The following is a 260,333-nucleotide window of genomic DNA, read 5'->3' as shown; positions in this document are numbered from 1 at the left end:
GTTACGTAAATTAATTCGTAAGTTACGTATATTTTTTGCCAATGAAAACGTTTGTAAAAAATTAAAAGTTGTAGTTGCTTTTTTAGTAATCAAAGTTTTGAAGTAATCAAAAAATTGGAGGGCAACTAGGCCTCCTCCCTCGCTCCTTTTTTCTCAAAATCTTCCGTTTAATGGTAATTAATTAATGAGCAAATTTCTTTTCAATTATTTATGTGCGGAGAGCCAAGCTCAAAACATGCATTAATTCAAAAACGTCCAGAAATTAAATAAAAGAAAAACAAGTTTTTTTAAATGAAAGTAAGGAGCAACATTAAAACTTAAAACGAACAGAAATTACTCCGTATATGAAAGGGGCTTTTCCTCCTCAACGCCCCGCTCTTTACGCTAAAGTTTCTTACTGTTTTAAAAACAGAGTTAAGAGAAAGAGTCAAACTTTAGCGTAAAGAGCGAGGCGTTGAGGAGGAAAAGCCCCTTTCATATACGGAGTAATTTCTGTTCGTTTTAACTTTTAATGTTGCTCCTTACTTTCGTTTAAAAAAACTTGTTTTTTTTTATTTAATAGAAGTCAAAAAGCGAATTTGAAAAGTGAGCCTCTCATCAATATCTACAATTAACAAAAATAATGTTCTCATTCAATACTATTCGAGTCACCTATCTAGTATTCCAGTTACTCAACGTCGACACTAATCAGAATGAGTCCCTTCTTCTCTGAAAAACTTATGGCTCTAATAAAAATAAATTATGTCAAAAAAGATATACCGACGGTGCCGATTGGGAGGGGTCATTTTCAGGACCCAAGAAAACAGAATTTGGTAAAAAAAAAAAGAAATGAAAATTTATTATCAAAGACTAAGATAACTTTATTAGGATTAAAACTGTAAACTAAGAACTGATTTATGATACAAATAAAAAACTTACAAGATAAAGTATTTAACCTATTAATTAGAAGATTTCAATCAAACATGCACACAAATAAAAAATAAAACCTGATAAAACTGAATCTGGGCATAAATTCTTACTTAGTATACAGGACAAGGCCGTATCCATGGATATAAGGGGTTTGAAACCCCTTCCTCCCCCTCTAAAGTATTTTCCAACTCGTAAAAATGTTATTAAAATAAAGATAAACAGAACTATTCGTGTTTTCAAACTTTTTTGTAAACCCAATTTTAAAAAACGATTTTTTGATAAAATCTTTTGTAACCCCACCCCCTTCAAAGAAATCCTGGATACGACCCTGATAAGGGGTAAATGACTTTATTTAGTATTTTTATTTTGTTCATGATACTAGAAGTATTGAGAAGAGACGTTTTAAATGAATGTCAAATATGGAGAAGATCAAATAAACAATCATGAGTGGTCCACGTTGGGATTAGTACTGGGAATAGAAATTAATTTGGGATTATTATTAATATTGATAAGATAAAATATATTAAAAACTATTAAAGTTTTAATATTAATAAAACATAACATTGATATTGCAGTAATAATATATAATATAATGAAACTTTTATATAATTAGTAGTTATAAATATGGATATTGAACAAGATTTGAGCCAAAGTGGCACATTAATATATTCTATAGGATTTCTACTCAATATAAAAAATTATGAGTTTGATGACGAGAAAAAAAAGCAAATTCCAGATACCCTTAGTCAGATACCCATACCATGAGATCAACTCAAACACCTTGGGTGTGAGTCGGGTCAGTATGAAAGAGTCAGGCACTTAGGATTAAAACTATGAAGAAGGGAGATCTTCGAGGCCCCCTAAATCTTAAGATTTTTCATATTTTTCCCATTTTTCTCTTCATTTTTCTTATATTTTGACTGTGTTGATTTTGTTTGATTGGTTGACCCGAACCTCTCTCTGAATTAAGCACCTGTACACACATCTGACTTCAGCACTTTGAATCTACATTGGTTACCTATCATATTTATTCAGTTTAAGATGGCTTACCAATTATCTTTTATAAATTATATCGAACAAAATGAACTGCAAAATTATAATTTACAATAATTTGCAAATCTCCTATTTGAACTTACCTTTTCGTTCGTGGAAAACATAAGCACTTTGTCCAATTATTGAAGCTAATCCATCCTTGGGGCTCCCCCATCCCCTGTGTGTTCCGCCATCTTTCACCTCTGATCAGAATAATCATAATCTTCGCAATACCAAAAATCATATTCAAGTTCCTTTTACTCCTTGTGTAAGGTTAGATTCTAATCCTTTAATTACGAGTCATATTGTATGGAATAAGTTGCCTGAATCTAACAGTTCGTGGTAACGAACTGTAGTAAGGAGCGACCCGGTTCAATAGTAACCAAAACTCTAAAAAATGGAGTTTTGATACCAATAGCTACATCAAAAGAATCGCATTTTAATGCTGATTTTAAATATATAAGTTTTATCAAGTTTAGTATTACCCATCAAAAGTTACGAGCCTGAGAATATTTGCCTTATTTTAGAAAATAGGGGGGAACACCCCCTAAAAGTCATACGATCTTAACGAAAATCACACCATCAGATTCAGTGTATCAGAGAACCCTCTTGTTGAAGTTTCAAGCTCCTATCTACGAAAATGTGGAATTTTGTATTTTTTGCCAGAAGGCAGATCACGGATGCGTGTTTATTTGTTTGTTTGTTTTTTTGTTTGTTTTTTTTTGTTTTTTTTTTCCCAGGGGTGATCGTATCGACCCAGTGGTCCTAGAATCTTGCGAGAGGGCTCATTCTAACGGAAATGAAAAGTTCTAGTGCCTTTTTTAGGTTACTAAAAAAATTGGAGGGCACCTAGGCCCCCTCCCACGCTAATTATTTTCCCAAAGTCAACGGATAAAAATTCTGAGATATCCATTTTATTCAGTGTAGTAGGAAAACCTTATAACTATGTCTTTTTGGACGACTTACTCCCCCACAGTCCCCGTGGGAGGGGCTACAAGTTACAAACTTTGACCAGTGCTTGCATATAGTAATGGTTTTTGGGAAGTGTACAGACGTTTTCAGGGGGATTTTTTGGGTGGGGGAGGGGTTGAAAAGAGAGGGATATGTTGGGGGAAATTTCCATCGAGGAAATTGTCATGGGGGAATAAAATTTCCATGAAGGGAGCGCAGGATTTTCTAGCATTATTTAAAAGAAAAAGAAAAAAAAAATATGAAAAGTTTTTCAGCTGGAAGTAAGGAGCAGCATTAAAGCTTAAAACGAACAGAAATTATTACGCATATGAGGGGCTCACCTCCTCCTAATACCCCACTCTTTACGCTAAATTATTTTTAGTGATTTCAACTATTTATTCTACGGCTTTTGTGATTCAGGGGTCATTCTTAATGAATTGGGACAAAGTTTAATCTTTAATATAAAGAGCGAGGTTCTGACGAGGGGGTGAACCCCTCATATATGTAATAAAAACATGATATTACAAAAGTACGTTACGTAAGCTAATTTATAAGTTACGTTTATCTTTTACTAATAAAAACGTTCGTTAAAAATTAAAAATTCTAGTTGCCTTTTTAAGTAGCCAAAAAATCCCAGGGCAACAATGCTTCCTCCATCGTTCCCTTTTTTCTCAAAATCATTCGATCAAAACTATGAGAAAGCCATTTAGCCAAAAAAAAAACTTGCAAATTTCGTGCTAATTATTCCTCTGCGGAGAGCCAAAATCAAAACATGCATTGATTCAAAAACGTTCAGAAATTAAATGAAAAAAACAAGTTTTTTTTAGCTGAAAGTAAGGAGCGACATTAAAACTTAAAACAAACAGAAATTACTTCGTATATGAAAGGGGCTGCTTCCTCATCAACGCCCCGCTCTTTACGCTATAGTTTTTTACTGTTTTAAAAAGCAGAGTTGAGAGAAAGAGTCAAACTTTAGCGTAAAGAGCGGCGCGTTGATGAGGAAGCAGCCCCTTTCATATACGAAGTAATTTCTATTCGTTTTAAGTTTTAATGTCGCTCCTTACTTTCAGCTAAAAAAAACTTGTTTTTTTTTAATTAATCAGCACTAAGGTGCCACTGCTTTGCTTTGTTCAAAAAAAAAAAAAACTATTGAAAATTCTTTGGCTTCTTGGAAGTTATTTTATCTATTTTTATATGTGTATATGTGCCTTTATATATATGAATATGTGTGTATATATATGTATATATGTTTATAATTATTTCATTGGAGCCTATTTTATCTACCGATCTACTTAATTAATTTAGTCTATTCAATCTATTAGTTTATTTATTTTTGTTTTCTATAGTTTTATTTTATTTACATTTTCTTTTCTTCTCCTTTTTGCTCTTCTCTCTGTGAGTAAGTGATTATTTAATTTTTTTTTTCTTATCTGAGTAAGTGATTCGTTTATTTTTCCCCTTCTTTACAGGCCAAAGAGCCTTTGGGGGAATAGTAAAATGTAATATTGTATGCGTGTTTCATGATGAATAAATCTTATCTTATCTTCTTATTTATTTCACCTTCTTCCTTTGAGGTGATTGTTTTATCTTCAATAATGTTTTTGTTTTTATTAGTGGTCATTATTCAGAGTTGTGGGAATTTTTTTTGTTCTTTTTCTATTCCTTTTTTTTCGTTTTCAACAAAATATTAATAATAATAATAATTCCTCGATAAATTCATAATGATAATAATAATTCCTCGATAAGTTCATAATGATAATAATAATTCCTCGATAAATTCATTTTTTTTTTTCATTAAAAAAACATGTGCAAGAGGTGGAGGGCTTAGGTAATAGGGCTTCCTGAAATCACACATTTCTATAATTTCAGGGTTCTTCTTATTCAAACTATCATATACAATTTGTTTCATTATCATCCCCCCCTTGAAGAAAAATTCTTGCGTAAGCACGTCGTTTTTGCACCTATTAATTTCTACAGATGACAAAAAAATTCGTTTCCAATTAAATCCGTTCATTTTCTTTCGAAGACTTTTGGCAAAAAGGGAAATGTACTATTGATAGGGGTCTATCATCTTTATATTTCTTCCACGAACCGTATTCTATGAAGAAAAATAAGTAGAAAATCAATATCCAAGTATGAATAGGCAGGCTGAATGATGTTGTCTCGAAAAGGAGTTTCCCCCTTTCATTTCTAGTAGTAATTTCTGAGTCCCGAAATGTTTTCTAGAGATCCTTTCTACAAAACTGCATTTTAGTGGAAGATATAAGGCTAGAAATGGTAGAGTCAGGAACGAGGGAAATTATTTTTTGAAGTGGTACTTGTGGTTAGTTTTTTGGAAAGAGTAGGGGTGGTGAGTAGGGATTAGAAATTTAACAAAAACTAAGCCTGGAATAAAAGATATTAATTTGAAAAATATCCATTCATGCAGAATGCTATTAATGAGATTTTTTTATTTAGTTTTTCAGTAGATGATAACTTCTTTTGCCATGTATAAAAAGGGAACCGTAGTCTGGAATCTATACCGAGTTATTATTGTTGCGTATGCATCACTGGTAAAATGAAAAATGTACAACTAATTATGTCTTAAAAATAAAAAGTAAAAATCATGAATTCAGTTTTCAATGAAAAAGACCACCAAATGGAGTTAAGCAGTTTTCAGTGGTAGATGGCACGAAATTTTAAAAAAGGAAATAGGGCTGAAAAATTGTCAAAAATCAAGTCAAAAAATATTCCATCGGACAACATAAGAAGGTAGGCTATAAACTTTCCTCTGAAGGCGGTAGTTGTCTTTTGGATAAAAGATTGCTTACGTTTGAATATTTATGGACGAAAAGTTTGCTAACTTTAACTAATTAATTTGCATATTTATTTTGACTGTTCAACGTGGCAACACTGGGAGAATGTGGTAGTATTAATACTACTGTTATTAACAACTCTCTGCTGCACCAAACCACCTGAGGCTAACACAGCTGCGCATGCTCCTTCTCTAATTCAATCTATTCAAAGCTTCTCTTTTTACAACTTTCCAAGAAGTTCCAATTTTCTTTAAGTCTTTCTTACGCCTTTTCCCCCCTTATTTTGGGACAACCTGCTTTTATTTGGGCCGAAAATGGATGACTGATTGCCATGAATGTGATGCTGTCCTAAAAACTCAGTAATTTTGAAACAGCCAAAAATAAGACCTTAGAAAATCTTGGTTTTCAGCTATTTACAGCATAAAGATATTTTTTAGGTATTAAGATTTTAAAGGGGTAAAGAATGCTCTTGTTTTGGTATCCTTTGTAGTTTAAATAAAGGTTGTAGGTTGAAAATTACCAATTTCGGGAACGCTTATTCTTCCAAAACACGTAGTTGCTTGTTCGGTTTATATATTTGAATAAATAAATAAACTAAGTTTTTCTAACTAAAAGTAAGGAGTGACAATAAAACTTAAAACGAACAGAAATTAATCTGTATATGAAAGGGGCCAATCCCTCCTCAACGCCCCCCTCTTTACGCAAAGGTTTGACTCTTTCTCTCCATCTTACTTTATAAAACGGTAAACAACTTACTACCTTCGTTACCAAACAGTTCGTTACCACGAACTGTTTGATGATCACTATTTTATACTATTTGGCCATTTAACATAGTCTTAATTTACATCATGCAATTTCATTTGTATTCTTAATTTTTTTTTATTTACGCTCCAAGATTTGATAACTTAAATGTCATTTATTTTAAATAATTTTGTACAATACTGGCACTTATTTCACACCTATCCTGCTTCGCTTATTCGGTGGATGTCATTTCTCCTTGACGTTTTTTCTCCTTGACGTTTTCCTTGACTAGTTTTTTCTCCTTGACGTTTTCCAAATACCAAAGATTTATATAAAGATAAGATTATGCTTATTATTATTAACATTGTTTATTTTTATTGTCAGTTTTTAGCCTCGGATCACGGTAATCACTTTCTAGGATGGTTGTGAGAGGCCGAGATCAACGAATAAAATATGACAAACTACTGACTTATTGACTCTTTCAAACAGTTTGTACGAACTGACGAACTGTAAGTAACGACCGACAAGGCTCAATAGTAACCGAAAACAGAAACTTTGACATCTATAAATATATCGAACGAATCGGCATATTATGCTCATTGTTAGCTTTGTGTTTAAAACAGTTCGAGGTAACAAACTGTAATAAGGAGCTACCCGGCGCGATAACCAAACTCTAAAAAACGGAATTTTGATACCAATATGTACATCAACCGAATCTAATTTTTATGCTTATTTTAAATATATAGCTTCATCAAGTTTAGTTTTATCCATCAAAAATTACGAGCCTGAGAAAATTTGCCTTATTTTCGAAACAAGCATTAAACACCTCCTAAAAGTCATAGAATCTTAATAATGAGCAAAAAGAATTGGAGGGCATCTAGGCCCCCTCCCACGAAAAATTTTCCCCCAAAGTCACCGGATCAAAATTTTTAAATAGCCATTCTGTTCAGCTTAGTCGAAAACCTAATAACTATGTCTTTGGGGACAACTTAGTCCCCCACAGCCCCGGGGTAAAAGCTGCAAGTTGCGGACTTTGCCCATTGTTTACATATTGTATTGGCTATTGGGAAGTATACTGACGTTTTCAGGGGGATTTTTTCTGGTAGTAGGGGGTCGGGGGAGGGTGTTACGTGAGAGGATCTTTCCATGGAGGAATTTATAATAGGAGAAGAAAATTCCCATGAAGGGAGCGATGGATTATCCAGCGTTATTTAAAAAACAATAAGAAAATAAATAACAATTAAGAAATTAACAATAAGAAATTTAAAAAAAACAAGTTTTTTTTTATTGAAAATAAGGAGCGACATTCAAATTTAATACGAACAGAAATTATTACGTATATGAAGGGGTTTTTCCCCTCCGCAATACCTCTCTCTTTACGCTAAAGTATTTTTAGTAGTTTAAAAAGAGCTATTTATTTTAATTAAATGGCCTTTGTGTTTCAGGGGCTGTTCTAAAAAAATTAGAACGAAATTCAAACTTCGGTGTAAGGAGCGAGGTATTGACGAGAGGACGAAACTCCTCATATACGTAATAAAAATATGCGAATATAGAAGTTCTTTAAGTAAGTTAATTTGTAAGTTACGCATATTTATTACTAATAAAAACGTTCGTAAATAAAATTAAAAGTTCTTGTGTCCTTTTAAGTAACAAACAAAATTGGAGAACAGCTAAGCCCCCTCCCCCGCCCCTTTTTTCTCAAAATAGTCCCATCAAAACTTTGAGAAAGCCATTTAGCCAAAAAAAAAGTAATATTAATCTGCACGTGTCGTTTTAATTATTCATGTACGATAAGCCAAAATCAAAGCCTGCTTGAATTCACAAACATTCAGAAACTAAATATACAAAAAAGTTTTTTTTTCAACTGAAAGTAAGAAGCAACATTCAAACTTAAAGCGAACAGAAATTATTACGTATATGAGGGGGTTCGTTCCCTCCTCAATACCTCGCTCTTTACGCTAAAGTATTCTTAGTAATTTCAAAACATCTATTTATTCTAATTTAACGGCCTTTGTGATTCAGGGATCATTCTTAAAGAATCGGAACAAAATTGAACTTAAGTGTAAACAGCAAGGTATTAGCGAGGGGGCAAACCCCCTCATATACGTAATAAAAATATACGAATATAGAAGCTCGTTACGTAAGTTAATTTGTAAGTTATGAATATTTATTGCTATTAAAAACGTTCGTAAATAAAATTAAAAGCTCTAGTAGTAGTAGTAGTAGTAGTAGTAGTAGTAGTAGTAGTAGTAGTAGTAGTAGTAGTAGTAGTAGTAGTAGTAGTAGTAGTAGTAGTAGTAGTAGTAGTAGTAGAAGTAGTTTTAGTAGTAGTAGTAGTAGTAGTTAGTAGTAGTAGTAGTAGTAGTAGTAGTAGTAGTAGTAGTAGTAGTAGTAGTAGTAGTAGTAGTAGTAGTAGTAGTAGTAGTAGTAGTAGTAGTAGTAGTAGTAATAGTATTAATTTATTAACCAAAGGAAATAACACAGACAAAATCAATCGGTAGCACACAAAAAGCGTTGCTTGCGAGGGTTTGTTACTAACAAAAAGAACAAAAAATAGAAGAGAAAAAAACAGAAAAAAAAACAAAAAACAATGAGTTAATCTAAAATGAACAGAAAGGTGAAACCGTGTACCGAGAAAAAAACTTACATAAATAATTCATACAAAATCAAACAACATAATATCATGATCCCGAAGCAAAAAAAGAAAACAACAAAAAAACAACAAAAAACAATAAACAATTATTTCCAATATTAAATCAATCAATCTCAATCTACTTCAAAGGTATATCTGCCAAGCAACCCCACACGCAGCGCGGTTTTAAATTGATTAATGGGCAATTCTTTGGTACTTGGAACAAGCTTATTCCACAGCTTAGCCCCTCTATAAATAACTGAAAAAGCAGTCCTACTTGAAACTAGTGACCTTTTTAAGTAACAAAAAAACTGGAGGGCAACTAGGCCCCCTTCCCTCCCTTTTTTTTCAAAACCATCCGATCAAAACTTTCGAGAATGCCATTTAGCCAAAAAAAAGTAAAATGAATATGTAAATTTGGTTTTAATTATTTATGTACGGTGAGCCAAAATAAAACCTGCATTAATGCAAAAATGTTCAGAAATTAAATAAAAAACAAGTTTTTGTGACTGAAATGAAGAATAGTACATAAAATTAAAATAGCATGACGTAGTTAATCGGTATGTTGCCGAATAGCGAGACATCTAGAAGTTACTTTTATTAAAGTAAATGTAGTAATTTGTGGCTATGACCGTTTGTCTGGCTTTAAAATACACTTTTTCCAATCTTATACGAGCCATGTAATAAATTTTATATTTTTACACATATAGCCAGAGCCAGCACTCATCAAGGGCCAATCTTTTAAAGGGGGATCAATAATTGAAAATATACTCATTTATATGACCCTTATATAAAATAACCTGACAACTAATATAATATTGGTCGCTTCCATAATTTTGTCACTGAAGAATTCTTGTCTATTTTTTAATTAAGCTACAATTAAGTCAAACCAAACTGTCAGAATAAGTGAGATTTTGCCACTCCTCTCAAATTCTCAAAAGGTTGGGGGGCGAACTAAATTTACTAGAAACAAAATGGTTTTTCTTCTTTTCCCCTTTTTGCTATAAAAATTAAAATAATAAAACCTAGATTCAGCGAAAACTGGTAGAGAAGCAGTTTTGTGTGTATGTGCAGCAATCTATTTGGTTTCACTAGTCTAACATGTAAAATCAATTGACTGAAAAAATTCTTTTAAATTAAGCAATATATTTAGTTTTCAGGAAAGCATAAATGATATTCTGGTCTTTGGGGAGAGGGACGTTTAAAGGAATATAACACCGTGTTTATTTGTGGTAATTCCTGCCTTTTTAAGGTATAATTTATTGTTCACTATTAGTCATGATGGAATAATTTTATTCATATTAATTTTTCTTCCGGGTCCGAGGCTATGTTGACACTTTTCTTAGCACTTAATTTTCGGGTGAAGGGTCGCTAGCTCAACCGACCCTAGGCGAAGCTAGGTTAAACCTACGTACTGAGATTCCTGGGGTAGACTGAACCCATCATATGAGGTTACGGCCGCCCTGATCGGAGTGTTTACTTAGGGGAGAGACCCTATATCCAGAGGCATGTGGTCAGCAGACAGAGTCCCCCCCATTCTGGACGAACTCCATTCACCTCCTTTTTTTCTTTTTCCTTTTTTTTCCCTTTTTTTCCTTACAGAGATGATTCCCGAGTATTGGTGGAAGTGTGTCATCATCTCATTATGGAAGAGGAAAGACTCAAGTAGCGACTGCTCCAACTACCGGGGAATAACCCTACCTTAACGTCCTTGGACAACTATTTTCATTGGTCCTGCTGGATCGATCTCGGAATATCATTGGAAAAATCCGGCGACCGGAGCAAGATGGTTTTATGTCGGACCGTTCAACCATCGAGCAGATTTTCACGATTCGACAAACAGTAGAGAAGATCAGAGAGTTTCGACAGAAAGCATTTTTTGCCTTCGTCGACTTCCGTGCTGCATTTAACTCAGTTGATCAAGAAGCTCTTTGGCGGATTCTAGAGTTGACTGACCTACCCGTGAAATATTGCAGACTTCTCAAGGCGTTGCACCCAGGGACAGACATCTCTGTACAAGTAAACGGTCGGCGCAGCCCGTTCTTGCAAACCGCAACAGGGGTGTGCCAAGGAAGTGCAACGGCCCCAGAGCCCTTCAATGTCATTGTAGATTACATTATGACAAAAACCACTTTACGTCTCAGCTTTGGGCTGAAATTCAGAGATCGTACCATCACAGATGTTAATTTTGCCGATGACTTGGCCATTCTGGTGGACTCTATGGAGCAGCAGCAGGAAGCGCTCCAAATTCTACGAGAAGAGGTTGCCAAAGTAGGACTGCATATAAACTGGGACAAAACTAAAATTATGGCCATAGACCCGTCTTCTCCTACTGTTAACTTTCCAGTTAGCCTGGACAGTACCATTGGCATCGAAGTTGTTCAAAAGTTCACCTACCTGGGCTCCATAATTTTTTCAGATGGCTCGCTTCTCCCCGAGCTGCAAGCAAAATTATCCAAAGTGTCTTCTGCTATGGGCAGACTGAACCGTCACCTCTGGTAAAAACCGAGAATCAGTCGTATAACGAAACTGAGGATCTTCAACGTCCTAGTCGGTTCTGTGGTGCTTTACGGAGCTCAGACATGGCAAGCATTAGCTGTAACCCCCAAGGAAATCGACGTGTTTCAGTCGAAGAGCCTGAGGAGGATCGGGGGCCTACGATGGTCCAAATTTGTCAGCAATGAGAAACTTCTGCAGCTCACAAAGCAGTCACGGTTTTCGACTCAAGCAGCCGAGTGAACCTTAAGATGGTTTGGGCACCTTCTTCTAATGCCACCACATCTACCCGCAAAGACGATCTACGACTTCGACCCAAACTGTCGAGTCTCCACTACAAATTGTCGAGACTGGTTCCGCTAAATATTATGTTTCCACACTCCCTATTAATAAGTTTAACTCAGTAAAGTTAGTGTTTTAAGCGTGTCTCAATTATCTTTAATCGTATTAGTACACTCAAAGAGAAGTTGAAATCCTCTATATTCTGAATTTATGCTATCCTTGTAGAGCTAAGCTATTTGAAGTGAAGCTTTAAGATGAATTAAATGATATGCATATTCTAAGACAAACAATTGCCCCAGACAAACTAATATCTGTTTTAGTTTGGAGATTAGATATGTCCTTTACTGATTATGGAATTAGTTTCTCTAGTTAACTGTCCAGTTAGGGTTAAAGTAAAACTGGGTAGGTAGCCTAATTGGTGAAACATCCGTGTAATAGCATGATAGCATTGAAATAGTTCAAGTGTTGCAAGATTAAGATATTTTCCGCTAATTGTACCAGAAAGGATTGTATTTAGCTTGAATTTAGGATTGTATTTAGCTTGAATTTAGGATTGAATTTAAAATAAGTCTTCCCAAATTGGTAAAAAAAAAAGTATAAATCTTTTAAGTTTTGACAAATTGTCAAAATTAGCTGAAATCAAGCACACCAATTAGGAGGACGGAGATGTGACGCTTATCTCCCCCCATGCTTATGAAAAATACCTTTTTTGGATGTTCGTAAAAAAAAGTTGAAACGCAAAAAAATTCCCTCGACCCAAAAAATTTTGAAAAATACCTGTTTCGGGTGTTTTCATAAAAAAAAACCTTGATGCTCCCCCTCCCCTATATTTTTAGGAATACTCTTTGTTTAAAACTCACGCAACCAGTCTAGATCGTCCTAATCTGGCTAATATGAATGTCTGACGCAGTCATATGCCCAAGCCCATAGTGTGCTGTGAGTCAGGAAAGTTTACGGTCAAATATATTCCCTTGTGTCATCTGAATAAAGTTATGAAAGATCTCAATAGTTTATAATCTGGTACGCCGTCCCAGGCCTTAAGCAACACGCCCTGGCCCTCTTACCAGAAATGAATCTAGATAACTTCGAAGACCACACTGCCTTTCCATGACGAAAGTATAACAGTTCAAAATGGGATGAAACCTTTTAATCGACAGTGAACAGATATAACAATTTTAACTGGATATTTCAAACGCATATACAGTGTTCGTCATCAGCAGTAAAACTAAAAGACATAAATAAAAACAAACAAAATTTATACCCATTAAACTAATTACATATAGTTTACTGCTCTTATTTTTTTTCAATGCAAGAGCGGAAGCAAATCTCCTTGACCTTTTGGGTTGCGGTTCATTAGGTTTGTCTGACATATCAGGTAGACAGAGGTCATAGCTCTTAGGTGAAGTGATATTTACTTTATTTGACCTAAGTAAATGATCATAAATTGAATGTAATCCAAATTCAACATAAAACAGAAAAGAAAACAGAAAGGAATTTTTGTTCTTTACCATATGTTCTAGGGCTGAGCGAAAAACTTAAAAAAAAACTTTACAAAATAATGGTTGAAAGGTAGCTTTAAGAGGTAGTAACACTTTGGCTAGTTTTTTTAAATTCTGGAAAGGATTGAGCTTCCGTAGAGCAACAAAGTGGGGTTTATAAAATCCCATGCACTTGTGGAAGCTCTTATGTGGGACGTGCTAACCAGAATTTAAACATGAGTTACTACGACATCGTAATTCTTTTTCATCGTCCTTAAGGCAAAGTTCCAAACCTAAAGATTTCACGTCAGCTCTATTGGAACATATTTTTAATTATCCAAATCATTTTATTTTGTTGAAAATGTTTCTTTGATTTCTAGGGACCAAGGCTTAAAACAAATTTTCAGGGAAACAATCGATCAGGTAAATCTAATGAACCGCAACCGAAAAGGTCAAGGAGATTTGCTTCCGCTGTTGCATTGACAAAAAATAAGAGCAATAAACTATATGTAATTAATTTATTGGGTATAAATTTTGTTTCTTTTTATTGATGTCTTTTAGTTTTATTGCTGATGATGAACACTGTACATGTGTTCGAAATTTCCATTTAAAAATTTTATATCTGTTCACTGTCAATTAAAAGGTTTCATCCAGATTTTGAACTGTTGTACTTTAGAAATGAATTTCCAACATCCTTAGGATTTACTGAAGGGATGTGTGATTCAGACCACCTTGGCAATCGGTCGAGAGCTGAGCTGGAAAAGTACAGCAAACAAAGTGTGAGAAAAGATTGCACCTGTCATGGGACAGAAGCAGCTCATAAACAAGAAAACGCCGCGCAATACCCGCTTCTAGACGCACATATCAAATGCTTAAAAAAACTAGTGGAAGGAAGTTTTTTTTTTGCCTGACAGTATCAAAGATAAACAAGGCAATACCACAGTGGATTGTGACCAAAAACTTGAGCCATGGAAAGCGAACTTTAGCGCACCTCTAAACTCCAAATGCAAAATCTGCAGAACCGGTAAACACGCCACCCCTCGGCCTCGAAGGACTCATACGATGTCTCTACTAGACCTTGACGAAACCATCCATGCCACCCGAAATCTGGGACGTCATAAGTCTCCTGTTGAGGACAGTATTCCGCCAAGATTTACAAGGAATCCTCCAACTCACTTGCAAACCAGCTACTGCCGTTATTTACAAAAATACAAAAAGCCGAAAATTCCATAGAAGACTCAAAAATTTCAGTTATCCTTCTCGTTGACAGATAATGCGAAAAAAGAGTGTATTAACTGTAGAGGGATGTCTCTCAGTGACATCGTACCCTAAAGATTTGCCGCCGTTCTATTACATAGGTTCCAAACAGCAAGATCTAGACGACCACTGAAAAACCTGTCCTGATTCTGGTCTGGCATGGAGTGCGTTGATCAGATTTTTGTCCTTCGCTTGATCATGCAACAATGCGAAAGGTGCGATACCCCCCTTTTCAGTATATTCATAGACTATGTTGCTGCCTTTGATTCAGTTGAACGACAAAACATATGGAGAAATCTTTGTGAAGATGGCATCCCAAAAGATTTAGTCAAAATCTTGGAAGCCCATTACGAGGGATGTGTTTCTTGAGTCAGAGTCTATGAGGAAAAGTCGTCATTGTTCCATGTGGAGTGTGTTGCGAAAAAAGGTTGTATACTCTCACTGATCCTCTTAAATTTCTGTATGATTGGATCTTTGGCCACATCCTACAGAGGTTTGAAGGAATAGTGGTTGGTGGAAAGGTCAACTTGACGGACGTTGATTATACAGACAACGCAATAATTCTCGCGCCGGACCCAGACTCAGCCCAGCAAAGGCTTGACAAAGTGGCACATTTCTCAGCCTACGATAAATACGAAGAAAACAGATGTTCTTGGTTTAAACATCACAGCAGGGCTGATAATTGTTATTATCAGATAACCCTTATTGGTCTCCTATTTGAAAAGATTAAAACTTTCGTTTATCTGGTATCCGGGGTAGACTTGAAGAGAGGATTCGATCAAGATGTCAACAGAAGAATATCTAGAGCTTAACCAGTTCTCCTCAGCTCCACAAACATCTCTGGTTCCATCAAAAGATTAGCTTTTGGTGAAGATAAGCATATACAAGTTAACATTGTGGGCAACCCTACTTTACGGTGTCGAATGGTGACCCATCAAAGAAGTTCTAGGACTTACTCTAGAGTCTTTTGAACGTCTTTGCCTATGATAAATTTAACGCTTTTGAATATCAGATAAAACTTAGAACGACGATATCCGTCGACGTTGTCACAACATCAACAAAATCTCAAGCGTCATCAAGCTCTACCGGATCCGCTGGCTTGAACACGCTTTGCGTTGCCCCAACGAACGTTAGAAGAAACGAAGGACAATTAAAAAATTGGTTGTCGCTAGTTACCTTCTAGAGGTTACTACATACTCGGAAACAAAGGGGACAAGTGATAACTAAAGTTTGCCGAAGAATTGGCACAAGACTGGCCCTCATGGACCGGGGCCTTAATTTGGGAACATAATTTTTCCTATTTGTGCTATAATAGCCCAAGACATCCTCTCAGTTACACATAAATAGTGTTATATGTTTACAATAGTATGTCATTAGTTAGCCAAATTCGCATATAAAAATAAGGGTAACAACACCTAGCCGAAAAGATAATTTTTTTATACAAACTTCAAACTTATGGCTTATAGTCTGGGAAAACTTGCTGTAAATTTATTTGAAATATTACCAAGCTGTATTCCAGTCAAAAAATCATAATGTTAGAGTTTTTCACAAGTAATACTTTTTAAGTACACACTTCGAATAGGAAATGGCAATCTCCAAATGTTATCTCCATCTTGTCAAATTTATGTTCACGTAGAATTGCATATCTGTCATGTTTCCCCCATTTTGAGGTAACCTAGAAAAGAACAAACCCTAGCCCATAATAAAAGAAATTTAAAGTTTTTTTTTTTAAAGAAATTTTTTAGTTTTTTTTTTTTAGTTGGCAGATGTCGCTATAAGGAGAGACTGCAAAGACACAAAACAAGACTTAGGTATTGTTTGCCTCTGTTGTTTTTTTTTTTATAGTAATAGGAGTTAGGTGAAACCAGCTATGATTGTGATAAAGAATTTTTCAACACCTTCCTCTCAGCGACTACCACCCATAATGTCGCTGTCACCTAAATGTTGTATCTGTCATTTTCAAACTTATGTAATAATTACAAGAAGCAGTGCAATATAGATCAGGAGGATTGAATATACATTTAATTCCCCTCTGAGAAGAGCTTAGTAAACGGTTTTAGTTATCATCAGAAATGTGAGATGCGAATGTTTGGCATTTTCAGGCTATTTTTATGCACTATTTACTGGCTCGAGTGATGCCAGATTATTCAGCCGTGTACTGTAGTATTGAATTTTTTTACTTTAAAGAAAAAACTCTTCTTGCAGAAAGTTTTAAAGCGTAATTTCAAATCTTGTGAAATTATGAAAATATAATAAACATCATTATAGCTAACGGTTTATTCATCATGCTTTTCTTTTCACCTCGAGCATCGCCATATCATCATCAGTGCCCTATTGAATGTTGACGATAGAGCTTTTTGTTACTTTCATAATATACTTTTCATGTAGCTGGACACGGGTCCAATATAAAGGAGATGGATAAAAAACTCTCTTATGGGGAAAATGTTTCCCTGTTGACGCAACCCTGCTGGTCTGGTATATAAGATTTTTATTCTAAGAAGACAAATTCAAGCTTTCCATGAGAAACTCTCAACAACTAGGCTATAGCCTACTTCGGAAGAACAATTTTTATTCGGGGGTTAATTCTTAAGATAAAGAACGTTTTTTGCTGAACTTTAAAAAAAGATTAATTCTACTCTCATATGAAAATTGAAAAATTTCCCAACGCTTTGATACCCAGTGCTGTGGTACTAATTGGTGGTATTTTAGAAAGTCCTAGATGCTTCCTTTTCAATCTAATGGTTCCAATTCAGTTCGAACAATTTGACCCATTACCTTTTATTAGGACTGTTAAATCATATCCAGTTGTTCTTACAAAGGCCGTTGTTCAACAGGCGATTTAACAGCATCATTTATTGTCATAAATGAATTACCACCCTATAATTACTCCCTTTACCGTTAAAGAGTAAATTAAGCATATCCCTTAGAAGAGATGTCGGTTCCACACTATTTGTTCTGGTCCACTCTATTATCTCAACAGATTGTTCCAGAAATTCGGATTTACAGCAGAAATAGAATACGCTCTTAAAAATGAATTAGAGGGTGCTACTAAATCTAGGGTGAAGACAGAAGAAAAAAATAAATGAATTTCTTACCGAAGTATTGGAGCGTGCCACGGACATAAGACCTGTGGGTATGGGTAATGACATTTTGGAGAAAGCTTACAGCCAAAACTATGTGAAGGAACGTGCTTTTGAGCTCAACAGGATTCTGATATTCAAAATACGCCAAACACTAGATGCCGTTGATGCTTTTTCCTTATTTTACACCTAAACCAGCTTTGCTCATATCTGTTTCACCTCTTTTTGGGTCTGTCTCTGTGGCAGTTGACTGAATATAAGATGTGAAACTTCTGACGTTCGAAAACCAATTGATATAAATCCTATTTCTAATAATTTCTACTAAATTTTTTGGATTTAATAAACGATTTATATACGTTGGAAATTCGCTTTTTCGCTTCTTACTACAGATTTCAGTGCTTCAACATGCACAATTCTTGACTATTCCCCGACACCTGCAACAGGCGAAAAAGTCCTTCTACATTACTGATCTTTAGCTTGTAAAAAACTTTTTTTCAATTTTGGCTCCAAACCCTATTTTAGCTTTCGATAATGTTTTCCAAAAACAAAAATGAAACACAGAAAAGTTTTTACTCTTAATCCCCGTAGCTAAAGTAATGGCTATGCCCGTGTATAAAGTTTATACGTCAAACTCTCGTTTATATCTCAAATATTTTTGTGATTATCTACGAAATCTTTACTTTTTTCTCATAGTTCAACTGGCTCTTGCTTTTCAATCACCCCTCCCACTGAAAACACGTGCCCCTTCCCAGATATATACTTTACTAGTAAACAAACAAATAAATGGATTTATGCCATACCTATCTTAAATGTCATGATCAAACAGCTCTTGGTAACGAACTGTAGTAAGGAGTGACCCGGCTCAATAGTAACCGAAACTCTAAAGAAACGGAATTTTGATACCAATAGTTACATGAAAAGAATGTATTTTAATGTTAATTTTAAATATATAAGCGTCATCAAGTTTAGTCTTACCCGTGAAAAGTTCCAAACCTGAGAAAATTTGCCTTATTTAAAAAATAGGGGGAAAGCCCCTTATAAGTCATAGAGTCTTAAAGAAAATCACACCATCAGATTCAGATTATCAGAGAACCCTGATGTGACGTTTCAAGCTCCTATCTACAAAAATGTGGAATGTTTTATTTTTTGCCAGAAAACAGATCACGGATACGAGTTTATTTGTTTTTTGTTTTTTTTTTTCGTTTTTTTTTCAGGGGTGATCGTATCAACCCATTGGACCTATAATGTTTCGAGAGAGCTCATTCTAACGGAAATGAAGAGTTTCAGTGCCCTTTTTAAGTGACCAAAAAAAATTGGAGGGCACCTAGGCTACCCTACCGCGCTAATTTTTTCCCAAAATTACCAGATCAAAATTCTGAGATAGCCATTTCATATAACACAGTCAAAAAACCTTATAGCTATGTGTTTGGGGACGATTTACTCCCCCACATTCCCCGTGGGAGGGGCAACAAGTTACAAACGTTGACCAGTTCTTACGTATAGTAATGGTTATTGGGAAGTGTACAGACGTTTTTAGGGAGATTTTTTGTTGGTGGGCGGGGGGGAGAGGATTGAGGGCAGGGGGTTATTCGCGGGAGAAATTTACATGGAGGAAGAAAATTTCTATTAAGGGGGCACAGAATTTTCTAGCATTATTGGAAAAAAAAACAATGATAAAATAAATATAATGAGTTTTTTTAAACTGAAGTGAGAAGCAGAATTATACCTTAAAATGACGAGAAATTATTACGCATATGAGGGGTTCACCTCCTCCTAATTCCTCGCTCTTTACGCTCAAATATTTATAGTAATTTCAACTATTTATTCTACGGCCTTTGTGATTCAAGGGTCATTCTTAAAGAACTGCGACAAAATTTTTGAGCTTTAGTGTGAAGAGTGAGGTACTGACGAAAAACATACGAATATAGAAGTTTGTTACGGAAGCTAATTCGTAAGTTACATATATCTTTTACTATTAAAAACATTCGTAAGAAATTAAAAGTTCTAGTTGCCTTTATAAGTAACCAAAATAATTAATCCGTATATGAAATGGGTTGTCCCCTCCGCAATCCCTCGCTCTTTACGCTACAGTTTTTAATTGTTTTAAAAAGTAGAATTGTGGCAAAGAGTCAAACTTTAGCGTAAAGAGCGAGGGATTGCGGAGGGGACAACCCATTTCATATACGGAGTAATTTCTGTTCGTTTTAATTTTTAATGTCGCTCTTTACTTTCATTTAAAAAAACTAGTTTTTTTATTTAATTTCTGAACGTTTTTTAATTAATGCATGTTTGATTTGGGCTCTCCGTAAGTAAGTTATTAAAATGAAATTTGCATATTAATTCATTTTTTGGCTAAATGGCTTTCTCTTAGTTTTGATCAGACGATTTTGAGAAGTAAAGGGTGGGGAAGGAGGCCTAGTTGCCCTCCAATTTTCAGTTACTTAAAAAGGCAATTAGACCTTTTAATTTTTAACGAACGTTTTTATTAGTAAAAAATATACGTAACTTAAGAATTAACTTACGTAACAAACTTTTATATTCTTATATTTTTAATTATATATATGAGGTGGTTTGTCCCCTCGTTAATACCTCGCTCTTCACATTAAATCTTAAGTTTTGTCCCAATTCTTTAAGAATGACCCCTGAATCAGAAAGGCCGTAGAAAAAATAGTTGAAATTACCAAAAATACTTTAGCATAAAGAACGAAGTATTTATCTCCTCCTGAATGCCTCGCTCTTTACGCTTAAGTATTTTTAGAACCCTTCATATGCGTAATAATCTCTGTTTGTTTTAAATTTTAATGCTACTCCTTACTTTCAATTGAAAAAACTTTTTCATGTTTATATTTTCATTGTTTTTTTTTTAATAGTAATGCTAGAAAATCCTGCGCCCTTTTCATTGAATTTATCTTCCCCCATTAAATATTCCTCCAAGGAAAGATCCTCCCACATAGCCCCCTCCCCTCAGCCTCACACCCAAACCAAAAAATCCCCCTGAAAACTTCTGCACACTTCCCAATAACCATTACTGTATGTAAACATTGGTAAAAGTTTGTAACTTGCAACCCCTCCCCCAGGGACCTGGGGGAGTAAGTCATCCCCAAAGACATATTTATTGTGGTTTTCGACTATGCGGAACAAAATGGCTATCTCAAAATTTTGATTCGTTGACTTTGGGAAAAAATGAGCGTGGGAGGGGGCCTAGGTGCCCTCCAATTTTTTTGGTCACTTAAAAAGGGCACTAGAACTTTTCATTTCAGTTATAATTAGCCCTCTTGTAACACTCTAGGACCATTTGGTCAGTACGATGACCCCTGGGGAAAAACACAAACAAACAAATAAACACGCACCCGTGATCTGTCTTCTGACAAAAAATACGAAATTCCACATTTTTGTAGATTGGACCTTGAAATTTTTTCTATCTCTGATACGCTGAATGCGATGGTGTGATTTTCGTTAAGATCCTATGACTTCTAGGGGGTGTTTCCCCCTATTTTCCAAAATAAGGCAAATTTTCTCAGGCTCGTAACTTTTGATGATAAATACTAAATTTGATGAAACTTATATATTTAAAATCAGCATAAAAATCCGATTCTTTTGATGTATCTTTTAGCATCGAAATTCCGTTTTTTATAGTTTCGTTTACTATTGAGCCGGGTCACTCCTTACTACAGTTCGTTACCACGAACCGTTTGACTATTGGTATCAAAATTTCGTTTTTTAACAGTTTCGTTTACTATTGAGCCGGGTCACTCCTTAGTACAGTTCGTCATCACGAACTGTTTGACAAAAATATCATGCAATGTGAAATACACGCCCACACTTTCATTCTAGTCTCATTCTAGGCGATTTAATTATGTGTTTTCACACATATGGAAGGGGGGTCCTCTACTACCCCACCAATGGGTAAAACTATTGTTATGATTTTGCTATTGCGCGGGTCGAGTCCATAATTTAGTCAGCTTAGTTCGCAATTCTTGGAGGAGAGGGGGGGGGGTTAACAATAGAAAACTTCTACTTATAATCGAAAAACATTCAAAAATATCTAGCATTAACGAAATGGCGAAGGTAGTTTTTTTTCATTTTTTTTTCTCAATAGCTTCACAGAAGATTGAAGATACGTCTTTTAAGGTTTTTACTCGAAAAATCTTTGGTAAAGATTTAAATTTGAAAAAATGTATTAAATTTATTATAAATGTTAATAGGTAGTATTCGAGCTTGAGGTGCTGAAACATCTTGTTCCAGAGCATTGCCGACCTTTCTTAGTTCATAGTGATTCAGGCCAGTGTGAATGCAATCAGTGGGTAAAAATCAGAGGATGAGTTAAATGTCAATGGAAAAAATCTTCTTAATTTTCAAATTTATTTCACAATAATTTTTAGAATGCACACACAAAATAAACAAACTAGAATGTCTTAGAAAATTTCATATTCTTTGAACATGTCTTTTTTTTAAGTTTTGGCTACTATTGGCAAGAGTTACTCATTACTTAACGTTCTTTACAATAAACAGTTTAACTGTTTCAATGAAGCAAAGTAACAAGCAATTTCCCCGCAAAAGTAATTGGGAGGGTTTGGGCCTACACATGCACACATGGTCCAAATTATATTATTAGTGCTTACATCATTTAATAAAATTCTGAAGTTTTACCTTTGCAACTCGCAGCTTAGATAAAGAGAAACGCAAATACAACCGTAATAATTTTTCGAACAATTGTAGGGATAATTTCTAACCTTGTCCCTTCACCTGCGTTTGCAGCTGTTTGTTAAGTCAAGGGGCTACGCGCTAACTATGTTCGTATACATATGGGATACGAATGTAGAAAATTAATGGAACTCGGTTCCATCATTTTTTACCGCCAAAAGATTTTAGTGATCGGTTAAAATCTAGTTTTAGAACTACTAATTATTTCAATAGCCAAAAAAATTTAGTACTTATGTATTATACCGACTACACTATGTTTTCGATTTGCCTAAAACCGGTTTTCTGTAACCGGATTCTTAAGACCTGATGATTTAATATTAAATCATGGGAAGTCAGTGAATTGACCTGTCCCTGGAAATAAAGGGTCCGAGGTCCTTTGACTTTGACTTTATTGAAAATAAACACACAAATAAAAAACAACTTGGAGGACTGATCAATGATCCCTAGGGCCTAAATGTAGCCCCTGAAGAATATCGAGGATTCATATCAATATATCGCGGATATATATCAATATATCACGGATATATATATCAATATATCACGGATATATATGAATATATCACGGATATATATCAATATATCACGAATTATTGACAGAACAGAGTGTTGAACTTTGAAACAGAAAGAATTGTGGAAAAAAGCTCCATACTGAAAAAAGGCACCACGGAAAAAAAATTAAATAATAATAAAAGAGAATTCTCTGTCTGCACCCAGATATAATCAGCTTAGTCTGAGTGAGATAAACTACTGTGCAGGTATATTTTAATTAAATATTTAACATATAGAGTTGGTTAGGTATTTAATATATTGCATTCTGGGTGGCATGCTTTCCATAATTTTCTGTTGTAGTTTCCATAATTTTCTTACTAAACTACTATATTTTCATCATGTTTTGGTACATTTCATAATGATTAACATAGCTTCACTTCTTGAGAGTGGTCACCGTGATACGCAAGTACCAAAACTCTAATGTCAATAAAGATGAAAGCCCGCTCATCAGAAAAAAAAATTTTGCAATAAACTCTCGATTATCTGCAAAAATAGGTCGTGTGGCAACGGCGAACAAGTGGATTACATGAATGATCTGAAATAGGATGAAAGAACCAGAAATCCACACGTTTTATAGACGTTAGAATTTTAGATTACCATTATAGTTATTACTCCAAGAGTATTTACTTTTTTGCAAATATTGTTAGTGAGTTATCGTACCCCGGTTACGCCACAATAGTCCACAATAGGGTTATCAGAAAGTGTGTATTTTTTATTCCTTCAAATAATTTGGTTTCTTAGAGAGGCGTTGATGACCTGCGAAGTGGATAATCCAGCTACGTAGACAAGGCAGGTTTTTTTTTTTTTGGGGGGGGGGGGTAAAAAAATTATTTGGTAGTTTTAATACGAAATGCCCATCAATTTTGAGGAATTAAGGATTCTAGGTCCCTCCCGTCTATGTACACCCCTGGGACAATTCGCCTGTAGATTATTGCTATTTTGCCATTTATATTTACCATCTCTATGAATGACATATATGCAGACCCATAGCGTGGATGTAAAATAAGGTAAAGGGGTTGGAAGCAAGAAGGGAGCTATGATTTCAAAAACAACGTCACATATACCTATTTCAAACAGTAAATAGCTCCTTGAAACCGTTTCTCAAGAGGCTCGAAACCTTACCCTGCATTTTTAAGCGTAAAAAGGGGTGGCCATTTTCATTCTGAACACAGATTGCAGATAGGATTGCCAGTGATTTATGACTATTTCTAACAATTTTTGATTGCCTAGGGACTTTTTTCAGCTGTTGATTTTTTTTTCCCAAAACAATCTCATTTTCCTAAATCTTGTGACTTTTATTACATAGTACATAAACTCAAGAGAATAAATCATCCAGGAGGCTAATTATTGTGAGTAAGAGGAAAAGTCTAGTGAAAACTTTACTGAAAATGATTTTGTTCAAAAATCTAGTGATTTTTTTTTACTAATTTAGAGATTTTTCTCAAGAATCTAGTAAATTTTTTACCTGTTGATAACATTAATTACAAAGTATTTGGTTAGGTTAGCAATCACTCTCCAGGAAAACCTCAGTTAATGCTTTAAACTTAAGTTGTTGAACTAGCTGAATGACACTTTCTAAAATTTGATAATTGAAGTCATTCTCTTCAGTTTCACTCACCTGGCTCTACTGATTTCTTTAAAATATCAAAGAAAATTTACTTTGGATGCTAGTTTTTACCTCTTAATGGGCTCTTTCTATTATATTTAAAATAGCTCATAGAAAAAAAAAATCTAGTCAAGATAGGGGTAATGTGAATTTTTGGTTAATTGGTATTTTAATAATGATGGGCCAAATCCCACTACTTCCTAGTCCTCGCGCTTGCTTTTATGTTAATTACAGTTATTATACGGCCAAGTTTGTTTAGCTTTACTCTCTTTTAAGCCTTTCTTTTAGTGCTTTATATTATATACGTGTGATTGTTCAGAAAAAAAATATTTGTAAATTAATTATAAAAATAATTATATATATGCTGTTTTTGTTATATTTATGAAAAGTAAGAAAAAATATTTAGTCGACATAGGGTTAACATATGTTTATCAACTTCTGGCTATTTTTACATTGATGGTTAGACCCTACTACTCCCTAGTCGTCACACTTACTTTTATGTTAATTACAGTTATTATACGGCCAAATTTGTTTAGATTTACTCTCTTTTAGGCATTTTTTTTTTAAAGTGGTTTATGTAATTTAAAAAAAAAATATTTAATAATTATAATATATATATATATATATATATATATATATATATATATATATATATATATATATATATATATATACCACTTTAAAAAAAAAATATTTAATAATATATATATATATATATATATATATATATATATATATATATATATATATATATATATATATATATATATATATATATATATATATATATATATATATATGAATGTATTTAATACCCATCAATAGAAAAACAGATGGAGCACAAAAGAGAGAAAAAAAAGAGTACAAGACACTAATTCATCCAACACAAACAAAACAGATACCGACTACTGCTGTAAAACATTGGCCCGTGGGTGGGTCTTGACTGATGAATTATTTCGGTCAATTTGTGACAGAATTACTTCTTCAGGGTTAGTAACACCGTACTGCCGTGTAACATACCTATTGTTTGTCCACGGTGGTAAACGCAGTAAAAAAAACTTCGCATACTTGTAGTACGTTGAGCGTAATTTCAGCTTATTTGTAGCTGTAAAAATGTGTCAAAATGGGCTAAGGTACATATAATCAGGTAAAATCATAGCATTGCACACCTGGTCCAACGACCAACGATCAAACTTTGGTTTATTGGTTTATTTGTCTATTTTTGGTTTATATTGGTTTATTTTTGGTTTTATTGTCACTATACAGCTATACGTAAAAGAAGACCGCTTCTGAAAATTAGAGAGCAGTAACCACAGTATCTCTAGTATTAACCGTCCAATAGGGAGGCCCAGATACACATCATCATCCAAAAGCTCAACAATAGAGTCACCAAGTGTGACGCTCCAACCAGCATCTGCTTTCGAGTTAAAAAACAGCACTTTAGACTTTTCAGCAATAAACTGGAGTCCAATATGGGCATACTCTTGTTGCAACTTAATAAAATTAGCTTCTATTCCATGCAGAGACCGGCTCAGGTTGAGCACATCATAAGCATAACAAATCAAAGACAAATCTATACCACACAGAATATAAGTCATAAGTGACTTTGATTGTGGCCTTACAAGACTGAAACTAAATACTGTTGGTGACGAAATAGCACCTTGTCTTACCCCTTTTTTTACTGGGAGAAGGGGATTTCCACGCAGAGAAACAGCATAATCATATGAGAGACTAGTACACTCTTTAGCTAGTAGAGGGAGTCTAAGTTCTACTTTCAGATTTTCATACATGTCAGCCAGCGGAGCTAGGATGAAAGGATCAACACCAGCCAAACCCAAGCCAAATATAATCTCCTCGTGGAGATTCGAATCAAACGTGAGTCTTACATCATGAGCAGCTAAAGCAATACTTCACCGTGTTTTTCTACATCAACTAAAGCAAATACTAAAGCAGAAAGTTCATGACCACACCCAGGGCGAGACTGAAAACCGAACTGGTGGACCTGAACTATACATTTAGTTGTCAATTCATCAATTATCAATTTCTGACGAATTTTACAAGTAATTTTACATATAGCAAAATTTTACCAATTTAGTAAAACTATGTTGCAACTGTTATTGGGCGAAAAGATCAAATATCCAATTATAAATGAATCAGGGACAAATCCTAGAATAAATATCTTTGGTAAAGGAGTACTAAGTATTCCATAAACAGTTCACTACACAACGGCGAATGCCGTGCAGATATCCCATCAAATCCTTTATACTTTTTTTCTTCTGTTTACCAATTGCAGAAATAATCATGCTCTTTAAAATAATCCACGGACTAGAAGCATGCTCAAAAAATCTCGGAGTTTCACTTAGTAACTATTTTGCAGACGTGGATCTGGAGCAGAAAATTCTTTTTTATAATGCTCAACCCCTGAGGAAAGTAATAAACGAGACAGTGTTTGACTTGGTATATCTTTTACAAGACTGGACCACAACTTAATTGGCCAAGACCAAACTTTCTCCGAACAAGCCGAAGTAATTGAACTCTGATGCAGAAAAAGCTGCTTTGCAAACTGGCGTTTAGTATAAATATAGTTTTCGCAGCCACCCATCGCGTGGTTTATCCGCTTTAATCCAAACTGAAAGCCAAAACTTAGCAGAAAAGCAAGCATTTGGCAAATTATAATTAGTTGAGCAGCCGGGCTCTTCAGTTCCAACTTTTACTCCCCTATTATTGGTAGTGTCAATTTTTCTGCAAGAGCAAATTGACTACAATAAATGTTCAGCCTAACTCGAGAGTCAGATACATATTCTTTCTTGAACTCTGCATCAACGAATCAAACGGTATGCAAATTTTCGCGGGGATATCATTGCACGCATTTTGGAAAATATCTAGAGACGCCCTATCCGAATCATTATCATAAAATACAGATTGATTTTTCGGAAGCCGGTTAGAAGAAGGGCCACAATCACCGATCAGAGCACTAAAAGACAAAGCAAAGAGATATGACGCGAAACTGGAATCACAAACAACTTCCGCGATAGCTACGGATGACGTATGACAAACATGGTCGACAGTTAGATGTATGACAAACAAGTTTTATGTACTACCCGAATCATGGACGTAAGGAAAACTCTCATTTTTCGGTGCAACTATATAATCATCATTCAACAGGCCCAAAATAATACTTGGGCGATCATAATCCCCAAAAGAAATAAGTGGATGAGTTAGATCACAATTGAAGTCACCAGTCGCGATATAGCATAAACCGTGCTCTTTTACTTTTCGCAAGCATTTAGATAAACGAGCAAAACTAATGGCTTAAGTCTAAACTTAAAGCTTAAGTCTAAATGGCTTAACTAAATGGCTTAAAGTCTATTCAGATCAGTCGTCATGGCAGTTCGTGGGCAGATAAATGTTTAGCACAACAAAATTCTGGATTCTGATTGCCAAAAAGTTACTTGCTGAATCAAAAATGGACGACGGACAACATGACTTCACAAAGGTTGCTAGACCGCCACAAGGCCGGCCGCAAGACTGAAAGCGGCGTGCAGTGACCGAGAACACTTTATGATTGGTTAATAGTTCCAAAAGGCTCAGGCTCAAAGTAGTTGCAAAGTGCTCCTGGATACCCATTATGTCACACTTAGATAAAAAATCCTTTAAAACCACAGACCGATTTAGCAAATTTACGTTTAAATTCCATGAGACAATCGCATAAGAAACGGAGGATCCTTGGTTTATTTCTTTATTGCACCTTGAGTGGGTGGGCTTTAGACTCATTTTGATAGGGGTTTAGCACTGTTTATCGCCTTATTCGCCACACACCCAAACTGTAGCATGTATGGCCTTTCTTTTTCCACAAAATGCAGAGTATACCTTTCATGCACCTATCATCCTTCGTGGAGGTGTGGTTAGAAGCACCACAACGACCACAAATAGGCGTTGACACACAGTCGGCCGCTATATGACTAATTCCATGATAGGAAAAACACCTTTTTGGGAGAAATTTGAACTTCCGCTGGCAGCTTCTCATAGCCAACCCGAACTGATACCGCAAAAAAACTTTAAGATCCTTCCTGGTCCAAAAATACAGCTTAAACACTTTGGATTGCTCAAAGTTACCGATTTTTATTGTCCTTGATGCACTTGGAACAAAGGATTCTGTATCAGTATGAGTCATGTTAGGTGGAACCTGCTTCAGGACGGCAACAAACAGTTTCTCTTTGACCATAGCAGCAACCTCAGGCTTACTAGCTTTCACTTTCTCAACAATTTTCTCAGCAGATGATTTAGATTTCACCTACAATTTCCAGACCCGTTTCAACTTTCTTAGGTCACTTATTTCCAATGAGTCAGGACAGACGCTGTCCAAAAATTTTTACGAGCATCGGGGTTACCAAGAGATTTTTGCATTTTGAAAACAACAGCATAAGATGGCCGAGGTTTGACAGCTACTGGATTAGCAAGGGCTGGAGCTCTACTCGTCAAGGGACAGCATAGGCCTCACGGTTTAGCTGTAGACACAAAATTCTTGAACTCTAGGCATAAATCATTTACCTTTCGGGTTAGCGTAGCGCTTGCCTCATCAACAATTGTAGGGATTTCATCTGGTTCATATATAACAAACTTTGGTGGGGTCACTGAATTTTTATCACAATAGTCAAGAACTTTCAAAATGTCCACAATAGTGTCAGCAACTTTCTACCTCTCATTTTGCCCATATATATATATATATATATATATATATATATATATATATATATATATATATATTATTTATATATATATATATATTATTTATATATATATATATATATATTATTTATTTCATATCTATAAAATTTTACCTCTTCAAGGGCTCTGTTCATTATATTTAGAAAAAGCAGAAAAAAATATTTAGTAAACATAGGGTTAACATATATTTATCGGCTTGTGGGTATTCTTTTACTGATGGTTAGACTCAACTACTCCCCAGTCCTCACACTTGTCTTTATGTTAATTTCAGTTATTATAAGGCCAAATTGTTTAGCTTAACTGTTTTTTAAGCATTTTTAGTACCTTATATTATAAATATGTGATTGTTTCGAACATATATCCATTGATTCATACCCTATGTCCTATTTGACTTAAAACAAGTCAGTCTAAGATAGATCGGACTGAAACTATCCCTCGGGCATCTATGTTGCTTGCTTTATTAAGGTAATCCCTTCCAATAATGAGTAAATGATCAGGAAAGTCTTAGACTTTAGATGGCAAAGTAATAAGAGTCTTACCGGGTGATACGGTATGTTGCAAAATCTCATATTTAAAGGAAAGTGGAAAAGCTTTCCTTTTAGCTCCCTCCTCCTCTACAATTTGGACAGAATAGTCGACAATCTCTCAATGTAGCTGAATTTCCGGTTCTTCTTAAAGTAAGTTTGGTCAGTGTAGTTCTACTTTTCTTTATATTTTCATTTCTAAGAGAAAAAAAAAATCATGCCTTCATTCTTGCAATGTCAGAATTAATGCCACTGGCACACTTTTGAAAAAAAATGGAAAAGTTTTAGTTTTCTTAAGCGACAAATAAGACTTAAGAATGTGGATAAAATCAATCGATTAAGCGGATTTTGGGTGATCTACAGATCAACGTCGATCATCGTTGATCAACAGATCAATAGATCATCGTTGATCTACAGATCAACAGATCATCGTTGATCAACAGATCAATAGATCATCGTTGATCTACAGATCAACAGATCATCGTTGATCAACAGATCAACAGATCATCGTTGATCTACAGATCAACAGACCATCGTTGATCAACAGATCAACAGATCATCGTTGATCAACAGATCAACAGATCATCGTTGATCTACAGATCAACAGATCATCGTTGATCAACAGATCAACAGATCATCGTTGATCTACAGATCAACAGATCATCGTTGATCAACAGATCAACAGATCATCGTTGATCTACAGATCAACAGATCATCGTTGATCAACAGATCAACAGATCATCGCTGATCTACAGACCAACAGATCATCGTTGATCAACAGATCAACAGATCATTGTTGATCAACAGATCAACAGATCATCGTTGATCTACAGATCAACAGATCATTGTTGGTCAACAGATCAACAGATCATCGTTGATCTACAGATGGTAGCATGGTAGATGGTAGCTACCGATGGTAGCACCCTTAGCAACTATCTCTTTAAAACTTTTGTTAAAAGTCAGCCTTACTTTGAAGTTGCTGTAGTCAAGAGTCTCGAAGTTGGCTTGCCTAACCTTAGCTCTGGCAGTCGTTACAATTAGACAGATAATTTTTCCTCGATTGTGAGGCAAAACACTGATTGGAGTCTTTCTTTATTGGCGAGCATGTTGCTGACCCGCTATCCATTTTCTGCTTCTTTCTAGGTCTATATTTATAATAAGGGAATTCTTACACATGGAGGAGTCGAATTCTTTCTGCTTCATCAATAAATGGTTTCCTTTGCTCCTCAGAAAGAAGTTTCCATCGTCTTCGAAGAGTTTTGGATATCTCTGCATTATGCATATCAGGGTGGATTGCAACTGTTTTTCGACAGCAGGGCGTTTCTTTGTCTAAAAATAACAAAGATAAGATTAGAAATCTATTTGAAAAAAGTAGCAACAGAAATGTCCCATATTCGAAACTGCAATAACCACTTTTAACGTACTTTTTTTTCTAAATTTTACTTCTTTGGAAAATAAGGCAGCGTCATTCAGCCAAGGGGGGGAGAGCATTCCTGCCCCCCTCCCTTATGGGCACCCACGGGACCAATCAATGATGAAAACGTCTTCAATGAGGGTGGGAAGGAGTTATAAGAAAAAATGCTAATCTCTAAAATGGAAATAGTCTACTTATGTCTCCTCGCTGGAGAATCCCAAAGCTTAAAGGTGAGTATACCCTTATATCAACGAGATATTACTTAACATCACCTATTGCTCAAGTGTTTCGTGGAATACATATATATATATATATATATATATATATATATATATATATATATATATATATATATATATATATATATATAAATATATATATATATATATATATATATATATATATATATAACGAAAAAAGAAATCACCAATGCAACAGCACAAACACACACATAAAAAAAAGAACACAGAAGGAGAAAAGGAAGACTGTTTTCTAACATTAATAATTAATAGGGATCAGTACTTGAATAAGGCCTTAACCCTACTCATCCATTCAATTACATAGGTCAAACAGTATAGCCATACACAATCAACCTTAAAGAATAATCCATGGACAGATATATATATATATATATATATATATATATATATATATATATATATATATATATATATATATATATATATATATATATATATATATATATATATATATATATATATATGTATATATATATATATATATATATTAGAAATCACCAATGCAACAGCACAAACCCACACATAAAAAAAAGAACACAGAAGGAGAAAAGGAAGACTGTTTTCCTACATTAATAATTAATAGGGATCAGTACTTGAATAAGGCCTTAACCCTACTCATCCATTCAATTACATAGGTCAAACAGTATAGCCATACACAATCAACCATAAAGAATAATCCATGGACAGATATATATATATATATATATATATATATATATATATATATATATATATATATATATATATATATATATATATATATTGAAAAAAAAATGAAATCACAAGTGCAACAACACAAACACAGAAACAAATCCACACCATGAAAAAAAAGAAAAGAAATACATAAGGAGAAAGGAAGACTATTTTTCTACTTTAGTAATTTAAATAGATAAGTACTTGAACGAGGCCTTAAGTTTACTCACGACTGTATTCAATAGCCACTTACACAGAATCGAACATAAATTCACCGGAAAAAGGGGAAAAGCCACCACGCGCTGTTAGAGGAGCATAGTGTGTCTAGCAGGGTTGTCAATCCTTCATAAGCTAGCCAACTTAATTTATGACTACAGCTGAAGCAATCACATCAATTAATTATATAGGTATCCCTTAGAAGGTTGACAGTTTGACTCAAAACCCCCCAAAAGGAACACGCTCAAAAAATAAACCCTTGCTTCCTTGGACAGGTTTGATACCAACTAAAATGCCAGTCTTCTATAATTAAAACCGCGAGAAACAGAAAAATTGCTTATGAATCAAAAATATTGTGACTCAAAAACCTTTTGTTATTTTGGTTGGCTTAAAATTTTACTCAGTCGAATCAATCAGCTAGAAATTATTTTTTGTTCCTTTACTAGCTTAAAATTTCATGCAGGAGAACAAATCAGGAACGAATTAATTCTCATTATTTTTGCAGGCTTAAAATTTCACACAGAAGAACCCACCAGGAACAATGTAACTCTCCGTTTCTTTTCCTAGGTTAAAGTTTCACAGAATGGAACCAGTCAGGTTTTTAAAAAGGTGAGCATACATGGCTTTCCTGTCTGAGATGCAGTTAAAGAAAAATTCTACTTGCTTTTGAAAATAGGTCACAGAAGTAAGCCAGAAAGCACGCTTTTCACCACAATATTATACAAATGTTATCTTCTTTTCGTTTCGCTTAAAATAATGAAAAACAAAACAGTAAACGTATTTTAAACTTTATTATATACTTCAGAATGAACAATCTTTTAAAACGGGACAAACTCAAGAAAAAATTTCATAGTCACTAAAAAATAAATACACTTTATTATAATACGATAACCTCGAAATATACCTCTACGCTAACAGCGCTAAAAAAAAACATAATTCACAAGTTAGCTGTTAAAACTACTGCCTCGCTGGTGGTTAAAACCACCGCTACGCATCACTCCGATTTATTCTAGAGGCAGTACTCGCTTTAAAAACATGAATTAACAGATACACAAATTAAAAAAAAAAAACAAACTTTAAACGCGTTGACACTATAATATATGAAATATTACAATTTTATTATCATTTTTGTGAGCCCAAGTAAAAGTTAAAAAACATCTCTAGTAAGTAGAAGCTGAAAAGTTTTAATCAACCCTTGTTCACATCAGCACCGCCACTATATTAAATCCCTCCCATTTCCTCACAGTCATCAACAATCAAAAGAGTGCGTTCCCACAGGCAACAATCATTAAGGATAATTAATACTATTTACGTTCCAAAACACCAGAAGATAACGAAATTACGTGAATTCTTTGTGTTATAAGAGCCGAGATATTTGAAATATTAGCCTCTTTTGTTTATTATGGACATATTAGGGGTTCATATGTATAATTAGTTTTAAGCCATTTTGGGATAGATTTAATAATAAATGATTATTTAATTAAAGATAATTGGTTCCTTGGACGCGCCCACATTTTTCAGAATTAAATTTTACTCTTTAATGGTAAAAAAGAAGAAAAATCGTTTTTCTTTTTAGACATAAATTTCCACAGTTTTATACATATGATTTGGTTACATAATATACTAGTGAGTTACATGAAAGGTGATGATTCTAAGGAAAAGGGAGGCTAATTGACAGGGTGGTGCTGAGGTGACATACTATTAACAATTTTTCTATGATGCTGGCAAAGTAGAAAAACTTTGGGAAAGAACTAGTTAAGTAAAGCATCTAACACTAATGATTGTCAATTTCACATGGGATTTGAAATATTCTTTTAAAAAGAAAAAAATTGAGGAATTCGCTTTAAAGACTTCTAGAGAGTCGGGTCAAGAGATTGCAAGCCTTATTTTCTACAGTAGGCACTAACAAACCCCATAGGGTCGTTTGGAACTCTTACAAGGGCCAATTTAAGTCTCACTAAGCATTAAGTGATCTTATAAAGTTCGAGAAATTTTTTAAAGATTTCTTAAATAATCAGACATGTTTGAATGTTCCATATGTAACATTTCTTATACAGCGCTGGTATTATACAACTTTTAGTAGTTACACTCTATAGCTTATAATCAAATTAATCTGTAATAAAATAAATTATGATTACAACTTGCAACATGCATTATTGATAGCAGCGCTAATAGCACTCTGAATCTATTTTCTATTGGTGAAAAATCTAACAATGATTAAGACTAAATTGGAGGTTAACAACTTTATCGCCTTTATCTTTTAATTTCTAGACTCGACACTACGAGTGCTGTAACTAATAATGCGCAACCCTCCTTGGAGAAAATACAAAAAAGAAAGAAAGAAATATCTCTTTAAAGCATACTCTGCAACTGTTAAACTGTTGGCCGGAAAGCCATTCCAAATCGAACCAAAGCAACATGTGGTCGTTCCAATCGAAAATAATAAACAATATAACGCACGATATGTGTGGTTCGATCCCACTTTCTATAACTTTAATCAGAGAAAGGATCAGATACATAATCAAGGTCGTATCCAGGATTTGCAAGGCTGTATCCAGGACTTTTGTTCAAGGGGGAGGGGGGGGGGGTTTACAAAAACAACTTTAAAAACACATCCGAACTTAGTTTTTATGTATTTTTGCTACGTTCTTACGAGTTGGAAAACAATTTCAGGGGGGGGTCAACCTTCCCTCCCACTTGAATACGGCCTTGTACATTTTTTTTGAAAATTGGTTTTTATGCTGAACATAAAATTGATTTTATGAATGGAAACTAGATAAGACATTTTTAAATTTCGGGCAGTTTTAATTTTTGTTTTGGTGAAAAAAGAAAGAAAAAACTTTGTTATCATAAATTGATTTTGGAAGTAATGAAAGCTGCACATTTCTATTTTTGGTTTTACTAATTTTTTTCCTTTTTTTTAGAGAAAACTTATGGCCACAATTTAAATTGTCTAAGAAGGGGGCAATCCTAGTTTCAACAGACACAATTTACATATAAACAGTGAAACAATATTTACACAATCAACTTTGTTATTCAGCTTTTGCTAAGCTAAACTGCCAAAACGAAGCATAAACATTCAAAAGAATTCAGAATTAAAATTAAATAGGCACTTACAACTTCGGGGCGGATTTTCAATTTTCTTTTGAGCAAAAAAAGAAATATAATATAGATCAACTTTATAATAGTTGGAAAAAACTAAAGTTAAATCTGTAATTTACTAAGCATACAGCCAAAAAATAAATGGCAATACTGAAGTTTTATTTTCTTTTTTTTTATGTGACTTAATCTTTTTTTTTTTTTATGTGATAAACAAAACCCATCTTCAGGTATATTGTCAACCCTATTTCCACTTTCAAAGCAATATTCTTTTTTATATAGTAATTCAACGCCTTACAATAAGTTACAAAAAGAAAACGAATTTGAAATGCTGCTTGAAAAATAATAAAATTTCTCCAAAACTTCTACAACAGTCTCCTGAAAACCAGGGACATCAGTTTACTTCCTGATTCGGATCCAGGAGCAGTCTATACTTAAATTACGATTTGGGGGGGGGGAATATTAAATGCAAACCTAAATTCTCAAGATTTTGTTTTAAAAAAGGCTACTTTAAATTTTAATGTCCTAAAAATCCGTACGAAAACTAATATTCCTAATAGTAGTTAGTGTCATTTACTTAGCGAGAGTTCAAAGTAGGCTTGGGCTACGTTCCAAAGAAAAACGATCGTTAACTATAAATCCTCCCATTACATAGGACTCAGACCTATTTACTATTTAAGTTAAATTTTCCTGGAAGAGAAAATATGAGTAGAAACCTGGCGAGAATTATGTTTTTTTCTGATTGACCATGTTCTAGTTTAGCATAGCTATGTGTAACAGGAATAAAATGTCCTATTATCTCAATTTGAAACCATAATAATCTACGATTAAGGATCACAATTAATAATTAGTTAATATTATTAGTTAATTAGTAATCTGCAACTAATAGTTGATAATTTACAACAAAATGGTGATAATTAATTTCAATCTACTTTAGGAACGTGAAATAATTGTATTTTCCGGTATTACTGAAACAGTGCATACAGCCAAATTAGTGACAACTCCAAAGTTGCACATCATCAACTATTGCTAATCAAAGAAGAAACACAATTCAAGCTATACTCATTGGTAATTGGAAGGCTGGGAAACTGAAATCCCTGAATCAGGCGCTTAGAATTAACGCAATTAAAGTAGAAAGAGCTTAAATTTTCAGCCATTAGTAATCAATGAAGACCAATTATACCCACTGACTGAACAGAAAATTTGGAAAGTAAAATCCCTAAATTTGGATAGCTAAATTCTATAAAACCGAATTGCTAAGAAGACATAACTTGCTTACAGTTGAGTCAGATCAGAAATAGACAATGTACAAACACAGAGCCATCTATGCTCTTTGATTTATTACGTATTAAGTAGAATAGAATCAAATTTACAAAATAGCATGTAATGGCAGTAATTTAATAACGGAAGTAATCTAAAAATGGGTGACACAAATAAAATAGAAGAAAAATATCTAAGAGATCTAAAATATAAAATAAATAAAATTTGGATTCAAAAAAGAGTTGCTAAATAATTTTTATCTACGTTTCAGAGACAAAATATAAATAAAAGTCTACCCAAAGGTAAATAGTAGATTTCACTTGCCTAATACAACTAGTTGCTACCAACAGAGGAAATACCATCAAACCGCTCAATTGACAGCTCAGGTTAACCATAAAATAAACAACAGAAGAAAGTTTCACAGACAATACATAGCTGGTTTTTATCCGACTGTACCCATAACCAGATTATAACCATCTAGACCCATGGTGTATTGCTATGTCGGGGCTCCTTAGTCATAGCACAAGCGTTAGGATTACTGACTGGGGGAGAGGATGGATAACTCCCCTCCTAGATTTTGAAAGTACTTATTTTGGCATGTTTATTCAAAAGCACCTTCTTTGATATTTTTATTCGAAAAAAATTGAGGAAAAAAAATTCCCCCTCCCTAGATTTCGAAAAATACATTCTCCCTTTCCTTCATTTTCGTAAATTGTCACCCCTGACATATTCCCGACAGACATCTATAATATAAAATGTAGGAATAATGGTTACAAAATGAGGAGCAATAATTGTAGCCAGTTTCTTTTGTTGTTACATTTTCAGATTTGTTTGTAACTTTACCTAAATGCATTATTCGCTAAAGGAAAATTAAAACTATTTTATATATCTCTCATTTTTATTTTCTGAATTCATAAAAACTTGAATCTCAAAATAACTGGTCAAGGCACCTTTTTCTCTTTAATATTTCAACACGTTCTTTTTTCTGGAACAAACATATATATCCCCCTATATCTTTATATAAGCTAGTAACGTCAAGTAGCAAATATACATTTAAACCTAGGACAGTAAGTTCAACAATTTTCCATATGAAAATACAACTCCTCAACTGAACAGATAAAGCACAGAAGCAAATACATACTTAGATATTGAAAGACCCTAACAAGATTCACACTTATCTTTTATTATTAAATTTTTTTCAGAAAAACGAAATAGCACCCCCTCCCAGAAATGTATCCAGCCCCTTACCAATAAAAGTGGATAAAATTAACAAAACACGTTTTATTATATTATCTCAGGGCAAGTTCCAGAAGTATATTATCAATATTAATAATAAATAATTATCGGCTATTATTTTTTAGTTCCCTTATTTTTCCTTATAAATGAAAATAGGACTAAACCGCAAGCCCTTTCTCCTTATTTCTAGCCCCAAGCGCACAAAAGGCTGATTATAATGTTATCAGCTATTACAAATTGATCACTAATGATAATTGTCTTGTGCAACACACCCTGAATGTCTCAGGAGCCTGGAAAGAATTGCACTTCCATTAGTCATCAATATTTCAACACCAATCGGCCATGTAATTAAAGTCTTTAAATTGATTTTGTTCTAGTTCACTGAGAGGGCGCTGATCCTTGGGCGGAGTCAAAATTGGACGCTCAGAGGTGAATTCTTCATCAAAATTACTTACATCTTCCATAGTTCGCTACAATAAAAAAATACTGTTAGTTACAAATAAGTTGGAGAATAGCTTCAAAACATACTTATTCGGGCACAAACGCAATAAGTGGAGGAGGGAGTGGGGGATAGAAATATAAGCCCATATCCACAACCAAAATCGTGAGTCCATACATGCCCCAGTATCTCCATAATGTCTTCGAGTTTCTCTGAATTTCACAAAAAAAAAAAAAATAAATAAAATCATTTCTCAAAAACCTCCGTAAAAACGACGTTCGTAAACACATGATTATTAACACGAAATAAAGCTGGTAGATTACTACAAATAATTTAATAAATTGATTCAAAACATAAACTTAGTGAGACACAAACGCAGTGAGAGGAGGAGTTAGGCGGAGAGGACATTCCAGTCCATGCCCCCTCCTCGAAATCTAAAAGAAAATCTTTCAATATTCCCTATAATTCATTTTTCTAAAGTCGTACTGTCTTTTTCCAAAAGAGATTGAGATACCTACACCATTAGGTAGAGAAAGACCTACACCAGCGCTTCTACTATCCTGGATGTTTCAAGAGTTTCCCCGAATTAGGCCGAAAGAAATTTTTACTCAAAAATAGGATTCTCTGATATCTTCTAAAATATTAAGGTTATATACATATAGCGGTGGCTTAGTTTCCGCAATAGCTTTTTTTGGGAGGGGGATTAATTTTTCCTTCGTTCAGAATTAGCCAAATTCATGTTTTTTGTTAAAGTAACGTCAATTATAAAGTTAAGATAATTAAGTTGGAGGTGCCAAAAATTGTTTTTCCAATCGAGGTTGGTCTGTCTCACCCCCCCCCCTCCCCCTATGAGCTACCAATTCTTCAATACCTCGCTTTTTACGGTAAAGTTCGACTTATTTAATTAGAATCAAAGGCTTATGTATAGTACTAAAAACTTAGCACGAAGAGCAGGGAGGGGCAGCCCCTCGTACATGAAATAATTTCTGTTCGTTTTAAGTTTTAATTTTGCTCCTTACTTTCAGTTGAAAAAAGATTTTTTTTTAAATTTTATATTAGCTCGGACGGATGTTCCATTTTAAAACAATATAATTTTTTTCTATTTATAAGATTCTCTTCCTTTCCATGTCGTTTCTCTTTCTAAGCATTAGAAAGGGACAACGCACTGCAATCCCCCCTCTCCCTTATATAAGATACAACAACAATAAACCTACAGTCTGAAAAGTTAGGTTAATGTACGCAATTGCATTAGCGCGTAATCAAGTATTTTACCATGATATATAAGAGCTTGGATGTAGCCGAGACCTTACCTGGAAGGAAAGAAAGGGGATAGAACTCTCTATGATATTATTCAGAACCATGGACCCAACTTTGAAGAAAGAATTTTTCAAAATGTGAGCGGCTAGTAATAGTGTAAGTTACAAAACAGAATATAAGATTTATAGTAACCAGTTACATACACTATTTCGTAAAGCCAAAGCTGATTACTATCGTAATAAATTTAAATCCGGTTTAGGTAACCCTAGAAAAACATGGCAAATTATAAAAGTCCGTCGTAAGTCCTAATTATGATGGTATATTTCCGGACAGCATAAATAATGATAATACAATTGCTGATAGAATGTGCCGTCATTTCGCTAATGTGGGGGAGGATTTGGTACAAAGTATAGTTATTTCTGAGCATGAAGGTAGTTTTAAAAAGTATTTATTGAATGCAAGTGATGTTTCAGCATATTTGAAGCTAATCAATGCTTCTGAGCTTTCTAAAACTATTGGAACTCCAAACTATTGGAATAAAAATTGGAGCTTCAGGCTCTGATTTTGTAACAGTTAAAATTTTAAAGTATATTTATCGTGTTATTTCCGCTCATTTAGTGTATTTATTTAATGTATGTTTTAGGACTGGAGTGTTTCTAAGTTGTTTTAAAATTGCAAAAGTTGTTCCTGTTTATAAAAGTGGGGATAAAAATGTACTAGGAAATTATAGGCCCATTTCTTTATTACCAGTAATATCCAGATTGTTTGAGAAATTAATAGTTAAAAGAATGGTTGAATTTTTAGAGAGTAAGTCATTTTTTATTCAAATCAATTTGGTTTTCGGAGGGGTTTATCTACTGAGCATGCTGTTTTATTTTTGACAACTTTTGTGAATGATGCGTTGGATAATGGTATGAAAATCGCTTCTGTTTTTCTTGATATTGTAAAAGCTAGTGACTGTACTGACCATTTTATACTCATTGCCAAATTAGAAAATTGCGGTTTTAGAGGACCATTTCTTGAATTATTGTCCTCGTTTTTAAAAGAAAGAACTCAATATGTAAAACTAGGGGATAATGTTTCTTCAGTCAGTTACGTTAAATTTGGAGTACCTTGGTCCCCTGTTATTTCTAATTTTTATAAATGATTTATGTAGAGCTTTTAATATGATTTCGTTTTTAAAAGAAAGAACTCAATATGTACAACTAGGAGATAATGTTTCTTCAGTAAGTAGTGTTAAATTTGGAGTACCTCAAGGATCTGTTCTTGGTCCCCTGTTATTTCTAATTTTTATAAATGATTTATGTAGAGCTTTTAATATGATTTCGTATGATCTTGACATTGCATGTGACGGGGAAAAAGTAATTGTCCCCAGCTTTGCGTATGACACTCATATGTGGCTGCACAGACAGGAATTCAGTTGTTGAGTCGTATTAGTTTTTGTCTAGAGTTTTGTACAAAAGTGAATGAACCTTAGTAAGTTAAATTCGAATTACAGTAAATCTTTCTTTTATTGTATGGTAGGAGCTCAAATTATTACCTTTGGATGGATAGACTTAATTGTGCTGATATTAGTATTTTAAGAATAAATTGTACAAAATAACAAGGAGCTTTTATTGATAAATGAATTAGTTTGAGAGAACATATAGATTATATTAGTATTAAGTTGTTGGGTCATTTTCTTCAACCTGTGAGTGTGTCACGTACTCGTTATGAGCTTGGTTTTGTGCACTCGTTTGTTGAGTTGTTTAATGCCGGGTCGACTTTTTAATCCGGATTATTGTTGTTAATTGTATATATTATAATTTTGTGTATGTTAATTTTGACTTGTCGGCTGATTCTCGTGTGTATTTAATAACAAACACTAATAATCGGCTCTGTCCGCCGCATGTTTTTTGAATGGAGTGAATTGAATTGTCTTAAAACTCGCTAGGAATGTTGGCATTTTAAGAAAGTTGAGGTACATGTTCCCAAGGGATATTTCAACAACACTGTATTATTCCTTAATACAAGGGATATTCCCAAGGGATATTTCAATTCCCAAGGGATATTTCAACAACACTGTATTATTCCTTAATTCATCCTTATCTGCTATATTGTTGTACTGTTTGGGGTAGAACATTTCCTTCTCATCTCCACCATATTCGAGTTTTGCAGAATAAGCGCTTCGAATGTTATGTGGTGATGGTTTTAAAGACCCCGTACAAAATAGGTATATGGATTACAAAATCTTGCCTTTAGCAGGACTTATTATTTTTTATTGAAGCATGTTTATATATAAATATTTTCTAAACTGTTTACCAATATGTTGTAAAAGTATGTTTGAATTAGGAAGTGATATTCATACACATTTAACAAGACAATCCAATATAATTCGTCGTCCGCTTGCTATTAACCGTAGATCTCAATTTTCTATTCGGCATCTAGGACCCTATGCATGGAATTGTTTACCTACGACTCTAAGAAACATGGATAATTTTGCCTTAATATTTATGGTTTTGATAGTTGAGTGCACCTTAAGTGGAACCAAGATTTTGGTTTTGTTTTAGGCGATACTGGTCAAGTGGTTTTAGTTGTTTTTTTTTTTTTTTGTCTTTTTTGAAGTGTAATCTCGTATCGATCAAAATTGCAGGGTCATTGATTTTTTTTTTCTTTTCTTTTTTTAAATTTCCTCTCCTTTTTCGTATTGTTTTTATTTGTATGTGTACTGGGGTTGTGAGCCCAAACAAGCTTTGCTTCGGACCGTTTGCTTGTTTTGTTTATTTATATAAATAAACCCATCTTTCTCTCTCTCAACTCAAAAAAACAAAGAACATTTTTATTAGACATGCCTTAAAAATCTTGCAAGTATACACACAGTATATCAAAAGCTATGCAACGCGGAAAAGGTAACTATTTGGTGGTAAATCAGCTTTTGATCATGGTCGTTCATTATACCCATGTGTCATTAGAATATTATGAGCTGTTCTGGGTTTCGCAATTAAACAAAGCGGAGAAGGTAGAGAATTCCCAATAGACCCTTTACCGTAACTCCTTGGCGTTATTAGTTCTTATTTGCTTATTAAAGTAGCGCCACCTGGTATATCTTGCAAACAGGACCATGTCAGCGAAGGGGGGGACTAAGGATTTTTGCCTACATTTTTAGGACCAAATTCAGTTGGAGAATCTTTATTTGTTCTTTAGAAGAAAAAGCCTTGCTACATGTGCGTTCCATTTCTTTGCACCAAGACCAGGTCTCTCTGATTGAATGGTCCATATTCGAATCATAAATATATATTTCCTAATGCCTAAAGAAAATTTAACTTTTTTTTTCATTTGACTGAAGCAACCCAGATTACCAAGAACAAAGATTCAAACAAGCTGAAGAATGTTTTTTTTTCTGCTAGTAGTGATAACTGAGCGAAACAAAGCAGGAAAAATATAGCAGATAAAATATAATAAAATAATAGCAGAATAATAATAAATAGATAATAAATAATAATAAGAAAATAATAGAATAAAATATAGCAGACAAACTGAGTTAAAATTCTAATGACTAATTCTCATTAGTTGTTTACTCACTAACATCATCATTGAAGGACCTTAGTGTGATTTTTTCCTTTTTTAAAGAAAATTTTTCGTTTTGTAAATTTTCCTATTCAAATTGTTAGTAGTTGGTAGAGCATGTTGTTGGTAGAGCAGGTTTATTTGTTATGTAGTTTGCGCATAGAATAATTGGTTTTTGTCTTTGTTTTCTCTTGTGCCCCACCGACGTTTTCACCTCTACGTTTTTAATGACGTTTCGAAAAACTCAACACTTTTCCAGCACACTCATTCATTCACTTATCACAAAAATCAATTATCATTCGGATTTTTTTCGTTGATTTTTCATCTAAAACCCTATTTAGAAACATAGGAAAATACGACGGTAAGCGGTTACAGCAGTACACCCTGTTTCTCATTGGTTGAGTACACTTTGGCAAAGCTGTGAAAACAATTATCCTAAACATCATAAGAAGGATATAGGTTATGCCAACCAAAACATAGACAGATGTGTAACAGAAATATCTATGACGTGGGGTAGGGGTTTGCATAAAACAGTATTTTCTGGCCCAAATACAAGGGTTTTTTTTCGATCTAAGATATTTCACAGAATGTTACGCCAAAGATATGTAGCAAGTTTACTTTTTCTAATGCGGTTTTTCACGCTGATTACGAATCTGAAACTATTTTACTCTATGCCGTCAAATCAAAATTCCAAAATTAGTGATCAAAACATATATTTTAAATCCCCTTTCGTAGGAATTCTTTTCCGTCTATTTAGCGCAACGCACAATTTTCCCGTTGGTTGTCAGTACAGTTCAGTACCCCCCCCCACGAAATTTTAATATTCAAATGAAAATATATAAGTCAAAATGCTATTTAAAATGTTCAGTTAAATTTCTTTTTAAAACGTTTTCCCCTCCCCGATGTTAAGTTTCCCTTCACATTCCATTGCTTCCTATCAAGAATATTTGTCACGAGAAAACTGCTTTACGGTTGCAATAGCTCAGAGATTCTCTGGAGCAGTTCCCAAAATCTTATGAACATTCCCCTCCCATACCCTCGCTTGTAGAAACTTTAATTAAAAATAAAATGTCAATTGGAGGGTCATGGTGTTGAAGGGTCATCTGACTATCATTGGTTCTCCTATTGGCTATTGTTAATACTTACCACACATGGAACGAAAGGCGGCTTAATTCTCCTAGAAAGTAAATCCTCCCATGAAATGCCTTTGAAGAATGGTTGGCGTCGGACGTCTTCCGCGTCTCTTTCAGAAGCTCCCAAACGTCTTTCTGGATTCTTTTTTAGAAGCTAAAATAGACAGCATAGCTTTCGTCATTCAATAACAATTGACGATAAGATGAAAAAAAGGCATACAGAAATAATGAAACAAACGTTTCGAGCATTATACTTACCGAACATAAATGTAATAAAAGCATTGTAGTACATAGATTGATGTTGCATTTACATAAATACACACATAAATGCATAAATTAACATAATGTACATACACAAATACTTATTACATTTACACTGCAGTATGTACATTTATGTACTACATACATAAATAGTACATATATATATATATATATATATATATATATATATATATATATATATATATATATATATATATATATATATAATTAGTGGATCTTCTGGGCATTGTACTAATTTTTTCACGTTTCCTACTCAATCTCTACTTCCCCAAGGCTCCTGATAACCCTGATTTGAATTACTCAATAACGAGAAATACAGTTGAATTACTCAATAACGAGAAATAACGAGAAATACAGGCGTCTTATTTCAATGTCTGAAAAAACCGTTCAAACTAAATCATTTTCACAAGACATTACAATGATTAGATATATAGATAAGATAATTGAAAACTTAATAGCATTTAATACTGACAAAATTATTATTTTTTTAAAAATAAATACCCGTTCTAAATACCTTGCTACTTCACATGTGAACAATGATGAATCTTGAAGATTCATCACTATTCATTTAAAGATTCATTTAAGGTCTCCCCCACTGGTCTTCAGATCAATGTTAGTAAGACAAATGTGACGTCTAATTCAGTGGTTAATAACTTGGCAACAGGCCTTCATGTTGGGGATTTTGAAATAAAACAAGTAAATAATTTTCGGTATCTGTGCGGTGTTAAAATACAAGATGACAATTTTGAAAGGGAAAAAAAGCACACTTAGGATTGCTAATGCAGGGGCAGCGTTTCCACACCCAAATAATGTGTAGTGGTGTCCAAGAGCTCCCAAGAGGTCAAGCCACGATTGCTGAATAGTAGTATTTTATCAGTACTCCTATATGGTATATAGGAGTATTGGAGCATGGAGCATGCCAAAAACTGTCAAAAAAAGGCTGATTGGATTTGGAAAAAAATATTACCTCAGAAATATACTTGCAGTACATTGGACTGAAATAATACCGAATATGCAGATTAGAGCCAAGACTAAGCAGCCTCTAACCACTAGTGGAATTCCTAAGAAACGATGGAGGCACTTGGCATATATGACAAGAGTGAAAGGGGGCAGACTCTTATAAGACGCGTGGTGCCAAAAACCGCCTGGTCTGCGCAGAAACGCTAGGCAGCCTATAAACATTTTTCAGTGACTGGAAAAAGAGGCAGCACAGTCGAGTAGGTCAATGGAGGCAGTCTGGCCCATGACCCAGGACCGGGTGACCTGGAGGTTATTAATTTCTGCCTTATGCGCCTCAAGGCGTGGGATGACCAAGTCTCAGTTTTAAAATATACCGAAGCAGAGACGGAATAACAACAGAAAACAAAAAAAAGGTCTATTAATAAGTTCAAGTATAGTTTGGTACAGTTTGACTATTTCTGGACCCTAGATGGATTCCCAAGTATGAATTCGATTGAAATTAGTTTGAATTCGTATGAAATTAGTGTGAATTTGTATGAAGGTTCGATGAAGTACATATGTTGGAAGCTCTTTCGGCCAATTAGCGTAAAGGGGTTCCAAAAGGGGAAAAAGCGAGGACATGGGGAAGAGCTAATTTTAGAATTGGCCTGCAGTGGAAACTGACCTCCTTTCGTGATGCAGAGCCTTCGAAAAGAATGGCTTGGGGCGTGAATCTGGGTTTTTCTCATTGAAACCACCGTGATTTCAATGAGAATGGAAAGCTTGAGTCGTTAGAGGATCGGGACGATTGTGAACAGGATTGTGAACTTGATTCTTTGATAAAATAATAACGATAGTAAAAAAAACCTATAAGTTAACCTATAAGAAAATTAAATGACCTTGTAAAAAAAAAAAAAAAAAAAAAAAAACACACTCTGACACGACACTAAAAATGGGATCATATAAAAAACGGCAAAAATGTAAAAATGAGGCAAGGGCTTCGTTCGAAACCCCAAGTTTAATCATCTGGGACAGTTACTGGTTATCGATCTTTAAAGGAAAAGAAGGAGTATTATAAGCGTGTTTGCAATAGTTCACCCACACACATTACTGAAAACAGATTGTAACAAAATGTTTTCATCAAGACCACTAAAACATCTAAGGCCACAGCTGCTTAGAAACATTCTGGTATTACATTTATAAAAAATAATCAATATACATTTCAAAATACGACAAAATATAATACTATGTAGTCAAGACATAATTATGTATGTTATCTATAAAAAAAAATAATGGTATAAATTACAAAAGAAGTATCTTTAGCACTGGTTCTCAAACAGGATAATCTGACATATTCCTGCATTTGAACATAAACCATAAACAGACACCAGGAAATGACACTCCTGACGATAAAATATAATCCAAAGAGTATGGATAACTTATAAGAGTGGAAACTGGCACTAGGGACTTATCAACACCATCTAACGATTGGTGACACTTGGCATTTTTTTTCTAGCTTCGCAGTCGTTTTGATCAGGAACTGAGATCAAACACTCATTACTACCCTATTTTTACCAACTGCATCAATAAATTGATTTTTCTTATTATTACACTGGAAAAAATGAGTGTCGCGAACGCTAGGTGGCGTTTATAGTTGTTTTTTTTGTCTATACTGGCACCAGTTCCCATTCTTAAAAGTTACCTATACTCTCAGATTTAATCCTTAAAATGCGACGAAACCACTAGCATAAAAGAGCAAAAATACCCTTTCACTGCTCACTACTACAATTGACAACGTACTACAGCATCAAACCACCTGAGACCAGCACAACTGTGCACGCCCCTCTTCCACCCCCATTCTATTTGGAACTCCACCTTTCATTCCCTCCCATGATACCTCCTACTTCCTTTAAGTCATTCTTAAGATCCCTGCCCACCCGACACAATTAGATCGAAATTTTCTCTTTTTGGAATGGCAGAGAAAGGGGACGGGGGTTAAAGATTGGATTAATTTTATAGAAACAGAATAGAACCAAAATTACATTAATTTGGCTCATATTAAGAAAAAAATAGGTATGCATTATATTAAAATTATGAGTTTTAATTTCATATTGGTTTTTTTAGATTAGGTTCCCGTTTGGACATCAGTAGAGATAGCTCCTCTTTTTTTCTTTTTTAACTTGCACTAATTAGGTGTTGCCCCCCCCCCCATGGACAAGCTTTTTAAGTGGATCATTTTTTAGATTATTTAATTTAAATACAGCACTTGACAACAGCTAAGTCGAGGACATCCAGCTTTTTGTTTGGCGATCCACAGCTGGATGTTTTTTTTTTTTTTTTTTGTTTTTTTTTTTTTTTATACAGAATCCTTCATCCTTAAAACGTGACTATCTTAAAATATTTTTTTTACAGGGGCTATAGCCCTAGTCAAGTCAAAATTACCATTTTTAAACATTCAGATTTATTGTCATTCAAACGTGCATTTAGACTATTCTTAGGCAATTTAGAATCGATTGAAAACTTCGGTCCTTTGGTAATAATGACAAATAGAAAAACACACCTTTCTCATAATGGCAATGGATTCCACACTCAAGAACTTTGGATACCTAACTTCATCGTTGACAATACTTTCGAAGACTTCTTCTTCGTCATCACCCGGGAACGGAGACTGGAATTAAAGAAAACCTTTTTTTAGACTTCATAAGAAAGAACAACACTGGAGCTCCACATCTGCTATGTTGCAAAATAACAACCTAAAAGTACTAACTATTTTCCAAGAATTCATAGAGTACTTTTTTTTTGCAAATCGGTCTAATCGGGTCATCTGGTATCTTTTTTAACGCGCAATAAGCAATCAGCGACAGATTGACTTGAGCATAAATAAGGATGTACATAGTTTGAACCCTTAGATAAGAGGAGTCAAAAAGATGAAAAAAGATATCTTAAGGTCATATTTTTTCAATGGATCCTCTGGACCGATCTTGGGGAGGTGAAGGCTTGTATGTAGACACGAGTAGAAACTAAAAGCAGGGAAAAACGCAACGGATATTCTTTAGAACAGTCTTCAGGTTTAAACAGGACAGGATAGAATTTTTCTGTTAAAGATGACCTTTCCACGAGCTTGTGCAGCACCGTACGGTCTTACATACCAAATACAACAAAACACTTTGCGGGGTCATCTGTTGTCATTTTCAAAGAACATTGAGTGAAAACCCGAAGAGTAAAATTTAGAAGAAATAAAGTTTGGACCCTAAGATAAGAGGAATCGAAAACCTCTAAAAGAATTAATTTTTTTAGGCCAGTTTTTTCGATGAATCCTTCTGACACATCCCGAGAAAAGGGGGGTTGGCTTCTATTTAGAATGAGTAGAAACTAAAATTGCAAAAAAAAAAAAAAAAAAAAAAAAAAAAAAAAAAAAAAAAAAAAAAAAAAAAAACGCAGCAGATCTCTATGGAATATAGGTTTAAACATGGCAGAATAGAATTTCCATTTTCTCATCAGTCTTCTTTTTCTGTTCAGAATTGTTGCTCTTAGATTTCCAGTCCTTTTCCTGTTCAGAAGGGAAATTACAATATTTATTACAATATTTCTTCACGAACATCCCTTCAAACATCACTTACATCTATATTCCCTTTCTACAGCCTTTCTGTTCCCTGCAAAATTATCTTTCAACTTCCCCTGCAACATGTCTCCGCAAATTCTTTCGTATCCTACAAAAGTTCCTTAAAATATATCTTACCTCTCCGTCCCCTAAAACATTCCCTTCAAATGCCATTTGCATCGCTCTACACTCTCTACGTCCTTTGCGTTCCCAAAAACATCCCCTTCGAACGCAACCTATTAGGAATGTCCGGCACCTCTCTACAGCCCTCACGTTTCCTACAAGATTCTCATCAAATTCAAGATTCACTTACACCTCCCCATTCCTTTCCTGACTCCCTTCAGATGCCGCTTTCCTCTCTGTCACTTGTCTACAATATCTCCCATCAACTAGACAATTTCCTTCAAACATTCTCTACAAGGTGTCTCCACAAACTCTCTGCACCTCTCCATCCTTAAGCGTCCCCTGCACCATTACCTTCAAATAACCCATACAAAAATCTCCCTTCCGTCTCTATAGCTTTCCATCCGCTCGAAGATTCACTTCCAATGTCCCTTGTCCGTTCCCAGCAACACCCTCTTCAAAAGTCACTGGTCGCTTACATCTCCAAGCGACCCATCCGTTCTTAACCAGATTCCCTTCAAACGGCCCCAGCAGCATCTCTAGTCTATTTCTACATCCCCTTTCTATAGCATCTCTGTCTCTTACAACATTCTATTTAACCCCCACCCCCCCTACAGGATGTCTCCACCCTTTCTCAGTAATTTTTATCGTCTGTTACAGCCTTTCCTTAAAATACTTCCTACATTTTTTCTCCGCACCCTTCAACATTCTTTTCAAACGTCACTTACCTCTCCAACGAGCATCTCAAATATGAGCACACCCAATCCCCACCAATCAACGGCTCTTGTATAAGTAGGCTCCGTCAAAACCTCAGGGGCAAGAAACTCCGGAGTGCCACAGAAAGTACTAGTTCTATCGCCAAAACCCATTCCTTCTTTGCACAGACCAAAATCAGCTATTTTGACATAACCTTCAGTGTCCAGTAAAAGATTATCAAGTTTCAGGTCTCTATAAAATAAATCAGGTCTCGTATCATTTTTGGACAGCAAAAAAATAACACAAAAATCAAAACATACAAGACCCTCTTATATCCGAATGTACTAACAAGTAAAAAAAAAGTTGTTATTATTTGAAGTAAACCCAGGGAAATTCAAATTCTTAACACTAAAAGTGAAAGCATGTAAAGGTAATGATACAGAAAACTATGTCAAAACATTCCATTTTTTCTGATAGCAGGAACAAGTTTTTTTTCACCTTTAACTACATATTTAGGTAAAAACTTTTTTTTTAATTCTATCTTTTTTTTTAAGCTTGGGTGCATCCTTTGGGACACAAAAATAAATATTTTCATATCTTATCATATCGATATACTACCGACCACGCCCATTTCTAGTTTAAAACAAGGAATACTGAGAGTCTTACTCATAATTATAAACACTATAAATGAATATAGGATTTGTAAAGATTTGACCTACGATTTTCTAAATAGAATTATATAATAGTGTTAGAGCATTTCAGCAAAAATCTACAATGTTAAGAGGAATGAGGATATACTGCTCTTCTTAATAAACACGTTTTTACCATAATACTGTGAAAAGGTCTTCTTAATAATGTTCAAAGAAGAATTTAAAGAATTACTTCCAGTGGAAGACTGTTCTACTTGGCTATTGGTCGCTTTTTGATAAAACTGGGGATTAAGTTAGGGGAAACCAGCTCATCTTCGTCACGGTCCAGGTTCGTCGTTTCAAAATTACACGAGCACAGAGCGCTCAAGACCCATGAAACATGAGAACTTCTTGATAACTAATTCGTGTATATACCCTTTCAATAAATATATTTGCCCACAAATTTATAACGAAGGCATCTATAGCAATATGTGACGATATGGCATCCTTCAAGACAGTGAGTTGCCATGAGTCAATTTTAATTTGATTTCTACTTAGTAAACTGATCTATTCAAGTGATCAGTAACCTTTTTAGTTCAAAAAGCCAACTAATCCTTTTACGTCTGGAAAAATTAAATGAAAAGCTTCATTTAGGGTGTAAACTAATATCAGCCAAAACGTACTTATTGTTCATTTTTTAACAATCACTTTCAGTTAAAGATATCTACCCAAAATTAGATATCAAATAAAATATTAAACCGAGAATTTATCAAAAGCTTACTTTTTCCAGTCGGATCGAGATCTACAACTAGTACTAACAACTCACTGCAGAACCAAGCCGTCCGAGGCCAACACAGATACGCACGTTCCTCCTCCTTCCCAATCTATTTAAAGCCTCCCACTTTACACCCTCCCAGGAAGTTCCCATTTCCCTTAAATCTTTCCTTACGGCATCTTCTCACCCAATTCAAGAACGACCTGCTTTTTGTTTCACCCAAGACGATTGGTCGACAAGTACAATTTTTGGCAATCTGTCATCCTCCATCCACAGAACGTGCCCTAGCCAGTATCAACCTTTCTCTCATTGTAGTCATAAAAAGAGGAATTAAACCACACTTTTTAAACAACCTACTGTTTGAGATACGGTTACTATGTCGGATACCCAAAACGAGGTATTATCGGGTACCACGAGACCAGGTGAGAAATATTTATCGAGATCATTTACATCTGCGTTCAGCCACTCATAAAAGTTTGTAAAACAATTCCATGAAGCTTCAACTTAAAACCAAATCGTTATCAATCCACAATGCTTGAGTAATGACAAATACAGTGTCATGATAGTTCACGCTCAATAGTTCAAATCAATTTTTTCTCACTTCGTCCTCGAACTAATTTCGCCAATTTTCTGTCCTGCAAACTACAAGCACAATCACTCTTATAAGCAGTTTACAGCGAAATGAGGTATGACGAATGGGAAAACACACATACAGCACTCAGACCGTACACAACTTTTTTTTGGAAACAAACCGAGGAAAATCTGCCTCTTTTGGCATGTTTCTGACGTATTTCCAGCAATATTTGTATATACAAAAAAAAAGAAGAAGAAAAAGAAGATAACCTGAAAAATCTGTGCTATCGAATAATAGCAAAATTTTAGTTTTAAACTGAGTCTTTACAATCACAAGACCACAGAGAAACAAAATACTAAAAACTTGCAAAGGATATATGAGCCTTTTTTTTGGTCTAAAGCATATTTACGTAGAAAATTGTGAGGTAACTGAAATAATTTTTAACCTATATTCCTCGAAGAGGGAATGGACTGCAGAACTAAATATACTAAGAAGAAACATTTTATACCGTACAAACTGTTTCCTAGTATTTTCATTATTGCAACCCCCCCCCCATTCAAAAAAAAGGTCAACACTAATTTGAATTTCTCATGATCAGGGCTGTAGAGTTGGTTAAAAGCTACAACCGACTCCAACTTCAATTCTGGCTTCAGATATTTTCATTATGCGGACCCCAGCCCCAACTTCACTCAGCAAAAATTTACTAAAACTCCGACTCATGACTCTGACTCCACAGCCCTGTTTTAAAGATTCAGTTAACTAAATTTTATAAGTTAAAACTGACTTCGACTTCAATCCTGACTCCAGATATTTTCAGTATACTGTCTCTACCCCCAACACTATTTAGAAAAAAATTCACTAAAACTCCGACTCACGACTCTGGCTCCACAGCCCTGTTTTAAAGGTTTACTTAACTAGATTTTATAAGTTATAACCAACTCTGACTCCCGACCTACCGACTCCAACTCTGACTCCATCCAGCAAAATTAAATAAGCGTAATAGAAATTATTATTTTTCGTATTCTTCATTCTCCAGCTGATAGGATTTATTCTTTATGCTTTCAATGAAGAAAATCTAGATATACAAAGTAAGTGCAAAGAAACCAAAGGAGAGAAGAATAAACAAAACCATATCAGTGTTAATTTATTTTCTCAATTGAAAATGCAGGATGGCAACGAATTTCAACCTTTTCTACGCTTTGATCGCTTTTTCATCGGTTTATAACACTGAAAAATACGGCAAACACGCGCCTAGAGGGGAGTCCAGGGCCCAGGCCTCAAACAACGTACTATTTTTTCTAATTCTTTAGACATTGTTATTCAAATTATTACTATAAGGCTGACTATACAAAAAGTCAGAAATTGATTTTAATTTTAAAAAATTAAGACGCCAAATGCAAATTGCGTGGTAAAAAAAACCTTTGCTGAGACACCGAGTTTTGAAATAAACTCTCTACGGAGAGCTTTACGAGATGTGGGGTTGAGATACAGCATTTTGAAATACCAGCTTTCTTGATAGAATACCGGAAGTGCGGCCGGGGCATCAGGTATATATACCCAACTTTAAAATAAGCAGTATTTTTGAGCCTTAAACTTTTTAATGATAACCAGAAAATGGAAAAACCAGATCGGTTTGGTATAATAAGTGTTATATGTTTTGTTTGATTATTAACTTATTACTAATTACTTGGTGAAGCTTTTGCCCGTAACTTTTGAATAGTCCTATAACTGTTTGTATGCTTAGATCCAATAAATATAATCAATAACTAGCCTACTTCTTCCTCTACAAGACTCCACAGGTTATGAAGCCTCTAATTTAGTCAGCCTTACTAGCTATCGAGGTAGGACTCTCAAGCCAAGTTTAGGACTAAGAAACCAATTTTGAAAGGATAGTGCACGGAACCCATTAATATAATTGACCCAATAATAAATTAAGTTTACGACATCTAGAAATTAATAAAAATCACTTTATACCATTATCATATAATTGTTTTTTTTTATCGTTGGCCCTCCTGATACGCCCGTGTCTGTCATAAGTGCTAATCTCGCAACATAGGGCAGAGATCCACTTTTGTACATTATATGGTTATGGTGATTAATAGTGTTTCTACGAATTGTTTTTGGTAAATTAACATACTTACAGGCATATGTCCAATGAGTTCCAATCTTCGACGGGTGGGGGGGGGCTTCTGTGTTTAGGTATGATCAAAATTTATAAAAACACCCACCAGGGTGATTACAGCACATTTGGGTCTTATATGACTCATGGTGAGTTCCTAACACAGTCTTCTACGATGCATATCAAATCACAGAATGTAAAAGACAGGAGGAATAAGTTAGACAAAGGCCCAAGCAGAAAACGTCGTTGCGGCATTGGAGAGGGGGGGGACAGCAAAAATACACTAAACGAAAGAGGATTAAGGTTCGGAAGAAGGGCTTTTTACAAGACAATTACGGTAATGTATAAAATGCTACAAAACTTTAGATAGTCCAGAACGTCACTATTTATTAATATTCACATACATTTTTCGGTCGATCAACATAACTACAAGAGCAAGTCGAAACAAATACGACCTTTGAAGGAGGCAGGTCATAATTTCACAACCAGGGATCTCCCCATCCCTTGTGCGTAAGTATGAAAAAAATAATACATAAATTTAATTCCAGAACAGCATTAGAAAAAAGTTCAGAAAATGGCAAAGAAAGATTAGAAACATTAGGGCGAAAGCCTTTGTTTTCCAAGCAAGCAAGAAGAGCGGATATAACAACTATTCGAAAAACAACACCCCTGATAAGGATCTTGGCAAATGGGTGACTCAAACGACCCGGGATACTCACTATAGATCAATAGAAAGGGGGGAAGGGAAGTTTAGGAAATTCCGCAGGAACCTTTAAACTTTCATGGATTCAAAACTAAACACTAATTTAAGAGCAAAAAAGTGAAGATTTAAGCATTACCGAAAATAAAGATAGAAGAACTAGATAAACTAGGAATAGTGAAAACATTACAAACAGACGCATTATAGACACAAAAACGTAATGAATGTGAAACAAAAATAATAAATAAACAACCATAAAATGTACCTGTAAATAATTTTGTTTTCGTGGAGATACTGAAGTCCAAGAACAACACAGGCAGCATAGAAAACGGCACGTAATTCACTGAAAACATCTGCATGAATATGCATCATCAAATCCCCACCCGCAGCATATTCCATAACAAAACAAACGTGAGCCTAAATAGTACAAAAAAAGTTAAATACCAAATCTCCAGCCGCACCATACTTCATAAAAGAACAGACGTGAGCCTAAATAGATCAAACAAAGTAAAAAAAAAAAAAAAAAAAATCACAAAATCCCCGCCCAAAGCATATATAAAACAAACGTGAACCCAACAAGAACAAGAAAGTAAAAAAAAACAAAAACAAAAACATAAACACCAAATCTCCACCCACAGCATACTCCATAAAAAACAAGCGTGAGCCTAAATAGAACAATAAATGTTAAAAAAAAACTTCAAATTTCCAACCGCAGCAGACTCCATGGCAGAATAAACGTGACCCTACACGAAAAAAAAGACAAAGAAAAAAAATCATACCAAAAAAATAACATCACTGTAAAATTTGGATTCCAGAAAAACCAACCGACAAGAGGCGGCAGAATATTGGGAATATTTTATCAATGTAGACTTATATATTACAGGGGTCTAGGCATTTCATGGGGCCGATACTAAACACAAACTTAAGAAAGAAAAAAGTAAAGATTTAAATATTACCGACATGAAGAAAAATGAAAAAGACTGATTGGAGACCAACCAGCATCTTGTCTTAAAACTATTTTTGATATCTCGTCCTTTTCTTACCCCTTAAGACATCTAAATAACATTTTGAGGCACCTATTTTGTACTTTCTCTTTGGCTGCTCAATTTTACGTGTGGGGGAATTTTTTTAGGGGGGGGTCTGAAGGGATAAACACCGGCATATCGTACCCAACCGTATGATCGTCAAATGCTGTGAATGTGACGCTAAAGCAAATAAAGACTATTTCAAAGATCATATTCCTCATCTTAATAACGATATGGAAGAAGCATTAAAATATATCGATATTGTATATCGATATATATATATATATATATATATATATATATATATATATATATATATATATATATATATATATATATATATATATATATATATATATAAATATATATCGATATTGTATAATCGATTGTATATCCGAAATATATCAATATATCGAAATATATAGAAGCATCGATAGTGCCGTTGTTTAGATCCGTTCACAGCGCTAAAGAAGCAAAAGTAAGATGATAACATTTCAGTCGCTACAGCTTTTGCCAGTGAAAGTATTCTTAAGGCGAAAACTGCCTCACCAATTCCCAAGGCCGTGCTACTAGGCTACTTGATGACACCATAGAGAATGGAAATACGAGCCTACGATCAATATTTTCAGGCACGAAACCTCTATTTATTACAATATGCGTTGACCCAAATTGTGTTATATATGTCTTTAAAGGGTTGAACAAGCCATTTCCTTGATGGGGCATGGGACAGAGGGACTACCTCTTAATATTTAGAAAGAATATTTAGCAAGTTCAAGTTGCTGAAAACTGTTCTTCGGTGAACGATGACATATTACTGATTATAAAGTAAGACTGCTTTTAAAGTGTATATAATGTGTCATGTTTCAACAGAGGACAAGGAGAGGCTTAAGCGCTACGAATCCTTCCTCAAATTAAATAAAAAAAACGAGTTTTTTTACTGAAAGTAAGGAGCGACATTAAAACTTAAAACGAACAGAAATTACTTTGTATATGAAAGGGGCTGCTTCCTCATCAACGCCCCACTCTTTACGTTAAAGTATGACTCTTTCTCTCAGCTCTTCTTTTTAAGACAGTAAAAAAAAACTTTAGCGTAAAGAGCGGGTCGTTGATGAGGAGGCAGCCCCTTTCATATACGAAGTAATTTCTGTTCGTTTTAAGTTTTAATGTCGCTCCTTACTTTCAGTTAAAAAAAACTTGGTTTTTTTTTATTTAATTTCTGAACGTTTTTGGATCAATGCATGTTTCGATTTTGGCTCTCCACAGAGTAATAATTAAAACGAAATTTGCATATTTATTTTTTTTGGCTAAATGGATTTCTCGTAGTTTTGATCGAATGATTTGGAGAAAAAAGGAGCGGGGGAGGAAGCCTAATTGCCCTCCGATTTTGTGGTTCCTTAAAAAGGCAACTAGAACTTTTAATTTTTTACGAATGTTTTTATTAGTAAAAGATATACATAACTTATAAATTAGCTTACGTAACAAACTTTTGTATTCTCATGTTTTTATTACATATATGAGGGGGTTCACCCCCTTGTCAGTACCTCGCTATTTACACTAAAGCTTAAATATTGTCCCAATTCATTAACAATAACCCCTGAATCACAAAAGCCATAGAATAAATAGTTGAAATTGCTAAAAATACTTTAGCGTAAAGAGCGAGGTATTAGGATGAGTTGAGCCCCTCATATGCGTAATAATTTTCTGTTCGTTTTAAGTTTAGTGCTGCTCCTTAGTTCCAGTTGAGAAAACTTTTTCGTATTTATTTTTTCATTTTTTTTTTAATAATGCTAGAAAATCCTGGGCTCCCTTCATGGAAATTTTCTTCCCCCATGAAATATTCCTCGATGGAAAGCTCCCCCAACATATCCCCCTCTTCTCAGCCCCTCTCTCCAACCAAAAAATCCCCCTGAAAACGTCTGTATACTTCCCAGTAACCATTACTATATGTAAGCACTGGTCAAAGTTGTTAACTTGTAGCCCCTCCCATGGGGACTGTGGGGGAGTAAATCGTCCTCAAAGATATAGTTATAAGGTTTTTCGACTACGCTGAATAAAATGGCTATCTCAGAGTTTTGATCCATTGACCTTGCAAAAATAATTAGCGTGGGAGGGGGCCAAGGAGCCCTCCAATTTTTTGGTCACTTAAAAAGGGCACTAGAACTTTTCATTTCCGTTAGAATGAGCCCTTTTGCAACATTCTAGGACCACTTGGTCGATACGACTACCCCTGGGAAAAAAAAATAAACAAACAAACAAACAATTAAACACGCATCCGTGATCTGCCTTCTGGCAAAACAAACAAAATTCCACATTTTTGTAGATAGGAGCTTGAAATCCCTACAATAGGGTTCTCTGATACACTGAATCTGATGGTGTGATTTTCGTTAAGATTCTATGACTTTAAGGGGGTGTTTCCCCCTATTTTCTAAAATAAGGCAAATTTTCTCAGGCTCGTAACTTTTGATGGTAAAGACTAAACTTGATGAAACTTATATATCTAACATCAGCGTTAAAATGCGATTTTTTTTATGTAGCTATTGGTATCAAAATTCCATTTTTTTGAGTTTTGCTCACTATTGAGCCGGGTCGCTCCTTGCCCGGACGAAGTCTTCACAATAAAAAAACGTACAGTAATATTCGGCATTAACGTTTTAGAGAAGAAAAAAGAAGTGAAGAAAATTTAGAACGGTGTTCAGAATGCAGGCACGCGTAGGATTTCTTATGACAGGTAGGAAGAATGGGTCGTTTATTTCACCATACAAAAACGGCAAGATTACATGTAAAACTTAGAAATTGTTTGGAAAAAAAAACAGTGAATCCTAAAATCTCGAGAAAAAAAGGCGTAGGTGTGTACAATGTCTGTCTGCGTAGGTGTATGCCCTAGGGTGTGATATTTAAGAAGCAAATTATTTTTGCCAGTAAACAATTTCTTTTTCTCTAATGCGTTTGAATTAAAATGGAATAGTTGTGGGCATCAAGTCATGGCTAATTGAAAAAGCCAAAACACATAGTCCAATCGAGTGAGAAGCTAACTTGGCATTAATCCCCCCCCCCTTGCTAGGATTGTATGAAAATTATGTTAGTTCATTTGTTAATAGAATATGTCTATCTATTATCCGTCCATGTGTCATTGCTAGGGCAGTAGAACCAAGGTAGATAGTCATAGAGCTAAGATAGTGATAGAGCCTATAGTTTGCCAAGTGTCTGGTTAATTTGGCACGGGTTAACGGCGGGAGTAAGTGTGCCTGTCTCATTGGATCAATACTTTTTTGTTATCTTTTAGCATGTCAAGCCTGACTAGAGTCTCTGGCAGGTTGGACAAGAATTTAAAATTGAGAAAAAAGGACTAAAGATTTCTAAATGCTTATACCATTGTTTGTCGTTCTAACATCCTACAGATTGCACTATACATTACATTGTTTTATACTGATTTCTAATCTTATACTGTTTTAACTGAAATTATGAATAAATATAACCTAAAAATCAACAGTGCTTTACAAAAATTTATCCAAAACAAATTATATGCATACCTCTGTCTGGAAGCAAGCAAAAAGGTTGACTAAGAAGGGATGTCGTGTAGAATTGGCTACTTCGAATATTCGTTTTTCGGCAAGAAGGGATTCCACTTCGTCTCGAGCTATTATATCACCTTTCTTTAATGCTTTAATGGCGAAATATTCCCGCGTATTTAAATACTGAGCTAATATAACCTAAAAAATAATAATAATAAATTCCAGGTTTATACCAAGATAAAAACCAGTGTTACCAGCATGCCGTATTTTAATGGCAAAGAAAGGTTGACCGAGAATCGACGCACTGTAGAATTGACTACTTAAATTATTCGTTTTTTAATGTCCTTATAGGATCAAGTTTTAGTCCTCGAGCCATTATCGTGTATATCGAGCTATAGTATTAATGTAATAATCGAATCTCGAGCATGCCGTATTTTAATGGCAAAACAAGGTTGACTAAGAATGGATGTCATGCAGAATTTGCTACTTCAAATGTTCCTTTTTCAACGCCGTTATACCAAGAACAAACCAGGGTTGATAGCATGCCGTTTCATTAATGTTATACTGATAGGTTGTTTCTTCGATTTTTACACTTTTGGGCAAAATACAGAATTTCTTGGAATAAATGTCACCTTTCGGTCGTTTTCCCTTCAGAAATTAAGTAAAGTGTTAATTTAGAGAAATTAACATAGGTTTCAAAGTAAAAAAAAAACGTATCATTTTTTTTGCCTCTCTCACATTGCTAAATATGAACAATATTAAACACTTTTTGCTCTAGTGAAACTTGGAGAACGACTTTCTTTATAAGAATTACGACTTCATTACCAAATCAAAAACCTTAAATCTTTTATCTATGTAGTCTTAACAAAATAGTTTAGTTCTTTAAGAGCTTTAATTTTAAGAACATATTTTTTCGTATCATATCTTTTTAATTTATTGAACCAAACACAGAACAACTTATATCAAGGTCAATAGAGGGCTGGAGCTCGATGGGTCTTTTTATCACAAGAAAGAAACCAACAACAACAAAAACACACATTTATCGAAAAGCGAAAAAAAAGGAAAGGAAAGTATAAAAAAGGAAAAAAAGTAACTGGAGAAATAAGTAACAGGAGATAGAAATGATAATCACCAAACAAATGTACAAAATCCTATAATAGCCCAGTATAGCGGATCCGGCAGTGTACCCGGTATAGGGCAAAATCATGTTACACCAAAGCCAGGGATTGCTGAACCCTCTTTACTAGGTTGCAGCTTTCGGTATTAATTAATTTTAATTTTTGATATTTTTTTATAATTATATAAAATGTAAAAGAAAACAATCATTATCATAATTATGATAATCTAATCATATTAATATATTAACTATAAAAAAAATAGTTAAAATATTAAAAAATATTAATTAATATTAAATACTTTATATTAAAAATTTATTATTTTATTATTTATTATTTTAAAATATTTATTATTTTAAAATATTTATTATTTTATTAATTAATATTAAATATTAACTATAAAAAAAAGTTTAATATTAAAAAGACATCAGTGACAACACCCGAAAATAGGCTGTTTATCAGTGTGGTCGAGCATCATACTTTAGTTGACTATTGTTGAACTAAAGTCAACTTCAAGCGTCTGATCCTCCTTAGTCACAGCTGCTCTGGGTATTCTACCCTCGAACTTCAGTTGACTTTTATGTAATTTATGTCACTGAGTAGAGTCAGTGCGTAGTCACTTAAAGAAATTGGTAATTTCAGTTAGAGATTTTTTATTTTTCTTGACTAAGGTTGTCTTAGGGTATTTGAAAAGGACTTTATTCAAGTTCTTCTGACGATTTTTGGAATGAGTTTAAAATTAGTAAATATTTTTAAATATTTTACCATACTGACAAAGAAATAAACTTTCGACGTTCGTACCATATCAGAGCTGCGGTTGACTTGACTGTAGTCAACTGCTTTAGTCTGAGTCCAAACGTACTCTATGACTCCTCGCAAGGAACTTTTACTGGTTGACTTAAGTTGCTAGAACTTTTGCAACTTCTTCACTTAAGCTACTAGATTTTTACAAGACTATAATTACTTTATTTTATATCTTAATTATGCTTGAACAATCCTACGATCTCTTGGTATTTCTTCAATCGGGGTCGCCTATATGGCATAATGGTAACCAAGGCTTGACAGAATAAATCTTTTTCAAATATTAGCTTTTAATACGTAAAACCAAATTTCCGTAACCATAAGGAAGACTTACTCAGATACAAGTTTTTACTTATTTTTTTTTTCGCATATTAGAACATTATCACATACTAGGAACTATGTTATCTAGATCAGGAATAACAGATAAAAGGATTGCCGCATCGTTTATCAGTACTTTTAATTATTCTTTTCTTCTCTAGCAACATTTTTCTGTTATGATTTCTAGTCATCATTCTTTTTTCTACAATTTGTATTTTCACTATCTAGTTACACTTTTCATCAAATTTCCGTTACCAAAAGCTATACTTACTCAGATTTCACTTTTTTTGCTTGTTTGAGCATTATCACATTCTAGGAACTATATAATCTAGATCAGGCATAATAGATAAAAGGGTTGCCACATCATTTGTCAGTACTTTCAGCTATTCTTTTCTTTTCTAGTAACATATTTCTATAATGATATCTAGTTATTAATGATTTGTCTTTACAATTTTTTTTTCGCTATCTAGTTATACTTTTCTTCATGCTTACACATGATTTCACCCTTTCTTTTTAAAATAATTCTTTCTTTTACACATGATTTTACACTTTCTTCTTAAAGTGATTATTTCTTTTACACGTAACTTTACTCTTTCGTTTTAAAGTGATTCTTTCTTTTACAGATGATTTTACCCTTTCTTTTAAAAGTGAATCTTTCTTTTACACGTGATTTTGCACTTTCTTTTGAAATTGATTCTTTCTTTTACACGTGATTTTATCCTTCTTTTTAACGCATTTCTTTCTTTTATACGTGATTTTACCCTTTCTTTTTAAAGGGATTCTTTCCTTTACACGTGGTTTCACCCTTTCCTTTCAAAATATTCTTTCTTTTACATGTGATTTTACCCTTTTTTTAAAGTAATTTTTTCTTTTACACGCGATTTTACCATCTCTTTATAAAATTATTCTTTCTTTTACACCTGATTTTATCCTTTCTTTTGAAAATGATTTTTCTTTTATACCTGATTTTACCCTTTCTTTTTGAATGATCCTTTTACATGTTATTTTACCCTTTCTTCAGAAAGTATTAAAAGAAAAAGAACAAAAATGGCAAATCAACAGCGAAAATCATCAGACAGAGGATAAGAAAAAGAACAAAAATGGCAATTCAACAGCGAAAATCATCAGACAGAGGATAAGAAAAAGATAAAATGAAATGGTAAGTATTGAAGACATAGCATTTTTTTTCAACCCTGGTCAAAAGAAGCTTCAAGTTCCAATATGCAGATTATTTTTTCAATTTAAGACGAGAATTTAGTCAAAACTACCCCTGAAATGCAAAGAGTCCAAAAATAGTTGAATAATTTTAAGGTCTCACAAGGTCATCCTGGTAATGACCTAAGAGATCAGGTAAGATCAGAAAATTATAAATTGCTTTCACATGACAAAATACCCTAGAACTTCAAAGGAAGAAAATGAAATCCATGTGCTGCAGGGGATGAAGAAACCCAGGGAATAATCTAAAAATACTTCTTCTAGAAATGGACAAGGCAATCATAGTTTGTAGTTCAGCTCAATGAGAGTTTTATATGGTATCCGTAATTACCCTCAAACTAAAAAGATATAATGAAAGAAAGACAAAAATAAATATGTCATCAGCAGTAAAGCTAAGAGAAAAAAAAAAGTAAAATAGGACAAAATTTTATTAATTACTAAGAGTTGCAGCAAACATTTGCTGCAACTCCTTCTCACCGTGGCATGGTTTATCTGCCAGAAATTTTGTTTAGTTTTCTTCAAACCCTGACAAAAACCCAACAAAAATGAATATGTCCTACCATTATTTTCACAATGGTTTCTGTAAAAGAGTGATATCTATTCTGAACATTAAAAGTTTAGTGGTTCTTGGTCTGCCATAAGAGGGGAAAAGGGACTCAAAATGTTGTATTTGACTCTACAACCCTGCTGATTTTACTCCAAAATACAGCGTTATTTTTTTCAATTTTGCACTATTTTAGAAGTTGTTTACCCTAAACTTTTGTTTTATAATTATAATATTATTAATTGATATTATATATTAATAGATATAATTATAATATTGATAATTGATAATTTTGTTTGATAATTACAATCATAAGGGAAGACAGCAAAGAAATTCACGTTTTCCTTTTTAAGAAAGAAGAAAAGATGTGAATATATTGGGGGGGGGGGGGCAATTGCGGTTTTGATGTGTATCATTGTTGTCTATAAAAATTGTCTATCTCTGCACAAACTTGACTGACTGAATCAGAAAAACTTTAACAAGGACAAACTATGCTTCCATCAGCAAGGTGCCACTAGAATACTACCTTCTACCAATGTCAAATCATATAATTTTTACCATCTACCGTAATTATAACCAAATAGTAGCCTAGGTTTTAACCAATATTTTTACACTTTTTTATAGCCAGGAATAAGAGAAAAAGGCCGCATGTTTAAGGGCAAATAAAGGGTTTCAAATTAAATTCTTGGGTAAAACAATTATAATATCTGGAAATAGCATAAAAAGGCATTATGTTCTTTTGATAGAGCATACCATCTTTTGATAGTAAATGGTCATCCATCGGTTCCATAACCCAAGCCTTTAGCCTTTAGGAGGAGACTGGATTTAGGGATTTTCAGTAAGGATGCAAGTCTCATCCATTACAAAAAAAGCCCAAATTTTTTCTAGATGTTTTTCTTACCATTTCCCGAGAGGAGAAGGTCTTCAGATACTCGTTAACATAATATATAAGTTCACTGTTGAAGCTAGTTAGAAGAGCAGTTTTAAAGTCTTCCACATTTTTGGGCATGTCATAAAAGGATTTCGTCAAGGTAGTGGTAATATTTTGCGCAAAATAAAAGTGACTTTAGCAGGGGAAACTAAAGACCCCTGACTAGGTCTACGCAATTTTTAGATCACTCTCTTACATGTAGAACGCACATCTTTCTTCAGTAAACAGGGATTAAACTTACTTTGCCGAAATGACCCCGACCAAGGACACTAATGAACCTAAACTGATCTAAAGCCATCCCTGCAAATTCTGGTTTCGGCGGACGCTGCAATCTCACATCGCTCACAAAACTGGACCGCATATCATGGCCAGATACATGGTGCCCTCTTGGGGGTGCAAGAGGGTGTCGAGTGTGCTCAGGCAAGTATACCTGAAAGTGACAATAGGCTAAACTTAAAAAGAGAAATAATTCTTGAAATTTACTCATAAAACAATTATAAGAGATCCCATTTGACGGAACAGACTCAAACTAGTAACAATGGCAGGCCGACAGAAGTCAAGAATTAATGTCACCGTTATTGTCACTACATAAATGCCTTAAATGCCACAAAAATCATAATGTCATTGTCACTGCCACCTAGCTCAAATATTATTTACTGCAAAATGCCTTCTTATGGAGGAATGTCACATTCTTGCATAGAACATTTGAAGTAGCCAAACCTGACAGTGACAGACAGTGGTTGCACATTACGACATAAATAGACGACAGATAATTGGCTATGGAATTCCACAGGCGTTATGTAACATTTCTTGTCCATAATTACAGTTACAGAGTCTAAAATTAGTTTCCAAGCTGACCTCTCAAACTAAGCAAGCTCATTGATTGGAGTTTTTTTTTAAGTTTTATTTTTTCTCACTCCAAGAATTAGTTGGGAATTTTTTGGGAAATTCTGTTTCCCAAAAATTTCTGTTGGGAAGCTTTTGATAAAACTGTTTTTGATAATTTCTGGAATGTCACTCTTGTAAAACCAACCAATTTACTACAAAAACTTATCGCTGAGAAAAAGAACAACAAAAAAACATTATTTTCAGTTTTTCTCTCTTCTGCAAAACCACAGCCAAAACATTCATCAATTTTTTTTATACTAGAAATTTTACTCCTAGCCATGCTACCGCTTGTTTAGCCCAAAAAGCTTGCCTTGTTAGGGGCCTAACAATAAAACGATAATATACCAGAGACATATTAAGCAATATCCTAAATTACAGAATACAGAAAAAAACAAAAAGAAGGGAAAAACAGAGAATACATAATATGTACTCTAAAGAGAGTAAATTAAAAAAAAATCAAATAAGAATAGGGTAAAAAGGCAGTGGAAAAAGAGAAGGCAGAGTAAAGATAGATGGCTTGCTCGTTATTAGATTCTGAAAAAAAAAATACGAGGGCGACTACGAGGATTTTGATGAAATTAGGTGGTATGCCGTAAAGATTAAATTAATTAATTGGATTCGGATTATATTAATTAGATTCACTGCTAGTTCAATAAATATGACAACTTTAGAATTATTCAGACAGCATTTTAAAATCATATTTATTGATTATCGAATCGGTCAGTTCGTTGATATGTTGCCTATCATGAACATCACAAGTTCGTTATAATTCTTTTGTACTCGTGTCACTTGATCTACAAAATATATATATATATATATATATATATATATATATATATATATATATATATATATATATATATATATATATATATATATATATATATATTTACATAGATCAAACTCAAAAAGAGAACCACCAACCATGTCAGGTATTGACACGCCTCATGACTTTTCGTAACCATAGTTAAGATTTGACTGGAACCAAATTTCACAGGCGTTAGTAAGAAAAACGTTCTTTTAGGTTAAGGTGGTTGTATCTAAACGCATTTCTAAGCCAAGCTCGAAAGCGTATTCATTTTTAGCCATACAAATTTTACAGTATATTTAAGACTACTTTAATGAATATGCTGACAAAATTTTTATAGCCTAGAACGCCATAGACAAATTTTAGTTTTGAACTACGGCTATAAGCTGTAAATCATAAGCACAAGGCTTTAAATACATTCATTTTGAGCCAGGCAAATTTTAGCAAGGTTAAGACAAACTTTAGCAGCCTTATTTAAGCAGCCATGTGAAAGATTCGTGAAATAATGTATACATAAGCTTCAAGAATTTTTATGATCTTCAGGGCAGTTTACCACATATTAGTGAAGACATTGCTACCATTTACTATTTAATTCCTCCAAGCAATTTCTAGGAATATTTCCTAGGAATCGGCTAAACTACGTCAAAAAGGGTTACCAACTTTTTGGTATATGCATGTCCAATGAGTATATTTAAAAATGTGTCCTTTTTAGCTAAAATGTGCCCATCTTGAAATTTCAAGAACTAAAGCTTTTTCGTTTTTTTTTTTTACCAGTTGTATTATTGACCAAGAGACCCGTTGTAAATCTCTTTCAAAGCAGCCAGTAGAAATCAAATATAGCGAGAACAAAAAAAAAGGAATAAAGAACATTCATATAAAATGACTTAGTGTGAAATCACGAAAATTACGTAAACATATAAATTTCTGACTTTGGAGAGAATCATTTATTACGAAAGCTCTGGAAAACCTGGATGCTCAAAAAAAGTGATAGCTGACTTTTTTTTCTACCAAAATATATATCCAGTTGGGAGATGTTTCATTAAATTTACTAAAATGTCACCTCTATGTTTCTCTTTTAAAATGAACCACGCTTTTTATGTAATTTTGTCCTGGAACATGGGAAAGCACACTTTTGCCATACAATGTGTCCAGTTGGCAACCCTGGCCTCAAGGATAGTACTTTTACAAAGTATGTCAGCCTCAAGTCATTGTCGTGAGAAAGAGGATTCAGAGTTGTCATCATCATCATCAACAGTATCTTTTTTCGACTAATTCAACAATAAGACTAACTCGGGATAGGTTCCAATTCTAGCAGTTACAATTTCTTTTAGCCCTGACTACAGGCAAGGCCCTGTCTTCATTGCGGTCTTTTTTTTTAAGGGAAAGACATTCGACTGAGAACAGCTTATAATTCACCGGGTTTGACTTTTCATGAAAAAATATCTTCAAATGTGCATGATTTGCTTATTGAGCTTTGAAAGCATCAATGGAGACTGGAGCTACCAGAAGAAGGTCAAAAAGCACAGGCGACTTTACCTAATAAAGCCTTAATTTGATTCACACACCCCCTCCCAAAAAGACCCCTAAATTCCATATTTTTAGTTTTCATTATTAACTCAAAAAAGGAGAAAAAATCGCAACTTCCCAAGAGGTAAACACAATCCTCTCAGTGCAAAGCCGTGCCAGTCTCTCAGATATTTTCAACAAAAGAATTAACACCCCCTGAGTGCCTTGCGACAGTCCTTAGTACCTAGAGTTCTGAGGTGTGGCTTTATCCTCTATGCTGTTAAAATTACTTATTGCATAGCAATGCACTATTCCGAACATCATTTTCCCATCAATTGACACGCCACAACCTTCAACCTTGCTAGTTTTGTTTCACAACCTAAATGGATGACTCAATTAAGGACAGTGATCCTAACTTTTAAATTTTCTCCTCAGATGTAGCATGACGTACGTCATCAAAACTGCACTCTGTGCTGATCTTTCAAGATGGTAGTGAAGCAAAAGTGTGTATAAACTGAATCTAAGTGGGCATGAAGAAATATTTTACTAACCAATACAATTGCAAAAATTTATATGTTATTTTATGATTTATCACTAACAGACGAAAAATAACTTTATTTTATTCTTCACGTATTTTTATGATTTATATTTTTACAGCCGGACGAGGTTGTTACTCACTTTAAGGACCAAAACAAATGAAAAGTGAAACGATAATTCATAACGTCTTTGAATGACTCTTTATTCAACATCATAACAAATTTAAAAAAATTTACAAGGTTTGGAGGTAAAAACCGTTTGTATGAAGTCAAGTGACGTGGCTTAATTATACAGCTCATGTCGACAATGTCCTTAAGTCCTACAAAAGATGGTTAAAAGGGGTAAAAATAAGTAAGATATGCACCGCTCATTTATATGAGCAACTAGTCCGCACCAACGATACCTTGAAAACAACATACTGGAATGAACAATAATACTACTGGGTATAAAAAAAAATCTTACTGAAGGTGTTTGTGCAATATCTGGTGGTGGAGGCAACTGAGACTGAGAAGGTCTTGGGTTAAAATTTGGAGGTACTACAGGTGGAAGTACTCTAATTCCACCAACAACAGGTCCAGACGGCCTATCCTGAAGGGGTTGATGATAGCTTCGTGGAGCTGGCTGAGGTTGAGGTCTTGGAGCAATTGGCTGAAAAGAAAGAAAACGTACAATACTTCTCATTTTAAGATATATGAAGGGTTTATTCCACCCGTTAGACAATGTGGAGATGACCTGACAGTTGAAAGAGTTAACAAAAGAGTTCTTGTGGTGAGGACACCCCGCAGGAAATCTACTGCTCCCTCGGTTTTATAACCGCTCATTTGTGTCCAAGAACTTTTTTTCCTCTTTACTACACCGATATTATTGGGCTTTCTCTTGTTTGTTGTCACACTATTCATGGTTTATATGAACTTGAAATGACGTACATTGGTATTATTCATTTCCTGTATAAACAGCCCCGTTCTGTTAGTATAATTGAATTATGTGCTGATTTTCGTTTGCTACTGTCTAACCAGCAAAACGTATCAGCTCGCTTCTCCTAGCGTTGGTGTCTATTCGCATGAGAAAAGCAGCATGAACCTCATGATTCCAGCTCGACTATTTTTCCTGCATTTTGCTTGTTTATAAAACAGACAAGAAATAGAATTATAAAAGAAAATAGGTTGCTAGTTTTGACTTAACCATGGGTTGGCTAACACCACATATAGAGTGGGGTAAAGAAGAAGTTTGCACAAAGGTCCTGAGATGGTTTGGTGCTACAATAATGTTAGTAGTTTAAGTAAAGCACAATATTGTCTTAGTCCAATTTGCTAAGGCACAATATGGTCTTAGTTCAATTGGCTAGAGCAAAATAGTGTCTAAATCCAATTGGCTAAAGCGCAACATTTTCTTACTTCAGCACAAGTTTGTCTTAGTTTAACTGGCTAAAGCCCAACATTATCTTAGTCCAATTGGCTGAGGCACAATATTGTCTAAGTCCAATTGGCTAAAGCACAATATCGCATTAGTTCAATTGGCTCAATCACAATATTGTTGCAGTCCAAATGGCTTAAGCACAATGTTGTCTAACTCAGTACAATATTGTCTTAGTTTAATTGACGAAGCACAATATTATCTTAGTCCCAATAGCTAAAGCGCAACATTGTCTTACTTCAGCCCAATATTATCTTAATTCGACTAGTTAAAGCCCAATATTATCTTAGTCCAATTGGCTAAGTCCAATTGGCTAAAGCACAATATCGTATTAGCTCAATTGGCTCAATCACAATATTGTTGCAGTCCAAATGGCTAAAGCACAATATTGTCTTACTCAGTACAATATTGGCTTAGTTTAATTGGCTGAAGCTCAATATTATCTTAGTCCAATTGGTTAAAGCACAACTTTGCTTTAGTTCAATTGGCTAGTAAAACAACGATTTAGTAATCACACGTCAAAATATGCCCTTTTGTTTTTAATCTTTGATATTAATCCTTACTTTAAGGGAACACAATAGCTATATATAGCAGTTACAAGACAAACAATTTTCTGAAAGAGTGAGAGAGAAAGAGAAAGAAAGAGAAAGAAAGAAAGAGAGAGAGAGAGAGAGAGAAAAAAAACAATGCAGAGTTTCTTTGGAGCCTAAATTTAGTTATTTAAACTTACTTCAGGGATTCCATATGTTGATCCTGGCATCGACAGAGCCTGAATTCGTTGTTCCAATACTTCCATTCCTCTAGCTAATTGAGCAGCAGGGTAAGTATTAGGGTAAGGAGTTGTGGCTTCTACTCCTAAAGGACGCGAGACAGATAGTCCTGGATCCATTGCCTCCTTTCTTTCTCCGGGTACCTCGGATATTTCTTCATCTGAAGTTGCACTTGACAACTCGATACTTGTCCGACTTGATATTGGCCGAGAAGGGGGAACATCTTAAAAAGGGGAGTCAATGTATTTCTTAAGAGTACGAGTCGCTCCGACCTCATTTAAAAAATAATACTTCGTAAGGACATAAAAGGGTTAAGGGACATGGACGAGAAATTTTAAGAAAAATAAATCTATTCTTTCGATTTGTTCAATAGCTCAATTTTTGACGTAAATGTCGGTATTGACTACAAGAGAGAGGGCAAGCGTTACATATTAAATATCCATACTAATGTTCAATCCACCATTCTTTTAAATCAGATCATACACGACAAACATAGAAAAAATGCATTTCTGAACAAGGCTTCCACTACAAATTAGAGACACAAGAGCTAAGAGCTCATATGGCTTTTGTGACGAGGTCGGAAGAGCCAAGAGCCAAGAGCTCATATGGTATGAGCTCTAGAAAAATTCTAAGAATCAATAAATTGCTTTAAAAGGAAAATCAGAGGCTTAATGCCGGTCGGGATTTCAAATAAGAGCTCTGAGTCACGAGGTCCTTCTAAACATCAAAATTCATTAAGATCCGATCACCCACTCGTAAGTTAAAAATACCTCAATTATTCTAATTTTTCCTCTCCCTTCTGCCCCCCCCCCCGATGGTCGAATCGGGGAAAACGACTTTATCAAGTCAATTTGTACAGCTCCCTGACACGCCTACCAATTTTCATCGTCGTAGCACGTCCAGAAGCACCAAAATCGCCAAAGCACTGACAATCACCACCTAACTCCCACAAAAAGAGCGGATCCAGTACGGTTACGTCAATCACGTATCTATGAGATTTATAAGCGTTTTTCAAAATTTCCGGTTTTCCCCTTCAACTCTCCCCAATCTCAACAGATCTGGTCGGGATTTTCAATAAGAGCTCTGAGACATGAGTTCCTTCTAAATATCAAATTTCATTAAAATCCGGTCACCCGTTCTTAAGTTAAAAATACCTCAATTTTTCTAATTTTCCAAATTAACAACCCCCAGCTCCCCCAAAGAGAACGGATCCGTACCAATTATGTCAATCTCTTATCTAAACATTGTGCTTATTCTTCCCATCAAGTTTCATCCCGATCTCTCCACTCTAAGCATTTTCCAAGATTTCTGGTTTCCAAGATTTCTGTTTCCCTCCTCCAGCCCTCTATGTCCCCGGATCCGATTTGAATTGGAAATGGAGCATCTGAGACATAAGATTCTTCTATATATCAAGTTTCATTAAGATCCGATCACCCATACGTAAGATACCTCGATTTTCACGTTTTCCAAGAATTCCCGTTTCCCCCTCCAGCTTCCTTGAATGTCACCGGATCTGTTCGTGATTTAAAATGAGTTCTAAAGCACAAGATCCTTCTAGATATCAAATTTCATTAAGATTTGATCACCCGTTCGTAAGCTACAAATACCTCATTTTTTTAATTTTTCCAAATTACTCCCCCCCCCAGCTCCAAAAAAAGAGCGGATCTGGTCCGGTTATGTCATTCACCTATCTTGGACTTGTGCTTAGTCTTTCCACCAAGTTTCATCCTGATCTCTCCGCTTTAAGCGTTTTCCAAGATTTCCGGTCCCCCCCCCCCTCATGATCCTGGATTAGGTAGGGATTTAAAATAAGAGATCTGAGTTTCGAGGTCCTTCTAAATATGAAATTTTATTAAGATACGATCACTCTTTCGTAAGTTAAAAATACCTCATTTTTTCTAATTTTTTAGAATTAACCCCCCAGCCCCCCCCCCAACTCCCACAAAGAGAGCAGATCAGTTTCGGTTATGTCAATCCCGTATCTAGGACTTGTGCTTATTTTTCCCACCAAGTTTCATCCTGATCCCTCCACTCTAAGCATTTCCCAAGATTTCAGGTTCCACCCCCCCCACTTCCCCTTCACCAGATCCTGTTAGGATTTAAAATAAGAGCTCTGAAACATGATATCCTTCCAAACATCAAATTTCATTAAGATTCAGTCACTCCTTCGTAAGTTAAAATAGCCCATTTTTCTGATTTTTCAGAATTAACCCTCTCCCCTACTCCCCCAAACAGAGCAGATCCATTCCAGTTACGTCAGTAACGTATCTAGGACTCCTGCTTATTTTTTCAATCAAGTTTCATCCCAATCCCTCACTCCAAAGCGTTTTCCAAGATTTTAGGTCCCCCCCCAACTCCACCCCAATGTCACCGGATCTGGTCAGGATTTAAAATAAGAGCTCTGAGACACGAGATCCTTCAAAACATCAAATTTCATTAAGATCCCATCAACCGTTCGTTAAAAATACTTAATTTTTCCCGAACTAACCGGCCACCACTACCCCCCCCCCCCACCCAGATGGTCAAATCGGGAAAACTATTTCTAATTTAATCTTGTCCAGTCCCTGATACACCTGCCAAATTTCATCGTCCTAGCTTACCTGGAAGTGCCTAAAGTAGCAAAACCGGGACAGACCGACAGACCGACAGACAGACCGATAGAAGTTGTGATCGCTATATGTCACTTGGTTAATACCAAGTGCCATAAAAACAATATATGAGGGGGGATTTCGGCCCCATACCCCACTTCACTCCTCCAAAACTTCAGTGTTTTTTTAAGATGTTCCAGATAATGGTATATATTCCTGTTTAATTTGCCTTTTTTTAAATGTGCTCACTCCTCCCAAAAAACCTTCTAGATTTTGGCTGCGGAAATACGAAGGGCGTTAAGTGACATTTTGCAAATGTTCAGGAGAAGCAAAAAACTGTTTTGGAAAATATGCCTTCATATCTCTTTCGAGCACAAATCGTGCCTTTCTGGTCATCTCATGGTGAGTCTATGTGACAATCTTCGTCGCTGTGGAAGAGTCATGCCCTTAACGCTTTTTCGTCTGAAAAACTGGTCGAAATTTGGTTATAGTGTGTTTTGAGTGGATTATAAAACTGAGAATATCTCGGGAACTAAAGAGGATATGTTAATTCTGAATAAATCATTCGATCGGGCGTGTTTGTTAAGGAGGTTTCCTAAAACTCATCATTTTGCATTTCCGGAAGAAGAGTTTTTAAGTATCTTGTTTTGCCTTAAAATGTTTTCGAAACTGGTTTACCTAGGGGACAACGGTTATTTCTAAGATTTCAAAATGCGTCAAATATTTTACAGACAACAGAACAATGAAGAAGCTTAAAACTTCATCAGCACACTGGATTAAAGAGGGAGGTAGCTTCAGTTGTTGGCATTACAAACAATATTAAACAATTTGAATAAATTATGTTAAACTGTAAAAAAATCTTATCATATTTTGTTTTAATCTATGCAGAACATTATATCATGCATTAGTCAAAAAGGAAAATCTAAGTACCATAACACTGCCAGTAGTGCGGAACTTATTCCTTTGTTTTCGCCAGCCTATCATTCTAGGGCTGGGAAATCAATACCATTGACCATTTTTGAAGTGACTTTCCATTTCATTTTCTATTAATCTAATCACTTTCTATTCATTATTCTTTGTTGAAGCTGCCCAGTCATGTTGCGTTTTTAAAAGAAACAAAAATTCCTATGAATAGTAAGATTCCTTAATGAAATAGTATGAATATTTAAATTCCTAAATACGGGTTATTATATTACTACAAGTCATTAGCAAATACAAAACCGTTTATGTCCTTCAAAGGGTTTTAGGTTCAAATTAAAAGAGCCGAATGAGTACAGTGGATTGTGAGCAGAATCGATCTTACTTTATTACAAGAAAGTACAAAAAAATAACAATTCTTTAGATTTGATTCTCCTTAGCCGACGGTATTCGCACTCGTGGCACTGGCGGTGGAGCACGTAATTGTAAAATCCCGTTCAAAATTTGATTAGACTAAAAGATTAAAGGACAGAGGGGTTTTTCACTTAGGTGCAATGGCTAACTATGTCACTTTGTCGCAATCTCTCATTGGTCACATTGATTAACAATGTTATCGCCTGAAAGATTCATCCCGTAACTTTATAACAAAAATCGTTTTGTCACAGAGTTAGAAAGTAATGTGACATAGATAAACAAATTAAATACAAACAAACAAACTTGGAACAAAACCCAATAATTGGCAAAATATTGAATATAATAACATAAATAAAAAACGATTATATTTATAGGCAATTTTAGTGTACTCTACACAATATTCCTCACAGAGGATATGAGAGAGATATGAGTGCGGGGGTTAGGAGCCCCCCCCCCCCAAAAAAAAAAATAATCGCGCAGGGAGGATCATCATTTCTCCCAGATTTAATATTTTTCTTTGTCTGAAGATCTTGAACCTTCCTTTATGTAGTAAGTTGCTACACCGAACTCAACTCTCCGTATACAAAGATAGGGATTTTGTTGTGATTGTGTAATGTTAGTAAAATTTTCATGTTCATGTTAAATAGGCCAAAAATACATTCATGGCTGATAAGAAAGGAATGAACAAGATATTCAGAGCAATTCAGGATCAACTAGTCACGTATCTTGGCTATTTTAATCCTTTCTCACTGTCCTTATAACTCTAAACATATCACCTACAAGTGTAGGTCTATACACATAGAAGCTACTTCAGATATAATACTATCATGGACACTGGCAGTCCAAATCTTTAATTGAGGATTAGAGAGACCTTTTAAAATGGAAAAGACGGAGGGGGATGAATTGACAGACGGAACCAACTGGATTTTCATACAATTGGTCCGAAATGTGATCTTTTGGAAAATGTTAGTTAGGAGCCCAATCTCCCTTTTTTGTCACCTTAAGCTAATCAAATATGCACTTACTAACGACTCTTGAATCATCACCACTTTTAAGTCGCTTATGCCATTTGTCTGGCTTTTCATTTTTACGACCTTTGAACACCTTATTTCCACGTCGAATATTTGGTATACGCGAGATCATCGGATTTAGGAACTTAATCTAAAACGAAGAAGGATATTAATTCAGACTAAAGCACTTAGGGCGTTCGACAAACCTAATAATACACACACACATATATATATATATATATATATATATATATATATATATATATATATATATATATATATATATATATATATATATATATATATATATATAGCACATTACATATATAACATAAAATATAAATTTGAAAGGGTGTGAAACAGAATTAATTAGATGAAATTCAAATTTAACCCAAAAATTACTCTTGGAAATTCAAAAAGCCCAAGACTAACTGGGTAGTTTAAGAGTAACAAACTCTTAGAAACGAGTAAAAAACAAACAACTCTTGATAAGTGTGTTCGATGCAGTTAAGTCTGATGGAGGCAAAATAAACTAGAAAAATCAGGAAAGTTTAAATTAAGAAAAAAAAGGAAAAGTGAAATCATAATAATAAGCGTGTGAAGGCTGAAAGGCGGCAAGTGAAGGGGGCAGAAGAAGCCGAGGTCAGGCCATATTTGCGAGGACTACCGGTCGGAACAAATGGAGAAATCCAACTAAAAGTCTGCGTAATGGATATTCTAGCCAAGAGGCTTTTTGGCTAGCACTAGATCGTTCAAAAGAAAATTGATTATGCTATTATAACAATGTTATATTCGGGCAAAATGTTATAACATTGTTGCAGTTATGCATACAAAAATTTTTATGTTTCTTGGCAAAAAAAAGAACCTAAAGACGGATATTTTTTACGAATGTTCACTACACTTAGAGGGGGGGGGAGAAGTTAACGACATAAAATCTGGGGCACAACGATACCGGCTTCGTAGGGACGTGGATGTAACTTCAGAATTTAAAATGTTAACACTTAACTATTTTGCACAATTTAATGACTACTACTACGACTAACAACTCACTACAGCACCAAGCCACCTGAGGTCAACACAGCTACGCACGCTCCTCCTCCATCCCAATCTATTCAAGTCCTCCTCTTTACACACTCCCAGGAAATTCCCATTTCCTTTAAATCGTTTGACATCCTCCCATCTCAGACGAGGATGAACTGCTTTTCGTTTAGCCCTAGACGGTTGGCCGAAAAGGACAAGCTTCGGCAATCTGTCATCCTTCATCCAAAGAACGTGCCCTAGCTATCTCAACCTTTCTTTCATTATAGCCCTAGACAGCCGGATTGAACTACACATTTTGTACAGCCTACTTTCCAATTTCTATGGAAAACATCCGGCAAATCCTCATCCACTTTTCGGAGCACCCATGCTTCAGAGCCATGTTTGACGCCTGTCATCACTGTAGATTCCAATATTCTAGTCTTAGTTTTGAGCCTTAGCTATTCTGAACAAGAGCAGATAAATAAGCTTCTAGCATTTACGAGTCATATATTGCGCAACATATTTTCAAATACTGAACTCATAAGCGAAAGATCGCTGGCTCGAGGATTGGTGATGCCTATTGCTTGGTTTCGGGCGAAGGTAAGAGGCGCTTCCCTGAAAGGTAGTCCCAAAGTCTATCCAGCTTCTAGTTAGTACCTGAGGGAATCTAGCGAAAAAAAACGAAGAAACTAGAATGATTTGCCCCCAGCCATGCATAGCACTTCTGGCCGAGTTCAGAGCATTAGGAGATCGACACGTGCACTACACAGATCACCTGGTCTGCATGGGACAGTTTTCAAAAATCTTTTCTTTCTTTATGGAACGAAAAAAAGCCAGTTCAGGACTAGATCAATTTTAACATTTTACTAAAATTGCCTTTCAAAACTAATGCCATGAGAACTCCCTTTAACAGGTTGGATCTCTAGAAAGCGTCTAAAAAATCTTATCAAACAGTTCGTGGTAACAAACTGTAAGTAAGGAGCGGTACTGCTCATTAGTAACCTAAACTCTGAAAAACAGAATTTTGGTAGCAATAGATACATCAACAGAATGAGCTTATTATGCTGATTACAAACATATAAGTTTCATGAAATTTAGTTCTAGTTATTAAAAGTCATTAGCTTGATATAATTTGACTGATTTTCGAAAAAGGGGGAAAATGTCCCCAATCACATCATCAGATTCACCGTATCAGAGAACCGTACTGTAGAGGTTTCAAGCTTCTATTTACAAAATATGGAATTTGTATTTTTTCCAGAACAAAGATCACGGATGCGTGCGTATTTGTTTGTTTCCCAAGTGTTAATTGCTTCGACCCAGTTTTACTAGAATATCCAGAGAGAGCTCATTCTAACGGAAATTGAAAGTTCTGATACCCTTTTAAGTGACCAAAAGTTTGGAGGACAACTAGGCTCCCTCCCACGGTAATTTTTTCTTCAAAATAATTCGATCAATGTGCTTTGAACGGTTTCCCCTGAAAACACTCTCTCTCTGGTTTCGTTTTGTTGATGATGTTCTTGCTATTTGGGAACATGGTCAGGACTCTCGAAAAGATTTTTTGGCACACTTGAATTCTTTTGATTCAAATCTTCAATTTACAATAGAACCGGAAGATTCAGGAAAGCTCCCTTTCTTGTATGTTTTAATTATAAAAAATACTCCTAGCCTTGAATTTTCTATATATAGAAAGCCGACCCGTAATAATCGGTATCTACATTTCTCGTCAAATCCCCCTCCTTCTGTGAAAAGAGGGGTAGTAATTTCTTCCGTCGACAGGGTTCTAAAAATATGTTCACGTAATCATGTAAAATTTGAGTTAGATTACGTTAAAGATATTCTATTCTGCAATGGCTGAACCAATCAACCAATCAACCTCATTGAAAACATAATAGATAGACGATTAAAAAAGGTAATACAGGAAAACAGGGAACACGCCCCCCTTGATTCAGTTACACTGGCAATTGAGAACAAAACATTCACAACATTACCATACGTCTCAAAACTCAGCGACAAACATGGAAAAATTTAAAAAAAAAACATAATCTCTCTGTTTCTTTCAAAACTGAACAAAAATTTGAACATTTTTTCAACTCGGGAGAGGATAAAACTGACCCTGTGCTACGTAGCAGTGTCTACAGAGTCCCATGTTCATGTGGAAATTTTTACATCGGTAGGCAACAACTAGGAGAATGATTGCATGAACACCAAATTTCAATAAATAAGTCTCTGAGATTTGAAAATAAAAATGACTACTTGGATTCAGCTCTGGTCCAGCATTTAATATCTACCGTAGATGGCCTACCGCAATCTTTCAAAGAGGCAATTGAGAAAAAAATATATAAACAGAAATTTGGCTATAAATAGAGGTACGGGAGGTATTTTCTTAAGCCCAATTTGTTACAAATTAATACTAAAAGACTCTATCACTATTTGCGCCAAATCTAATTTAAGACAGCTTGTCCGCATATCTCATGAAAACCGAAATTGTGGACAGGCAAAACTTCTCTTTCATTGATCTAAGGTTGGTTTTGTTTTTGATTCAGTGTCTTTTCTCCTTTTGCATAGTTCACTTCAGAAGGTTAGATTTTGTTGTTGTTGTTTTTTTCCTTTTTCTGTTTTTCTTTTTTGAGCACTGAGGACGACTTGGCAGAGGTCCTTGTCGAAATATCTGCTCGATTTTCATCTTTCATATTTTGCTACTGGCTGACAAAATACTCGTTTTTCACCTATTTAATTTTTTCATTTATTATTTCCTTTCTTGATTTCGTGCATCAAAATTTTCAGTTAGCCATTTTGTTCAGTATAGTTAAAAGGCCCATAAAATATGTCTTTGTAGATAACATGTCCCCTTTGTCCCAACCCTTTAAGAACGACTCCTGAAACACAAGGGTAATTAGAACAATTAGAAGCGTTTTAAAACACTTTGGCGTGAAGAGCGAGGTGTTGAGGAGGGGACAAGACATCTCATATACATAATAATTTCTGTTCGTTTTACGGTTTAATGCTGCTCCTTACTTTCAGTTGATTTACTTAATTTTTTATTAAAATTACAATAAACATCCAATAACGTTGAAAAATATTAACACTAGATACTTCTCTCTTTTCTATGTAACTTGATAAAGAATTTAGACCAAGCGTATTTGTTATCTGATTTTTAACCTTATCATAAAAAAAATCGATCGTTTTTTTTGTTTTTGTTTTTTTTCTTTCGTCTGCTACTCGTGAACGTTACTGCTGGCGGACTCAAAAACACAAAACACAGTAAAATCTGCCAACAATCCCAAATCATCTGTATGTGCGTGAAGAGACAGTTATGCAAATCCAGGTTAATAAAAAAAGTTTCTGTTTGAATCCACTAAGCAACACAACATAACGTGTAGCACTTTTGATTGTCGATTAAACATTACCGGTTTTGGACAGTTGAATTATTATTTATGACTGGAATGACAGATATAGAATGGCAGACTTTTTTGTGGGATCCTTCAAAAAATATTTCTGTGACCAATTACAAAAATATTTTCATATTTTCCAAACTAACTGCCATACTAATTCTGTGGTTGGTGAGGGGGAAGAATAAAAGAAGATATTTTTGGATAGGATGTACAGATAAATTCTCCTGTTTGAATAAATTAAGAATAACGGTATTTGGACCCACCCCCTCTGAAATACACAGAAAACATCTAAAAACTATCTTTCTTACAAAAAATTGTCGCTCTTACATTTATGCAGGTTTCCTTAAGAATTTACCTCAGCAAATAATAATCCTTTAGGCTCCAATAACAGCGGCCTGCCCTGGCATATATTATCAACAAAGTCTTCCAGTCGTAAAAAGGTCACTCCACACAATCCCCTCCAGTCTTTCCAAAAGATATCAACAACTAATTCACGTGATTTTTCAAGATCTATTGAGAACCTTTGATCCCATGCTTGCTGAGAGCAAGGCTTCCAAGCTGTCTGGCCCACAACTTGGTTGTCTAATCGCAAGATGGCCATAATGTCGTCTAAAAAAAAAACAATAATGATATAAGCAAACTAAAATTAATTTTTAAGGATAATGGTAACTTAAGACACTCTATTAAAACGGTAATTGATATAAAGTACCCTTTTGGACACGAATTTTTCCAAGAGAGGGGGTGGGGGATCGCTGGATCAAACTTAGAGGAATGTTCATGTTCGAAAGGATCAAACCATCGCAAAATGGCAATTATATTTACAAAATTAGGAAAAATTACATTTAAGCTGAACATTTTCCCATTTTTGATTATTTTTGAACATTTTTTGATGATATTCTGAACATTTTTGATGAGAAAAAACTCATCAAAAGTAGTTGAAAATGAAGCTACTATCATAAACGTCTTCTTAAACACCAAATAGACCGTAGAGAAATGACGAATAGCAATAAACTACACAAAGAGCAAGGTATTAACACGAATGGCGAAAAACTAGCCAAATACAACAAACCAAAAATAAAGCTCATTGAAAGTAATCAAAAAGAAATCACTGTTAAATTACTTTGTTAATGTATTAGTTATTTTTAATTTACTACTTGTTTTATCGCTTGTTTCCACAAGAATTTAAGATTTACTTGAAATTTGAAAACAGACTCACTTGATATTTCATCTTTGACATTGTAAGATTTTGACTTGCTAAAAAATGACTTTAAATCACCACTGGGACTGTTCGTCAGCACAGGTTTTCTACTTCTTCCAGGAATGTCTTCCATTAAATCTTGACAGCCCATAAGCCTGTAAATACAAGATCTCAGTTGATTACAAAACGATAAGAGGGACACAAGAGTCGAAATGTTTAATAGCTTCAGAAATGACACGATAAAAAGTAACTAACTAAGAAAAGACAATTAAAATGCATACATGCAAACATTAGAGAAGCCAAGCCACAGATTATTTTCCGAAATAAAAAGAAGTTTGGGAGAATTTGAAAATAGGTCATAAACATAAGATTGGAGAACTAGAAGCCACTGTAGTAGCACAAGCTATGCATGGTTCTGAAATATGAGTGCTTCAAAGAATTGAGAAGGATAAGCTACACATTTTTAAGTGATTGTCAGTTTAAAAAACTTGTTCTTGTTACAGCATGTAAAACAATAAACTGGACAACAATGCAATGGGGGCTGGGGGACAGCCATCCTGTGCTTTTGCAAACCCTTCCCCAAATTTCTCCAGGTACCCATTTAGAGCTGGGTCGACTCTGACTGACCTTTACAGAGTAGCGCCACTGACCCCCATTTCAAGCAAAATAACCAGCGACACAAGGAATCGAACCCGTATCCTCAATGACAAAGGATTTAAAGCCAAAGGATTTTGGATGAAAGAAAAGTTGAGATTGTTAGGACAATTTGAGCAGAAAAAGGATGATCGGCTGCAAAAACTGCAACTTTTGTAATCAGGCTTCGAATAAAGGAAGAACAGGAGCTTCCTGGATGGGGTAGGAAAATGTAACAAGGAAAGATTCAAAAGAATTCAGGACTCCGTGTAATGGAGAAAAACGTGATGCTCTCAATAGAGCAGGGAGGAGGAGGAACATGTTGTAATGACTACAGGTGACTTCGTGTTACGATGATTTCAACAGTCATAGAAGTAGTAATATAAACATAAAATGAATAAAATATATGGCAGTACACATTTTGAGCAAGTCTATCGCAACGTACGAAGTGTAATAGCCACAATAGACATACACCAGACAAATCTCAAAATATTAGTAATCTGAAACAGCACCTGAGACACTCACGGCATCTTCGGAGTAATTTCACTTATAACATGTCATTTAAGACAATACAAAAATGGGTACGAACTTCTCACAGGGAAAAAATAATGATGTTATGTTTATTAATTTTCATCCTAGCCTACTCGTGGGCATCCAGTTTTTATTGTTTTTTTCTCTTAAAACTTAGAATTTAACCAGATTTGTAAGGACAATTAACTAGACTTTTGACAAATTATACTGAATAAGATACAATTTCCGTCTACTTGGAGGTCGTCCTGATGATAACACAATTGCAAAATTATAGTTACAAAAATTTGCACTTAGAGTGTATTCATAAAGAGATTTGGCCAATCTCAAGTGCTGTGTCTATTGTCCGTCTCTGGTACACATATGTTTCCTTTTTGAGGAAATGCCAAAAGAACTATATGTGCCAAAAATTGGAATCTCGAATTCGACGCCTATTCAGACACAAATGAGGGTGAAGAACTGACATTGGGTAACAGGAAAACTGATAAAGTGGGACGCTCCACTTACCTGGGTAGTACCATAGACAGCAATATAGCGCTGCCTAAATTGGGAGCGATATGGCTTCAGTGCATAATTTCTTCCCTCCCCTCAAACCCTAAAGACATCTAATCAAAACTTTGAGATTTTCATTTTGTTCAAAATAGTCGAAAATTGGTGTGGTTGCCCATAGTTCGTTCAAAATAAATCATTGTCAACTATTAAACTATTTAGCCTTCTAATTGGGGCCAAACGAAAAGAAAAGCATCTCTGATCGAAGCTAGATAAGATGGTAAGAAAGAATTTAAAGAAAATTAGAACTTCATGAGAGAGAGTAAAGAGTGAAGCTTTGGCAAACTTGAGGAGGAGTGTGCACAGCTGTGTTGGCCTCACATAGTTTGGTGCTACAATGGTTAGTTAGTAGTGGTAGTAAAAGTATATTGAGGACAAGCTAATGTCAAGACTTAGGTAATGTTGAACTAGGCTATGAATGATCTGATTGGTTAATTTTGACTGCTTCAGATAGGAAATATCCTTGCGGCAGTCCAGATGGGACCACAACTACTTTGGTTAGGATACACGGTTTCACCCACGATATTATAAAAAAGTACGAAAAAGAAAAATCCAGGCTTTTTCTTCTATACAACTAAGGATTGGCTAAACTGGGTGACCTTGGCTAAATTTCAAAATGTTCAAATACAAATAAAATTAAAATTTGGCCGGATCCACCAATGACTAAAATTTAGCAAAATCTTATTATGAAAGAGTCTACAACTATCAGATTCCTTATTATAATAGCTAGCATTTCTCATTTTAAGTTGGTCTTTTATCCTGAATGGTTGAGGTGAATAGATACAAAATTTAAGGACGGAGGAATATTTTTTTCAGAGAAGGGATCATTAATAAGAATAGGGATAAAGAAAATGCTTAAGAAAAGATAAAAGGAAGGGATCATAAAGAAAATTCCCGCATAAAATATGTGTGGTTATTGAAAAACAAATAAACGAACACATATATTAACAAAAAAGGAAAAATCACCCTCCAAACTTGCTAGTGATTGCCACCGGTAAAAATGACAAAACATAAAGTTAAAAAATGAATAAACAAAGAAAAAAAAATGGGAAATCAGAATCCATGCTTGCCAGTGATTAATCCAAGTTACCAAAATCAAATAAATAAAACATAAAGGGTTTATAAATAAAAGATAAGTCAACAAAAACGGAACAAACCGGACTTCAAGCTTGCCAGTAATTGCTGCTGGTTTTGTATATGGCAGTCCGCGAAGATTATTTGTCGAATTTCTTCCATGAGAGTTGACGTAGCTAATCGAGCCTGGACTCGAAGTGATGGAATAAACACTTTCTAACTCCCGTTTCAGCTCCATGGCTAAAGGTGATTGGGGTGATATTTCTTTTAAACGAAGCTCCAAGGAGTGACGTATTAAATCAAGCCTCTGAAGGGATTCATTTAGACTAGTTTGTGCCTGAAAAGGATAAAGGGAACATTAGAACCAACGCACCAGGACTCGCACAAGTGATTGAATAAACACTTTACAATAAATGTGTTGATAGAGAAGTTGAGAAAGTCCTATGAACGTTTCTCTAGAGTTAAAGGTCAATTTGACAAACAAACGCTTGGTTGGCTTTATAACTCGCTTTTTGCTCCCCATGTATTTTTTCTGGTGCGATTATGGAAGTGTTTTACCTCGTCAGAACGTCAATAAATTCGGTCTGTCTTTTTCAAATTTTTAAAGTATTTTTTTCGTGTTCCTCTTTGGTTCCGTAACAGTCATATATCTCCAAACGCTATGGAGTTTTTGAGATATGTGATAAGATGGACGTTTTAGAAGGCAGATTCAGACAGCGATCTGAGTCAGTCGTAGATTTTCCGCTGGGGCGTATTGATCGTCTGTGAGTTAGTGTATGTATGTGTGTATTTTTACTGTTAGTTTGTTGTTTGTGTTAGTGAGTGTATTTTTAGTGTTTATAATGATAGGTGTTTTTATTACGAATATTACTTTTCCATACTCCTCTAAGTGCATTTTTGTATGTATAGAGGGTTCAAATAAATTATTATTTACGATTCTCGTTTCAGCTCCTAAGATAAAGGTAATTGGGGTGATATTTCTTTTATAAACAAAGTTCTAAAGAACAATATATTAAATCAAGTCTCTGAATGGATTAGTTTAGAGTAGTTCGTGCCTGAAAACGATGAACAAAAATTAGGCCTATTTTGACAACACAGTCAGGGTAGCAACGCTGGTGCCAACGCACTTTCTAATTTCCGTTTTAACTCAGTTTCTGTTTTAAAAGGAATTGTGTGATTTTTATTTGAAAAGTTATTTGTGTACTTCTACTGCAATCTTCCTCAAGAATTTAAATGTGAAATTATAATATTTCTATCACCGAAATACGAAAATGTATTTTTTTTTTTAACCCATAGTTTCTTGCACAATGATTATTGAAGTTCTTTGATGGAATTTTGACACCTAAGACAAAAAAAAACGAAAAAAAAAGGAAATCCATTTGCAAAAATCTCGTTACGGTTTTCGAGTTTTCCCTGTAAAATTGTACTTGAAAACGTTTCTTAATGATAAAAAACTTTGCAGCTTAGACTTGTTTTCAAAAGTTTTATTTGAATCATATATCTTAGCTACAGATCCAAAAATCAGTACAATTTCAATCACTCTGTGCAGAGTTAAAAATGAAGTTACCAATCACTTGATATGGAGTATGGAGTTATCAGTATATGGAGTTACAAGTATCCCTTTATATGGAGCTATCAATCATTTTGATTGATTAAACTCCTTAGATTACAATTACCAGACTTCTTAGACCACAGTTTTTAGAACAAGGCAGGTAAGCAATAATATGTTGTGGCAGGGGGGGGGAGTTAACTTTGAAAAAGAGCAAACAACCGGTAAATTATATGAAAATTATAAGAATATAAATAAGTATGAGAATAATAAAGGGGATATTAGGATTCTTTTTAAAGTAAAACGTAGAAGCAGCAGCACTGGCCATCAAAACCTATATTTGGTTCCAGCCTCATAACTGGTACAGGATGGGTTGATACCCTGACAGGATTTGAATTAAAAACTAAAAAGAGGGAAAATCCTTCTTGGGACAAGAATTCATAGGACAATAGGGAAGAAGTAAGTAATTAACGGCTTTTTAGTGGTAAAAAAAACAGCAAAGATGAAATACTAGAAATGGTTTGAGGAAAAAGAGGGGAAATTATATACGAAACTATAGAAATCATATATGGGAAAAACCATCAACCAAGCCGAGGTCTAATCCTTGGTGGAGAGGGCATATTCTTTTTTGGAGGGCTGGAGGTCAACACAACAAAAAGGCAGTTCTAATCCTCTTTCTAGAACTTTTGGACCCCTTCCTCCTCCGTAATAACTTTAAATCCGATCAAATTTCCATAGATAGAGAAAGAGAAGCAAAGAGAGAGAGAGAGAGAGAGAGAGAGAGAGAGAGAGAGAGAGAGAGAGAGAGAGAGAGAGAGAGAGAGAGAAAGAGAGATGGACAATAATTCGGCAAACGTAGCCTACCTCCCTCCACCTCAAGAAAATGAGTTCCAAGATGATCCTGAACATTAAAACAAATCATAGACACAAGAAACCCTCAAGCCTATCCTCTCCCTTATACCTGTCAATATTGTCCTCCCTAATACCTGTCAATATTGTTACAATCGTTTTATTATTTTATTATGATTTACTATGATAATCATGGCTTTATGATTTTTATTAGTTTCGTATATTCGTAATATAATTTTCGTATTTAGGTCTATTTTCTTTGCAAAGGCAAGACCCCCCCCCCCCCCAAAAAAAAAAAAAATATATATATATACATGAAAAGTTGGACTTGGTTGAAACTCTCATTCTGTATTTCGATAAATCAAACAGTTCGTGGTAACGAACTGTAGTAAGGAGCGACCCGGCTCAATAGTAAACGAAACTCTAAAAAACGGAATTTTGATGCTAAAATATACATCAAAAGAATCAGATTTTCATGCTGATTTTAAATATATAAGTTTCATCAAATTTAGTCTTTGCCATCAAAAGTTACGAGCCTGAAAAAATTTGCCTTATTTTAGAAAATAGGGGGAAACATTCCTTAAAAGTCACGGAATCTTAACGAAAATCACACCATCGCATTCGGCGTATCAGAGAACCCTAAAGCAAAATTTCCAAGCTCCTATCTACAAAAATGTGGAATTTCGTATTTTTTGCCAGAAGACAAATCACGGGTGCGTGTTTATTTGTTTGTTTTTTTTTCCAGGGGTCATCGTATCGACCAAGTGGTCCTAGAATGTCGTAAAAGGGCTCATTCTAACGGAAATGAAAAGTTCTAGTGCCCTTTTTAAGTGACCAAAAAAATTGGAGGGCACCTAGGCCCCCTCCCACGCTCATTTTTCTCCAAAGTCAACAGATCAAAATTTTGAGATAGCCATTTTGTTCCGCATAGGCAAAAACCACAATAACTATGTCTTACTCCCCCACAGTCCTTGGGGGAGGGGCTGCAAGTTACAAACTTCGACCAGTGTTTACATATAATAATGGTTATTGGGAAGTGTACAGTCGTTTTCAGGGGATTTTTTTTTTGGTTTTGGGGGTGCATTGAGGGGAGGGGGCTACGTTGGAGGATCTTTCCTTGGAAAAATATGTCATGGGGGAACATAAATTCAATGAAAAGGGCGCAGGATTTTCGAAAATTACTATAAAAAAAAACAATGAAAAAATAAACATGGAAAAGTTTTTTTCAATTGAAAGTAAAGAGTAGCATTAAAACTTAAAACGAACAGAGATTATTACGCATATGAGGGGTTCTAAATATACTTTAGCATAAAGAACGAGGTATTTAGGAGGAGATAAATAACTCGCTCTTTATGCTATAGTATTTTTAGTAATTTCAACTATTTATTCTACGGCCTTTCTGATTCAGGGGCCATTCTTAAAGAATTGGGACAAAACTTACGATTTAGTGTAAAGAACGAGGTATTAACGAGGGTACAAACCCCCTCATAGACATAATAAAGATTAAAGAATATAAAAGTTTGTTAAGTAAGTTAATCCTTAAGTTACGTATATTTTTTACTAATAAAAAAATTCGTTAAAAATTAAAATCTATAGTTGCCTTTTTATGTAACCGAAAAATTGCATGGCAACTAGGCCTCCTTCCCCATCCCTTATTTCTCAAAATCGTCTGATCAAAACTAAGAGAAAGCCATTTAGCCAAAAAAGGAAATAATATACAAATTTCATTTTAATAATTTATGCGTGGAGAGCCAAAATCAAACATGCATTAATTCAAAAACGTTCAGAAATTACATAAAAAAAAAACTAGTTTTTTTTAACTGAAAGTAAGGAGCGACATTAAAACTTAAAACGAACAGAAATTACTCCGTATATAAAATGGGTTGTTCCCTCCGCAATCCCTCGCTCTTTACGCTAAAGTTTGACTCTTTGCCACAATTCTGCTTTTTAAAACAATTAAAAGCTTTAGAGTAAAGAGCGAGGGATTGCGGAGGGAACAACCCATTTCATATACGGAGTAATTTCTGTTCGTTTTAAGTTTTAATGTCGCTCCTTACTTTCAGTTAAAAAAAACTAGTTTTTTTTTTATGTTTTATCACAAAGTTCACCAGATTTAGATGGTTTTGATGAATTTCAGAGCATTAGAATGCAATCTACTTTATTTTACAAATTCGCCCCTCCCCTTTCCATCTCCCCCAGAAAAGATTCCTGTTTATATGGCAGGACCCACCGGGGAGGATAGACAAATATATCAACCCCCCCTCCCAAAGTAAAGAACAAAACGTCCTCATATCCAGAAAAAATTAACAGTTTTTAGACAAAAAAAAAAATCACAAACATTTAATGATTCCCGCGGGCAAACTTCCGCAAGAATGACCTCCTACTGTTTTTTCGGCACCCTTGGCCTGGATGTACCACAAGCTCCCACCCCAATTTACACATTCCAGTTTAAAGGATGCTTATCGTGTAGAGGAGCAGGGGGCATTTTCTTCAAATGCTTACCCCTTCCCCAGCCTACATTTTGAAAAATACTTTTATGGGATATTTTCATTGAAAAGTGCCTTGTTAACATTTCATTGAAAAAAAATAAGAACCCCCCCCCCTTCCAATACATTCTGGAAAAAAAACTTTTTGCTTATCCACATTTTCGTGAGTTGGGTCCACTGCCCAGTTTTATGAATTGCAGCTAACAGCCCAGGTTAGAAGAGTGGCTTTTGAATTCAAAAGAAAATGTCAGTGCATAATATGTCATGAATCGTGGGAACCCCTTTTTCTTTTAAAATTGGATAAATAACAGGGAAATATATAAAACCACAAGGTAATCCGCCTCAAGCATATACCATACATTAAGTTGAAATAATCAATGTTACTTGAGTCCAGACTTTATTGAAAACCACATAATCATCAAATTTAAGACATTTTCCCATATAAAGAGATTTATAACTGAGCAATCAACCACTTAAATTCATTCAAGAGAATGACAGACGTCAATTCAATTAAAATTTGGCAAAAGTAAAACTTGTTGCGGCAACAATAAAACGTAATTGCAGTTTTTTTTTTTCCACAAATCATTGACTAACAAAAAAAATTGAATTCATATTTATACATTTAGCAAACAAACATCAATATGATTAAATAAATATTTGATTAAATAAATTAATATATATATATATATATATATATATATATATATATATATATATATATATATATATATATATATCTATATATATAAAAATAAGTTGTCTGTGTGTGGATCTGTGGATCAGGTGACGTCATGTTTCGGCTGACGTCATGAAATTAGTTGCCATCATTTTTGTTATGACGATGCTTAGTATATTGTAAAACACATTAATTTGGTTAATAATATACCATTTAAAACACCAAAATGAACATGCTGGAGTAGTCACTCGGTGAGAGAGGGTGTCAGAACGGAGAATGAAGGTCCCAGGTTCAAATCCTGGTTAGGCTAAAAAAGGTAAAAAACTAAAAACTAAACAAAAAACTGAAAAAACTAAAAACTAATAAAAAAAATAAAAAAGCTAAAAAACTAAAAAAAACTAAAAAAAGGTAAAAAAATAAAAAAAAATAAAAACTAAAAAAAAAAAATAAAAACTAAAAAAAAAAACTAAAAAAAAGGAAAAAACTGAAAAATAGAAGAGAAAAAGAAAACTAATAAAATTAAGAATAAAAATAAAAAAAAATAAAAAAGATAAAAACTAAAAAAAAAAGTAAAAAGAAAAAACGAAAAAAAAACTAAAAAAGCTAAAAAAAAAGGTAAAAACCAATAAAAAACTAAAAAGAAAAAAAAGAAAAAAACTAAAAAAAAATTTCATCTAAAAAACTAAAAAAAACTAAAAAAAGGTAAGAACTAAAAAAGAAAAAAATAAATGACGACACTCAAAGAGAAAGCGACCGGGACAAAAGGAATGTTCGATTAGCAATCAACAAAGCACCGGGACACAGGGAGTATAAATGACGACCAGGACATAAGTAAAAAAAAAAAAACTAAAAAAACTAAAAAGAAGGTAAAAACTACGAAAAAACTAAAAAGAAAAAAAAACAAAAACTAATAAAAAAAACTAAAAATCTAAAAATCTAAATAAACTAAAAAAGAAAAAAAAGAAAAAAGGAAAAAAATAAAGGAGAAAAACAAAACTAAAAAACGAATGTATATACAGACCGGGATACAAATGACGACCGGGACACAGGGAATATAAATGACCATACATAAGCCATAATGACCAGGACATAAGTAAAAAATATAAATGACGACCGGGACACAGGGACACAACTACAACGGGGACGCCGGGGGGCACAGGGGGATATAAATGACGATCAGGACACCGGGACAGGGAATGGTCGATTAGCAATCACCATCAACAAAGCTCAAGGGCAATCATTAGAATCATGAGGTATAGATCTGAATACGGATTGTTTTCCCATGGACCATTATATGTTGCATGTTCAAGAGTCGGTAAACCTGACAATCTATTTATATGCACAGACAATGGGACAGCAAAGAATGTTGTATATTCGCAAGTTTTACGTAGTTAAAAACATATATATAATATATCTATCTATATTCACAGGTGGGACATAGGGACACAACTACAATGGCGCGTAACTAATATGGCGCGTAACGACTTACACGCGCGGGGGGGCTTGGGGGGGCGCGAAGCGCCCCCACCAACTAGGTGTTGGGGTGGCGCGAAGCGCCACCCCAACAGCTAGTATATATATATATATATATATATATATATATATATATATATATATATATATATATATATATATATATATATATATATATATATATATATATATATATATATATATATATATAAATCTTCCAAAAACGGAAGATTTCTTCCATTATCATCTGCAGTCCTGGCACCTACACCAAAGAAAATTACTGAATATTTGGTTACGACACCCCCCCCCCACAAATTAGTTGCTACATTATTACATCTGAGTATCACTGGTGTAACTAGGCAACGGCTATGAGAGATAGGGGGGGGGGGCTTCAAAGAGATTAACATTTTCCTTAGAACGTCAGAAAAATAATACAAAAAATGTCAACAAAAATACAATGTCAAACAAAAAGATATTAAACCAGTAGGCCTACTTAAGAGATAGGCTACATGTATCTTAGTTTCAAAGTTCCATCAAAATAAATTAAGATACAAAGTTCCTTACTTGGTGAAGGTGGAAAATTTTTTTCATGTAACGAGGCTTTGTCGAATATGGCCCTACCATATCTATATATAAAATGTGTTGCGGGGAATCCCCTTATCATATATTTCTGAGTAGGAGCCTCGTTGGCAGCAGGTTAAAGCACCATCGTTGCGGCTTTTTTTCTTTTTTTCTTTCTTTTTTCTTTTTTTTTAATTTTAAATGCCTAGAAAAACAAGAAGAATGTTTGTCAGGTTCCTAAACTTTCTTCTTCCTCAACTTTACGTATAAATATATTAAATTTACAAAGAACTCAGGACTGTATCCTTGAAGCCATCCATTAATGGATACAGGTAACATTACATATAGAGCGAAGCGTATTAGTCCATGAGCCCCGCGGGTAGCGGGGCTAAGTCTGTATTCTATATTTATTTAACAAACCTCGTTTGATTTTTTTTTATCACTCTTTGTTGAATAAATATAGAATACAGACCTTGCCCTGCTGCCTGCAAGGCTCATGGACTAATACGCTTCGCTCTATAGGTAATGTTACCTGTATGCAAGCCCACTTTGCACATTTTTATTATCGCTGTAGGGGGATTTTAGAAAGCTAAAAAATGGATGCGCTTCTCTAATAATGGCAAAGAAACAATAAGCAATCATCAGAATCTTGCTATATGCAGTAATACGCAATTTAGAGCACTTGGAACGAAACTAAGCATTTACCTTATAAAATGTTGCATATACTTTGGAAAAAATCAAAGGAGTCCCTGATGCCCCCCCCCCCCTCTCCACAGGTAAGGCATTGAATTCTTAATTTTAAAAAATGGGCAGTCACAATTTAAAGTTAAGCAAATGATTAGAAAAGAATTTAAGGTAATCGAAACTCATACGCCACCTAGAAAAATCCTGATACCCCCCCCCCAAAAAAAAAAATTGAATGGAAGTGTCCTTAAGGCCCTCATTACGGGTTACTGTAAAATAATAAATAAATCAAATGTGTTTAGAATGTCCAATAAAAAAAAATGTACATAATGAATGTAAATATTTCCTCTGAGAGGGTCTACCTCTGACACCAGCCCTCCTCTCCCTCCCAGTCATAGCTATGTCATGGAATAATAACGAGAAAATAATAGCCTCGTTTCAAATTTAATCAAATGACTAATGAAACAATTAAAATAAATGGGTTCACTGATTCTATCAATTCTTTTAATACACATACAGTTAATAGTTCAAATAAGCATATTAATAGCTGTGAAAATTATTATATACTTGTCCAAATTAAATGAGCAACAATAAGAACAGATGGTATCAAAAACCACAACCCGACAGCCAAAGGGTCGGTTATATCTATCAATAACAAGGTAAGTGATATACTCATTCAATTATTTTTCTAAAAAAAAATAATAATAATTATAAATAAAAATTAAAATCACACCCTGTAGACGATATAAGTTTTTATGAAATTATAAAATTTTATTTTTTAAATTTTATAATAGTTTGAAAATTTTAAATTATTAAGATTATAAAACTTTAAATGGTATTAAGCTACAAAAAATAAAAATAATAAAAATTCATTTATTTTTCAAGTCTGACAACTGACGTTGTTAGTAGAAAGAAAGGGTTCAAGCCGGCGGTAGTAATCCAAAAGGCATTAAGTTACAAAATAAAGTTACTGCTTAGATAAAAAACTCCCCTTTTAAGCCTGAATGTTGATGTTATCGATAGAAAGAGCGTGATTCAGAATCGACGGTAATAATTCAGAAGACGTTAAGGGGATTTGATGCCTAAAAATCATTTTGCGAGCTTCAGCATTGGCTGACCACCTCAAATTCATAGAGATCATTTGCGAGTTATCCCTGGGGATTAGCCACCATCGAGAACTATTGAGAAAATATTTTTTTAAAAAGCGGGCAACCACATAGGGAACTCTCAAAGCCACCCAATGGATCAAATGATTTTCTTTTTAGCTTATTTTTACCATTTTCTTAGGAGGCACGTTAAAAAAATTTTAAGTAATTACCTTCCTGACTTAGTGTTGGGCGATACTAGATCGATAACAATTTATAGGACCAAATATCGATAAAAAAAAAACCTGAATATCGATATCGAATTCGATAATATTTCAGCTTTTTCTGATATCTACCGCTGAAGACCCAGCAGAAAAGATCCAACATAGAAAATTGTTTCGAAAATGGCCGAGAAAAAAAAACAATGTATTCAATTCACTAACTCATTTGTGCTGATTCACAGCATGTACAGCCGTATTCATAAGGCGGCATAGCCTGTTCTCAAACTACGTTTAGTGAGGGGTCACATAGCTGAATATGCTTTTCTAGAAATTGTATATTACTCCTGACAATCATCTCGAAGTTGAGAGTAAAATAACAAGAGAAATGGATAGGGTGTCACTAGAATCTGCATCAACAGACGCAGGTGCCGTCTAAGTCCCTGTGATTCAACCACTACAAAATCAAGCCATTTTGTGGGGATGATGGAGTTTAAGCAGTCAGTGCAAGGCGTACTTTTTCAGCAGATGCATTAGCCACGGCTTTCAAGATTTCAAGTAGGGAGTCTTTAGTTCCAAGAACAATGGATCCACTTAAGTCGTGGAGTCTTATAATATGGGAAGTCTTTTTATTTTATTCAAAATTTGAGGGAAAAGATACAAAATACTCTTTAATTGAAAATTTTGTTACTGAATTTTACCAAACCCTAAAGTTAATCTGAGCAAAAAACTTATCAGAAATATCGAAATTGATATATCGATTATCGAAAGTGAAAATATCGTTTAGTCAAAATATCGCCCCATACTGTCCTAAACGTCAATAAGAAAATACTACTTGTATATATTGTTTAATAACAATACATATATTATACATTGTTTAATAACAATAAAAAAGATGATTTAAGTTTCATAAAAACTAAATACCTATGTCTTTGGCACAAAACAAGATAAACTAAATAGTTTTTTCTGAGATTTCCGAGAAAGTAGGTTTCGTCTTTTATTTTTCTGCCATTTATTCGAATCTCTTGTCCAAACTCTATAAGTTATAACAACGCCATCAAATCAATTCTAAATCGTATGGCCACAAAAACTAAAATTATAATGGACGAAGTAGTGTGACCATTTAAGGTATGGAATCTACTACTACTACTACTACTACTAGCAAGTCACTACAGCACCAAGTCACCTGATGCCAACACAGCTAAGCGCGCTTCTCTTCCATCCCAATGTATTCAAACCCACTCACTCTTTAAATCCTTCCTGGAAGTTCCAAGTTTCCTTAAATCTTTCCTCACAACCTCCTCTCACCCCAATCGGTGACAACCTGCTTTTTGTTTGGCCCTAGGTTGTTGGCTGACAAGGACGATATTTGGCAATCGGTTATCTTTCATTCTTAGAACGTGCCCTAGCCACCTCAACCTATATCTCATTATAGCCCAAGAAAGTAGGTATCGAATCCCTTAGATAAAAAAATAAATCACTATATTTTTTTTTACCAAGCCTTAAAACTAACGTTGTCATTAGAAAAAGGTTGTTAAAAGTCCTCAGTAATATCCAAAAGCGGATAAAATCATATTGAAAAAAAATTTAACAAGTTGTTTTTTAAGCCTGACCACTGTTAGTCGAAATAAGTGAGATTTAGATTAAAGGCGTAATTGAAAAGGCGCTAAATAAAAATTTACTTTTTTTGTCAAGCCTGAAAATCGACGTTGTTAGCAGTGGCGTCAATTCGGGGGATTGGGCATCTACACCCCCCCCCAATTTTTTCTATCCCCTCCCTCAATGCTGAAAAATGCTTTTTATTAAAAAATAAATTTTTACCCCCAACCCTCCCACGTAAAAAAAATGCATCCCCTTCCCCCGATTTTGAAAAATATATTTTGCATTCCCCCTATTTTTCATGAACTGATGTCACTGGTTGTTGGGAGAAAAAGAAGGATATAAACGAGGGATTGTAATTGAAATGGTATTCACGGGCATCAAAAAAAAAAAAGAAAAAAAAGCCTGAAAACTGACCTTATTAGCAAAGAGAGATAAATTCAAAAAAAAAATGAGTGTAGAAAAAAGAAAATATCCTTTTTAAGCCTGAAAAATGACCTTTATTAGTAAAGAGAGATGAATTCAAGCCTTGAACAGTAATTGAAAACATGTTATATTGAAAAAAAAAATATAACAATTTTTTTTTAATTTAAGCCAGAACGGCTGTAAATTAATAGGCATTAAATTATAATAGAATTTTATTTCCAAGAAAGTTCTTTTTAAGCTGAACTGAACTGACACTGTTCCCAGAAAGAGGGAATGCAAATCTTTCAAAAGTTATTTGAGTTTAGAACAAATTATGCAAGAAAGCGAAATAAAACTTAATCTAATTGCTCATTTGAAATCAAAAATTTTCATTTTTCCACAGGGCTGGCTTATTTTAGATGACCTTCAAGAAATGGTAAATAATTTCTTAGATAACATTGTATTTTCGGTTTAAAATTAGGAAGAAATTAAAAATTGAAAAATACTTGTTTTTTTATTAAAAGAGTGAAAAAAGTAGAACTTATTTTTACCAACAATAAAAAAAAAGTCTGAATATTTAGTTTTTACATTCAGAAGTCCTTATCAACGAGAAAAAATATAGGTGACAAACTGAAAACTTAGCTTAAACAAACACGTAAAAGGACTAAAATGAAAATGAAAAAAAAAACTATAAACGGCATACAAAAACAAAATGAAAAACTCACATATGAAAAAGTCCAAATTGGTATTTCAATTAATGCATCACAAAACACAAGGCACGGGAACTATTTTCTTAAATCAAACAGTTCGTAGTAATGAACTGTAAGTAGGGAGGGACTCTGCACAATAGTAACCGAAACTTCAAATAAAGGAATTTTCATAACAATTAAAAAATCAAGCGAATTGAATTTTTATGTCGCTTCTAAATATAACAAAAATTCATTACATTTAATGTTATCCATCAAAAGCTACGAGCCTGAGAAAATTTGCCTTGTTTTCAAAAAAGTGGGAAGCACCCACAAATTTTCAAGTGATTTTAAAGAAAATCATACCATCAGATTTAACATATCAGAGAACCCTAACTTAGATATTTTAAGTTAACATCTATACAAATGCGGAATTTTGCATTTTTTTGCCAGAAGAAAGATTACTGATATGTGCTTTTTTTCCAGGGGTGATCGTATTAAGCCAATGGTCCTGGGAGAACGAGAGAGGGCTAATTCGAACTAAAATTGAAAGTTCTAGTGCCATTTTTAAGTGACTAAAAAGATAGGAGTGTCGCTAGCCACCCTTTCATGCTCATCCAATGAAAATTTGGAAATAAGAACTTGGTCCAGTATACTTGAAAAATCCAACAACTATGTTTCTGGGGATGATGTGACCCCCAACCAAAGTCTCTTGGGTAAGGGCTGTAAGTTACGCAATTTGCCATTTGTCTACATATAGTATTTATTACTGAAAAACATACGAAATTTTTCATGAAGCAATTTTCTCTGGGGGAGGGGGTAGGGGAATTAAATCTCCAGAGGGATTTTCCAGGGGAAATTTTAAGGGGGGATTCTTGGCATGATTTGAAAAACGAAATCAAATAAGAAAAATTTTTTTTACTGAAAATTAAAAAACTAATAGTGAACTACTAGAAACGATGAATGAGGATACTTTAAACGAATTTCAATTCCAAAATGTGATCCCTTTGATCTTATGCTTCAAATTCGTCAATAGCTTTCTCCAGCAACGGCCTTTTGTTTTAAAAAACCTAACAACAACTGTTAGCATCCAGGTGTAGGTGTTGACTGATATTGGTTTGTAGATAGGAATTGCTATAACATACCTACTAATAATACCACACATATTTTGCAAAAACACACCTACTATCCTAGAGTACCAGGAGTTACACACTGGTTAACACAAATGTACACTATTCTATTTGTGAACTTTAATATCGTGATTCTAGTCACGGTCCTTCATAAATCTTGTTGACACAAAATGAGTCTGCGAGTAACATTATGGCAAAGAATAAAACACGAAAGATAAACAAGAAGTAAAGCAATAAGAGCCTATGTCAGATAAAAATATAACAGTTCAAAATAGGGATGAAACATTTCAATTGACGGTGAAACAAATATAAAAATTTTTAACTGGATATTTCGATGAATAACACTCTAAATGTGTATTGACACTGTATATGTGTTCGAAATATCCAGTTAAAAAATTTATATTTGTTTCACTGTCAATTAAAAGGTTTCATCCCTATTTTGAACTGTTATATTTTCGTCATGGAAAGGCAGTGTGGTCTTCGAAGTCATCTATGTCACATAGAGTTTTCTTGGTTTTTTCACTCGTTGTAAGAGTGTTGTGGCGTTTTTGGCTCCTTTAATAAACTGGCATGAAATACAACACAAAAGATAACGAAATTTAAAGCAACAAGAGCCTACCTCCTATAAAGCTTTCTTATCTGTTTTCACTCCTTGTAAGAGTGTTGTGGCGTTTTTGGCTCCTTTAATAAACTGGCATGAAATACAACACAAAAGATAACGAAATTTAAAGCAACAAGAGCCTACCTCCGATAAAGCTTTCTTATCTGTTTTCACTCCTTGTAAGAGTGTTATGGCGTTTTTGGCTCCTTTAACAACAGCTGCTTCAATTCGTAGATGCCTTCTTAATTCTTCTATTCGTTCATCTAAACTGGACATGATCCCATAATCATTGGATTCTAAACATTTAAATTAATAGATTAACACATGCTAAATATATACACAAACGCATTCAGGTCCAAGACCGTGAGAGGCTATCAGAGTAATTCTCTTGTCCAAGGAGGGAGAGGGGAGGAATAAGATAGAAAAAAAATCTTTCCAACAATCTTAATTTCCTGGTAGAAGTCGCTTAAACCAATCTTAAAAGGAGAAAATTTTCTTTCCATCTTTACTAACTAATGGGGTGACATGATATTTTATTTGAGTACGGCATCAATACAGATTTCGCATTTTTCCAAAGCCCAATAATTTCTTGAAATAAAAAAGAATGCATTTTTAAATATATACTCCCTCTCATTCATTTTAACCAAGCTTTTGTACAGAATAGAGTTAAATTTTTATGCTGGGCAGAATAGAGTTAAACAGAGTAAAGTCGGGTAGTATAACGCATTTTATTCGTTTTGTTTTTATTTTTTTCAAATGTTTGTGTGTTGCCGGAGTTTTGATGGAATGTAGGATCTTTCTGATCTTCTTTTTAAGAATTTTGTGTTGACTATTTATAGAGCTGTCCTAGCCGCGTGGTTAGCACACTAGACTTGGAATCTTTGTTCGTTAGAAAAGGGGTGCGAGTCCTGGTGTCGCTAGTTATTTGGTTTGGAACGCGGGTCAGTGACATGACTCTGTAAGCTTAGCCAGAATCGAACCAGCTCGAAGGACCATGAAACGAAGATCAGGTCCACCTGTAATGACTCTTAAAGCATACTGACTCTTAAAGCACAATACCTTATTCTTTACCCTTATTTTTACTGGTTTTTTAGTAGTAGGCTTAATTCTAGACACAGTCGGTGTGTCATACTACCCCCCTCCAATGTAGGATCGTAAGGCATATACTAATTTTAGTCTGAAATATCTATATTTGCGTTCCATTTAAAACATTAAATTAAACAGGAGTAAAAAACTTAAGACTATCCTAAGTTGTAAGTGCTCAGATCAACAGGAAATATAATCTGATCTGCTAGACGGCTGGTTCCAACACTTATAGTTGGGTCAAGAAAAACTAGCTCAAAATCTTTTCTTTACGCGAATGATGCAGGCACAAAGCTTGGACGTTTACATGCAATTTACAAGCTTGGCGGAATTGTTCTTAAAAAACTCAATTTCTAGATCTTCTTCTTCAGCACTGACATCATTTTCACATTGACTTTGCTAGAGTTGGTGGAATACACTGGCATTAGCACCAGTTGAGCGCAAGTCTTATTGGCAAAGCTGCTCATATAAACGATGTTTAAACATATTTATTGATTCCTGGAAAGTTTTCAAGATAATCCTTAGTTGTGCTACTATCCCCTGGATCTGGATTTAGGTTATCGGTAATATAATATATCCAAAATATATGATCAGGTATTGCATTTCTATTGAGCAGTAATATGCTTTTGCAGCAAAACCCCTCACAATATTACTCATGGTAAGAGCTCTTTGACCTGCTGGAACAAGAAGTCCTACAATATAATATATTTTCATGGGTTACCCAGGATGATTCATCATCCATGAACTCATAGCATCATTGTAACAGCCCTGCAATGGACAGAAACATCCAGTGGTCTAAGTTAATGGCTGCAATGCAGTAGAAAAGTCAGAGATCCTTGATCTCTAATCACTGTCAGGTTGAGAATCTCAAGGGAAATGTGAATCTCATGATAGTCTAACATCAACATACACTTGCTCTCCTTGATACATTTAGAATAGGGTGCTTTTAAAATTCGGCACGAAACTAGAACTTCCGGTGGCCATCCAGTCATTAGGGTTGGTAGCTGAAGCAGACGATGGAGGTGCATTTACCATCACTATTCGTTTTAGGTTTTCATATTGTTCCTTACTTTTAGTTGAAAAAAAACTATATTTATTTAATTTCTGACAGTTTGGACTTTAATCATACGACTCTAGACAATCAAATACATAGAGTAATACAAATTAATTTACACACAGATGCACTGGAGTCCAAACCTATACTAGGTAGGGGTTGAATTAAACATATTAGTTTAGTTCTAATGCTGAGTAAACTTAAATATAGCATAAAAAAGGAATAAAAACTGTACTCAGCGTTCAATCTTTCCTGTAGCTAAGTAATCAACTATTTTCTAAAAGTTCAAATGATTTTAATGGAGATTCTAAACGAATATCCAGTATGAGCTTCACTTTCATCTCCAAAATTAACAATCTTCACTTTATTGTTCAAACTTTTTTTTTGGTTTACTTCAATTATTATAAGCATAACAATTTCTAGAAAAAACTAAATCAACAGAAAACATTTCGAACATTATGTGAAGGCTTACAGACGAATTCCTGCAGATCGGAAAAAATCGACCACTCTTAAAAGACAAGTAACGCCAAGGCAATACAAGATTGATTTTCCCGCCTTTTAGCACTAAATCAGAAAACAATCTATGTTGAAAAAGGTAGCTGGGGTCTAGACTTCTACAAACAATTATCAAAAGTGGGGTTCAAGTTCTTTTTACGATTTAAGCGGGGAGGGATTTAAGATGGACGGAGACACTCTGTACGTGCCTCATCTGAAAAACAATACATCCGATGGTCAAGCAGCACTATGCAACACAAAGTTCTGAGCGGGTATATAGAGGCTGAGCAATAACCAGGAGGGGGTTTCCAGTTTTTCAAGTGTTAGGAGCATTGATAAAGCAAAACCCTGTGTAAATAAATACTCTGGCAAACGACCAAATGATACTACGCAGAACAGTTTCGCACATGCTCGATTAATTTCAGTAGTAACACCTTGGACATGCCTTTCTTTCAGCAGGTCTTTCTTTCAGAACGTACCTTGTAAATCTAAGGGTAAAATGGTGATGCAGTACTTAATTAGGATTGATAATATTAAAATCACCTGTTATTTCCGCGACAGTATACCTCACCTTTTTTGGATTTCAAAGTTCCATTCGTTTCTTCTTCAAGGAGCTTGGCGATAGTCATCTTTAGGAAGTCTACTTTGGCCTTTGAGTCGCTATACATTTTTTTGGCCTGTTCTAAAGACTCCTTATCCTTAGTATGTTGAAACTGCTGAACCATATTTTCTGCTCCTTGTTTCATCTGCAACATAAATATGCACTTTATAAGTACCAAGGCTGCAGTGGAGTCAGAAGCAGTAAAACCTTACACTATTTCAGTGACGCCCTTTTTTTCAAAAAAGAGAAGAAGTTACAACTGCTAGTAACTGCAACAGTGTCCAAAAGCAACAGCTATCAGTTTTTGAAAAATATTTGAAAATTGAAAATAATTTCTTAAACCACATTGGCCTGCCATAACATAAAGAAAGAAAACGATTAAAAGTAGGGTTTTTAAAAGCCAAATGAAAATAGCCTACTGAAGGAAACACAGAAAGCGAATATTTCGAGACAACAGCCGTCTCTTTTCTTCAGTGCGAACAAAATAATATGATCAAGAAAAAAAAACAAGCGCAGAAAGCACAGCAAAACTAATGAGAAAAATAAATAAAATTCAATAAAAGACCAAAAATTAAAAGAATCAAATTCAAATGCCTAACAAACATTAAAGTGAGTTATTCGCCAATGTCCACGATTTGTACAAAATCCAAACAAATATGAACTACCATCAACGGATACTAACGAACAGCTGAGAAATAAAATAAAAAATTGATTCACTCAAACAAACGAAGCAGCAATTGAATAAATTAGAGAACTAGGTCACCTAATTTCTGATTTTAACCATTGTATTTCTTGTGGATACCATTTGAGACCTATGGGGTTGATGATGTATTTGATTATGTGATTGGGGAAGTGGTTCAAAGTTTATTTCAGGGATTAATAAAGTATCAGCTTCTCTTTTGAGGAAACCGAATTACCTGAATCTCTGTTCAAAGCTAGACTTAAATGTTGGTATTTATAAATTTCAACAGCTTCTCCGTAGTGCTGGATAATACTTTTGTCATGCGAAATTAGGCTAGCTTAGTTAAATAGAACAGTATGGTCTGGATTATTAAATATGTGTTCTGAGAGGGCAGAGTCAAAATTTTGTTACTTTTTTTTCAAAAGACTGCATGTACCTGGTGAATATGGTGCTTTAACTCCTATTGTTAAGATTGGATATTTTTCAGAGAATCATCCATGAGTGACTTTTGGGATTAGTCTGAGCAAATTTACATCAGATATGAAACTACATAAATATAAGGTTTGATAGTGGGGTAAAGTCACCGATGATTCGACAATCCAATTTTGGAACCACCGTCCAAATTTTCCTTCAAAATACCATAAATCTGCTTAGTCGTGACTTGGAACACCATCTCTTGATGCCTTTGCTATATTTTGACAACGCGAAAGTGGAAACTATATCCGATACACCCAGATAAGACTAGAATAGTCAATTCAATCAGTTTCCCGTTTTCAACGCAAAATGAGCTCATGACAATTTTTCAGGTATCTATTGTTCAAGCTGTCATTACTTGGTTGTTTTGTTGTTTTTTTTTTTCGACAAAAAAAAATATGTGATCAGCACTAATGCATCAAGATACATCTGATCTTGTCTGAAATATAGCCATATTGGCTTTTTCTTGATAGAATTAAGTTAAAATGGCAGCTAATATTATATTGACGAAACTATGTTCAAAGTGTCGAAAACCTTTGTCTGATGTAGTGGGATACCGGGCCGACTAAACATGTTCCTTCAGCTGAATTCAAATGTAGATATTGGCTTCTGTTATGAGGTTCATTTCTTTTGAGAATATCTTGTAGTAACCTTGTCAAAATTTTCGACAGACAGCAACTTCACTGAACATGTTAAACAGATGAGAACCAATTGATGTCGAAATTCAAGGGTCCTCAGACGAAAACATAGTTGTCGAATTTACGGACACTTTTTCAACAAAGAGAACATGATTATTATTTGTATTAATATTCCACACGAAAAAAACATTAATTTTTTTTAAATCGTAGTTTTACTGATTTGATGCCAGATTTTTCCATCATCTGAGAAACTGCCACTTGGCCTCATTCTATGTTCAGATTTTTAAGCATTTGACTTGGTTGATTTATCACTAATTATGATTATTGATTTACTATTTATCACTATTATAATTATATATTTTATAATATGATTATATTATATTTATATAATATAATCATATAATTAGTCAATTCAATTATGATTATATGATTAATATATTAATATTATGATTATATATATGATTATGATTATATTATTATAATTATGATTATATGAATTATTGATTTATCACTAAATAAATTTGAAGTTCATCTTCTCTTAGTAAATTTTATACATGTTTTCTTTCAATTAGATCCCAAGCCGTTAAATACAAAATATTTTCTCTGAACCCCTTCCTAATTAGCGTGGACTTTCTATCCCACCCAATCCCAAAATGCTAATGAAGCATGTTAAATTCTTCTGTGAAACAAACTTCTTATAATCTTAAGTAGGATATGCATATTTCAAGAATTCTGGACTTCCCAGACAAAGGATAGTCAAAACTAAAAAAAAAAATTAAAGTGGATTAAAATGGTAGATTAACTTTGAAATGGCCGAATGTTGACACCACTTTAACTGTGAACAACAAAGAAATGTTCGCTGGACCATTCCAGCTGAAAGAAAGTAGACCATTCCAAATAGCGTTTATAAAAAGACCTATACCCCACTATTATGTCACACATTATATTATCAAACAGTTCGTGGTAACGAACTGTAGTAAGGAGCGACCCGGCTCAATAGTAACCAAAACTCTAAAAAATGGAATTTTGATATCAATAGCTACATCAAAAGAATCGCATTTTAATGCTGATTTTAAATATATAAGTTTCATCAAGTTTAGTCTTACGCATCAAAAGTTACGAGCCTGAGAAAATTTACATTATTTAAGAAAATAGGGAGAAACACCCCTAAAAGTCGTAGAATCTTAACGAAAATGACACCATAGATTCAGCGTATCAGAGAACCCTGCTCCTATCTACAAAAATGTGGAATTTTGTATTTTTTGCCAGATGAAAAAACATGGGTGCGTGTTTTTTTTTTCAGGGGTCATCGTATCGACCAAGTGGTCCTAGAATGTCGCAAGAGGGCTCATTCTAACGGTAATGAAAAGTTCTAGTGCCCTTTTTAAGTGACCAAAAAATTGGAGGGCATCTAGGCCCCCTCCCACGCTCTTTTTTTCCCAAAGTCGACGGATCAAAATTTTGAGATAGCCATTTTATTCAGCATAGTCGAAAACCATAATAACTATGTCTTTGGGGATGACTTACTCCCCAACAATCCCTGGGGGAGGGGCTGCAAGTTACAAACTTTGACCAGTTTTTACATATAGTAATGGTTATTGGGAAGTGTACAGACGTTTTCAGGGGGATTTTATTTTGTTTGGGGGTGGGGCTGAGGGGAGGGGGCTATGTTGGATGATCTTTCCTTGGAGGAATCTGTCATGGGGGAAAAAAATTCAATGAAAAGGGCGCAGGATTTTCTAGCATTACTATAAGAAAACAGTGAAAAATAAACATGAAAACGTTTTTTTCAAATGAAAGGAAGGAGTAGCATTGAAACTTAAAACGAACAGAGATTATTACGCATATGAGGGGTTCTAAAAATACTTTAGCATAAAGAGCGAGGTATTTAGGAGGAGATAAATACCTCGCTCTTTATGCTAAAGTATTTTTAGTAATTTCAACTATTTATTCTACGGCCTTTCTGATTCAGGGGTCATTCTTAAAGAATTGGGACTAAACTTACGATTTAGTGTAAAGAGCGAGGTATTAACGAGGGTACAAACCCCCTCGTATACATAATAAAAATATAAGATTATGAAAGTTTGTTACGTAAGTTAATTCTTAAGTTACGTATATTTTTTACTAATAAAAACGTTCGTTAGAAATTAAAAGTTCTAGTTGCCTTTTTAAATGACAATCAGAGGAACAATGGTAGTCGGATTTCACGAGATCCTCTGAGTCACGATGTCCTTCTAAATATCAAAATTCATTAAGATCCAATCACCCACTTGTAAGTTAAAAATACCTCAATTTTTCTAATTTTTCCTCTTCCTTCAGCCCCTCAGATGGTCGAATCGGGGAAAACGACTTTATCAAGTCAAGTTGTGCGGTCCCTGACACGCCTACCAATTTTCATCGTTCCAGCACGTCCAGAAGCACCTAACTCGCCAAAGCACTGAACCCCACCACCTAACTCCACCAAAGAGAGCGGATCCAGTCCGGTTACGTCAATCACGTATCTACGACTTTTATGAGCGTTTTCCAAGATTTCCGGTTTCCCCCTCTAACTCCCCCCAACATCAAAAGATCTGGTCGAGATTTGAAATAAGAGCTCTGAGACATGAGTTCCTTCTAAATATCAAATTTCATCAAGATCCGGTCACCCGTTCTTAAGTTAAAAATACCTCAATTTTTCAGATTTTTTCCAAATTAACAACCCCCAGCTCCCTCAAAGAGAACGGATCCATATCAACCATGTCAATCTCGTATCTATAGCTTGTGCTTATTCTTCCCATCAAGTTTCATCCCGATCTCTCCACTCTAAGGGTTTTCCAAGATTTCCGGTTTCAAGATTTCTGTTTCCCCCCTCCAACCCTATGTTCCCGTTTCCAGTTCGAATTAAAAATGGAGCATCTGAGACAGAAGATTCTTCTATATATCAAGTTTCATTAAGATCCGATCACTCATTCGTAAGATACCTCGAATTTCCACGTTTTCCAAGAATTTCGGTTTCCCCCCTCCAACTCCCTTCAATGTGACTGGATCTGGTCGATATTTAAAATGAGAGTTCTAAAGCACAAGATCCTTCTAGATATCAAATTTCATTAAGATCTGATCACCCTTTCGTGAGTTACAAATACCTCATTTGCTCTAATTTTTCGAATTATTCCCCCCCCCCCGACCCCGCCAAAGAGATCGGATCCAGCCCGGTTATGTCAGTCACATATCTTGGACTTGTGATTATTCTTTCCTCCAATTTCATCCTTATCTCTCCGCTTTAAGCGTTTTCCAAGATTTCCGCCTCCTCCCCCTAATGACACTGGATCCGGTCGGATTTAAATAAGAGATCTGAGTTTCGAGGTCCTTGTAAATATGAAATTTCGTTAAGATATGATCACTCTTTCGTAAGTCAAAAATACCTCATTTTCTCTAATTTTTAGAATAAACCCTCCCCCCCCCAACTCCCCCAAAGAGAGCAGATCCGTTCCGAAATGTCAATCCCGTATCTAGGTCAATCCCGTATCTAGGACTTGTGCTTATTTTCCCCACCAAGTTTCATCCCGATCCCTCCATTCTAAGCGTTTTCAAAGATTTTAGGCCCCCCCCAACTTCCCTTCATTGGATCCGGTTGGGATTTAAAATAAGAGCTCTGAGACACGATATCCTTCTAAACATCAATTTCATTAAGATCCGATCAGTCCTTCGTAAGTTAAAAATACCTCTTTTTTTCAGAATTAACCCTCCTTCCTCAACTTCCCCAAATAGAGCGGTTCTGTTCCGGTTATTCCAATCACGTATCTAGGACTTATGATTATTTTTACCACTAAGTTTCATCCCGATCCCTCCACTCTAAGCATTTTCCGAGATTTTAGGTCCCCCCAACTCCCCCCAATGTCACCGGATCCGGTCGGGATTTAAAAGAAGAGCTCTGAGACACGATATTCTTCCAAAAATCAAATTTCATTAAGATCCGATCACTCCTTGGTAAGTTAAAAATACCTCATTTTTTAATTTTTCAGAATTAAAAATCACTCCCTCCCCCCCCCCCCAGCTCCTTCAAAGAGAACGGATCCGCTCCGGTTATGTCAATCATGTATCTAAGGCTTGTGCTTATTTTTCCCACCAAGTTTCATCCCGATCCCTAAACTCTAAGCGTTTTCCGAGATTTTAGGCTCCCCCCTCAATTCCCCCCAATGTCACCGGATCCAGTCACGATTTAAAATAAGAGCTCCGAGACACGATATTCTTCCAAATATAAAATTTCATTAAGATTTCATCGCCCGTTCGTAAGTTAAAAATAATTCCTTTTTTCTATTTTTTCCGATTTAACTGACCCCCACTCCCCCCCCCAAGATGGTCAAATCACAAAAACGACTATTTCAAATTTAATTTGGTCCGGTCCCTGATATGCCTGCCAAATTTCATCGTCCTAGTTGACCTGTAAGTGCCTAAAGTAGCAAAACAGGGACAGACACACAGACAGACCGACAGAATTTGATTGCTATATGTCCCTTGGTTAATACCAAGTGCTATAATAAACAACATAGGTGGGTCATACGTTATGGACGAAAGGATGAAATATTTCGAAAAATTGTGATTTTTCGGCAGCCCGTTCGGGGCCAAGCAAAACAGGACGCTATTGAATCGATGCTACAAGAAATCACATAAAACAAGCGCAACCTTCATGGGAGGAGGCAGAGTGTAGCTCTTAATAGAGAGGTTTGGGAGAGGTTACACGCAACTGCGTTATTCTCAGGCAAAATGATTATGCAATGAGTAGAAAGTGATAGCCTTTAGCGGTATTTAGAGGAATTACTTTATACCTCAGCATTCGCAAGATGGCACATGGAAAATCACGTTTTTAAGTATTTTCAAGGTAACCACAACCACACACGGGAAATAGAAACAGGGCTCCCTCCCAAAGATCGTCTGCCAGGATCACCTGGTACTAAAAACTGTAAACTGTAAATAATTCTTTGGATGACATTCTTTCGATTTATAAATAAATTTAAAATACAAAAATAAATAAGTAATGGTTGAAACTTTGAATCAGGTAAGGTAATAAAATAAACTAAAATAAAAAGCTTTTCTGCTTATATGATTCACCGTCAAGAATATTGATTTGCCCCTTACCTATATATTTCTATATTTTCAAAATATTTATAATTGGAAATTACAGCCGAAATTGCACTCTTAACTGCATCTTCGAACCCCCTACCCTCCTAGTGAGGACGGAGATTCGAGTCCTGGTTTTTGCCAGTTATTTGGTTTGGAACGGGGGTCAGTGGCGTAACTCTACAAGCTCAGCCAGAGTCAACCCACCTCTAAATGAATACCTGGAGAAATCTGGAAAGATAAACAGGAAGGGTGTACAAAAGCACAGAATGGCTGACCCCCAGCCCCATATTGCACTTCCTGGTTAAAGGGTATGAAACGGAGATCAGCAACACTGGTAGGGACTGTGAAGTCCAGTGCCGTATTCTTTAGTTTTCCCTACCCTCCTGGGAAGAGTCCTTTGATTATGGCCAAGTTCAAATGGCAGATCTGCGTGCAAGTATAAAATACCAATCGTAAAATATCAAGAATATCGGTTGGATAAATTATAACCTTTAATATAACCTGTAGCTTAATAGATAGAACCATGTTCAAATACTTCCATTCTAAAATTGGTTCAAATTGCGTTTTCTATTTGTCATCTTGGGAGATAAAAAATATTTCATGTTCCAGTCTCTCAGGGTCTACCTAGGTTCATTCAAAGATTTTAAATCAACGAAAACAGCAAATTCTCAACGTTATAAACAAAACTAGTAGCAAACAATATATTAATTTTTATAGAAAATATCTGCTTTGTATTCATGAAAACAAAACAACACTTGATAACAACGCTTTCCGACTGAGAAAATAGGCTATATACGGTATAGTTTGGATGCAAGTAAGTTTAAATTTACACTAAAACAAGGCATACATTGTCTCACATTACACAAAAAATAGTAGTAAATGGTAATTAATTTTATCATATATGATGGTCCATATGAAATCAATATTTTTTATAATCCTTATATTATAATCCAATTAGCCAATAATACAGGGACGCATAACTGGAAATGAAATCAATATATAATATTTATACACAAAAATAAGGGAGGAAGGAGAGAAGAAGAACAAAAGAAGTAAAAGCAGATAATATCTGATATGGTAATGTATAGTAAAATAATATATCCTAAAGCAGACCCATTGACCCAGATGACATTACTGCTACTACTGCTAAATAGGAGCCACAATCGTGGGAGAACATCCTAAATAATTTTCTTGTCAAAATTATAGTTTTTAAATTCACGAAAACTGAAGTTTAATATCAACTATTTTTTTAGAGGTCTTTTTCCGGAAAGGGGGTTTTTTCCTTACTTGGAGGCAAAAACATAGCCAAAACAGGGAATTTGGATTGGGAGTGGGCTGGATCTCCTGAACCGACGTTCGAGAAATAAGTCTGTAAATATGTTGTTGTTTTTTTTTTTTGTTTTTTTTTTACAAAATTTTCAGATACCATACTTTTCATCATATTCCCCCATCTTTCAGGATTGGGTACCCTGAAATAAGTTATTTGGACTTCTCCCAAAATTTATTTACATTCGAAGCCACGTTTAATCAATTTAAATAAAAGGGAAAGAAATCTAGCTTGTTACCGTAATTTTTTCGACGTTTTATTTCTAGTATCGTCTTATCTTTACCTTTTTTAATTAAAAAGAAACATTACTATTAACTGATATTTACAAAAAAAAACATGTGGGCAGTTTCAGTCTAATCTGTTGATAAACTTTTATATCAAAGAAAATTCTTTGTTATTTTTAGATAAGGCCAATTGGTCACACATGAAAACCTGAGTCGTTCAGAGCACAAATCAGTCAACAAACTTTTATCAATGTTAGCCAAGAAGCTCTTTATTGTCATTTGAGGTTATGTTTATAAGAACATTCCTTTAAAGAAGGATTGTTTAGCCCAAAATGGTTAGAAAGACTTTTTAAGTCTTTCTTAAAGTCTAAGTCTCTTTAAGTCTAAAGTCTTTTGCAGATATGAGTTAAAACTTCTACTATACCTGAATTTTTCAAAGTTTCCCCAATTTCTTCGAAGCAAAATTGGGTTCTCCGATATCCCCTTAAGAACTAAATATACAGAAACTAACCATTTCCGTTCTGTGCCCGTTATTTCTCGTGAAAATTCTTGAAAACACAAATTTACTATAGGAGAAAGTCAGGGAAATCCAAAAAAAAAAATGAACAAAGAAGAAGCAATGGCACAGATATAACAGCATTGTTGCCAACAACTGCCTAGTAAGCTTAAATATAATAACAAAAAAAATGCGCTGTTTTAAACAATATTGTCAACCCCAAAGTCAAAAGATCGAATCTAACATTTTTTTTTTGAACGTGGGACCTTTAGCAACGCTCCTCTTGTGAATTTTCACCCACTGTTAACATTTGCAGAACTGCGAGACTAAACATGATCAGATAGCTAATATGAGTGTATGCTTTATTTTCCCAATTGAACAAGAGCTAAGAGCTCATATGGCATTTGTGACGAGAGATCGGATCCGGTCCGGTTATGTCAATCATGCATCTAGAACCTGTGCTTATTCTCGAACTCACCAAAGCACTAAAAAATCCTCGAACTCCCTCAAAAAGATCAGATCTGGTCCTGTTATGTCAATCACGTATCTAGAACTTGTGCTTATTCAACCCATCAAGTTTCGTCCCGTTCTCTCCACTCTAAGCGTTATTCAAGATTTCCGGTTCCTCTCTCCACCCCTCCCCCCAATGTCCCCGGATCCGATCCAAATTAAAAATAGAGCATTTGAGACATGATATCTTTCTATACATCAAGTTTCATTAAGATACGATCACCCATTAGTGAGATAAACATTCCTCAATTTTCACGATTTCCCCTCCCTACAGCCCCCTACCCAGATGGTCGAATCGGGGATACGACTGTTATCAAGTGAATTTATGCAGGTCCCTAACACCCTTACCAATTTCAATCGTCCTAGAACGTCCAGAAGAACTGAACTCGCCAAAGCCCTATAACCTTCCCCCCCCCCCTCAAAGAGAGCGGACCTGCTCCAGTTATGTCAATCACATATCTAGAACTTGTGCTTATTCTTCCCACTAAGTTTCATCCCGATGTCTCCACTCTAAGCGTTTTTCAAGATTTCCCGTTTCCCCTCCAACTCCCCAATGTCGCCGGATCCGGTCGAGATTTAAAATAAGAGCTCTGAGACACGAGGTCCTTCTAAATATCAAATTTTTCTAATTACTCTTTTTTACTCATTTTTCCGAATTAACCGTCCAAAGCACTGGAAATCCAAAAAAAATGAAGATAGAGGAAGCAATGATACAGATATAACAGCATTGTTACCAACAACTCCCAGTAATCTTAGATATAATAGCAAAAAAATGCGCTGTTTTAAACAATATTGTCAACCCCAAAGTCAAAAGAACGGATCTAACTTTTTGTTTTAGAACGTGGGACCTTTAGCAACGTTCCTCATGTGAATCTTCATCCACTGTTAACATTTGCAGAACTGCGAGACTAACATGATCAGATAGCTAATATGAGTGTATGCTTTATTTTCAAAATCGGGCAAGAGCTAAGAGCTCATATGGTACCTGGCTGAGTGGTTGGCACGCTGGTGTGGGAATTCCTTGTCCAAGGGGCACGGGTTCAATCCCAGTTGTGACCAGTTATTTAGTTTGGGACGGGGGTCAGTGGCGTGACTCTGTAAGCTCAGCCAGAGTCGACCCAGCTCTAAATGGGTACCTAGAGAAATCTTGGGAAGGTAAGCAGGAAGGGTGTATGAAAGCACAGGATGGTTGGCCCCCAGCCCCCCATTGCACTTCCTGGCTGAAGGGCCATGAAACGGAGATCAGCACCGCCGTTTTGGACCTTAAGGGTTTAGTGCCGTCTTACTACTTCTTACTATATGACACTTGTAACGAGAGATCAGATCCGGCCTGGTTATGTCAATCACGCATCTAGAACTTGTGCTTATTATTGAGCTCACCAAAGCACTAAAAATCCCTTGAACTCCCTCAAAAAGATCATGTCTGGTCCTGTTATGTCAATCACGTATCTAGAAATTGTGCTTATTCTTCCAATCAAGTTTCATCCCGATTTCTCTACTCTAAGTGTCATTCAAGACTTACTGTTCCTCCCTCCACCCCCTAATGTCCACGGATCCGATCCAAATTAAGAATAGAGCATCTGAGACATGCTATCTTTCTATATACCAAGTTTCATTAAGATCCGATCACCATTTGTAGGATAAACATACCTCAATTTTCACAATTTCCCCTCCCTACAGCCCCCTACCCAGATGGTCGAGTCGGGGAAACGACTGTTATCAAGTGAATTTGTGCAGGTCCCTGACAGGCCTACCAATTTTCATCGTCCTAGAACGTCCAGAAGAACAGAACTCACCAAAGCACTGGGACACTTCCCCACCCCCCAGCCCCAAAGAGAGCGGATCTACTCCAGTTATGTCAATCACATATCTAGGATTTGTGCTTATTCTTCCAACTAAGTTTCATCCAGATTTCTTCACTCTAAGCGTTTTCCAAGATTTCCTGTTTCCCCCTCCCACTTCCCAATGTCCCCGGATCCGGTCGGGATTTAAAATAAGAGCTCTGAGACACGAGTCCTTCTAAACATAAAATTTCCTTAAGATCCGATCACCCGTTCGTAAGTTAAAATACTCACTTTTTCTAATTTTTCGAATTAACCGTCCTTCCACTCCCCCCCCCCCAGATGGTCGAATAGGGGTAGAGATTATTTCTAATTTAACTATTTGTTGATTAAATTAGAAGAACAATCATTTATTTTATCGGCAAATAAAGTTCTTCTCCACTATTTTGTTCACTCAATCCCTCCCCCCAGATGTTTGAATCGGGGAAGCGACTATTTCTAATTTAATTTGGTCTGGTCCCTGATACGCCTGTCAACTTTCATCGTCCTAGCTTATCTGGAAATGCTTGAACTAGCAAAACCGGGACAGACAGACAGACCAACGGACAGGAATTGCGATCGCTATATGTCACTTGGTAAATACCAAGTGCCATAAAAGCCACCATTTCTCTACAAATATCGATTTTTACAAAGTTTGTAAAGTTTAAACCCGCAAAGACAAAACTGTTTTCTCAAAAAGCTTATGAGGCTTTTTCTCGCTCTTCTGCTATTTCTGAAAAATTTGAACAAGGAAATTTCACTTTGGGCCATAAATTAGTGCTTATTTTGCATAGCTAAGACTATCAATCTTTTTACCTTCATTTCTCGTTCTAGTTGTTTTTCCAACGTGCTTAACGAGCTAATATCTTGCATAGATTGAGGTCCAGGAAAGCTTGCGAAATCTGAAAAAAAAGTAAAACTCTTAAAGAGGTAGAATTTCAATTTGCTGCTAATGGTATTACCAGCTTCGATTTCAATCACTTGAATTACATTTGAATTTTAATAGGGCAGAAGAAACTATGGGTGGCTTTTTATTATAGAGTTTTCGTAATCTATATAAGGAGCTAGATTTCTAAGATCACAGGTGAAATTAAAATGATTAAGTCATATTCTACCAATGAAGGATAATTTATTGCCAAAAATTGTTCTTTATGGCATACCAGCTAGGGATAAATGGAGAGCAGGATTAATTTGAATAAGGTGGGAAGAGGTTATACAAAAACAAGAGCTAAGAGCTCATATGGCACTTGTGACGAGGTCGGAAGAGCCAAGAGCTCATATTTTATGAGCTCTGGCAAAATTCTAAGAATCAATAGATTGCTTTAAAAGGAAAATCAGGGGCTTAATGCCGGTCGGGATTCAAAATAAGAGCTCTGAGTCACGAGGTCCTTCTAAATATCAAAATTCCTTAAGATCCGATCACCCGCTCGTAAGCAAAAATACCTCAATTTTTCTAATTTTTCCTCTCCCCCCAGATGGTAGAATCGGGGAAAACGACTTTATCAAGTCAATTTGTGCAGCTCCCTGACACGCCTACCAATTTTCATCATCCTAGCACGTCCAGAAGCACCGAACTCGCCAAAGCACTGAACCCCACCACCTAACTCCACCAAAGAGAGCGGATCCAGTCCGGTTACGTCAATCACGTATCTACGACATTTATGAGCGTTTTCCAAGATTTCTGGTTTCCCCCTCTAACTCCCCCCCCCCAATATCAAAAGATCTGGTCGGGATTTCAAATAAGAGCTCTGAGACATGAGTTCCTTCTAAATATCAAATTTCATCAAGATCCGGTCACCCGTTCTTAAGTTAAAAATACCTCAATTTTTCTGATTTTTTCCAAATTAACAACCCCAGCTCTGTCAAAGAGAACGGATCCGTACCAATTATGTTAATCTCGTATCTATAACTTCTGTTTATTCTTCCTATCAAGTTTCATCCCGATCTCTCCACTCTAAGGTTTTTCCAAGATTTCCGGTTTCCAAGATTTTTGTTTTCCCCCTCCAGCCCTCTATGTCCCCAATTCGAACTGAAAATAGAGCATCTGAGACATAAGATTCTTCTATATATCAAGTTTCATTAAGATCCATTCGTAACTCCGGTTTCCCCCTCCAACTCCCTTCAATGTTACCGGGTCTGGTCGACATTTAAAATGAGAGTTCTAAAGCACAAGACACTTCTAGATATCAAATTTCATTAAGATCTGATCACTCGTTCGTAAGTTACAAACATCTCTTTTTCTAATTTTTCCGAATTACACCCCCCCCCCCAACTCCACCAAAGAGAGCAGATCCGGTCCGGTTATGTCAGTCACCTATCTTGGACTTGTGCTAATTCTTTCCACCAAGTTTCATCCTGATCTCTCCGCTTTAAGCGTTTTCCAAGATTTCCGACCCCCCCCCTTTAGTGACACTGGATCCGGTCGGGATTTAAAATAAGAGACCTGAGTTTCGAGGTCCTTCTAAATATGAAATTTCATTAAGATACGATCACTCTTTCGTAAGTCACAAATACCTCATTTTTTTTCTATTTTTTTAGAATTAGCCCTCCCCCCTCCCAACTCCCCAAAAGAGAGCAGATCCGTTCCGGTTACCTTAATTCCGTATCTAGGACGTATGCTTATTTTTCTCATCAAATTTCATCCCGATCCCTCCACTTATCGTTTTCCAAGATTTTAGGTTCCGCCCCCCAACTTCTCCTTCACCGGATCCGGTTGGAATTTAAAATAAGAGCTCTGAGACACGATATCCTTCTAAACATCAAATTTCACTAAGATCCGATCACTCCTTCGTAAGTTAAAAATACCTATTTTTTTTATTTTTCAGAATTAACCCTCCTCCCCCAACTCCCCAAAAGAGAGCGGATCCGTTCCAGTTATTTCAATCACGTATCTAAGACTTCTGCTTATTTTCCCCACCAAGTTTCATTCCGATTCCTCTATTCTAAGCGTTTACCAGGATTTTAGGTTCCCCCCCTAACTCCCTTCAATGTCACCGGATCTGGTCGGGATTTAAAATAAGAGCTCTGAGACACGATATCCTTCCAAATATCAAATTTCATTAAGATCCCATCACCCGTTCGTAAGTTAAAAATACTTCATTTTTACTATTTTTCCGAGTTAACCAGCCCCCAACCCCCCCCCCCCAGATGGTCAAATCGGGAAAACGACTATTTCTAATTTAATCTCGTCCGGTCCCTGATACGCCTCCCAAATTTCATCGTCCTAGCTTACCTGGAAGTGCCTAAAGTAGCAAAACCGGGACCGACAGACAGACAGACCGACAGAATTTGCGATCGCTATATGTCACTTAATACCAAGTTAATACCAAGTGCCATAAAAAAACAATAGAAGTGGGAGCTTAATGGAAGGGACCGAAAAGGTACAAAAAAATGGAGAAGCACAAAGACAAACAAAACGAACGAAAACAAAGACAAAAACAAAAACAAAGCAGATATTTGACAAAGACTTTCGCTAAGCAGGGTCTCAGCTTCACTTTTTTCCTTTTTTGTTGCTGTCATTTATAACAGTGTAATTCTAGTCTATGTAATTTTGTGTCTGTTAAGGGGTATATAAGTGTCAAGCATAAAGGAAGAGTGTGCATAGTTGTATTTATTACATACAGCTAAATACTATAATAGCTTCTTAGTAATAACGAATTGACATAGGTCAGTCCTTCGGTGGGGGGGGGGGGATAAGAAGAAAGTTCCTAAGTGGATAAGTGGTGATTGCAGGCCCTATTTTTTGAACTTTCAGGGAGAGAGGTCTTTTGGAACGATTTTGGGACATAATTTATCCTATTCCTTTCTCCCCCTTAATGTGCAAGGATGCCCTAAAAGATTGTACATTTTTAATGATTGCACTTTTTTAAATTTGCATCTGAATTCAGCTTATTTTTAGGTTTTATTATTAAAAGAATAAGGATTCTCATCAACGAACCAATATACTTAAAGGCGCGAGCTTTACAGACACATTTCCAAAATACTTAGCAGACTCATCAAGAGAATCATGTTTGAGGGGATAGCTTGTTATGGTTCTTATGATTGGTGTTTGCTGATTAATATGTTAAACCTTTGCGTGTTTTTTTTTTTTTTTTAATTTGTATTTGGTTCCTGTATTTTGTTTCTAGACTGTATTCTGTGTTGCTACGGCCCACAGGCTTTTGCAACAAATCTTATCTTATTCTTATCTTATCCCATGCTTGCTTAGTAAAAATCGGCGCTGTTTGTCTTTTGATTTAAAAAAAAAAGAACAAGTACTAGAATAGTTAATTAGACTTAGGTCACTGCCTTTATTCTTTTAATTGGTTAAAGGAAAAACAAGATTTTTCAACTGAAATTCAGGAGCAGCATTAAAACTAAAAACGAGCAGAAAAAATCCGTATATGAAGGTAATCCCCCCCCCCACTCAATACCTTGCTCTTCACGCTAAAACTCTGAAAAATTGTCCTTAGCATACATCTATTTCAAAAAAGATTTTAGGCTTTAATCATTTATCCAGAAATCTCCTCATCCATGATACTTTTTCCCAGAAATCAGAACACGCTGAAAAATGGGGGAATATCCCCAAATACAAAATAGAGTTGGCAATGGAAATTAAGACATATAGAAAGAATTATCCCTTCTTCAATAATCTCCTGCTAAAATTCTGCTAAAAAAATCGGCAATAATCTTCCCTGTGACCCCTTGATCACCCCACCCAGATTTTTAGCAGAAAGGCTGTGCCTTGTTTCAAGCAGAATATCGCAAGAATTTTTAATCTGAATTACTCAAGGGACAACGCGACCATGTGGCTCCCTCCCCCCTCCGTCCGACAACTGACTTTCCAACAGAAAAACAACATTTTCTGGAAAATTGCTGCACAGAGATGAGAAGAGGAGTCCCTTTAGATTCGTCCAGCACACCTCTTTCCCCTAAAAAGCTTGGCACAAAAACATCATATTCATATTTAAATCATTCTCCCCTTCCCCACAGACTCCCCTTCCCCTTCCCCACATCTTCTAACCTCTCCTCTAAAGTTTGAACCCAATTGCATTTACTCCAAGGACAAGGCAGCCTGAAACACCAGCAAATTATTTTCTGCTGTGTTTTTTAATTTATCCTTGAGGGTGCTGTGAACCAGTATTAAGGAGGAATACCCTTACCCGCATCTCCTTTTTGTAGGCATACAGTAGACCAATTTTTTGTTATGCTGCCTGAACATACCTGCATTCAGGGGAAGTGGATAGGAGGGCTTCCTGTACACCTATTAGCGCAAACAGATTGCATTAGGAGACTTTAGATTCGAGACTAATGGCTCGAGTCTCAAAATGATGGTGATTCCCATATTAGGCTACAACAATCCCATATATACTACAGCTTGGCCAATTTCAGCTTTTTCCAAACTTTTTTATTCCATAATATTTCCCTTGCTCTGAGCTACAGCCCCGGCTGGACTGGATATACCTAAGACTCATTTGACTATTATTCCCTTTTATTAATCTGTTTTTTTTTTTACTTGAGAATCCACTATTAGGGGAAACATGTGACAAAATAAATATTCCAGATGTTATGCAAACTAAAAGAAAGAAATGCACCAAAACACTATAAAACTGACTTTAAAACATATTTTGCATAAAAAAGAGAAATTCTTCCATAAAAAATAAATAAGTAAAAAATGCTACTACCTCTCTCAGTGCCAGAATTGGGTCTGCTTCTTTCATGTTCTGGCATTGTAATATAGGTCTGATTAGCAAAGTACATTCCATCATTTTGCACAGCTGACTGGGTTTGAATCATTATTAATTCTGATTCAATATGAGAGAGTTCATTTGCTAATTCCACAAGCTTCGTATTAGATTCCTTCACAGCCAAGTTCACATCTGAGGTTTTCTTACCCCCATGAGCTCTTTTCATACGCTCAGCACCTTCTTTCAGCCTTAATTCTTTGTTATATTCATCCTTCAACACTTTTCGTAATTTTTCCAATCTCTGAACCACAGACATATTCCGAAAGTCATCACGAATGGAAAATCTTTCACACACATCATGGACAATGTCATTGACATATTCTTCCTAAAAAAAATGTCTATGTTAATCTATAACCAATATGTTTATCATAGTAACTATATGAGCACATATAGTTACTATGAGGGGTATTACTATGGTGGGGGGGGGGGGTATCCCAACATCTTCCAGATAGGACAAGGGGGCAGCAGCTTTAGCATTTTACAATGACTTTTCAAGGTTTTCCTGTAAGTTCTTCAGTAGATTATCTGATCTAAATCCTGGCAGATTTCCTGAGCAAAATGCTGGTAGATTCCCTGATCAATAATCCAGTCATCCCCTAAAAATCGTCCAGTTGAGATGCGTTTAACAAATTTTGACTGACTCGGCTTCCTTACATCATTCATATTGTAATGCTATTGTAATATAATTGTTTCAGTGGCAATTTTAGGCCCCGGCAGGAGGGGGGCCAGCTACTCCCTCCCAGTTTTTCTGACATTAAATTCGTTTTATTTTATATTTTTACACTCCTGTGGTATACCTCATCCCCCCAGATTGTGAGGCCTACAGCCGCTACTGGATTAATATTTGATTATTTATGACCATTCCCTGATTAGTGATTATACGTTCCTGATTCCTCAGGAACTTACAAGCCACAAAGGGTATACAAAATCTGTGTGAGCTATTTTAGAGGTAACGAAGGGCATTAGCGGAAAGGAATAATGTGCAAACAGATGCTACTTTGATCTCCCCAACCATATGGATAGAAATTATTTGCATGACTTTGGCTTTGTACTCTGAGAGGGTTGAGACTTTTTGTGGTGGATAATATTTTTGAATATGTAAAAAAGTACCCCATCGCATGAGAAATTTAAACAAACCCAAAATAAAGTTAGGCAACTCACGAGAAAACTTACCACAGAATATTAAGAGGAATTGGCATTTGATTCATTGTGGAATTTCTACAGAAAGTATACAACATGCCTGCTACTATCACTAGTGTAAGGCGGCTGAACAAGCAAAATTCTGCAGCGTCCACTCAAGATCCGTCCAAAACCACCGTGCCAATTGTCTTCACATTTACCGACCCTTCGTTCCCAGAAAAATCGTGAATACGTCATACAAAAGAAGAAACAACGACAATGCTGCACAGTTCCGCCACAACATGGTTAAAGCTGACAGGGAAAGCGGAAAACTACTACTGGCAGAACTACGGGATCGTGTATCTAATGGCAAACTAGATCTGGTCATTTGAGGTAACCAAATCGTTCAAAAAAAAAACCGGGGAATGGTGGTGTGATTCCAATTGTCACCCCACCATCAGTGAATAGTGTAAATAGTTCTGCTCTTTTTGGTAAAAATAAAAATGATGAAGTAACCCTTAGTGACATTATTAGTGATAAATCATCAGGCTTGTTGGTAACTGCAGATGATTCCCAGGAAGAAGAAGAAGAAGAAACGAGCTATGTTTCTATTGATAATAGCAAAAGTGACTCAAAAGCAGATAGCAAAGAAGAAGTGCAGATATCCACTGATCTCAGCATAGCCATCACGAATATAGACCAGCTAACAAACAAAATCAATGAACTCAGGTTGGCAATTTATAACAAAGATTATGATTTGATCCTCCTTACCAAAATATGTCCGAACAATAGCCTAAACCAACTAGCTGACCAATATTTTAAAATCCTGGGATACCAGATAATATTCAATTTTTCAAGCCCTGATTGCCATCAAGGTATTATAGCCCTTGTCAAAGCTTCGTATGTCATCAAACCTATGCAATTATTACTTCAGCTAAAAAACCTCAGAACAGTAAGGTTTGACCTTTGTGAAGCTGAGAACTCGCACAATGTTGCATCTACAGAAGCCCTCATCACCATCCATGTTAGAATCTGAGCAGGCACTTGCCTGTGTCTTTGAAAAAGCAACCGCCAACTTCAAAGGAAACCTACTCATTGCTGGAGACTTTAACTTCCCTGATATAGCCTGGAAAAATGGATTCCCCTATAACGTTTCGCCTCCGTCTTTACATCTGAACCAGATGGCCAACTACCATCAGCGCCTCAATCCAACAACACCAGTCAAATGACTGAATTAATTGTAGACAAAGCCACCATACTAAAGCGAATTTCTAACCTCAATGCCAATAAAGCTGCTGGACCAGACAACACCCATCCGAGTCTACTGAAAGAAGTTGCAAGCATCATTGCTGCACCCCTTACAAACATCTCCCAGTCTTTCCTTGACTCTGGCACTATTCCATCTGATTGGAAAGAGGCACATATGGCTACCATTTTTAAGGAAGGGGACAAATCCAGAGCACAGAACTACAGACTAATCAGCTTAACGTCTGCTGTTGCCAAGCTACTTGAGAAAATCGTGAATGATGCAATTCACAACCATCTAACAACCCACATGACACTTTCTAATAGCCAACATGGATTCCGTCACAACAAGTTGGTGGAAAACCAATCTAATTGCAACCTATAACATCATCATCAAGCTCGTCGACGCTGGTATACCTGTTGACTTGATTCTCCTTGATCTAGCCAAAGCGTTTGAAATGGTTCCCCACAGAAGGCTCCACATCAAGCTCCTCACTGGAGGCCTGACCTAGATGACAGTCAATTGGCTGATGTGTTTTCTCACAAAACACACACAAAGGGTCAGACTGTCTGGATCAGGTTTTCAGAAGATATACTCCAAACCTTGCAATGTCATCAGTGATATCCCACAAGGTACAGTTCTTGGCCCAGCCCTCTTCTTGATTTAAATCAACGACTAAGTCACCAGGGTCAGCAACATTATCACACTTTTTGCCAGTGATTCCAAGCTCTTTGGTCTGGCAGACAGCACAAGCCTCCAAGCTGATCTCAACCATATCCAAGAGTGGGCTGAAGAATGGCTACTTTCAATCAACGTCAGCAAATGCTGCGTCTTGCACTTTGGACCAAAGAATGAAAATACAGTGTACTCAATCTGGGATACTGACAAGCCAACACATATCGATCTTCAAACCCACAACAAAGAGAGGGACTTGGGTATACTCGTTGATAATCAGCTCAAGTTTCACTCCAACACAAGGAATGTGGCTTTCAAATCTAACGCAGGACTTGGCCCACTCAAGAGGTCTATTACGAGCAGATCCCCCAAAGTGTTTTCGGAATTTATAAAGCCATCATAAGACCCAATCTTGAATTTGGAAACTGCATAGCTGCTCCCCAATACAAAGGCGACATGAGACTTCTTGGGGACATGCAGAGATGCGCCACCAAGGTTATAAATGGGCTGAAAGACCTCCCCTACAATGAAAGACTAAAAAAGTCAAGCTACCTACACTGGTATACTGCCACAGACAAGGTGAGATGCTGCTTACCCATAAACTTCTCCAACAACACATCTAGTCTCCTCGACCTGAACAAGTCCCACCAATCCCATACAAGAGGTCATTCAAAGAAACTTTCTAAATCCCACGTGAACACAAGAATGCATCAATACTTCTACTCCAAAAGAGTTGTCAACATCTGGAATTCCCTCTCTGAGTCTACAGTGTCAGCAACTTCACCTGTAACTTTCAAGAAGTCACTGGATAACGAGTGGTCATGCTGGAACTGGAAAAACTGCTGGCATGATTCGGGTACCAGTCATCATTATTCACAGAGCAAAACAGATCCATTGGACCTTATCAGTCCGAGGTGAGAATTAAGGTAATTAAGGTAATTGGATTTTTCAAAAGCCTTTGACAAAGTAGGTCACCATTGACTAAGGACCAAGTTATTTGCAATTGGAATACATAATGAAATTGTAGAATGGGTGCTTCAGTGTATTTCCGGGAGGATACAAAGGATAAAAATGCTTCAAAAAATGGACAGGTATTCTTTCCAGAAGACATGGAAGTATTAAGTGGAGTGCCCCAGGGAACCATCTTAGAACCAAAAATTTATATTAATGATGCACCAACCACAGTCAAAAATAAAATAAGTCCTGATAAGAGAGCCTCTATCCACAATAACCTACAGATGCTTTCCCAATGGGCAACTTTGTGGAGGCTTAAATTCAATGTAATAAATGTTGAACAATCCACTTTGTGAAGAAAAATGAGAAATGCCTTTACCATATGTTAGGGATGGACGGAACAAGACAGACTATCATCTTGTCTGAAGCAGAGAGACTTGGTGGTCATAGTTGATAAAGAATTGTGATTCACTATGCACACACAGACAGCTGTAGCCAAAGCACTCAAAACCCTTGGCATTATAAAGAGAACAATCACTTGTAGGTCACCAATTCTGATGAATAAATTATATAAAGCATTGGTTAGGCCCAATTTGAAGTTTGGCATGTGTGTTACAACTTGCAAGCCCCCTCAACAAAGGTGATCAGCAGAATTTAAAACCAGTTCAGAGATAGGCTCCAAAAGCAATTGATGGATGCAAATATTTAAACTACTCATCCCATCTGAAGAAACTGAAACTCCTCGCTCTTGTCTACAGACATAAAAGGGGTGATCTTATTATGACGCATAAGCTCCTGAATTCTTACTCTCCATTAAATAAGCAATTTCAACTTGAACAGTCTGCAGAACTAGGGGGCATAGTCAGAAACCATATCAGAAAAGAGCTCCTAGTAGACTATGCAATAACTTCTTCACTAACCGAATAGTGAGTTTATAGAATTTGCTCAGCAAAGAAGCAGTTACTACCCCAAGTACTGCCGCCTTTAAAAGAGCCATTGGTGGAGAATCGTCATTGAAGCCATGGCAAACTGACTGGGATGCCATTGTGATGTCCAACCACTGTCATCACTAACCAGCAACTCTACAGATTTAATCCTTATTTCACTGGACAGTGTGATATAAGGTAAATTCCTGGTAATTTGTAACAGAAACAGCGTTGCCAACAACTGGAACTTGACAGGGATTGAAAATAACAAAGCATGGTATATTTTTCTTCTCTTTGGAGGCTGATACAAGGAGCTTGCACATGTCAATAATAATTTTGTCATCTTTGACATGACTGACGACTTGGCCTTGCATATTAAGTTCAGAATAGCGAAATTTCTTTGCTGATAAGATTCCATTATGCACAAAGCAACTCACAGCCAAGGTCACCTTAAATTACCTTAAATCACATTTACTGGCAATATGTACAAATCCAGTGTATTCCAGTTAGTGAAGATGGGGCTGCAGGATATCAGTTGCGTCCCATTGAGTGAGCCATGGTTTTGTTGCCCAGTCCTTGTTGAGATTTGATTTGAAGCTATTAATTGCTATAGATCCCATTACTGTTTCACTTAGGCTGTACCACAGACTTATGATGTGATTGTAGAAGAAATGTGTTTCTTCATTTGTTTTGGCATGCTTGCAGAACAGCTTTGCTGAATGACCTCTGGTACTTGACAATTGGACAGACTCAAATATATCTTTGTCATTAGACTGGAGCAACTTATACAGATCATTATCATATCCCCTCTGCATTGACAGTATGTCAGAGTTGGCAGCTTCAGGGTCAGCAGTCAACATCTATACTTTTTATCCTTGGAATCCTTTATTCATTTAGTTGCCTGTCTCTGGACAGATTTGAAAGCCATCTGGTCTGTTTTATTAATTTATCTGCTATTTCAAAATAGAAAGCTTTACCACCCTCCCAAAACTCAGACCCACTGCTTTCTTTTCTTCAACGACATAATGCAGTCCCCCAAACCCTTTTCAATTGCTTTAATTTCAACTGAAGCGTCTGATGATAGACTTTATCAAAGGCTTTAGCAAAGTCTAACAAAACCATATCAGCTGGGACTTTGGTCAAGCAGTTCAGTTATATAATTGTATAAGTCAATCAGATATGTTTCAGCTGATCTACCTGGTTGGAATCCATGCTGGTGTTTTGATAGATGGTTATTTGTGGCCAAATGTTGACAATTTGTGAAGTTGCTGATGGTGTCCTAGGGAAGAGTGCTAAGACAGCAACTAGGAATATTAGTGAAAAAGCTTTAGGTTTAATAGAGAGTAGAAGGGGTTTGTATAAGAATTATCTGAGCGATAGGTCGTATGAAAACAAAAGGAATGTAAAGAAAGTGGAGAAAGCATTAAAATATGAACTAAGGAGATGTGAAATGGAGGCGATGGATAAAATTGCTGAGGATCTGGAAGATGCGGCTAGACGGCATAATAGTAAAATATTATACTGGCATGTTAATAAATTGAAAGGGAGTAGCCGATCCTGACTAGTCCCAGTTAAAGATAGAAATGGGGTCACAATTAGTGATAAGGAAAAAGTTAAAGAAAGATGGGTGGAACATTTTGAGAATGTGCTAAACCGAGATACAGTTGCAGGAAAAGATATAGATGAAAATGAAAAAGTTTGTGATACCTTGGATGTGAAGGAAGATTTGTTTAGTGAGGAAGAATTAGCGACAGTACTAGAAGGATTAAAAAATAATAAGGCCCCAGGTGCTGATAGTATGATTAATGAGTTCCTTAAATATGGTGGCTCTGAGGTTAGGAATAAGCTACTGAAGATTATGAACATGATTTTTGAAAAAGGGGAAGTACCCAATGATTTTAGGAAAACCTTAATTAAACCACTGTATAAGAAAGGTGACAAGAGTGAATGTCGGAATTATCGAGGCATTAGTCTGGTCTCTGTAGGTAGCAAATTACTGAGTAATATGATACTTTTTAGACTGAGACATGCTGTAGACAAAGTTTTAAGGGAAGAACAATGCGGTTTTAGAAAAGGTAGAGGATGTGTCGACCATGTTTTCACTCTTAGGTTAATAATTGAGAAGTCCCTTCGTTGTCAAACACCTTTGGTCCTTAGTTTTATCGATTATGAGCAAGCTTTCGATTCTGTTGATAGAACAGCGTTAACAAAGGTCTTATCGTTATATGGTATACCAGAAAAATACATTAAAGTGATTTGCGCTATGTACGAGAATAATACTGCTGCGGTTAAGGTAGGAAATGAGGTTAGCAACTGGTTTTGTATTAAATCAGGAGTTAAGCAGGGTTGTGTTCTATCCCCCTTTATATGGATCATTTTGATGGACTTCGTCTTAAGGAGCACAGGAAAGGCAATTGGAGACCATGGAATCAAATGGGGAGGAAGAACGCTCCTGGACTTAGATTATGCTGATGATTTAAGCATATTAGATGAAAGTGTGAGCAAAATGAATGAATTTTTAGAGGTTTTACGAGTTCAGGGTGCTAAAATAGGCTTGAAAATTAATGTTAAGAAGACTAAGTCACTAAGGTTAGGAATAAGTGAAGATGAGCAGGTGACCTTAGGTAACGAAAAGATTGATCAGGTTGGGAGCTTCATTTACCTTGGTAGTATTATTAGTAAAGATGGTGGGAGCAGTGAAGATGTTAAAAGTAGAATAGCTAAAGCTCAGGGTGTTTTTTCACAGTTAAAAAAAGTTTGGAAGAATAGAAAGATAAGCCTACAAACCAAGATTAGAATATTGGAAGCTACAGTGATGACAGTGGTCAAATATGGCTCTGAAGCATGGACACTCCGAAAAGCAGATGAAAATTTACTAGATGTTTTCCAGAGAAATTGCCTACGCATTGTTCTGGGTACCCGGCTGACTGACCGTATTTCAAACAGTAGGTTGTACGAAAAGTGTGGTTCAATCCCGCTTTCTGGGGCTATAATGAAAGAAAGGTTGAGATGGCTAGGCCACGTTCTACGGATGAAGGATGACAGATTACCGAAGATTGTCCTTTTTGGCCAACCGTCTGGGGCTACACGGAAAGCAGGTCGTCCTTGTCTGGGTTGGGAGGATGTCATAAATAAGGATTTAAAGGAAATGGGAACTTCCTGGGAGGGTGTAAAGAGGGAGGCTTTAAATAGATTAGGTTGGAGGAGGAGCGTGCGTAGCTGTGTTGGCCTCAGGCGGCTTGGTGCTGCAGTGAGTTATTAGTAGTAGTAGTAGTAGTAGTAAATGTTGAGAATAGCTGCATTTACAATGCCTTCAAGGATTTCCCCAATAGCAGAGGTAATACTGATAGGCCAACAATTGGTAGCTTTGGTCCTGTCACCTCCTTTATGCATTGGTGAAATATGGGCTACTTTCCAGTTCAATGGTATAACTTTGGTGTCAACAGACTTTTGGAAGAGTCTTGAGCAGGTGTGCAAGAACTTCCAAAGCTGCCAGTGGCAGAATTTCCAAAGTTACCAACACATTAGCGGCAAAACTTATGTTTTGACAGCCGTGCTTCATCAAAAAAGTATTCTTATATGTAAAATTGGCAGAACAGTAACAAATGTAACTTAGTATAGCCTGCAGTTAGAAATATCAATAGTTTTCTGAGTCACAATTAATAATGCAATCTAATTCAATGGCAAATTATTCATTAGCAATAAATACCATACTCCATAATTTTGTATGTACCATTTTGTCAAAAGTAATGTAACATATTTACTCTGATGCTACTAGTGGAGAATAGTATTCAAAGTCTGAAGTATACTGTATATAGCTTACTGCTGTTACTTTATGGATGGAGTTGTAAACTCCAATGCTATTAGTATTATAAAAACAATACATACCGAACTACATGATTGATACCCATTGATCACTATACTACAACTATAAAAAGCACCATTTGATTTTCTGGGAGGACAATATTGATTGGCAGCCTGGCAGTCACATGTATAATGAAGTTGTGCTATCAGTTTTACCCTAATAATCTTCCATGTTCCAGCTTCCCCACTACCTGCTTTAACTGTATGTACACCTTGATAACTAACAGCCCTTTTAAAATTTGTTCAACTGATGAATAAACAGTTTTTTGAGAATTTGGCTATTTGTGCAAGATTGAGATAAATATTCACTTTCTGTTGAAGAGAAGTGGAGTAAGTGAAAACTTCTCCACAAGGACAAAGGATAACAATGACTTAGTGGATTTTAAAATAGCAACATTGAAACTCAATAAGCTTTTAGTTTGAATAAGTTTTAAAAAGTAGCAGCATGAGAAGAGAAGTATACATCTTGTGAGAAGTGATATTTCAGGAGAGATACATAACCTGGTAGAAAAAGAATATCAAAAACAAAAAGAGCTCTTTTTTGTTTTGTAGTTGCTCTTATTTAGAGTTTTAGTTCCTGTTTGGCCAAGTTACTTAAAGTTCATTACCACAAAGAAGTTGTGTGCATATTAGAATTTGTGGAGGTAGGCCTGTGCATTTAAAAAAAAATCAATACCCCAACTTGAGCAGAATGTGTGTTCGGTAATATTTCATTCACTTACTTAACAACTGTCCTAGACTGTAAAAAGATGCTAAACTAGAGTTGAACCACTCAATCAAGCACGGACACCCTCCAAAATATTCCAGGAGGGAGGGCACCAGAGTTCCAGTGATGAGAGGAGAAGGAGGAGAATACATTTGAAGGTAAAGGGTTATATGCAAAATAAAATTCTTAAGGAAAAAAGAAAAGCACTTAAGTTTTATATGCAAATCTGGGGTAGGGGAGAGTTGGGCATGTTGGCCAGTGGGGCAGGTTGAACACTTGGGCATTGGTCTGCCATCTGATTCCAAAAAATTATGGAACTGTTACTGAATATGAGAAATTGCATCATAAACATGCCATGAAAAAATGGCGGCTACAGCTTCTTTATGAAAAAAATGGCCAACATATTTTGATTTTTTGGTAAGTTTTTGGGAAAAATTTAGGTTGATGTATTGTCATTGAGAGAAAATGAGAAGAGTAATTACAGCCAAAATTTCATGATAGGAAAGCCCACAAATTGGCTCCATTTTAAGCTTAGGTCTGAGTTTATAACTTTAGTAGTTTTTGAAGTAGCCATGTTTTGTTTAGCTTTCTGCTCTGGGGCAGGTAGGTCATTTTGAAGATGTACTTTCCAACCTGCCCCACAGGGTGAAAGACATGTTATTTATATTTTCTTTCGAGTTTACTTCATTTTTTGTATTAATTTGTCATTTTTGTAGGTGAGACTAAACAGAAACGAGGACCTACAACAGAAAAACAAAAAAAACATTCCTCCTAAGGTTATGAGACAAAGTGTCCAAAAAAATAATGGAAGGAGGAAAGTTTACTACCATAGCATGGAAGATGCTTATCCCCTGATCAACTCTTAAGCACTACACTCAGAAGTTCTCAGAAGAAGGTAGAACAAGTGCAAATGATGTTAGTGAAGTACCACTAGAGAAATTTATCCTATGGTATACAATACACAACATTTTTACAGCTGAAGAGGAGAAAAACCTTAAAAATTATCTTATTAGAGCATTCCAATTGCATCATGGACTTTCAACAAAGGAGGTCAGAACATTGGCATTTGATTTTGCTAAGAAACTGGGTAAGGATATTAATGATTGGGAAGAAGCAAAAGCAGCTGGTAAGGACTGGCTCTTGGCCTTCTTATTCTGCAACCCAAGACTTTCTCTCCAGAAGCAACTAGTATTGCAAGAGCTACTGCGTTTAACAGACCTGTAGTCAATGCTCTTTTTGATACATACAAATCACTGCTGGGCAAATATAGTTTTTCTGCTTGTGATGTACTGAATTTAGATGAAACTGGCCTTACTGCTGTTCAAAATCCAAGAAAAGTAGTGGCTGAGAAAGGAAAGAAGCAAGTTGGAAAAATTACTTCAGGAGAAAGAGGGGTGCTAGTCACAATGTGCACAGCTGTGTCTGCTCAAGGAATTGTCATCCAACTATTCATGATTTTTCCAAGGGTAAAGTTTCTTCCTCAAATGATGAGGGGATCTCTGCCTGAGAGTGTGGGCGTTGCTCATCCCTTGGGATGGATGACTGGAGAGAAATTTGTGGTTTTTCTTGAACATTTCATCCACAACAGCAAGCCTAGCATTGAAAGACCAGCACTTCTTCTAATGGACAATCACATTAGCCATGTTATCATTGAGTTGCTTGAACTGATGAAGAAGTCCCATATCATACCATTAACCTTCCCACCACACACAAGCCATAAACTGCAGCTTCTAGATTGTAGTTGTTACAGCCCATTCAAAGCATACTATAATGCTGCCTGCAACACATGCATGACAAAGAATCTAGGAAAATCCATTTCTATTTATGACATAGCAGAATCAGTCGGAACTGCCTTTCCTCATGCACTGACTCTAACAAATACCACACCTGGATTCAGGGGCACCAGAATTTGGCCCTGTGATCAACATGTGTTCTAGGATGACGAATTCCTAGCCACAGTGGTTTCCAACAGACCTGATCCATCCAGTATTCCAAAACAAACAGAATCAGACACGTTTCCTGCAGAAGATACTGGAATTCAATCACATTCAGAACCAAGCTCAAGTGGTTTTCATGACCTTGGGGCATCAGCATCTACTGCACTTAGCCCAGGAGTAGTAAGGTATCACCCAAAAGCACTGCAAAGAAAAGTAATACAATGAAGCGGAAGAAGGGGAAGTCTCAGGTTCTTACTGACACACCAGTTAAAAATGCTTTAATCAAAGAACTGTCAGCTAAGAAGAAACGCAAAGATGGAAAGCCAGTCTTAACTGAGAAAAAAAAGCCAGTAAATCCAGCAAGAACACCACAAAGGAAATGCTGCATAGGGCACTTTTTGTTGAAGCAGAGAATCCCAGCTCTGATAGTAAAAATGATGGTCTTTGATGATGATTCCAACCTTGACATTGATATAAATGACTGTACAGCTGATAAAGATGAAACCAGTGTTGGTGACTTTATTCTTGTGGAGTTTTTAGGCAAAAGAGTGAAAAAGTACTTTGCTGGGGAAGTCAAGGAAGACACCAGTGAAGGATATGTTGTCACCTTCCCTTGTAGGAAATTCCCCTCATGGGAATTCGTTTTTCTGGAAGCAGTTGATGAGTCACTAGTTTCCAAACGTGACATTGTTATGAAGCTTCCAGTTCCCAGGATCTCTGGGGGGACTGAACATGCCGCAAAAGCACTAGTCTTTGATATAAGTTTGAGCAAATATTTGGTTGAAACAATGTCAAAACATGAGTTAAATTTTGAATCTGAAGTAAAAAAAATTGGAACAATAATAGTACTGCAACTGTACCTGGTGTAAGAAGTAAAATAGATATTGCTAACAGTGTGACCAAGCTGCTCCATGTGCATGACCAACCTACCCCACCCATGGGGCACATTGGTCACATCTGACCTCATCTGTTAAAAATGTTGCAGAAGATAAAATAATGGTAAATAAAATCTAAAAAAATCGTGGACGTTGAACAATGAATGCTCCATCTTTTGCCATCAGAATCATTTTTCTAGCTCAAAAACTTTGGCCACACAGTCTGCCAAAGCAAAAAAGTGACCATCCTGCCCCCCTCTCCCCTACATACTTGCACATTAGGTGGGAGGGGGATCTAAACTAACCTAACCCACACCCCACAGCCTAATGTGCAAATATAAAGCCCATTTTTTTTTTATTCTTGTGTATTCTGTCACCCACCGCTTGTTTTCCATTAAGGTGAAGCCAATTGTTTCTTAGTACAGACAAACCAAACCAGTTTGTTCTCAAGTTTTACATAGCATAAACTTGAGTGTTATGCCAAAACCTAGAGTGAAAGAAAATATGACTCAAACTAAATTCTAAGACAATAAGAGAAAAAGGTATTGTCTTAAAGAGTCCATTTAATTTCTGAGTAAAACAACAGTTTTATTTTGAAAGAGCAGAAAAAAGTCTTGAGTGGTATGATCATCAAATCTTTAGCTCAATAATGAAAATATCTCCAAATTTATCATAAAATCCCCTCCCCCTTTCTGCATAAGTACCATGCTTTCCTTTTTTCATTTTAGAATAATTTTTCAATTTAAATCTCTTATATTTTCAGACATTCGGAAATTAAATGGAATATAAAAAGAAAACAAAATTTAAACTCACATTCCAGCTGTCTAAAAAAAAACTCTGCATCAATGCTCAAAATTACACTGAATGTAAATGTCTTCAAGTGAAATGCCTTACCACAAGTTACAAGAGGATCTTTGATGAAATGGTATAGTCTTATAAACATTATGCTTGTACTAGCATAGGAAGAGAAGTCAGTGATTCAATTATTTTTGTCTGGTTTTTTAAGTGTAGTAAATAATTGAGACAAAAACTTCGAAAAGTAGCAAAAAAAATATGTCAAGTTAAGTGAAAGTTACTAGGGTTGGATTGTCACTAGTGATAAATCAATAGTTGTGGCAACCTTGAACAAAAGGGTATATTTGGGGAACCAACTTCTTTTTTTTGAGAAGACAGATTTTTTGGGAAATCCCCAAAAATTTGGAAATAGTGAAAGCACTGGTATTTTCAGACAAGATCTGCCAACGAATTTTACTAGGTCATGAAAATTGCCAAGTAATATTGCTGCTATGGTACCCCACTTTTTGCACCATGGAGCAAAACATGTGTTTTGACAGCTTCTCCTTGAGCAGAGATTATTTTATATGTAAAAATCATATTTTCAGACAAAATCTGCCAACAAACTTGAAAACTGCCAAGTAGCATTGCTACTTTGATACCCTACTTTTTGCAATGGTGGGCTTTGAGAGTGGCAGTCCTAATAAGGCGTGAGCTTCCTTTAAGAGTTGTGGATGAATGCCATCTGGCCCAACAGACTTATTTGGATGAAGCTTTTTAAGCCAAGATTCAAGCTCAGCCTTATCCACCATTATTGAAAACACTTGAGTGTTAATAATGTAGTGTGGTAGAGTTGGGAGGGCGGCAGTATCTACAGGTGTGAAAACTGATGTAAACTGGTGGTTGAAGGCATCAGCAATTTTTTAAGGGTGATTTGCCTGGATTCCATTACAAATCAGCTCAGTAGCTATGTGCCTATCAGGCTTATGTACAGAGGTGTATTTCTGGAACTTCTTGGGCTTGGTTTTTGAGGTGGCCACTATGGTCTCCATATAATTCTCAATTTTCTGAACAGTTACAATACATTCTATTTAAACACCCTCTGATAGCAATTATGCAAGAAAATTCGTTACCATATTTATTTATTTATTCATTCAATAGCTTGTAAGCATAACATGAAAACAAAAATAAAAAAAAATAAAAAAAATGACAACTGCTGGAATATTTAACAAAAATCAATGGTAGACTTATACATCATGGTAAAAAGAAGTGTTTACTAACTCAGTCTTAAAACTAGGAACAGTACAAGCAGTTACAAAACTATCTGGTAATGAATTCCAAATTTTTATTGATCTATTTACAAAAGACATCTCACCTATGTTGGATTTTGGTGCAGGGGAGGGCAAAATTTTGATGCATTTTGTCTGGTTGATGTATAATGGCTTCTTTGAAAGAAATTTTCTGAATTCAAATTTACAATGCCATTTACAATACTGTAGGCAGTAAGAAGATCAGAGCACTTCTGGCAGTCAGTTCGGGAATTAGCTTTGTAGCAGATTTTTGTGCTGACTTAACTTTCTTCTTATCATCTTTATTTATAGGGTAACATACTGGAGAACAATATTCAAGGATACTGCACACCTTTGAATTGTATAGTTTAAAAAAATCGCATTAAACTTCAAAAATACTCTTTTAATTCTAGACAATGAAAGCTATGCTCTACCCAAGACAATCCTTGTATGCTCATCAAACTTTAATAATGGATCAAATACAATGCCAAGATTGTGGATAGTCCTCACCTCTGGCACCTTAGTACTTCCAATCAAATAGTGAGGATGCAAATTTTCAACCAACTTTCTACAGAGATAGTGCACAACAGCAAACTTTGAAGTGTTTAAAACCATATAGTTTATCCTGCACCATTTACTTAAACTTTCTATATTCTTCTGGAGTAGCTTTTCATCTTGTACTTAGCCAACTTTCCTATACAACTTCATATCATCAAAAATTTTCAGCAAAATCACATAAGCAAAAACTTTAACTGTAGAATTTCTTATAAATGACAGTAGATCATTTATATACTGGGAGAACAAAACTGGGCCTAAGCAACTACCCTGTAGAACTCTGCTACTGACTAACATTCTTGAGGAGTTTGCCTAACTAAACCAACAGCTTGAATTCTACCAATCATGAAACTCTCAAACCACCTATACTCACTGGATTTTGGAGTTTCTGAAGCAGCTTAGAGTGGCATTTTTTTTTTTTGAAGGCCTTAGAAAAATCAAAATATATGCAATCAAATTGGTCACCTTCATCAGCAAACTGCTGGAAGTCTTTTATGACCCCCAAAATTTGCATACTAGATGAATGCTTCTGCCTGTATACATGTTGAGCCTCTGACATAGCCTATTTTCTTCAAAGTGCAACCATATTTGATTAACCAAATTTTTTCCATTATTCTGCAAAATATTGAGGTAATAGAAATTGGCCTATAATTTAGAAAAGAATCACATCTACCAGACTTGTACAGTGGCTTCACAAGAGCTTCTTTCTGTCTACTTGGAAGAGATCCAGCCAAAAACAACTGAAGGAACAGTGTGATAAGCAGCTCACATATAACAGATGCCAAATTTTTTAACATAATATTTGTAATACCATCAATATCCAGGCTTTTACCTGCATCTAACATTCTCAGCACTTTCAGAACCTTGGAAATAGAAAATAAATAGTCATCAGATACTCCATTCTGACTACTTAAATCATTCCCAATACTAGATCCCAACTCATTTTTTGTCAAACACTCTGTACCAGAAACTTCAGAACTACTGCTAAAAAAACACTCTTGGCTTTACATATGTTCTTTTCTATAAGAATGGTACCTTCCCTAAAAACATTGGATAATAGTTACTTATCTCCTGAAAAACAACCAACATAACCCCAAAATGCTTTCAGATTTTTTTCAGAATTCCTAATCAAAATTGACTCAAGCTCCCACCTATTTTCATGCAACAGTTTGGTTGCATGATTTCTAGCTTTTTATAAGTTTCTATATTCACATCAGTCCTATCAGTAATGAAACCCTTCCAAGCTGTATTTTTTCCTCTAGGATAAAATATATAAAAATATATATTTTTAAAATAAAAAATAATATATAATTATGAAAAATATATAAAATAATTTTTTGCTCATGTTTTTTTCAGTAATTAAGCATAGTCCAAGAATCATGGCAGTTCAAAATAGAAAAATACATTGAAAAATTTGTATATGCTTCTGCTATTTATTTCCTGCAGTTTAAAGAAGACACAACTCTTGGCAGGTACAACAACAATAGCTATAGAAACCTCCCCTTTTCTGCTTGCTTATTAGTAAAGTTGGCAAAAATAAATACTCAGTCAATAAAAATCAGTAATTATTGTCATAGGATTATCACTCACTTATTGAAATACTGGGCAATGATTTTATTTAGGTTAGGAACTAAAATCCTTTGCCAAATATTGCAAAATCTAACTATCATTATAGGGATTAAAATTCACTGAAAAAGCTTGCTGGTTTGATAATTAATAGTAACCAATACAGAACAGGTTCTTTAACCTTGAACTCTGAATGAATATTCACTGGATTCATTCCTAAATGTTTTGTTCACCATACTCAATAAGCTTATTTCCCAACATAGCAAGAAGCACCTAAACTCAAATTTTAGCCTATGGTAAGACAACCAGTACATGGACACTTCAATCACTCTGCCTATTCTGGGACAGAATCTTTGGTTGGATTGCAACATGTCCAATGCTGTGACAAAAGACAACAGGTCTTTTGGAAGCAACCCAGAAAAATGTATAGATTGGGTGTCCAAGATTAAAGTATATTGTCCCAGTATTGGACATCTTGTAATCCAATCAAAGATTCTGTCCCAGATTAGGCAGAGTGATCAAAGTGACCCAGTACTAGTTGTCTTACCCTATATTTTTAAATTAAACCAATGGAAAAGAGCTTAAAAACCCAGAATTAGGGTAGGCTAAATAGTTTTTCTTTGTCAAAATACAAATAGGCTAGGTAATATGACTGTGAAGCATGTATTTTCCTAAGCCATGTGAAAAAGAAAAGGCTTCATACAGTAACTTGGCACAAAGCTATCTTGTCAGGATGTACTTTTGGCCTTGATGTCATTCTTAAAGTTTCACTGATGTAACACAACTACTTCCCAAGATAGCAAGCAGCCCCTGCACTAGAATTCTATCAAAAATACAATTCCTATTACTTCAGTAAAATTTTCAGCCATACCAAAGGTTTGTTTCCAAACTTTGAAAAATATTCACAGACTTTAAAATCAGTATTCTATTGAGTAATGGCATGACAGTTAAAACACTTTTCCCTACAATACATTTGAGTAGAAGATCTAGGCTATTCAGCAAGGTTTTAAGTCAATAACATAAATTAAAAACAGTAATTGTCCTTTAGGATTGAGAGGAGCAGAGTTCAGGCACTCCAAATACCTTTCAGGAGGATCATTGAGGCTGTGGATCCACTCCTCAGTTTTATTTGGTTTAACCAACTACCTTTCAAGATGGCAAAAAATATCCTGAACTAGAAATTTTGCTTTAGAATTCAGCAAGGCCTTAAAAAAATTACAGATTTCTGAAATTGTTTATGGAAACTTGTCCAAATTACAATTGTTAGGCCTACATATTGACATGCAGTTTCAGTCAAAGAAAAAAATAACAAACTCCAATTACCATTTTCATTTTGAAGAAAGGTGATGGAGCTGAGATTTCACAAATATTCGCTAGGGCTTAATCCATGATAATATACGACACTTTAACATTTTTAACTGGATAAAACACTAGGCTATCGTTTGTTTTGCTTTTTTTAAGCCTTTCTTCCTTCAAACTTTCTTTAGGTAGCGTTTTCACAAGTAACCAAATCCATGCAAAAATATGTGCATCGACTCCCATTTGAGAAAAAATGGGACTTTCAACTAAATTGAGAAGTCATTGGTGTTTGGACGACAATGGCGTTCAGAAGCTTTCTAACTTAAATGGCTCTAGGCTAATAACTTTCATATAAACAACACAAAACAAAACCGTTTTAGTGTTACATTACGCTGAGTGTTGAGTGTCTGAGGCGTAGCAAGGCCAAAATTAACTGTGGGTTCAGTTCTAGCATATTTGATTTGTAGCGGAATAGATCGCAATCAAGGAGCTTGTGCTAGAAAATTGTGCTGAAAGAACTTTAAAATCTATTGGTACTATTCCTTACAAAAGCAAATATACCCTTCAAACCTCAAAAGAGTTGTTTTAGTAAAAATGACTCAATCGTTTTTTTTACTGAAGCAATAATTATAAAGTTTAAGATTAAAACTTGTCCATCTGTCCGAGGAAGAGTTTCAGCTTGAATCCAGGACACCGTCCAGCGTCTGAACAGATCCATTGTCGCGAAATATCCTCAATTAACAGAAAATGGCATCTCAATAATATTACTGATTTTGATTTCCATAGAAACGCTGGGTGGCAGAAATATTTTTTTAAACTAATTTACCTTTCAACCAAAAATTATTAGAGGGTAAGTCTGACACATTACATTTGGCAAAACATTTTATGGATTTTTTCACTTTTTTCGGCTAGTGCTATTTTTTGAAAATCTTTTTGAAGGTTGTTTCTTGAGATCGAGAGGTTTAAAAAACCTTTGATTTCTTTATCATTATTATAAGTAACCTTGGAGGTATTTCAAGCTGAAAATCGCTACAAAAGATTAAAGTGTAAAGGACATATAAGTAGTAGCATTTATCTAGATTGTCTCAAATCTACAAGTTTCTTAAAACACTTTCACCTTTTTGTTAGTGTTAAAACGTTGGAGCGCAGATACAAAAAAAAACGAAACAAAAAGAAATAGCTAGTTAGCTAAGCATAGAAACGCTCTCGTTCGGAAAACCTTAAACGTGAATAATCTATTGATTCCTAAAATCATCTGAAACTCCAAACAAAAACTGTATCCTCCTGTTGTCAGATGCAATATGTTTCAGTTAATTGTTTGTTGAATTTTGACTGAGTTCTTTTTTCTATTTGTAAGAAGCTGCCACAGAAACTCCAAAACTATTTATAATTAAATATTGAATTTAAGATTTTTATTAATTTCCAAGGTACTTACAATAGTGTAATGCAGTAAAAAAAAAAAAAAAAATCTATTTTGAATTGAATATTATTATTTCGCATAAAATTGGAAAAAAAACACTATCGTAATCAAAATTACAGACTGCGGAATATTGTTCTGCAATTTCAAATTGCGTTGCTTAGACCAGACAAATCAAATATGATTTTATCTTTTAGAGTGCAAATTAGTGTAATAAATCCTACAGTTTAGATTAAATTTAATTTCTACTATATGGAATAGGGGAGATACAATGAAGAAATGTATTATTTAAATAAATCAACCCACAATACGCAATAATTCTGCTTGTTAGAATATTTTTAATTTGGCTTTTTATTAGCGACTTTCATTATGCCAATGGTGTCCAGTCAAATAGTCATTGCGACAAAATTTGAAATAACAACACAAGCCTTGACTTTCGAAATTTGTCAAGATGGAAAACTTCATTCCGCCTGAGGATATAAAGGTCTGTTTTGATCGAATTTATGCTCTTTAGTTGCTCTCAATTAATATACTAGAGATAGTAATTTTCATAATGCACTTATTAGTACACATTTTTTTCTTCCACACCATTGCCATAATGTGCAAACCACTGAGTAGGCCTACTAAAAACATGTTTTTGAATTTAAATGACATTTAAAAAAAATTCTATATAAGCTTTTTTTTGTTATATTTGAAATGGCCTAGGAAAATGAAGATTTCAGGGATGGTTACATGGACCAAAGTACGTCATTGGAATATTTTGAAGTAGCCTACCTACCTCCACTCCTTCCCTCTCTAGAGGATACTGACCTTTGATGACATTTTAGAAATAAATTATTGATTTGATATAAGCCTAGGACTCTAGCTGTACATAAGGAAACATTACCAGTAATCAATTCTTGCTTATAATATGCAGAATAATCTAAGTTGACACTTTTGCAGGGGTAGAAAATTTATCTTCACTTCTTTCACTGTTTTACAATTCAAATTTTTGGTAAAATTCTAGTTAATTGACTTCTTGCTATCTCAGAAAGGGTTTAGGTTAAGAAAATGAAACTTCCAGGGATGTGTCTACAGGCTAAAGTATGTCCCAAGAAGGTATTTTAAAGTACCAACCTCCACTGCTTCTCCCTCTAAAGGGCCCTGAAATTTGCCTACATGACAGGTCTATACCTATTGAAATTTTGACAAAACAACATTTTACCTAAATTTTCAGTTACTAGTTGCCTTTTCTCTGCCTTTAGCTCTGAAAATGCAGTTCCTGTTATTTGAGTAGAATTTTGAGTCATATCAATGTTTTTTTTTCAAAATTTAGGAAATTTATTTGCATATCTTTAAAACCTTATAAAATGGGATTGAGCAAAGTTATGAAGCTGAAAACAATTTTGTTGTACTTCAATTAAGCAGAAGATCTATTTTGTAAGGTTTCACTTTTATAACACACATATTTTTAAAGGTCATCAAAGTTCAGGGCCCTCTAGAGGGAGAAGGAGTGGAGGTTGGTACTTCAAAATACCTTCCTGGGACATACTTTAGCCTGTAGACCCATCCCTGAAAATTTCAATTTCCTAACCTAAACCCTTTCCAAGATAGCAAGAAGTCAATTAACTTGAATTTTACCATTTTTTTAAATAAACATGGATTTGACTGTATTTTTCCACTTTCAAATGCTTGCATATCTTATTAAACACCATTGGTACCACCTTATTATTTTTCTTGCAAACATATCATTAGACAAATAGTGATAAATTAGGTCAGGTGATATTCTACTTTAGCTACTTTTGGCTATCTTAGAAAGGGGTTATGTTAAGAAAATGAAACTTTCAGTAATAAATCCAGGGTCAAAAACACAGGAAAGTAATACCAAGCTAACTGGCCTAAAAAGCTATTTAAATCTTGACTAAACAATATTTTATGTTAATTTTCAGTTATCAATTTCTTTTTCCTGGTTTTAGTTTTGAAAATGCCACACCTATTATTTGACTATAATTTTGAGCCAATTCAATGGTTTTCTTTCCAAAATTTAGAAAATGTATTTGTGGATTTTTAAAACCTTATAAATTGGGATGGAGCAAAGCTGTGAAGTCAAAAACAGTTTTGTTGTACTTTTTTTAAGCAGAAGGTCTATTTTGCAAGGTTTCTTTTTTTATAAAGGTAATCAAAGGTCAGGGCCCCCTAGAGGGGGAAAGAGTAGAGTTTTTTACTTCAAAATAGCTTGCCAGGACATACTTTAGTCTATAGACCCATCCCTAAAACTTTCATTTTCATAATCTAATCCATTTCCAAGATAGCCAAAAGTAGCTAAAATAGAATTTTACCTTCAGTTGAGTTTGGTTAGGTTAGATGGCATCTAAGCATTTGCTTATAAATGCTTTTGAAGACTTAGAGAATTGACACAGATATTTAAAAATGTGATTGAAAATTGTGATAGAAAGAAATTCAAGGAAAGAAGTGAAAATGAAGGTTTTCTTCCTACAAAATGTGTTGCTTCAAATGTGTAGATTATTCTGCATATTAAAAAGTAGGAATTGTTCTTAACATGTTTCCTTTTTTATGGTTAAGATACTAAGGTTATACCATTGTTTTTATTACTAAAATGTGTTAACTATAATTATTCTTTATATCATGAAGTAAAAATTTCCTTCTCAATGTGTTTCCTTCTCTGTTGGGCTTAATCTAGGCTTATACCAAATTTGATAATGTAGGCTACAACTTTCTAATTTGAAATGTCATCTGATAATTTTTAATCTTCCCAATGTGCATGTTGCTGGTACCTAGGATCCTAGATGCCAGAAACTTCTTTTTTCTGTTTTTTAAAAAATGCTGTTCAAATCTGAAGTTAAGGGCTTTGCTTAATCTAAAATTAGGCTCACCATAAACTTGGCCTTATTTGCACTTTGAAAAGTAGGCAAACAAAGATGAGATTATACAAGTTACTGGTGAGATAATTCATCATGGTAGATAATGCCTGGTAAACAGTAATCTGGTTAGCCAAGGGTCTATTAGGCCTACTGTATTATATATATTCTTATGAGAATTTGGTAGGTCTACTTCAAAGCCCAAAAGAAGAAGAAAAAGCCTTATACAAAAAATCTGTAATGATAATTGACTTAGTGGCCAACAGTATGGCTAGGTTTATTGTTTACTGTTGTTTTCCTTTTCTATTCTTTGAATTTTGTCTTTTTGTTTTGATTTATAGACTTTCATCTGTTTTCTATTCTTTTGCATTGAAGTCTTGGCTAAAATATTCAATTTTTTCTTTTTTTTGAGCCTAATGGCTAAGAACCATCTTGTTTCTGGTTAATATTTTCATTTTCATATAATTTACCTTGGGTGAAGTTAAATAGATTACATCACTTGGTGCCTTTTCTGCTCTTTCCAAATTCAATAGTTGCTTTTGAGGGAAATTATATTTTTAGCCTTAAAATGTTATTAAATAAAAAAAAACAAGTTTTTTTTAACTGGAAGTAAGGAGCGACATTAAAACTTAAAACGCACAGAAATTACTTCGTATATGAAAGAGGCTGCTACCTCATCAACGCCCCGTTCTTTACGCTAAAGTTTGACTCTTTTTCTCAATTCTTTTTTTTAAAACACTAAAAAATTTTAGCGTAAAGAGCGGGGCATTGATGAGGTAGCAGCCTCTTTCATATACGAAGTAATTTCTGTGCGTTTTAAGTTTTAATGTCGCTCCTTACTTCCAGTTAAAAAAAACTTGTTTTTTTTTATTTAATTTCTGAACGTTTTTGAATCAATGCATGTTTTGATTTTGGCTCTCCACAGAGGAATAATCAAAACGAAATTTGCATATTTTTTTTTTTTTGCTAAATAGCTTTCTCGTTATTTTGATCAAATGATTTTGAGAAAAAAAGAGCAGGGGACGAAGCCTATTTGCCCTCCGATTTTTTGGTTAATTAAAAAAGCAACTAGAACTTTTAATTTTTTACAAATATTTTTATTGGTAAAAGATTTACATAACTTATAAATTAGCTTACGTAAAGAACTTTTGTATTCTCATGTTTTTATTACATATATGAGGGGATTCGCCCCATCGTCAGTACCTCGCTCTTTACACTAAAGCTTAAATTTTATCCCAATTCATTAAGAATGACCCCTGAATCACAAAAGCCGTAGAATAAATAGTTGAAATTACTAGAAATACTTTAGCGTAAAGAGCAAGGTATTAGAAGGAGGTGAGCCCCTCATATGGGTAATAATTTCTGTTTGTTTTAAGTTTTATTGCTGTTCCTTACTTCCAGCTGAAAAAGCTTTTTCACATTTATTTTTTAATTGTTTTTTTTAAATAATGATAGTAAATCCTGCTCTCCCTTCATGGAAATTTTCTTCTCCCATGACAAATTCTTGATGGAAAGTTCCCCCAGCATATCCCTCTCTTCTCAACTCCTCCACCCAACCAAAAAAATCCTCCTGAAAACGCCTGTATACTTCCCAATAACCATTACTATATGTAAGCACAGGTCTAAGTTTGTAACTTGTTACCCCTCCCACAGGGACTGTGGGGGAGTAATTCGTCCCCAAAGACATAGTTATAAGGTTTTTCGACTACACTGAATAAAATGGCTATCTCAGAATTTTGATCCGTTGACTTCAGGAAAATAATTAGTGCAGGAGGGGGCCTAGGTGCCCTCCAATTTTTTTGGTCACTTAAAAAGGGCACTAGAACTTTTCATTTCCGTTAGAATGAGCCCTCTTGCAACACTCTAGGACAACTGGGTCGATACGATCACCCCTGGGAAAAAAAACAAAACAAAAAAACAAATGAACACGCATCCATGATCTACCTTGTGGCAAAAAATTCAAAATTCCACATTTTTGTAGATAGGAGCTCGAAACTTCTACAGTAGGGTTCTCTGATACGCTGAATCTGATGGTGTGATTTTCGTTAAGATTCCATGACTTTTAGGGGGTGTTTCCCCCTATTTTCTAAAATTACACAAATTTTCTCTGGCTCGTAACTTTTGATGGGTAAGACTAAACTTGATAAAACTTGTATATTTGAAACCAGCATTAAAATGCGATTCTTTTGATGTAGCTATTGGTATCAAAATTCCATTTTTTAGAGTTTTGGTTACTATTGAGCTGGGTCGCTCCTTACTACAGTTTGTTACCACGAACTGTTTGATTTTAAAAACAAATTTGCAGGATTTGATTTAACAGAGCCATAATCTCCTCAAAAATGATGTAATATTTTGATGCAACATCATTTCTGAGGGGATTTAGGCTCTGTTTAGAAATTTCTGCAAATTTGTTTGTGAAGCAACATTTTGCTATTAAGACTAATGAAAATAATAATTACTATACTGCTCCTGAACTAGCAACAAATATCAATCATTTCTCACTGGACAGTTTTCTTAGAAACATCTTTCTAAACCTTTGGCTACTATCAGCTGTTTTGAGCCCCTTTTAGGTTTCAAAATAAAATTTCTTACTAGAAGCCATTAGCCCCATTAAATTTGGAAAGATCATAAAAAATCACTCAAGTGATGTATTAGTGATCATAATTTATTTTAAACCCATTATAAACAACAAGGCAAAAGTGGAGTAATGGATTACATTAATAAAGAGACAAAAAAAACTTAGCTAGAACAAAAAATGAGATAAGACCATGAATTTGCTGAAACTTCAAGATAGCAGATTTTGACAACTCTTCATGTAACAGAGCCAGTTTTGCTGTTATATCTGGAGCATTAAAATTCTGCACAATTTTTCTTTTATTATGCCATGGTGGCAAATAAAGTAAAAATATCAAAGACCAAAAATAGGCTGAGCAGTGAGCTTAGAAATCTTTTTTGAAAAAAATTGAAACAAACCAGATAAAGATATGATGAAGTGGTCACAGTAGGTCATGTAGAGTTTCACGTGTGCTTTATGGTTATATCTACTCCTGTTAGCATTTATTTTTGAATACCCAATCTTGAGCTTAGACTTAGCACCAGAAACTACATGAAAACGAAACAACCTTAAATTACTTGTAATCAAGGTTCCTAGTCATTTAATAAATTCAAAAAAAGGGAAAGGAAAATTTTGACAACTTAGCGTTTATCTAGAAGAAGCATTAACACTAAAAGCAAGGAAACTATGACCAATTAAAAGAATGTCATCCACATAAGCAATGTGTTACATATTAGAATTCTCCAGTATTCAGAAGATTATTCAATAAGTTAGAAACACACAGTTTAAAAATAAAGGGGGATAAATCCATATCAAAAACTAGTTTCCGTGCTTTACGTCTGCGCTCTTAGTATCAAAATTCCGTTTTTTAGAGTTTCATTTACTATTGAGCCAGGTGGCTCCCTACTACAGTTTGTAACCACAAACTGCTTGATTGGAAAATTTAAATAAAGACCATCACTGGTTTAAATGGAGAAATGAATTTTTAGACCAATTCTTTAATAGATAAGTAAATGAAAAGTTGTAACATTTGAAACCAGAGAAAAAAGAGCTTGAGGGTGCACAACAGAGTCAAAGGCGTTGGCAAATCAACAGCATGTATATACAGGCCATCACCTTATTTTGAAGCTTGGGCTAGAAGAGAAGAAAGAACCTTATGTGTATGCTGATAACCAAAACCTGTCTGAAACCCAAACTGGTTTGTCCTAAACTTAACATTAGAATTTACAAAAAGGAAGAAAAAGATATTGAAACACTTTGTTCAGGTTACAAGAAACAGTTATAGGGTAACAATCCAAAAAAAAGTCATTTGTTTTTTACCCCAGGGGTGATTGTATCAAACCAGTGGCCCTGGAATGACGTGAGAAGGCTCATTTGAATGGAAGTTAAAAAATTCCACTTCCCTTTTTATGTGACAAAAATATAACAGTTAAAAATAGGGGTGAAACCTTTTAATTGACAGTGAAACAAATAAAAAATTTTTTAACTGGATATTTTGAACACATATACAATGTCCATCATCAGCAATAAAACTAAAAGACATTAATAAAAATAAACAAAATTTATACCTAATAAACTAATTACATATAGTTTATTGCTCTTATTTTTTTCAATGCAACAGCATAATCAAATCTCCTTGACCTTTTTGTTTCTGGTTCATCTGGTTCAAATCCAGACTGGAATTTAAAATAGTTTGGATTTTAAAATTTACAGAAAACCTACTAACAATAATAGATTTTTGTTGTTCTTCTCTGGTCACACTCACCAAGTAAAAATTGGTTTAATCATATCCTTAACTGACCATATTTTTAGAATTTGCTCTCCAAAATTCATTGAGGAGGAATTATTGTTGTTCAAAGATATTTTAATAAGTAACCATTACCCAGGTTGGCTAATTGACGAGAATTTTTCCAAAAAAAGAAACAAATTTCTAGAATTTTCTAACTATCCTGGAAGTAACTGAAAAGAAAGATTTTTTTTATTCTTTACCATATGTTCCAGGGCTGAGTTAAAAACTTTAAAGAATTTTACAAATAATGGTTCAAAGGTAGCTTTAAGAGGAAGTAATACTTTGGCTAGTTTTTTTATATTATGGAAAGGATTGAACTTCTGTAGAGCAACAAAGTGGGGTTGATAAAATCCCATGTACTTTTGGAAGCTCTTATTTGGGACATACTAACCAGAATTTAAAAATGAGATTATTGCTACATCATAATCCTATTTCATTGTCCTTAAAGCAAAATTCCAAACCTGAAGATTTCATGTTGGCTTTATCAGTACATATTTATAATTATTCACATTCTTTTTATTTTGTTTGAAAATGTTTCTTTGATTTCATGGGACCAAGGTTTAAAGCAAATTTTCAGGGAATCATTCAAAATTAAAAAAAAATTCTATTCAAGAATAATTCCATAAACAGAGATATAGGTGAATTTGGATTGAATTCAATTCATGATAATTTACTGAGGTCTCACCTAAGAGCTTTGACCTCTGTCCACCTGATATGTCAGATGAATCTAATGAACAACAACCAAAAAGTCAAGGAGACTTGCTTATGCTGTTGCGTTAAAAAAAAATAAGAGCAATATAGTATTTGTAATTAGTGCATTGGGTATAAATTTATACCCAATACGCTCTTTTAGAGTTGTTTATCAATACAATTCTTTTAGTTTTACTACTGACAATGGACACTGTATATGTGTTCAAAATACCCAGTTAAAAAAATTCTATATTTGTTTCACTGCCAATTAAAAGGTTTCATCCCTAGGCTCTCCACAGAGGAATAATTAAAACAAAATTTGTATATTTATTTATTTTTTTTTTGGCTAAATGGCTTTCTCATAATTTTGATCGAATGATTTTGAGAAAAAAGAGTGGGGGAGGAAGCCTAGTTGCCCTCCGATTTTCGGTTAATTAAAAAGGCAACTAGAACTTTTAATTTTTTACGAATCTTTTTATAAGTAAAAGATATACGTAACTTATAAATTAGCTTACGTAAAGAACTTTTGTATTCTTATGTTTTTATTACATATATGAGGGGGTTCGCCCCCTCGTCAGTACCTCGCTCTTTACACTAAAGCTTAAATTTTGTCCCAATTCATTAAGAATGACCCCTGAATCACAAAAGCCGCAGAATAAATAGTTGAAATTACTAAAAATACTTTAGCGTAAAGAGCGAGGTATTAGGAGGAGGTGAGCCCCTCATATGGGTAATAATATTTGTTTGTTTTAAGTTTTAATGCTGCTGCTTACTTTCAGGTGAAAAAAAACTTTTTCATTGTTTTTTTTAAGTAATGCTAGTAAATCCTGCGCTCCCTTTATGGAAATTTTCTTCCCCCATGACAAATTCCTCGATGAAAAGTTCCCCCAGTATATCCCCCTCTTCTCAACCCCTGTCTCTAATAAAAAAATCCTCCTGAAAACGCCTGTACACTTCCCAATAACCATTACTATATGTAAGCACTGGTCAAAGTTTTGAACTTGTAACCCCTCCCACGGGGACTGTGGGGGAGTAAGTCGTCCCCAAAGACATAATTATGAGGTTTTTCGACTACGCTGTATAAAATGGTTATCTCAGAATTTTGATCCGTTGACTTTGGGAAAATAATTAGCGTTGGAGGGGGCCTAGGTGCCCTCCAATTTTTTGGTCACTTAAAAAGGGCACTAGAACTTTTCATTTCCGTTAGAATGAGCCCTCTTGCAACATTCTAGGACAACTGTGTCGATACGATGACCCCTGGGAAAAAAACAAAAAACATACAAACAAATAAACACGCATCTGTGATCTTCCTTCTGGCAAAAAATATAAAATTCCACATTTTTGTAGATAGGAGCTTGAAACTTTTACAGTAGGGTTCTCTGATACGTTGAATCTGATGGTGTGATTTTCGTTAATATTCTGTGACTTTTAGGGGGTGTTTCCCCCAATTTTCTAAAATAACGCAAATTTTCTCAGGCTCGTAACTTTTGATGGGTACGACTAAACTTGATGAAACTTATATATTTAAAATCAGCATTAAAATGCGATTCTTTTGATGTAGCTATTGGTACCAAAATTCCATTTTTTAGGTTACTATTGGTTACTATTGAACCAGGTTGCTCCTTACTACAGTTCGTTACCTCGAACTGTTTGATATAGTATTGGTTATTGATAAGTATACATACAGTTTCAGGGGAGATGTTTTTCTGCGGGGGTTTGGGGGAGGGGTCCGGTTAGAGGATCTTTCCATGGAAGAAGGGACTTTTCCATGAAGCATTATTTCCCAGCATATTCCCAGCATTATTTAAAAACAATCAGAAATTAAATAAAAAGAACAAGTTTCTTCAACTGAAAGTAAGGAACAACATCAAAACTTAGAACAAATAGAATTTATTCCATACTAGCTGTTGGGGTGGCGCTTCGCGCCACCCCAACACGTAGTTGGTGGGGGCGCTTCGCGCCCCCCCCAAGCCCCCTCGCGCGCGTAAGTCGTTACGCGCCATTGTAGTTGTGTCCCTGTGTCCCACCTGTGAATATAGATAGATGTGTTCCCGTCGTCATTTATATACCCCCTTGTGCCCCCTGGCGTCCCCGCTGTAGTTGTATATTCCCTGTGTCTCGGTCGTCATTTGTGTCCTGGTGTCCCGGTCTGTAGTGTCATCTTATAATGACGTCATTTACAAAACCTTGTATACTTATAATGACGTCATATGCAAACCCACAAACAAACAAACATGCCTACAAACAACTTATTTTTATATATATATAGATATTGTTTCTTTTTTAGTTTTTCTTTTTTTAGTTTTGCAGCTTTTTTTATTTTTTTTAGCTTTTTTTTCTTTTCAGTTTTTTACCTTTTTTTTATTTTTTTGCTCTTTTTTAAAGTTTTTTTTTTTTAGGTTTTTTCTTTTTTTTAGCTTTTTTCGCGCCATATTAGTTACGCACCATTGCAGTTGTGACCCTGTGTCCCACTTGTGAATATAGATAGATATATATATATTTTTTTAACTACGTAAAACTTGCGAATATACAGCATTCTTTGCTGTTCCATTGTCTGTCCATATAAATAAATTGTCAGGTTTACCAACTCTTGAACATGCAACATAATAATTGCCCATGGGATAACGATCCGTATTCAGACCTATACTGAATTTTTCTAACGATTGCCCTTGAGCTTTGTTGATGGTGATGGCTAATCGAACATTCCCTGTGTCCCGGTTGTCATTTATATATCCCCCCTGTGCCCCCCGGCGTCCCCGTTGTAGTTGTGTCCCTGTGTCCTGGTCGTTATTTGTGTCCCGGTGTCCCAGTCTGTAATTTCTCTTTGAGTGTCCCGTTCGTCATTTATATTCCCTGTTTCCCGGTCGTCCTTTGTGTCCCGGTGTCCCGGTCTGTAATTTCGTCAGTCGACAAACATGACGTCGGTCGACAAACAACTTCATGACGGAATAATGCTCAATCCTCATAATGACGTCAGTCGACAAACATAACATCAGTCGACACACAAACATGACGTCAGTCAACAGACATACAACTTATTTTTATATATATAGATATAGATATAGTTTCTTTTTTAGTTTTAATTTTTTTAGTTTTGCAGCTTTTATAGTTTTTTTAGCTTTTTTTTCTTTTTAGTTTTTTACCTTTTTATGGCACTTGGTATTAACCAAGTGACATATAGCAATAGCAATTTCTGTCGTTCAATATTTATTCTAACATTGACAGTTGGAAAAATCTTCACGTACCAAGCATGCTAAAGCTCAACAATTTATAATAAACCTCAAAATTTTAAGTATCTTTTTAAGGTTTTCGAATTACTTTAATCTATTGTCAAAATATTTTGAAATATTTATGCAATTCCCAGTTTTTACATTTTTAATTTCAGTTTTCTTTTTCTTCCTTATTTTTCAGATGTAAATACATATCGCTGAACCTTTGTTTTTTTAACTAAAATCTGGTAGGCATGATAACCTTATCCAAGTCAAAATCCCAAACCCAATCATCATTGCTATCATTTTCAGTTTTGATACGTTTTGACTCTCGCTGTCCAGGTTGATCTTCATCTAATTGCGCGGTTTTGCGTTCTTTAGCCGCAAGCCTTTTGGCATTAGCTCTTTGAGCAGCTTCCTCGGCTGTTTCTTCTGTTGTAGGATTTGGTAACATTCTATCTTTTTCAATGTTTTTCAATTTGTCAGTGTTCATTCTAACATTGACTGTTAGAAAAAATTTTACGTGCCAAGCATGCTAACACTCAACAATTTATAATAAACCTCAAAATTATAAATATTTGTTAAAAGGTTTTCGAATTACTTTAATCTATTGTCAAAATATATAGAAATATTTATGCAATTCCCAGTTTCTATATTTTTAGTTTCAGTTTGCTTTTCAGTTTAGTTTCATTTTTATATATAGATAAGATATAATCTGGCGTAACGGACAGACAACTTATTTATATATATATAGATATGAGAGGGGTTGCCCCCTTGTCAATACCTTGCTCTTTATGCTAAAGTTTTTTTTAGCAATTTCAAAAGAGCTATTTATTCTAACTAAACGACCTTTGTGATTCAGTATAATTCTTCAAGAATAGGAACAAAATTTGAACTTTAGCGTAAAGAGTGAGGTATTGACGAGGGGGCAAAACCCCTCATGTATGTAATAATTTCTGTCATTTTAAGTTTTAAGTTACTCCTTACTTTCAGTTGGAAAAATTTGTTTTTTTATTTAGTTTAAAATTGTCAGAGCAGAAGTATTTATAGTAGCAGCCCATGAAGTTTCAAATTAACATGTGGCTGGTTATGCTAACCAAGTGTAAATAAACTTAATTTAAAAGTAATAAACTTAATTTAACCCAACTTATTCACCTATGCTTCCATCTATAGCTAAAGCGAAATAGATGGTAACAGTTAGATTGTAATTCACACTTTTGTGTCTCTGGCTTTGGAAAATCCAAGGGGCACTGAATGTTGATGTGATGATGACATAATCTCGCATTTTTTGTTTTGTTTCCAAGGGAAATTTATAGTATGACAATAACAGGTTTTGAAGGTCAACAACATGTGGTTTGATAGATCTTACAATTCACATGCTTCAGCATTGAAAATAAGTTTAGCGTGAACATTAAGTTTTTTTCACCTGTGTTTTTTTTTCAATAATGTTTAGTGTGATTGAGTCAGAATATATCAGATTGAAATATTCCTCGTGTGGTGTCGTTTTTAAATTTACCTAAAGTGGCCTTCAATCAGTACCTTAATGGCTTGAAATCAAATGATATACTTTTGAACTAAAGCCTCTAGCTCTTATTAATTAGCAATCCTTTCAGAAATTTGAGAAACAGTACTTTGAAGAATTGAAAGATGGAAAAGTAACAGCTGCATCCAAATTCAACTTTGCCTTCTGTCTAGTCAAGAGTCGTTACGCTGAAGATATAAAGAATGGTATCAAATTTCTAGAAGAACTTATTATCAAAGGTGACGAAGAAGCGAGAAGGGATTATATATTCTATCTAGCTTATGGTCATTTTAAGTTGAAGGTATAACTTTTGTTTGTACTTAATTTTTATAGTTGATTTTCTAATATTATTTGTGTTGCCCAATCTGTTCAAAATTCTGTACGCTTATGTCGAAAGTAAAACAGTTCAAAATAGGGATGATACCTTTTTATTGAGAGTGAATAGATATAAAAATTTTTAACTGGATATTTCGAACACATATACAGTGTTCATCATTAGCAGTTTTACTGCTCTTTTTCTCTATTTTAGAGAAAAAAGCAGTAATCATCAGCAGTAATTTTATATCTATTCACTGTCAATAAAAAGGTATCATCCCTATTTTGAACTGTTTTACTTTCGTCATGGAAAGGCAGTGTGGTCTTCGAAGATATCTACACTTATGTGCAGATAATTCTGCACAGAACAAAATTGAGTCTCAAGCCAGGTTGATTAATGTAACTTTTTTATAATTTTGATTTTCTTTTTAGCCAATAAAAACCTGTGACTGACTCTTAGTGGCTGGACAGTATTTTTTTTTGCCAGAATCTGCTGTATTATTAGGCTAGCGTTCTGTAAATTACAGATTTTATTCATAAACTATAATACAATTAAAACTTGTATTAATTAATAGCCTATAAATTAAGCTATCATTTTAGGCTTGCGTTCAATTTGTATTTTATATATTTTTTTTAAATTAATAAAAATACATTTTTTTTTATTATTAAAGATCATTTTGATTATTTTTATTTCACACTAATCAAACTTTGAGAGTTTGAAGAAAGATAATTTGAGAGTGAAATTACTTTACGGGGTTGTATGGTAAAAAGTGTTTTAAATCTGTTTTGGATTTCTCAGTGGTTGAAGCCAGTAAAAAAAAATTAGTGCTGGATTTGTGGAAATATTTTAGCTCAGCCAATTCTGTAATATCCGTATTCTAAGCAAAGATCTCTTGTGGGAGGCGTTTCCTCCTACATACGTTACTTAGTTTTATTAGATTTATTTGAAAAATTTCGTTACGGTGTGTGGGGGCTTAGGCTGTTGACTGTAACTGTACAAATCTGACTGGGTCAATGCAGGTAAAAGTGAAGGAAATCTAACAATAACCTTATCTGTAACTTTGATCTTAATGCTCTAATCATCTTGTGGGAAAAGTGGTTGCATGTTCAGAATTCAATTGTCAGTAACCCTAATGATCAGGAAAACATTATTGTTTTCCTCTCAAGACAACAGATTGCAAAAGGTGTAAAAAAATTTATATGCCTTTAAGTGTAGAACTGCCTTGTATGTTACCCTATTTTATGTATTGCAAGCATTTTATGAGCTGAATGTGTTGTTATCTGACCTTTAGGTGACATTAAGGATAATAATAGTTCATTAGTGTGGGAGAATTGCAACCTCTATCATATGATTAATGATAAGTGAGTTTTGGAACACATCCAACATTAACCTTAGTTCTGGTCTGCTTATGTTGTTGAGGATAAAGAACGGTCCTGAACTTCTAGTTCTAGTAATTCTATAGTTGAAAATAATTAAAAGGATTCGTATTGAAAAAAGACCCAAAATACTTTGACTATGAATATTGGCAATTTTTTTAGAAGCTAATTTTGCCAGGTGTATATAAAAATGTACTTAAGCCAAGTGTATTATCCATACCCAAACGCATTAGCAAATACATCCTAGTGTACCCTTATTGAAAGATTGACGCATTAAATAAAATCCAGTTTTTTTTTAATTTTCCATGGTTGTATGAACTTGGTTGATTAAACCTCTGACCAGGCAAGTTATCTCAGTTTATATTTAGTTTTGGCCCCAATCATCCAGCAGACAATTTTTCAGAGAATAATTAAATTAATTTCCCACTCTCATGGTTTACATGTCCATCAAATTCCTCACAGCTCTAAAGATTTATAACTTATTATTTTAACTAAATTATTATGATTTTATCAACTAAATTCTTCCAAAAACGCAATTATGATTATTTCCTTTTTAATTCCTTTTTATTAATTCCTTTTTAATTCCAAGTTTATTAATTCCTTTTTTCCTTGACAGTAGTGCTTCGGAGGATTCAATACCTACGAGGATCATCCTATCTCGTCTATTATAAACCCTTTTAGTTTTTGTAGCCATACAACTTATATATATATATATATATATATATATATATATATATATATATATATATATATATATATATATATATATATATATATATATATATATATATATATATATATATATATATATATATATATATATATATATATATATATATGTATAAAAAAGACATTGCAATATGAAAAATTTTAATATAGCAGATCGTGTGATGGTATGAAACTGTGAAATAATTTTACAAACTCAGCATAATATTCAAAGGATAATTACTTTTAACTTGGACTGCTGTCTTTAGTACTGCCACCAAACTTTTTTCAGTAAACTATGGACCTTTTTTTTCCAACGGCAAGCACTGTTCCTGTAAACGGATATATATATATATATATATATATATATATATATATATATATATATATATATATATATATATATATATATATATATATATATATATATATATATATATATATATATATATATATATATATATATATATATAAAGACATAAAAAAAGAATAAAAACAAGGTCGTGTGGATTTGGTCCACTGTGGATACAAAAGGAAAGATTATTTCGATTTGCCCTACCACTGGCATCTCGATCGGTGCATAAATTAGCAATAAGGTCATGAAGGAAACGGATGTATTTTGGAAAAACCGAATGTCTCGAGAAATAAATTCAAGACTGAAAAATAGCTCGAACCGATCGAGCCATTGGCTCGATTTGATCGATCTGTCCTTAAAAAGAATTAATAACAGTGCTAATTAGGTGGACTATTGGAAAACTGGACTATTGGTGAACTCTTTGAAAGCGCTAAAGGCCAACTCGCAATACGATTAACTAATAACGAGATTTGGTTTGCGCTAACTTGAGCCAATCAAAATTTGGCAGCCAATCAGGAAATTGTGTGAAAAGTCCATCTTCTTGTGAATGGGCCTATAACACCATTTGGTCACTTTTATAATTACTGACTTCAGCACCTTAAAAGCAATAAGGTGAATTGATCGTATTGTAGTGAAAGTCGAAATGCGAATTAATTGCTATTAGCTCCCCCCCCCCCCTATATGGAAGTTTTTTATTTTGACAGAATTCATCACCATTCTGCTCAAATCGTTATTGAATTGGGTAATATTTTACAATAGAAAAGGGCACGGAATTGTGATTTCAAGACTTAATTGGAAGTCTGGCACCAAAGTTGCTCATTTAAATTGATACAAAAATCAAGTTTGAATAGTACCAAAATATGGATTCTTCTTAATTACAAAAATGAGAGTAGTTGTTTTTAATTTTTTGTCTAAAAGCCTCCTACAGAGTATTGGGAATTTCAAAAAAGGAAAGAAGAATTTAGCTAATAAAATAATTTCCTTTTTTTTTAAGTCCAGGAAAGGCTAGTTCCTACAACTTTTCTGGCATAATCTCTAGGAAACCGATAACAACCAGTTTAGTAAAGGCTAGTTCCTACAACTTTTCTGGCATAATCTCTAGGAAACCGATAACAACCAGTTTAGTAAAGGCTATTCCTACAACTTTTCTGGCATAAACTCTAGGAAACCGATAACAAACAATCCAGTAAAGGCTAGTTCCTAAAACTTTTCTGGTATAATTTTTAGGATACCGATAACAACCAATCAAGTACAGGCTAGTTCCTAACACTTTTTTGGCATAATCTCTAGGAAACTGGTGCTGCCAACCTTGATTGAAACCTTGCCGGTACAGGGACGTAAAATTCCATTGCCTTTTCAATCAAATATGACAATTAAGCCACAGATTCTCAATAGCTCTTGATGATGGCTAGTCTCCTTGTAGAATTTGCTAATAGGTCCTTTGTCTTTTATGAGAGCAACGATTTTTCACCATTTGCTTGGTAAAGTAAAGAGCCCGTTTCGAGAGGGGATTACAGGGGGGCAATTTCTTCCGTTGTAAACAAAACTTTTAAGTTTCGTTTAAAAACTTAAAAACAAGAACCCCCTGATTCTTGTCTTTTCATAAGGAACGGTTTCGATGCTCTTATTTTTTGTTGTGTATCAGTAGACCATTACAGTGTCTTGTTAAGTAATGTTTTGTTAATTTAGTGTTTTGTTAATTAGTGTTTTGTTAATTAGTGTTTTGTTTTGTTAATTTAGTGTTTTAGTGTTTTGTTAATTAACCAATTGATTGAACAGTATTCGCTTAATTATTAATTAATATGTGCTTTATTTTTACATACAAGACAGTTTTACTTGTGTTAAAGTACCAAGGACAGTGAAAAATAGATATGCAACACCTATTTTCTTTAAGAAATGATTTTGTTGTTTTAACGTGTTGCGTTTACCAACAAAATAAAGACGCGAAGAGATTACTAGCTCACAGAAAGAAATACATATAATAACAAATATGATAATAATAATAAATAAAATGTGAAAAATACTAAAAATATGTAATACACAAACAAAATATAAGTATAACAAACATTTAAACAAATATATAATAAATTCAAATAACGGTCCAAATAATAACGAATAAAAGACAATAAACAGATACAGAAGAACTTAGATAACTTTGAAACCTGGAACTTTCTTTAAGTAGAGGGAAAATCAGAGCACGATATTTTGCATGTCTCTTTTGTATTTTGTTTATCAACTATAATATTCAGATAAGGATAAAAGGATAAAGATCCTCCAGAGCCATTGCTGGCGCATAGGGCCCCAGCAATTCAGATAAAACAAGTAGAAATGTAAAAGAGCATATAGTAATCAATAAATCTTGTAAGGAATAATAATAAGTTTTGTAATTTTTTCTCAGTTTATTACTACTGTAACGAATGAATGGTATTCAATGTTTCCTCTGAAGGGTACCAAGTACCAATAGAGCTCAGAACTATAGAAAACATATTTTATGAAGCAGAAGTTTTGAAGTTTGACCCATGCGTGTATGTTGAAATGGTCCTTAAATCTGTCCCCTCCTGAAGTCTGCAGATTTTAACTAAATGTCCTTCAATTTTATATTTGTTCTGTGTAATTTGCCTTATTGAATTTGTGCTAGAAACGAAATTAGTGATAATAACTAACTGATAATGAAATTTAGAATTAAATTTAGTTAATGTATCAACAATGTTATTGATAATAGTTTTTTTCCATTTAGGATTACCCTAAAGCCTTAGAATACACTGAAACTCTATTAGCAATGGAGCCAAACAATCGACAAGCTATGGATATGAAGACAAACATTAAAAAGAAAATGGAAATAGGTAAGCCGGAGTATTCAGTATGGAAATAGCATATTAAAAACTTTATAAAAAATTTGAGGCTTCAGAGCCTTTGATTAAATTTAACTGTTGGGCCTCTGGTTCAATTATTTATCCGATAAATGTCCCTTTGTTGTTTTGTATGTCTCTCTAAGTAAATTCAAATCTTTTCCCCTTTTCCCACGAGAATCTTTTCATGTCTTGAATGAATAGGTCAACTAATAAAGATAGACAGAAAAAAGGTATCTGGACGGTGACTCATCCGCTACCCCGACACCCAGTAAGGTAGGATTGCCTGATATTCCTTCAGTTTGTTAACGACTCATTGATTATCATGAACTGTGCAGTTATGACCTTGGTCAGACTGTAAAAGGGACACGTCCGCTTAGAAGCCACAGTTTTTGTTTGTGCCCTGTTCTTAGTTAGGTCGTTTTTGTACGTTCAAGTTACTAGTCAGTTTCTTACAGTGTACTGCCTATATTTGTCTCCTAGCCTAGATTTTGGAAGGTTAGATGCGATTTTTGTTTTAGGAAAATTCGTCTTCTATTTTGTTGAGGGGTATTCCCGAGGTTTTTGAGTATAGATACAAGATACCCTTTCTGTTGTTCCTGCGGGATAAGCCTCCCATAGCCTAGTATCGAGCATGGCGGCCTGACGTGGCGGTTAAGTAACAGCGTAAAAGGGATATTCCAAACAAAACGTTTCTTCTTCTTCTCTGGGATGGTTTTCTGTAGGTTATAAGGGGATAACCATGTAAGTCGTAATTGGTATTGGCTATTTCTCTATTGGAGTGGAGTGTAAGACTCAGAATTACTGTGGTCCCCTGTTTTGCACCCTAAATTAACCTTAAATTGATTAAATTTAATTAGAATCTACTTTAACCTTACATTCTATTTGCTTAAGCTTAACCTTGAACTGTTGCAAGTACCATTCTGGGAAACAAGAAATAATGCCAATCAATGAGACAAAATTTTTTCTGTTATTCTGACTAAATTATTTTCAGGAGCCAATTCCAATTCCTTGATTCTTTAAGACACTAGATAAAACAAACTTTGCCCATTCACATAAGCAATCAATAAGAAGTTCAGGAAATTCTTTTCAATAAATTACTGGTGTGTTAATCAAACCGAGCAATGATTTTATTTTGAATTTTTTCCATTTTAAGGATGTTTTTCGATTGGCTTCTGAAAGGCTCAATTGTCAAACCTAAAACATTTTCACTGGGGACTTATAGTACAATTGAATATGGTATAATATTTATTTTGTCGATATGGTAAATTAGGTCTCAGAATGGATGATCTTTTCTAATCAAGGGGATTTCGTTGGTGGCTTAATGAGTGATCTAAAATGCGGCCTGGTTACATAATTGATGTTAGCTGTTCTGTTGGTCTTAGGGACATTATCAGAATTGCCTTTGAATGGTTTATTGGGTGTCTAATTTTAGAATTTTGATTCGTATTGAACCTTGTTTGAATCTGGATTTCAGTCAAATTTATGAATTACACAGAATATTACTGCGAGGCTAGCGAATTTCTACTGGATTTCAATGAAATTTTACGATAAAATATATGATTGCTCATAAAACTCAAAGTTAGGTCCAAATATAAATAGGAGGAAAAGAGGAAAATACAGATTTAATAAACAAAAGCAGGACGAAACGATAATTTAATTTTCATCTAACAAACCACAGAACCAAAGGATATTAAGAGGAAAAATGTATAGTCTATTAGGTATTATTTAAATTTTCCATTAGGGTTCATAAAGCTATTAGAGTATTTGCTCATGCATTAAGTGAAATTTCAACCAGAGAAATAACAAATGAATGGATAATTAAATTCTAAGATAAAAAAAATAATTAGAATGTATAGTAGAATCAAATTTAAAGCAACAAAAATTGCCGCAAATAAGTTTTGGGTTTTCATCCCCTCTCCCCTCAAACCCCCCAAAAAGCTAGATTGTTATTTCTACAGTACTGACAGCAATAGACAATTTAATCTCCATTTCGTGTTATAACATTAAAACAAAATCAAAGAACTAATCAAGTCTCTAGGAAAGAGACACGTAAAACAAATACTTTTGTAACGGTCAGTTTGGTTTTCAGTCTCGATTTAAGTATTGTGTTCCCAAAATATATTACCCTGTGTAGCAAATTAGATTGATAGTTCTAGGCGTTTACCCCTCCCCTTAAAATAACCCCCCGGAAAATACCATCCCCAGGGAAAATACCCCCCCCCCCCTCGGAGAAAATCTCCCTGAAAAATACCCCCCCCTCGCAGAAAATAGGGTTTTCCAATTTGAGAATTTTATTTAAGTTGTATTTTTTATTATTGTGGAGAATGGTAAGGAAAGGGAAAAAGAAGTATTTACACATCTCAAGTATCTTAGAAATTTAGAAAAAAAACCCGCATATTTATTGAAAACACTTCCATGTGAACTTTTGCAATTTTTGGCAGTAGTGGGCGCTAAATTAGAATAAAAGTTGTCCTTGGGAACCAACACATTATTATTGTTTAAGTTTTTACGGACGAAAGCGTTGTTAAATTCTACGAGTTAGTTTTTCTTATCTTCCAAATGTATAACTACCACAAATCACCATTAGTAAATAAATGAAACACAAAACGAACAGAAATTACAATACATATTGTAGTAAAACTCAAAACGAGCAAAAATTAAAAGATGTAGGGCTGACAACCCCCGTGTCTTCTCAAAAGCATAACACAATTTGCACTGTAGTAAAAAAAAAACAAAAAAAAACCGTGGATTGTGTGTATTATATACATACTCTGATATTTATTCCTTAAAGTCTTATCACTGCTCTGTTTATTAAAGTAAAAAAAAATGAAATCATTTAAAATGTATTTAGTTTTCAGTAAACAGCAAATTATTTTCTGGTCTCGAGAAGGCGCGGGGGATGTCAGCCCTACTCTTGATAATTTTTGCTCTTTTTGAGTTTGACTTGGTTATTTATTGGGTATTTATTGTAATTTCTGTTTGTCTTGTGTTTAACTTATTTATTGATGGTGATTTGCGGTTGTTTGAAGCGTGGAAAATTATTTGAATTTATTTTTGCTCATTTTCGGGTTAATTGAACTATACTGTTCTTTGACAAATTTGTTTTATGGAGAAAGTTCTTTAATTTAATTTCTGTTCGTTTTTTATTGACATAGTCTTTTTCTTGGAACAAAATATTTAACATATTTTTTTTTCTATTAAACTCCATTATTTCTATTTTTCTATATACTCCGCAGGGATGGGGGGTGCTGGTCACCTAGATTGAAATCATGCTTGGCAATAGGGGACCCAGGGATCGACTACCGGCCACAAAGTATCACAAAGGCACTTGTTGTATAATGTGGTACTACTGCAAGGCACAATTCCCGCTACTTGTCTTTTTAGGAAAGTCCCAGCAACTGAAACGTCGATTTTACGCCGTGTGCGCCAGCAATCTGGAAAATCTTTATCCTTAATCCTTCTAGAATGTGGCAAAATCTTTTCAAATAACCACAGTTAATCTGAGTTAGAACTAATCAACTTTACAAATGAATAAAACGACGAGGTTTTTGCTAGAATCTAGATGTCTCTAGTTTCTAGAAACTTTCTTGTTTCTAGAAACAAAGAGAAAAAGTGCGTCTCCGATTCAGAAATTGGCTATATGCAAATTTTTATGTAACCATAATTTTATATAATAAAAAATTACTAATGTAGGCTAACAGTCTTCCTTTTCTCCTTCTGTCTTTTTTTTTTATGTGTTCGTGCTGTTGTATTGGTGATTTCTTTTTTCATTATATTCACAGTTCAAAAAATGAACTCCAATTTTACACTTTTTTAGACACACGCATGTGGTTATGTTAGTTTCCACTTGAATAGGCCTAACACTTAAATTTTGTTTCCACAGTACCTAGAATTGAAGGCATTTTTGAATAATTCTTCTATGTTGGTTTAAGGTTTTTTCCTGTTCTATTCTTGTTTTGTTGTGGCGGTACTGTGTTTTGTGGCGGTACAAAATATTTGTTTTCGATTTCTCTGCTATACCAGAAAAAAGATATATATATATATATATATATATATATATATATATATATATATATATATATATATATATATATATATATATATATATATATATATATATATATATATATATATTACATTTTATTTAAGACTCTTTTTAATCAATGTGTCCTTTAATAAATGTCTCTTTTTTTACTACTTTGCACCTACTTTTACGACTCTTTTCATTAAAAAAATTACATTTTATTTACGACTCTTTTTAATAAATTTGTCCTTTAATAAATGTCTCTTTTTTTACTACTTTACACCTACTTTTACGAATCTTTTCATTAAAAAAATTACATTTTATTTACGACTCTTTTTAATAAATTTGTCCTTTAATAAATGTATCTCTTTTTTTACTACTTTGCACCTACTTTTACGATTCTTTTCATTAAAAAAATTACATTTTATTTACGACTCTTTTTAATAAATTTGTCCTTTAATAAATGTATCTCTTCTTTTACTACTTTGCACATACTTTTACGATTCTTTTCAATAAAAAATTACATTTAATTTACGACTCTTTTTAATAAATTTGTCCTTTAATAAATGTATCTTTTTTTACTACTTTGCACCTACTTTTACGACTCTTTTCATTAAAAAAATTACATTTTATTTACGACTCTTTTTAATAAATTTGTCCTTTAATAAATATCTCTTTTTTTACTACTTTGCACCTACTTTTACGACTCTTTTCATTAAAAAAATTACATTTTATTTAAGACTCTTTTTAATAAATGTGTCCTTTAATAAATGTATCTCTTCTTTTACTACTTTGCACCTACTTTTACGACTCTTTTCATTAAAAAAATTACATTTTATTTACGACTCTTTTTAATAAATTTGTCCTTTAATAAATGTATCTCTTCTTTTACTACTTTGCACATACTTTTACGATTCTTTTCAATAAAAAATTACATTTAATTTACGACTCTTTTTAATAAATTTGTCCTTTAATAAATGTATCTTTTTTTACTACTTTGCACCTACTTTTACGACTCTTTTCATTAAAAAAATTACATTTTATTTACGACTCTTTTTAATAAATTTGTCCTTTAATAAATGTATCTCTTTTTTTACTACTTTGCACCTACTTTTACGATTCTTTTCATTAAAAAAATTACATTTTATTTACTACTCTTTTCATTAAAAAAATTACATTTTATTTACGACTCTTTTTAATAAATTTGTCCTTTAATAAATGTATTTCTTTTTTTACTACTTTGCACCTACTTTTACGATTCTTTTCATTAAAAAAATTACATTTTATTTACGACTCTTTTTAATAAATTTGTCCTTTAATAAATGTATCTCTTCTTTTACTACTTTGCACCTACTTTTACGACTCTTTTCATTAAAAAAATTACATTTTATTTAAGATTCTTTTTAATCAATGTGTCCTTTAATAAATGTCTCTTTTTTTACTACTTTGCACCTACTTTTACGATTCTTTTCAATAAAAAATTACATTTAATTTACGACTCTTTTTAATAAATTTGTCCTTTAATAAATGTATCTTTTTTTACTACTTTGCACCTACTTTTACGACTCTTTTCATTAAAAAAATTACATTTTATTTACGACTCTTTTTAATAAATTTGTCCTTTAATAAATGTCTCTTTTTTTACTACTTTGCACCTACTTTTACGACTCTTTTCATTAAAAAAATTACATTTTATTTAAGACTCTTTTTAATAAATGTGTCCTTTAATAAATGTATCTCTTCTTTTACTACTTTGCACCTACTTTTACGACTCTTTTCATTAAAAAAATTACATTTTATTTAAGACTCTTTTTAATCAATGTGTCCTTTAATAAATGTCTCTTTTTTTTACTACTTTGCACCTACTTTTACGACTCTTTTCATTAAAAAAATTACATTTTATTTACGACTCTTTTTAATAAATGTGTCCTTTAATAAATGTGTCTCTTTTTTTACTACTTTGCTCCTACTTTTACGACTCTTTTCATTAAAAAAATTACATTTTATTTAAGACTCTTTTTAATCAATGTGTCCTTTAATAAATGTCTCTTTTTTTACTACTTTGCACCTACTTTTACGACTCTTTTCATTAAAAAATTTACATTTTATTTACGACTCTTTTTAATAAATTTGTCCTTTAATAAATGTATCTCTTTTTTTACTACTTTGCACCTACTTTTACGATTCTTTTCATTAAAAAAATTACATTTTATTTACGACTCTTTTTAATAAATTTGTCCTTTAATAAATGTATCTCTTCTTTTACTACTTTGCACATACTTTTACGATTCTTTTCAATAAAAAATTACATTTAATTTACGACTCTTTTTAATAAATTTGTCCTTTAATAAATGTATCTTTTTTTACTACTTTGCACCTACTTTTACGACTCTTTTCATTAAAAAAATTACATTTTATTTACGACTCTTTTTAATAAATTTGTCCTTTAATAAATGTCTCTTTTTTTACTACTTTGCACCTACTTTTACGACTCTTTTCATTAAAAAAATTACATTTTATTTAAGACTTTTTAATAAATGTGTCCTTTAATAAATGTATCTCTTCTTTTACTACTTTGCACCTACTTTTACGACTCTTTTCGTTAAAAAAATTACATTTTATTTAAGAGTCTTTTTAATCAATGTGTCCTTTAATAAATGTCTCTTTTTTTACTACTTTGCACCTACTTTTACGACTCTTTTCATTAAAAAAATTACATTTTATTTACGACTCTTTTTAATAAATTTGTCCTTTAATAAATGTATCTCTTTTTTTACTACTTTGCACCTACTTTTACGATTCTTTTCATTAAAAAAATTACATTTTATTTACGACTCTTTTTAATAAATTTGTCCTTTAATAAATGTATCTCTTCTTTTACTACTTTGCACATACTTTTACGATTCTTTTCAATAAAAAATTACATTTAATTTACGACTCTTTTTAATAAATTTGTCCTTTAATAAATGTATCTTTTTTTACTACTTTGCACCTACTTTTACGACTCTTTTCATTAAAAAAATTACATTTTATTTACGACTCTTTTTAATAAATTTGTCCTTTAATAAATGTCTCTTTTTTTACTACTTTGCACCTACTTTTACGACTCTTTTCATTAAAAAAATTACATTTTATTTAAGACTCTTTTTAATAAATGTGTCCTTTAATAAATGTATCTCTTCTTTTACTACTTTGCACCTACTTTTACGACTCTTTTCATTAAAAAAATTACATTTTATTTAAGACTCTTTTTAATCAATGTGTCCTTTAATAAATGTCTCTTTTTTTACTACTTTGCACCTACTTTTACGACTCTTTTCATCAAAAAAATTACATTTTATTTACGACTCTTTTTAATAAATTTGTCCTTTAATAAATGTATCTCTTTTTTTACTACTTTGCACCTACTTTTACGATTCTTTTCATTAAAAAAATTACATTTTATTTACGACTCTTTTTAATAAATTTGTCCTTTAATAAATGTATCTCTTCTTTTACTACTTTGCACATACTTTTACGATTCTTTTCAATAAAAAATTACATTTAATTTACGACTCTTTTTAATAAATTTGTCCTTTAATAAATGTATCTTTTTTTACTACTTTGCACCTACTTTTACGACTCTTTTCATTAAAAAAATTACATTTTATTTACGACTCTTTTTAATAAATTTGTCCTTTAATAAATGTCTCTTTTTTTACTACTTTGCACCTACTTTTACGACTCTTTTCATTAAAAAAATTACATTTTATTTAAGACTCTTTTTAATAAATGTGTCCTTTAATAAATGTATCTCTTCTTTTACTACTTTGCACCTACTTTTACGACTCTTTTCATTAAAAAAATTACATTTTATTTAAGACTCTTTTTAATCAATGTGTCCTTTAATAAATGTCTCTTTTTTTACTACTTTGCACCTACTTTTACGACTCTTTTCATTAAAAAAATTACATTTTATTTACGACTCTTTTTAATAAATTTGTCCTTTAATAAATGTATCTCTTTTTTTACTACTTTGCACCTACTTTTACGATTCTTTTCATTAAAAAAATTACATTTTATTTACGACTCTTTTTAATAAATTTGTCCTTTAATAAATGTATCTCTTCTTTTACTACTTTGCACATACTTTTACGATTCTTTTCAATAAAAAATTACATTTAATTTACGACTCTTTTTAATAAATTTGTCCTTTAATAAATGTATCTTTTTTTACTACTTTGCACCTACTTTTACGACTCTTTTCATTAAAAAAATTACATTTTATTTACGACTCTTTTTAATAAATTTGTCCTTTAATAAATGTCTCTTTTTTTACTACTTTGCACCTACTTTTACGACTCTTTTCATTAAAAAAATTACATTTTATTTAAGACTCTTTTTAATAAATGTGTCCTTTAATAAATGTATCTCTTCTTTTACTACTTTGCACCTACTTTTACGACTCTTTTCATTAAAAAAATTACATTTTATTTAAGACTCTTTTTAATCAATGTGTCCTTTAATAAATGTCTCTTTTTTTACTACTTTGCACCTACTTTTACGACTCTTTTCATTAAAAAAATTACATTTTATTTACGACTCTTTTTAATAAATTTGTCCTTTAATAAATGTATCTCTTCTTTTACTACTTTGCACCTACTTTTACGATTCTTTTCATTAAAAAATTACATTTTATTTACGACTCTTTTTAATAAATTTGTCCTTTAATAAATGTATCTCTTTTTTACTACTTTGCACATACTTTTACGATTCTTTTCATTAAAAAAATTACATTTTATTTACGACTCTTTTTAATAAATTTGTCCTTTAATAAATGTATCTTTTTTTACTACTTTGCACCTACTTTTACGACTCTTTTCATTAAAAAAATTACATTTTATTTACGACTCTTTTTAATAAATTTGTCCTTTAATAAATGTCTCTTTTTTTACTACTTTGCACCTACTTTTACGACTCTTTTCATTAAAAAAATTACATTTTATTTAGACTCTTTTTAATAAATGTGTCCTTTAATAAATGTCTCTTTTTTACTACTTTGCACCTACTTTTACGACTCTTTTCATTAAAAAAATTACATTTTATTTAAGACTCTTTTTAATAAATGTGTCCTTTAATAAATGTCTCTTTTTTTTACTACTTTGCACCTACTTTTACGACTCTTTTCATTAAAAAAATTACATTTTATTTACGACTCTTTTTAATAAATGTGTCCTTTAATAAATGTCTCTTTTTTTACTACTTTGCACCTACTTTTACGACTCTTTTCATTAAAAAAATTACATTTTATTTACGACTCTTTTTAATAAATTTGTCCTTTAATAAATGTATCTCTTCTTTTACTACTTTGCACCTACTTTTACGACTCTTTTCATTAAAAAAATTACATTTTATTTACGACTCTTTTTAATAAATTTGTCCTTTAATAAATGTATCTCTTTTTTTACTACTTTGCACCTACTTTTACGATTCTTTTCATTAAAAAAATTACATTTTATTTACGACTCTTTTTAATAAATTTGTCCTTTAATAAATGTATCTCTTTTTTTACTACTTTGCACCTACTTTTACGACTCTTTTCATTAAAAAAATTACATTTTATTTACGACTCTTTTTAATAAATTTGTCCTTTAATAAATGTCTCTTTTTTTACTACTTTGCACCTACTTTTACGATTCTTTTCATTAAAAAAATTACATTTTATTTACGACTCTTTTTAATAAATTTGTCCTTTAATAAATGTATCTCTTCTTTTACTACTTTGCACCTACTTTTACGACTCTTTTCATTAAAAAAATTACATTTTATTTACGACTCTTTTTAATAAATTTGTCCTTTAATAAATGTCTCTTTTTTTACTACTTTGCACCTACTTTTACGACTCTTTTCATTAAAAAAATTACATTTTATTTACGACTCTTTTTAATAAATTTGTCCTTTAATAAATGTATCTCTTTTTTTACTACTTTGCACCTACTTTTACGATTCTTTTCATTAAAAAAATTACATTTTATTTACGACTCTTTTTAATAAATTTGTCCTTTAATAAATGTATCTCTTCTTTTACTACTTTGCACATACTTTTACGATTCTTTTCAATAAAAAATTACATTTAATTTACGACTCTTTTTAATAAATTTGTCCTTTAATAAATGTATCTTTTTTTACTACTTTGCACCTACTTTTACGACTCTTTTCATTAAAAAAATTACATTTTATTTACGACTCTTTTTAATAAATTTGTCCTTTAATAAATGTCTCTTTTTTTACTACTTTGCACCTACTTTTACGACTCTTTTCATTAAAAAAATTACATTTTATTTAAGACTCTTTTTAATAAATGTGTCCTTTAATAAATGTATCTCTTCTTTTACTACTTTGCACCTACTTTTACGACTCTTTTCATTAAAAAAATTACATTTTATTTAAGACTCTTTTTAATCAATGTGTCCTTTAATAAATGTCTCTTTTTTTACTACTTTGCACCTACTTTTACGACTCTTTTCATTAAAAAAATTACATTTTATTTACGACTCTTTTTAATAAATTTGTCCTTTAATAAATGTATCTCTTCTTTTACTACTTTGCACCTACTTTTACGACTCTTTTCATTAAAAAATTACATTTTATTTACGACTCTTTTTAATAAATTTGTCCTTTAATAAATGTATCTCTTTTTTACTACTTTGCACTACTTTTACGATTCTTTTCATTAAAAAAATTACATTTTATTTACGACTCTTTTTAATAAATTTGTCCTTTAATAAATGTATCTCTTTTTTACTACTTTGCACCTACTTTTACGACTCTTTTCATTAAAAAAATTACATTTTATTTACGACTCTTTTTAATAAATTTGTCCTTTAATAAATGTATCTTTTTTTACTACTTTGCACCTACTTTTACGACTCTTTTCATTAAAAAAATTACATTTTATTTACGACTCTTTTTAATAAATTTGTCCTTTAATAAATGTCTCTTTTTTTACTACTTTGCACCTACTTTTACGACTCTTTTCATTAAAAAAATTACATTTTATTTACGACTCTTTTTAATAAATGTTTCCTTTAATAAATGTATCTCTTTTTTTACTACTTTGCACCTACTTTTACGACTCTTTTCATTAAAAAAATTACATTTTATTTACGACTCTTTTTAATAAATGTTTCCTTTAATAAATGTCTCTTTTTTTACTACTTTGCACCTACTTTTACGACTCTTTTCATTAAAAAAATTACATTTTATTTACGACTCTTTTTAATAAATTTGTCCTTTAATAAATGTATCTCTTCTTTTACTACTTTGCACCTACTTTTACGACTCTTTTCATTAAAAAAATTACATTTTATTTACGACTCTTTTTAATAAATTTGTCCTTTAATAAATGTCTCTTCTTTTACTACTTTGCACCTACTTTTACGAATCTTTTCATTAAAAAAATTACATTTTATTTACGACTCTTTTTAATAAATGTTTCCTTTAATAAATGTATCTCTTTTTTTACTACTTTGCACCTACTTTTACGACTCTTTTCATTAAAAAAATTACATTTTATTTACGACTCTTTTTAATAAATTTGTCCTTTAATAAATGTCTCTTTTTTTACTACTTTGCACCTACTTTTACGATTCTTTTCATTAAAAAAATTACATTTTATTTACGACTCTTTTTAATAAATTTGTCCTTTAATAAATGTATCTCTTCTTTTACTACTTTGCACCTACTTTTACGACTCTTTTCATTAAAAAAATTACATTTTATTTAAGACTCTTTTTAATAAATGTGTCCTTTAATAAATGTCTCTTTTTTTACTACTTTGCACCTACTTTTACGACTCTTTTCATTAAAAAAATTACATTTTATTTACGACTCTTTTTAATAAATGTGTCCTTTAATAAATGTGTCTCTTTTTTTACTACTTTGCTCATACTTTTACGACTCTTTTCATTAAAAAAATTACATTTTATTTACGACTCTTTTTAATAAATTTGTCCTTTAATAAATGTATCTCTTTTTTTACTACTTTGCACCTACTTTTACGATTCTTTTCATTAAAAAAATTACATTTTATTTACGACTCTTTTTAATAAATTTGTCCTTTAATAAATGTATCTCTTCTTTTACTACTTTGCACATACTTTTACGATTCTTTTCAATAAAAAATTACATTTAATTTACGACTCTTTTTAATAAATTTGTCCTTTAATAAATGTATCTTTTTTTACTACTTTGCACCTACTTTTACGACTCTTTTCATTAAAAAAATTACATTTTATTTACGACTCTTTTTAATAAATTTGTCCTTTAATAAATGTCTCTTTTTTTACTACTTTGCACCTACTTTTACGACTCTTTTCATTAAAAAAATTACATTTTATTTAAGACTCTTTTTAATAAATGTGTCCTTTAATAAATGTATCTCTTCTTTTACTACTTTGCACCTACTTTTACGACTCTTTTCATTAAAAAAATTACATTTTATTTAAGACTCTTTTTAATCAATGTGTCCTTTAATAAATGTCTCTTTTTTTACTACTTTGCACCTACTTTTACGACTCTTTTCATTAAAAAAATTACATTTTATTTACGACTCTTTTTAATAAATTTGTCCTTTAATAAATGTATCTCTTTTTTTACTACTTTGCACCTACTTTTACGATTCTTTTCATTAAAAAAATTACATTTTATTTACGACTCTTTTTAATAAATTTGTCCTTTAATAAATGTATCTCTTCTTTTACTACTTTGCACATACTTTTACGATTCTTTTCAATAAAAAATTACATTTAATTTACGACTCTTTTTAATAAATTTGTCCTTTAATAAATGTATCTTTTTTTACTACTTTGCACCTACTTTTACGACTCTTTTCATTAAAAAAATTACATTTTATTTACGACTCTTTTTAATAAATTTGTCCTTTAATAAATGTCTCTTTTTTTACTACTTTGCACCTACTTTTACGACTCTTTTCATTAAAAAAATTACATTTTATTTAAGACTCTTTTTAATAAATGTGTCCTTTAATAAATGTATCTCTTCTTTTACTACTTTGCACCTACTTTTACGACTCTTTTCGTTAAAAAAATTACATTTTATTTAAGACTCTTTTTAATCAACGTGTCCTTTAATAAATGTCTCTTTTTTACTACTTTGCACCTACTTTTACGACTCTTTTCATTAAAAAAATTACATTTTATTTACGACTCTTTTTAATAAATTTGTCCTTTAATAAATGTATCTCTTTTTTACTACTTTGCACCTACTTTTACGACTCTTTTCATTAAAAAAATTACATTTTATTTACGACTCTTTTTAATAAATTTGTCCTTTAATAAATGTATCTCTTTTTTACTACTTTGCACTACTTTTACGATTCTTTTCATTAAAAAAATTACATTTTATTTATGACTCTTTTTAATAAATTTGTCCTTTAATAAATGTATCTCTTCTTTTACTACTTTGCACCTACTTTTACGATTCTTTTCAATAAAAAATTACATTTTATTTACGACTCTTTTTAATAAATTTGTCCTTTAATAAATGTGTCTTTTTTTACTACTTTGCACCTACTTTTACGACTCTTTTCATTAAAAAAATTACATTTTATTTAAGACTCTTTTTAATAAATTTGTCCTTTAATAAATGTCTCTTTTTTTACTACTTTGCACCTACTTTTACCACTCTTTTCATTAAAAAAATTACATTTTATTTACGACTCTTTTTAATAAATGTTTCCTTTAATAAATGTATCTCTTCTTTTACTACTTTGCACCTACTTTTACGACTCTTTTCATTAAAAAAATTACATTTTATTTACGACTCTTTTTAATAAATGTTTCCTTTAATAAATGTCTCTTTTTTTACTACTTTGCACCTACTTTTACGACTCTTTTCATTAAAAAAATTACATTTTATTTACGACTCTTTTTAATAAATTTGTCCTTTAATAAATGTATCTCTTTTTTTACTACTTTGCACCTACTTTTACGACTCTTTTCATTAAAAAAATTACATTTTATTTACGACTCTTTTTAATAAATTTGTCCTTTAATAAATGTCTCTTTTTTTACTACTTTGCACCTACTTTTACGATTCTTTTCATTAAAAAAATTACATTTTATTTACGACTCTTTTTAATAAATTTGTCCTTTAATAAATGTATCTCTTCTTTTACTACTTTGCACCTACTTTTACGACTCTTTTCATTAAAAAAATTACATTTTATTTACGACTCTTTTTAATAAATTTGTCCTTTAATAAATGTCTCTTTTTTTACTACTTTGCACCTACTTTTACGACTCTTTTCATTAAAAAAATTACATTTTATTTACGACTCTTTTTAATAAATTTGTCCTTTAATAAATGTATCTCTTTTTTTACTACTTTGCACCTACTTTTACGATTCTTTTCATTAAAAAAATTACATTTTATTTACGACTCTTTTTAATAAATGTTTCCTTTAATAAATGTATCTCTTCTTTTACTACTTTGCACCTACTTTTACGATTCTTTTCATTAAAAAAATTACATTTTATTTACGACTCTTTTTAATAAATTTGTCCTTTAATAAATGTCTCTTTTTTACTACTTTGCACCTACTTTTACGACTCTTTTCATTAAAAAAATTACATTTTATTTAAGACTCTTTTTAATAAATGTGTCCTTTAATAAATGTCTCTTTTTTTACTACTTTGCACCTACTTTTACGACTCTTTTCATTAAAAAAATTACATTTTATTTACGACTCTTTTTAATAAATTTGTCCTTTAATAAATGTCTCTTTTTTACTACTTTGCACCTACTTTTACGACTCTTTTCATTAAAAAAATTACATTTTATTTACGACTCTTTTTAATAAATTTGTCCTTTAATAAATGTATCTCTTCTTTTACTACTTTGCACCTACTTTTACGACTCTTTTCATTAAAAAAATTACATTTTATTTACGACTCTTTTTAATAAATTTGTCCTTTAATAAATGTCTCTTTTTTTACTACTTTGCACCTACTTTTACGACTCTTTTCATTAAAAAAATTACATTTTATTTACGACTCTTTTTAATAAATTTGTCCTTTAATAAAGTATCTCTTTTTTACTACTTTGCACCTACTTTTACGACTCTTTTCATTAAAAAAATTACATTTTATTTAAGACTCTTTTTAATAAATGTGTCCTTTAATAAATGTATCTCTTTTTTTACTACTTTGCACCTACTTTTACGATTCTTTTCAATAAAAAATTACATTTTATATACGACTCTTTAATAAATGTGTCCTTTAATAAATGTCTCTTTTTTTACTACTTTGCACCTACTTTTACGACTCTTTTCATTAAAAAAATTACATTTTATTTACGACTCTTTTTAATAAATTTGTCCTTTATTAATGTATCTCTTCTTTTACTACTTTTTAATAAATTTGTCCTTTAATAAATGTATCTTTTTTTACTACTTTGCACCTACTTTTACGACTCTTTTCATTAAAAAAATTACATTTTATTTACGACTCTTTTTAATAAATTTGTCCTTTAATAAATGTCTCTTTTTTTACTACTTTGCACCTACTTTTACGACTCTTTTCATTAAAAAAATTACATTTTATTTACGACTCTTTTTAATAAATTTGTCCTTTAATAAATGTATCTCTTCTTTTACTACTTTGCACCTACTTTTACGACTCTTTTCATTAAAAAAATTACATTTTATTTAAGACTCTTTTTAATAAATGTGTCCTTTAATAAATGTCTCTTTTTTACTACTTTGCACCTACTTTTACGACTCTTTTCATTAAAAAAATTACATTTTATTTAAGACTCTTTTTAATCAATGTGTCCTTTAATAAATGTCTCTTTTTTTACTACTTTGCACCTACTTTTACGACTCTTTTCATTAAAAAAATTACATTTTATTTACGACTCTTTTTAATAAATTTGTCCTTTAATAAATGTATCTCTTTTTTTACTACTTTGCACCTACTTTTACGATTCTTTTCATTAAAAAAATTACATTTTATTTACGACTCTTTTTAATAAATTTGTCCTTTAATAAATGTATCTCTTTTTTTACTACTTTGCACCTACTTTTACGATTCTTTTCATTAAAAAAATTACATTTTATTTACGACTCTTTTTAATAAATTTGTCTTTAATAAATGTATCTCTTCTTTTACTACTTTGCACATACTTTTACGATTCTTTTCAATAAAAAATTACATTTAATTTACGACTCTTTTTAATAAATTTGTCCTTTAATAAATGTATCTTTTTTTACTACTTTGCACCTACTTTTACGACTCTTTTCATTAAAAAAATTACATTTTATTTACGACTCTTTTTAATAAATTTGTCCTTTAATAAATGTCTCTTTTTTTACTACTTTGCACCTACTTTTACGACTCTTTTCATTAAAAAAATTACATTTTATTTAAGACTCTTTTTAATAAATGTGTCCTTTAATAAATGTATCTCTTCTTTTACTACTTTGCACCTACTTTTACGACTCTTTTCATTAAAAAAATTACATTTTATTTAAGACTCTTTTTAATCAATGTGTCCTTTAATAAATGTCTCTTTTTTTACTACTTTGCACCTACTTTTACGACTCTTTTCATTAAAAAAATTACATTTTATTTAACGACTCTTTTTAATAAATTTGTCCTTTAATAAATGTATCTCTTTTTTTACTACTTTGCACCTACTTTTACGACTCTTTTCATTAAAAAAATTACATTTTATTTACGACTCTTTTTAATAAATTTGTCCTTTAATAAATGTATCTCTTTTTTACTACTTTGCACTACTTTTACGATTCTTTTCAATAAAAAATTACATTTAATTTACGACTCTTTTTAATAAATTTGTCCTTTAATAAATGTATCTTTTTTTACTACTTTGCACCTACTTTTACGACTCTTTTCATTAAAAAAATTACATTTTATTTACGACTCTTTTTAATAAATTTGTCCTTTAATAAATGTCTCTTTTTTTACTACTTTGCACCTACTTTTACGACTCTTTTCATTAAAAAAATTACATTTTATTTAAGACTCTTTTTAATAAATGTGTCCTTTAATAAATGTATCTCTTCTTTTACTACTTTGCACCTACTTTTACGACTCTTTTCATTAAAAAAATTACATTTAATTTACGACTCTTTTTAATCAATGTGTCCTTTAATAAATGTATCTTTTTTTACTACTTTGCACCTACTTTTACGACTCTTTTCATTAAAAAAATTACATTTTATTTACGACTCTTTTTAATAAATTTGTCCTTTAATAAATGTCTCTTTTTTTACTACTTTGCACCTACTTTTACGACTCTTTTCATTAAAAAAATTACATTTTATTTAGACTCTTTTTAATAAATTTGTCCTTTAATAAATGTATCTCTTTTTTACTACTTTGCACCTACTTTTACGACTCTTTTCATTAAAAAAATTACATTTTATTTAAGACTCTTTTTAATAAATGTTTCCTTTAATAAATGTATCTCTTTTTTTACTACTTTGCACCTACTTTTACGACTCTTTTCATTAAAAAAATTACATTTTATTTACGACTCTTTTTAATAAATGTTTCCTTTAATAAATGTATCTCTTTTTTTACTACTTTGCACCTACTTTTACGATTCTTTTCATTAAAAAAATTACATTTTATTTACGACTCTTTTTAATAAATTTGTCCTTTAATAAATGTATCTCTTTTTTTACTACTTTGCACCTACTTTTACGATTCTTTTCATTAAAAAAATTACATTTTATTTACGACTCTTTTTAATAAATTTGTCCTTTAATAAATGTATCTTTTTTTACTACTTTGCACCTACTTTTACGACTCTTTTCATTAAAAAAATTACATTTTATTTACGACTCTTTTTAATAAATTTGTCCTTTAATAAATGTCGTTTTTTTTACTACTTTGCACCTACTTTTACGACTCTTTTCATTAAAAAAATTACATTTTATTTAAGACTCTTTTTAATAAATGTGTCCTTTAATAAATGTATCTCTTTTTTACTACTTTGCACCTACTTTTACGACTCTTTTCATTAAAAAAATTACATTTTATTTAAGACTCTTTTTAATAAATGTGTCCTTTAATAAATGTATCTCTTTTTTACTACTTTGCACCTACTTTTACGACTCTTTTCATTAAAAAAATTACATTTTATTTACGACTCTTTTTAATAAATTTGTCCTTTAATAAATGTGTCTCTTTTTTTACTACTTTGCACCTACTTTTACGACTCTTTTCATTAAAAAAATTACATTTTATTTACGACTCTTTTTAATAAATTTGTCCTTTAATAAATGTATCTCTTTTTTTACTACTTTGCACCTACTTTTACGACTCTTTTCATTAAAAAAATTACATTTTATTTACGACTCTTTTTAATAAATTTGTCCTTTAATAAATGTGTCTCTTTTTTTACTACTTTGCACCTACTTTTACGACTCTTTTCATTAAAAAAATTACATTTTATTTACGACTCTTTTTAATAAATTTGTCCTTTAATAAATGTCTCTTTTTTTACTACTTTGCACCTACTTTTACGATTCTTTTCATTAAAAAAATTACATTTTATTTACGACTCTTTTTAATAAATTTGTCCTTTAATAAATGTATCTCTTCTTTTACTACTTTGCACCTACTTTTACGACTCTTTTCATTAAAAAAATTACATTTTATTTACGACTCTTTTTAATAAATTTGTCCTTTAATAAATGTCTCTTTTTTTACTACTTTGCACCTACTTTTACGACTCTTTTCATTAAAAAAATTACATTTTATTTACGACTCTTTTTAATAAATTTTTCCTTTAATAAATGTATCTCTTTTTTTACTACTTTGCACCTACTTTTACGATTCTTTTCATTAAAAAAATTACATTTTATTTACGACTCTTTTTAATAAATTTGTCCTTTAATAAATGTATCTCTTCTTTTACTACTTTGCACATACTTTTACGATTCTTTTCAATAAAAAATTACATTTAATTTACGACTCTTTTTAATAAATTTGTTCTTTAATAAATGTATATTTTTTTACTACTTTGCACCTACTTTTACGACTCTTTTCATTAAAAAAATTACATTTTATTTACGACTCTTTTTAATAAATTTGTCCTTTAATAAATGTCTCTTTTTTTACTACTTTGCACCTACTTTTACGACTCTTTTCATTAAAAAAATTACATTTTATTTAAGACTCTTTTTAATAAATGTGTCCTTTAATAAATGTATCTCTTCTTTTACTACTTTGCACCTACTTTTACGACTCTTTTCATTAAAAAAATTACATTTTATTTAAGACTCTTTTTAATCAATGTGTCCTTTAATAAATGTCTCTTTTTTTACTACTTTGCACCTACTTTTCCGACTCTTTTCATTAAAAAAATTACATTTTATTTACGAATTTTTAATAAATTTGTCCTTTAATAAATGTATCTCTTCTTTTACTACTTTGCACCTACTTTTACGACTCTTTTCATTAAAAAAATTACATTTTATTTACGACTCTTTTTAATAAATTTGTCCTTTAATAAATGTATCTCTTCTTTTACTACTTTGCACCTACTTTTACGACTCTTTTCATTAAAAAAATTACATTTTATTTACGACTCTTTTTAATAAATTTGTCCTTTAATAAATGTCTCTTTTTTTACTACTTTGCACCTACTTTTATGACTCTTTTCATTAAAAAAATTACATTTTATTTAAGACTCTTTTTAATAAATGTGTCCTTTAATAAATGTATCTCTTCTTTTACTACTTTGCACCTACTTTTACGATTCTTTTCAATAAAAAATTACATTTTATATACGACTCTTTAATAAATGTGTCCTTTAATAAATGTCTCTTTTTTTACTACTTTGCACCTACTTTTACGATTCTTTTCAATAAAAAATTACATTTTATATACGACTCTTTAATAAATGTGTCCTTTAATAAATGTCTCTTTTTTTACTACTTTGCACCTACTTTTACGACTCTTTTCATTAAAAAAACTACATTTTATTTACGACTCTTTTTAATAAATTTGTCCTTTATTAATGTATCTCTTCTTTTACTACTTTTTAATAAATTTGTCCTTTAATAAATGTATCTTTTTTTACTACTTTGCATCTACTTTTACGACTCTTTTCATTAAAAAAATTACATTTTATTTACGACTCTTTTTAATAAATTTGTCCTTTAATAAATGTCTCTTTTTTTACTACTTTGCACCTACTTTTACGACTCTTTTCATTAAAAAAATTACATTTTATTTAAGACTCTTTTTAATAAATGTGTCCTTTAATAAATGTATCTCTTCTTTTACTACTTTGCACCTACTTTTACGACTCTTTTCGTTAAAAAAATTACATTTTATTTAAGACTCTTTTTAATCAATGTGTCCTTTAATAAATGTCTCTTTTTTTACTACTTTGCACCTACTTTTACGACTCTTTTCATTAAAAAAATTACATTTTATTTACGACTCTTTTTAATAAATTTGTCCTTTAATAAATGTATCTCTTTTTTTACTACTTTGCACCTACTTTTACGATTCTTTTCATTAAAAAAATTACATTTTATTTACGACTCTTTTTAATAAATTTGTCCTTTAATAAATGTATCTCTTCTTTTACTACTTTGCACATACTTTTACGATTCTTTTCAATAAAAAATTACATTTAATTTACGACTCTTTTTAATAAATTTGTCCTTTAATAAATGTATCTTTTTTTACTACTTTGCACCTACTTTTACGACTCTTTTCATTAAAAAAATTACATTTTATTTAAGACTCTTTTTAATAAATGTGTCCTTTAATAAATGTATCTCTTCTTTTACTACTTTGCACCTACTTTTACGACTCTTTTCATTAAAAAAATTACATTTTATTTAAGACTCTTTTTAATCAATGTGTCCTTTAATAAATGTCTCTTTTTTTACTACTTTGCACCTACTTTTACGACTCTTTTCATTAAAAAAATTACATTTTATTTACGACTCTTTTTAATAAATTTGTCCTTTAATAAATGTATCTCTTTTTTTACTACTTTGCACCTACTTTTACGATTCTTTTCATTAAAAAAATTACATTTTATTTAAGACTCTTTTTAATCAATGTGTCCTTTAATAAATGTATCTTTTTTACTACTTTGCACCTACTTTTACGACTCTTTTCATTAAAAAAATTACATTTTATTTACGACTCTTTTTAATAAATTTGTCCTTTAATAAATGTCTCTTTTTTTACTACTTTGCACCTTCTTTTACGACTCTTTTCATTAAAAAAATTACATTTTATTTAAGACTCTTTTTAATAAATGTGTCCTTTAATAAATGTATCTCTTCTTTTACTACTTTGCACCTACTTTTACGACTCTTTTCGTTAAAAAAATTACATTTTATTTAAGACTCTTTTTAATCAATGTGTCCTTTAATAAATGTCTCTTTTTTTACTACTTTGCACCTACTTTTACGACTCTTTTCATTAAAAAAATTACATTTTATTTACGACTCTTTTTAATAAATTTGTCCTTTAATAAATGTATCTCTTTTTTTACTACTTTGCACCTACTTTTACGATTCTTTTCATTAAAAAAATTACATTTTATTTACGACTCTTTTTAATAAATTTGTCCTTTAATAAATGTATCTCTTCTTTTACTACTTTGCACATACTTTTACGATTCTTTTCAATAAAAAATTACATTTAATTTACGACTCTTTTTAATAAATTTGTCCTTTAATAAATGTATCTTTTTTTACTACTTTGCACCTACTTTTACGACTCTTTTCATTAAAAAAATTACATTTTATTTACGACTCTTTTTAATAAATTTGTCCTTTAATAAATGTCTCTTTTTTTACTACTTTGCACCTACTTTTACGACTCTTTTCATTAAAAAAATTACATTTTATTTAAGACTCTTTTTAATAAATGTGTCCTTTAATAAATGTATCTCTTCTTTTACTACTTTGCACCTACTTTTACGACTCTTTTCATTAAAAAAATTACATTTTATTTAAGACTCTTTTTAATCAATGTGTCCTTTAATAAATGTGTCTCTTTTTTTACTACTTTGCACCTACTTTTACGATTCTTTTCATTAAAAAAATTACATTTTATTTACGACTCTTTTTAATAAATTTGTCCTTTAATAAATGTATCTCTTTTTTTACTACTTTGCACCTACTTTTACGATTCTTTTCATTAAAAAAATTACATTTTATTTACGACTCTTTTTAATAAATTTGTCCTTTAATAAATGTATCTCTTCTTTTACTACTTTGCACATACTTTTACGATTCTTTTCAATAAAAAATTACATTTAATTTACGACTCTTTTTAATAAATTTGTCCTTTAATAAATGTATCTTTTTTTACTACTTTGCACCTACTTTTACGACTCTTTTCATTAAAAAAATTACATTTTATTTACGACTCTTTTTAATAAATTTGTCCTTTAATAAATGTCTCTTTTTTTACTACTTTGCACCTACTTTTACGACTCTTTTCATTAAAAAAATTACATTTTATTTAAGACTCTTTTTAATAAATGTGTCCTTTAATAAATGTATCTCTTCTTTTACTACTTTGCACCTACTTTTACGACTCTTTTCATTAAAAAAATTACATTTTATTTAAGACTCTTTTTAATCAATGTGTCCTTTAATAAATGTCTCTTTTTTTACTACTTTGCACCTACTTTTACGACTCTTTTCATTAAAAAAATTACATTTTATTTACGACTCTTTTTAATAAATTTGTCCTTTAATAAATGTATCTCTTTTTTTACTACTTTGCACCTACTTTTACGATTCTTTTCATTAAAAAAATTACATTTTATTTACGACTCTTTTTAATAAATTTGTCCTTTAATAAATGTCTCTTTTTTTACTACTTTGCACCTACTTTTACGACTCTTTTCATTAAAAAAATTACATTTTATTTAAGACTCTTTTTAATAAATGTGTCCTTTAATAAATGTATCTCTTCTTTTACTACTTTGCACATACTTTAATAAATCCTTTAATAAATGTATCTCTTCTTTTACTACTTTGCACATACTTTTACGATTCTTTTCAATAAAAAATTACTTTTAATTTACGACACTTTTTAATAAATTTGTCCTTTAATAAATGTATCTTTTTTTACTACTTTGCACCTACTTTTACGACTCTTTTCATTAAAAAAATTACATTTTATTTACGACTCTTTTTAATAAATTTGTCCTTTAATAAATGTCTCTTTTTTTACTACTTTGCACCTACTTTTACGACTCTTTTCATTAAAAAAATTACATTTTATTTAAGACTCTTTTTAATAAATTTGTCCTTTAATAAATGTCTCTTTTTTTACTACTTTGCACCTACTTTTACGACTCTTTTCATTAAAAAAATTACATTTTATTTAAGACTCTTTTTAATCAATGTGTCCTTTAATAAATGTCTCTTTTTTTTACTACTTTGCACCTACTTTTACGACTCTTTTCATTAAAAAAATTACATTTTATTTACGACTCTTTTTAATAAATGTGTCCTTTAATAAATGTGTCTCTTTTTTTACTACTTTGCTCCTACTTTTACGACTCTTTTCATTAAAAAAATTACATTTTATTTACGACTCTTTTTAATAAATTTGTCCTTTAATAAATGTATCTCTTTTTTTACTACTTTGTACCTACTTTTACGATTCTTTTCATTAAAAAAATTACATTTTATTTACGACTCTTTTTAATAAATTTGTCCTTTAATAAATGTATCTCTTCTTTTACTACTTTGCACATACTTTTACGATTCTTTTCAATAAAAAATTACATTTAATTTACGACTCTTTTTAATAAATTTGTCCTTTAATAAATGTATCTCTTTTTTTACTACTTTGCACCTACTTTTACGATTCTTTTCATTAAAAAAATTACATTTTATTTACGACTCTTTTTAATAAATTTGTCCTTTAATAAATGTCTCTTTTTTTACTACTTTGCACCTACTTTTACGACTCTTTTCATTAAAAAAATTACATTTTATTTAAGACTCTTTTTAATAAATGTGTCCTTTAATAAATGTATCTCTTCTTTTACTACTTTGCACCTACTTTTACGACTCTTTTCATTAAAAAAATTACATTTTATTTACGACTCTTTTTAATAAATTTGTCCTTTAATAAATGTCTCTTTTTTTACTACTTTGCACCTACTTTTACGACTCTTTTCATTAAAAAAATTACATTTTATTTAAGACTCTTTTTAATAAATGTGTCCTTTAATAAATGTATCTCTTCTTTTACTACTTTGCACCTACTTTTACGACTCTTTTCATTAAAAAAATTACATTTTATTTAAGACTCTTTTTAATCAATGTGTCCTTTAATAAATGTGTCTCTTTTTTTACTACTTTGCACCTACTTTTACGATTCTTTTCATTAAAAAAATTACATTTTATTTACGACTCTTTTTAATAAATTTGTCCTTTAATAAATGTATCTCTTTTTTTACTACTTTGCACCTACTTTTACGATTCTTTTCATTAAAAAAATTACATTTTATTTACGACTCTTTTTAATAAATTTGTCCTTTAATAAATGTATCTCTTCTTTTACTACTTTGCACATACTTTTACGATTCTTTTCAATAAAAAATTACATTTAATTTACGACTCTTTTTAATAAATTTGTCCTTTAATAAATGTATCTTTTTTTACTACTTTGCACCTACTTTTACGACTCTTTTCATTAAAAAAATTACATTTTATTTACGACTCTTTTTAATAAATTTGTCCTTTAATAAATGTCTCTTTTTTTACTACTTTGCACCTACTTTTACGACTCTTTTCATTAAAAAAATTACATTTTATTTAAGACTCTTTTTAATAAATGTGTCCTTTAATAAATGTATCTCTTCTTTTACTACTTTGCACCTACTTTTACGACTCTTTTCATTAAAAAAATTACATTTTATTTAAGACTCTTTTTAATCAATGTGTCCTTTAATAAATGTCTCTTTTTTTACTACTTTGCACCTACTTTTACGACTCTTTTCATTAAAAAAATTACATTTTATTTACGACTCTTTTTAATAAATTTGTCCTTTAATAAATGTATCTCTTTTTTTACTACTTTGCACCTACTTTTACGATTCTTTTCATTAAAAAAATTACATTTTATTTACGACTCTTTTTAATAAATTTGTCCTTTAATAAATGTCTCTTTTTTTACTACTTTGCACCTACTTTTACGACTCTTTTCATTAAAAAAATTACATTTTATTTAAGACTCTTTTTAATAAATGTGTCCTTTAATAAATGTATCTCTTCTTTTACTACTTTGCACATACTTTAATAAATCCTTTAATAAATGTATCTCTTCTTTTACTACTTTGCACATACTTTTACGATTCTTTTCAATAAAAAATTACATTTAATTTACGACACTTTTTAATAAATTTGTCCTTTAATAAATGTATCTTTTTTTACTACTTTGCACCTACTTTTACGACTCTTTTCATTAAAAAAATTACATTTTATTTACGACTCTTTTTAATAAATTTGTCCTTTAATAAATGTCTCTTTTTTTACTACTTTGCACCTACTTTTACGACTCTTTTCATTAAAAAAATTACATTTTATTTAAGACTCTTTTTAATAAATGTGTCCTTTAATAAATGTATCTCTTCTTTTACTACTTTGCACCTACTTTTACGACTCTTTTCATTAAAAAAATTACATTTTATTTAAGACTCTTTTTAATCAATGTGTCCTTTAATAAATGTCTCTTTTTTTTACTACTTTGCACCTACTTTTACGACTCTTTTCATTAAAAAAATTACATTTTATTTACGACTCTTTTTAATAAATGTGTCCTTTAATAAATGTGTCTCTTTTTTTACTACTTTGCTCCTACTTTTACGACTCTTTTCATTAAAAAAATTACATTTTATTTACGACTCTTTTTAATAAATTTGTCCTTTAATAAATGTATCTCTTTTTTTACTACTTTGCACCTACTTTTACGATTCTTTTCATTAAAAAAATTACATTTTATTTACGACTCTTTTTAATAAATTTGTCCTTTAATAAATGTATCTCTTCTTTTACTACTTTGCACATACTTTTACGATTCTTTTCAATAAAAAATTACATTTAATTTACGACTCTTTTTAATAAATTTGTCCTTTAATAAATGTATCTTTTTTTACTACTTTGCACCTACTTTTACGACTCTTTTCATTAAAAAAATTACATTTTATTTACGACTCTTTTTAATAAATTTGTCCTTTAATAAATGTCTCTTTTTTTACTACTTTGCACCTACTTTTACGACTCTTTTATTAAAAAAATTACATTTTATTTAAGACTCTTTTTAATAAATGTGTCCTTTAATAAATGTATCTCTTCTTTTACTACTTTGCACCTACTTTTACGACTCTTTTCATTAAAAAAATTACATTTTATTTAAGACTCTTTTTAATCAATGTGTCCTTTAATAAATGTCTCTTTTTTTACTACTTTGCACCTACTTTTACGACTCTTTTCATTAAAAAAATTACATTTTATTTACGACTCTTTTTAATAAATTTGTCCTTTAATAAATGTATCTCTTTTTTTACTACTTTGCACCTACTTTTACGATTCTTTTCATTAAAAAAATTACATTTTATTTACGACTCTTTTTAATAAATTTGTCCTTTAATAAATGTATCTCTTCTTTTACTACTTTGCACATACTTTTACGATTCTTTTCAATAAAAAATTACATTTAATTTACGACTCTTTTTAATAAATTTGTCCTTTAATAAATGTATCTTTTTTTACTACTTTGCACCTACTTTTACGACTCTTTTCATTAAAAAAATTACATTTTATTTACGACTCTTTTTAATAAATTTGTCCTTCAATAAATGTCTCTTTTTTTACTACTTTGCACCTACTTTTACGACTCTTTTCATTAAAAAAATTACATTTTATTTAAGACTCTTTTTAATAAATGTGTCCTTTAATAAATGTATCTCTTCTTTTACTACTTTGCACCTACTTTTACGACTCTTTTCGTTAAAAAAATTACATTTTATTTAAGACTCTTTTTAATCAATGTGTCCTTTAATAAATGTCTCTTTTTTTACTACTTTGCACCTACTTTTACAACTCTTTTCATTAAAAAAATTACATTTTATTTACGACGCTTTTTAATAAATTTGTCCTTTAATAAATGTATCTCTTTTTTTACTACTTCTTTTTAATAAATTTGTCCTTTAATAAATGTATCTCTTTTTTTACTACTTTGCACCTACTTTTACGATTCTTTTCATTAAAAAAATTACATTTTATTTACGACTCTTTTTAATAAATTTGTCCTTTAATAAATGTATCTCTTCTTTTACTACTTTGCACATACTTTTACGATTCTTTTCAATAAAAAATTACATTTAATTTACGACTCTTTTTAATAAATTTGTCCTTTAATAAATGTATCTTTTTTTACTACTTTGCACCTACTTTTACGACTCTTTTCATTAAAAAAATTACATTTTATTTACGACTCTTTTTAATAAATTTGTCCTTTAATAAATGTCTCTTTTTTTACTACTTTGCACCTACTTTTACGACTCTTTTCATTAAAAAAATTACATTTTATTTAAGACTCTTTTTAATAAATGTGTCCTTTAATAAATGTATCTCTTCTTTTACTACTTTGCACCTACTTTTACGACTCTTTTCATTAAAAAAATTACATTTTATTTAAGACTCTTTTTAATCAATGTGTCCTTTAATAAATGTCTCTTTTTTTACTACTTTGCACCTACTTTTACGACTCTTTTCATTAAAAAAATTACATTTTATTTACGACTCTTTTTAATAAATTTGTCCTTGAATAAATGTATCTCTTTTTTTACTACTTTGCACCTACTTTTACGATTCTTTTCATTAAAAAAATTACATTTTATTTACGACTCTTTTTAATAAATTTGTCCTTTAATAAATGTCTCTTTTTTTACTACTTTGCACCTACTTTTACGACTCTTTTCATTAAAAAAATTACATTTTATTTAAGACTCTTTTTAATAAATGTGTCCTTTAATAAATGTATCTCTTCTTTTACTACTTTGCACATACTTTAATAAATCCTTTAATAAATGTATCTCTTCTTTTACTACTTTGCACATACTTTTACGATTCTTTTCAATAAAAAATTACATTTAATTTACGACACTTTTTAATAAATTTGTCCTTTAATAAATGTATCTTTTTTTACTACTTTGCACCTACTTTTACGACTCTTTTCATTAAAAAAATTACATTTTATTTACGACTCTTTTTAATAAATTTGTCCTTTAATAAATGTCTCTTTTTTTACTACTTTGCACCTACTTTTACGACTCTTTTCATTAAAAAAATTACATTTTATTTAAGACTCTTTTTAATAAATGTGTCCTTTAATAAATGTATCTCTTCTTTTACTACTTTGCACCTACTTTTACGACTCTTTTCATTAAAAAAATTACATTTTATTTAAGACTCTTTTTAATCAATGTGTCCTTTAATAAATGTCTCTTTTTTTTACTACTTTGCACCTACTTTTACGACTCTTTTCATTAAAAAAATTACATTTTATTTACGACTCTTTTTAATAAATGTGTCCTTTAATAAATGTGTCTCTTTTTTTACTACTTTGCTCCTACTTTTACGACTCTTTTCATTAAAAAAATTACATTTTATTTACGACTCTTTTTAATAAATTTGTCCTTTAATAAATGTATCTCTTTTTTTACTACTTTGCACCTACTTTTACGATTCTTTTCATTAAAAAAATTACATTTTATTTACGACTCTTTTTAATAAATTTGTCCTTTAATAAATGTATCTTCTTTTACTACTTTGCACATACTTTTACGATTCTTTTCAATAAAAAATTACATTTAATTTACGACTCTTTTTAATAAATTTGTCCTTTAATAAATGTATCTTTTTTTACTACTTTGCACCTACTTTTACGACTCTTTTCATTAAAAAAATTACATTTTATTTACGACTCTTTTTAATAAATTTGTCCTTTAATAAATGTCTCTTTTTTTACTACTTTGCACCTACTTTTACGACTCTTTTATTAAAAAAATTACATTTTATTTAAGACTCTTTTTAATAAATGTGTCCTTTAATAAATGTATCTCTTCTTTTACTACTTTGCACCTACTTTTACGACTCTTTTCATTAAAAAAATTACATTTTATTTAAGACTCTTTTTAATCAATGTGTCCTTTAATAAATGTCTCTTTTTTTACTACTTTGCACCTACTTTTACGACTCTTTTCATTAAAAAAATTACATTTTATTTACGACTCTTTTTAATAAATTTGTCCTTTAATAAATGTATCTCTTTTTTTACTACTTTGCACCTACTTTTACGATTCTTTTCATTAAAAAAATTACATTTTATTTACGACTCTTTTTAATAAATTTGTCCTTTAATAAATGTATCTCTTCTTTTACTACTTTGCACATACTTTTACGATTCTTTTCAATAAAAAATTACATTTTATTTACGACTCTTTTTAATAAATTTGTCCTTTAATAAATGTATCTTTTTTTACTACTTTGCACCTACTTTTACGACTCTTTTCATTAAAAAAATTACATTTTATTTACGACTCTTTTTAATAAATTTGTCCTTTAATAAATGTCTCTTTTTTTACTACTTTGCACCTACTTTTACGACTCTTTTCATTAAAAAAATTACATTTTATTTACGACTCTTTTTAATAAATTTGTCCTTTAATAAATGTATCTCTTTTTTTACTACTTTGCACCTACTTTTACGACTCTTTTCATTAAAAAAATTACATTTTATTTAAGACTCTTTTTAATAAATGTTTCCTTTAATAAATGTATCTCTTTTTTTACTACTTTGCACCTACTTTTACGACTCTTTTCATTAAAAAAATTACATTTTATTTACGACGCTTTTTAATATTGTCCTTTAATAAATGTCTCTTTTTTTACTACTCTTTTTAATAAATTTGTCTTTAATAAATGTATCTCTTTTTTACTACTTTGCACCTACTTTTACGATTCTTTTCATTAAAAAATTACATTTTATTTACGACTCTTTTTAATAAATTTGTCCTTTAATAAATGTATCTCTTTTTTACTACTTTGCACCTACTTTTACGATTCTTTTCATTAAAAAAATTACATTTTATTTACGACTCTTTTTAATAAATTTGTCCTTTAATAAATGTATCTTTTTTTACTACTTTGCACCTACTTTTACGACTCTTTTCATTAAAAAAATTACATTTTATTTACGACTCTTTTTAATAAATTTGTCCTTTAATAAATGTCTCTTTTTTTACTACTTTGCACCTACTTTTACGACTCTTTTCATTAAAAAAATTACATTTTATTTAAGACTCTTTTTAATAAATGTGTCCTTTAATAAATGTCTCTTTTTTTACTACTTTGCACCTACTTTTACGACTCTTTTCATTAAAAAAATTACATTTTATTTAAGACTCTTTTTAATAAATGTGTCCTTTAATAAATGTCTCTTTTTTTACTACTTTGCACCTACTTTTACGACTCTTTTCATTAAAAAAATTACATTTTATTTACGACTCTTTTTAATAAATTTGTCCTTTAATAAATGTATCTCTTTTTTTACTACTTTGCACCTACTTTTACGATTCTTTTCATTAAAAAAATTACATTTTATTTACGACTCTTTTTAATAAATTTGTCCTTTAATAAATGTATCTCTTTTTTTACTACTTTGCACCTACTTTTACGATTCTTTTCATTAAAAAAATTACATTTTATTTACGACTCTTTTTAATAAATTTGTCCTTTAATAAATGTATCTCTTCTTTTACTACTTTGCACATACTTTTACGATTCTTTTCAATAAAAAATTACATTTAATTTACGACTCTTTTTAATAAATTTGTCCTTTAATAAATGTATCTTTTTTTACTACTTTGCACCTACTTTTACGACTCTTTTCATTAAAAAAATTACATTTTATTTACGACTCTTTTTAATAAATTTGTCCTTTAATAAATGTCTCTTTTTTTACTACTTTGCACCTACTTTTACGACTCTTTTCATTAAAAAAATTACATTTTATTTACGACTCTTTTTAATAAATGTTTCCTTTAATAAATGTATCTCTTTTTTTACTACTTTGCACCTACTTTTACGACTCTTTTCATTAAAAAAATTACATTTTATTTACGACTCTTTTTAATAAATGTTTCCTTTAATAAATGTATCTCTTCTTTTACTACTTTGCACCTACTTTTACGACTCTTTTCATTAAAAAAATTACATTTTATTTACGACTCTTTTTAATAAATGTTTCCTTTAATAAATGTATCTCTTCTTTTACTACTTTGCACCTACTTTTACGACTCTTTTCATTAAAAAAATTACATTTTATTTACGACTCTTTTTAATAAATTTGTCCTTTAATAAATGTCTCTTTTTTTACTACTTTGCACCTACTTTTACGATTCTTTTCATTAAAAAAATTACATTTTATTTACGACTCTTTTTAATAAATTTGTCCTTTAATAAATGTATCTCTTCTTTTACTACTTTGCACCTACTTTTACGACTCTTTTCATTAAAAAAATTACATTTTATTATACGACTCTTTTTAATAAATGTGTCCTTTAATAAATGTATCTCTTTTTTACTACTTTGCACTACTTTTACGATTCTTTTCAATAAAAAATTACATTTTTTACGACTCTTTTCATTAAAAAAATTACATTTTATTTACGACTCTTTTTAATAAATTTGTCCTTTAATAAATGTCTCTTTTTTTACTACTTTGCACCTACTTTTACGACTCTTTTCATTAAAAAAATTACATTTTATTTAAGACTCTTTTTAATAAATGTGTCCTTTAATAAATGTATCTCTTCTTTTACTACTTTGCACCTACTTTTACGACTCTTTTCATTAAAAAAATTACATTTTATTTAAGACTCTTTTTAATAAATGTGTCCTTTAATAAATGTGTCTCTTTTTTTACTACTTTGCACCTACTTTTACGATTCTTTTCATTAAAAAAATTACATTTTATTTACGACTCTTTTTAATAAATGTTTCCTTTAATAAATGTATCTCTTTTTTTACTACTTTGCACCTACTTTTACGATTCTTTTCATTAAAAAAATTACATTTTATTTACGACTCTTTTTAATAAATTTGTCCTTTAATAAATGTATCTCTTTTTTACTACTTTGCACCTACTTTTACGATTCTTTTCATTAAAAAAATTACATTTTATTTACGACTCTTTTTAATAAATTTGTCCTTTAATAAATGTATCTTTTTTTACTACTTTGCACCTACTTTTACGACTCTTTTCATTAAAAAAATTACATTTTATTTACGACTCTTTTTAATAAATTTGTCCTTTAATAAATGTCTCTTTTTTTACTACTTTGCACCTACTTTTACGACTCTTTTCATTAAAAAAATTACATTTTATTTAAGACTCTTTTTAATAAATGTGTCCTTTAATAAATGTATCTCTTCTTTTACTACTTTGCACCTACTTTTACGACTCTTTTCATTAAAAAAATTACATTTTATTTAAGACTCTTTTTAATCAATGTGTCCTTTAATAAATGTCTCTTTTTTTACTACTTTGCACCTACTTTTACGACTCTTTTCATTAAAAAAATTACATTTTATTTACGACTCTTTTTAATAAATTTGTCCTTTAATAAATGTATCTCTTTTTTTACTACTTTGCACCTACTTTTACGATTCTTTTCATTTAAAAAATTACATTTTATTTACGACTCTTTTTAATAAATTTGTCCTTTAATAAATGTCTCTTTTTTTACTACTTTGCACCTACTTTTACGACTCTTTTCATTAAAAAAATTACATTTTATTTAAGACTCTTTTTAATAAATGTGTCCTTTAATAAATGTATCTCTTCTTTTACTACTTTGCACATACTTTAATAAATCCTTTAATAAATGTATCTCTTCTTTTACTACTTTGCACATACTTTTACGATTCTTTTCAATAAAAAATTACATTTAATTTACGACACTTTTTAATAAATTTGTCCTTTAATAAATGTATCTTTTTTTACTACTTTGCACCTACTTTTACGACTCTTTTCATTAAAAAAATTACATTTTATTTACGACTCTTTTTAATAAATTTGTCCTTTAATAAATGTCTCTTTTTTTACTACTTTGCACCTACTTTTACGACTCTTTTCATTAAAAAAATTACATTTTATTTAAGACTCTTTTTAATAAATGTGTCCTTTAATAAATGTATCTCTTCTTTTACTACTTTGCACCTACTTTTACGACTCTTTTCATTAAAAAAATTACATTTTATTTAAGACTCTTTTTAATCAATGTGTCCTTTAATAAATGTCTCTTTTTTTTACTACTTTGCACCTACTTTTACGACTCTTTTCATTAAAAAAATTACATTTTATTTACGACTCTTTTTAATAAATGTGTCCTTTAATAAATGTGTCTCTTTTTTTACTACTTTGCTCCTACTTTTACGACTCTTTTCATTAAAAAAATTACATTTTATTTACGACTCTTTTTAATAAATTTGTCCTTTAATAAATGTATCTCTTTTTTTACTACTTTGCACCTAATTTTACGATTCTTTTCAATAAAAAATTACATTTAATTTACGACTCTTTTTAATAAATTTGTCCTTTAATAAATGTATCTTTTTTTACTACTTTGCACCTACTTTTACGACTCTTTTCATTAAAAAAATTACATTTTATTTACGACTCTTTTTAATAAATTTGTCCTTCAATAAATGTCTCTTTTTTTACTACTTTGCACCTACTTTTACGACTCTTTTCATTAAAAAAATTACATTTTATTTAAGACTCTTTTTAATAAATGTGTCCTTTAATAAATGTATCTCTTCTTTTACTACTTTGCACCTACTTTTACGACTCTTTTCGTTAAAAAAATTACATTTTATTTAAGACTCTTTTTAATCAATGTGTCCTTTAATAAATGTCTCTTTTTTTACTACTTTGCACCTACTTTTACAACTCTTTTCATTAAAAAAATTACATTTTATTTACGACGCTTTTTAATAAATTTGTCCTTTAATAAATGTATCTCTTTTTTTACTACTTCTTTTTAATAAATTTGTCCTTTAATAAATGTATCTCTTTTTTTACTACTTTGCACCTACTTTTACGATTCTTTTCATTAAAAAAATTACATTTTATTTACGACTCTTTTTAATAAATTTGTCCTTTAATAAATGTATCTCTTCTTTTACTACTTTGCACATACTTTTACGATTCTTTTCAATAAAAAATTACATTTAATTTACGACTCTTTTTAATAAATTTGTCCTTTAATAAATGTATCTTTTTTTACTACTTTGCACCTACTTTTACGACTCTTTTCATTAAAAAAATTACATTTTATTTACGACTCTTTTTAATAAATTTGTCCTTTAATAAATGTCTCTTTTTTTACTACTTTGCACCTACTTTTACGACTCTTTTCATTAAAAAAATTACATTTTATTTAAGACTCTTTTTAATAAATGTGTCCTTTAATAAATGTATCTCTTCTTTTACTACTTTGCACCTACTTTTACGACTCTTTTCATTAAAAAAATTACATTTTATTTAAGACTCTTTTTAATCAATGTGTCCTTTAATAAATGTCTCTTTTTTTACTACTTTGCACCTACTTTTACGACTCTTTTCATTAAAAAAATTACATTTTATTTACGACTCTTTTTAATAAATTTGTCCTTGAATAAATGTATCTCTTTTTTTACTACTTTGCACCTACTTTTACGATTCTTTTCATTAAAAAAATTACATTTTATTTACGACTCTTTTTAATAAATTTGTCCTTTAATAAATGTATCTCTTCTTTTACTACTTTGCACATACTTTTACGATTCTTTTCAATAAAAAATTACATTTAATTTACGACTCTTTTTAATAAATTTGTCCTTTAATAAATGTATATTTTTTTACTACTTTGCACCTACTTTTACGACTCTTTTCATTAAAAAATTACATTTTATTTACGACTCTTTTTAATAAATTTGTCCTTTAATAAATGTCTCTTTTTTTACTACTTTGCACGTACTTTTACGACTCTTTTCATTAAAAAAATTACATTTTATTTAAGACTCTTTTTAATAAATGTGTCCTTTAATAAATGTATCTCTTCTTTTACTACTTTGCACCTACTTTTACGACTCTTTTCATTAAAAAAATTACATTTTATTTAAGACTCTTTTTAATCAATGTGTCCTTTAATAAATGTCTCTTTTTTTACTACTTTGCACCTACTTTTACGACTCTTTTCATTAAAAAATTACATTTTATTTACGACTCTTTTTAATAAATTTGTCCTTTAATAAATGTATCTCTTCTTTTACTACTTTGCACCTACTTTTACGACTCTTTTCATTAAAAAAATTACATTTTATTTACGACTCTTTTTAATAAATTTGTCCTTTAATAAATGTATCTCTTCTTTTACTACTTTGCACCTACTTTTACGACTCTTTTCATTAAAAAAATTACATTTTATTTACGACTCTTTTTAATAAATTTGTCCTTTAATAAATGTCTCTTTTTTTACTACTTTGCACCTACTTTTACGACTCTTTTCATTAAAAAAATTACATTTTATTTAAGACTCTTTTTAATAAATGTGTCCTTTAATAAATGTATCTCTTCTTTTACTACTTTGCACCTACTTTTACGATTCTTTTCAATAAAAAATTACATTTTATATACGACTCTTTAATAAATGTGTCCTTTAATAAATGTCTCTTTTTTTACTACTTTGCACATACTTTTACGATTCTTTTCAATAAAAAATTACATTTAATTTACGACTCTTTTTAATAAATTTGTCCTTTAATAAATGTATCTCTTCTTTTACTACTTTGCACCTACTTTTACGACTCTTTTCATTAAAAAAATTACATTTTATTTAAGACTCTTTTTAATCAATGTGTCCTTTAATAAATGTCTCTTTTTTTACTACTTTGCACCTACTTTTCCGACTCTTTTCATTAAAAAAATTACATTTTATTTACGACTCTTTTTAATAAATTTGTCCTTTAATAAATGTATCTCTTCTTTTACTTCTTTGCACCTACTTTTACGACTCTTTTCATTAAAAAAATTACATTTTATTTACGACTCTTTTTAATAAATTTGTCCTTTAATAAATGTATCTCTTCTTTTACTACTTTGCACCTACTTTTACGACTCTTTTCATTAAAAAAATTACATTTTATTTACGACTCTTTTTAATAAATTTGTCCTTTAATAAATGTCTCTTTTTTTACTACTTTGCACCTACTTTTATGACTCTTTTCATTAAAAAAATTACATTTTATTTACGACTCTTTTTAATAAATGTGTCCTTTAATAAATGTATCTCTTCTTTTACTACTTTGCACCTACTTTTACGATTCTTTTCAATAAAAAATTACATTTTATATACGACTCTTTAATAAATGTGTCCTTTAATAAATGTCTCTTTTTTTACTACTTTGCACCTACTTTTACGATTCTTTTCAATAAAAAATTACATTTTATATACGACTCTTTAATAAATGTGTCCTTTAATAAATGTCTCTTTTTTTACTACTTTGCACCTACTTTTACGATTCTTTTCAATAAAAAATTACATTTTATATACGACTCTTTAATAAATGTGTCCTTTAATAAATGTCTCTTTTTTTACTACTTTGCACCTACTTTTACGACTCTTTTCATTAAAAAAATTACATTTTATTTAAGACTCTTTTTAATAAATGTGTCCTTTAATAAATGTATCTCTTCTTTTACTACTTTGCACCTACTTTTACGACTCTTTTCGTTAAAAAAATTACATTTTATTTAAGACTCTTTTTAATCAATGTGTCCTTTAATAAATGTCTCTTTTTTTACTACTTTGCACCTACTTTTACGACTCTTTTCATTAAAAAAATTACATTTTATTTACGACTCTTTTTAATAAATTTGTCCTTTAATAAATGTATCTCTTTTTTTACTACTTTGCACCTACTTTTACGATTCTTTTCATTAAAAAAATTACATTTTATTTACGACTCTTTTTAATAAATTTGTCCTTTAATAAATGTATCTCTTCTTTTACTACTTTGCACATACTTTTACGATTCTTTTCAATAAAAAATTACATTTAATTTACGACTCTTTTTAATAAATTTGTCCTTTAATAAATGTATCTTTTTTTACTACTTTGCACCTACTTTTACGACTCTTTTCATTAAAAAAATTACATTTTATTTAAGACTCTTTTTAATAAATGTGTCCTTTAATAAATGTATCTCTTCTTTTACTACTTTGCACCTACTTTTACGACTCTTTTCATTAAAAAAATTACATTTTATTTAAGACTCTTTTTAATCAATGTGTCCTTTAATAAATGTCTCTTTTTTTACTACTTTGCACCTACTTTTACGACTCTTTTCATTAAAAAAATTACATTTTATTTACGACTCTTTTTAATAAATTTGTCCTTTAATAAATGTATCTCTTTTTTTACTACTTTGCACCTACTTTTACGATTCTTTTCATTAAAAAAATTACATTTTATTTAAGACTCTTTTTAATCAATGTGTCCTTTAATAAATGTATCTTTTTTTACTACTTTGCACCTACTTTTACGACTCTTTTCATTAAAAAAATTACATTTTATTTACGACTCTTTTTAATAAATTTGTCCTTTAATAAATGTCTCTTTTTTTACTACTTTGCACCTACTTTTACGACTCTTTTCATTAAAAAAATTACATTTTATTTAAGACTCTTTTTAATAAATGTGTCCTTTAATAAATGTATCTCTTCTTTTACTACTTTGCACCTACTTTTACGACTCTTTTCGTTAAAAAAATTACATTTTATTTAAGACTCTTTTTAATAAATGTGTCCTTTAATAAATGTCTCTTTTTTTACTACTTTGCACCTACTTTTACGACTCTTTTCATTAAAAAAATTACATTTTATTTACGACTCTTTTTAATAAATTTGTCCTTTAATAAATGTATCTCTTTTTTTACTACTTTGCACCTACTTTTACGACTCTTTTCATTAAAAAAATTACATTTTATTTAACGACTCTTTTTAATAAATGTGTCCTTTAATAAATGTATCTCTTCTTTTACTACTTTGCACCTACTTTTACGACTCTTTTCATTAAAAAATTACATTTTATTTACGACTCTTTTTAATAAATTTGTCCTTTAATAAATGTCTCTTTTTTTACTACTTTGCACCTACTTTTACGACTCTTTTCATTAAAAAAATTACATTTTATTTACGACTCTTTTTAATAAATTTGTCCTTTAATAAATGTATCTCTTTTTTTACTACTTTGCACCTACTTTTACGACTCTTTTCATTAAAAAAATTACATTTTATTTACGACTCTTTTTAATAAATTTGTCCTTTAATAAATGTATCTCTTCTTTTACTACTTTGCACCTACTTTTACGACTCTTTTCATTAAAAAAATTACATTTTATTTACGACTCTTTTTAATAAATTGTCCTTTAATAAATGTCTCTTTTTTTACTACTTTGCACCTACTTTTACGACTCTTTTCATTAAAAAAATTACATTTTATTTACGACTCTTTTTAATAAATTTGTCCTTTAATAAATGTATCTCTTCTTTTACTACTTTGCACCTACTTTTACGACTCTTTTCATTAAAAAAATTACATTTTATTTAAGACTCTTTTTAATAAATGTGTCCTTTAATAAATGTATCTCTTCTTTTACTACTTTGCACCTACTTTTACGATTCTTTTCATTAAAAAAATTACATTTTATTTACGACTCTTTTTAATAAATTTGTCCTTTAATAAATGTCTCTTTTTTTACTACTTTGCACCTACTTTTACGACTCTTTTCATTAAAAAAATTACATTTTATTCACGACTCTTTTTAATAAATTTGTCCTTTAATAAATGTGTCTCTTTTTTTACTACTTTGCACCTACTTTTACGACTCTTTTCATTAAAAAAATTACATTTTATTTAAGACTCTTTTTAATAAATGTGTCCTTTAATAAATGTATCTCTTCTTTTACTACTTTGCACCTACTTTTACGACTCTTTTCATTAAAAAAATTACATTTTATTTACGACTCTTTTTAATAAATTTGTCCTTTAATAAATGTCTCTTTTTTTACTACTTTGCACCTACTTTTACGACTCTTTTCATTAAAAAAATTACATTTTATTTACGACTCTTTTTAATAAATTTGTCCTTTAATAAATGTATCTCTTTTTTTACTACTTTGCACCTACTTTTACGACTCTTTTCATTAAAAAAATTACATTTTATTTACGACTCTTTTTAATAAATTTGTCCTTTAATAAATGTATCTCTTCTTTTACTACTTTGCACCTACTTTTACGACTCTTTTCATTAAAAAATTACATTTTATTTACGACTCTTTTTAATAAATTTGTCCTTTAATAAATGTATCTCTTTTTTACTACTTTGCACCTACTTTTACGACTCTTTTCATTAAAAAAATTACATTTTATTTACGACTCTTTTTAATAAATTTGTCCTTTAATAAATGTCTCTTTTTTTACTACTTTGCACCTACTTTTACGACTCTTTTCATTAAAAAAATTACATTTTATTTAAGACTCTTTTTAATAAATGTGTCCTTTAATAAATGTATCTCTTTCTTTTACTACTTTGCACCTACTTTTACGACTCTTTTCATTAAAAAAATTACATTTTATTTAAGACTCTTTTTAATCAATGTGTCCTTTAATAAATGTCTCTTTTTTTTACTACTTTGCACCTACTTTTACGACTCTTTTCATTAAAAAATTACATTTTATTTACGACTCTTTTTAATAAATGTGTCCTTTAATAAATGTCTCTTTTTTTACTACTTTGCACCTACTTTTACGACTCTTTTCATTAAAAAAATTACATTTTATTTACGACTCTTTTTAATAAATTTGTCCTTTAATAAATGTATCTCTTTTTTACTACTTTGCACCTACTTTTACGATTCTTTTCATTAAAAAAATTACATTTTATTTACGACTCTTTTTAATAAATTTGTCCTTTAATAAATGTATCTCTTCTTTTACTACTTTGCACCTACTTTTACGATTCTTTTCATTAAAAAAATTACATTTTATTTACGACTCTTTTTAATAAATTTGTCCTTTAATAAATGTATCTTTTTTTACTACTTTGCACCTACTTTTACGACTCTTTTCATTAAAAAAATTACATTTTATTTACGACTCTTTTTAATAAATTTGTCCTTTAATAAATGTCTCTTTTTTTACTACTTTGCACCTACTTTTACGACTCTTTTCATTAAAAAAATTACATTTTATTTAAGACTCTTTTTAATAAATGTGTCCTTTAATAAATGTATCTCTTCTTTTACTACTTTGCACCTACTTTTACGACTCTTTTCATTAAAAAAATTACATTTTATTTAAGACTCTTTTTAATCAATGTGTCCTTTAATAAATGTCTCTTTTTTTACTACTTTGCACCTACCTTTACGACTCTTTTCATTAAAAAAATTACATTTTATTTACGACTCTTTTTAATAAATTTGTCCTTTAATAAATGTATCTCTTTTTTTACTACTTTGCACCTACTTTTACGATTCTTTTCATTAAAAAAATTACATTTTATTTACGACTCTTTTTAATAAATTTGTCCTTTAATAAATGTATCTCTTCTTTTACTACTTTGCACATACTTTTACGATTCTTTTCAATAAAAAAATTACATTTAATTTACGACTCTTTTTAATAAATTTGTCCTTTAATAAATGTATCTTTTTTTACTACTTTGCACCTACTTTTACGACTCTTTTCATTAAAAAAATTACATTTTATTTACGACTCTTTTTAATAAATTTGTCCTTTAATAAATGTCTCTTTTTTTACTACTTTGCACCTACTTTTACGACTCTTTTCATTAAAAAAATTACATTTTATTTAAGACTCTTTTTAATAAATGTGTCCTTTAATAAATGTCTCTTTTTTTACTACTTTGCACCTACTTTTACGACTCTTTTCATTAAAAAGACTACATTTTATTTACGACTCTTTTTAATAAATTTGTCCTTTATTAATGTATCTCTTCTTTTACTACTTTGCACCTACTTTTACGATTCTTTTCAATAAAAAATTACATTTTATATACGACTCTTTAATAAATGTGTCCTTTAATAAATGTCTCTTTTTTTACTACTTTGCACCTACTTTTACGACTCTTTTCATTAAAAAAATTACATTTTATTTACGACTCTTTTTAATAAATTTGTCCTTTAATAAATGTATCTCTTTTTTTACTACTTTGCACCTACTTTTACGATTCTTTTCATTAAAAAAATTACATTTTATTTACGACTCTTTTTAATAAATTTGTCCTTTAATAAATGTATCTCTTCTTTTACTACTTTGCACATACTTTTACGATTCTTTTCAATAAAAAATTACATTTAATTTACGACTCTTTTTAATAAATTTGTCCTTTAATAAATGTATCTTTTTTTACTACTTTGCACCTACTTTTACGACTCTTTTCATTAAAAAAATTACATTTTATTTACGACTCTTTTTAATAAATTTGTCCTTCAATAAATGTCTCTTTTTTTACTACTTTGCACCTACTTTTACGACTCTTTTCATTAAAAAAATTACATTTTATTTAAGACTCTTTTTAATAAATGTGTCCTTTAATAAATGTCTCTTTTTTTACTACTTTGCACCTACTTTTACGACTCTTTTCATTAAAAAGACTACATTTTATTTACGACTCTTTTTAATAAATTTGTCCTTTATTAATGTATCTCTTCTTTTACTACTTTGCACCTACTTTTACGATTCTTTTCAATAAAAAATTACATTTTATATACGACTCTTTAATAAATGTGTCCTTTAATAAATGTCTCTTTTTTTACTACTTTGCACCTACTTTTACGACTCTTTTCATTAAAAAAATTACATTTTATTTACGACTCTTTTTAATAAATTTGTCCTTTAATAAATGTCTCTTTTTTTACTACTTTGCACCTACTTTTACGACTCTTTTCATTAAAAAAATTACATTTTATTTACGACTCTTTTTAATAAATGTGTCCTTTAATAAATGTCTCTTTTTTTTACTACTTTGCACCTACTTTTACGACTCTTTTCATTAAAAAAATTACATTTTATTTACGACTCTTTTTAATAAATGTGTCCTTTAATAAATGTATCTCTTCTTTTACTACTTTGCACCTACTTTTACGATTCTTTTCAATAAAAAATTACATTTTATTTACGACTCTTTTTAATAAATGTGTCCTTTAATAAATGTATCTCTTCTTTTACTACTTTGCACCTACTTTTACGATTCTTTTCAATAAAAAATTACATTTTATATACGACTCTTTAATAAATGTGTCCTTTAATAAATGTCTCTTTTTTTACTACTTTGCACCTACTTTTACGACTCTTTTCATTAAAAAAACTACATTTTATTTACGACTCTTTTTAATAAATTTGTCCTTTATTAATGTATCTCTTCTTTTACTACTTTGCACCTACTTTTACGATTCTTTTCAATAAAAAATTACATCTTATTTACGACTCTTTTTAATAAATGTGTCCTTTAATAAATGTATCTCTTCTTTTACTACTTTGCACCTACTTTTACGACTCTTTTCATTAAAAAAATTACATTTTATTTAAGACTCTTTTTAATAAATGTGTCCTTTAATAAATGTATCTCTTCTTTTACTACTTTGCACCTACTTTTACGACTCTTTTCATTAAAAAAATTACATTTTAAAGACTCTTTTTAATAAATGTGTCCTTTAATAAATGTCTCTTTTTTTACTACTTTGCACCTACTTTTACGACTCTTTTCATTAAAAAAATTACATTTTATTTACGACTCTTTTTAATAAATTTGTCCTTTAATAAATGTATCTCTTCTTTTACTACTTTGCACCTACTTTTACGATTCTTTTCATTAAAAAAATTACATTTTATTTACGACTCTTTTTAATAAATTTGTCCTTTAATAAATGTATCTTTTTTTACTACTTTGCACCTACTTTTACGACTCTTTTCATTAAAAAAATTACATTTTATTTACGACTCTTTTTAATAAATTTGTCCTTTAATAAATGTCTCTTTTTTTACTACTTTGCACCTACTTTTACGACTCTTTTCATTAAAAAAACTACATTTTATTTACGACTCTTTTTAATAAATTTGTCCTTTATTAATGTATCTCTTCTTTTACTACTTTGCACCTACTTTTACGACTCTTTTCATTAAAAAAATTACATTTTATTTACGACTGTTTTTAATAAATTTGTCCTTTAATACATGTATCTCTTCTTTTACTACTTTGCACCTACTTTTACGATTCTTTTCAATAAAAAATTACATTTTATTTACGACTCTTTTTAATAAATGTTTCCTTTAATAAATGTATCTCTTCTTTTACTACTTTGCACCTACTTTTACGATTCTTTTCAATAAAAAATTACATTTTATTTACGACTCCTTTTAATAAATGTATCTCTTCTTTTACTACTTTGCACCTACTTTTACGATTCTTTTCAATAAAAAATTACATTTTATTTACGACTCTTTTTAATAAATGTGTCCTTTAATAAATGTATCTCTTCTTTTACTACTTTGCACCTACTTTTACGATTCTTTTCAATAAAAAAATTGCATTTTATTTATGACTCTTTAATAAATGTGCCCTTTAATGAATGTATCTCTTCTTTTACTACTTTGCACATACTTTTACCCCTCCCCCTCCAGAATTAGATGCCATGGCCTTGTTCAAAATGCATTCATTGTCCTGTTCGTCCAAAAAACAAAAATGAGGAGAAAACTAGGTCCCTTATTGTTACTATTCATTGTCTTTTTTTCATGGTTATAGCAGTAGCTTTTCACGTCAACATAAATACTAGGGCTTGATTATTGCAAAAATTGTTATAAGATAGATCAAAAAGACGATTGCAAGGGGAGAGTGACAAATTGTTTGTTTGGTTGAATACCTGGCAAAATCTATGCAAGTGATTACTCCTAATATTTTCGCTAAATCCTCTTTCACTCTATTGTGTGTGCTGATGCTTTATATTCTTTTATCGTCGGTGAAATTTTTACAGTAGTTATAAGATAGGTTTTCTGCTATCAAAATTGTCTTTGCCATGTCTTGAAGGGACAAAGGAAAACATTCTACCTCAACATCATGCTACCCTTCTTTAAAATTAATGACTTGTAACGTGGTGCTTTGCGGTTACCGCACCTCAGTTAACTTACAGAAGTCCTGTCAAGGATTCAATCTAAAAGGGTTGCTAATTTGTGATTTTTTTTTAGTGTAAACACACAAAACGAATCTGCAATAACAAAAATATATTCCAGCAAAAATTTTGACTGAGTCTTTACTCTCCTGAATTCCCTCTGAAACTCTTTTTACTGGGTGCATTTGTGGGTTTGTGATTGATGAGGGTTAAATTTATGATTTTTTTTTACTCCAATCGTAATCTATATATTCTTTGCTACCCTCTGGATAGCTGCTGAAAACAAAATATACGTTGAATCTGTATAATTATTGTTTTGAAAAAGCGTTCATGCGGGAAAACAGTAGTATATCCAAGATGGTTTCCACAAGTGCCCTATCCCTGGATTCCACAAGTGTCTGAGACGCAGGTGATTGTTACGTAGTAGGATTTGCTTACTTGTACTTGTTACGTAATAGGCTTTGGCAGATACGTAATAGGATGTTGTTTACTTTTGAGGGTGGTTTAATCTTACATGACTTGTTAGAGTCTGTTAGTCAGGCGGGGAAGTCCCGGCTGTAACTGAGGGAGACGCACACGTGAGTGTTACATAATAATTGTGGACACATGGGATGTGACTTAATCTTGCTTGTCATGATAGATTTATTGGGGTGATGTAGTCTTACGTGACTTAGTAGATTTATAGGGAATGACACAATGTGCGTGGTATGCTAGATTTCAGGGTCCCTTGGAGAAATTCCCGCTTGTAACTGAGGATGGGACACCTGTGGATGTTAGGTAATGACGGTGCACATCTGGGTGTTACATAGTGACAGCAGTACACGTTGGATGTTACGTAAGGACGGAGCACAGGTGGATGTTACGTAATGGCGGTACACTCTTGAGACGTTACGTAACAGTAGCGCACATGTGGGTGTTATGTAATGACGATGTACACATGGGATGCTCAATAGTACTTAAAGAGATTTCATTTTCTTTGGGATTTCTTTTTTTCAAAGCGTTTTTTTCCCTTCAGGATTTCATTTTCTTTCAAGGCGCTTTTTTACCTTTATATTTCAAATACGTTTTTGTCCACATTAGGATGTGGACACAAACATATTTGTCCACATATTACATCACACATATTACATTTTTGGGGCATTTTTCATGCAAAAATATTCGTTTACACTAGCATCGATCAGTTAAACTTTATAAAAATATCCACTTTTATGGATTTACTTACAGTGAATGTCCCACCTCTATAATGTAAATTTCAGTGCCCTAAGAGTGAAATGCTTTAAAATTGTTTGTGAATTTGTCCAGTCTCTTCACAGCGATGTAGTAAAAACCAGATTCTCTTATAATTCCACTAATTCAAGCGTAGACAGGCTCTTCCTTCCAAAGCAGTTTAATACCTCGACGATATCAGAGTCTTAAAAATAAACCGAAATCACGTTTTGGTGTTTTCCGATCATACCAGGGTAAGTATTTTCTCATTGATCACATTTATCATAGGGACAATTGGAGCATAGGAAACCTCTAGTGTGAAAGTCATAAACATCTTCAAGACAGGAAATTCAGCCTTTAATTTCCACTGCTTATCCTCTATGATATTTAAATGGATTGCATAATCTACACTTTTCATTATAGTCATCTACAATAGTACAATTTTCACAGGATAACCAGCTGCCCAATACATGCAAACATAATGGACATGTGTAAAATATTTTTTCGATGTTGACTGTCTCACTTCCAAAAAGAAACTAACTCACGATCAGTAGCATGAATGTCTTCTAGGAGGAGTAGTAATCGAGTGACATCACAAAATTTATTCGATATATTTGTTGTTGCCTCGCAAAATGGCCGTCTTAAATGAATTTCTAGGTAGTACTCAAAAGCAAATCCACAGTATCATTTTGTTTTTATTTCAATTAATATGTCAATTATTTGTAAAAATGCATACAATAGTCCAAAGATGGAGAATCATTTCTCATTATATCGTTAAGCAATCTTTGAGAAAATGTTTTCCTTTGAAGAGAAAACTCCTGAAAATCATCATCTAGGATCAAACATTTTTCCAAAGTCACTAGATCCCGCATGATTTTTTGTTTCTCAAATCCAGCCATTTTTAATCCTGGCTCTCACTACCGATTATAGACAAACAACGAATGAAGATTTCTTCTCGCTAGTAAAATATTCAACAAAAATTTAACAAACTCACTCCTTTTTTATATATTGATTCAGATCATTATCCTCAATATATTTCACTAATACATTTAATTTGTCTTGTAATCTTTGTATATGCATTATATTCAGTTCTGCTGCAAATTATAACTATTCTTCTAACTTGAATTTGCTCAATGACATTACATATCTTGCAAACATTTCGTCCCATTCTAGGGTTAGCCGACAACCCCTTGTAATTTCTATTGCTCCGTTAGGTACTCTAGATTTCATTTCGCCATTGCTAGTGCCTTCAGTATCCAATAGAGTAAAAGCATCCATTACTAGAATATGCCAAGAATAATATCCTCAACGTTGACACACCGAACTCTTTTTCAATACTGAGGTGAGGGAACTGTAAGATCTAACATGTCATGTGTCGTTGACCTTCGTAACCGGTTGTTACTGAATTTTAAAGGTCCACCGGAACCAAAACAAGCCGCGTAAGATTACATCATCTTCACACGTAAATATTGGGCTAAGATTTTTTTTGCAACCGGGCCTCCCCGCTGTCCACAAAGTCTAAAAAATCCTATTGCATAACAACCAAAGAAATCTTGAAGAAAACATTTATATAAGTAAACAAACATTCTCCTATTACGTAACAACCAAATAAATCGTGATTTAGCGGGCCCTGAAGGTTTTTTCCTAGCCCTCGCGAGTTTTTAAACATTTAACATAAAAACCAAAGATATCTTGAATAAAAATTTGCACAAGTAAACAAACAAGACCCTATCATGTAACAAATACCTACATCCCGAAAAAACAAGTCATATTACGTAAGAAACACCTGCGTCTTAAGGAAGGTTAAAAAAACGTCGAGATTGGGTTTCGAAGGAGGTAAAGGCCGCTTAAAGTGCCTATGGCCATGCTACTGATATAATTTACATATTATTTCGTGTGCTTACCGGAATAAATACTGACGTTTTAAATATTTCCTCCCTTTCTGTATTTGTATTAGTTGTTTTATTATGAGCTTATTTTTAATCCTTTTAAATAGGCAATAATCAAATAATAAGCTTATTTTTTCAGATGGACTAAAGGGGATGGCCCTAGCTGCTGGTGCTGTGGCTGGGGTTGGTGCAATTATTGGTCTGGCTGTCAGTTTGGCAAAGAAGTAAATCAACAGTGTGGCTCTATTTTGACAAATTTGTGTTTTTATTCTTTTAAATATTCGATTCTTATTTATGATTAAACGAAATTAGTGAAAGAACGTAAGTTTTTTGGGTTAGATTACTCTCGAATAATAATAGGCCAACAGTTTTGTAACACAGGCTTTGTCTTGTTGACGCTTTTACTGTCAGTTATTTATAGTCTTTTTTGTGTGGTTCTTACTAGTTTCTGGTAAGCGGCTCACAAAGATACTTTAGTTTGGAACAATCAAACATTATATGACACAATTGTTTGTTTCGTTGATACCATTTGGGTGGGGGAGGGATTTAGTCTTGGTTTTTAATCCCCTAGATTTCAAGAAATATCTCTTTTTGGTATTTTGATTGAAAATGTCCTTTGTTTGATATTTCTGTTGAAAAAGATTGAAAAACAAACTATCCTCCCCCCTCCTAGATTCTGAACAACCCACCCCCTAAATGTTTGTGAATTATTGCTTATGTAAAAATTGTAAAAAATGTTGCTTGTGCAAAGGTATTTACTTTTCGATTTTCAGTGAACGATAAGTCGAAATGTGTTCGTTTTAAGCCAAACCACTGACTAAAGGTATATAATGTAGATGTTCAAAAGGTCGGTCATGTAACATCAGAAAGAAGCCTTAGAGCTATCGTTGTCAATAATGATCTATTTTTGATGACAGTTTTGCCTTGTTTATTAAATGTCTAGTTTATTCGAATGAACCATTGTTTATTCACGATATTTATTCAACAATAATAGGTTCAAAACTGATAGGCAATCGCAAGAAAATCTGAGTTTTTTTTATGGGTTGCATTAAATTTTCTTGACTTTTATTTTGTTTGTTTTGCATAGGCTTGTTTTTGCACTATATTTTTCACACAATACTTATTGTGGTCATCAGCACTATAATCATTGGTTACCAAAAATTTGCTCAGGTTCTACGTATGTAGGGTGGGTACATGGTGCATGCTTTTAGACAACAATTAAGATTCACACAATGCTGCAATGGATTTTAAACACGTTTTTCGAAAGTTAAAATAGTCACAAAAATGTAACAAATATTAATGCTAAGTGTTTAGGAAAATTAGCCTTTCAGAAAATAATATGGTAGAATCAACAAATCGACACAAATATTTGGTATAAGATGAATCATTTTTCGTAAAGGACGATATTGGAATTTAAAATAAATAGAATATGTTATATATACTTGTACTTTACTGAAAACATTGCAATTTCAAACGTGGGACTTTTTCATAATGAACCAAAAGTGAATGTGCTCAAGTGTCATACCAAAAAAGGAAGATACCAAAAATTACGTATTTTTTAGAATCTAGGGGAAAGGTAATTTCGCTTTTTCCGTTTTTTTTTTAAGAAGAATAAACAGGGGTTTTTCGATTTCATTTTCAAATCAGTGGTCGTAATAAGTTAGGGAATGGCTCATCTAATCCCTAACTCTTAGTTGTAGTGTCTTGTTTAAGTGTCAAAACTAATTCGAGGGCTACCATGTTCTGCTTAACCACCCCCGTATGCCATTCGCGCTACATGTCCACAGCCCCACATGGCACTGGGTTGAAATTGTTTGCATAATTATTCTAAGCAGAACCGTCAAATGGTCAAAAAGTATGCCTCTAGAGTAAATACAGCATAAGCAGCCCCACAGGTAAGTGCCCCACTTTTTTGAAACAACCTGCATACAACAATTGGTTCACCAATGTATTTTTATATGCCAATGGACATATTGGAATTTATAAGGAATCAATGAAGGATGACAGATTGCAAAATATTGTCCTTTTCAGCAAAGTGTCTAAGGGTAAATGGAAAGCAGTTTTTCCTCGTTTTTGGTGACAGGATGTCGTAAGGAAAGATTTAAGGGGAAAAGGAACTTTGTGTAATGGTGTCAAGAAAGAGGCTTTGAACAGACTGGGATGGAGGAGGAGGGTGCATAGATGTGTTAGCCTCAGGTGGCTTGGTGCTGCAGTGAGTTGTTAGTAGTAGAAGTTAGGGCCGTCATGTATGGAGGGAGGGGGTACGATCCCTCCCAATGTTTCTGGGTACTCGGTAAAAAATGTGTCGGTAAAATTTTTTCTTCGGTTAAATAAAGACCAGGAAAATACCGATATGTCCTCTACATAAATCTCGAAATTGGTCGGTAAAAGAAGCAGTTTTACCGACTCTTGCTGTGATTTTACAGATGGTGCCACAAATTTCCATTTATTTGAATACAGAGTATCAAAATAGTGACATCACATATCCCGAAATCTCAATCTTAGTCGGTAAATGCATCGATTTTACCGACTCGTACAGTGATTTTACGTATTGTATCCAAAACGGCTAGTATGCTAATCATAAAAAACAGTCAATAGAAATGACCAGCCAATCGGTAAAATTCCTCACTGCCCCCCCCCCACCAATATTTTGACTAGTAACGACCCTGGTAGTAGTAGTATCAGAAATCAGAGTTGTTCACCGATTTTCAATATGTAAGATTGAACAGCCAAATGTGAAGGCCGTTGGGCCTGCACCCCCCTCCATTTCGTCTCACTGTAAAATTTGTATATGTAAGCAACTTTACTTCTTTTGACTGCTGGTCGTTGGGTGGCCCTTTGATCTGTGATCTTTACTCTTATGATCTCTCATCCTTTTGGTAAAGACGACTTATGCTCTATCTCTGACTCAGTGAACACACTTTGTCTCCAACCACCATTGGTGAGTAGTGCCTGCGCTTAATTTTATCGTGATATTAGAACAGCATGCTACATAGTTATGTCGAAAAAATAGTTAGCATGTTTCGAAGTCATATTTTAGCAAACCCAAATGGACTCTAGCCTTTTGGCAGATTCACAGAGAGCGACAATGCACATTCATTTGTGGTAATATCTGTTCTTTTAATTGTGACTTGATATCTTATTTTAATTTCTGTTTGTTCTTCGATTTCATTTCTTCATTTGTATTAATTTTCGTTTCAGCTTTCATGAAAAATTTACCTTTTTAATGCTGTTGCGGGAACAACCCTTTAATGTTAACCTGTTTGTGTTTTTATGCATCCGATTTTAGATGGTTGCAAGGAAGTGGTATGATGAATAGCATTTGTGGTTTTCATGGCTGCTTTAGGCCTCTGGCCAGATTGATGAAAATGGTATTCCATTCCAAAAGCTGAGTATATTTCTTGCATGGGGCCAAAAATATGAAGGTTTTGCTTGTACTTTTGCCATAGCTATGAGTGTGTGATCTCAAGTGGAGTTCATTAGTTTATATTTGAAGCCTTATTGCCAAAATTTCTTTGCTTCGATCTATTTTTCTGCTTTTGAGGGGAAAGCTCCATTAAAGCAAGCAAGGATAGTTTCAGATTAAGGTTGGGTTGAAAGCTATAAATGCTTGCAATGTGCTAGGATTCTCTGATTCTATTGCCAAATGATTATCTTAAGATAATACACAAAAAATCTATCCTTCTGAATAACGAGCACTTTCCATAGGTTTGGAAGTCCTCCCATTTACTTTTGTAAGCTGTTTCTGCGGGTTTGTGGTTTTAATCTCTGTGTTTTGACCGTGATAGAAAATGGTATCATAAGTGCCTCCTAAACTTTCGTAGTTTCCACATAACGAAGAAATAGAGATACTAGGGTCATATTATCTGCATGAATGTAGGACGCCTCACATACACAATATAACCTATGGTGTGACCCCACCCGGTGTTTGACAGAGGGGAGACAGTGCATTACACTAGGTCAGTCCCTGAAGAAAGAGGTGAATCGTCTTAAAGCTACATTGAATGAGCTCTGGTCCCTGGCACAAGATTGGCTGAATTGGAGGTTTACCGTTGCTACTTATGCCCCTTTTAGGCGTGGGAAGGTCCGAATCTAAATAAGTAAGTCATTGCTAAGGAAACTGGTTGTTTTTCTTTGCTCCTTTCTTATTGGTAATGCGAGAAAGTTGGCAGACGACAAAAAAAGAATATTTTCGAATAAGTGGTATGGAATTTTTTTTTTTTTGACTTCCTTTCGTTTTGGTCAACATTTCTTGAAGACCTGAAGAAAGTTATGACGCATCAGCTTGCTTGTAAAAAATTTGTTCGTTAGATACACCTTTTTGAAAATTTTGAGGAGAGGACCACTTATTTGTTAACGTTCATACCTAATATTAACTCTCCTTAAAGTTCATAACATAATAACTCTCCTCAAAATTAGTTAAGAATTAGTTGCTTGAAAGTGAGTTTTTGAACTCAAAAACTTTGGTTTGCTGGGGTTGTGAAAGAATCGTTTCTTTTCCGTCCCTCAATCCCTATCCCTCCAATCCAAATTTTTTCAAAATGGGTACACTTTTTGAACCAGAATTACGCATAAATTTTCGACTTTTATGAGTCAAAATGGTCAAATGCTGCTTATCTTCTCCCATGCCAAATCTATTGCTAACTTTTTAGCAGAAACACTTGCATTTTGCATTTTGTTTGAGTTAGAATCACACAAGAATTTCAGATCTATATGGAGCATAAAAAGGGAAAACACACATAACCCCAAAATTTTAGCGAACAGATAGGCATCAGCCAATACGTTCAAGAATTTTTAGTTGATATGTTTAGGGAGCACATAAGTGTCTGCACGCCATCACTTGCTTTGAAGGATCCTGATTATTTTTTTTTCAAATTGCGCATTGCTCCTCTAGTACTCACCGTCCCTCTCTCAATTCATTTTCTTGTCTTTGCAGAAACGCAGTCATGCTACAACTTTGTTGAAGCGGAATCATGTAAGGTTTCTTCATTTATTATTTTTGGCATACAGCGGACCCTAGGTACCTCCGAATTGCATCCCCCCTTAAAACCTCTTAGTAAAAAGATTTAGATGTCGTACTTTATTTGTACCAGAATTACGCTAGGAGTCTCGATTCGTATAATGGTTGTTTCTATAACAGTTGATGATAGGCACCACATAAAATCGTTTCCGCCTTCAAATTTTGATGAAACTACTAATAGGTTTCATACTTTGAGCGAAATTAAATTAACGTTAACTTTTACATGCAGCAATTTTAGAAGTAAAAAATAGATTGTGTTTTATGTTTTGGGAAAGTAATAAAGCATTAGCTTATATAAATCTTGTATTTTTGAAACAGAAAACATTGATTGGGTGCCACCCTAAGGCCATGGATGGTAATAGAGCCACCCTAGCCGAGTTGATGGCACGCTGTATTTACCATCCTTTGTCCTCCGGGACAAGGTTTAAGTCCTGGTGTCGCCAATTCTTTAGCTTAAGAATACAGTGTATTTTGAGACTATCTTCAACATGCCGTCATTGATTTTGTCCTTTTGTTTGTTTGTTCTTTTTTATATTAAATTTGTTTAAATTAAGAAAAATTACAAGATAGGAAAATATTCAATATATTAATTTTGTCATTTAACCACAAAAGCAGATAAAGTCGTCACACTTTAGTCAATAATCCTTATCTTAATTTGTTTTATATTATATTAAGAATATATCAATGACAATTTATTTCCAAATATGTCTTTTTAATCGGGCGAGTACAATTTTCTGAATTTCTAGTTTTTAATTGCGTTTTTTGCACAAACATAGATACACTACATCAGTGCCAATTTATTTATTTTAATTATTTTTACATAATCAATGAAGTATAGGTAATCATACTAAATATGGAGTTCATTGGGTCTTGTTATGTATATATTTTGAGAAATATTGATCTAGCTATGCTTTTGTATCAAAATAAAAAATAATTTTTATTAATATCATTCTTCAATACTGATTCGGACTCAGTAATTCGGTATATAGTATTCTAAGTTAGGATAAATCTAGCTTGCAGTTTGGTACTGTCTTCTTCAGTAAAGTTTTGATATTCCTTGGAGCAAATTTTGTGACAATCCATTTGCAAATAGAATAAACGATAAGAGGAAAAATAATTGCTCTGTTTTAAAATAGAAGCTGCTTAAATATTTGATTTTTCACAGATATGGTTTACGTCCATCCTCATTCTGGACTTGGAACAAACGACTGATAAGAGGGCTTATTTATTTTACACTCAACACTTTTAGTCTCAGTTGTCTCTCGGGGTGACAATGAAACTATTTGCTCTGGTGCTTTGCATCACAGGTGCGCTTGCGCAGTACAATTATGATGAAGCGTTGTCAGCTTCACTCCTTTTCTACGAGGCTCAGAGGTCTGGTGTTCTTCCGTCCGATAATCGAATTCCCTATAGAGGAAACTGCTTTGTTGATGATGGTGCAAGCGTTGGTGTAGATTTGAGTGGTGGTTATCATGATGGTAAGCTCTCCCTTTGATCTGTCTCAGAGACCTTCAGATAGAGTACCACAAAGACAGCTTTTAATTTCGAGTACAAGTTTTAACTGTCAAAAACATCCTTCAGGAAACCAACCCTAAGAGGAGACCTGTACATGTTATGTTAAAAATAAACAAGGAGTCCTGCTAAGTTTCAAAGTTTCTATTTCCATATTACACAGCTAGACCTTGTCCCTACTCTAAAATAATCTATACTCCTCCCAAAGTGGAATTGTGCCCAAGCCTCTGGTGATCAGTGTAAATATTTTTTTTTTTTTGTATGTAAACTATTCATAATATTTCCGATAAGACTAATTAGGTCGAGCATGGAATTCCCAACAGAACTTACCTATTAGGTTGGGTGGGCCAAATTTTTTGGCGGTGACTGAGACTCCCTCCCCCACCCCAACAGAACAGGCAAGGGAAATGGCTAAGAATCTAAAAAAAAAAACAATTCTTTTTCGTAAGTTAATTTCATATAAGAGACGAGTAAATCTCTTTGCTTTTTGTGGTTTATTAAATTTTTGAGATATTAAAATACCTGATCCAACATTAGAATAAAAATGACCTGCTGACGAATGTTAACGGAGCAGTGCCTAAAGCTGAAACAATATTTCAAAATGCCGCTTGGTAAAAAAAAAACAAAGCTCATCTGAGCTTATTGATAAGGAGTATAAAAATCATCTCAATATATTAGTTTTTCAGATTTAAGATATGAAAATCGAAGTTTCACTGTGATGGACAGTATAGGTCTAGACCCCAAAAACCTTGCGTTTTGAATGTACATTCAATTTCATAAGTTATTTCCACACTCCTGGATAATTTGCACGAAAACTTTTGAAATGAAATGATTTAAACCGTTATTGAAATAACAGAATAATTTGCAAAACATTCCTTCCAAAGCTGATATAAATTGCGGTCCATAGAAAAGAAGCTTTACAAATTTATGTAAGCCATGAAACATACACAGGTTACTGTTTAACATTTTGCTCACCCAAGACGGAAAATCATTTTGCACAAAACAAAATTAACATTTAAAGACCGTGAATAGACTAAGGATGCTTTTCTTTTTTCATTAAGGCGTTAAAAAATATTTTTCCCCTTATACTGTAAATACGCCGTAATTTTATAAAGGGGTAACGTTTGGCAATATGAAGTTCCTTAATCACTTGTTTTAGATGAACGTCTGTACAGTTATGAGACTAGAAATATGGACGATTTGGTCTACGAGTGTCGCAGCTCTCAGAGGCCAAGTTTTAGTCCCAGGTTTGCTGGACCAGTAGTATGGAATTCTTTACCAACTAGTATAGGGTTATCAGAAAATGTTAGGCAGTTTAAGAGAAGACTGAAGAACCATCTGCTGGGAAGAGATTAAGAAAATAATTTAAATGGGATGACTTATTGTCTTGTTTTTTAAGTAGGATTTTGTTTTTTCTCTCTCTCCCTCTTCTTCTTAATTTTCCTTTTTTTCTTTTCCCGCTTTTTGTCTCTTTTTTTTGTTAATGAAGTCGGTATTGTTGTGCATTGAATGTTTATCAGCCACTACTAACATGTCTTTGACTTTCTAAAGTGGCTGATGTGGTTCTTTTGTATATTAATGATATGTATAATAAAAGTCTCTCTCTCTCTCTCCCTCGCTCTCTTTCTCTCCCCTTCTCTCTCTCGCTCTCTTTCTCTGTCTCTGTCTTTCTCTCTGTCTCTCTTTTTCCGATAAAGGTTGTGATTATCTTTGTTCTCCAGGTTAATGAGCATTTACACTAAGAAATTCCCCAACCAAACGAAGGTAATTTAGAAACTTAAAAAGGAATTAGGGAAAACACTTTTAATCTTATCCAGGAGAGAAGCCTGTATGACAGATTTTTCGATAAAGCTATAGTTTTATTCTTATAGATTAGTGATAGTTCAAAGCTAATGAGGAAAATTTTCATGTAAAATCATGAAAATCTTGATGTTTTGGAGGAGAGAGAACAGGCCCGAATCCTCTTTCTTTTCGTTCTTCTTGTTACTCCAAATATTTTATTTGAGACCTTATTATGTTTTAGCTGGTGATTATGTCAAGTTTAATTTTCCTATGGCTTTCACCAATACAATCCTGGCTTGGAGCTTAATAGAAAACGAGGCAGAATTTAGTTCTGCTGGTCAATTGGATTATATGCGAAAGACAGTCAAATGGGGAACTGACTACTTTATCAAATGCCACACATCTGATAATGAACTTTGGGGACAGGTTGGTGACGGTAATGTAGACCATTCTTACTGGGGGAGATGTGAAGATTGGAACCAAGGAGCTCGTCCAGCTTGGAAACTTACAACGGGTGCCCCTGGTAACTATTTGCTTAAGCTTATTTTCTTGTTATAAATAACGCCATAACATACATTTACAGGCTTGGATCAAAATACTACGCATTTGATCAAATGACTGGTTTTAACATTTTACTACGACTTAAATAATGTATAGGAATGACATTAAAATAATACGTAAGTATTTATTTACAGGTACGTTTGTGCATCACTGTGAAAAAGTGTATTATCATCGGGTAAGTCATCCTTTTTTTGTGCTGTTTTCAAAACCATGAAACAAATAATGCTCTTACCGAATACGACATTTGTAAATTGCAGTACAATGATCGTATTGAGATGGGGAAGAGCAAACACCTTTTCAAAATGTTATAAAAATGTTACAACTGGTCAAAGTTGCAGTTTTTCGCTTTCATTGTAGCAATCAGCTTGCTCAATCTGTAACTCGTGTTTTTATAAGCAGCCAAACTAGGTTCAGAATTGAAGTGAAAATTTTGCAGCAATCTTATGCGAATCTTAGCAGGATTTGGTAAGAAATATGCCCAAAGTCTTACTTTTACTCCTTTTATTTTTTTTTATTTCTATAGAATAACTAACAAAAATGTGTGGGGAGTCCAAGTCTCTTTAGTAAGGGTCAAATTTCAATCTTATTTTTGATAATAATCCACTGATGTTATAAATGGAAAAAATTTGGTGCTTATCGGTTATGTAATAGACACTCGGGAAGTGAAGTTCGATTAATGCTAATGAAATAAAATATGATGAATATATAATAGTTTAGAAACAAATCTGGGCTATATATTTGCACATTAGGGGGGATTGGGGGTAAAACCTAGCATATATTAAATGCGTAAACTAACCATTGCTGTATTTAATATATGCTATGCTTTAACACCCCCCCCCCTAATGTGTAAATATATAGTTAAATTTATATTAAATTGAACATCCATGGCGAGACACTCTTTTCTATTACTAGTCAAAGCAAACTAACCGGTTATTATCCCATCTGATCTTTGCCATCCAAATGATCGGGAGTATAAAGAAGTTACTTAATAACCGATAAGTACCAAAAATTCTAAAACGGGATAATTTATTGGCCTTATTGACCTAAAACTTAAAGAAAAATACAAATCTTAGTTCGTGCGTAGTGAGGTAGGAAAATTTCAGCGGGTGAGTTTGTAATGATTGTCTTCGTGTAGGTTGCTATAAATATCGAGACATTTAGCATTTCGTTATCAGTTGGGTTATGATAAAAACACCGTATATTTGATCAAATTACTGGTTTTACCATCTTATTATGACTTAAATAAAATGTTGGTATGACATTAAAAAAAGTCAACGAATTCATTTTGTAGGTATGATGGTTCATTGCTGTAAAAAGAGTTGTCTCATCAGATAAGTCTTCCTTTTATGTTCTGTTTTCACTGCTATTAACTGTATCATACCTTTACCCAATGTGACATTTGCAATTTGTATTGCCCTTGTTGGCACTGAGCTTGTAAAATTCGAACACCTTTGCAAAATCATATATGCAAAATCACCTTTGCAAAATCAATATCATAAACCTTTGCAATCACCTTTGCAAAATCAATATCATATACAAATTTTCACAGGTGATCAAAGTTGAGATTTTTAGCTGATTCGTGTTTGTTTCAATTGTTTTTTTTTTTAAATCTGCTACACCAGATTTAAAATTTGAATTGAAAATTCTGTTGGACACGCATGGGATTTTTGTTATGATTTGATAAGAAGTTAGCCCAAAACTTATTCCATTGAGCAACCGATACTGATAGATCTTTCTTAACGCTTATTAATAATCCTTGATAATGTGATCAGCGTTTATTATGTCAGTCTTTTCTTACAAAAATTCGTTTATGAGATCCACATTTTGAAAATTTGAGGGCCAAGTCCTGACTCGGTGTTAAAACAAACCAAGTCCTGATTTAGCACATATACAATCAAAATGCTGACTCTGTTCAAATGACAGAATCCTGACTTGGTGTAAAAACGAGCCAAGTCCTAGCTACACTTTGTCCTTCTAACTTTTACAAAAAGAGAAGGCAGATACCACCATTTACAAAACAAAGTGTAATCACTTCATTTGAAAATGCATTAATTTTCAACCCGTATCATTCAGTTACAAAGTGCGAACGAGGACCTTTTAATACCCTGAAGGAAATAACCCGCTCTGAAACACCCTGAGGGAAATAATGCACCAAAGGAAATAATCCACTGAAGGAAATAACCCGCATTGCCCACAGATAGTAAAGTAATAAAACATTTTTAGGTATTTCTTAGATGGCAGAAAAATGAAAAAATAAGAAAACGAAGATATACCTTTCATCAAAAATCATGATAAATTTATGACATAGATATTTAAAATAAATATATCATTTATTTCCAAAATTTTGATTTTTGCTCTAGATGATAATTCATCGAAGGCAATCCTCAAATTTTTCTCATCAATCCAGATGCTTGATTTCAGTTAATTGTGCTTTCCAAAATCTGAAAAACGCTCAATTCAAATAAATCCCCTAGTCTATAATCAAAGCATAAAGTTCTCGAAAGGTCTACTCTAATTTACATTCTTCCTCTCTTTTTCATATTTTCCTTTTTTATTGTGTCTATAAGGTATATATTTAGAGAAGATTCACGCTTTAAAACAACTCAAAAGCTTTTGTGTCTTAGTGGGATTGACATAGCTGACCCTTCCCCAGCCGGGGTGTTTGTCGACCAGGTGCCTAAAAAACTGGGTCCATCAAATATTTGACTTACATTGTCCTTATAAGGACATGGAAGTACAACTGCCAAGGGGCACATGAGGCTTATGGGCTAAAAAAATATACATTTAATAATAAATGATCTCATAGTTATTATAATAAAGGCATAATTATTTGAGAAGCAACGAATGAAACTTAAAAATATTCCACCACTCAGTGGATAAAAGATTCTCTTTTATTCTTCTTGCTCTTACATTTTAATTGATTATTTCATTAGGCTTGTTAACTTTCCTTCTGGTTTCTCAATATTTCTCTTATCCTGCCATCTTCCAATTCTCCTTTACATCTCAACCAGCATATCTCTCTCTCTCTCTCTCTCTCTCTCTCTCTCTCTCTCTCTCTCTCTCTCTCTCTCTCTCTCTCTCCCTCTCTCTCTCTCTCTCTCCCCGAGTCCTCTAGTTCTCCTTTATCTCCTTTGCTTTACTTCTTACAAACTAGCTTCTTGAATGTCAAATATTCCTCTATTAACTGTTTTATAAGAATTTTATTATAATAGATTGATTGATTTATTCCCTACGAATAGGCTCTGACCTTGCTGGAGAGACAGCAGCAGCTCTTGCAGCAGCATCGATGGCTTTCCGAAGCTCTGACTCTGGTTATGCAGACACTTGTTTGGATCATGCTCGCCGGTTGTTCGAGTTTGCTCGCAACTATCGCGGAAAGTACAGCGATTCAATCTCAAATGCTGGACAGTTTTACAAGTGAGCATAGATATTTCCATTTTTTCCTCGTGTTTTTCTGTTTCCTCTCAAACAGTTCGTGGTAACGAACTGTAGTAAGGAGCGACCCGGCTCAATAGTAACCAAAACTCTAAAAAATTGAATTTTGATATCAATAGCTACATCAAAAGAATCGCATTTTAATGCTGATTTTAAATATATAAGTTTCATCAAGTTTAGTCTTACCCATCAAAAGTTACGAGCCTGAGAAAATTTGCCCTATTTAGGAAAATAGGGGGAAACACCCCCTAAAAGTCGTAGGATCTTAACGAAAATGACACCATCAGATTCAGCGTATCAGAGAACCCTACTGTTGAAGTTTCAAGCTCCTAATGTGGAATTTTGTATTTTTTGCCAGAAGACAAATCACGGGTGCGTGTTTATTTGTTTGTTTGTTTTTTTTTGTTTTTTTTTTCCCCCAGGGGTCATCGTATCGACCAAGTGGTCCTAGAATGTCGCAAGAGGGATCATTCTAACGAAAATGAAAAGTTCTAGTGCCCTTTTTAAGTGACCAAAAAAATTGGAGGGCATCTAGGCCCCCTCCCACGCTCATTTTTTTCCCAAAGTCAACGGATCAAAATTTTGAGATAGCCATTTTGTTCAGCATAGTTGAAAACCATAATAACTATGTCTTTGGAGATGACTTACTCCCCAACAATCCCTGGGGGAGGGGCTGCAAGTTACAAACTTTGACCAGTGTTTACATATAGTAATGGTTATTGGGAAGTGTACAGACGTTTTCAGGGGGATTTTATTTTGTTTGGGGGCGGGGCTGAGGAGAGGGGGCTATGTTGGAGGATCTTTCCTTGGAGGAATCTGTCATGGGGGAAGAAAAATTCAATGAAAAGGGCGCAGTATTCTCTAGCATTACTATAAGAAAACAATGAAAAATAAACATGAAAACGTTTTTTCAAATGAAAGGAAGAAGCAGCATTGAAACTTAAAACGAACAGAGATTATTACGCATATGAGGGGTTCTAAAAATACTTTAGCATAAAGAGCGAGGTATTTAGGAGGAGATAAATACCTCGCTCTTTATGCTAAAGTATTTTAGTAATTTCAACTATTTATTCTACGGCCTTTCTGATTCAGGGGTCATTCTTAAAGAATTGGGACAAAACTTACGATTTAGTGTAAAGAACGAGGTATTAACGAGGGTATAAACCCCCTCATATACATAATAATAATTAAAGAATATAAAAGTTTGTTACGTAAGTTAATTCTAAAGTTACGTATATTTTTTGCTAATAAAAAAATTCGTTAAAATTTAAATTAATAGTTGCCTTTTTATGTAACGGAAAAATTGCATGGCAACTAGGCCTCCTTCCCCATCCCATATTTCTCAAAATCGTATGATCAAAACTAAGAGAAAGCCATTTAGCCAAAAAAGGAATTAATATGCAAATTTCATTTGAATAGTTTACGTGTGTAGAGTCAAAATCAAACATGCATTAATTCAAAAACGTTCAGAAATTACATAAAAAAAAACTAGTTTTTTTAACTGAAAGTAAGGAGCGACATTAAAACTTAAAACGAACAGAAATTACTCCGTATATGAAATAGATTGTTCCCTCCGCAATCCCTCGCTCTTTACGCTAAAGTTTGACTCTTTGCCACAATTCTGCTTTTTAAAACAATTAAAAGCTTTAGCGTAAAGAGCGAGGGATTGCGGAGGGAACAATCTATTTCATATACGGAGTAATTTCTGTTCGTTTTAAGTTTTAATGTCGCTCCTTACTTTCAGTTAAAAAAAACTAGTTTTTTTTCATGTAATTCTTAAAGAATTTGACATGATCAGTGTCTGATAGGGATTTTCTTAAACGGATCAGTATCTGATAGGGCATTAGGTTAAACGGAAGATTTTGACCATTTCCTTTCATAGTTTGCTTTTTTCGACACTAAGTGGTCTATCACAAATTGATTTAGAAACTGAAAGTTCGACAAAGTTGAACTCAGTTTTAAGACGCGGCCTACTCGAAGACTACCGACCGACTTTTGGATTCAATGTAAGACAGAGTCCAGGCTATGAATGTCGTTTTAAAAAACCTTTTTCTAATAAACTTGTTAATTTTGTAGAAGTTCCTCTAAAAATCTCTTTACTAAAAATAAATGACTTTAGGGATTAAATATTATATAATGGCGAGACTATGCTTGGCAAGGCGATGGCATTTGGCAATGGCAAGGCGATTATCTATTAGAAATTGGAAAGACTACGTTTGGCAGGGTGATGGCATTTGACAATGGCAAGGGGATTAAATATTAGAAAATGGCAAGACTACGATTGGCAAGGCGATGGTATTTGGCTATGGTGAAGTGATTAAACATTAGAAAATTGCAAGACTACGTTTGGCAAGGTGATGGCATTTGGCAATGGCAAGGGGATTAAATATTAGAAAATGGCAAGACTACGTTTGGCAAGGCGATGGCATTTGGCAATGGTAAATTGATTAAATATTAGAAAATGGCTGGAATACGTTTGGCAAGGCGATGAAATTTGGCAATGGTAAAGCGATTAAATATTGAATTGAATTTATTTATAACCCGTTATAATACACATGAAAAACGGAGTATAATGTGAATAAAAGAAAAGAGGAAAAAGAAAATGACCTAAAAAACTAAACAACACTTCACCTTACTTAAAAACAATTAAAACATACAAAGGCAAAAGCAAAACATTCATTGAATCAAAATAGCGCTCCATGGGTGCCGACCAATTCTATTATTATAAGCTTCTATGCTTTTTCTGATAGAAGCATTCGGGTCTATGATGCCGCATCTTTTAATGACCCAGGGGTTGCTTGACCATATTAGAAAATGGCAAGACTACGTTTGGCAAGGCAAGGGCATTTGGCAATGGCAAGGTGATTAAACATTGGAAAATGGCAAGACTACATTTGGCATGGCGATTAAATTTTAGAAAATGGCATGACCGGGTTTGGCAATGCGATGACATTTGGCAATGGCAGGGCGATTAAATGTTAGAAAATGGCAAGACTAGTAAATCTTGCAAAAGTTCAATGTTTGTAACTTAAGGATACCTTATTATTCCACTCCAGAATCACCAAAGCAACTTAAGCTGGAGATGTTAAACGTAACTATTTCTTTGCACCGATTTCAGTGCCTCATCGGGTAAACGATAGCGGTACAAAAACAGTGCCCTTTGTGCGAGATTATCAAAACTAAACTTCAGGGACACTAATAGTCAACTGTAGTTTGTTAATAGTTGCATGATTGATTTCATTTTAGTTCTTTTGATTTTTCTGCTGAAGAGAAGGAAACAATTGAGGATTGAAACAGCTCAGCATAATTATTATTGTCCTTAGTCTTAATAGTAAAATGTTATTTGGAAAATAAATTTGTAAGAATTTTCAAAAAGTGATAAAACCCCTCAAAAAGGATGTCAGTTTTCCTGCGATGTCATTTTCGAGGGATTTCAGGCTTTATTTGATCATCACGACGAAACTCAGTGGTGTTTTTGTAAATTTGGCTCCGAAAACTAGAAAATGTTTCAAGCTCGAATCGCTGCCGTTTTATTTGTAATTATGTGCCGACTTGGAAATCGGTGCCGAAAAAAGTGACGTGTGTCCAACCCTTAAAGGGCGCTATTTTGGTGTCGGAAAGTTCTCTGATGAATTTAAAAAAAGAAAATGATCTTACTGAAGTATGTTTAATTTTAGTAGCTAAGCAAATCAAGCATATAACGTTTACTGTGAGGTTCAAGTTAAATGTTATTATTGGGATGAAAGGGCGCGTAGCGTGGCATTAGTCTTTTACGGAGGGTAATCTCTCAACATCCTTACACAGAAAAATGGGAGATTGTATTTTTATAAATTAGTGGTAAAATGCTCTTCTGTGTAAAATAACAAACCAATGAAATGGACCAAACAGTTTTGAGTCGCAATATTTTTAAAGGGATGTCTCTCTTCTTCTGTTGTTTCAATAACTGATTGTTCCCACTGGGGGCTGACAGTCATAAAGGCAGGCGCAAAGGCATTCTTAGTGGTTCGAATAAGCAACTTAATAATTAGAATAATTATTGTGCTGAAATAGGATATCTTATATCTGACAATAGCAATGAATGAAGAATATTTTGCATTCAGATTTTTCATCATATTTCATATTTTACTGGTATATTTTATTTGTCATTTGTAAGTTATGTTTTGAGTCACCATATTCACTTAGTCGTATTCCCACCAAGTTCTCAAAGTAGATTTGTGAAAATAGACTGGCAAATTTAAATGCAAAATAATTCGAATTTTTTGCTTTTTGTCAAAGTTTTGTTTTCTATTCTTAGTGAACAAGCGGATCTATCCCCCTCCAAAAAAAGAAACAATATAATGAATGTGATGTATGAGAAGTTCTTTTTTGTAGTTCCTGGAGTGGTTATGGTGACGAATTGACCTGGGCTGCTATTTGGCTCTATCGTGCTACCGAAGAGGCTTCTTATTTGGATGCTGCCAAAGGCTTTTACAATGAATTTTCTATGTCAGGAACTCCTTCTCAATTTTCTTGGGATGATAAGAAAGCAGGTGTTCAGGTAATGCTGGGTTCGCATGGATGAGTGTTCGCACATAACGAAAGTTATTGCGTTTTGTGTTCCCTTTCATGTATTTCAGTTGCAATTTGGTGTGTCATGTTTTGTTGAAAAATTTTTAATTGAGGTGGCTAAAACTTTGATTTTTATTTTAATTTCGAAAATTACCCACTGGCTGATAGGAAACTAAAATTTTCATATATTGCTGTATTTTTCAAAAACCTTCCTGTTTTATAGTGCAAAAACTCAAACAAGCACAGAAAGCTGTAAATAATTTGTTAACACTTTAATGCAACTAGTTAGAAGATGTTTTTTTCTTACTCAAAACTTTTTCTACAGCTACATTTTTTTCTTCATTTATCTAACATGATTTTTTTTTGGCATTCTTCAATCTCAATAAATACAATTCACTATAGAATTATTAAGTAACTCCGTTATAGAACACTAAAACATATTGCTATGCTGTAACGTAAGCTAGTTGACACGCAGTTTGTAAAATGATAGAGAATTTTGTTTACTTAAAAATGTTTCAGTTGACAGAATCAAGTTTAAATTCTTACGAACCTTAACTTGTGTGATAAGCTTACTTAGTCAACGTGAAATAGTACTTAATCTAAATAAAAACTGTTGCTTTAGCTGTTACCAGTAATTTCGTAGCTTTAGTAAGGCCAATTGGATTTTTGGGCAAAAGCACGAAGTGGGGGGGGGGGAGAATCCCCTTAGATCCCCCTTCTATATTTCGAAAAGAGTCTTTTTTTGTATTTTCGTTGAAGAATTATTTAGTTTAGAATGTATCTGGAAAATATTGAAAAACTTAGTCCTTCTTAGTTTAAAAGAAATAAAAATTGTTCCCCTCCTCGAACATTTTTGTGAATTGGCTCCACCGTTTACCGGTTTTGTTGCTGGAACCAGCTTACTACTACACCAATCGATCATAACCAGGAATATATTTACAACCTTCATGCACCGGACTAAATGTAGTGAATTGAGACTTAACCTATGAGCACCAGTTTTCGGTCTTTGGAATCTTTTTTTGGAGTCATAATTGACTTCTCTACTTAGAATAGTAAAAATTCGTTTGAAAGTCAAGTCAAGAAATACGGGATCCTGTTAAGTAATTCATCAGGGGATTTAGAGGCACCAAAAAGCTGATAACCTCTGTTTTATAGGATTCCGTCACAGATTCGGTCGAAATCTGACAAATATTGGCTGACACTAATCTGGAGCGCCATATGCCTGAATTTACAATAAAAGGTTAATATAATAATTTCTATATTAACTACGCTTGTCCCCAGAATTTGACAAAGTAGCAGTTAAAAAAATGACGAGATAAGAAATTCCCTTCGCCCTTAATGTATGTAACCACCCAATTTTCCTTAAAAAATATCTTGGGATCGTAAGAGACTACCAATTATGCTGGAAAACTCACTGTAAAGAGAAGGTACGGAAGAAATTAAGCTATAAGGCTGTAATCAGACTGGTCCTAGCCCAGATAGAGTGTAACTAACCATAGAAGTTAAATACCCTTGTGGTATAGGATTCGGTCTTAGATTCTGTCAAAAATTCAGTAAGGGCAGCCAGAAGTGTTAGAAATGAAACAATATCTCAAGTCGAAGTTTTTATCGAATGATGTGCATGCATCCTGTGGCTAAAAAAATGTAAAGAGGCATTAGTTTTAATTCACGAATGCTCCTTACTAAATTTTCCCAGTTTTTTTGTTGCTAATACTCTTATTTTGTTTTCATTGCATTTTCCGCTTTTCACTTGCACCCTAATGCATACAAGCCTTCCAAAATCTGTAGGTTGAACGTACGAGGTTGAGTAGAAGGTGTTGACAAATGTTGAATTTAATTCAAGGACTAATAAAATAAAAGATATATGGTAATTTTTTTGACATTACAACCAGTAGAGCCCGAGTAAATATAATTTACAGTACATTGAGCCCAAATCAATCGTTAACGAATAAAGTGTTTTGATTTGGGGAGGCCAACATTAAGATAATGTCTATTATCCAAACATATTTTATATAGCCTAGGCTTTAAACAGCTATTGCAGATAGATGATTTAAGCTAAACATAGGTAAAAATGATATTATTTACAATTTTTATTTATCTCATTATTTTTCCCTATATACTTGCCTGGTTTGAATCCTCGTCTGAAACTATAGAAGATTACATAGTAATGCACACTTGTTGGTTATTCAGTAGCTATGAATAACCATTTCTATAATTAAGTTCCTCCACCTCCCAATTAAGCTGACCCCCTCTCAGCATCAAAATGTGTGGTACGAAACTGCTGGTTCTGTGCAGTTGGCAACTTTTAAATTTATTTGTATTTTGTTTTTAATTTTATCAATCACCAGTAACTGATTAATCAATCCAAAAATATAGCGTAGGTTTTCGCGTGCAAGTTGAATGAAGTCACGTTGAATGTAAACATCTGAAATAATTAATAAACTTTCTTTCTCAGTTGCTGATGGCTAAACTGACGGGTGATGGTCAGTACAGAGCCGATGTTCAAAACTACGTCAATTATCTTCTTTACCAAGCCCGCTATACTCCGAAGGGATTGATCTTCCTTGATACCTGGGGAGTACTACGCCATGCCGCTGGGGCTTCCTGGATTTGCTTGCAAGCTGCTGATCTAGGAATTTCTACAACAGAATGCCAAAACTTTGCAAAAACGCAAGTTCATTACATGCTTGGTGATGTTGGTCACAGCTTTGTCTGCGGTTACGGCACAAATCCTCCACAGCGTCCACATCATAGGCCTTCGTAAGTTTTCATTATTTTAATAATACTTTTCTTATGCCCAATTTCACGGCGGTAGATATTTCCTAGCATCTGAAATTCTGATAGCCTCGTTGGAATTCGAGGCTATATATCTTTGACGTACCTTTTTATGGCACTTGGTATTAACCAAGTGACATATAGCAATCGCCAATTCTGTCGGTCTGTCTGTCGGTCTGTCTGTCTGTCGGTCTGTCTGTCTGTCGGTCCCGGTTTTGCTACTTTAGGCACTTCCAGGTAAGCTAGGACGATGAAATTTGGCAGGCGTATCAGGGACGGAACCAGCTTAAATTAGAAATAGTCGTTTTCCCAATTTGACCATCTGGGGGGGGGGAGTGGGGGGCCGGTTAATTCGGAAAAAATAGAAAAAATGAAGTATTTTTAACTTATGAATGGGTGATGGGATCTTAATGAAATTTGATATTTGGAATGATATTGTGTCTCAGAGCTCTTATTTTAAATCCCGACCGAATCTGATGACATTGGGGGGAGTTGGAGGGGGGAACCTAAAATCTTGGAAAACACTTAGAGTGGAGGGATAGGGATGAAACTTGATGGGAAACACAAGCACAAGTCCCAGATACATGATTGACATAATCAGAACGGATCCGCTCTCTTTGGGGTAGTTGGGGGGGGGGGGTAATTCTGAAAAATTAAAAAAAATGAGGTATTTTTAACTTACGAACGGGTGATCGGATCTCAATGAAATTTGATTTTTAGAAGGATATCGTGTCTTAGAGCTCTTATTTTAAACCCCGACCGGATCTGGTGACATTGGGGGGGGGGGGGAGTTGGGAGGGGGAAACCTAAAACTTGGAAAACACTTAGAGTGGAGGGATCGGGATGAAACTTGGTGGGAAAAACAAACACAAGTGCTAGATACATGATTGACATAAACGGAATGGATCCGCTCTCTTTGGGATAGTTGGGGGGGGGGGTTATTTCTGAAAAATTAGAAAAAATGAGGTATTTTTAACTTACGAACAGGTGATCGGATCTCAATGAAATTTGATATTTAGAAGGATATCGTGGTTCAGAGCTCTTATTTTAAACCCGACCAGATCTGGTGACATTGGGGGGGACTTGGGAGGGGGAAACCTAAAACTTGAAAAACACTTAGGATGGAGGGATCGGGATGAAACTTTGGTGGAAAAATAATCACGAGTCCTAGATACATGATTGACATAACCGGAACGGATCCGCTCTCTTTGGGGTAGTTGGGGGAGGGGTTAATTCTGAAAAATTAGAAAAAATGAGGTATTTTTAACTTACGAACGGGTTACCGGATCTCAATGAAATTCGATATTTAGAAGGATATCGTGTGTGTCTCAAAGCTCTTATTTTAAATCCTGACTGGATATGGTGACGTTCGGGGAAGTTTGGGGTGGGGGAACCTAAAATCATGGAAAACGCTTAGATTGGAGGGGTCGGGATGAAACTTGGTGGGAAAAATAAGCAGAAGTATTACATACGTGATTTACATAATTGGAACGGATCCGATCTATTGGGGGGGGGGGGGGATTAATTCCGAAAAATAAGAAAAAATGACGTATTTTTAACTTACGAAGGAGTGATCGGATCTTCATGAAACTTCATATTTAGAAGGACCTCGTAACTCAGATCTCTTATTTTAAATCTCAACCGGATCAAGCGTAATTGGGGGGGGGGGCAGTTGGGGGGACCGGAAATCTTAGAAAATACTTAAAGCGGTAAGATCAGGATGAAACTGGATGGGAAGAATAAAAACCTGTCTAAGATACGTGACTGACATAACCGGACCGGATCTGCTCTCTTTGGTGGAATTGGAGGGGGGGGGGGGTAATTTTGAAAATTGAGGTATTTGTAACTTACGAAGGGTGACCAGATCTTAATGAAATTTGATATTTAGAAGGATTTTGTGCTTTGAAGTTCTTGTTTAAATTCCGACCAGATCCTGTACGTTGGGGGAGTTGGAGGGGGAAACCGGAATTCTTGGAAAACGTGAAAATTGGGGTATTTTTATCTTACGAATAGATGATCGGATCTTAATGAAATTTGATTTTTAGAAAGAATTCATGTCTCAGAGCTCTTATTTCAAATCCCAACCAGATCGTTTGACATTGGGGGGAGTTGCAGGGGGAAATCTTGGAAAAACACATGGAGTGTAGGAATCAGGATAAAGCTTGGTGGATAGAATAAACAAATGTCCTTGATACGTGATTGACAGAATCGTACTGGATTCGCTCTCTTGGGGGGAGTTGGGCGGAGGGGCTCAATAATTTGGCGAGTTTGGTGCTTCTGGACGTGCTAAGACGATGAAAATTGATAGGCGTGTCAGGGAGCTGCACAATTTGACTTGAAAAAGTCGTTTTCCCAGATTCGACCATCTGGGGGGCTAAAGGGAGAGGAAAAATTAGAAAAAATTAGGTATTTATAACTTACGAATGGGTGATTGGATCTTAATGAATTTTGATATTTAGAAGGACATCGTGACTCAGAGCTCTTATTTTAAATCCTGACCGGCATTAAGCCTCTTATTTTCCTTTTTAAATCAATCTATTGATTCATAGAATTTTGTTAGAGCTCATACCATATGATCTCTTGGCTTTTAGCTCTTCTCGCCTCGTCACAAGTACCATATGAGCTCTTAGCTCTTGTTTTTGAAGGATTCAACAAAGATGTTTTCAGGTGCAAACTTCCACTGGAAGATCATTACAAACAGAAGTGCAGCGCCGCGTGAAGTCGTTCCTCAGTTCCTAGACGCTTGAAGACTAAGATAATTGTATTGAATGGTGCACCTTCGCTTCTATTAGATGAAGGGTAGAAGACTGTAAAAAAAAACTGGGTAGTTGATTTTTGAATTAAAATCAAGTAGTCATCAAGGCATGGTCAATTAAAGAAAAGGCCAAGCCAGGTACTCTGAGTCGGAGGCAAAGTTCTTGTGGTGACAAAGTCACAAACAAGTCGCAAACATAGTCACAAAAAACCATCGATGCTACATCAAACTGTTCGCTAAGAGACTGAAGTTAGAATTGGAGTGACAGAACAACCCACCATTATTGTTCCATTTTTTGATGTTTTGAAGGGGTTCTAAAAGCTTTTTACAGGCACCAGAATACAGTGGGTATCCAGATTTGGTGATTATACTTGACGTAGAATTGATAAAGTAGAAATATCTAGATGAATGGAGAAGAATGATGCAAAGTCATATTTTTATGTTATATCCATTAGAATACAATTATAATATAAAGAAAAATAGTACACAGGTTTTTGAGAAGTTTTAAAACTTGTGTAGTATATATTCTACTTTTCTTTTGCTTGTTCTTCAAAATAGTATATTACTAGGGGTAGTTTCTTTCAAATTATTAAATAAAAAAACTAGTTTTTTTTAACTGAAAGTAAGGAGCGACATTAAAACTTAAAACGAACAGAAATTACTCCGTATATGAAATGGGTTTTCCTCTCCGCAATCCCTCGCTCTTTACGCTAAAGTTTTTAATTGTTTTAAAAAGTAGAATTGTGGCAAAGAGTCAAACTTTAGCGTAAAGAGCGAGGGATTGTGGAGGGGACAACCCATTTCATATACGGAGTAATTTCTGTTCGTTTGAAGTTTTAATGTCGCTCCTTACTTTCAGTTAAAAAAACTAGTTTTTTTATTTAATTTCTGAACGTTTTTGAATTAATGCATGTTTGATTTTGGCTCTCCGTACATAAATTATTAAAATGAAATTTGCATAATAATTCTTTTTTTGGATAAATGGCTTTCTCTTAGTTTTGGTCAGACGATTTTGAGAAATAAGGGGTGGGGAATGAGGCCTAGTTGCCCTCCAACTTCTTGGTTACTTAAAAAGGCAACTAGAACTTTTAATTTTTAACGAACGTTTTTATTAGTAAAAAATATACGTAACTTAAGAATTAACTTACGTAACAAACTTTTATATTCTTATATTTTTGATTACATATTTAAGGGGGTTTGTCCCCTCGTTAATACCTCGCTCTTCACACTAAATCTTAAGTTTTGTCCCAATTCTTTAAGAATGACCCCTGAATCGGAAAGGCCGTAGAATAAATAGTTGAAATTACTAAAAATACTTTAGCATAAAGAGCGAAGTATTTATCTCCTCCTAAATACCTCGCTCTTTATGCTAAAGTATTTTTAGAACCCCTCACATGCGTAATAATCTCTGTTCGTTTTAAGTTTTAATACTACTCCTTTTACTTTCAATTGAAAAAACTTTTTCATGCTTATATTTTCATTGTTTTTTTTTTAATAGTAATGCTAGAAAATCCTGCGCCCTTTTCATTGAATTTCTCTTCCCCCATGAAATATTCCTCCAAGGAAATATCCTCCGACATACTCCCTCCCCTCAACCCCAAGCCCAAACCAAAAAATCCCCCTAAAAACGTCGGTACACTTTCCAATAACCATTACTGTATGTAAACATTGGTCAAAGTTTGTTACTTGCAGCCCCTCCCCCAGGGACTGTGGGGGAGTAAGTCATCCCCAAAGACATAGTTATTATGGTTTTCGACTATGCGGAACAAAATTACTATCTCAAAATTTTGATCCGTTGACTTTGGGAAAAAATGAGCGTGGGAGGGGGGCTAGGTGCCCTCCAATTTTTTTGGTCACTTAAAAAGGGCACTAAAACTTTTCATTTCCGTTAAAATGAGCCCTCTTGCAACACTCTAGGACCACTTGGTCGATACGATGACCCCTGGGAAAAAAAACAAACAAACAAACAAATAAACACGCACCCGTGATCTGTCTTCTGGCAAAAAATACGAAATTCCACATTTTTGTAGATTGGACCTTGAAATTTTTGCTATAGAGTTCTCTGATACGCTGAATGCGATGGTGTGATTTTCGTTAAGATCCTATGACTTTTAGGGGGTGTTTCCCCCTGTTTTCCAAAATAAGGCAAATTTCTCAGGCTCGTAACTTTCGATGGCAAAGACTAAATTTGATGAAACTTATATATTTAAAATAAACATAAAAATTCGATTTTTTTATATATCTTTTCGCATCGAAGTTCCGTTTTTTAGAGTTTCGTTTACTATTGAGCCGGGTCGCTCCTTACTACAGTTCGTTACCACGAACTGTTTGATGAGCCAAAGCTACTTCTAGCTTTATCTACTTCTACTACTATCATCACTAAAAACTCACTGCAGCATAAATCCATCTGAGGAAAACACAGGTGCGTATGCTCCTTCTCCACCACAATTTGAAGATTAGATTTTTACTGTTTCCCATATAGTTCCCTTGTATATATATATATATATATATATATATATATATATATATATATATATATATATATATATATATATATATATATATATATATATATATATATTTATAAATATGACTTCTTGACAAAAGGAGACATAGAGTTAATTATAGAATAAAGATAATTTTGAACTAAAGTCGGAGAAGCGAATGGAACATAAAAAAGTATTAAATCTAACATAAAGCATCAACAAATTAACTGATTTAATTTTTTTTAGATCATGCCCTGATTATCCTGCACCTTGTGATTGGAACGATTATAACAGTCCAAACCCAAATCCTCAAGTACTAACAGGTGCCCTTGTTGGAGGACCAAATGACCAAGATGTATGGAATGATAGTCGCCAAGATTATGTAACAAACGAAGTCACTATTGACTATAATGCAGCTTTTACTGCGTGTCTAGCTGCGTTGAAAAGGATTTAATTTAAGTTCCTTGTCAACTTTACCGCTTTTATGTTAAAATTAAATGTTTACCAACTGAAAACTGTTTTGAAATAGAATTGGTTTTGGTTTCAAACCACTCATAAAAACGAGGCTTAAAAAGTTCATGGTAAGTGAAAATCCAGCTTTGAAGAAACAGTATCATGCATGTGGTAGCGATGTATTATTTAAAGGTTTTCCTTTTCAAAAATCTCCACCCTAGGGAGCTGAAGCTCCCCAAGAAGGGGGAAGGGGTCCAAGACTTCTACCAGAGCTTGAATAAATTGGGTAACCCATCTATAAAGAAAGTAGCGATGTCTGAATAGAAAGCTAAAAATTCGTATCTTTTAACTAGAAATTTCGCCCATATGTTCTCGGAAACATTAAAAAACGGTAAATCGTTCAATGTTCAAAAATTATCAGTAATAAAAAAAAATGGGATAACTTGACTCGGATAACTGTTTTATGGCTATAGATGACTCTAGTTTAAAACACTTGGTGGTAACAATAGAATTATCTCCGCCAAGAACAAATACAATTAAGTTTTGAAATTTTCCTATCCTAGCAACAATTTAAATTCAAACCATGCTTTATTTTCAAGATTCAATTAAAATAATGTTTTTTCCATGAAAGCAAAGAGGGAAGTTAGAAAATAAAAGGAACAAAAACATTCTTCTGTAAAAGTGAGGTCTCCAGCCTTTACCTCCATTATCTAAAAGTTAAGTTTTGAATTCAAGTAAATTAGCTCAGATAATCCGTGAAATTGTTGTCTAAAAATTATTGCTGAAGAAGCTGGCATTGAAGGAGGTACACAGAAACACATTTTGCATTGGAGGAGCCATTGAAAGGCTATTAGTATACGAAAAAACAATTAGGAAATCTATTAAGTTACTGGCTTCAACTGTTCATCCAGAGAATATGACGAAAAAAAAATGCTTTGTGGTTTCACTTGCCAAAAATTATTTTTTAGCCATCAGCTTTGACAAAAAAAAAGAATCCTTTGATGGTTCTAATGGTTATCTCTGATGACTTGATACTTTTTTCAAAACGTTTTGGCAGTTCTGAAAGGATTTTAACATGACGTAATTTTCTGCTTAGAGTTGGATTTTGTAAAGCCCACTTTATCAGATTTACTATTTAGTTGGCCCCTAATCTGAGTCTTTGCCCCACTTCGATTAAAAAGGTAGGCAGCGATGTAGGGACTGACTGACAATTCAGTCACACACAATGGCGTCACTAGCCTTTTACCTTTAAGGGTGGGGGAAGTTCGAAATGTCCCGACGAATTAGGGTAGGCACAGACGAATTCGGATAGGTGCCGACGAGAACCGACCTTTGTTACATGGTCTTTAGGTGGTAAAATAATATTTATTAGTAGCGGTAAAATAGCATGTATTGTAGAGAAAAATTCAGGTATAAAAGTAAAATCAAGACAATGAAAATAAGCTAAACTTTAAGGCTGTGTGGCCTTTTAACTTTCCACTTTTCTACAAGTAGGTTGTGATCAATTTGTTCCTGTAGATCTTTTGCTGAAATCCAAAATGTCCTGAAGAATTCGAGTAGGTGCCAACGACACCTGGCTTTTGTTACTTCGTTTTTTAGGTGTTAAAATAATGTTTATTAGTAGTGGAAAACCGGCATATATTGCAAAGAAAAACTCAGGTATAAAAGTAAAATCAAGACAATGAAAATAAGCTAAACTCTGAGGCTCTGCGGCTTTTTAACTTTCCACTTTTCTACAAGTGGGTTGTGATCAATTTTTTCCAGTAGATCTTTTTCTGAAATCAAAAATGTCCTGAAGAATTCGAGTAGGTGCCAATGATACTTGACTTTTGTTACTTCGTTTTTTAGGGGTTAAAATAATGTTTATTAGTTGCGGAATACTGACATATATTGTAGAGAAAAACTCAGGTATAAAAGTAAAATCAAGACAATGAAAATAAGCTTAACTTTAAGGCTGCTTGGCTTTTAACTTTCCACTTTTCCACAAGTAAGTTGTGATCAATTTTTTCCTGTAGATCTTTTGCTGAAATCCAAAATGTCCCGAAGAATTCGAGTAGGTGCCAACGACACCTGATTTTTGTTACTTCGTTTTTTAGGTGTTAAATAATGTTTATTAGTAGGGGAAAACCGGCATATATTGTAGAGAAAAACTCAGGTATAAAAGTAAAATCCAGACAGTGAAAATAAGCTAAACTTTAAGGCTACGTGGCTTTTAACTTTCCACTTTTCTACAAGTAGTTTGAGATGAATTTTTTCCAGTAGGTCTCTTTCTGACTATTCTAGTAATAATGTTGTCCGACCTCAAACAAATTGCTGTATAAATGATTGTTTCACTATCCGACTAAAATATATGTACTGATTCTGGATCTGAAAAGTTTACCGCTCTAGCTCTTTCGAAAATTCGAGTTATTTGACTTTGAATTTGAGGCTGAGGCAAAAAATGTTGATTGAGTAAATACCAGCAAACGTGATTAGATGTGTTATTTCTACGCTCTTTGTTTTGCTGATGTACATGATACTAAATATTTAATGTCAAAAGAATTGTTTGTGGCTTAAAACTTTGAGAAAGAGAGAGTGAGTTGGGGAGGGGTTCTAGGGAAATTGTGGAAAAAAGGTGTGAACCTCAAACGAATCGCCATACAAATGATTTTTTCACTATCCGACAAAAAAATATGTGCTGATTCCAAATCCAAAAAATTTGCTACTCTAGCTCTTTCGAAAATTTTATTTTTTTTAGGTTGGGGGTGAATTTTATAGTGTAAAGAATGCCGCCCTGAAAAGACAATTCCGAATTTAGGAATTGATTTAGGGGTTTGATTTAACATCCCTAATACATCAAAAAAGTACAGCATGTTACATTGAGGATGGAGAGGGTAAGGTTGTTTGTCTAATACAAAGTTTAGATACATAAAAAGTCTGACGTTTTCAAAAATCGTCATGGTCCAAGAGTTGTGAAGGATTCTCGCGTCTCTGATTCTTTGTCTGAATATTCTTCTTTCTAATTGATGCTGGTAAGGGTTTGCGATAGATACAGAGGTAGATTCGAGGTACACGAATTACCAAAAGATCTGATTTGTCAATTGAAACTAGGATAATTCCTAAAAATTTTTACGTAATGGCTAGGCTATTATGTAAACTGCAAGAATATTTATGGTGTCTGAGTGAGAATTTGTATTTTTTAATTCAAACGAGAAAAATACTTGAAAGTTTTAAAATTAGTTTGGTTTTCCTTTCCCTTAAAGTGACTCGTTACGTTACTTTATGAGGTGGAATTCTAGTCTAGAATGATGCTTTGTTTAATCTCTAAGAAAGAACCACTTGAAGCGGACGAGAAAATTGTTATGACTATAGTAGGAGCAGGAACCATGTGCGAATCACGTAAATCGTGTTTTAGGGGATTGTTTTCAAAAGCCATGCCAAAATTCTTACACAAATGCCAGAGAGATTGACTAGAACATACGATTCCTAGTCAAGCAATGAGTCCCAGAGGAAGAGTTCAAATCGCTTGATGGAACAATTCGATTTTAAAACCGATTGTTTATTTTGTTCGAGCAGAGGGGTTATTGAGAAGTCTCACAAGAAGGAAAACAGATCTTGTGTCCGAACAACAGAGTTCGGTGAGACTCTGGTGGGACTTTGTCAAAAGCGAAATGATCACTGGTCTTTGAAAGTTCACGGCCGGATTCTAGCAGCGAATTTGGATCTACATGCAGCAGATGTTGCATACCCCAAAACATGTTATTGTAACTTTGCATCTGGTAAGTACTTTGTACTAAAGTATATTCAGACCAAAGCAGAATGCTGGGGTTATCTTTTAAATAGTCTAATTTACTTCTAGATATTAATTTTATTCGGTTACGAGACTTAAGATTTCCTCCTTATCGTTCTTTTTAGTTAAGGCTGGGGTCTGTTTAAAACCAACATTAGTGAATTGACCCTGCCTACCTTTATCAATAACATATACTATACGGAAATAATAGACGAATCGTCTAACTTACAACCCTTTGCCTGAAGGCTGTGGGGAAGGGGTTGAAATCCCCAAAGACACAATTACTGGACCTTTCAACTAAACCAATTGGCTGGTTCAAAATTTGTTGGATGTGTTCTGTGGAATGATGGACTTTGGAGGGGGTCTTGTTGCCATCCCATAGCTTTGGTTCTGAAAAAAGGGCACTGAAACTTCCAACTTCCAATCAAATAAGTCCCATTCAAATTTTATACGACCCTCCACTTCATAAGAACCGAATATGCTCCCATAGCATGACGTAAAACCCTTGCTCCTGTGCTCTGCGGTTTTGTGTCAACCCTAGAAGCACCGTTATATGTTCTTTGGAATATTTTGAACAAAATGATGTTTGGGGCCAAAGTGAGTGTCGGGAAGCGTGGGTAGTTGCGCTTCTGTCACTTTTGACTCTTAAAAGGGAACTAAAACTTTATTGAATAAGATATACCTACTAATACTGCTCTTAATACTGCTGCACTACAGTTAATACTAGTACTAATACAATACTATCGCTGCTACTATTGCCTCTCCTATTGCCACGGACACTTCTCGAAATTTCTGTTCGTTTTGGGTTTTATTTTGAAACTCAAAACGAACACATAACACATAATGTGTTTTTTTTAACAAGAAAAGATAAATGAAACGACTATTTTAAAGGTACGCTGTGATTGGCCCAAATTTATAGAGAGGCCAAGACAAAAAACTAGTCTCCAACAAGTTAAAATGAAGAGCTAAGCGGCGCTAAGCAAAGGAAACCAGAGTACCTAGAAGAAAAGGGTTTGTCCTGTCTTGAGACCAAGTTAGGGGGAAAGGCACTTTGGTAAGTAAGTTTCTGTTTAAGTAATTAGTATCAATCACCTATCTGTCTCAACTTCTTTGAATGTAATGTTAAAATAATATTGTAAGACCCTTTCATCACTTTTTTTAAACCGAAATAACGATAAATTTGTGTTGAATTAAATTGTCAAGCAAACTCTTGAATTCCTTTTTTGGTTTTGGCCCTAACTTTCTTAGAGTAGTATTTTCCCCTTGAAAGACTTGCACCTTTGGAGTAATGTAGTTATCCCTTAATAGCCAAATATCCCCACTAGATATTTCTTTTTTGCGGTTAAGGGTTTAATGATTTTTCCCTATTCTTTTTCTTAGTTAAGGATGGGTCTGCTTAAAAACAACTTTATTGAAATATAATTAATTAATCTAAGATTAATTAGTCTTAAGATTTGTCCCTTTCTTAAGAATCAAGCAGTGGGTTCCTTCCCAGAAGCATAAAATTATTGGTAAGACCTTAGAAGGTTTTGAGGTGGAATAAGTTACAACAAGGGAATGAAACCTTTAAGAGCGTTGTACCCTTTTTTCCCAGGCTAGTGGTCCTTGAAACTTGGGCACTGTGCTTCCAGCCGTAGAAATTTTAATTCACTAGACTCCAGTCCTGTTTATCTCCTAACTTTCGTTCTCTAATGTCTATGCGATAGAGTCTGAACACAGAGGAGAAATTTATTTTGAGATTAAGGTTTACCTACGGTCCATGGAATACTTATTCTTATTAAGAGAAATAATAAGTACCTTTTTATGGGTTAGACGGATAAATGTGGGTCTAATTAATCAAGGTTATTCCAAGCTCATATCTCATCTTAAGATATATGAATCTACCACCGTATTCTAGTTGAAAGACGTAAATTGATTAGATGAAAGTTGTAATAATAGTACTCACATTCATGAAGGTGAAAATTTGGGAAGACGTTGAGGGGAAATTTGAACTAAATCAAAAGATTCTATGTGCAACTGGCATATCTCAAGAATAGCAGTGGGTATTAAATTGAAACTTTTAGAGAATGCTTAAAGGGGAAGATAAATTGAACAAAAGGCAATATATGCACGTTACTACAACTACTTCTATTGCTACTATTTGTAAGGCTAAGAGCATCAAGATAAAAACTTCAGAAAGTATATGAATATACAGGCTATCAAAAGGATATATTGGCAATTCCATAGTAACCGCTAGTTGTATCTAGATGAAACTTCCAGACCTTGATGAAAGCTGTGTTCAACTTTCCAAACGGTAATATATTAATACTACTGCTAATAATAGCACTAGTGCTATTGCTACACATACTACTACTAGTACTACTGATGCTAACACTATAAGTCCAACTATTATTACAACTATTTGATTTAGTTGAATCAAATAATTTTTTACTCTTTTTATTCAGTTTAATTGCAAAAAAAAAACTATTAACAGCAGTGGCCCTGAAATTTTAGACATGAATGCCATAAACCAATCTTGAAGCATTTCTGATGCTTCTTCTTGAAAAATATTGGTTCATATTGTGGAGTCTATCAATGAATAATGGACTAACTGTATTGAGAAGGAAGGACAGCTTTCTAAAATGGGACACAGGTTTCAGACGAATTTAACAGGTTTTTGGGCACTTTTATCACAGGCTTTGGAGATTTCCCCCGGGGACTCTAGAAAGTTATTGAAAATGGCGATAATTTCAAAATAAATTGAATATTGTGTGGAAGAAGGAAGATTGTCTCAATAAAGGCTTGTTTCTCGAGGAGACGTAAATAATCAACAACACAGTAAGGTAATTGACAGAGGTTAGCATAAATCTAAGGGTCCAAGTATTCAGAATGTAATACAAAAAGCATGGAAGTAGGCTACACAGCATTAAGAGATATAAAACCAGGTAGATTGGCATTATTTGCGGTTGGCCTGTTCCTGGGACTACCATGGGAATGGGCATTTAGGATTACAGATAAGATATTTGGAAAGCCTAAAAGAAATATCCTAGTTGTACTACTTTTATTTTTATTGATATTTTCCCATTTGTGTGTCCAAAAATATAGTTTATTTTGACGAATTTTTGTATAACCTAGAATATAGATTAGAACTAGGCCTTTATCTGCAGTAAATTTATGCATGTTCATATATCTTAGGTATGAAGATACTAAATATTTCATTTGATACCTTCTGGAACAAAGCCTATTGTCTAGAGGGAAAAATTGACATTTATAGCTGATTCATGAAAGCTAGTTATTTTTCTTACAAGTCTGAATGCTAAAAGGCTATTTGTAAACAAATTGCTGAAGTTTTTAGAAAGAGACTGAAACCCCTCAAAAATAGAATCACTGCAAAAGACCCTTTCTGGCAACATTTGTCATAGACAATCCATTCTGGCAAGAGATTATTGATTTACAATTGTGTTCTAGCAACCAACAAAGGTTTTCTTCTGATAGATAAATTTATTTACATTCTACAAAACAACTGAATATCACAAACAAATAGAGATTTTGTGAAGGCTCAATAGAAATAAACAGGAATAATTTCAAAATCAATTGAACACTGTTTTATTATCTTCAATTAAGCTTATAATTGCTTCTATAATATTCACTATTTATAAATCTGTTCATTGTCTGATCAAATTATGAATTTTTATGTAAAGCACTGCAGGATTTCTTCACTTCTGTTTGGAGGTAAAATGGACAGATACCTCAAAAGAAAGTATCTTCTCATTTCTTATCTTAGGCAACAGATCAAGTTAACAATACATAGTCTACAAAACCTTTATGACATTTTAACTTGTTTTCCTAAATTGTAGAAACAAAAATTCCCATGAAATGCATCCTTGAAATTTCCTGCTTTGATTTTACTGAAAAAATTGATACACAATAATTACAATTGTCAATCATTTTCATCAACATTATCATGAACAAATAAATTCTCCAATGATGGTAGATCCATCTATTTAGATAGTGAGAAACAGGTACATAAGTCCAGATATTTCAATCACATACACAGCAATCATCATAAGTAGAATTACTAAAATAATATAATTGAAACTAGCATATTTATATACAAAAAATAAATAACTTTTTGGGTCATTCACAAAATAATTAACTTCTGGGTTATACACTAGATTATTTTCATCAAGAATTCAATGAAAAAGATCTTTAATCTTGCTCAAAAGTAAAACAAATTTCCAAAGCCGTATGTATCCTCTAATTACAAACAAAATGTTGAGTTTATTGTTGTTCACTTGGTTGGTCTCATTTCCCAATGCATTTTCAATATAACATCTTAAATTAGGTATTCTTTTCTTAGAGCACACTGCTGTTCTATGACAAACATACAAAATTTTCAAATGGAGATAAGTTCATTTATTTAGAGAGTAAAAAAAAAACAGGTACAAAAGTCTATATATTTTGATCACATATGCAGCAATCATCATCTGTAGAATTACTAAAAAATATAATTGAAACTACCATATTTATACAAAAAAGAAAATTAAATAACTTATCAGGTCATTCACAAAATAATGAACTTCCAGATTATTTTCAGAGAGAGTTCACTGAAAAAGTTCATTCAAAGTCTTTATGTAGATTTCCTTCTTTGATCTTAAATCAAATAAAATTCAGTTTCTTCTTTAATCATAAATTTCCTGTTAGTTTTAATTACATTATTTTAGTAGTTCTACTGATGATGATTGTTGTATATGTGATTGTAATATCTAGACTTTTGTAAAAAAAAATTTTCATTGTCTAAATAAATAGATTTATCCTTATTTGAAAATTCATTTGTTCATCATAGAACAGCAGTGTGGTCTAAGAAAAGAATACGTTATTTAAGGTCCTATGTCAAAAATGTGTCATATTTTGTTTGCAATTAAAAGACACAGAAGGCTCTACCACCTTCATTTGAAATTTGTTTTACTTCTTCTTCTATTTCAGCAAAACGCCAGCTTTTCAGTCAAGACCATCCAGCCCTCTTCCTTTGGACTCACTCTGTGAGATGAACAGAGCTACTGAATAGGTTTTTTCTTATTTATCTTGAATCTACTCAGATTTTTTGCAGTAAATCTTTTGGTACTAGGAGTTGAATTATAAGAGGATATACATTGAGTTCTGTGCTCTGTGTGCAGGCATGGTCAGCTAGACTCTTGGCTGATAGTGAGATTTTGTGGTGTTTAGAGCATTTTAACAGTTTACATTGGAGGGTATACTGTGCAGACGTCAGCCGATTTGAGCCAGACCAAATTCTATGATAAATCTTAGAAAGGTGCTTGTTGGGGAAAGGCAATAGGATTGCATTATACTTATTTAACAGTACCTCTGGTAATCTCTAGTGGTAAACATCTCTAATGGGGATTGGTCTCCCACTTGGCTGGTCAATATTAAAAGCATTTTTATGGCACTTGATAATTACCAAGTAACATATAGCAATTGCAATTTCTGTCAGTCTGTCTGTCCTGATTTTGCTAGTTTGGCCACTTCCAGATAAGCTTGGACAATGAAATTTGGCAGGCGTATCAGAGACCAGTTGGTGGGGGCGCTTCGCCCTCCCCCCTCGCCCCCCCGCGCGTAAGTCGTTACGCGCCATATTAGTTATGCGCCATTGTAGTTGTGTCCCTTTGTCCCACCTGTGAATATAGATATATATATATATATATATATATATATATATATATATATATATATATATGTTTTTAACTACGTAAAACTTGCGAATATACAACATTCTTCAAAGTCCCATTGTCTGTGCATATAAATAGATTGTCAGGTTTACCGACTCTTGAACATGAAACATATAATTGTCCATTGGAAAAACAATCTGTATTCAGATCAATACCTCATGATTCTAAAAAATTGTCCTTGAGCTTTGTTGATGGTGATTGCTAATAAAACATTCCCTGTGTTGCCGTCGTCATTTATATATCCCCCTGTGCCCCCCGGCGTCCCCGTTGTAGTTGTGTCCCTGTGTCCCGGTTGTCATTTATGTTCCCTGTGTTCCGGTCGTCATTTGTGTCCCAGTGTCCCAGTCTGTAATTTCTCTTTGAGTGTCCCAGTCGTCATTTATATTCCCTGTGTCCTGGTGTCCCAGTCGTCATTTGTGTCCTGGTGTCCCGGTCTGTATATACATTCGTTTTTGAATAGGTCTTTTTTTAATTTTTAGTTTTTTAGCTTCTTTTTTTAGTTTTTTTTAGTTATACCTCATGATTCTAATGATTGCCCTTGAGCTTTGTTGATGGTGATTGCTAATCAAACATTCCCTGTGTCCCCGTTGTCATTTATATATCCCCCTGTGCCCCCCGGCGTTCCTGTTGTAGTTGTGTCCCTGTGTCCTGGTCGTCATTTATATTCCCTGTGTCCTGGTCGTCATTTGTGTCCTGGTGTCCTGGTCTGTATATACATTCGGTTTGGAATTGGTATGTGATGAAATAAATTTTTGTGTTTTTCCCCTTTTTTTCTTTTTAGTTTTTTTTGGTTTTTACTTTTTTTTTTAGTTTATTTCTTTTTTCTTTTTAGTTTTTTTGGAGTTTTTACCTTTTTAGTTTTTTTTTTATTTTTTTTAGTTTTGTTTTTCTCCTTTATTTTTCAGTTTTTTTCCTTTTTTTTATTTTATTTTTGAGCATAGAATTTTGGCATAGAAGCTTCCTCGGCTGTTGCCATTGTAGGTTCTTCAGTCATTTTGCAATTAAACATTTTTCCGTCCACAATCTTCTTACAATTAAAAATTTGTCTTTTGAGCAGCTTTCTCGGCTGTTGCCATTGTAGGTTCTTCAGTCATTTTACAATTAAACATTTTTCCGTCCACGATCTTCTTACAATTAAAAATTTGTCTTTGAACGATTTAATTAAATACCTTTAATGACGTCATCGTCATAACAAACATGACGACAACTAACTTCATGACGATATGATGCCATGACGTCACTTGACAGACCCACAGACAACTTATTTATATATATATAGATTTTTTTCCTTTTTTTATTTTTTCCTCGGCATGCTTTCTTTTCTTACTTTCTCTATCAGCTGCAAGTTTTTTGGCATACAATTTTTGAGCAGCTTCCTCGGCTGTTGCCATTGTAGGTTCTTCAGTCATTTTGCAATTAAACATTTTTCCGTCCACGATCTTCTTACAATTAAAAATTTGTCTTTGAACGATTTTCTTAAATACCTGTAATGACGTCATCGTCATAACAAACATGACGACAACTAACTTCATGACGAAATGACGACATGATGACATGACGTCACTCGACAGACCCACAGACAACTTATTTTTATATATATAGATTTTTTTTCCTTATTTTATTTTTTCCTCTGCACGCTTTCTTTTCTTACTTTCTCTATCAGCTGCAAGTTTTGTGGCATACAATCTTTGAGCAGCTTCCTCGGCTGTTGCCATTGTAGGTTCTTCAGTCATTTTGCAATTAAACATTTTTCCGTCCAAAATCTTCTTACAATTAAGTCTTTTGAGCAGCTTCCTCGGCTGTTGCCATTGTAGGTTTTTCAGTCATTTTACAATTAAACATTTTTCCGTCCACGATCTTCTTACAATTAAAAATTTGTCTTTGAACGATTTAATTAAATACCTTTAATGACGTCATCGTCATAACAAACATGACGACAACTAACTTCATGACGACATGATGACATGACGTCACTCGACAGACCCACAGACAACTTATTTTTATATATATAGATTTATAGCCCACTAATAACAGAAATATAAATAACAAAGTAAAAACTCGTACAAAAAAAAGAATGAAAAGCATTGACAATGAAAAAAAGAGCTTTCAATACAATCAAATGGAGGAAATTCATTTTCTCTAATATCCAAAGACTTAATACTTAGCACAGCAACTCCACTAAATACATCATTCATTCCAACCTTGTCACCAAACTCATAGACAAGGGTTTCCCATTGACTGGATTTTGGGGTTTTGCAAAAGCAACTCATAGGGTGTGTCCCAAAAGACTATTAGGCTAGAATCTGATGGAATTAAAACAGAAACTATTGACTGGTAATGCTTTTTCTGAGTAAAAGAAAAGAACTAGCAAAATTGTTTAGAGAAACGAAAAGAACCAGCAAAATTGTTTAGAGAACTGTTCAGTATTTTCAATAATATTGTACCTGCAAATTTGAAAAATAAAATAGGCCTTTATGCAGACAATTCAGAAGTAATAGATTCTGTTGAGAGTCCAAATAAGATAGAAACCATACAAGCATACTTTGACTCATTTACTTATTGGGCAAAGACTTGCAAGCTGGATTTCAGTGTCCAGAAATGCAAAGCAATCCACTTCAGTAAAAGTAACCCTAGACACAAATGCTCAGTGGATTTAGTTGATGGAACTAGGAGGCCCATTGCCAATAGTCAATAATTAGACCTTGGTCTGCTAGTTGATGAAGAGTTAAATTTAACTTGATTGATTTAAATGAAATTAAAATTTAATTTACTGCAAAGGCTAGTCAAACACTTGGTATAATTAAGAGAACTGTTAGTAGTTGTTTTCATGCTTTTTAAAGATTTAGTTCAACCTAAGCTATGATATCCCTCATCCCTCCTTACTCCCACGGTCTCAATGATATCCCTTACTCCCGTCAGCTCAGCTTGAAAAATGAATTTTACCCAAACTGGCTAATTGCCACAAAGATAGAGAAAATTATTATGGCATTTAAGCAGCTCAGTCATCAAAACTTATCACAGACCACTTTCAACCGGACGATTCTTCAATAACAAGTGGACACAATTAAAAACTTTACAATTAGCATCCCAACACAAGATTGCCTAGTAAATCCTTTCCCAATTTGGCGAAGGGTATATGAAGCTTGTTACACCAGGATATGGTTCATCTGCCAGTGTTGATTCATTTCAATCATCAGTTGACAAGGAATAGTGCAACAAGCCCTGGTAAGCCGTTTGGGACTCCCTGATTAGTTGGCACACTATATTCACTGACCACCAACAACAAAATCATCCTTTTGCTTGGAAGTGATAAAGGTTATTACTATGTCTGATTGTGAAAAATTCAGATCTTTTGGATAAATCAAACAGTTCGTGGTAAAGAACTGTAGTAAGGAGCGACCCGGCTCAATAGTAACCGAAACTCTAAAATGGAATTTTGATACTAATAAATATATCAAAGGAATCGGGTTTTTATGCTGATTTTAAATATATAAGTTTCATCAAATTTAGTTTTACCCATCAAAAGTTGTGAGGCAGAGAAAATTGGAGGAAACACCATCTAAAAGTCATAGAGTATTAACGAAAGTCACGCCATCAGATTCAGCGTATCAGAGAACCCTATTTTAGAAGTTTCAAGTTCCTATTTACAAAAATGTGGAATTTCGTATTTTTTGCCAGAAACGAATGTGTTTTTCTTTTCTTTTTTCAGGGGTGATCGTATTGACCCTGTGGCCATAGAGTACCACAAAAGGGCTCGTTCTAACGGAAATTAAAAGATCTAGTGCCCTTTTTAAGTGGCCAAAAAATTGGATGGCGCCTAGGCCCCCTCCCATGCTCATTTTTTCCCGAAGTTACCGGATCAAAGTTTTGAGATAGTCATTTTCTTCATCACAGTCGAAAAACCCAGTAACTCTGTCTTTGGGGACGACTGAATCCCCCACAGTCTCCGGGGGAGGGGCTACAAGTTACAAACTTTGACCATTATTTACATATAATAATGGTTATTGGGAAGTGTATAGACGTTTTCAGGAGTACTTTTTCACTTTGGGAGGGAGTCAGGGGAGGGGGTTGCGTGGGAAGATCTTTCCATGGAGGAATTTATCATGAGTTCAGAGAATTTCCATGAAGGGGGCGCCGGATTTTCTAGCATTATTAAAAAAAAAGAACAACGAGAAAACAAACAAAAAACAAGTTTTTCAACTGGAAGAAAGGAGCAGCATTAAAACTTAAAACGAACGGAAATTATTACGTTTATAATGGGGTTTGTCTCCTCCACAATACCTTGCTCTTTATGCAAAAGTATTTTTAGTAATTCTAACTATCTATTCTACGGCCATATTTAGGGGGCATTCTCAAAGAGTTGGGACAAAATTCAAGCTTTAGTTTAAAGAGCGATGTATTGACGAGGAGGCGAGCCCCCTCGTATACACAATACAAATATAGAAGCTCGTTACGTAAGTTATTTCGTAAGTTACGTATATTTATTACTAATAAAAACGTTCGTAAAAAAAAGAAGTTCTAGTTGCCTTTTTAAATACCCAAAAATTGGAGGGAAACTAGGCCTCCTCCCCCACCCCTTTCGTTATCAAAATCGTCTGATCAAAACTATGAGAAAGCCATTTACCCAAAACAGAGAAATTAATATGCAAATTTCGTTTCAATTATTTATGTGCGGTAATAAAAATTAAATAAAAGAAAAATCAACTGAAAGTAAGGAGCGACATTGAAACATAAAACGAACAGAAATTATTCCGCATATGAAAGATGTTGCCCCCTCCTCAACGCCCCGCTCTTTACGCTAAAGTTCGATTCTTTCTCATACCTCTACTTTTTAAAACAATAAAAAACTTTAGCGTAGAGAGCGGGGCGCTGAGGAGGGGACAGCCCCTTTCATGTACGGAATGATTTCTGATCGTTTTAAGTTTTTATGTCACTCCTTACGTTCAGTTGAAAAAACTTGTTTTTTTTTTTATTTAATCTTATTTAGAAATGAGAAGAGAAATAGAACAAAACATAGGACTTGGAATTTCTTGGCAGAATACTGTGACCCTTTACAATAAGTAGGAAAACACATACATTTTTGCACTAGTATCAATTTAGAACTTATCACAGTAATATGTCCATTTATGAATGGCTTGCCTCTACAGACTGTGGGTCAATTTACTTGTCTATGCTTTGGCCTTTTTTTCCTTGGGTTGAACACTTATGTTTTTGAAATCAGAAATACCACCACCAAAATAGCAGTTCACGTGTCCACCTCTTTAGTTTCTATTTGAACTAAATCAATTTTCAGCTTTATTTTCACAAACCCTTGTATGCTTTTCAGTGACGCCTTGGCTCCCTGGTAAGTGTAGCATATCATCACTATTTGGAATGGTCAGAAGTTGCCAACTTCTCTGTGAAGCCTTTTTCCTAATTTGTGACTTAAAAACAAATATTGGTTTGTCTTTCCATCCATTCTATATTTGATCTACATTGTCTATCTCATTTTTGACCTATCACTATTTTGTCAATTTATTCTAAAAATTTTTTAACTCTTTTTTTTTTATCAACATCGTATTCATTATTAGCCTAAAAATTTCTTTACAACAAGCTTTAATTTGGTGTCATGTTTGTATGGGCACAAAACTTGTAGTGCTCAAGCGCCGAATTGTATGTAGATGAAGTATAGGACTGGTTGTGATTCATCAATGTAAAACTGACTTGTCTGTCCAGCACTTTTGCTTCCTCATGAAAAATTGCCTTTTTGGACTCTTTCTTCTAGGAAAGAGAGTATTATAACTTGAGGTTTGATCATCAACAGAATTTACTTATCTAATGGATAGAATCAAAGAATAATCTTGACTGTGAGACAATGGACACAAATGATCTTTTTGATGAAGCTACAGTTAAACAAGGTAAGTAGTGGTTCTAAGAATTTTGTTAATTAATCATGAGTAGAATTTGCATCCTATCCTTCCTTGTATTAAATGGGAAATATACTGAAACAATTAAATATTACTTAAAATCACTTTGTTTTGTGTACAACTCTTCTTGAGGGAAAGTAGGATCATTTGATTATTACCCATGATGATAAATCCCTTTCTTTTATGCTAATATAATTATTTCGTGAAATTTTTGTGGAGTATTTTCATGTTTTCTTTCAATTTAACCTATGTAAAGATTCATTCTTATAGAAATTAAATAAAATAATTTTTTGTTACTAAAAAGTAAGGAACATCATTAAAAATTAAAATGTACGAAAAATATTCTGTATATGGGGGGGGGGTCCTTCCTCAATCCTTCGCTCTTCACGCTAAAGTTTTTTAGTACTTTAAAAAAACCTCTTATTCCGATAAAACGGCCCTTGCGTTTCAGGAGTCGTTCTTAAAGAATAGGGACAAAAATTCAAACTTTAGCATAAAGAGAGAGGTATCGAGGAGGTAAGTTTTAGTGTGGCTCCTTATTTTCAGTTGAGAAAACTTGTTTTTGTTTAAAAAAAAAAAATTCTGGATATTTTCCAAATTTTATTTTCTGGAAGTTTCTCAAATAATACTGGAAAACTCTGTTCCTCCCTCTATGGAAAACTACCTTCCCCACAAAAAAATCCTCTATGGAAAGTTCCAACCATGTGAATTACCCCTTCCCCAAAAAAATTCCCCTGGACAATTCCATTCTCATTGAAAATGGCCCCCCGAAAATTTCTTGCACTAAATTCCACCTGGAAAATTCTCCCTGTCTTACTTTCATTTGAAAAAGGCTTAAATTCCTGATCGTTTTCAAATCATGCTCGACATCCTCCTTCTTTGGAATATTTTCTTGAAAATCTCCCTGTGGAGAATACCCCCTTAGCAGAATATTTCTTTTTCTAAAAAAAATGAGTATACTTCTCAGTAATGAATACTATACATAAATAATGGGCAAATTTAATAACTTACAGCCCTTTCCCCAGGGGCTGTGAAGGTTCATGTTATCTTCGAGGCATAGTAATTGGATCTTTCAATAATGCTGAATATAAGGCTTGTCTCATAATTTTGATTGCACGAATTTGGAGGAAAGGGGGCGTGGGAGCAAGGCTAGTTGCCCTCCAATCTTTAGTTGCTGTTTTTTTAAAGGGGACAAGAACTTTTGTTTAATGAGGACTCTCGCAATATTCTAGGACCATAGGTTTGATACTATCACCATGAAAAAATGAAATAAATATGCATCCATGACTTTTCTTCCTGCAAAAACTACAAATTGTACATTTTTTCAGATGGTAGCTTGAAACCTTTACAAAAGGGTACACTGATACACTGAATCTGATTGTATGGTTTTCATTATGATTCTTTGATTTTTCCGGGTGTTTTTTCTCCCTTTTTTGAAATTCAGGCAAATTTTTTGAGCTTGTGATGAGTAACAATAAATTATATGAATCCTATATATGTGGAATCAGAATGAAAAGCCTATTAGTTTGATCCGTCTATTTATATCAAATTTCCGTTTTTAGAGTTTTGGTCACTATTGAGTCCATTCCCTCCTTACATATAGTTCGTTACCACAAACTGATTCCTGAAATTAAGCAAAGCATTTTTTAGATTGATAATTGGCTTCCATTTACTTTGTGCATTTAAGTTTAATTCATTTCATTGAAAGTAAAAAAATCTACAAATTTATTTATTGGGGTAAATTTTCAAGAGTGGATGGATTTTTATGGAGTAGGAGTAAAATTTGCCTTGAATTTCCTTTCTTTTGAGGTTACAGCAATAAAAAAAGTTTATAGTATTAAAATAAAATTAACAGCAAGTGCCATAATGTATAAGGGTTAATCAATTTAAAATTCACAATGTACAAGGGTCATACAATGTTGTTCAATGTCAAATTCAAAAATTACAAGGTCCATTCAATGTATAAGTGTCATTGAATGTAAAATCACAATGTGCAAGGGTCATTCTATGCGTAAGGGTCATTCAGTAGAAAATTCACAATGTGCAAGGGTCATTCAGTGAGTAGCTAGATAAATTGCTGTAGCTTACAAACGAATTATTATGTCAATTATGAGCTTTAGCTACTATTCAACACAGTCCTTGGCAACGTTTATGCACCTATTCCATTGTCGTTCTAATTATGTCTCCATCATTAAATTCTTATGGAAGCCGATTTTTGCATCTGAAGTAACGCTTCTCGACAACAAGGGTGCTAGTATCAGCCCTGCGGCAGCTCGGAACAAACACCGCCTGTTTTTTTCGCACGACTGAATGTGAAAATGCAGAGTCTGAATTATTTTATTCATCTTTCTTCTTACTGAATGATTTTTCACAAATTCTGTCTCAACAAAATTGAGTCCATTAGTTGTCAATTAGGTTTTTTAAAAGCCGCCACAATGCTTTGTCAACAAACGAAAGTAGTGACGAAAATTGCGAGGGGCTAAATGAGGCTAACATTGCAATAGAAAAATATGAAATCAAGAAACGACAGGTAGTAAAAATCTTTTACAAATAGTGGTTTAATTTCCTGTATGAGCCAGGCAAGGCCATGTTCCATAAGAACTTTTCTTGACAATCCTCACCCCTGGACTGAAGAAGCTAATCAATGAGAGAGTCTGTGGAATAAGCACCTTAAAAAAGAATATGGTGCCGGTTTTATCGTTAGGCATGTGCGAACTGCGTGGCGACACAGGGCCCCACGCTAAAAAGGGTCTTGCATCTCAGTGTAGGCATAACCCAAAATGCAAGGCCGTGTGCATGTTTGCCATTGCATCTGATTTTTAACTTCTTCATTGGATCAAAAATGTTTTCTGTGTAGAGCCTCTTGTGTGGCACAAACAAATACATGTCTGAAAGGACAGGTTTGGGCGGTATTTGGAGGGATCTCTCATCCCAGGTTTTAAACAGTTTCTTGTTTTACCAGTGCCACGTGTGGATGCTCATTTTTTAAAGAAGAATCAAAGCCTTAATCAAGAGACCACGACGTTTCGTTCAAATGGCTGGCCTTAAGTCATTCTTGTAGCATTCTGGAATTCACAGGCGCCCGACTATTGTGACTTTCCTAAAAATCAACAAGACAGTAACAACAAGTAAAACAGTAAAATGTTCACAAAAAGTAAGCCTTTCCATTTGAACAAAAGGTCATGCACTTTTGACTTCTTGCTCATGAAAATGTGCACCCACGTATATCACTGCTCAATCCGAAAATAGTTCAACACTGGGATGGTAGACCTTTCCTAATCATTCCTTCTTTCTTAACCTTGTCTATTCGACTGTCATTTGCTTGGATCCCTTAAAGAGGCTCTACCCAGATAAAAATTTTCATCCAAGGAGGAAGTTAAAGATCAGGTGCAAAAGAATCTATAGAATTTGATACCAGATGCGTAAATAAATCGTCTCTGAACTACAGTGATTTGTCTTGTTACTTATTGAGTGGCAAAACAGATTTATTTGTTTTTGTTTAATTAAAAAATTATCATACCAAACACTGTAGCGTTGTCTATTGTTATGTTTCAATGTTTGTTATATATCATAATTTTTTCCCAGAGACGCTTCATGTGGAATAGGTGGTCGTATAAATTTTGGATGGGCTCTTTCAATTGGAAACCGGAAGTTCTAGTGCCCTTTTTACAAGTCAAAAAGTTCAGAGAGCAACAAGCCCCCCCCCTTCATAGTCTTTTTCCCCAAAGGCCTTTGATCAAATTCTGAGATAAGCATTTTGTTCAGAAGAGTCTAAAGATCAGATAAGAAAAATTACGGGGTCAACACAATTCCCCTGAGGCTAGGAGCAAGTGTTTTAAGATACGCTCCTAGAGTGGGGTGGCATGACCCCCCCCCCACACACACACACACACAGCCGGGGGGCAAGGGTTGTAAGCTATGCTCCGTGGACATACAAGGTTTATATGGAAGGGATGGTCGTAGAGGAGGCTCATTTAATTGGAAATTGAAAGTTCTAGCTCTCGTTTTAAGAGTCAAAAGTGATCAAATTTTGAAATAGTCATTTTGTTTAGATGAGTCTAAAGATCATACACAAACACTATGGCGTCAACACAATTCTCCAGAGTCTAGGGGTCAGTGTTTTAAGGTACACCCCTGGAGTATATAACCTTTTTTATGGTAGGGGCTATTGTATAAACTTCGGGTCCTTTTTATTAACATTAAGTTTTTATAGAAGGGTTGGTCGTATAGATTTTGGAGAAGGCTCACTCGATTTTGAATTGAAATTTGATTTTGAGTGATTGCAGGCCAACCAGCTCCCTACTGAAAGTTAGGCTATAAGATGTGGCAGTTGACCATTGTTAACTCATAATTTTTTTACGGAAGGGGTGGTCCTATGAACTATGGAGGGGGCTCATCGATTAAAATCGAAGACTAATGCCTTTTTTAAGAGTCGAAAGTAACGAAAAGGTAACACTTTTTCCCTAAATGCATCTAAACCAAATTTTGAAATTGCCATTTTGTTCAAAATAGTCCAAAAGTCAATTACCTATTGCTTAGGGGTTGGCAAATCCCCTACAGCCCCCTGGGAAACGGCTGTAACCAATGCAAGTTGCCCATTGTTAACATATACGGTTGTTGTGGAAGGGGTGGTCGTATTAACTTGGAGGGGGCTGATTCGAATGGGAATTGAATGTTCGAGTTCCTTTTTTAAGATTCAAAAGGGATCAAGGGGCAACTAGCCTCATTCACCCCCCTTTTTAAATATGTCTAGTCGAAATTTTGAGATAGTGTTGTTGAAATTTGTCCAATGACAGATTAACTATGCTTCCGGGTTTGAAGTCCCACCTCCCTTCAGCACTCGGAACGAGTGCTGTGAATTATACAAGCTGCTTGTTGCTGCTCTGGCTGCTGTCATACTTCGATTTATTTTTTTACTTTTGCTTTATGATTGTAATTTTGCTTTACAGGGCAAGGGCTGTAAACTATGGAACTTGCTTATTGTTATTTTGTTAACTTTGACACTTTCGCTGCTTTAATATTATTAGTTTGATACTAGTTTTGATTGTTTGATGAAACTTTAATGTGGGAAGAAATTAATTTTGAAACAGGGAACGTTGAGAAACTTGAAACTTTGGCAATCAAAAATGAACTGAAAAAAAGGGTTTTCAAAGTAAAGGCCGTATTAAACCTAAGATTTGCGGAAAAAAATTACTATAATAATTAAAACTTAAAATGACCAGAAATCACTTTTAAAGAATAAATGTTAGCCGAAACGTACAGAAATCAAATGAAAAATTTTAAGAAACAAACATACAACAGGTACTAATATAAATGAATAAATAAATTTGAAACGAGTAAAACTTCAATTCAATATGCAAATCAAGCTTAAAACAAACAAAAATCACTACAAACAAGAATTTGGCTACTGCCCCCTTCCCTAACTATAAAAGTCAAAAGGCTACTGCGTATTTGGCACTTTAAAAATTATATATATTTTCTTTTGCACTTGTTACAAAAAAATAAATAAATAAACATTACAATGAACGAAAATCTTGGACTGATGAGCTTTCAGAAACTAATCTATATATATAAAAATAAGTTGTCTGTGGATCTGTGGATCTGTGGATCGTGGATCAGGTGACGTCACCTGAAAAAACTGGATCAGGTGACGTCAAAACTGAAAAAACTAAAAAAAGGCAAAAACTACAAAAAAAACTAAAAACTAATAAAAAAAATAAAAAAGCTAAAAAACTAAAAAAACTAAAAAAAGGCAAAAACTACAAAAAAAACTAAAAACTAATCAAAAAGCTAAAAAACTAAAAAAACTAAAAAAAGGCAAAAACTACAAAAAAAACTAAAAACTAATAAAAAAAATAAAAAAGCTAAAAAACTAAAAAAACTAAAAAAACTAAAAAAAGGTAAAAAACTAAAAAAAACTAACTACAAAAAAAACTAAAAACTAATAAAAAAAAATAAAAAAGCAAAAAAACTAAAAAAAACTAAAAAAAGGCAAAAACTACAAAAAAAACTAAAAACTAATAAAAAAGCTAAAAAACTAAAAAAACTAAAAAAAGGCAAAAAAAAAACTAAAAACTAATAAAAAAAATAAAAAAGCTAAAAAACTAAAAAAACTAAAAAAAAGGTAAAAAACTAAAAAAACTAAAAAAAACTAAAAAAAAAGGAAAAAACTGAAAAATAAGCTAAAATAAAGGTAAAAACCAATAAAAAACTAAAAAAAAAACTGAAAAAACTAAAAAAAGGCAAAAACTACAAAAAAAACTAAAAACTAATAAAAAAAGTAAAAAAGCTAAAAAACTAAAAAAACTAAAAAAGGTAAAAAACTAAAAAAAAATAAAAAATAAAAAAAAAACTAAAAAAAAGGAAAAAACTGAAAAATAAGCTAAAATAAAGGTAAAAACTAATAAAAAACTAAAAAGAAAAAAAGGAAAAAACTAAAAAAAATTTTCATCTAAAAAACTAAAAAAAACTAAAAAAGGTAAAAACTAAAAGAACTAAAAAAGAAAAAAATAAATGACGACACTCAAAGAGAAAGCGACCAGGACAAAAGGAATGTTCGATTAGCAATCAACAAAGCACCGGGACACAGGGAGTATAAATGACGACCAGGACATAAGTAAAAAAAAAACTAACAAAACTAAAAAGAAGGTAAAAACTACAAAAAACCTAAAAAGAAAAAAAAACTAAAAACTAATAAAAAAACTAAAAAATCTAAAAATCTAAATAAACTAAAAAAGAAAAAAAAAGGAAAAAAAATATAGGAGAAAAACAAAACTAAAAAACGAATGTATATACAGACCGGGACACCGGGATACAAATGACGACCGGGACACAGGGAATATAAATGACGACCGGGACACAGGGACACAACTACAACGGGGACACCGGGGGAAACAGGGGGATATAAATGACGACCGGGACACCGGGACAGGGAATGGTCGATTAGCAATCACCATCAACAAAGCTCAAGGGCAATCATTAGAATCATGAGGTATAGATCTGAATACAGATTGTTTTCCCATGGGCCATTATATGTTGCATGTTCAAGAGTCGGTAAACCTGACAATCTATTTGGATCAGGTGACGTCACCTGAAAAAACTGGATCAGGTGACGTCAAAACTGAAAAAACTAAAAAAAGGCAAAAACTACAAAAAAAACTAAAAACTAATAAAAAAAATAAAAAAGCTAAAAAACTAAAAAAATTAAAAAAAGGCGAAAACTACAAAAAAAACTAAAAACTAATAAAAAAGCTAAAAAACTAAAAAAAAATAAAAAAGGCAAAAACTACAAAAAAAACTAAAAACTAATAAAAAAAATAAAAAAGCTAAAAAACTAAAAAAACTAAAAAAAGGTAAAAAACTAAAAAAACTAACTACAAAAAAAACTAAAAACTAATAAAAAAAATAAAAAAGCTAAAAAACTAAAAAAACTAAAAAAAGGCAAAAACTACAAAAAAAAACTAAAAACTAATAAAAAAGCTAAAAAACTAAAAAAACTAAAAAAAGGCAAAAACTACAAAAAAAACTAAAAACTAATAAAAAAAATAAAAAATCTAAAAAACTAAAAAAACTAAAAAAAGGTAAAAAACTAAAAAACTAAAAACTAAAAAAAAGGAAAAAACTGAAAAATAAGCTAAAATAAAGGTAAAAACCAATAAAAAACTAAAAAAAAAAACTGAAAAAACTAAAAAAAGGCAAAAACTACAAAAAAAACTAAAAACTAATAAAAAAAGTAAAAAAGCTAAAAAACTAAAAAAACTAAAAAAAACTAAAAAAACTAAAAAAAAGGTAAAAAACTAAAAAAATAAAAAAAAACTAAAAAAAAGGAAAAAACTGAAAAATAAGCTAAAATAAAGGTAAAAACCAATAAAAAACTAAAAAGAAAAAAAGGAAAAAACTAAAAGAACTAAAAAAGAAAAAAATAAATGACGACACTCAAAGAGAAAGCGACCAGGACAAAAGGAATGTTCGATTAGCAATCAACAAAGCACCGGGACACAGGGAGTATAAATGACGACCAGGACATAAGTAAAAAAAAAAAACTAACAAAACTAAAAAGAAGGTAAAAACTACAAAAAAACTAAAAAGAAAAAAAACTAAAAACTAATAAAAAAACTAAAAAATCTAAATAAACTAAAAAAGAAAAAAAAAAGGAAAAAAATAAAGGAGAAAAACAAAACTAAAAAACGAATGTATATACAGACCGGGACACCGGGATACAAATGACGACCGGGACACAGGGAATATAAATGACGACCGGGACACAGGGACACAACTACAACGGGGACACCGGGGGAAACAGGGGGATATAAATGACGACCGGGACACCGGGGCAGGGAATGGTCGATTAGCAATCACCATCAACAAAGCTCAAGGGCAATCATTAGAATCATGAGGTATAGATCTGAATACAGATTGTTTTCCCATGGACCATTATATGTTGCATGTTCAAGAGTCGGTAAACCTGACAATCTATTTATATGCAAAGACAATGGGACAGCAAAGAATGTTGTATATTCGCAAGTTTTACGTAGTTAAAACCATATGTATATATATATATATATATATATATATATATATATATATATATATATATATATATATATATTCACAGGTGGGACATAGGGACACAACTACAATGGCGCGTAACGACTTACGCGCGCGGGGGGGCTTGGGGGGGGGGGGCGCGAAGCGCCCCCACCAACTAGGTGTTGGGGTGGCGCGAAGCGCCACCCCAACAGCTAGTAGCCTATATATATCAAAATAATCAATTTAATATACATCAAATAATAAGTTTAATTTTATTAGCTCTTTCCAAGACAGTTCAAGACACAATAGCTTTCAGTAAAGGGCCGATGACACAGCAGGCTTTAGACTTTTACAATTAGGGAAAGAGGCAGTAGAAATACTCGTTTTGGTTTTAATTTTTGTTCGTTTTAAACTTGATTTGCATATTGTATTGAAGTTTTACTTCAATACAAGTTTTACTCGTTTTAAGATTATTCATTTATACAGTACTTGTTGTATGTTTGTTTACTATGATTGTTTATTTAATTTATGTTTGTTTCGGGTTTCATTTATATCCCAATAGCAAAATATTTTGTTTGTTTTAAGCTTGATTTCAATATTCAATTAAAGTTTTACTTGTTTAAGATTTATTTATCTATTAATATTAGTACCTATTGTGTTTTGTTTGTAATTATTGTTTATTTAATGTCTGTTCGCTTTGGGTTTCATTTATTCTTCATAGTAATTTCTGGTAGTGTATTAGTACTCAAATGTGGAGTATTTCTATAGTAAGAAAGTAAACAGAAAATAGGAAAAAAAAGTTCTATCCAAAAAATATGTTCAGCACCATCTAAGATTGGTGCTGAACATGTATTCTGATAGCCGTCCGGACAATTCAACAAAGTATGTAAAAGCAAACTATTGGACTAGGATAATATTCAAAACTACAACTTTAAAAACTTAGAAAAACTTGTGCAGGGAAAATGGGGAATTTGGAGAGGAAAAACTTGTGCAGGGAAATTTCCAAAAAATTGAAAACAAAATGTTTATCTGCTGGGATGGCACATCCCAGCTGCAATATGACAAAATTCAACTCTAAGCTTTAAATTAACTTTACATCTAAGCTTTAAATTAAATTACATCTAAGCTTTAAAATTAGTGAAATTTCAGAGAGAAAAAATGTTCTCCCCTCCCCAAGTTCAGGAGTACCAGACATTATTGTTTTTTTGCTGCTAAAAAAAAAAAAAAAAAAAAAAAAAAAAAAAAAAAAAAAAAAAAAAAAAAAAAAAAAAAAAAAAATCTTGACCACCTAGATTAGATACAGCTTTCGCTTTGTGTGCTCTTAAAATCTCAAAAGAAGATAAATTTAATTATAATTCCCCCTTCAAATAATTCCCGCGGGATATCCTGCCCCATTTATTAATAAAAATTTTTAATTCCCCCCCCCTCATGGGCGAATCTACCCCCTATTTCATGCGAAAATTCCCCGTTGAATCTTCCTCCAATTAAAACCCCCGCCCTCTAAACTAAGAAAATTCCTCTGAAAATTTTCCTTTCCTTATCTTCCCAACAATTGCCCTTCATTGGGGTATTGTTGCTATTAATACAAGAAAATACAATTATCTGAATCACTAAGCATGACTACCAATTTTTTTTCAAACGTCTCGCTTTCAAATATAAGGTTAATATTGGTCCAAGACGGGATAAATATGTCCTTTATTATATGTACATATAGGCTGAATTACCTAATTAATGCATTTTTAATACATAAGCCAAGGGTCAGAAAAAGATATGCAAATAAACTTCATTTTAATATGAAAAAATTCTCCCTGTAGCAGATTTTCTTTGGGGGGGGGGCTGTACCTAAAACCTTTGTAAGAGTGTGGTCAACAACCTTTTGAAGTTTTTTGTTCATTCGATGAACAGAGTAGTGGTGCATACACACATATATTCTTACGCCAACATACCATACGCCAACATACTATATATTCTTACGCCAACATACGTTTAATTTCATTTATGGAAAATGTGGAAATTAGAATTTATTGATGGAAAGAACACGAGACATGTGGAAAATCAGAAGCTACTAAGAATTCAAAAATGTTTTATTCCTAGTGTTTCATAAAATTATTCTTCAGTAAGGTGGAAATTTCAAGTTTTACTCTCATTTTGAAAGCATGTCTTTGAAAGATATTGTATTCATACCCAAAGTGCCAAATAGGGACTTTTTCTTAATTTTGACACTTCACCCCATATAGATAATTTAAATCTTTTCAAGGAATTTTAAATGTTAAAAATTATTGTTTCAAAAGAGCAGCAAGCTTATTCTACAATGTTGGTTCTAAGTATAAAATTTATTTGCAATTTTATTTCAGAAAGTAAAGACTTTTTTCCGAACGAAGATGAGCAGGTTGTAGGGATTACAAATTGTGTTGTATCACCTAAGCAGGAGGATAATACTACGATCTTTTCATCCAGTAGGCCTACAGCTACAAAACCTGAAGAAGATTTTGACCGTCCTAAATTAGATGTAACTACTTGCAAGAACGAAGGTATGTTTTCGAACATCAAAAGCCTACATATATTTTTGTAAACGAAATAAGATTTGTGTGTGTCTGTGAGTTAAAACAGTTACATTTGCACTGAACAGTAAAGTAATAGTCAAGGTAGAAAATGAAAATATCTGAAGAATAATTTTGGTACCTTGAAAATTGACAAAGGCTATAACAATCCAAAAAACCTAAAGTAAAAATGAGACAAAAAAGGGGAAAAGGACAGAATTGAAGCGTCATGATAGGAATCGTTTTCACTGTTAGACTGCTCTAAAATATGCTTGTTTCTACTCACTGAAAAAAAAAGAAATAATGGGACATCTCAAGAACTAGCAAAGATTCTGGTTCTTAGAAGGCATAGGGGGTGTTAACCGTTATTGGTTGGATTCCAAGTTCTAAGTTTGACTTGATAACTTGTTCTAGTCTCAATTCGTTCTGGGTTTGATTTATTCATTGATAGGAATTTATGTTTGTTTTATATTTGGACTGTTATTTGACTTTATATCTGCTAATCATTGGTTTAATATAGTTCTGGTTAGAAAATTAGCATATTAATTAATACGTGATCATATTCACTCTCCAATGCTTTGACCCGAAGAGAACCAAAATATTAACGAGAAAATGTATATACACATATAGTTACCTGTTTCAAATACCAGACAGCATACCAATTGTCCCTGAACCGAAATAAAGTTCTTAGGAATGAATCTTTATCAAAAACTGTTTACGCAATGAAGAGGTTAATCTAAACAATCAAGAGTCCAAACAGTTTCCAATAGTAGGTTCATAAACAGGTGCCTATTAGCTCCGATATTCTTTTAATTGAAACGTAGAAATTCAATTGCTAAAAGAAAATTGTGAATATTATTAATTGCTAGGGTTGCTAGTTGCTAGGGTTTGGTGTAATTATTTTTTAGTGGTTCTTGAATTACTTTTTTTTTGGGGGGGGGGAAACATATTTTAAAAAAACCTTTTTATTCATGTCCCAATTGCCGTGTCAAATTTGTTAAGAATTAATCCTATACATAACAGAAATTCGTCATATCATTAATGGCAGATTTAAATCCGTATCTCTAATGAACAAAGAATTCATACGAAAATAAGCCAGGTTAAGGGTAGGTGGTGTGGGTAATACTCACTGCAAAAAAAAAACAAAAATAACGGGACATCTGAAAAACCAGCAAGGACCCTGATTTTTAGAAGACATAGATGTTGTTAGCTGTAACCCTTTTTAGGGTAATCTATGTTTCTTCTAAGTTTGACTCATTTATCCTAGTCTCTGTTTCTGGTCTCAGTTATTAATTTATAGTGATTCATGTTTGTTTTACGCTTGAACTTTGACTTTTTATCTGCTATCCCCTCGTTTAATAATTAGTATATTAATTATTGGTGCATTTATAAATGACATTAATATATAAGTGATATTAATAATTAGTATATTAATAAGTGTTGTTAATAACTAGTATATTAATAAGTGAGCATATTCACATGATTGGACCCCGGGGCCAAAGTACTGTCTTTTAGTTAAGATATTAATTTAATTGAAACGTAGAAATTCAATGGCTAAAACAAATGTGCAAATATCATTAATTGCTAGTGTTTGGTGTAATTATATTTTAGTGATGTTCAAATTCTATTGTTTTTGCTTTTTTGTATTTGAAAGTATGTCTTTTAAAGCTTTTTTATTCATGTTCGAATTGCAGTGTCAGATTTGCTACGAATTTCAAGAATTCATCCTATATAGAAAATAAATTCATCGTGTGATTAATGATAGATTTGAAAGCACTGGACTTTCCTAATCCCTAATCAACAAGGAATTCATACGAAGATGAGCCAGGGAAGGGGGGGAGGGGATAATCCTAACAAGAATTTTGCTTTGAGGACAAACGCTAAAAGTAAATCGTATAGGAGTTCTGACACATCCTCCAGTTTAAGTTTCTTCCTGGAAAGTTTACCCTCCGAAACATCCTTCCTTACTCCTTACAGAAAATTCTCCCTGTGGAAACCAACACCCAGAATTAAAAACCCCCTCCAATAACAAATAGTATGCGTAAACAATGTGCAAATTTCATATTTTACAGCGCTTTCCCTAAGTAGGGTGGTGGTGGTTCAAGTTACCCCCTAAACCGTAGTTATTGAACAATTCAACTATGCTGAACGAAATGGTCATCTCAAAATTTTGATCGGATTACTGTGAAAAAAAGGGACGCGTGAAGGGAGCAAGTTGTCGTTCATTTTTTTTCACTTAAAAAGGGTACTTCTAAAACTTTTAGTTTAATTCGAATGCACTCTCCCTCTTTCTTCTATCGCCATGGGTTTGATACGATTATTCCTAGAAAAAAATAGAAAACGTATCTGTGGTCTTTCTTCTGGCAAAAATATAAATCCCAAATTTTGCTGATGGGAGCTAGTTTATTGTCAGCCAGCAAATATTATTCTGGTCTGAAAAAAGTCTAAAATAATGTTTATTGAATACAATGAAAAATATAACAGTAAGTTCCATTCCTGAGTGCAAATTGTACAAGAATAATGTCCGTTTGGAGCAAACCCTCCAAGGAGAAAAAAAAAACCTTAAAAACTCTTGAAATTATTCAGAATCATGTTTTGGCTAAGAAAGCCCACAGTTTTCGTACAGACGAGGGTGTTACTGTTCTAATTATGTGTTTAATAATCAATTTTTCTTCATCAGTTTTAAATTTAATATCGTCTGATTTTGGACCAAGAGGAACCTGAACAATATTTTGGGCCAAATTGGGAGCAAGGAAGGGCTCGAAAAAGCTTTTTGTCCGGACGCAATTTTGCAAATACTCAGATACGTCTTTGATGAAAAAAAAATAGAATAAGCGTTTCAGACCGATTATTTAATTTGACCGATTTTCGATTAAAACGTAAAATTTGCCTGATTAAAATATCTAAAAATTGAAAGTTAATTTTGAAGTATCAATATATATTGTCAATAATGAAAAAGAAAAATTACCAAAACCGCCAGTAATTCATATCATTTGCAATTATTATCGTAATTTACTTGTTTGTATTTGTTGATTTTCTAGTGCACATGAACCGCGCTGTTTAAAAGAGATTCAATTTTCAGTAAATATGTAAATTACACTCGGGCCACTTAGGGGGGGGGGGGGGTTGTCCCATTGTTCTTTTTGATAAATTTTATTTAGTAAAATTGATTATCCTTTTGATGTAGTTTTCTCGTTAAATTATTTATGTTGTTGTGACAAATAAAAACAAATATGGTCAGCTTTTAATATGACCATAGTCTTATTTATTGGACATTTGATAACATTCGACAAAATGACTATTAGAGAATGTCGATCTGATACCAGGAGGATCGTATACATCTGTATATGATATTAAAAGATTGGAAAAAGAGGAATGGGAGGAGAACTCCAATTACTTTCAACCCTTTTCATGGTGCCATAACTTTTAATTTCCAATTTACTGAACCCAATCCTAAGCTTTTACTGCCACCTCTTTCGTGCAAAGTGGCTGAGAAAGTAGTGCTTGGGAGGCACCTGGCTAATTACTTTGGCAACATAAAGGCGCTGCCTTTAGTTTTCTAGTCGGATTGGGGTTTCTGTCTATTCCTTAAAAATATTTTGTCGTTTGGGAGTAGAAATTCGATAGATTTTTTAAAAGAAACCTTGTAAGATGAAAAAGAAGTGAAAACAAACAGTATTTCTAAAATTTTAATATGCTCTCTATTGGTTTTATATGCTTTCGATTTTAGGAATCTATGCTTCCCCGCCGTTTTGCTGTCCTGAGCCGTCTAATATAATTGTGAAATCGGAAAATGAGTTGAGTACACATAGAATAATGCATACTGGAGAGAAATCGTATAAATGCACTATCTGTGAGAAAAAGTTTTCACAAAGTTCTAGTTTGAACGTACATAGAAGAGTTCATACTGGTGAGAAACCCTATGAATGTGCTACATGCAAGAAACAATTTTCGAGAAGTTCTACTTTATGTAGACATAGAAAAATCCATAGTTTTCATCTGAGTTCACATAAAATGATCCATGCTGGAGAGAAACCGCATGAATGTGCTATTTGTAAGAAAAAGTTTTCACAAAGCTCTAGTTTGAACATACATAGAAGAGTTCATACTGGTGAGAAACCGTATGAATGTGCTATATGCAAGAAAAAGTTTTCTGACGGTTCAAGTTTGAGTAGGCATAGAATAATCCATACTGGAGAGAAACCGTATAAATGTACTACATGTAAGAAAAATTTTTCGCAAAGTTCTAGTTTAAACGTACATAGAAGAGTCCATACTGGTGAGAAACCGTATGAATGTGCTGCATGTAAAAAACAGTTTTCAAGAAGTTCTGCTTTAAGTAGACATAGAAAAATCCATAGTTTTCATCTGAGCTCACATAAAATAATCCATACCGGAGAGAAACCGCATGAATGTAGTATCTGTAAGAAAAAGTTTTCTCAAAGTTCTAGTTTGAACGTACATAGAAGAGTTCACACTGGTGAAAAACCGTATGAATGTACTACATGTAAGAAACAGTTTTCAAGAAGTTCTACTTTGAGTAGACATAGAAAAATTCATACTGGAGAAAAGCCGTATGAATGTGCTATATGCAAGAAAAAGTTTTCGAGAAGCTCTCATCTGAGTTCACATAAAATAATCCATACTGGAGAGAAACCGCATGAATGTAAAACATGTAAGAAACAGTTTTCAAGAAGTTCATATTTAACTTTGCATACAAGAACCCATTCTGGAGAGAAACTGCATGAATGTGCTACATGTAAGAAACAGTTTTCAAGAAGTTTTGAATTGAACAGACATATAAGGATCCATTCTGGAGAGAAACTGTACGAATGTGCTATATGCAAGAAAAAGTTTTCACGAAGTTCTACTTTGAATAGACATAGAAGATCCCATACTGGTGAAAAATTGTATGAATGTACTACATGTAAGAAACAGTTTTCAAGAAATTATATTTTGATTAGACATAGAAAAATCCATACTGGGGTGTAAATCTGTTTTATGTAAGAAACGGTTTTCTGACTTTCATCAAACATCGATGAATCTATACTACAAAACCCAAATCCATACATATAAAAGTTCTGATCAGTACCAAAATACAAAATAGCAGAATATGAGCGATTGTAGATCCATTAGACATATTTATGTTTCTAGTATAAACTTTGTTCTATTTACTGCGTGTTAATGTCTGTGCCAATTTATGTCATTTGTTTGCTATCCTACTATTTATGCCATATCATTTATGCTTTGTTTAATGTCAATTAAACAGCTTAATCTTCGATTGAGCTAAACAGTTTCTATAAGAAATAAATGAAACGTTTTGCTTCAACCTATTGCTTTGACTATGAAAGTAATGGAATTAAAAGGAAGCATAGACTGACAAAACGGAATTGAAACCTTAAAAGTAAACAAAATGATGCAAGTTTTTTCGCGGGAGAACTTTTACCATAAATCATTATAATGTTGCCTCTTAAGTCTTAGGGTTTCATTTATGCTTTTCTTGAGATCAAATGAATAATTTTAATTTGAGTTTAATTTTACCCACTTATTCCAATAAATTCGAACTTTCTGGGAATTTGGATGAGATGTATAATTTAATCAAAACATGATGTGTAGGCTATACCTGTTAACAAAAGAGTGAATCAGCAATGTGTCATGAAAAGCTTTGAGTATTAAGGTGAATAAGAGTTAAAGTTTTAGGGAATGTTGAACTAACCAACAGGCACATTTTGCATACTGCTAGTGCTACTAAGGGTATCTGGATGCAAGTTGTCAAAACGAAGTCATATCAGGAACAGCCTTGTGTATTAAGTTTTAAACTCACTGTATCCTGAGGATCATATTAAACTAACGAAAAGACTCTAAATGTGTAGATTACGACTATTCAGGGACGAAGCTTGGGTTATGAAAGTAAAACAGTTCAAAATAGGGATGATATCTTTTTATTGACAGTGAATAGATATAAAATTATTTAACTGG

At 32.8% G+C, this 260,333-nt stretch overlaps 4 protein-coding genes across 4 annotated transcripts; 3 read left to right on the top strand and 1 right to left on the bottom strand.

Annotated features, from left to right (window-relative positions):
• Nucleotides 1-35,655: 35,655 nt before the first annotated feature.
• LOC136036965 (serine/threonine-protein kinase N-like) lies at nt 35,656-135,665 on the bottom strand. Its single transcript, XM_065719361.1, has 18 exons — nt 135,504-135,665; nt 117,632-118,019; nt 112,785-112,870; nt 100,668-100,842; nt 97,609-97,760; nt 83,546-83,799; nt 80,697-80,833; nt 79,836-80,089; nt 75,084-75,219; nt 70,099-70,361; nt 68,418-68,603; nt 64,458-64,646; nt 59,311-59,490; nt 55,021-55,172; nt 49,991-50,210; nt 48,099-48,206; nt 44,331-44,471; nt 35,656-38,412 (listed from the first exon to the last, which is right to left on the bottom strand). The coding sequence occupies exons 1-18, from the start codon at nt 135,510-135,512 to the stop codon at nt 38,269-38,271; spliced, it is 3,174 nt and encodes a 1,057-aa protein (XP_065575433.1). The 5' UTR covers nt 135,513-135,665; the 3' UTR covers nt 35,656-38,268.
• Nucleotides 135,666-137,247: 1,582 nt separating this feature from the next.
• Nucleotides 137,248-202,895, top strand: LOC136036964 (mitochondrial fission 1 protein-like). The gene is made up of 4 exons (XM_065719360.1): nt 137,248-137,380; nt 149,610-149,819; nt 155,008-155,113; nt 202,715-202,895. Exons 1-4 carry the CDS (start codon nt 137,348-137,350, stop codon nt 202,801-202,803), a joined length of 438 nt encoding a protein of 145 aa, XP_065575432.1. The 5' UTR covers nt 137,248-137,347; the 3' UTR covers nt 202,804-202,895.
• Nucleotides 202,896-208,834: 5,939 nt separating this feature from the next.
• LOC136036963 (endoglucanase A-like) lies at nt 208,835-227,964 on the top strand. The gene is made up of 6 exons (XM_065719359.1): nt 208,835-209,073; nt 211,131-211,412; nt 214,690-214,867; nt 219,257-219,422; nt 221,889-222,193; nt 227,696-227,964. The coding sequence occupies exons 1-6, from the start codon at nt 208,869-208,871 to the stop codon at nt 227,901-227,903; spliced, it is 1,344 nt and encodes a 447-aa protein (XP_065575431.1). The 5' UTR covers nt 208,835-208,868; the 3' UTR covers nt 227,904-227,964.
• A 6,399-nt stretch (nt 227,965-234,363) lies between these two features.
• On the top strand, nt 234,364-260,220 carry LOC136036962 (zinc finger protein 271-like). The gene is made up of 4 exons (XM_065719358.1): nt 234,364-234,493; nt 243,144-243,276; nt 254,169-254,345; nt 258,085-260,220. Exons 2-4 carry the CDS (start codon nt 243,234-243,236, stop codon nt 259,344-259,346), a joined length of 1,482 nt encoding a protein of 493 aa, XP_065575430.1. The 5' UTR covers nt 234,364-234,493; nt 243,144-243,233; the 3' UTR covers nt 259,347-260,220.
• The last annotated feature ends 113 nt before the right edge of the window (nt 260,221-260,333 follow it).

The sequence above is a fragment of the Artemia franciscana genome, chromosome 16 (assembly GCF_032884065.1).
Source record: "Artemia franciscana chromosome 16, ASM3288406v1, whole genome shotgun sequence".
Classification (NCBI taxonomy): Eukaryota; Metazoa; Arthropoda; class Branchiopoda; order Anostraca; family Artemiidae; genus Artemia; species Artemia franciscana.
Note: the sequence above shows the minus strand (reverse complement) of the source record. Positions and strands in the feature narration are given on the sequence as shown.

Coding starts and splice junctions, on each gene's coding strand:
- LOC136036965 (XM_065719361.1), bottom strand. Junction 100,843..112,784: donor AACTAGAACGAGAAATGAAG/GTAAAAAGATTG, acceptor TTTATGTTGCAG/ATGAAACAAGGAGCAGAAAA. Junction 80,834..83,545: donor ACTGGCAAGCTTGAAGTCCG/GTTTGTTCCGTT, acceptor TTGTATTTACAG/GCTTATGGGCTGTCAAGATT.
- LOC136036964 (XM_065719360.1), top strand. CDS start 137,348: ATGGAAAACTTCATTCCGCCTGAGGATATAAAG. Junction 137,381..149,609: donor TTCCGCCTGAGGATATAAAG/GTCTGTTTTGAT, acceptor CAATCCTTTCAG/AAATTTGAGAAACAGTACTT. Junction 149,820..155,007: donor ATGGTCATTTTAAGTTGAAG/GTATAACTTTTG, acceptor TTTTCCATTTAG/GATTACCCTAAAGCCTTAGA.
- LOC136036963 (XM_065719359.1), top strand. CDS start 208,869: ATGAAACTATTTGCTCTGGTGCTTTGCATCACAGGTGCGCTTGCGCAG. Junction 211,413..214,689: donor ACTTACAACGGGTGCCCCTG/GTAACTATTTGC, acceptor CCCTACGAATAG/GCTCTGACCTTGCTGGAGAG. Junction 214,868..219,256: donor AATGCTGGACAGTTTTACAA/GTGAGCATAGAT, acceptor TCTTTTTTGTAG/TTCCTGGAGTGGTTATGGTG.
- LOC136036962 (XM_065719358.1), top strand. CDS start 243,234: ATGGACACAAATGATCTTTTTGATGAAGCTACAGTTAAACAAG. Junction 243,277..254,168: donor TGAAGCTACAGTTAAACAAG/GTAAGTAGTGGT, acceptor ATTTTATTTCAG/AAAGTAAAGACTTTTTTCCG. Junction 254,346..258,084: donor AACTACTTGCAAGAACGAAG/GTATGTTTTCGA, acceptor TTTCGATTTTAG/GAATCTATGCTTCCCCGCCG.